The sequence below is a fragment of the Heterocephalus glaber genome, unplaced genomic scaffold (assembly GCF_053883595.1).
Source record: "Heterocephalus glaber isolate CG9 unplaced genomic scaffold, H.glaber_assembly_v1.0 deba00001532, whole genome shotgun sequence".
NCBI lineage: Eukaryota > Metazoa > Chordata > Mammalia > Rodentia > Bathyergidae > Heterocephalus > Heterocephalus glaber.
This window is the reverse complement of record NW_028258330.1, coordinates 29,142,421-29,425,040: the sequence shown is the minus strand read 5'-3', so window position 1 is coordinate 29,425,040 and position 282,620 is coordinate 29,142,421. Positions and strand designations below refer to the sequence as shown.

The following is a 282,620-nucleotide window of genomic DNA, read 5'->3' as shown; positions in this document are numbered from 1 at the left end:
GACAGGAAGCTCAAAGGGGACCCCGGAGGGACTCGGGGGTCTGCAGTTGAGCCTCGCTGGCCTGGATGCTGTCCCATTTACACTGCCACTCATGATGATGGCTATCTGGATTCAAATCCTTTGTTTTCACCTTGGAGCTTGTGATTTGGGTCAAGAATCTGTCATTTAGAGTTAGATCCTTTATGCTACTGTCAGGGCACTTTATGTTATAACATCAGCTCACTCAGCTGGATTCATGCCAAAGCCTCCTGTCTGGGCTCCCTGCTTTTCCCCTCCTGGAGTCCCCACTCTGTGCAGAAGCCAGAGTGATACTAAGGCAGATCCTGTCTTCTCCTCACTCCCTGAGTGGCTGTGCTTTCATTCAGAGCAATGGCCAAAGACCTTCCAGTGGCCCCCAGACCCTGTGGGATGTGCCTGCTCTGCTCTACCTCCCATCTTCTTCCATCACCCACTTTGCTGCTGCTAGTCACTCCACTACTCTCCCACTCCAGGAACTGGTGCTAACAGGCACCCCCACCCCTGCATCCCTCTCCTCCAGCATCCATGAGGTTCACCCCTTCACTTCCTTCAGTCTTTAGTGCCACTCCCTGGCCCTTCTAAAATTGCAATCCACACCCATACTTACCATTTAACTGAGATTTATTTTTCTACATAGTACATATCACTACCTGGTCTAATAATACTGAAATTATTTATCTTTTTCACTATCAGTCTCCCTGCTAGAATGAAGCTTCATGAGGGCAGAAATTTTTGTCTGTTTTGTGCACAGGTATATTAACTCCTAGAACATTGTCTCCTACATGACAGGGAGGGTCTCAACAAGTTTTGTGAATGAATGAATGAATGAATGAGCTGAGTTGTAGGACTGTGCTAGGAGAAGCACAGATCCCTGGAGGCAAAAAGGGGAGACATCTAATACAGCTTCTTGGAGGAGGAGATACCCAAGAGAGTATCTGGAAAATTAAAAAGAGGAGGTGCTACCTCAGCTTACCAACTTGTACACCTGGACAGCATCAAGGTAAGGCTGTGGCTTCATGGATGATGTAGGTGTCCAGGACTTACCTGGGACCTGTAAACAAACCAGTAGAAACAATCCCACCTCTTTCACTTTGGACCCACTGGTGGGAATGGGATTCCCTAGCCCTTCTCATCTGGGTCAGAAATGATCCCTCCATATGAGAAATGAGGCAGACTGTAGCTGCCAGGAGTGGAAAAGCAGTGTATGCACAAGGTGGCTTTGATGGGAAGCAAGACCAGTGAGGAGCATGGTACAGCCATCCAGGTGACAGACAAGGAAGTCAGGTCTAGGGAGGTGGCAAAGGACACAGGAAGGAGGTGTACTTGGTGTTGGGTCTGACAAGGCAGCACTCAAAGGCCTAGTCCCTGGCCTCATGGAGCTTGTGACTTAGTGGGGGATCAGGTATTTGGTCAAATACATATGCTGATAGCCCTGAACCATGGAGCACCCCGAAGGAGGGATTGGAGCTAAAGCAGCCAATGCCAGGGGATGTAACTCAGCACAAGAAGTAGGGGGCATTAAGGTTTATATCTAGCTGTCCTCCCAAAGCCTCATGGACTCATAAGTGGCAGGTTGGGGAGGTGACTGGATCATGGATGTGTGAAACTGATAAACCCACTGATAGATTTACAGCTGGATCTGATTTTGGGAGCTGAAGCCTGTTGAGAAGAGGTGGGTCACTGTGGGCATGGCCTGGAAGGGTGTTATCCCTCTTTCTCCCTTGATCCTTCTCTGCTTTTTGCCATCATTCCATGAACTGTTTCTCCCCTGCAATACCCCTCTGCCATGTCTCCCTGCCTTGGAGCCAGCTGACTATGGACTGAAATCTCTACAAACTGTGAGCCAAATTCCCTCTTTTAAGTTGTGAGTGTTGGATATTGTGTCTCAGCAACAAGGAAAGTAACTATAAGACAGGGTGGGGATAGTCCTCCTGGAAGAAGAGCTGAGATTCTTTTATGGACATCAAGTACAAGAAATAATTCCTGTCTTAAGCCAGCCCCCATTTCTACCTTCAGAAAGCCTTCTCTGGCCTCTTCCTCCACAGGCAAATGGCACCCTCTCCATACTCCCCTGCTTTGTATTATGTAGCACTTCACTGATGTCACACATCTAGGTGTCCACACGTCCCAACAGACTGGGCCTTTCTACTTGCCTATGTCTCCCTTGCTCAACCCCAGTTCCTGGTGCTGCCAAAGAGTTAATTCCACTAAGTGTTGTTACTTCCCATTTCAGACTGCAGGGTGGGCACATTTGCCATCACTCTTGTCTTTGTTGGAGTCCTCCCAAAGTGAGGACTTGGTGCAGGTGGTCTGTTTTTCAGGACATTCCAGGAAGCATGACGAAGGAGTGAGGAAAGGAGAGGGAAGAATGGGGGAAGCTGGGGAAGGGTATATTAATGAGGAGTCACTGCTGTGGGCCACTGTTGGAGACACTCCGAAGAAGTGTCCACCAAGGGCAGGGGCAGCTGGTACACTTAGCCACTGACTCCCATCCTTCATTGGTTGGGGGTGGCTTCCTCCTGGGAGGGTGTTAACTCTCTGGGACTTCTGTGCTGCCCTGTGAATTGATGGCACCAGTTCTCAGGGCACCAGAAAAGCCTCAGAAGAAGAGTGAATTGGGTATCTGGGGTGAGCAGGCCCTGAACTGTCCACTGAAACTTGACATGAGCTTAGAGATGGCTGACGAAATTTGGGACAGGACATCAACAGCCTGCTACCATACCCCACTCAGGCTCTAGGACATCACTGAACCACTCCCCTGTTACCATTCTCCTCTTCAGGAACCATGATATCACCATCATTTCTTCTTAGTCCAGACAGCTTCAGAATCCATCCCACCATGGTGCTCCAGGCAGCTATTTGTTCACCTGGAGGGAGTGCTTTTGAAATGAAATGTATTTGCTGCTCTGTGAGACCTGGAACCTCACTTCACAGTGCTTGGGGCGAAGGCTGGAAGGGTTGTATGTGTACTGAGAAGAGCTGGGCACTTGTCAGAGACTGTCACAGAAATGACCCTAGTCCAAAGCCTGAATTATTTACTCACTGAGGCTGACCTTCAGGCAGCGGTGGTGTCTCTTCAAAGAGGGGTCTTTTCTCATGCAGCACATTCCTGCAGGAAACTGCCAAAGCAGATGGTGGGGCTGCCCGAGGGAGGCAGGCTGGGTTTACCAGAGAATAGAAACATCTGACCAGGCAGACAGGGCTTCCAAATAGTTCAAGCAGAGGAATTCCTCCAGATGGAGCTGGAAGGAGGCCTCCAGAACCTGAGCAGCTGGAATTTGGGGCAGATCTGCCCAATTCTGGTGCTTCCTCCCCAGGCCAGGAGCTAAGAGAGTGATTCTGAAAGGGAAGAACGATTGCTGCCAGGAACAGGACAACAGCCTCTGGCCTCATGAACAATTATTTGGTAACAGAGATGTCTTAGCTTCTTTCTCATTGCTGGAACAAAATACTTGACACCCGCAAGTTATTTTAGCTCACAGTTTGTTGAGGTTTCTAGTCCATACTTGGTTGGCTCCAAGGCAGGGTGACATAGCAGAGAGGCATGGCAGAGGAGAAGCAGTTTATGGCAGGGCAGGCAGGAAGCAGTAACACTGCCTTCTTTTTTCCCTTTTTATTCCGTCCAGGCTACAATCTTATTGATTGGTGCCACCCCCACACAGGATGGGTCTTCCCTCTTCCATTGGTCCATCATCCACACCCAGAGCTATGCTAAGCCAATCAGTTTTCTAATCCAGTATCACACTCATGATCCAGTTGATCCCAAAGCCCTACTTATGAGCACATGAGGCTTTGGGGGGACATCTAGATATAAGCCATCACAGGATTCTTCTTTTTATTTTTTTTTAACAGTAGCAAAGTTTTATTAAAAGTAGGTAAAGAAATCAGCTCTTCAGAGCAAGTTTGGGCCAAGTAAAGGTGGGAAAGGAAGTAGACTCTGCAGTGTGAGGGTGGGCCACCATGGAAGAGCAAACACAATGGCAACAGGAGACTTCTGCGGGCAAAATTAACAGGCATCTCAAGGACCAGAGAGGAAGAAGGTGGGTTGAGAGAACTTTGAGAACTTCCACCGTGTAGTCTTCAAGGAAACACTTGACGAGGGGAGGAGCCAAGCACTCTTCCCACCTGCGCCTTGTTCTCCCTTCAGGCAGCTCTCCCGGCACCCCTGGATTCTTCCAGGTGAGAACCTTGAGGTGTCTTCTCATCTGTCCTAGGTGGGGTCCATGAGAAGTCAACCCTGAGACAATGATGTATGTGCCAATAGGAGGGTAAGCAAGTGAGAGAGGGAAAGGAAAAGAGCCACAAAGCAAATGGGAGAAGTGTTGTTGAACAAGTATTTTCTGTGGGTAGCTGCGACTCCACTGAGGACTTGTGGGAAGCAGTGTAACACATCTCTGAGTTACACTGCCAGAGGAAAGAGGGAGCTGAGATTAGTCTATACTCCTCTCCACTGCTGGCTGAGGGCTGCTCTGAACACTTCTGGCTACCCACAGGCTGAGAGAGTCCTCAGGTGAAGAGCCAGACTGTGAGGCTCATGAGATGTGGATGGGGCACCAAAACCTACATCACCTTTCTACATCTTTTCTCCTTTTTCTCACTTCTTCCCTCTTTTACTCTCTACCTCTTGACCTCTAGGTCCTTATGGGGCTTCATGCTCCAAAAAATCTTTTTCTAGTGGTTTTTGGGATCCTACGTTTCTTAAAGTGCACTTCCCTTGACTACCTAGGATATTTTTTAGAAAGCTAGACACCAGAGGCTGGCCCAGTTTCCACTCAATCATGGCCTTTGGTCACTGGCCTAGGAATCTGCATTAAATAAACAGTCCAAGTGCTTTTGATACACATGGACATTGCTAGCCTAACCCCACTGCATCCTGGTATCAGCAAGGGTTTGCAAGTGGTTCTGGAGTCTCCAGGCCCTGCCCTTGCTTCCACCTGACCACCTGTCTCCCTGGCTTCGTTGCCATTGTAGTCCACCTTATTTTCCTCTGGGGTCCTTCTGTCCTCCAGCTACCAAATTGATAGCTTCTTGGGTATTGCCTCTGCTCTGGATGGAGCCTTTCTAAGGCTTCGGATTGGGACTTCATCCAGCAGTTGAGGAGAAATGGTGCCCTACCAACATCCATGCACACCTGCCACATCTGGCCAGATGCTCTTTAGTGTGGCTCTAGTCTACTGCGAAAAGCAACAGAGATTAAAGTCTTTCAGATGAGCAGTGATAACAAGATAGTCTACTAAAACACACAGTGTTCCCTGACTTCACTGTATGGAACACATTAACCAACTCACAGAGTAACACACAGTCATATTATTGTGCAAATTTAGTGTGTGTGCTCACAAAAACATACACACAGAGAAATATCTCACAGTGAACCACAAAATCACACATAGTACACACATAGCACATCTGACAAGAGTGCACAGGCACACAAATTGCCACAGCATGGAAAGAAGCACTGTCAGAACAATGCATGGTCTTATGATGACAAAGTCACACACCACACAGTACAGATGCACAGCAGGACAGTGTTGTACACATGCATGCCCACGCGCGTGCACACACACACACACACACACGCACACACACAGAATAACCAGCAACTAAGGCCACAACAACATCCATGGACTCTTACTTCAAAAAGAAACCCACACAGATCACAGCACCAAAGTAACACATGATCACGGTATGATGTAACAATACACCCTCTTGAAATAGCACCCAGTCTTAGGGCCTGGGGTACAGTAACACAACCCCAACTCACCGATTCAGCTGTAGTCAGGGCAGGGTAGGCACAGGGGAGAATGATGGAGTCTGATATGAAGGGAAAGGTTGGCTTTATTTGAACAGATGTCTCATAAAGGAGCCAGGGCATTATTTAGCTTTGTTGCTGAGCTAATGGATTCCAGTAGCTCAGGAGCCTGGAGAATTCATTAGTGGCCCCAAGAGCAATTGCTTCTCTTTCACACTCTTCCACCCTCACTGATTTCTCACTTCCTCACAGCAGCAGTCAGCCTCCCTCCCCAAAGTGGGTGCCCTGTTTGAACAAGAAGGGCAGAAGCCGAGCAAATATTTATGTCTTCAGGCCTCACTTGGCACTTACTGGGTTGGGGGTTTCCTGCTGGGATTGAGCACAAGCCCTTGCCAGGCAGATTCTGCTTCATTTGATTTGGATGGGAGGCCACCAGGATTCAGGCTGAAGTCTATCCTGGCCCCTCTTGTCCAGCTGGGATGGCCCTTCTCTGTATTTTCCCTCCTGCACCCACTGCCTCACCTCTGTTCACAGGCAGGCTCTCCCGAGAGTCTTCTACACCTGCTACTGCACCTCCTACCCACTCCCAACCCACAGTGACCTGACTGCCGCACACCTCTCTCCACACTACTTCTTCAGTCAGGACCTCAGTCATCTTCATTCTCTTCAATCACTTTGTAGCCTAGACGGCTTCTGACCAAATTCTCTCCTTTTGCCCCTGACTTGCAGCATACACCAGTTTCCTGCTGCTTTTCCTCTCTCTCAGTTTGCCTCAGTCCATCTTCCCCCACGTTCTTCCTTTTCTGTCACCCTGACACGTCGGTGCTCTGTAGCCTTCAATCACTGACCCTCCGTAAATGCCCCTGTGAGGATGTGGACATTCCCACCTCTCACCCCATCTACTACCCACCTTCTGTTGGTGGTCAAATGTGGTGATTAAGAATACATATTCTTTGGACTGCCTTAGTTCAAACCCTTCCTTTGGCACTTGCTAGCTGGATGGCCTTTGGGAAAATCAGTGTGTTTTGTGTGTCTCTGTTTTCTCATCTGTAAAGTGGGGGCAATGGCAACTTCTATCTTCTAGTGTTTCTTAAATGGTTAAATGAGTTAATAGACAGAGTCTACCAAAAATGTGTACACACTTCAGAAAAAGAAAAATAGTATGAAGTTTTTTCAACAGATGGTGTTACCCTCATATGGAGGATCTTAGAGGATGTTGTATATCACAGAAAACCCACTACATTGCCAGTCCTTAGAGAAGAAATTGAAAATACATGTGCCGCGATATCAGTGTCCAAGGTTACCAAGCAGCAGTTAGCCATACTAATAAATGTCTGGAAGCTAATAATGGCCACCACTTTAAACACCTCTTGTAATTGTAGAGGCCAAAGGTAACTTGTATCAACTTCACTATGTCTCAATAAATTTAGTATTAAAATATTTATACAAGTTTTTCTTTTTCAGAAGTGCATATACATTTTTTTTGGCAGACTATATAAAGTGCTAAGGAGAGTGTCTGGCACATAGTTAATGCTACACACAAGTTGGCTGTCATCATTACCCTCAATTTAGTGACAAATTGTATACCTGAATTTGTGATAAAAAAGAAATGTACTTTACTAGCTAGCCTCATTGAACTGGAATCCAAAGAGGAATGAAAAAATTAAAGAGTAACAGATGTCCCCTAAAGCACAGGCCGACATGACTGAGAAAGTCCCAACTTATGAACAACTTACCCATGAACTGGCATAGTCATTTCATTGGTGGGAACATCTCCCACTGTAGCTGTTATGGTTTAGATCTAGAATGTCCCCCAAAACTCTCATATGCATGGAAGGTGATTAGATCACGGGAATGTTGTCCTCCTCGGTGGATTTATCCATTGGTGAGCTCAGGAAGCTGAATGTGCTGTTTGGAAGTGGAACCTGGTCAGAAGAGGTGGGTCAGCAGGGGGCCTGGCTGGAAAGGCCTAGCTCCCTCCCTGGCTCTGCCCTTCTCTCTGCTTCCTGGCTACCAAGGCATGAGCAGCTGTCCTCCACTGCCCTGCCATTTCTTTCTTAGAGCAAGCCAATCATGTACCAAAAATGTGGGCCAAAAGAAACTTCTCCTCCTTTAAGTTGCAGGTACTAGGTACTGAGCCTCAGCAACAAGGGAAGGGACTGAGACAGTGGTAGTCAGCCTTCATGATGGCCCCCAGTGATCCCTGCCTCCTGGTATCTGACCATGGGCTCCCCTTTCACATTGCACAAGGCTGACCTGCATATCCAATGGGATATTGAGGAAGTGATGACATGTATCTCCCAAGGCTATACCATTTAAAAAATTGCAGTTTTGACCCTGATCTTACTGCCAGTGACCACCTTGTAAGGACACTTGGGCAGCCCTAGGGCAAGGTCAGTGTGGAGAGGGATTGGATCATTTTGCAAACAGCCCGATCAGTGTGCTATCTGCCACCTTGGAAGTGGATTTTCAAACCCAGTCAAGCCTTCAAATGGCATATGGCATCTTGACTACAACCTCATGAGAGGCATAAATCAGAACTACTTAGTCATAGTATGCCCATCCTAAATTCTTAACCTACAGACACTGTCAGAGATAATACATATTTGTTGTTGTTTTAAGTGGCTGTTTTAGAGTAATTTTTTTTGTATTAAATTCTTTTATTGGTACATTGTAGGTATACAACACAATTATATTTCTCATTGGGAATTGTACCTTTACATAATGCATCTTGGTTCTTATTTTTTCCCCATTCCTAGCCCTCCCTTCACGCCCTCCACCCTTCCCTATTTACAAAGACTTTATTTCCATTTTTTCCATTTCTCATCATTTTTCCTTTCCCTTCTTTCCTTTCCCCTGTGCCTCCCACTACCCCTACCCCTTTGGACCTTTTCTTCCTATTTTGCATTATCGATTATTCATTCTAATCATTGGTACATTTTAGGTATACAATATAATGACATTCATCTTTGGAAATTTGCACCTTTACATAGTCTCTCTTGGTTCTTATTTTTCACCCTTGCCCAGCCCTCCCTTCAACCCCTCCAGTCTTCCCTATTTACAAAGATTTTGTTCCTATTTTTCCATTTTCTCATATTAATCCCATTCCCTTCTATCCTTTCCCCTAGCCCTCCCACTTCCTTCCCCTTTACCCCTTTTCTTACTATTTCACATTACCTATTATACATTTTAGTCCTTATTTACACTTTCAGTTTCTTACACCAGAGAAACTATTCTATATTTACACATGTGTGTCCTATTTATTTCACTTAAGAGTATGGCCTCAATGTGCATCCACTTAGCTATAAATGTCTCTAATTTCTCATTTTTTATGGCTGAGTAGTACTCCATTTTATAAAAAAACCTCATTTTCTTTATCCAGTCTCCAGTTGATGGGCATTTGGGCTGTTTCCAAGTTTTAGCTATTACAAACTGCGCTGCTATGAACATGGGTGTGCATATATCACTGTGGTATGATTCTTTTAATTCTTTGGAGAAGATCCCCAGCAGGGGAATAGTGGGGTCAAATGGGACTTCCAGTCCTAGTTCTTTGAGGCTGGCGGGGCTGTGGGGAAAGAGGAACCCTGCTCCACTGTAGGTGGGAGTGTAGACTGGTGCAACCACTGTGGAAATCAGTATGGAGATAGAGTAATTTTTTTAAACCCAGCAATAAATAATACACTCCACTCACATTTTCCAATTCAGCACTCTTGGCAAATGGCTAAGATAAAAAATTATTTTGTTATTGTGCATATTGGAGAGACAATGAACAAGACATGCCCCATCTTCATTCATATCTCTCTTCCTTCAGTGGAGGCCTTGTATTCTACCCCTCAACCTTTGCACTCTGATATAGGACAAAGTTGTCCTGTGAGTTTGTTTGTTTGTTTATTTGGTACCGGGGATTGAACTCGGGACCTTGCACTTTCGAGGCAGGTGGCAGAACCACTGAGCTAAATCCCCGGCCCTGTTGTGTGAGTTGAAGGTAACAGATTAGCAGTTCTGGAGCTGAAGGTGTAGCTCAGTGGGTGGTAGAGCACTGGCCTAGCATGTGTGAGGCCCTGCGTTCAATCCCCAGCACTGAAAAGAAAAGGAGTGAGTGAAGGAAAGAGGGCAGCAGGAGGACAAATGAGCTGTTGGGAGAGAGATACTTGATATGATGAATTAGGGACCTTGACCCGGCATAAAGGGACTTAGCAGAGGGCAGGTATATTGGAAAGATAGGGGACTAGTAAGGGACTGGAGATCTTAGTGATTAAAGAGAAAGCAAAGTGGGCTTAGAGAGCCAAGAACATAGGAGGCTATCAGTACAAAGTTTAGTAATTCAGAGATGGAAGGGTCATGGGTGATGACAAAGTCTACAATGTACTCATGTGTACACACTGAAAAGGTAAGGGAGTGGAGGTCACTGGAACAGAGGTAAAAAAACTGTGACGCTAGGGTGTTAGATGATCATCCATAGTAATATCAAAGTTATCCAAATGGTATCAAAATATGGGCTAAATAAATAATTTTTGCATATTTCCCCACCTGCAACAAATGAGGAGATAGAGTGAAGCTTACAAATGTATATGAAAGGTCAGCAAATGGGCAAAGGTAATTCCTGAGTGACAGGAATACAGCCAATGAAAACAGAAAGGTGTGACATGTGAACCCAGCAACTGAACCAAGAATGAAATCAAAGCCTAAGCTCAGAAGAGGAGGGGAAGAAAGAATATCAAAGGAAAACAGGAGGGTGAAGTTACTAACTGAAAAGTAAGGCAGAGCTGAATCCTGAGCTGAGACCCGATTCTGCCTCATGCTTTCCTCAGTGGGCCTGCGATGTATTTATCTCACTGGAGATTCATGCCACTTGGTACAGCTGATTGTCACACATTAGTAACCCCGCTTTCTGAAGAAACCAGTGCTAGGTGGAAAAGTGACTTGTTGGTGATGCCTAGATCTCTCCTCAAGCTTGGGCCAGGGAAAGCACCCATGCGTCCTGACCCCGCTTTGTAACTGCTGAGACTATAGCAAGGAAGAGCATACAGCAGCGACAGAAGGTAAAACTGAGCCAGAAGCAACAGATCTCATTCCAAAAGTAGGGCTCAAGTATGAAATCAGCAGCTTTGCTCCATGGGGATGGGAGGGGAGGACTCCTCTCTGCCCACCCTCTTGATTTCTTAATGGCCTAGTTCTGGAGTGAGAGTGTTAATACCAAGTCCATGGCCTGGATAAACCATCCAAAGGAGGCTCTGCCCATCCCACAGCACTCCCTCAGCAGCCTCTACATGGCAGGGAGGTGGAAAGGGAACTGCTTGTCTGTTATCATCTATTAACACCTGTGCTCTGGAGATAACATGATTAAGTCCAGAGAACAGAGGTCAGAAGATTGGGTGCATAATGGGAGCTATGCATCCCTGGGTAACAGGAGGGAGCTCTGGGGGTCTTCTGGGAGGAGAGGGTCCTGAAAAGGTGTAAGGAGTCAGAGACAAACTTCAGCTTCTGCTGCTTTGCCTGGGAGGCTCTGTGCAGGGCCTTCCCTAAGCAGAGGGGTTGCTCATTGTTCCCTTATCTCTGAGAGCCAGTGACAGCTGGTCCGCTAAGGCTACTGATCACATGGCACTGTTATCGTCCTGTGCCTGTCATCAGCTAGGGCTGTGGGGCTGTTGATTCCTGATGAACACTACCTGAGCACCAAAGGGAATCTGTTCTTGGCCTTATCTCCAGCCTGTGTATCCTGCTTGAGCTCCATGTCTGTTCCCAGTGGGGCCATCACTGAGCCCATAGCAGCCCCTAGTGGGCCCAGATAAGGCACTAGCTGTGTGTACCCCAGGTCCCTGAAGTCAATGGTTGTGGGGAGGGGCAGCTCTGACCCAGGGCAGCATATGCAGCTCTGGCCAATGCCATGGCACAGAGATTAGTTTGGGGAATGTCCCTAGATTTAACACCCAGCTGCATGGTATTATTCATTTGCATACACAATGGTCTCCTCCCGCTGAACAAGAGATAATTTGGTCAGCACCAAGGACAGTGGCTGGCGAAGCTTTTCAAAGGAGGAGGCGCAGGAAGCAAGGGGAAGGAGAGAGGGAAAACAGGTGGAAAGCTCAGTTACAGTATGGGAAAAGGTTGGAGAATTTTTCTGCAGGTCAAATAATGGTGTATTTCTGAATTGCCCCCTCAACATGCTCAGTGGTTGAAGAAAAGGTATTATTTTTGCTGAGACAGGGTAAGTGACCTTCGATAAAGAAAGACTTGGTGTTCTACAGCAATGGAGCCAAAGTAGGGAATTGAAGAAAGGGACATCAAACAAGCATTTACTATGCCATGCCCCATTAACTTGTTCATAAGCTGCAACTTATTTAACCCCGCACCAACCTTGTGATGCAGGTGCTGCCCTATTCCTCATATTACAGATGAGGAAACAGAGCATGAGGGAGGTTGAATGACTAGCCTGAAGTTATACTTACCTGAGGACAATGGCTATGACCTTGGGAAGAACATCCCTGCTTAGTTTCATCTCTCTGCCACCATTTCTCTGCCCTCTCCATCTACTTTGAGGATATCATATCTTTTTCAAGTTTTAATGTAGAGTTGGTCTCTCCTTAAACTTAAACCAACTCATATGTGCCTGTGTTTGCAAAAGGAGAGTCCTAGCTTCTATCTTTTAGCTCAAAAGCTCTTTTGCATTTCCCTGGGCTGGATTCAGCCAGTACATGGCTTGGTTCCATGAGGCAGAAAAAAGGCTGTTCAGGGACGGCCACAATGTGTGACATGCTGCCACACTGTGGCTGATTCCCAAGAATGGGGCAAGACTCAGATGTGTGTACATAGACCTTTGAAATTTCAGCTATAAAGTTAGCTCAGGAAATCTCCACAAGCATTTTGCCATCCCAAGGTACAGAGAATAAGCCAGAAAGTAGTGTGGTACCCTCAAGGCCAAGCTCCAGCTTCTTGGTCTCAATGACCACTGAGTGCAGTGGTACACACCTATAATCTCAGGTACTTGAGAGTCTGGAGCAGGAGGATTGGACGTTCAAGGCATCCTGGGAAACTTTATAAGATCCTATCTCAAAATAAAAAATAAAAAGGGCTGAGAATATAACTTAGTGGTAGAGCACCCCTGGGTTCACTCCCCAGTACCAAAAAACAAAACAACAACAACAACACACACACACACACAAATTCTCAATTACTCTAGAAAATCCCTCTTCCCTCTAGGCCACAGAATGGAATATCAAAGACCCCATGATATCTCAAACAGGTAGATAATTGGCACATAGAATTGAATATGTGTGAGTTATCTCCTTCTGTTTTTCTTTGGAAGGTCAAGCAAGGCTCACTCCTTTTTACCATGGTCCCCCTGAGTATCTGAGCCTGTGTTCCACATTGAGGGTGATTCTGGAGAAGGAAATGATGACAGAGCATCTTCTACTGTGTAGCCTAACACTAGGCAGGAAGAAGGTAGGTGGACCAAAGATGGAAGGAGTTTTGGGCAGCCTTGATAAATGAGTTGCCACATACTCTAACTCCTTGGGGAAGTTTAGAGATCCTTCCTAATTTCCTCCCCTTCCACATAGGAATCTCAGGGACAGTAATCCCTGAGCCACAGAACAGGGATTGTAACCCTTGATGGAAGGAGATGTTTCTGTGGCTGTCTCTGATGAGACCTCTCTGGAGCTTCCTTCTACTCTATAGACACCTTGGCTTATCATGAGGCTTGTGCTCAAGGCCTCTTTAGCTTGGGGGAGAGGAGTTAGTATGACTTAGTGAGTACACAGTGGCCTGGGGGTGAGGGAGTTCTGGTCAATCTGACTTACAGTATGAGCCAGAGAATGCACAGGGATATTTTGAAGAGAGAATCAATTCTTAGATACTGTGTGCCTAAGATGGCAGGCTTATAGATAAAGAGAGATTTGGTTTCAAATTTAGGGTAAATGACTCCTGAGGTGTTTGACCTTGGGCAAATTGCTTCAGTATCTTTGTATGTTTGGGAGAGCAAGGGCTTTAGCTCCAGATTGACAGGTCAAGTCAGCCATGGCACATACAAGGATAGACCTCAGAAGAGAGGGTGGGGCTGGAAAAATAAACCCAGAAGCCATTGTCTATAGATGTTAGTGTGAGCCATCGGAATGGATGTGTTTCCTGCACAGGAGGAGGGTGGCTGGGAGAGAGGTATATGTTACTTCCGACAAGTTGTTTACCCTGTGCCTCACCCACAAGATAGGGATGATGATATCATCTACCTCATTGTCTGAGGATTGGATTAAGATAAGCTGTGTTTAGATACTTAGGGTATGGAAAATGCTCAACAATGGAGGACAGTACTACTAATTCTCACCTAGTGCTTCAAGGTAAGTGTAGTCATCCCTATTTTAGAGAGGAGACAGAGGCTCAGAGTGTCTAACAGGTCATGTCTGCTTAGGAGTGCATCACTCTCTACAAAGTTCATGTCACACTGCCCCTAGCTTTATGGGACAACACAATACAGACACATTTTGTATGGTACTGGGGATTGGACTCAGTTATATCCCCAGGCCATTACAATTTTTTAAAATTTCAAGACAGGGGCTTGCTACATTACTAAGCTGTGCAGGCTGGGCTTGGACTTGCAATCCTTCTGCCCCAGCCTCCCAGAGTGCTGGGATTACAGGCATGCACCACCACACTTAGCAGCATGTTTTAATGCAGCTGGTGAGCTATATGAATCTGGCTAGGAGGGACAAGGCTGATTCTCCAAATGACAGTGATAGGAAGGAAACTCCAGGCTCAGAAGTCATGGTTGGCTGGAAACTACCATGATCCTTTCAGGCTAAGTTCCTAGCACCAACTCCTAATAATGTTTTTTTTTTGGGTACCGGGGATCAAACTTGGGACCTTTCGCTCACGAGGCAGGCGGTGGAACCAGTGAACTAAATCCCTGGCCCTATACTGTATTTTGAGCAACTCAGTTCCCCATCTCACTCTTTTGAGTGCTTTCTAGATACTTAATATTTTCAGGGACTCCAGCTCCTCCCAGCTCAAAAAGCCAGTGAAGCGAGGTCTGTGCAAGGCATGGCTTAAAGCCAGTGCCATTTGCCTCCTTGGATGAGCTAGTGAGGCAGAAAATGTAGATAATAAAGAGAGTTAATGACAGGCCTCCCCAGCTGCCTGAGCCGGCCCTTGGGGAGAAGGAGTCAATGAGCTCCTGTGCCGGATTCTGATTCTCGATTTCTTCATCTTCTTTCTTCTGCACCACCCCCATCCCTGCCCAGCTTTCTGCCTCTGACATTGATTGTAGGCTGCAGGCCGCTAGAGGAGACCGCACAGACTCCGGGGTGTCTCTGGGCCAGTGGTGTTGGGGGAGACGACAAGGCAACTTGGTTCTCTTGACAAAGACCACACAACTTCACTAGCTTCCCCAGAAAGGCATTTCCTCAGGAGTCCCATGGAGGTGACATACACACAAGGAGGTTCCCAGTTGGAACTCATGAGTAATAACATCACTGATGAGGGCCCGGAATTTAGCTCAGTGGTTCCGGTGCCTGCCTTGCAAGAGTAAGGTCCCAGGTTGGGTCCCCAGTACCAAAGGAGGGGGGCAGGGATTTAGCTCAGTGGTTTCACCGCCTGCTGCGCTAGTGCAAGGACCCGAGTTCAATCCCTGGTACCAAAAAAAAAAGAACATCACTGATGATAACTAAAGCTGAAGGGGGACTACAATGTGTCAAGCACTTCACCAAGTGTATTACATACAGTGCCTTATTTGTCCTTAGAACAGCCTTTCAACGATGGTATTATTAGCATTCTCATGTTAGAGATGAAGAGATTAAACTCACAGAAGTGATTATTTTCCCAAGGCCACACCATATGTATTTGGTAGATTTGGGATTCAGACTTGGGTCAGTATTACTCCAAAGTCTAGGCTGGATTACTTTCCTCCTTGTACTTTGTCATATTAGACACTCAGTAGTTTCATTTGTTTTTGAAAAGCAGCCAGTCTGGGAGGGAACTGGCCACTAAACTAGGTGTCTGTTACATCTTTAGTTGGGAGTGCTATGCCTTTACCAATGAGGCTTCGGGTTGTGCCTTCTCTTGATAGTAGCTGAGTCACATGGGTGACATTTTTGAGTTTGTAGTCAATTAGAACCTTCAAATTTCTTCCATGTAAACTGGGGTCAAAACAGTATTGTGTGATCTAAATTCACACAAAGCACAATGTTCTAAGAGGTTTATTGTCATAGGGACCTGGTATCCTTCCTTTAAGTGGTCCAAAATAGGGATATTGTATTTAAAATGGATTTCATTTCTTTCTACTTTTACTTTTTTATGAGCCCAGGGATTCTTACATTGAGCTATATTCTCAGTCCTTTTATTTTTTTATTTTGAGACAGGTTATGGCTCAGTTGCTAAGTTGCCCCAGGGTGGGCTGGAACTTTTGATCTTCCTGCCTCAACCCCCCAGAGTGTTGAGATTACAGGCCTGTGCCACCACGCTTGGCTCCCTTTTACTTTTTCATCAAGGTATAATTAACACACAGTTGAGTGTATTAATCTTAATTATGTATCCAACTCAATTAATTTTCAACCAGATCAAAATAGGGAACACCTTTTCTATAGGTTCCCAGGCAATCCGTCTAACTCATAAGTTACCATAGGAAGTTACCACTCTGGATTTCACATTTCAATTTTTTGTTTTTTGGTACCGGGGATTGAACTTGGGCCCTTGTACTTGTGCAGCAGGCAGTGAAACCACTGAGCTAAATCCCTGGCCCTCAATTTCAAATATTTACTGTTACAAATTTTCAAATTTTGCAAAATGACATTTAAAAGTATAATAAAATTATTCTATCCTGAAAATTAGGATTGTTCATCTTTCCCTTTTAAAAATTGTTCCTGAGCTTTCAAAATCCTTTTTCCTTAAGAGATTTGGCAACTATCTAGGTTAATATTTTATGCGGTTTTTTTCTTAAGAGACTTGATAACTATCAAGATTTATGTTTTCTGTGTTTAAAGCTATTTTATATATTTAATTTATTTACATATTAGTAATTTATTTGGAATTTTTACATCTGTTCTGATGTGAAAGTCAAAATTTATTTGTTTCTAATGAATTCTCTTTATTCCATTTACTGTTCAATTGTTTCCCACTAAATTGGTCTTCAAAAATTCTTTTTATAAATTGAATTCTTATATGGAACACATTCCCAATTGTAAATTGGGAGGCTAATGATGCTCATCTCACAAAGTTAGAATGGTCACAATTTAAGTTCAAGCACAGAGTGGGTTCTTTGTTTGCTTTTTTTTTGAGACAGGGTCTTGCTTTGTAGTGCAGTCTGGGCTTGAACTTCTGGGGATCCTCTTGCCTCAGCCTCCTGAGTGCTGGGATTACAGGCATATGCCACCATGAACAGCTAAGAGTGGGTTCTCAACAAGTGTTCATTTCATCCCCTTCCCTTTACCCCATAGACACCCTCCCAATCCATATTCAAGGCACTGAAACTTCAGGAAGAACTTCCTAACAAGATTGTAAAACAGGGAGACCCTGGAGGTCAATGTGAAGCCAGAAGCACATTTGTAGACAGATTTTACTTCTTATCTGGGTGCCTGGATCAATGACCCCCAGATGCCAGTTTTGAAATGGATGCCAGTGCATGGCAACTTTTTCTGTGATTCTCTGTGAAATGAGAAAAATAAAGGCAAAGAAGTAAGTTCTTATAGAACAATGTTAAATAACTGTTCATTATTCTGATATTATGGAAGTGTCCTATGTTTCTATTAATAAATGGAAAAAGTAAAAGAAATTTATTACAGTATTATTAAATGTCTTTACTTTGATTGTCCTTGATTAAATTTTCATCAATCACAATCCAGGTTCACAAAATCCTGAAGTATGATAAGATAAATTCTGAGGTTCACTCAAACATCACAAAAGTAAGATCTAGTGATTCTGGGTGGACATTTTGGGGAGGGGTAATTTTTCAAACTACCATGCACCTTGTACCTACTAGAGGATCACTCACTTTTGTGGACTGAATGAATAAAAGATACTGTAGTGGGACTGGCCAGAAATAAACCCATGAAGGAGGCCAAACTTGATTGAACTGAGGACTATGGATCAGGCACATACCTCTGGGGGCTGTGGATACATTCTAATGCTCCTGCCGCCTGCCCAACAGCACCTCGGACAGCTCAACTGCAATTACCAGAGTCACCGAGGGACCCTAACTAAACACAAAGGCATTTTTACATTATCTTTTCTCCACTTCATTATTTAAACAAGCGCCCCCTGTTCCTACACAAGCCTTCCTCTTTGCACTCTTAAATCTCCCTTTCAGATTGTTTGCCTTACACTATGCAATTCCCCAGCAAAATTGCTAGCTACAATCTGAGCTTCAGAAATGCCAATTTTAATTAAAAGTGCAATTTTCAAATCCACCCAAAGCCCAGATAGGATATGGCACACTTGCTGCCCTGTGATCTTTCTGGCTGCTTTGTTGATTAAAATGGGTGCTTTTCTAAGTGCTTTGTCAAATCTCCACAAAAAAAGGAGAGAAATTGACAGTTACACCTTTATACCAGCAAGAAAGTGCTATATTAGGTTCACCCCTATTGCTACAAATCTTGATTGTGGCTTAAGGGAAGCATTAGGCCAAAAGGTCCCTAACAATAGCTCTGTTTCAGTGTTTACAGGGTATTCCTCTGGCTGACAGTGGTGGTTGTGGGAGTCCGTATACTATTTTCCCCATTGACTTTCCCACACTCGTCTTCCCTCTGTACCTATACAAGGGCTTTAAGTTTCTAGGGAAATACTTCTCTAGTTTTAAGAAAAACCTTTTAAAGCTCTCTTCAAATGAAGGTTCTTTGGTTCCAAGGGTTCAATAAATTTGAGATGTGGCCCCAGAATCTGAATTTTAACAATGAACCAAGAAATCTTTAGATTAGGCTCTGAGAGAATTTATAATTTAGTAATTGCCAGAAAACTGGCCAGAAGGATCTGGGCTATGAAGTGGCCAAGATGAATCCTGTGCTGGGTTCTAGAAGCGTCATCCTGTCCAGCTGACACTTGTATTCTGGTATCCTTGGACTACTCATTCCTCTTCTGTGTTATCACTTCTCTATCATTATAAATGAAGGATCATACACTAGATAACAAATAAATGCTTTTAAAATGCTATGATTTTGCCAGACGTGGTGGCACGCACCTGTAATCCCAGCACTCAGGAGCTAAAGCAGGAGGATTACTGTAAGTTTGAGGCCAGCATAGGTTACATAGTTAGTTCAAGACCAGCCTGAACTACATAGTGAGACCCTGTCTCAAAAACAATAACGCAGTGATTTTCAGCAAATCAGTAATAAAAATGAGAAACCACTTGATGCAAAGCCGGATAAGTAACATGAATGAGCACTTCTCAGTGAAGAAAATGCCAACAATGAACAAATGTTTGAGAAGATAATCAACCTTTATAGTGACCAGAGAAGTGCAAATTAAAATAGCAATAAAAGGTGCAGGTTATTTTTGTTTTATTGTTTTTTATTCCTACTTTTTCCTTCTCTGCTCTTTTGCTCATCATCGTGAGGCAAGGGCACCTTGTGAATTGACAACAGCCAGTATTTAAAGAGTGTGGATAAATAAGAGTTCTCTGTATCATCAAGGAAGGTGTGAATGACCACAATGTTTTGAGAGACTTATCTGTCAGATTTATTAAAATAAAAAGTGCATTGTTTCACGCAGCACTTTTTTATTTTAAGTAATTTCCACTTTGCCCCTACAAATAACATTCAATAAATCCCCAATGAACTGCGAAAATTGGAAATTACTTAAAATTCTATGCCAAGGGATTGGTTGAGTAAATTCTGCTACATCCAAACTGAGGAATATTCCAGAGCTATTGAAAAAATCTATTAGATCTTGAAGGGCTGATCTTGAAGGATGTTCATGATATATTAAAATGTGAAAATATCAAATCACAAAGAAATGAGTATAATGTGATTCCATTTTTGAAAAAGAAAAAGAAGAGAGCTCCAGACTGTGAGTATGTGTATGACTTTGTGTGGAAGAAAATATATCAGACTATTAATATTAGTTTCCCTGCAAGAGGAGATAAGGATGATGAGAAATGACACTACTCCCTTTATTCACTTTCACAGTGTATGGCTTACTCCAAAAGAATGCATTACTCTTTTAAGAGAACAATTATAAAGTTAATAGTGAGACCTAATCAAGAGCCAAAATTAGTAGGGGCTGAACTCAAGGGATCATTTAGATCCTTTCCTGCTCCAAACACCTTAGGACACTCATTTCCTTCCCCCACCCTGCATCAAGGTTCACTTAAGCCAAAGATTCAGGATCACCAACAAGGCCAGCACCTTATGGCAATGTCCATTCCAGTGCACTCACTGCAGACTCCATGTTGGAGAGGCCCAGGCCCCTGAAGTTGGATTTTGGGACATTGCACTTCCAGATACTAATCCATCTTGGAAACTTGGAGGTGAATAGACAAGCCAGTGACCTAGTTCTTGCCAGTGTTTCTGTATCATTTGGCTTCTTTTTAATCCTATGAAACTCACACTCAGGCCCACCTGGGATTCTCTGGGGAGTAAGTTATGTTTTATTAGATGGAGATGATTTAAAGGAGTCCAAAAGAATTGAGGTCCCAGGCAGCCACTACCATTGTGAGAGCTGTACCCCTCTCTCTCTCCCTCAGAAAGAAAGAAAGAATAAAAATTTGAAAAATTAAAGGATATCATATGCACAATTCACTTAATAATGCCAAAGGCAACACCTGTGTAATTTCCACTGAAATCAATTAAAAAAATTGCCCAGAATTCCCCAAATGATCTTACCCAAACATGCCCTTCTTCTACGGGAAGAAATCACTATTCTTCCTTCTATGGTCAACTCTTTCCTCACTTTTAATCTTTTTTTTTTTAAGACAACTTCTCACTATGTAGCTCAGGCTGGCTTTGAACTCATGGCAATCCTCCTGCCTCAGCCTCCCAAATGCTAGGATTACAGGCATGTGCCACCATGCCCGGCAAGCTTTAACATCTTTATGTGCATTCCCAAACAGTATTTTAGTTTTGTCTGCCTTGAATTTAATATAAATGGACTTAGTTGTATGTGTTAGTGTCAAGACAAGGAAGATCTATCCATGTTGCTATGTTTAGCCTGATTCACTCATTTTTACTGTTCTCTAGTACTCTATTGTATGATTATGCCACATTGTGTCATTCTACCTTTGATAAGTATTTGGATTGTTTCCAGTTATTGGCTATTACAGACCACACTGTTATGATCATTGTGCATGTTTCCTAAAGTACACCAAACTATCTCTAGAAAAAAATCAAATTGCTCGGTCAAAGAGCTTCCACATTTCCAACTTTACTAGATAATGTCCAACTGCTTTCCAAAGTGGCTATATCAATTTACAGTCTCACCAGCAGTGAATGAGAATTCTTAATATTCCAAAGTTTATCAGAATTTTATGGGTGATTTTTCTTTCTCAGCGTCTTTGAAAATGCGGATCTTTCTTCTAGAACATACCCTTTCCCCTATTTCTTATTTATCTTGCTAGCTCTAGATCATCATTAAGGTTTCTTTCTCCTAGAAAACCTGTGTGAATCTTTTAATCTGGATTATTTGCTGTCCCTTGATTCCTATAGCCCCCTTTACTGTCCCATCCATGGCAAATCTCACACTGTATTTTTACTACCTGTTTGCTTCCATATCTTGCTCCCCCTAGATCGAGGGCTCCCTGAAATCAGGGGGCATGCTTAGTGTAGTGTCTTGCACACAGTAGGTGCTTAATCCAGAGCTATGGAATAAGCAGGTAAAATCCATTTTTCCCTTCAACCCATGGCTCTCCTAAACCATTGGGAGGCCAGGTGAGTATTAAGGGTTTTCAGAGACTTGTTGCCAAAACAACAAATAATAACTCTTGGGAAATTAATTGTCAGATCTCGCTCTTTCATTAGTAGCTCATCAAAGGACTGTGAGCACCAAGGGGGACTCTTAAAAATGAGTAACCGATCAGCATGAAGGAAGGGCATCCTCTTCCTGAGCCCCCGCCAACAACGACAACACACAAACAGACACACCTCCTGTGAAGCACTGGGCCTGGGTATTTAACGCAGTTATTACCAACTCCCACTTAGTGAATTATGGGCAAGAGCCTCCAGAGAGCTTTCAAAGATCTTCAAATGGCTGTTTAAAAGCCTACGATTGCTCAGACAGGCTCAGCTAATGGCATTTATTACTTGGAGAATAGGGTATTTACATAAAGCTAGAGTTTTATTATAATGGTCAGATGGCTCCTGAGAGGGCGGGTGGAAGGAGAAGGAAGGGTGACAGCACAAGCCTTCTTCTATTCACTTTTACTAGATGTTGTTAAACCCTTGATTCTCAGCATAGGGCTGGTTCTCTCCGATGCCAACATATTAGCCAAGCCTAGGGCAGGGGTTAGCATGAACATGGGACAGGAGGATTCAAGTACAGAACAGAAGGTTCAGGACCACGGACAGCTCACTATGCCCACCGTGGCCCTACTGGTTGGCATACTCAGACAATTCTCCTTCCTACCAGGGTCTTTCCATTGCACGTATAGGGGAGTTACAGTCTAGAATCGGGTTAAGGGTATTCACTCTGTTCTGTCCCCTCCAATGCTTTTAGGGGTCTCTGTCCACCTCTGCATAACAAATGGCAAGAAGAAGATGGATTGAAGCCTGGTATTACTTGTATTCTGCTATATAACAAAACTGAAGCATAAGCGCTTAAAACAACAATGGCTTATTATTTCTCATGGTTCTGTAGAAGACTGGATGATTCTTCTGCTCGTCTTGCCTGGATGACTCATGAAACTGCAGTTGGGGCTGGAGAGTCAGGTAGTAAGTATAAAGTGAATACACAGCAGAAATGAAAGGGATGAGTCTGGAAGTTGAATGTGTGTTTTTCAGGTGGGAAGCACTGAAAAGAACATTTTAGGCAGAAGTATCAATGACAGTAAAGATATGAAACAACAAGCCATGAGGGTTGGCAAGTGGATCTGACAACCAGATCAGATCGTGAGAGAGATGAATGGGGAAGGGGGGTGATTTAAGATGACTCTAGGGGAGGTAGGTAAGGCACTTGTTGCCAAGAAGGAGACTTGGCATTCACTTGTAGGTGTTGAAGACCTGGAGTGATAAATGTTTTTAAATGAGTATTTACTACATACCAGGTGCAATGTTGAGTATTGGAAACACAGCATTATCTCATATCATTCTTACTGTTAGCCTCAATTTACATATGAAGAAACTGAGACTTCCAAGGGTCACATGGCTAATAAATGGCAGAAAGATGATTCAGAACCCAGATGGTTCGGCTTCAGAACTACTTTTGTTTGTTTGTTTTTTAGTCTTTTGAGACAGGGTCTCACTAGTAGTTCAGGCTGGCCTTGAACTCACAGTAATCCTCTTGCCTCAGCCTCCTGAGTGCTGGGATTACTGGCATGCGCCACCATGCCTGGCTTCAGAATTAGTTTTTTTGTTTGTTTTTGTTTTTGGTACCGGGGATCAAACTCGGGTCCTTGCGCTTGTGCAGCAGGCGGCGGAACCACTGAGCTAAATCCCCGGCCCCAGAATTAGTTTTAATTACTACATTCCATATTCTTTTGGAGATGGCTGGCACACACATATCTGATAGCACACAGAGAAACAGAGACACACACACATGTACCCAAAGCCTAAACTACATATGAACACACAGCAATATACCCATAATGGGACACACAGATGCATGCACATTCCCTCACACAGAGTGCCCACACGAAGGTAAGGCCCATGTAAGTGGGCTTGGAGACACGTGCATAAACATGACTTGAAGCCATTGCTCACCCTGGGGGAGTCCAAGCTGGAGTCCCTCCCTGGAGGCGGCAGGAAGAGGTACTTGGAGAGCAGATGAGGAAGGGTCCTAGGCACACTGGGCCTGTGGGATCTGGGGACATGCCATCCCTCGACATGGCAGCTCTGCCCCAGGCTGGCTGTGTTAGCAGGTCTCTCCCTTAGCCACAGTTGCTCATTGTACCTTTGGTTGGAAGGTTCCTGCACTCTGACCTCTTGGAGATTCCAGCTCTTATATTAGACAGGTCGACAGGTGCAGGAACATAAAAGAGATTCTCTCAGGACCAGGAAAAAGAAGTTAAATTTACACAATCTATGAGTCAGAATCCTCCCTTATTTCCTTAAATCAAACGTTGTCAGTTTCAAATCCCTACCTAGCTGGAAATTCATCTAGCCATAATGGAGCCTCTTCACATTCAAACCTGTAATAGAAGGGATGTCACAGTCTTTATACTCAGAGACAGTCACACGGGGAGATGCTGAAATGCTCAATGTCCAAACTCACATCATCCTTGAGGACGTGTGCTTCTGAGGCCTGAATGCCACGCGTGAGCAGAGACATTTTCTGGATCTGCCCTTCTCTGCCTTGCCCAGGTATGGAGCTGGTGTTGGTGCCCAGCCCTCCTTACTCTGTCCATTCCTTCATCCACTACATGTTTCTTGAGTACTTCTGATGGGATAGGCACTGGGCACACCATGATTAACAGGACTACTATGAACAAGCTTCTAGGAAAGGCAGATGATGATTACATGGTGGCCCTCAGATTGGCAATATATTTCTCCCCTCTTCTCTCATTACAACCAGTTTTTCTTGACTGTGGCACTCTGTTGCATATGAGCTGATGGCCTTGAGCCTACCCAAGTCTTTCAGAGTCCTTCACATGAGAGTGAATCCTCCACCATTTCAGGATGCCACTCCCAAGAAGTTGAGTAGCCACCACCGAATGGTGATAACAGCAGAGTCCCTTCATCACTTCTCTAAGGGAGGTCCAGACTCTTCCTAGAAACAGGCCTCTATGGGCCAGGGATTTAGCTCAGTGGTTCTGCCGCCTGCCTCACAAGTGCAAGGACCTGAGTTCGATCCCTGCTACCAAAAGAAAAAATTACAAAACAGGCCTCTATGTGGTCTTCCTGGTATCCCCATAGTTCTAGAAGAGAGTGTGAAGATTGTCAGACGTACTGGAAAGAGACTTAAAATAGCATCCTGAAGAACAATCAATTAAAAGGAAGGGACGATCAAAATATGTCTTCTTTTATCAGCCTGATTCTCCAATACAAACAACCAACTCCAATAGGCTTAATTTAAATGAAATGCACGTTCTCTGCACTATAAAAATGACTTTATCACAGTCAAGAAGAGAACGATTAAAAGAAATAAATATGTGGGTGATTGAATACAGGATGCCCACTGATGGGTGGAGGGTGCAGATTGCTATCTCGGGTCAGCCTCGTCTGGGCTGAGGATGCTCACGGGGGCTGCCCCCCTCCCAGGCAGAGGCAGGATAGCCACAGGGTAAACTCTGCTCCAGCCACAGCTGGTAGCCACTATCGGACACACTGGTCAGTCTGCACTGCCCTGGCCACCCAGGCGCCCTGTGGAGGTCAGCACGAAGGACACACTGAAGGTGAGATCTGGAACCAGCCTGCCTGGCTTTGGACACCAGCTATCCATGTAATGGCTGTGCAGCTTCAGGTGAACTGGTTAATCTCACCATGCCTCATCTCCATTTGGAAAATGGGGTTAACAATAACAGTGGGAGCCTCACTGAGCTTGCTGCAAGACTAAATGTGTAACACACGTGCTGCGGCTTTGTAATAGTGTAGTCTTGGAGCCGGCTTCTTGGGCTCAGTTACTGGCCCTTCCACTTAGTAGTTGTGTGAGTTTCAGCACATTATTCTACTGCTCTGGACTTCGGTTTCCTCATCTGTGTAATGGGGCCACTAATAATCCCTTTGTCCTACAGTTGATATGAGATAAGCAATTTGCCACAGGTGGCACAGCCCTGGGGAGAAGGAGGCACTCAACAAAAACTGGCAATTAGACTACCATCCTGATAGTATCTCTTCTCACATTCTGACTCTGGATTTTATATGCTAGATTTTGAAAGAACCATTCATTAATGCACTTAGTGAGTTGAGCCCAGCATGCAATGATAAACTCCAAGGTCTAGACCCTGTACTGCCTCATTCATTCATTCATTCATTCATTCAACAGACACTAGGCAATGTTGCTCCAGGTCTGGGGGATAGTGCAGAGAATAGAACAAAAACTCACAATCTGGCAAGGGAGATGAATAAGAAACCCACAGACAAGGCCAAAAACAGCCTCAGCTGGCTGATCAGTGCTCTGAAGAAAAACTGAGCAGAGTTAAAGGATGGGCAGAGTAAAGGATGGGGATGATGATCTTATAAAAGGTGGTCAGCTAAGGCCTCTCTGAGGAGGGGACGAGACGAAGCCCTGAAGGAAGTGAGGGCTGACCGTGTGGAAAGCCAGCTGAATACGGGAGAAGCTGTCCACAGGAAGCATCTGCCAAACCCAGCAACAACCCAGATTCTGCCTGCTGCTTGGGGGTAGCCACCATCCTCGAGGTCAGGGAAATTATTCTCCTCAACCCGTTTCCCCACCTCTAAACCTAAGCAGCCACCAGTTCTGTAGGTCTTACATGTCTTTCCCCCTAAACATCCCTCCAAGTCTTCTCCTGTCTGATCTGGGTGTCACCGTCCTCTCCCACCTGGACCACAGCAGTGGCCTCTTCCCCAGCTCCCTGGCCTCCAGTCTCACTCTCAACACGCCCTCCCAAAGCCAGAGGGCTCATTCTAAAACCTCCCTTCAACCCCAGGCTCCCTGCTACCCCCACATGTGGCATCAGTTGCTTTGCCTGGAATTCAAAGACTTTAAGGCCTAGCTCTCTCCGTCCTCGGCCTCTGAGAGGCCTTCCTGGGTCCCACAGGCGAGGTTCGGGGTGCCCTGAGGACCATTCCCGGATCTTAAGTGTGTGTCTGCCAGCCTGAAGGAACCGATGGAGCCGGCGAGCCCTGGGCTGGGCACAATTCAATTTAAAACTCTCTTCCCACCCTAGTCAGGAAAGAGGGTTGGGGACGGTGACAAACGACAGCTTGCTCCCCTGGTGGCGCCACTCCGGCAAGCAAGAACAAAAGCGTGGTATTCGGCAGCAGCTGGAGCGCCGCGCCCTCCCCAGGGCTTGGCGCGCACTGCGCCTGCGCAGCTGGCTCAGCTACTGCGTGGCGGGCGCGCGGCGTCGCAGCGCGGGGATGGGGGTCGGGACTGCGGGTCCTGGGCGGGCGTTCGGTGCCGGGTTGGGTGTGTGGGCGGGAGGCTGCGGACGGGCTGAGGGCTCGGTGCCCCGAGATAGCATCTGAAGCCGGCGACTTTCCTCACCAGCTGCACAGCGCTGGCTCCGCTGTCTTCAGGCCAAGGAGGAAAATCCCTGGCGCGGAGCCGAGCAGAAAATTGCAGAGAAGAGCAAAGCCCCGGGTTTAAACAAGGGTGAGACCAGGACGGACGAGGTCGGGCCGTCTACAGCGTCCCCTCCGGGCCCCACTTGGTGGGGTGACAGCAGAGAGAGATGGCCAGAGGACCCGCACCAGAAGCGGGAGCATGGACCCTGGTGGGCGCGGACGCTGTTGCTGGACTCTAAAGCTCTAGGACCCTGCCATACTGGACCCAACTTCGAATATTTCTAAGCATGGGCAGCGTGGAATCCGGGTACTCGATTGGGCAATCCTTTCTTGCTATAGGATGGAAGGAACCCCTGACTTCTCACCACAATTGACGAGGCCCAGGGTGAATCCCAGTCTACTACCCTACCAGCGTGCCTACCATGCTAGCCCTTAATGTGCCCCACACATCCACTGTCCCCCTATTTTTCTCCCCAGGGAGCCACTGGCTTTTCTGGTTCCTTCTGCCTGGTACTGACCTGTTCTTTGGGTGGCTGGCTCCTTCAGGTCTCAGGTACTTCTTCCTCCTGGAAATTCTCCCCACAGGCTCAGACTGGAATTCTCACCCCACAGTATTCTGTCTGATGTCATCCTGTTCATTCTCTTCTCTTTCGAAGATGAGTATCAAATCTTTGGAAGAATGAAGACCTCCCGGTTCCTGTTCACTTTTCTTTTTTAAAAAAATATTTTATTTTATTGGTACATTTTAGGTGTACAATATAATGACATTCATCATTGGAAATTTGCACCTTTACATAGTCTCTCTTGGTTCTTATTTTTTTTCCCCTTCCCCGCCCTCCCTTCAACCCCTCCATCCCTCCCTATTTACAAAGACTTTGTTTCCATTTTCTCATATTAATTCCATTCCCTTCTTTCCTTTCTCCTACTCCTCCCACTTCCCCTTCCCCTTTGCCCTTTCTGTTTACTTCTTTTCCGAGTCTCCAGCTGAAAGCCTGACTAGTCTTAGGTTCCTCTCCCCTTTCCTTTCTTCTCCCTTCTCCTTCCCCTCCAGAGGAAGTACTGTATCTTTCCCAAAGCAGGATTGGCAGATTTGAAATTGTGCAGAGGATTTAAAATCCTTCCCCTGAGATCTGGACGTAGTGGTGCACACCTATAATCCCAGCACAAGGGAGACTGAGACAGGAAGGACTGCTGCAAGTTCAAGGCCAGCGGGAACTACATAGTGAGACCCTGTCAAAAAAAGGAAAGAAAGAAAAAGACAGAAACACCATCCCTAAGCTGCAGTTTTGAAGCCACATGAGTAAACAAAGACTGTTAATAAGTGCAAACCCCTGCCTACTACTTACTATGACTTAGTGCTATTCTAGGTGCTTCCCATGCTATAATTTCACAACAGTCTTAAAGGAAGGGCATTGTTATCCTCATTTTGCAGAGTGGGAAACAGGCACAGACAGATTAAGCCTAAGGTCACACAGGGAGAGGGTGGGGGCTGCATGGCAGAACTGGATTTGAATTTAGGCACTGGGCTTTGTCACCAGTGCCTTGAACACTGCTCTGCTGCACCTCGAATGTTTGTGCTCACATTTGTAGGTCACAAATGACTCTGTAGTTGCAGAAAAGTGGGTAAATCCTCTCTCTTAAGGCCTAGTTATTTTATAGTAAAAATCTGATTATGATGAGAAAGTTGAATGTCTGCTGGGAAGGTCTTGTTTTCTGTCTGCTCGCATGATTACAAATGATCATGCTGTTGCTGGCAGGGAAAGGTGTGGGACTGACAAGCTGGGACCAGAAGAGCCCTGAGCTCAGAGTCAGGAGGACCCAGCCACCAACCCTGCCTGTGCCACTGACTTGCATAGCCTCACCCTCCTGGGCCTCAGGCAGAACCACACTCATTATTGCTTCGTTGCTCAGTGTGCCAGGGATGGTGTGCGGCACTTTACCTGCATCAGAATAAGCCGGTGAACCTTGAATTATCACCTTCATTTGTGTGATGGAGAAACTGAGACTTAGAAATGTGAAGTTGTTGCTGGGAAAGGTGGGCTGAGGTTGGTCCCTGCTCCTGGGGAGGGAGGCCAACTCAGCTTTCTATCTAGATGCGAAGGGGCAGTGTGTTAGCCCGGTCTCTTTCCTGTTATGAATAGTTACAAGGCAATTACCATGCTAATTTGCAGCACTAATGGCTCCTGCAATGGAGTAGGGGGAGCTGAAAAGCACTGCCAGCTAGGGCTCTTCAGGGATGGTCCACTTGATTCCTGGGCCAGGGCTGAGTCACAGCAGAGATACTGGCTCCTTGTGCCCAAAATGAAGGCCACCCCTGCCAGGACCTTTCTCACTGAAAAGGAAGTGTAACCAGGGACAATGAAGGTACTCAGGAAAATTTCTTATTTGTCCACCTCTCCTTGGAACAAGAATAAAAACAACAGTAAGAACAACAAAATGTGCTTTATGTATTGGAGGCAGGCTGCCGGGGGCTCACCAGCCACTTGGCTTTGGGGAGTCCTTCCTGTGCCTCGGTGTCCTCCTCTGTAGAACAGGATGAAAACAACAGTACCCGTGTCATGCAACCCTTATGTTATGGTCAGGACTAAATGACGCCTTGCCAGGAAAGCACTTGGCATGATGATGGGCACGCCTTAAGCGCTCAGTCAGAGCAAGCTGCTACAGTGGTAGTGACAATATCCAGGGACTGGGGCTGTCACACTGAGGTGTGCAAGGTTCCAGAACTAAGCAAATAGAGAGCAGCATGAGCTGCTCTTCCTTGGGGAAGGAGGAGTGGGCTGCGGTGATGGTGACGGGGAGTGGCTGTTTGGGTTCAGGGAAGAAGTGGCAGGTCAGCAAGCCCTGGAGGGATAGGAAGTCCCGGACAAAGGCTGGGGCTGAGGTGAGGGAGGGGTGCTTCCTGGGGATTCGGCTCATAGCTCCCATCCCACAGGCACATCCAGGTACCCTGGGCAGTCAGCTGTGTGTCTCTCAGAAATCAGGGCTGGGGCTGAGCCACAGGAGTCCTGCATCCTTGTGACAGATGCTGTGATCTCTGGCAAAAAGAGTCCTCATGTGTGAGAGAGACAGGACAGACCTTGATATCAGGTGGGCCTGAAAGGGCCCAAAGAAAAGGGCAGCCTTGCTGCCTCCAAGAGCTCCCTTCCTGGAGTCTCCTGGAAGGACAAAGACTTTGGCGGCAACAGGGGGAGCCCTAGGCAGGTCACCTCCTGGAATGCTTCTGTATGGCACATGCAACCCTCCAGGGCTCCCTCCTCCCACTCCCCCAGGTCAGTGGTTCTCCAGCTTGAGTGTGTGTCAAAACTTCCTAAGAAAAAAACAAAACAAGACAAAAGAAAACTTCCTGAAGGATTTGTTAAAATGCAAATTCTGGTCGCACCCCAGAGTCCCCATTCAGAAGATTTGGGATGGGCCTGAGAATTTGCACATCCAAGAAGTTGTCAAGTTGCAGATGCTGCTGGTCTGGCGGCCACACTTCAAGGACCCTGTTCTCCAGCCTCCTCTCCTCCCATTCCCCCACACACCCACTCTGTATTTGTTCATGCTGATCCCTTTACCAACAGTTCCAATCCCCATCCTTACCCCTTCTCTTATCTGCCTGGGAAATTCCTACTCATCCTTGGAAACCCAATTTTGATACCACTCCTTTCAGGAAGCCTTCTCTGGCCCCTCTAAGCAGTTATTTATGTCTATAAATCCAAAAAAGTTGATTTGAAACTCTGCTTATTGGAGCCATGCCTCTCAAACTAGCATGGGCTCATGAAGCAACTTTTTAAAGTGTCAGAGCTGATTGAGTTGGTCTGGGTGAACCCAAAGTTGTTTCCAGCCACCTCTCATGTGATGCCAAGGCTGGGTCATCAGACCACACTTCCAGTGCGGTGATTAGAGCATTTCTAAGCCAGCCTTGTCCCTAGCTGGGGATGTGACTGCCTCGGGTGGTGTGGGGCGCTGGAGCCACCCCTACTGTCTAGAGTCAGTCAATTGTGCCTCTTGTCCCAACTGTGTGTTCAGTGATACCGTGTCCGCGTCTTGAAATTAGCCATGATGAAAGTGTACATATGATTGACAATGCTGACAGAAATCAGCAAATGCTGCAGGTCAGACTTCTTTCCCTTAGAAGACTGAACATCATTTACCAGCACAAGAATCCTTGGTGCTTACCTCTGGCTGGACTTTTTTTGAGGACCAAACGTGCCTTTTCTCCACTGTGCATCTTCAGGCATTGGGCTGCTGATTTCTCACCCCTGCTTGGCTGTTAGAGTCACCTGGGGAGCTATAAACCACTGCTGCCCTAGCTTCCTACTGGATCAATTATATCAGCATCCAAGTGGAGCCCAGACATCAGTATTAAAAAGAGTCAGGTGAGAACCTGACCCTGGGACACAGGAAGACAATGGGCTTCTGAACCAAATTGACTAGAACAAAGTGAAACTGAACTAAAGCACTCAGGCTGTCCTGTTAGTGTTGCCTTAACTCCAAGTCACAAACCAGGAGTACATGCCTGCATCTTCTTTGCCCCAGCCAACCAGGCTGGTGGGGGGCACAGGTCAACAGAGTTGCCTCACTTCCCTGCTCAGGGTTGGCAGACATCTTTCTTCAGTCCACCCCTCTTCACCCGGGAGCCTAGGACCTTCCCCAATGTGGTCCAGGCACCTAGATTCCCATATGGAGAGCTAGGACCTGAATTCAAAACTGCATGGTCAGGAACTGAGATTGCCTTGCCCACTTCCTCTGATCACTGTGTTAATTGCGAATTGCTTGTATTTTATTGTCTGCTCCTGTCTCTGTGCCATCTCCTGATACCCCAGGTCCCCAGCACTTTGGTCTTCAGCTCTCTGGAGTGGCATTTTGTTTGGGTGCCTAGAACATATCAGGTACCTACACTACATTTGCAGTTACCTGAGAATCTGGGAATGGAAATGGAAGCTCTCCTGGTGTTCTGGTCATAGTGCTGCACAGATAACTGCTCTAAAGCTCACAGGCTTAATGAGAGAATAGTTTAGGGCTGAGGATGTGCTCAGTGGTATAGCACCTCCTAACCTGCAAGATGCCCTGTATTCCATTGCCAGCCAGTGCAGCAATACACAAATGGGGAAAGGGGAGAGACAGAAGAGTGGAGAATTTTATTTGCTCAGGATTCTGTGGGTCAAGGATTGGTCAGGTTCAGCAGGATGCTTTGCTCCTCCACATGGCACCAGGTGGGCTTGCTCGGGCGGCTGGCAAAGGGTGCAGAAAGGGATGGGGTGCTCTGTGTGCTGCGTAGCCTCCTCATGGTCATGGCATTTGGGTCCCATGAAGGAACATTTCAAGAGGCAAAGACAGAAGCTCCTGATGTCTTTGGGCCCCATCTCACAGACTGAGTTATGGTGTTATTACTGTCACATTCTACTGACCAAAGAGACCATAGAACCAGCCCCACTATAAGAGGAAGGGAAATAGACTCCTCATCTCCATGGGAGGAATAGCAGAGATTTGCAGCCATCTTTAACCCACCAAATCTGGGTAGTTTAGAGTTATGGCACCCAGTCAGTGTGCAACAATTACTGTATTGCCAGGACTGGCTGAGGCTCCTCCCATTTGTGCCTGGTCACCTTGATATCAGGGCTGTCCAGCATACTCCTTGGCCTAACCCTGCGCCATGCTACTCCTACCCCCAGCCTAGCATGTGGGAAGCAGAAGGAGGGAGCCACACTTGGGGCGCAGGGAGTCTGGGCTGCCCCAGGCCCATTTCCATCTCACTGATGGAGAGCCAGACAAAAATGCCGATTTTTTTCTTTTTAAGCACTGGAGACAGAGAGCAATCTGGGTTGCTATGCAACCAACGCCTGTGCCCAGCTGATAACACCAGAGGAATTAACTGTCCTTGTCCTGCTCAGGCTCTGGAGGAGGGGCTGATGTTGCTCCCCAGGCCTCCACAACAGCCTCCCTGTAGCCCATTGTGGAGGAGGGAGCCACACAGAGCAACTAAAGGGGTCCCCTTGCCTCCTGCATGGGTGGCACCTTGCCAGAAGGTGAAAAGGGGCTACCTGAGGGTCCTCACTTGGGCCCAGGGTGTTTCCATCCTCTTTGATCTGCAAATGAGTTGTGAATTACAAACAGCTTTGGACAGCAGGGTGTCTGTCAGGAAGTCCAGGCCGTGAGGGAACAAGATGGGCAGAATGAGGCCAACCCCTGGGGCAACAGAGAAACACAAGTGCAGCCCTTTCCAGGGCCCAGCCAGCACTGCCGCAGCAGTGAGGCCCAGGGAGAAGCAGACCAGGCAAGGACAGTATGTCCTGGTGGCCAGGGCACATGGGCAGGGCTGGCAGGGCCTAGGCATCCAGGGAAGGCCAAGTGCTGTCAGATCCAGGGCCTAAAAAGCTAAGGACAATCTGTCTGGGGACTTGGGGTGAGTAGGTGAGACCCAGGGAGACATATTTAATGTGTTTATCTGTCCCTCCAGACCCATACTCCTTAAGGGCAGGGAATGTGTAATATATAGGTTTGGGGTTTCAGAGTCAGACCTGGCTTCAAACCCAACCACTTATAGCTGTGTGACCTTGGGCCAGTTACTTCATCTCTCCGAACATCAGTCACAAAATGGTCTGAGAGCCTTAGCTAGGTTGCTCCTTGAGGGGAGGACAGTGCTTGTTTATGACTGTTTGCCTAAGCACAGGGAGGTCTGTGCAGTTGAAACTGTTTTCATTATTCCAAGATGTGTGAGTTCTTGACTCATCCTCCAAAGTGTGCCCAGGATGTATGCTGTGTGATGCCGTTGGCACTGATGTAAATGAATGGTGCTGTATATTCTTGAATTTTCTAAGGTGGCAGGTAGGGGTTTAGAGATGAATATTTGTGTTTTTAGAAAGTGACTCACCTTTTGGATTGCATTTTCTATAATCCAGGCAACCTCAATGTCATGAAGTTTTTAATTTTCAAATTGTGCATTTTTCCTTAGGCCTAAACATAAAATGAGGACATTTTTGTTTTCTTTTACAATAACGTGTTAAATATTTTCCTCAAACTTCAAAATTTTAAAACTATAACTTTAGAATTTAGTAACTTTATTCTCATCACTTCTCGGCCTTTTGCTAAGATCAAGAATAGAATTTGGTAACTTTATTTTAAAATGAATGTAAGAATGGATTCTTGGCTTAAAAGACAAAAGGCTACTTGTTCAAGCCACAGCTTACACTGCCTTTGTTTAAGAATGCCATACAAGAATGACTTGTATGACCAAAGAAACTATAAGAAATGAAAATATGGGAGCTGTGTTTCATTTGCATTTAGAAATAATTTAACTCAGCATGTCTTTTGCAACAGAATAATTTTGAATAGTGTTGATGCCAGGTATGTTCTAGGGTCATTTTGAAACCAATCATTCAGAGTAGTTATGTTTTTTTGAAAGATATTGAATATTTTAAATGCAGATGTGATGCTCCTTAAAGGGAAAAAATTAGAAATTTCAAACTAGAAATAAAAAAAAAATGAAATGGCAAGAGTAAGATCACATCTATTCTAGAGTTGTGGAAGATGAAAGAGATTGTGTATCAGGGTGAACTACAGTGAGTTGCCATTTCTGGGGGTGAAAACTGGCCAAATATTGGTTCTTTCATTTGGTTCAATCTAAATGTCAAGCCCGGTGCACAGTGTCCTGCACATGGACGCACCCAGTAAGCAGAAGCAGCAATGACCAGGGCACATGGCAGTGAATGAGTGAGTGAAAGAAACCAAGGGCAGGGGTGAGCAGGGGCCAAGTTGCAGGTGGCTGCTCCCAGGTTTGGGTTTCAGAGTCAGGAGATGCTGACAGGCGATGGAGGAGTTCTAGGCGCAGAAGAATGGCGCCCACAGCCCCAGAGACCAAGTGCACTGCCCCTGCCTGTTTGCTCTGGGTCACAAGAAGCAGTCCCATCCCCAGGTGCCCTCTGTGTTTATTTCCCTTTCTTGGTCCACTTAGTGAGCAAACGTCTTGTTTTCAGGTTGCCATGGTTACCATTTACTTGTACTCACACTGTGCCGGGCTCCAAGCTATTCACTTTGCAGTCATTAACTCATTTATCCTAGCAACAATCTAACTTGAGCCTTACTTTTTTTTTTTTTTTGGTACCGGGGATCAAACTCAGGACCTTGTGCTTTTGAGGCAGACAGCGGAACCACTGAGCTAAATCCCCGGCCCAAGCCTTATTTTGTAATCCTTTCACATAGAGTTTCCGATTTTTATTTTGTGGAGCTATAATTTACAAATAACAAAATGCACTTATTTTCAGCGTGTAGTTCCATGAGCTTTGACAGATGCATGCATCTGTGTAATCATTGCTCTAATCAATATGCAACATTTTTGTCCCAGGCATCCTCTTCCCCAGTCCCGCAGAAGCACAGGTATTTCTGTCATGTAGGTTCACGCTGACTTTTCGAGCATTTCACACAAATGAGTGGCTCTTTCACTGCTTCTATTGCTCATTATTGGCTTATCCCTTGTCATTACTGGGTAGTTATTATGAACTGAATTGTGTCCCACAAAACTTGTAGGCTGAAGCCCTAATCCCAAGCTGACTGCATTTAGAGATACGGCCTTCAAGGAGATAATTAAAATTAAATTTGCACAAAAGCGGGGTCCTAGTCTATAGAACTGCTGTCTTTATAAGAAGAAATGCCAGGATGCTCAGGCACGGAGAGAAAGCCATGTCCAGAAGTGTACATACATGCCTGGCATGCACAAGGCCCTGGTTCCATCCCTAACAACACTGCAGGAAACACACACACACACACACATACACACACACACACACGCACTGAGAATGGGGTCATCTTCAAGCCAAGCAGAAAGGCCTCAGGAAACAGTAAACCTGCTAGCACCTTGATCTTGGACTTCTAGCCTCCAGAACTGTGAAGAAATACATTTCTTTCCCTCTTCTACTCCTTTTCCTCCCCGACCTTCTTTTTTGAAACAAGGTCTTGCTCTGTCGTCTAGGCTGGCCCATGAACTTGCAGTCCTTCTGCTTCAGCCTCCCTGAGTGCTGGGATTACAGGTAAGCACCGCTGCACCTGGCTAAGAAATAGCTCTCTGTTATTTAAGCCTCCCAGCAGGCAGTGTTCCACTGTGCCAGTCCCAGCAGAAGAATAGTGTGTGAACAGTTTGTGCTTTCATCACAGGTAGCAGTTTTATACGAGACAGCTAAGACTTAGAGATGACTAACAGCTCGTCTAAGGCCCTGTAGATCAGCTAAGAACTAACCTGGGCCTGTGGGCCTGTGCCCCAGTGGAATGTACACAAAGTGAGTGAGCACTTGCTTGCAAGCCAGCGGAGGAGGCTGGAGCCTGGGAGCCCTGCCTGCTAGAAGCAGAGGCTGTTAATCATATTGGTCCTGATGAGCTAGGAAGCTACTTGACCTGGGCCCCAAATCCTGTAACTTTGACCAGAACTTACAGGCCCTGCTAAGTCCCCTTGGAGCTACAGGGAAAGTGATCAAGCTGGGTCAAGGTCAAGTTTTGTTTTGTTTTGTTTTGTTTGGTACCAGGGATTGAACTCGGGTCCTTGCACTTGCAAGGCAAGCGACAGAACCACTGAGCTAAATCCCTGGCCCAAGGTCAAGTTTTATAATTCACAGGGGCTTTGGCTCAATGTCCTCTGCAGAAACCTACGCCAGCCTCCCAATTCTGGTCTAAGTCTACTTCGGCCAAGGGGCTGGTACAGATGGGGAATGGGAGACAGCTCGGGGTCCTGAAAACATCACTCCTCCTGGGGCTGGAGTACAGAGGGACTGGCAGCCTGGACCTCAAGGTTGAAGTGTGATGTCAACTAAATGAACAATGCTGTAAGAACTACTACAGATTATTTCCTTAGGCTAGAAATCCACATCACGTGGCTAGAAGAATCTGAATGAATGTTGCTACTTTTTCTCAAAGGTGGTGAGATTTTAATGGAAATAAAGAGTGATGGAAACTGCCAAAGATATGCCTAAGTAGTGAAGACATTCTTGGCAGAGCAGAGCCTCAGTGTACTGGACTTGCTGGAGTGGCCAACAGATACTGGCATGAGTGAAGTAACCTCCAACACCACAGCACTGAAATTATTCTCAGCAGTGACGAGGGTTCTGCTCGTTCTAGCAAGGTGGGCCTGGTGGCCATGGCAAAGGCTTGGATGCTGGGTGAGTCCCACTCAGAGCTCCAGGAGCCAATGTCCAGCTGGGGTTGGATATGGAAGGCATGGGAGGGGGCAGACGGTCTGGTTTAAGGGGCCACATCTGTGATTTCCCCAGTATCCTCCAGATCTCCTAGCAAGGGTGGGTACACTTCCTTCCCCCAAAATATTATCCACCCAGGGCTCACTGCCTGATGTGCACAGCAGTCAGTACTCCAATACTGGGTCTTGGCAAAAAAAGGCAAAGCTGTAGCTGTGCATGGTGGCACAGGCCTGTAACCCCAGCACTCTGAAGGCTGAGGGGGGAGGCTCTTAAATTCAAGCCCAGCCTGGGCAACTTAGTGATCCTGTCTCAAAATAAAAAGATTAAGAAATAAAGGGGTTGGGGATGTAGCTCAGGATGAATATCCTGGGTTCAATCACCAGTTCCAGAAAGAAAAGAAAAAAAAAAAGGAAGTGCTGTACTACACAGCTGATGGGCGAGGAAGGAGGCAGGAGCTCTGCCTCCACCAGTGAGGTGTTGGGGAGATGCTGCTTGCTGATTGGGTACCCGGCCTCTTCAGAGGTCCCATGTTTCTTTTGGGGGGAATTATGTTCTGTGCTGGGGATTCTGGGCTTGTGGCATAACTGACAGGATAACCTGGCTTCTTGTGCTCATGTCCATCTTGAAAAGTTGGTTCCAAACTTTGAGACTCATTAGTGGGAGGACTGGAGGCTTTTCCCCAAAGGCAATTTAAGAAATTTAGTTTTGGAGGAATTCAGGTCCAGATGGGTCTGGCCTTAGCCAATTTCAGTGTCGCTTTTGGGCCAAGAGGAGTGGGTGAAGGGTACAGGGGAAAACTGGCCTGGTGCGGACATCTAGGCCCAAGGGAAATGCTCAGTGCCCACAACTGTAAGAGCGACCAAGCCTGCTCCCTGGGGCTGCTCAAAGCTTGCAAAGGACCTAGGAGGCACCTGACTCTTTGACTGTTTTACTTTTGAGTTCTCACTGGACATAAAACAAGGCCAAGACAGGTGGCCATAGAGTATGGGGTTCTGTGAGAGGAGAAAAAGCCAGAGTTTTGAGGATTTTTGTTGCTTTGCAGTAAAGAAGCTAAAGCTCACCAAGGGAGGAAAGCAGAGTCTTAGCTAATCATGGTTTCCCTGCCTTTCCTACCCATCCCCACCCATCAAGAGCCTGGTGCACATCAGCTGCCGCCCCCTCCCCCTTCCCCTATACAGTACTTTATCCCCCACCCTGTGACTCACACTCCTCTGATCCATCAGGGCTGATTGTTCTCAGCCTCCTCAGTCCAAAGCTCTTGATGGATTTGGTAATTGGGGTAATTACGGTAATTTTACCTTAAAGACAGGCAGCTGCAGATTCCCTATTGGGGAGCCCCCTACCCCCACCCTGGGCCTCCTACCAGCCAGCGTTCAGGGACAATGGCAAGTGGTTCCTGTTCCCCTCCTCCAGAATGCAAAGTGGCTGCCATGGGGGTGGGAAATGCTCAATAGGAGGCATCCCCGGTTGGGGGCCGGGTCAGCTGGGTAGGTTTGCCAGGAATCATTTTCCTTCCCACCACCCAGCCTTGGTTCCAGGGCTTTGCAACATGCAACAGCAACATTTGCCCCTTCTCCATCCAGGCCTGAAAACCAAGACAGGGGACTCCTACCAACCCGAGCCTGTGGGCGACATCCCTTATGGATCCCCAGAAGCTCCAACTGCATATATTCTCAGCAGGTGTGAGGGGCCGGGAAGAATGACGGAGCCCTGAGAATCACCTGCCCACAGCCTGGCTCCAGGGAGCACCCTCCAGCTGTCACGGGACCAGAACCTGGGCTGTGCTGCCCCCAGCGGCTGCCTGAGGAATCCCACCCTCATCGCAGTGCCCAGGCGCCAGAGCTAGTGCTGGAGGATTGGGGGATGGGGGTCTCGTCTGGCTTTCAGTTCAGGAGGCCGTCAGTTTAGAAGGCTGTCAAAGAGGAGAGCCAGCCAGGGCGACCTTAAAGAATGCCAGAGGCGCACCAGAGTGCCTGAGGCAGTGAGAGCCCCAGGCCAGACTCAAGCCGCCCAGCAAGAACTTCTCCGGTTGTGTTTGGGGGAGCTGAGGGCAAACCTGGGGCAGGCGCAGAATTCCAGGTCTACTCCAGACCTGCTCCCATCCTATGCCCTATGCGCTTGCGGCTCCATATCCTGCTCCTCCATCCTTTCACCACAATTGTAATTACTGTACATGGCAATCTGGCCACTTATTTAACACCTCTCCTCCTCCACTGGACTACAAATTCCAAAAGGGACGTCTGCGTTGAGTTAAAAGTCCCACTGCCTTTGCCATTGCCTGTCCCTCAATAGATGTTTTTGTTGATTGCACGTTGTAAGTCCTGTCACTGAGTGTGACTAGGGAGGGCTCTTTGCTGTCCCCTCCAACACTAGGGAAGAAGGGCAGGAGTGGTGGCAGAATCTGTCAGCCCGCCCAGCTAGCCTCTCCCAATGGGCACCTCCTTCCCACCCCTCCCACCTCCCGCAAGGGGCCAATGAATAGTCCAGGCCTCCTGGGATTGGGCCCCAAAGGTCCCGCCTCCTATCGGGGCCAGCCAATCACTGGCCCTAGTAAAGGTGGGTGCAAAGGGTGGAGTGGGAGGACCTGATGGGACTGCAGAGCTCTCAGAGACCCTGAGCCAGCGCTCAACCCAGGTGGCACAGACAGACCTCTCTGACCTGTGTGATGCACGTAGCAGCTTTGGCTGAGATCCCTTTATCTGCAGAGTTCTTTTTCCAGCTTCCCCATGGCCCTTTCACACCATTTCAGTGTCAGCTCAAATGTCATCTCCTTGGGGAGGTCAGATCTGTCCCACCCACTCCCCCATTGGCACCCACTGCTCCTGTCACGTCAGTGGCTTTCTATGGCCAGCACCTAGGATGCTCTGCTCAAGATCTCCCCTGGCCCAAGAAGGTGTTCAGCCTGACTGCGTGCGGCGAGATTTTAAGTGCCGGGGGTTAGCACCCTGGGGGAGGCCTCGGCCAGCCACAGGTGGGCACTGACGGGTGACTCTCTGACCTCTGCTTCCTTTGCTCCTCAGAGGGCCCAAGTAGGATGCATCTTAAACTCTGTTTCCCAGAACACCCCGCAGCACCGAGCCTCGTGGCCTACAGCTGTAACCCCACTCATTCCCCTTCCTGGACTCCTCTCTCCCCATCTCACTTCCCCACTCCTCACCCGGGGCTCCCTGGAATCGCCTCCTTAACAAACCTGCCCTCTGGTGCCCGGCACAGCCCTGCTTTGGAGGGTGCCAAGACCCTTCCCCATCCTCTCCTTTGCCTTTCATTTTCTCACAGTACGAAGTCTTTTCGAGTCTAGGTTGGTGCATCTCTCAAACTCTAGCCTGTGAGCTACAGGAGGGCTTCCCTGACTTGTCACTCTGCCCCTATCTTGCCTGAGGACTGGGTGCAAAGTGGTCACTTCACATAACTGTTGAGTGACTGTAGATTCCCTCACGTCAACCTCATCTCCTCTTGTGACTTAGAAACAGCAGACTGGATCTCTACGAGCACAGAGAGTTGGGCAAGTTACCTGCAGCCCCACAGAGGTAATGGAGCCCAGGGCTGCAGTCCAGTCTACTGTGGCCCCTGCTAAATGCTTCGTCTGCCCTGGAAGCACATACCTGAACCCCAGGTGAAACACATCCTTTGCTCCAGTGTCATTTTTGCCTTTGTCCAAGAAGATATTTCCATCTGAGGAGATCTTTGCAAATCCCACCCTCTCTCCTCTCAGAAGCTGGAGGCAGCAAGAGGCTTGTGTCATTTGTGACAAACATTTGTGATAAATTTGTGTCCTGTAACAAACAGCACACATTGGGTGCCTCAAATAACAGAAATTTGTTTCTTCACAGTTTGGGAATCTAGAAGTTCAACATCAAGGTGCCAGAAAATCTGGTTTCCGTTGTTTTCTCTTCCTGGCTTGAGATGGCTGCCTCCTGGCTGTGTCCTCATGTGGCCTTTCCTGTGTACTCTGGGTGGGGAAGGAAGAGCCATCGAGTCTCTTCCTGTTCTTAAAAGGACATGAGGCCTATCAAATTGGAGTCCTACCCTTTATGACCTCTTTTAACCCTGATTACCTTGCTACAGGCCCTATGTCCAAATGCAGTCACCTTGGGGGCTTAGGGCTTCAACACAGGAATTGAGGGATGATTCAATTCAGCTCCTCATGGGCTCCTTAAAGCAAGCATATCCCAGCCCAGCCCAAGGCAGACTGCAAAGAGCCTAGAGAAGCTGGGCACCCGCTGTGAGCTGTGCTAGCCCAGCAGTGGGGTGGCTGCAGGATCATCAATCACCATGATCCCATGGGGAGGAGAAAGATGAGTTTCAGATAGCAGCCAAGATGAATGGGGAAACTGACATGTGATTAAACTGATAGCTGGGGCCACTGAGTGTGAAGTTAGCTCAGCTGGGCTTGGGTTCCCAGAACCCTCCAGGGCACCTGCCCTTCCTCCTGCCCAGGTTAAAGGATTTTCCCTCCCACTACACAGCTCCTGTCATCCCTTCCCTGGGAGGGAAGGAGGGAGGGCTGCAATTGGACCAGTGCAGGTGCTAGGAACTGTTGGAGGGAAATATCATTATTCATCGCTCAAGCTGCTTGGCTCTTGTCAATAATTAATAACAATGAGAGCACTATAAGCACTTGCTATAGGTACTTCCGGTGTGTCTTTCCATTTGCATATATCAGGCAGGAGGACAGAGAGGAACAGTTTCTGGAGCAAATAAATAAAAGGACAGAGAAGGAATCATGTTTTCATTCATTCACCCAACCAATCTTTATTGAGCACCTACTAGTACCATCATATCCACAAAAGTGAGAGAAACCTCATGTGGTCTCTGACTTCATGGGGCTACCTCCTAGTCAGGGAAACTTAAATAAGATAATTTCAGAGACTGATAAAAGCTAGGAAGAAAAATAGCTGAAGTGATGCAAGCAGCTTCAGATGGGGTAGTCAGAGAAGGCCTTGCTTGAGAAGGAAGGGACCTCTGAGCTGAGACTCTGAGGTAGAAGCAGCTGGTCGTGGGAGGGGGCCAGTGGGGCTCCAGGCAGAGAAAACTGCAGGTGCAAAACCCCAAAGTAGGGGTGAACATGGGACGGTTGAGGAGCAGAAAGGAGGCTGATGTGGCTGAGCAGAGCAAGGGCAAGCGTGGGGAGGAGGTGTCAGGCACGTGGGGACAACAGACCGGCTGCAAAGGGATACTGTTTAAGGCACGTGAGGTCCATCCAGAAGCTTTGCAGTAGGAGCGTGTGCAGTAGGATTGAATGTGTATTTTAAAAGGCCCCTGATGGGTTCTAAGTGGACAGGAGGCCAAGAAGGGAGAACAGGCAAAGGTATCAGGGTCATGGAGGGTTGGTGCCACCACCATTGTCACCATCATTGTCATCAATAGCCACCACTATCTTCACTGCTAAATGAATTAATTTAGGCCTGTGGAGGCCTTCATCTTGAATCACTGTGTTATAACAGCAACTCCGGCAGGTTTGAGGTGTGGGCAGAGCCGGGAGAGGCCAGCAGGTGTCTCATCGCCCAGCTCCACTCAACTCCGGAAAGACCGAACCCCTGGCAGGTGGCCTGGGTAGAAGGACACTTGGATGAAGTGCAGGGACAATTAGCTAGCTGTGACTTCAGTGTTCAAGCAATTTAAACATCATGTTACACAATGACAAGATGGGGCAGACCAGCATTAAGATGTACATTAAGAGCAGTAGAGGAAAGTTTGTCATCTGTCCAGTTCCCTTGGCTGTTCATGGCCACTGCCCCTGTCCCTGAGGCCCCAGCCCTCATCTTTCAAAGAATCAGAGAGGACAAGGGGTTCGTCCAGGGTCACAGTGCTGATCCCATTAGGCATTGTGGGGCCACCTCCAAAGCAACGGTTCCTGGAAGAAATCTCAACTGCTCTTGATAGAGGTGCTGGTTTATTATTCTCCTTGGGTCTTGAAATTGTGGACAAAACCTCACAGAGATCCAGGGGCCCCAGGTGGTGTTTCCCAGCAGGCTTGGAGGAGCTGACTCTCCAGAGGGCTGGGGAGTGAGCAAGAGCGAGGGCTTCGTGTGTGCGGCTCAAAGGGGAGGCTGGCCCTGAGCCTTTTCCGGGAGCAAGAGGCATTCCACAGAGGCAAGACCCAGCCCTTCCACTCACACAGACAGCTTTGCTTGCGTGCTGGGTTCCAGAGCACGGAGCTGGTAAGAAAGGGGGTGGCATCCAGGGCTGCTCCGTATGGTCTCTATTTAATGGCCCACTTGCCATGGGGCTGGCACAGTAGAGATCTAGGAGGTAGGGTCCAGGTGATGCTCACTTGTGCGAAGAAGGGCCAAGGAGGCTGAGGGGTGGCTGTGGAAGATGCTAATGCCTCATCCAGAGCCACTCACTAGCAGGGCCCCATCCTTCCAGTCATGTGAGCCAGGGCTGCTAGAGTTCCCAGCTACTCTTTTTCTGGAGGAGTGCTCTCCATCCATGAAAGGTGCCAGGGGCTCACACCCTCTTCCTCTCCTCCCAGCAGCCCACTGCACTCACCAGGGCAGAGGTGCCCAAGGCCACGTCCTGTTGGGAGCAATGCTACATAATTCTAGGGATAAATCATTTGGTTAGCCTAGTTCTCTTGCCTACAGCCCAGCCACAGAATAACTCCAGTTTGGCCTCCGGTCACAACTGAGACTTCAGTGATCCAGTAATGCTGTGATTCTCCAGGACAAGAAACATCCTGGGAGAACAAACATCTGCTCAGTTCCTCACTGTTCTTGGACTGATTAACATCTTGTTTGCCGGAGATGTACTGAACTCTCTGCAAGCCTTCCGTTACACCTTGTTTATCCCAATGTGAACTATTGAACTCTCTGCAAGTCATTTGTTATATTTGTTTCTCCCGATGTACTGAATAAAAGGTGTGGTAAGCTGGGGGCTTCTTGTCTTTGCTGCCCAGAGCAGCACTGATCAGACCCAAAGCTCAGCTTCTTCTCGGTCTCATTTTTCTACCTTTCCTGTAATTCGCCGTGTGCTGCCGTGGCTCGCAGGAGACCAGGACTCACTGCAGAGGTTCTGGTAACGTCCCCTTCCCCTGTCCCCTACAACGTCCTTGCCTGAAAATGGAAGAACTCTGATGTAAGCTGCACTCCAGAGCCCTCTGTGGATCAGGCCAAGCTCCAGCATCCTGCCCCTCTCTGTGCATTTTCTTTCCTGTTCTTTTGTGAGGCTTTCCCAAGGAAGAACATTTCCTCCCTGCATGGGAGACTCCTGAGGCTTTGTGTTAGCCTCTGCTCTGGGATAGTGGCTCTCTCAAAGGGCAGTCCCTGGACCACTACTAGCAGCAGCAGCAGCACCACCATCTCTGGGGAACTTGTTAGAAATGCCCGTTCTCAAGGCAGGGCCCTCTGCTCACCATCCTGCAGGTGGTTCTGATGTCCCTCTGAAGTTGGAGGCTCGGAGCTAGATGCTTGTCTGCAGAATTCCTAAAGGAATCCATGGCCCATGGGCCTGGGAGGAGTCCACCTTAGCTAGGGTGGAGGCATCAGTTTCACTGGTGTGGTACTGACACCCTTCACTCTAAAACACAATCTGTCCCCTCTTCAAAACCAAGGCCAGCTTCAGGCAAAACCTCACGCTGAAGGATGGATTCCCAAGGCAGGTACGGCCGTGAACTCTACCAGGTTTCACTGAAGGCACGGGCCCAGGGGAAGGCCCATCCCCAAGTGGATTCTGACCTCCCCAGAAGGACCCAATGAGCCTTCAAGGTCAAAGAACTCCCAGGAACCTTGGCTCTGGACCATTTTCCATAGGGAAACTTACTGGTCTTCCCTCCAACTTCACGGAGGAGGAAGTTGGCTGACTCCATGGCCTTGTTGCTGCAAGTCAGAAAAGACAAAACTGTTGGCTTCTTCTGGAGGCAGCAAGACCAAAAACCGCTCACAGAGGCCAGGCCCCGAAGGGTGGTCTTCACTGATGTGGGGTCCCAGGTGGGAGGAGAGGCCTAAGAACCCGCCTTAGGATGGATGGGGCTGGGGTCATGAGAGGGGTCCGGCACCCAGAGGCAGCAGGGCGGCACGTGGTGAGGGCCAGCGTGGGCACTCCTGGCCACAAGGCCACCTCCTGCTGGGCGCCATAATAGAGGTCTCGAAGATGGTAGAAGAAGTGGTGACAGCTGGGCACAGGAGCCTGCTGTGAGGGGCAGACTGAGTCAAGACAGATTATGGATATTGTACTATTGTGTATGATCATAATGATCACATAATTATCATATGGTAATTACAGGTATCCTGAGTTCAGTTCCAGGATCTGCCCCTAATTTGTTATGTGGGTCTGGATAAGCCCCTCCCCTTCTCAGGGCCTTAGTTTTCTAACTGTAGAAGAAGGAACTAGACTGGCACTTGCTAAGGACTGGCAATCTGAGAGTCTCCATGTCAGGAATGAAGCATCTGAGGGCTCAGGCTGCTTCTTGCATCTGGGAATAATGGCCTAACATCAGCCCCACTGACCTTCTTCAGCTCTTTGGCCAGATTGTGTGTCTCGCAACCTCAGGACCTTTGCACATGCAGTTTTCTGTGCCTGGAAGCCTTATATCATTCTCCAGACTATACCACATACCTTATTGTACATGCCCATTGTTTCCTGTACTTCCTACAAAACCTAATACAGTTTGTAACTTTACGTTTATTTTTGTGGTTATTTGATTTTTGTCTGTCTCTTCCACATGGCTGTAAGCTGGTAAAGCCAGGGCCTGTCTGTTCTTTTCCTCACTGTTCTAGCACTCCATACTGTGCCTTGCCTAGAGTAGCCATTCATTATAAATACCTCTAAAATGAACAAATGAATTAAATGGTGGCCACTATCATTATTATTTGGAGCCACAAAGATTCCTGGAGAGGTTGGCAAACCCATTTCTGACCACCACAGAAAGGGAAAGCTGAGGGGTGGGTCCAGCGCAGGTGTAACCCCAAGGCCTTCAGCTCTGGGTGCTGATCCCTTGCTGCACCGGCCTCTGGGAGGCGGCCTTTCTCTGGGTGGGAGCTGTCGAGGTCTTCACCATTTGAACCCTGGCCAAGGTGCTCTCCATGAGCTGCCTCAGCAGAGGCCACTAGTGCTGGGGGTCAGAGGCACCGGCAGGGAGTCCATCATAGGCCGGGCCACTTGGATCATTGCCATTTTGAGAGTCTGGAGAGACAGAGCCATGCACGCAAGTGCACTCGTGCATGCCCGGGATTCACGCAGGTGTACATAAACACACACACGCGTGCACTGACACCAATATGCCAAAAACTCCACAGAATGTGCATGGCGCCCCCACTATTCATTCATACACAATTCTGGCGTGTGCACACAAACAACACACACACACACGCTCATACAAGCAACGGGATTACGTGTGGTCCACCGACAGACGCACACCGGAGGCTTATATAAAGAGCATCACCTCAAGCACATGCGCAGTGCAGACCCAACCCTGGGCAACTTCTCCGTCCTGCACTGCTCCAAGGAATCGCGTTCAGGACTCCCCCCCGGCACACACCATATTTTTTGAAAGCCCTTCCTTTCTACTACCCTTCTCCCCAGCCACCCCGGACCCCCAAAGAGACCCCCACTTTCCCAACTCTCGCCCAGGCACACAAACGGCTGCCTAAAAATGGGGGCGGGATAGCCGGTTTCAGGGGAGGTCCCCTCACCGCGCCAGCCTGGGCTGCTCAGCCCTGTCTTCCCTCCTTCCAGAGACACCGCCTCCTCGCTCTCTGCAACGGGGACGGGGCGCCCCCTGGTGGTCGCAGAGGGGAATTGAACTCTGGAGGGTTCAGGCAGTTTCTCCATCCGCCCGGGGTGGGAGACACTTAGCGCCTGGGGCCGTTCCCCTCCTAGTCCCTGTCCGCCTGTATCCTCCGCAGCGAAGTCTTGAGCCCCCCATCGCAGAGCTGGGAGCGCCGGGCACTACTGTCATTCAGTTTTCGCACCTGGGCTGCTAAGAAAGAAGCGACCCGGCCAGAAAGATCCACGTCTTAGCTGAAGCGTTGTGGTGCTGGAGGCCCCTCCAAGGCCAGTGCGGCCTCTTCTTGTCGGAGAGTCCTTCCACACGGGGCTTGGAAATATTCGTTGAAATACTTTGGGACTGGATCACCGGTTTGGTGGAGGAGAGGGACCATTTAGCCCCCCGAAGAGGGCTTTGGAGAGGGCAACTCTGAGAATGGAGCCCATCTGAAGCTTCTGGGGGCGCCTGTGTGGGACGGGGCGTCCCCCGGATCACTCCAAGGCAGTGGGCCTCGGGAGCTCCTCGGAGACCCGCAGACAGTCAGATCCCAGGCTCCAGGCCCTGACCACAGCCAGCTGTGCCCCGGGGTCTGAGAGTGCCGCTGGCCACAGCAGAAAAAGATGACAGGTGGAAGGCGCAGACCATGGCGACTCCCGCTTTTTTTCCTTACAGCTGTGCTGTCTGAAACGTTTATTTTAAAAGTATAGCATTTAATGGGTCGTGGTAGGGCACCTATAATCCCAGGACTCAGGGAGGCTGAGGCAGGAGGATCACCAGGAGTCCAAGGACGGCCTAGGTTACATAGGGAGTTCAAGGCCAGTCTGAACTACATAACCCTGTCTCAAAAAAAAAAAAAAAAAGTATAGTATTTAGGAATTTCTTAAAATTCTTAATTTCTTAAAAAGTCACTACAATAAAAAATCATAATATGATGTGTTTCAGTAGCAGCAACACCGCACAGGGCTGGGTGCGGGAAAGTGAGGTTATTGGAGTATGAAGATGTGGGAAGAAGTAAGAGACTTTTGACAGAGGAGCTGATGACTGAACTAGGTCTGGAAGAATGAGCAGAGGACACCACACCCCCAAGGGAAGGGAACTCCAGGAGAGGGAAGGTTGTAAGCAACAACTCAGAGGGAAGAAGCATTTGGAGAAGTGGCTGGCACTTGGTGTGTTTCAAACACAGAAGAGAGCTGGGATGGGTGAGAAGGAACACACTCCTGTGGTGTCTGGAATAAGACATCTAATCTAATGATTATGGACGCAGGGAGGACTAAGAGGAAAGCTGGACAGATGGATGGATAGGTCAGTGGGTGAAGGGTGGGTGGGTTATGGATGAGTGGATGAGTGACAGATGGTTGGATAGGTGGGCAATGGGCAAAGGATGATGGGTGAATGGGGTGTGGGTGGGTGATGGGTGGGTAGAGGTGTGAGTGGGTGAAAGGTGATGAATGGATGGGGTGGTGAGTGGATGGGTGGATGGGTGGATGGGTGGGTGACTGGGTGAGTGGATAGGAGACTCAAAGTGAGGATAAATGGACAGGTGGAAGGAAGAGGATACACATCTCTAAGTGAGGAGGTGGGCGGTGTGTGCAGCCTTGTATGTACGGGAGTTTGAGGGCTGGAGGGTTCTTCTCAGTGCTTCGGACCCATCCCTTGAATTTCAGTATGCTGTTGACACCACAAAGGTGCCTCTCCTTGCTCTTGCCCCTCCCCTTGTTATTCCTTGTCACTTGGGGCCAACGTCACAACAGGGACAGAGGGTAGCTCTGTTGTCCGGCTTTGACTTCTGTCCTAGGCAGAGACTATGTTCCTGAGCCCTCCGCATCCTTACAGCTGTGATGTGAAAGGATCCCTTATGGGAGACTGTGGATACTACATGGCTGTGGGCAGTCTGAGAGGTGTGGCTGTGGAGACAGAAAGTGCAGCCACTTCCTAGACACGAGAGGACGGGAAGGAAGGAAACACTGTCCTATACATGCTTCCCAACAAAGATCTTGGAGAGACAGCTAGGCCTTTGGCAAGAGGGTGGCCCATTCCCTGGATGGCAGTGGCAGGTGCATCTCACCGAGAGGAGGGAGCCTTCAGTGCTCCCTGGACGGACACTGTGACCCTCCCTCTGCTCACTTCAAGCCCGGAAGTGCTCACCTTCCAGAGCAAATCCTAATGGTGCACATCATATACCCCACCTCAGCTGCCCCCTCTGTCAGCTGCTTCTCACTCTTGGGGAACATGGAGGGGGCGGCCTTGATTCAGGAAGGGATTGGGGAATATCAGTGTGGAAATATTCCAGAGTCACCTCCTTGTGCTCTTCTTGAGCCGCCACCTTTCCGAGGAATTCCAGGAGTCCCTAGGGAAGGACACAGAACCCCTCTCAAATCCCAGGACACCTCAACTCTCCCAGAAAATCCTGATACACAATGTGGGTCACTAAGAAGGAGCCAGGAGCTGGGAGGGCAGGAGCAGGGGTCTCTGCTGCAGCTTTGCTACCAGCTCAATCCATGACCTCTCTGTGTCGCTATTCCTTGTTCTGAAAAATGAGACTCAAACTCTTTCCCTTCCCTGGTTTCTGACATTGATGAGACTCTAGGTCAGGCAAGAGGCACAGGTCTAGAAAGATCTTTTCCCCCTGAGCCCCATATGGAGCCACCAACTCCATATGGTGGGTTTTATCATTGTGCCTGTTTCACAGAGAAGGAAAATGGCCTGGAGCATGTGCCAAGGGCCATATAGCTAGTAAGGACCAAAAGAGGAGGGGGGTGGGAGGAAGGAGGAAGATGGATGGATGGATGGAGGAAGGAAGAAAGATCTATAGAACGAAGGATAGATGGGAGGGAGGGAGGAGGGAAGGAAGGTGTATTAGTTAATTTATCCATCACTCAGGGGACAAAACATCTTAAAGCAGGAGAGGCTTATTTTGCTCACATTTTTAGTGGGTTCAGTACATGGTTGGTTGGCTCCAAGGCAGAAACAGCATGTGAAAGGGCATGGCGCAGGAAAGCTGCTCAACCCATGGCAGCCAGGAAGCAGAAAAGGAGGAGGAAGGGACAAAGAGAAAAGGGAACAGAAGGACAGGAAGATGGATGGATGCATGGATGAATGAATGGGAAAGGAAGAAAGATAGAAGGAGAAAATGACAGGTATGGTAGATGGAAGAAAAGAAGGGAGGAAGGAAAGAAGGAAGGAAGGAAGGAAGGAAGGAAGGAAGGAAGGAAGGAAGGGAGAACAAACTCATATATTGAGCACCTGGAAAGAACTACATCTTCTGCTCCATGATTTCTCATGTGCTAGCTCCTGTAATTCCCCAAAACAATCAGACAAGGTGCTTTGTTATCCTGTTACTGAAAAGGAAGGAGAAACTCCAAGAGGAAGTTCAGGCCTCCTCAAAGGCTCACCTGCAGGCACAGTGAGTCTGACGCAAGCACAGCCAGGAGAGCAGGTGTGGAGCTGAGCCCCAGCCCCAAGCATCTGCTTTCACAAGATGCAGAGGGAATCCCAGAGGAAGCGCTTCCCAGCCTGGCTTTCTGGGCACACCAGTGCCATGCAATGCTTCCTACAACAAAGGGGTCCGCGATCAGCTGGGTTTGGAAAGTGCTTCACACTCCAGCCACACGTGGACAGTCCCCAGGTCTCAGCCTGTCGGAGGCTCTGAGACCTTCTCTGGAAAGAATCGGAAACTTCTTCCATCGCTTCTGCATTCAGCCAGCTTACTTGTCCTCAGGGCCCTCTCCTTGGAGTACCTGCCGGCACGTAGTGGCACCTGTGCTCTGCCCTGCCCACTCTGGAGCCGCTGCTTTTGCCAGCTCCTTTGCTTCCTGCAGGAAGTCTCAGGAAAGGCCTGTGCTGGTGGTCACTGGACCCCACAGGTGGCATGGTTGTTGAATGAATGTGTGAGCACTTTCAGGGCCATTGCCATGGTTGTGGGCTGTGGCAGTGGGGGTGACCCTTGCTTTCAAGGTGTTTCAGTTGGGTTCTGGGAGGAGAATGGGCAGGGGAGCACCCGCAGCTGCTGCTTCAGGTCAGGGGTACCTGTGGAAAAGGGAGGGCCTTAGTCTCTAGGAGCTCAGGGATGCTCCCTCCTTGGGCTGGGGAGATTCAGAGTAGGGAAGCCCAGTAACCCTTGTATCTCAAGGCTGGGTGGGCACTGTCCCTGGTTAAAGCTGGCTCAGACAGCCCCGACTGGTACGGGCCTGGCCGAGAGGCTCTCTGTGCTCACTTTGTAAATGAAAAGCAAACACGCACACATGCGCTCACCCCCCGCCCCGCCCCCACAGGATTGCATCAGAGCTGTGGCCCATGGTCAGATGCTGTCAGCCTGCACATCCTCCCACAGGTGAGGGGATAGTAGCTCACATGTTCTGCACAGAAGGTCTAATGGAACCCTCTGTGGTTAAAGGACTGAGAAGGAGAAGCTATTTGGCACCTGGGGTCAAGCTCTCTGGGGGAAGAGGGGTGGTAGTTACAGAATTCAAAGAAAGAGTTCATCAGAGCTGGCTGACATTTGAGTGGCTGGATCGGGGACAAAGAGGCTGAGGGCCAGGGCCTTGTGCTTATGTGTGGCGTTCATTCACTTCTCCATAAATACCTATCAAGTTCCTACCAGGTGCCAACCATACTGCAGCACAGGAATGGGAACTCAGCAGCAAAGGAAGCAAACAAGGTAGACAGACACATGGAGTTTACATTTCAGCGAGGAGACAGCCATAAACAAGCAAAGAAGTAATTCTCTCCAGACAAGGATTTGTACCATTACATGAAGAAACTACAACAATAACCACAGGCCCCATGACATCATTACATATAAGGTGAATATTTAAATTTTAAAAAATTATTGTCTGAAGTTGAGGTGTTGTGGCTGCCTAGATGTCCTGATTGATTCAAAACATTTACCTTTCATGGTCATTTCAACTATGGGGAAGACCCAGAGTCACAAGGTGCTAGAACTGGTGAGTAAGGTGGATGAGGACACACCATACTGTTTTCACTTGACAGAAATTACTGTAAATGTTTTGAATCAATTCAGTGCAAGGAGGCAGGGACAAAAAGACACTCATGAAAGAGAACTTTCAGCACTCAGAAAGTGGCAAGAGCAATGGGATAAGTGTGTTCAGAGAGAGGGGAAGTATTTTGAGGGGGGTCAATGGCAATGTGACCCTGGGGCCCATGCTGTCAATCACCATGCTCCACTGGGCCACCTCCATCCTTTCCAACCCTCCTAGAATCCTACAACCACATGGAGACCAAAATCAAAACACCAAGCCAGGAGCTGGATTCTTTCCCAGCGTAACACACGCGCTGGAGTGCGGGAGATAACACAGCCCCGGGTGATATGGGGGAGGCCAAGCCTTTGACCCTGCCTGGGACCCAGGCATCCTGAGAACATCTTCCACATCCAGCCCTCTCTTTTCCAACAGGACAGCAGCTATCAGACAAAGAAACCCACATTTGAACCAGTGACTGTGAGAAGTGGGATTCAAACTGGTGTGTTTGTCCCCCTTGAAAAGCAGGAAGAGGAAGGCGCTGGAGTGGTTTCTTTCAAAATAATAACAGAGCTTTCGTGACTATTTCTGTGAGTGAGGTAATGTCCCAAGTGCTTCATGTGCATTCTCTCATTTAATCATTAATAACAGAAGGATTTTATTATCATATCTGCACTATACAAATGCTGAAAGAGAGACTCATGGAGGTTCAAACTGCACCCCAAATCTTGGAGCTAGGAGGTTCCAAGGGCAGAATTTGAACCCAGGTCTTTGTAGCTCTAAAGCCCAGGCCCTTAGCCCTGTGCAGGTACCTCCCAGGGACACCCCAACCTAAGTAAGCCTAAGCGGGGAACAACTTACAGCTTGCAGGACCAGCGAGACCTGGATGCTAGGGAGGACTTTGTGGGCAGCTTCTAGCAGGCTGTCAAGGGGCACTCTGAAAAGGGCAGGTGTCTGCAGAAAGTCTAGAGAGCAGAAGGTGCAGCTTTGCCTGCCATGACAGTTGGGCTCCTACCCATAGATCTGCAGGGCGACTAGAATCAAACTCCTCCTGCTTCCCAAGGACTAAGATCTCCAACCTCCGACTTCTCCACGTGGCTCTGGCAGAACATCCGGCCTAAGCCATGATGCACATGTTAGATATGTCACAGGGCAGACCTCTCAGCTGGATAATGAAAGGACAGTGTGCTGCCACCCCAGGGAGCACCGGATACCACAGGTCACGACAGTCCAGGTAGAGCATCTTGCTCCGCACGGAGGGGACAGGTTCCTAAGGAGAGTATTCTCCAGGTCTTCTCAACCCTCCTGGCCTGAGGTCTTCCCTGGCAAACACCTCCTTCCACATGTTCTCTACCACTTCCTGCCTTCTTCCTTCCCTGGGCTGCCCCTTCTCTGCTAGACCCCTCCCCTGCTCTTTCTTATTCACCATTCCCTTGTCTTTAAAGAAACAAACAAAAAGATCACAGTTCACAACACTGATAATGATGCAGTGAAATGGACTTTCACAAATATCGAGGGGCAATCTATATCAAGAGCTTAGTTAATGAGTATATTCTAAACTAATCTAAGATGCAGTCAGAGTCTTAGGGATAGCCAGGGGTGGTAGTCCGCTCAGGGAGACTGAGGCAGTAAGTTCGAGGCCAGCCTGCACTACACAGTGAGACCCTCTCTCAAAAAATGAGGTTTAGGGCCGGGGATTTAGCTCAGTAGTTTTGGCGCCTGCCTCGCAAGCGCAAGGTCCCAAGTTCGATCCCCGGTACCAAAAACAAAACAAAACAAAAAAAACAACGAGGTTTAGGTATGGCAGTGGTGACTGTGTTTTGTAATAGGGAAAAACATGAATTTCTGTATAAATAACTATGAATAGGGAAATTGTTGATTTTATTAGAATATATACCTAAAAAGAAAAATAGTTAAAAACTGTCTTCAGGGCCAGGGACTTAGCTCAGTGGTTCCAGTGCCTGCCTCACAAGCACAAGGTCCCGAGTTCAATCCCTGGTAATAGTTGTAGTAAAAGATACAGTTGCTCCAAATTCTTTACCCTTCCTGAATCCACACTTTTTGCTGCCTCCCCACTGGAGAAGCAGAGTGTACTTCTGACCCTTTGCTCTGGGCGCAGCCATGTGAAGAGTCCCAACCAATGGCACGCTGACCTACACGATGCAGGCAGGGCCTTGAAATGTGTGGGATGGCAGCATTTACCCTCTGTGCTCCGCCATCACCAGGCAAACACGCTCCCAATGGTCCCGCACTGCTGCTGATCCCCCGAGGATGTGACCTGTGACCTGTGAAGCAGATCTAGACTCAGCCAACAGCTTGTAGCGTGGCCCAGCCTAGATCTGCCACACAATCCCAGCTCACCCACAGACAGGAGCGTAGGAGTCAAGAGGGATTAAGTGATAAGTTGGGGGTTGGTAGGTAGCGTTACTGTGGCAATAGCTGAATGGTACAGTAACTGAGGAATGTCTCCAATTCTATACCATCAAGTGGGGGAAAAATATATTCCACACATGCCCATAGGGAAGAGAAGACACTAAAAGGTAATCGTGCCTATATCTGAATTGCATTTTTCATTTTTGTATTTTGCTCTATTTCCCAAATGAGACTAGAGTAGAATAAGCCAGAATTGTTTTCACGGGCAGAAAAAGATGCACAGCCTGCGAAATCTAGAAGTTAAGTGTGTTTTGGTGGCAGAGCGCATGCAGTACCCTTAATGAGGAAGCCAGGACTGTAGGTGGCAGCAGGGTGCCCTTTGCTGGGGCTGCTTCCCCGCTGCTCACGTCCTCACTGGCTCCTCACCTGGCTCCTCTTCCAGTCCATGCCAAGGAGGCCTGGGCAGCTGCGTGAGGGCCGCAGAAGGGAACTTCTTTGCATCTTGTGAAGACAGGCCTCCTGTCCTTGTCACACCAAGTCTACCTTTGGGGATTCTAAGCCTCAGGGAAGAAGTGGAGGAAGTGGTCACCGAGTGTGTGACCTGTGCTGTGCTCCATCCCTGCATGTGTCCAGGCAGGAGGCAGAGCAGTCCCCACCTCCAAGGGGTCTGTGAGTGCAAAATTAGCTTACGAATACAAGCTAAGTAAGCAAGCTCTAGTAAGTGGAAGTTGTTTTTACCACCTGCAATACAAGAGGGCTTGGAGGACAAGGGTCACCCCATGGGCTTCATACCACAGCTCCTCTTCTTGTTCCTCTCCCTCACCCCATCTATCCCCACTCTTGGCCAAGCTACCCATGGCTCCAGCGTACCTCTTTCTTGTTCTGAGTAACAGGGAAAAGTATTTACGGAAAAACAAATGGTCCTCAACTCTGCCACCTAGAGGCCATATTTGGGATCTGCAGGCAGCTCCAGGCCTTCTGCAGCCAAGGTGAAAACAGTAAGCAAGATTTGTTCAGTGTTACCTGGAGGACTTGACCAGATGATCCCCCAGAGCCTTATTTGAGTGCTCAGAGGGAAAGGAAATGGTCTATGGTTGTATTTAATAATCCTATGACTAAAATCTAGCCTAGTGTTTGGTGCATAGAGTCATACTTCCTGGATTCAAATCCTGACTACTTATGAGTTTAGGCAAATGATTCTGCCTGTCTGGGTGCCAATTTTCTCATCTGTAAAATAAGAATAATCTTCCAAATGGGAACTGGAATATTTCTACTGTAGTTTGGGTGTCAAATGTCCCCATAGGGTCCACACGTTAAAGGTTTGGGCCCTAGGGTGGTGCTATTGGGAGTGGTGGGAAGTCCTTAGGCCACTGGGGTGTGCCCTGGAAGGGGACTTGGCACCCCAGCCCCTTCCTGTTTCTCTTTCTTTCTGGCTTATATGCCGAGCAGTTTGCTCTGAAGTGCTAAAGCAATGGGCCTAACAGCACAGACGGCCTCCTGGTGCAGATCCCCTGGTATTCTCTCCCAGATCCTTTGGCCTCCTGATGCAGATTCCTACCAGACATTGCCCTGGCCTTCTGCTGGACCCCTTGGATCTGTAGCACAAGGACAGATCCTCTGCACTCCTCTATATCTGGCTCTGTGGGCAGCCCTTGTAGGCCAATCTTGTAAATTTGTGTCCTGCATTAAATCTGATTCAGAGCATGTGCAGTCTTTTGAGGAGCTTTGCCCCAGCCCTGCAAGCTCTTGTAAGCACCAATTACCTATTCCTACTTTTTGTTTATTCACACAATTACCAACAACATAACTGGATGAAATGAAATTGTTTGTGGAATACTTGTAAAGTACGTGATCTGTGATCCATGGTCAAAGGTTAACACGTGATAACATTAGCACAATTAAGGCCATGATTGGTGTTTAATGGGAGAAAAGGAAGGAAGAAGACCAGGTACTGTTGAGCACTGATTACCTCTGATTTTTAAGGAATAGGGACTCATTATTTATTTATTTTTTTTAAAAATTATTTATTTATTTTGGTACTGGGGATCGAACTTGGGCCCTTGTGCTTGTGCAGCAGGCGGCAAAACCACTGAGCTAAATCCCTGGTCCGGGACTCATTCTTTAAAAACAGCACGATGTACTATGATTACATAAGGATATCGTCACTTGGAGAAACAAAGTGAACACTAACTGACACAGGAACTCCACAGTATTGTTTGTAATTTCTTATGGATCTAAAAATTTCAAACTAAAAAGTTTTAAAGCTAAACTCCATGTGAATGAATTAAAGCGCTCTTGTAAGAGAAGTAATTGTGGGAGTGAGGCAAGTTTCCTGAGCAGTAGCGTGTAGTGATCAGTGGGGAAGACGCTAGGGTCCAGTGGCTGGGGTCCCAGTTCCTGCCTCCGTGTCCAGCAGCTGTCACTTCGCTTTACTTCTCTTCTTTCTATCTTCTAGTGGGGTTGCAATGATAGCACTCATCTCTCAGGGCAAGACCAGGGTACAAGGAGGTGCATGGGGACTCTGGGAGCAATCAATGCCCAGGGCCAGGCAGCCCTCAGTGGAGTGTTACAGGTTTATCCAACCACACCACAAAGTAGTCAGTGGAGAAACTCTTCCCTCAGTAACAGCGAGACCTGTGAAAGGCTGCACCCCAGGAGAGAAGTCAGAATGCCGGTTACCCTGAGCACGGTGGGGTGGGGGGTTCCTGGAAGGGCATGGGAGCTTGATCTGGATGGTAGCTACACAGGTGCCACATCAGGCTGTTCATGGTAAATCTCTAGGGACTTTAATGGATTATACTCCAATCTTAAATACCTAAGTATAAATGATTACATCATAATATGCTGGGATAATTGAACAGTTAGGGGGAGAAACACCGAAAACTAAAGGATTGGGTCTTTCACACATCAGGCACCGAAATTAACTTTATCTTTTTTTTTTTTTTTTTTTTGGTACTGGGGATTGAACGCGGATCCTTGTGGTTGCAAGGCAGGTGGTGGAACCACAGAGCTAAATCCCTGGCTGAAATTGACTTTAAAAATAACTAGGAAAACTATTGGTGGAGAGTTATCAGTTTTCTGGAGGAGAGAAGACTTTTCTAAGGATTAAAGGCAAAGAAGAGCATCAGTGAAAATGCTCACAGTCCCATGAGATGGTAAGCGCCCTGTTCCCCAACCCCTGATGCCCAGCAATCACTCGGTTACTATTTGTGATACCAGTTAAATGAATAGCTCAGCAATTTTCTTTGCTGGATGCTTGGCAGTGTGGAAGGTCTGAGGGAAGGGGATGGGCTATGCTGGCACTTTTTGGCATAGTTCTCACTGGCAGGGGCAGCTTGGGTCTCTGCAGGAGCCCAGCAGCATCTTCTGAGTAGGCAGAGTCCCTGTGGAAAGCCTCTTCCTTCCCAGCCTGCTTCTTCAGCCCCTCTAGCCTCTGCTATTCCTGGGGAATCAAGAGAGAGCACTGACAACAGGAAGCAGGTTTGTTGTCTTTTTTTTTTTTTTTTTTTGAGGAGGGGTGATTCTTTTCTTTTAATATTTATTTTTATCAGTACGTTTGTAGCACATAGTGATTACATTTACGGTGGGTAATTGGTACATGCACGTAACCCATTGTAAATCATTTTATGTCCCCCACTTCCCCCCACCTCCAACTTTTGGGCCCCTTCCCACTTGTAAAAGAGCTGTCTCATTGTTTCCTATTATCTGTCCTTTACTTTGCTTTTTATTTATACTTTGGGTTTGTCATATGAGAGAAACCATGTGATATTTAAGCTTCTGTGTCTGACTTATTTCACCTAGCATTAGACTTAGGACTCAGGCCCACTGTCCCGAAAGTGATTTCCTAGCTGAGGCCCATTGCTCAGGAAGTGGTTTCCCAGCCACAGGAAGTGGTTTCCCAGCTACAGGAAGTAGTTCCCCAGCTACAGGAAGTGGTTCCCCAGCTACAGATTTTTCTGGACTGATTTCCATGGGCTTAATGGTAATAGTTCACATAAGGGCCCAACTAGTCACCTCAGGATTCCTTCCTACTGCCCTCAAGCAGGAAGGGAAGGAACCAGTAGAAAAAGGGAAATGCTCAGAGGTGTGTGAACTTTTTTATTACAGCCTAGAGGATTCCCAGGGACCAGGAGAATAAAAGCCACTTACCTGGAGGAGCCTTAAAAGGTGCAGAACTGAGCTGGATCCATTTCATTCCCGAGTCCCCATTTTCTTTCTTTCTTTCTTTTTGAGTCCCCATTTTCTAAAGGTACTTACTTTCTAAGCGGATTACAGATGATGTCCGATTGGTCCTATGGGAAACAGGTGCTACTCAACCCTGGGAGACAGGAGCCATTCACGACCTCTTCTCCACAGAGGGAGCAACTGAAGCACAGAGAGGCTAAGTTATTACCCAGGATTCCACAGAAGCTAAGCCAGGGGAGCTATAGCATCCTGGGATTTCTGGCTCCAAAGCTTATTGTTTTAATCACTGTGTTATGCCACTTCAAATCTACTCCAAGAAGGAAGATGCCCATACCTATCAGCCTTCCAGTGCCAGCAAGATATACAGGTGGTAATAAAAAGTATGATGATTGTACTTTTTATGATCGTACTAATAGCCATGTAGAGAGAACCTATGCCTTCAGGCCACCTAAGGATACACAGTGGCAAGAGGCTCACACACACCTGCATGCACAGCAGGCAAAAACCTACATGTAACATGGGGACACAGTGACACGCAGGAAGGCACGTGTGTGCAAACACACAGACCTGCAATAGAATCACTCCATCTCTCAGGCTGTGGTGGCATCACAGCAACCTCAGGAGACAGGGCTTGCAGGGACCCTTAGCCACTTACCCTGAACTGAAGGCCTCAAAATGTCCCTGACCATCTCTGATAGGTGATCTGTGTTGCTTTTAGGCTAAGCAGGCACAGATGTCCAGCCTGTGGCATGCAGCAGCCACCTGGGTGTGTGTTGGGTAGATAGGAGCCTCTGGTGATCACCATCCAAGCCCAGCTCACCAAGGAGGCCTGACAGGCTGGATCCTCCAGCCACTAGCATTTGGCTTTCTCTTTTGCCAACAGAAGGCCGGTTAACAATGGCCAAACTCTCCATGGGGAGAAGAGCTAGCGTGGCATCTAGGAATTGGGGGACTGGTGCATTAGCCAGTCTCCCACCCTAAACTTGTCACATCCCCAGCCCTCAGAAACAGAGGCAGCTGAGGAAGAGCCTGGGTGCTCTGATTCTGGAATATAGCAACAAGCTCCCTTCACCTCCAGAATCTAGCAGAGGCCACTACAGAGTCACAGGGGCCCTGCAACACAGCGTGTGAGAAGATTCTTGGTGTTCCATTTAGAGGCCTCCTCTTGCTTAGGTTGGCCCTCAATTTGTGACTCCACCCCTCCTTTTGTAGCTCCATTTCTCACTTTGTGGCTCCATCCCAGCTTAGAGGCTCTGGTTCAGCCACGATGCCAGGATTTACTTTACTTGCATGGGCTCCCTTCCCCAGCCTGTAGTGTGGACTGGTACCTGCTCCTTTATAAGGTTTATCTGGATCCAGTTACCCCTGTACAATCATTTACCAAATATTTACCCCTAATTATGGGCCACTCTTATTACTTAAACCTATTTTAAAAGAAAACAATATCCCTACCATAAATGGAGGACTCAGAGTCACTTGCCATCAGTAGAAGCTAATGAGAAAAATGAATTCTCAGCATCCTTGACTGCCTCTGCCCTGGGAGTTTAAACACGCCCCTGTGATGATTTAGGTGTCCAAGGAGATTTTTCCTGCTCCGCTCTGATCCCAGTCCCTGTCTTTGGTTGGAATTAGATTGCTGCCCAAGTCATGGAACAGACAGGTGGCATCTTCTAAACCACCACCAACCATGCCAGGGATTTGCAAGTCTTGGAGTCACTACCTGAGACCATCAGCCTTCAGGAATCCTGCAAATCTCATGTGACCTGTGCAGCACAGTGCAATTTTCCACATGGATGCCCTATTTATCCCTCGTCTCCCAAACAGGGAAGGAGGGAGCATGGGGATGCACTCAGCTCAGCTCCCAACCTTGAGTACACAGAGGAGAAAAGGGCTGACCAGGACCTGGTATTGTGGGAGGTGCGGTCTGCTAGGGTCACAGACAGTACACAAATGCACACATATGACAATCAGGGCTTGAAAATTGCTCTGTCAGTGAGTCAAATCAAGCAAGGGACTAGAGAGTGAAGGAGACAGTGACGCCATTTTACAGAGGGAGGTGGTGGTGCTCCTCATGACGAGGTGCCAGGAGCACAGTGAGTGGAGAGAGCCGCCATGCAGATGCCTCAGCGCAGAGCCTTCCAGCAGGCGGTAAGGCCTGAGGCAGGAACCTGATTTCACGGTCAAGGAACAGCAAGGTCGTTGAGGGGCAGAAGTGCAATGACAAGCTCAGGTGATGGCCATGTCTACAGACATGAGGGTGAGAAATCCTTTGCGAGGATTCCAACCCAGTCGTCCTGTATTGTCACTGTGGGAGACACTCTGAGCAAGAACTGCCTAGGTGATCCCAGTCAACCCCAGAACTGTGAGACATAATTATAGTATTAACAGTCACTTAGTGTTGCTTTGCGCTAAGTTTAAGGGGGTTGGTTACAGAAACATAAGGCTGTCTGTTTCTTACGCTGAGGGAGATGGGAAGACATCTGAGAGTTTCATGCAGGCATCTTAGAATCCCACTAGGAAGTTAACGTCACGAAGAAGAGACTTGTAGTCCCTGTTGTAGCCCCAGTGTGTAAACAGTGCCTGACAAATAAAAGGTACTCAGTAAACATTTCCTGAATGACTTACTGTCAGGGAGAACATAATCTAATTTACCTTATTAAAGGGTCATTTTGACTGAATTGTTTGCTTCAGATGATACAGAACAGGGTTGAAGCACGGAGACCATAAACAGCATACTGCAAGGGTCTAGGCAAGAGAGGAAACCTTTTCACGTTCCAGCTCATGTCAGAACCCTGTTACATATCTCTTGGTGGCATAAGGCCCTCCCACATGCCCTGCAGGCCCAGCTGGAGCCTCTGACACTCGGACTTCAGTTCCTTCCCCTGTTGGATCCACTCCTCCTGCACCCGTGGACAAGCTCTCCACCCAGGACAGCTGGGCTCAGCTGGAGGGGACCCCTTTGCTGAGGTGGATTCACTGGGCCTGAAGAGGAGCCAGGGCTGTGGCTAGCAGGACAGAGGAGGGAGGTTAGGCCAGGCTGTCCCTGTCCAGAAGCCCTCTGGGGGTTTGGCAGCATGTACCCCCAGCATGTCCCTCAGCAATGACAGATACATAGCTATCTCAGGAAAATGACTGGTGACCCATAGTTCTCTAGAATCCTTGGCAACAAGCGACGCTGCTACGCAAGACAGAGAAAGGGCCGAGCCACTCTGATTCCTTCACCTTCCAAAAGGCCAGCAGCCTCTGACACACTGTGCGGAAGTGAGCACTTCTGAGAGAGCATGGGACACCAGGTAGGTGACAAAGTCCCAGGGCAGTGCTTAACTGGCCATGTTGAATTTATACCCGAAATGCCTGTGTCTCCCTCCACCCCACCTCCTTACTCATGAATCCCACTGCCATGGCCATGGTTTTCCTGTTTGTAACACACGACCCCTCATTCCCTCTCCTCCCTAGCCAGATCTGCCCAGAGCAAAGTAGGAGGCCACTGGGTGCACCCAGCAAATGAGCCAGTCCAGTCTAGAGTGTGAGTGGGTCAGTGTCAGGCACTATGTGGAGAGGTGGGGCTGGAGGGGCCAGTTTTCCTCGGGGAGTGGAGAGAGTCCTTCCCTCTGTAGCTGTGGAGAGAGGAGAACAGAGTAATTCCTGGGTCCTGGCTGCAGTGTCTTATGACTCAGGCTGTGTGGTTTATCCTAAGAGCCCCTAGTTCTGCAGCCTGCCCTTTAATTCCCCTCTTCCTTCTAAGTTGCATTGAATGAATTTCCACTTTGTGCAATCAAATATTTCCAGGATAAGACAGAGCAAGATTCATGGTCCAGATAAATGACAGTCCAGGGCTTCAAATGAGCTTGGGGATTACATCTCTATGCCGCTGAGCAGAATCCTTGAAGAATTTTTTTTGTACTCAGGATCGAACTCAGGACCTTGCGCTTGTGAGGCAGGCATGGTGCCACTGAGCTAAATCCCCAGCCCCCTTGAGGAATGTTTGAGTTGGTAATAATGCCCAAAATACCAGACTGGTATCCACAATGACCTGGACACACATCTGCCATCAGATCATTAGCTGTCCTTGGCAGACAAGAGGGAGGAGGAATATATCCCCAGGTTCCACAAATATGACAAAAGTATATCCTGTAAATTCTATGGATATCTGAGCTCAATATCCATCCCTGGCAAGATTATTGATCTCTCCATTCCATCTGAAAATAGGCCAAAAGAAAAGAAAACAATAAACATAGATGGTTTAAATTTCCCTGTTGGAAAAGAACATTCAATTTGGGCTTTAAAAAACTATCCATATGCTGCTTTAAAAAAGGTCATAATTCAAAATGGCAAAGGTTAAATGTGGAAGGATGATGGGCCGGGTGTAGCTCAGTGCTAGCGTGATTACCTAGCATGTGTGAAGCTCTGGGTTCGCACACTGCAAAAAAGAAAAAAATAGAAGGATGGAAAAATGTTGGGTAAATGCCAGTAAACAGGACAGATAACCAATTAGCCTTTCAGATTAAGATACATTCTTGGGAGATGGGAGGAGCGCACCCACAAGAATCTGTGACAAGGAACTTCCATGCAATAGCATAGCAAACAACATAAATACTGTTAGAAATGTGAAATTGTCAGAAACAGGTAATTTTCCCATAGGACCCTGGCTTTCCAGGTATTGAGTTTGCCAGTTCTCCAAATCTCCCACTCATACCTCCTGTCTTTGTGTAATCCATCCCCTCTACTAGGGACAGGACTCCTCTTCCACAAGTCCTGACCACTGCCTGGGCCGGGCCACAAGTTCTCACTGCACTAGAAACCATCTTAAAATTCCAGCTAAAGGAGGGATCGTCTCCATGTCAGGTGCTCTATGGGAGAGCAGGTGGAGGGACACCAGAGTGGGTGAGCGGCACACCAGGGGCTCCACCTGCCATTGGTCAAGTGGACATTGCAGTTACCTGCTGCACATCCTCACTCCACACCCTCACTCCACCTCCCCATTGTGCAGCAGCTGTGACCTCACCCCCAGCCCAGTCACACCACTATATGAGTGACAGCTAATGGGTATGGTGTCACTTTGGGGGTGATGAAAACTCTGAGATGGTTTGTGGTGATGGTTGCACAAGCCTGTGAGTGTACAACACACTGTTGCCTCGCACAGTTTAAATGGGGTGAGTTGCATTGGGTTACCATGAAGCCCAAACCATTGCCAAGTTCACTTGTGTAGGACCCAGAGCTGGTATTGGTTGCCTCTCTCAAGATCTTTCTGCTTCACCAGTTGAACAGAAAATATTTGGAGATTTTTTTTTACATGTTTTAACTATTTTTCTTATCATAAGTCGATGAAATAGAAGATTAGTAATTCCCCGATGACTACCGCCACGTTATCCATGCTTACATGTTGCCATGCGTGTATCTGGAATTCTCTCCAGGCATGTTCAACCTGGAGCCAGACACTCTCTTCAAACCACCCACGCCCAGTCTCAGCTTTTCCACCAGGCCCATTTGAGTCCCAGGTATGAGAGGCATTTGATACTCTGCTGAGGGTCTGGGCCCTTTCAGTCTTACCTGCATGGTGCTGTTTACTTGACATACTTGTCTGGGAGAAGTTAAACCACCACCACCCTTTTGATATTTTAAAAATGGTTTCATTGTGATGTTTTTCTATATCCCCTGATTTTGGGGTGGTTTGCATTTGTCAGAATCACAAGTCCTTTTGCAACAAGAATTCTAGTGTTAGTTACTATGCACCTTTGTGCAGAGGTAAGGAGAAGAGATTGCTGGAAGCAGACTTACCCAATCAAAGGGTCTGTGAAATTTGGACACTTCTGGTCAAATTGCTCTTGAAAAAGAATTGTTCTGGTGGATTTTATTTGTTTCTTTTGTGTTCACTTTGCTCCTGTGGCCTACCTGCCTCCCTTTTGGGGGATCTTGTGTCCTGGAGTCCTTAAAGCTGGATTTTGCCCTAGATTGAGGCAGCCCCATTGGTGCTGCTACTCACTCTCCCATTTCTGAAGGCATGGTCCAGGACCCAGGGCCAGCTTCTGGGACCTATGGCCCATGCTGGAAACGGTCACACACTTGGTTTTCTGCTCTGCTGTCACCATCATGAATTTCTTAATAATTTTTGAGTAAAGCCAGCTATGCTCTTTTTGCAGATGGCCTGTCTTGTCAGTACCTCACCCACAGCCCTAGCCATGCCTCCCCCAACTGCCCTCCCATGCACTGAGGTCAACTGTGAGCTGCAAACAATTCCATCCAGAAATGTATTCAAATGTGGTAAATCTCCAGTCTGCCAGTGCCTCAAGGAAGAGACAAGTCACACAGCCTCTCTCCTGGCAACAGCTTGGCCATTTTCACAAGCAGAAACTTAACTGGAGACCGATTCCCAGTTAATTATAAAATTGGCTGTTCCGCTCTATTTATGGTTTTTGAGAAAACTGCGAGTCAGTGCCTCCTGTGAATCTGCTGGCACCCCATGCTGGTGCACAGCTCCGTTCCTTTCGCTGCTTTTTGATTTGCTGGGAAATTACCAGCATCTGTGTGTTTTTGTGACAATCTGAAAACTGCGGCAACTAAACCAAAACAGAAGTCATTGACTGTGTCACCATTTGATCACTAAGCAGTGAAGAGGAGCAATCATTTCTTTGGGTGAATTTTCTGGGAAGGCCAGAATGGGCCAGAGGAAAATACAGGGAGATGTAAAACACCTGCAGTTCTACTGGGGTAATTGCAGCACGGCTGCAAGTCCCCCTTGTTTTAGCAAGGGGATGCATACTCAGCACATCCACAATATTTGTTCAGAGTCTTACAAATAGACAATCCTTTGATTTGGTTTGTTTCCAATGTTTTGTTAATATCTGGTATATGCAGAAAAGTGCACAAATCCTACATGCATAGCATGATTGTCTTCAGTTGTGATTTTGACTTCAAACATTTACTGAGCACTTGCTGCATGCCTAGCAGCAGACACACCCAGGTTTCAGTTTACCATTCACATTAACCCCCTGGCAGAGGAGCTACTACAGATGAGGAAACACCCAGGGGGATGAGGAGACCCACCCAGCCTTATTCAGTTAGCAAGAGGTGGAGCCAGGATTCAAACCCTGGATGCTAGCACCAACACCAGTGCTCTTCAAACCTGTGCTGGATGGTCTAAGGCAGGCACCAAGGTGTACGTGTGATCTGAATGCATCGTCTTCTCCTCCACCAATCCTACTCCCTCTCTGAGGTCCGAGTCTTACCAGATGGCACCATCAAGCACTCAGAGAACCACTTCTGATAACCCTCCTTGCAGTGCACCACATCCCAAGGTGCATGAATGAATTTCACCCTTTATATGTCTCTTCTCCTCATTCCCACTGTTCTGCTCCATACCACAATTCCCTCTCCCTGGATCACAACCTCATCACAGTCTTCCTACATATCTTCTAGGTGCCCTTGTCCAAGGACCTCTTCTGGGCTCCCAGAGTTGGCCTCTCAACCAGGAGGCTGGCAGAGTCCACCCAGGGCAGAGTGGTTTAAGGGCCAATTCCCTCATCCAGCAGAGACATACTGTCGCCCGCCATACCAGGCACTACAAAGCCAAACAAGGTGCTTGGAACAGGATGTCTCCATAAATGTTAACTCAGCAAATCTGTGCTGCTTCTAGGCTCCACCCACCTGAGATTCAGACAGGGCCAATGACTTGTCCATGGCTGCCCAGCTGGTGTGCGGCCTCTATCCAGTTCTTATCCTGCAGACAGTAGCCAGAGGCTCACAAGCACAGTGTATGAGGGAAATATGTTCCCCCAGGGACTCAGATGGTGGAACTCTCACAGCTGCGCAGAGTTTCCCCAAACATAAAGCCTTTCTCTGCACATGCATGAGTTCCTTCTCCCTCCAGATGGCCTCCATCCAGGGCTCTGGAAATCCTGGGCTGTGGACCAACCTCCCTTACTCAAGCTCTGTGTGATCGTGGATATGCCACTTTCCCTCTTGGGCCTCAGTTTCCTTAACTATAAAAGGGAAGGCTGGGATAGAGATGGGAACTTTGTAAGCTAATTGTATCAGATGATAGGGGAGCAAAGTTCTCAGGCAAGAGGTGGGGCTGTGGGAACACATGCAAGGCTGGGAGCCCATAGAAGTGAGCGCTCGCTTGGCCAAAACCCAGGGACCAAGAATGAGGCACAGCAGGGTGAGCCAGTGGAGGTGTGGCCAGGCTTCTCTCCAGCAACCACAAAGGTAGCTCATTGGGGACAGCAGAGGGCAGGGCCTTAGCTAGGCTTTAGCATCCTAGTGCAGGACTTCCCCTAAAAGTGACAACAGGGGTGGGCATGGTGGTGCACGCCTGTAATCCCAGCACTCAGAAGGCTAAGGCAGGAAGATCACCTCAAGTTCCTGACCAGCCTGGGTTATATAGTGAGTTCAACACCAGCCTGAATTATAGTGAGACCCTGTCTCAAAGGGGAGGGGGGCAACAGGACTTTTGGGGCTGCTCTCAGTTCCTCTGAGCACCTGCCCTCATCCTCACTGCCCTGACTAATGAGATCCGACAGAAAAGGACAGGAGCCCTGTATGTGGTGGGCTGGAGTTCCTCCATCTGGACTCACTCCCTACTCCTGGCATCTTGGCTGAGGCATTCACCTCTAGAGCCTCAGTTTCCTCTGCAAAGTGGGGTTAATCAGAGCTACTCTCACTGTGGGAATCCTAAGAAATGTGAATCATTTCTGGCTAAGTACCTGGCCTATCCAAGGTGCACACAAAATGGGAACTCTTACCATGAATAAGAATAACAATAATAAATATAGCAGCAACATCACCATTATCCTTATTAATACATGTTAGAGGCTACACTGCATTAAGAAAAGCGTTCTTGTCACAAGCACAGGTCATGTGGCCTTAGTGACAAGTGACCCCAACAGAGGCCCTGGAGTGAGCTGTCATTGAGTACTGTTGAAATACTCAATGTGTACAAGTTAAAGAAGAGGTGTATTTTGGCTCACAGTTCAGTCTGTGGTTGGCTGGCAACAAGGCAGAAACAGGATGGCATCGAAAAAGGTGCTCAGCTGATGGCAGTCAGGAAACAGGAGAGGAGAGGAGAGGAGGGGAGGGGAGGGGAGGGGAGGGGGGAGAGAGAGAGAGAGAAGCCAGGGAGGGAGATGCATCCTTCCAGGTCACGTCCCCAGTTGCTAACAGCACCCTCCATGATCTAATCACCTCCCAAAAGCCCTGCCTCTGAACACATGAGACTTTGGGGGATATTCTAGATCTAAACCATAACGAGGATTCTAACCCATGGAACTAACATTCACCTGTGTGCTCTGAACACCACAGTGAGGTGTGTTCAACCTCAGGACCAGCAGCACACTGGGGGGATCATTTTTTACATTGGGGGGCTGTCCTGTGCATTGTATGGTATTTAGGAGCATCCTTGGCCTCCAGGCACTTGATACCAACAGCTTCCCTCACCGCTGTCACAAGGCGTAAGTCTCCAGACAGTGCCTCCATTTGAAAGCACTGCTTTACAAGGATTAATTTATTTAATCCTCACAGCTGCTTCTGGTTCCTCCTCCTCCTCCTCCTCCTCCTCCTCCTCCTCCTCCTCCTCCTCTTCTTCTTCTTCTTCTTTTTATTATTATTATTATTATTATTATTATTATCATCCCATTTTGCAAATGAGAAAACAGAGGCATAGAAAGCTGAAGTACTTGTCCACAGAGAGTAATGGCAGGCCTGGACTTTGAACCTAGGAAGTCTCACCCTAAAGCCCATTCTTGTCATTTTCCCTATTCCTGGGACTCAAACCTGACACCAATAAACTAAAGCAGCAGAGGTTCATTTTGGCTTACATTTTTTGGAGTTTTCAGTCCATTGTCAGCTGGCTCCAGGGCAGAAGAGGCAATGGGAGAAAAGTGCTCGGGTCATGGCAGCCAGGAAGTGGAGAGAGAAGGGAGAGCCAAGGAGGGAGATACAGGGGCCAGGGATTTTGCTCAGTGGTGCTGCCGCTTGCCTTACAAGGAGGGAGATACATCCTTCCAGGTCACATCCCGAGTGCCCCACCTCTTCTGACCAGACCCGGACTCCTACAGCACCCCATAATCCAATCACCTTCCAGGAGCCCCACTTATGAACACATGAGGCCCTTGGGTGACATCTAGATATAAATCGTCACAATTGGGTTCTCAACCACTATGCAGTAAGTCCCTTGTGCAACCTATTTGCCCCAGTTGTGGCTTTTCTTTCCTTGGCTGGATGAAGCATGTGGCTGGAGAGGCACTGTCACCAGCCTGGACGCGCTCAACTCGGCCCTAGCATCTGGGACCCCTCTCTCCATCACAGTAGTCGCAGGCTGCTTGGGCTGCTAGTTGTTGGGGGTCTCCCTGAGTCTCCTAATGAGTGCTGGGAAACAATCCATTGCATTATGACGCACTGAGACAGGGCATGCTGAGAAACAACAGGCAGCCACACTTTGCCAGGGTTTGGGGAAGGTAAGAAACTGGGGATGCAGAGAAAGGAGACAAAATGTGGTGAGCTGATTGCCAGAGATGGCCACCATGGGGGAATGGCTGGATGTGCCTTTGGCACCTCGGCTAGATGAACTAACCCTCAGTCAACGTTAGACATTTGAACAGGAACAGGCGATTGCTGATTTAACTGCTGAGTTTGGGGGTAGTTAGAGTGCTTATGGCTGACACAGTTAGTATACAGAACTGCTGTGCAACTCAGGCAGGTGCCACAGGGTCAAGGAGCTCACTCTCTCCCCTTCACAAACAGGCCCATGTGCCACTAGCAGTGTGCACACACCACGTCTGCCATCCGCATCTCTAAGACCAGTGAAACGACTCATCACCCTTATGCAGTGCACAAACGAACACAGGTACTCAGCCACACTACCACCCAGGAAGCAATCCCTGTGGGGGCAGATAGGGGGCAGATGGGAATGAGATGTTATAAATGGCAAATCTTGCATTTACATTTTTTAGTATCATCTCAATTGAGCTTCTAAAATCCCCCTAAGTTAATGCTTTTCCTTTTAAGACAAAAAAGATTGGCTCATTCCAGCCTGTGTTGATCGTTTATTGAACTGTCAAGTGGTATGTGATGTTCTTTGCCTCTCTTCTACACAATAACCCTGTTGGCACTGCTCTCTGAGCCATGGAATTTACAGACATGGCTGTTTTGTGTTACAGACAGTAAGTACAAAGACATTTTGAAGTATAATCAAGCTCCCTCAGTCATGTTGGAGGCTGGCTATGGAGGTGGGGAAGGTGCAGCTATGGGTTTCCCTTCAACTGTTCAGGGTAGGCAAGAACCAGGCCCAGGGAGACACAGGCTGGCTTGTAGGGAACCAGGAAAGGGGACATTACTGGAATTCCTGCAGTGAGTCCTAGTCTCCTGTGAGCCATGACAGCACAAGGTGAATTAATTAATATATAGACAGAAATGAGACTTAGAGAAGAAGTTGAACTTTGGGCCTGATCAATGCTGCTCTAGGCAGCAAAGACAAAAGACCCGGAGCTTGCCACACCTTTATTTGTACATTAAGAGTATGAGTCAGGGGGCAGCAGTGATAATCCTAGAACAACGGGGAACTTATGCGATGAAGATCCTAGGTCACAAGGAACTTATGTGGATTTAGGAATTTGTCCCTTCCCAGAATGTCTTCAGCTGATGTAATCCTATCCTGGAGCATCACAGCATCACTGGACCATTGAGGGTTTAGCTGTGACCAGAGGTGAAAATGGAGTTATGTCTTGATATGCCATCGGTGGCTTATAGGCAGGAAAACTAGGTCTAATCATAATTTTAATTGTGAAATGATTTTTCTCCAAAATTATGTAGAATTGCTCCTGACACTGGCTGAGGAGCCATCTCCCAGGGTAGAGGCCAGGCCCAACAGAGTGTGGTACTCAGCCCCTCTTGGGCACTACAATCCCCCAGGCAGCACTGCCAAGTCCCAGTGCCCAGACAATGCCAGGACTGCATTGTTGATTATGCCCAAAACAGGCTGTAAGCAGTGCCGGTTGTAAAGAGTTAACCCCACAATTGGCCTTGTTTTAGTTTTTTTTCTTCAGCCTTGCATTGTACACTGAGCAGGAGACTGGAGCCTACTGCACAGGTTTCCAGTAAGGACTGGTGATATACAGTGTCCAGGAATGACCTGGGCATCAGCCAGAAGCTGCCTGGCCCTGCTAGCAGTGTCACAATGCCACTGGGATAAAGAGAATTGTGCAGAAGTGGGCAGGAACAGATGGGTCACATGGACATCCTCATACAGCACCTCTGGAGGGGGGTATACATGTTGGTGACAGCTGAGGGGATGAAACCACTGCCCTTGACCTCTGAGATGGCAGAAGTCCCCACTGTTCTATCAATCACTCTTTGAAATAGTATGCTGCCCCTGGTGAGTCTGATCATCATTTGAAAATGAGGAGGTTTCACTTTTTAAAACTCTCCATTTCTAATTTCCTTTAAGAAAAATAAGAAGACAGGATAATCCTGTGTCTCTGTCCCTAAGTGGCAGTGAGCTGAAGCTGAGTGATGGCTGCCCTGTTAAACAAGGCACTCAGTCCTGGGGCACTTTCTGGATATATTCTGAAAGTTTCTGGAAGTAGCTTGAGACTTGCCTTGGTCCCTTCTTCCAACAAGTCTTAAGCACTTGCTTGTCCCCTCCTGAGTCACTTGATTGGATTGTTCTCCATGTGCCAGGCAACAGATGACACTTGCTTGCCAATCCAGTAGAGCACTTGACATGTGCTTAGTATGAAAGAACTTCATACCCACTTAAAGAGACTATAAGATGGGCTGGGGATTTAACTCACCAACACAGGACTTGCCTGGCAAGCATGAGGTCCTGAGTTTGATCCCTGGTACCAAACAAATAAGAAAAAGAGACTATAAGAGGGTTCAGCCTTCCTAGAAAATCACCTCTCAGGACAAGTTTCAAAATTGTAAATATCTACATCTTTGGACTCAATGATTCCTATTCTGAGAATTTGTTATGAGGACAAAAGATAGATTTCTATGAACACTGCAGTATACTTAATAATACAACCAAGGTAGGGGTGGGGAGAAACCACCTAAAATTCCATCAATAGGAGAATAGGAGGCTAGTTAACAAAAAGTACCATTCAGTCACAACAGGAAATCGCATGCAGCTTTCAGACAGAATAAATTTAGATCTCTGTGTTTATCTAGAAAAAGATATTGTAAAGTGAGAAAGGTCATTTACAAAATAGTATACATAGTACAAGGCAATTTTGTATGTTAAATACAAATATATACAAGAAGTACAATTATAACATGAATTAGATCATAAATGTTTTATATATACATTGTATTGGTCAGCTTTCTGTCACTGTGACAAAATACCCAAGAAACTTAAAGGAGGAAAAGTTTATTTTGGTTCATGGTTTCAGAGGTTCTGGTCCATGGTCACCTGGCTCCATTACTTTTAGGCTTGTGATGAGGCAGAAATATCATGGCAGAAGGTTGCAGCACAGGAAAGCCCTCATAGCAGGCAAGAACCAGGGGGTGGGGGGAACCAAAGAGAGAAGAAGGGGCTAGGGATAAGATATACCTTTCCAAGGCATGCCCCTCATGACCTAATTCCTCTGAGGAAAGAATGGCCCCACCCCCTAATAAATAGCCCATTCATTGATAAAGTTAACATTTTCATGATCTCGCCTCTCTGAATATTGCTTCACTGGGAATCAAGCCTTCAAGGTAAGTCTTTGGGGAACATTTCATATTTAAATCATAACATATATATGTATAAAAATATTTATGAAGCATAATATTTTATAAGATGTGCACTGAGCTGCTCATAAATGACTGTTTTTGCAGGTTGGAGGTGGGAAGGGCAGGTAAATTTTCCTTGCTGTTTTTGCATCATTTTTTTGGTTTTTGTTTGTTGGTATTGGGGATTAAACTCAGGACCCTGTGCTTGTGAGGCAGGTGGCAGCACCACTGAGCTAAATCCCCAGCCTTAATTTTTTAATAATCATGAGTTGACGGAGCTGGGAGTGGTGGCTGAGTAATCCCAGCACTTGGGAAGCTGAGGCAGGAGGATCACAGCAAGTTCAAGGCCAGCCTGGACTATATCGTGAGTTCAAAGTCAGCCTGGACTTCCATAGCAAGATCCTGCTTCAAAACACCAAAAGGAAAAAAAGTGATAATCATGAATTGACAGAAAATAGATTTCTATTGGGGCATGGGGATAACAGGAATCTGCCAGAGCCATCTTGCTTGGACTGCATCCTTAGGGCTCCTCCCAAGGCCAAGATTGCAAGGCTTTAAGATTTGGCCACTATAGACTGTGAACTCTGTCCTGTTTTCCCAGATGGACACTGATGCTTGTCATCCCTGCTCAGACCTTTCTGATTGGCATTTAGTGCATCTTATCAAAGACAACCAACCAGTCCTGTGTGCTCCTCCCAGACCAGCCTGTAGACATCCCAGGACTGACAGAGCATTACGTCCTCACATGGATACAGTGAGCATTTCAACCACGGGCAAATATTTCGAGCATCTATGAAGAGCCAGCAGGCCTGTGCCCAGCACCCAAGGACTGCAGCTCCACTGGAATTTGTTGAATAAATAAATGACTCATGAGTGAGTGACTGGGAGGTGAACAGACTTAAGGTTGGGAGTCTTGACCCAGTGACTGTGAACTGAAACACAAGCCCTGGACATGGCAGGCACCAACTTTGTCCCAGGGGAGAAGTGTTCACATTTTTGAGTCAGTGACTCTCCTCTCAATAAACAAAAAGGAGAATAATGATATTATGATAAACTCATGAGTTCAATTTAAAGCATTTACTGTCATATAGTCAAAATAATTTTGACGGACAAAACTACTTGAGATACAACACACTTGAGGTACATGGTCTCTTTTTTTATTTTTATTTTTTTGAGACAGGGCCTCACTATGCAGTTCAGGTTGGTCTTGAAGTCACTGTGTAGCCCAAGCTGGCCTCAAATTCATGGTGATTTTCCTGCCTCAACCTCCTAAGTGCTGGGATCACAGGCATGCACCACCACACCCGGCTTAAGGGTATGTTTTAACTAATTTTTAAAATAAATATATGATAAAAATTAAGTTCAAGTAAATGTTTACAGAACCCACGAGTTTGAAAAACCAGTTCTCTAACTGAGCTTGTTGATTTGATTCACTGAAATTTCGGACTCTCTTAAATATCATTCATTTGTTCATTCAACTGGCAATTATTGCACACATTCAGTCAGCAAGGCACTCTTATAGTGAAATCAGTGTTAATAGCCTCAGGGATTACAAGGAAACAAGAGAGTAAGGGAAAGTGGGGAGTGGGGTCAGAGGAATTGATATAATAGGTAGAGGATAAAAAAAGTGATAGAGCACATAATGGCTTCCCAAAGATGTTCATGTCCTAATCTTCAGAATCTGTGAGTAGGCTAGAAGACAGAAGGAACTCTGCAGGTGTGATTGGCTTAAGGATCATGAGATGGAGGCACATCTCACATTACCTAGGTGGGCTCAATGGAATCTTATAAATAAAAGAGGGAGACAGGAGAGTCAGTGCCAGAGAAATGGCCATGGAAACAGAGATGAGAGAGAGAGAGAGAGAGAGAGAGAGAGAGAGAGAGAGAGAGAGAGACAGATATTACAGTCCTGGCTGTGAAGCTAGATGAGGGCCATGAGCCAAGGACCAGTAATAGCCTTCAGCAGCCAGAAAAGGCCAGGAACCAGATTCTCCTTTGGAGCCCCCAGAAGGAACCTGACACCTTGATTTTCCCAACATCCAGAACTATAATAAATCTGTGTTGTTTTAAGCCACTGAACCTGTAGCAGTTTGTTATAGCAGCAGCAGAAACTAATTCAGATTGGACAGATGGATGGATTGATGGACCAATGGACAGACAGATCAACAGGCAGGTAAGTAGATAAACAAGCATGTCTTCAACTTAAAATCACGTCTGAATAAAATTACAGGTCCCAAGTCAATTTTGCCTGGAGTGAGACACAACACTTGCTCCCCACCCCAAAGTCACTCAATGAACACACCTTATCAATGTAAAGTTCTCACTGAGGTTCTCTCATCCCAAGCCTACAAGTTCCTCTGATCTGGGAATTCTGCAGACTCCGTCGTCACAGGGTCAGGAGCCTCCTCTCTGAATCTGCTGTCTGGGTGCTGAACACATCTGATCTTCAGGTCCTTGGTGGCAAATGGGGGCTTGCTTGCCGCAGAGGTATTCTAAGCCAGAGCATTTGGGGGAGGCAGTTGGGCAGGCTCTGTCAAATTTCGATGTTCCATTTACATCCGTAGTTATTTATCTAGGAATGAATTTTTTCCATGTGACTCTCAAACATGTTCATTTGCAGTATTGCTTAGAATTGTTGAAAATTGAGACTGCCTTAAATGTTTGCTAGCCAGAGACTGGTGCAAATTGATCAAAGGACATATATAATGTAGGATCCTGGCAGGCCATTAAACTGAATGAGTTGGAACGTGAGAATGTATCCACGGCATTACTTAAGCAATAGAAGCATATGCACAGCTGGATCATATCTGTATAAAACTGTACAAGCTTAGCTTTAAAGATGTCAAAAAATCTTTCCAAAGCATATGTCAAACTTCAAACAGTAGTAAGTTCTCAGCAGTAGGCATATATTTTTGTGCTGTTTTTGAGTTTCTATAATAACCATATTGTGTTATGTTGTGATCATGGTGGGGAAAATGACTTTAAAAGTTTTGGTCTCAGTGTCAGTGGCATGCATAACAGAAAGGAGGGGTAACCTAGATCCCAGCCAAGGCAACCTCAGCTACATGGACCAACTAAGACTTCTGAATCCTGAACCCCAAATAAGACACCCCAAATACCTAACATTCTTTGCTTCCAGAGGAAAGGGAATAGCAGAGCCTGGGGCTCACTCACATCTCTAGGCATCTAAGAACAGTGGCCTTTGCAGGGGGCCAGAAGGGGGAGCTCATGGCTGTGCTGGGTTTGCAATTCCCTAAGACCATGGTATAAAGTAACCTCCACACCTTGCGAGCCAGAAGTCCTGGAACCAAGGGCTGGACTCAGAGTTACTGGTTCCTCAGCTGCATGGCGGAGCGGGGCGAAGACTAACTGAGATGACTCCTGCCAAACCTCCCTGCCTCCCCACAATGCCCGTACTTGCCTCCCAGGTATGCCCAGTGCTGGGCACAGTGCCATAGTCAGGGTGAGGCCAGAGACACCAGGATCAGCCCTTTCATCCCAGCAGCAAGAAGAATGCCAGGCTTTACCAGGGGCTGGCACCTGAGGCTCCCAAGTGAGCTGCCAGTGCTGCCTCCAGGGATGACTGAATCACAATGTGAGCAGGAGGAAGGGTGTAGGGCCCCCACAAACACCCTGCTCCAGATACCCACATAGTGGCCAACACCCAACCTCCTCTGGGGTGGAGTTGGCTCTGCCATGGCCACCTACAGGCAGGAAGGTGTGTGCATAGGCACAGACAGATACACACACCCGCGCGCGCGTGCGCACACACACACACACACACACACACACACACACCTGAACCTGCCACTCCTGAACTGTGAAGCAGAAATGGTTCCTTTAAAAAAAATTCATAAAATCTTTTTTTTTTTTTTTCAGGACCTTGTGCTTTGAGGCAGGCAGCAGAACCACTGAGCTAAATACCCGGCTCAAAACTCATGAAATCTTATTTGCAATACCCTTATTATTCCCTTCAGACATCCTGATTTTAAAAAACCAACCCAAACGAATAAGGTCCTCTGTGGGGTAGAGATAGTGACAGGAAAGAATCAGGCAGGAAGGTTTCAGGGATGCGCAAAGGGCAAGCCTTGGGGGCAGCTGGTGGAGGTCAAGAGAGCTGCTCCTCAGAGTAGCGGGTGTGGAGGTGCAGGAAGGCTTCCTGGGGCTCAGCATTTGGGCTGGAATGGGAAGGAGTCTGAGCAGGCTGAGGGAGGTTGGCGAGGGGGAGCTGGGAACCCTAACTCTGTAAAAGGGGGACTCAGCCATCAGTCAGCAGGAATTTATGGAGACCTACTTTGAAGAGCTACAGGACAGCTTCTTGGTGCAGGTGGCTTCTCAGCCAAGACAAGAATGGAAAGCTGAAAATCCAGTAGGACAGGAGTAGGAAGCAGGTTCCATAGTCAGAGGGTCCTGGGGATGTGTGGGAAACATTCTTCTTGGCAACCGGGCATGCATCCTACCCCGGATCTGCTACAGACCTTGAGTCCCTCCTCCCAGAACAGGACAGAGTATCACAGTCCTCTCCAGATTGTCCTGGCCCACCTGCCTGCCTCAGGGGCACCAGTGACTTCTTTGGCAGCATATTTGACTTTGAGAGGCCCCAAGTATTCTCAGGTCCATGGAGAGGCAAGATATGGTGCCTGAGGGGTTCTCACACACCTGCCTCCATGCACAGGGAGGGGTTCTCACACACCTGCCTCCATGCACAGGGAGGGGTTCTCACACACCTGCCTCCACACACAAGGGGTTCTTACACACCTGCTTTCATGCACACAGGGCTTGACACTCCCATGCTGGAGTGCACAGGAGAGGGAAGAGCCCCGCCAGAGCTAGGACAATGTGAGCAGGAAAACGGGCCATACAGGGTGATAATCCAGTGTTTAGCACCACAAGTCCATACTGATACAAACGAATGGACGAATGAATGAGTGAATAAACAGAGGGAACTTTTTGCAGAAGATTCCAACAACCGCTGCTGATGCTCTGCCCTTGCGGAGATGAAGCCTCACGCCCACCCTGCAACCAGGGCTTGTGCCCAGTGACTCTGCCCGGCAGAATGGCAGGGAGACAGCTGCCTCTTAGGTGACCCAGTTCAGGAACCCTGGAGCCCGAGCCTTGGAGAGGAAGTGGGAACAATCACTTCCCTTCCGTGGACCTCCCAAGACTCAACCTGTCAGGTCACGAGAAAACGTCAGACAAGTCCCAAGGGAGGGACAGAAAAGATAGCGGCCAGTACTCAGAGCCCTCAGGGTTATCAGAGACAAGGGAAGGAGCGTGCACCTGGGCAACGCACGCTTGGGGTTACAGCCCAACAGGACTTCATCCTGCTGCTGAAGCTGTTGGGGCTGGGAGAAGCCTGGGAAGCACAGGATCTGGGAACAGAGAAAAGGCTTTGGGAAAACAGGAAATCTGAACACAGTGTGCACTGCAATGACACATCAGTATTGGTTGGTTACTTGTGACAAACGTTAAGACAGCAGCAGGGAAATTGGGTATGGAGCCCTGAACTGGGTCCAGGAACAAAAAATGGCATTGTGAAAAAATGGGTGAAACCTAAATAAAGCCCAGAGTTTGGCGAACAGCAATGTCCTGATGCTAATCTCTTAGTTGTGACAAATGTGCCATGTGAAGTAAGATGTCAGCCATGGGGAAAGCGGCGAGAGGGACAGAGGAATTCCTGGACTAACCTCTTCTTCTCCCAGAAGAAAAGTTTTTTGAAGAAAAAATAAGCCTGGCATGGTGGCACACGCCTGTAAATCCCAGCACCAGGAGGGTGAGACAGGAGGATTACTGTGAGTTCAAGGCCACCCTGGGCTACACAGTGAGACTTTCTAAATAAATAAATAAAAATGAATAAATAAAATTAACTAAGTAAATGGAGAAAGAAAGAAAAAAATAAAAATACCTTCACAGATGGAACCATGGCATATACCAGGCAGCAAATCTTGGGCTAGCTTCTACATCTTTTCACTAAAGAAAAAGTTTATTAAAGAAAAAATATATATGTAATTTCAGAACTCTGGAAGGCTGAGGCAGGAGGATCATAAGTTCTAGCCCAGCCTGGGCAACTTAGCAAATTAGTGAGACCCTATCTCAAACAAAAAACAAAGGCCCTGGGTTCAATTCCCAGTAACACACACGTATAAAAGGAACACATTAGGAACTGTAATGGGTATTCTTTTTTTTTTTGATACTGGGGATCGAACTCAGGACCTTGTGCTTTCGAGGGAGGAGGCAGAACCACTGAGCTAAATCCCCGCCTCATGTAATGGGTATTCTTATTTTCCACTCAACACTCAGCTCTGTGTTGGCTCTTACTCAGTGGAAATTTTCCGGTAATACAGAGATGAAGTAGAAACTGAGGCCTTGCCCATTGTTCAGACAATGTATTACATTCTAGACTTACCCCACACGTGTGACATTTCTAAGTTTCTGACAAACATGGAGAATACCCTACACAGCGGCGACTCTCAGTACCGGCACAGTGGGGCTTTTCCCCAGTCCCTGTCACCCTGCAGGTCCCCTGAAGACCGCACATTGACCAGACATGGCTGGAACAATCACCTGCCACTTCCCCCAGGGAAGGCCCAAATTATTTCCAGTTTTCCCACACAAACACTGTGCTGGTCACTCCTACATGAGTGTGCAGGAGTGACTGGGGACAAATGGGGCTGTGAGGAGTGCCGGGGAAAATTAAAACATTGCCACCTTACCGGAAAATGTCCTCCTGTCATCTGAGCGCTAACTGGTGCCCACACTTTTCCTGAAGGCCCAGGGAACACACATCCCGACCCCTGGCTTCGCCTGTCTGATGATGTCACCCCTGGACCAAGGTGGTCGGGGGTGACATCACAGGGCAGGCCTTGGGGGACAGTCTGGACTCCTCATGGGTTTCGGCCTGTGGGAGAGGGCGGCACAGTGTTTCTCAGCTGGGGCAGCCATGGGGAGAGGTTAGGGGTCATTTTCAAAATGAGAACATGACCCCAGGGTTTTAGACTGGGGAAATGACAGTAAGAGCACTAGGTCACACGAAGCGTCCCTCTGCCATGTACTCATTCGTGCAGCAGACACTTGGGCTCCTTTACATACTGCTCGTTGTTCCTAGCACAGAACACGCAGGGAGTGACACACGGTCCCGATCTTTGGGACTTCCCATGGCAGGGGAGGGAGGGGGTGGTAAATAAAATACCGGTTGGGGGCCAGAGCGTGTTAATCAGGGCAAGCACCCCGACATGCACTGCAGAGACTACCAAGCCGCAGAGCAGCCTTGGGCCCCGAGTGGCCTGAGGGCAACGCCTGTATCCTCTGCTGAGACTCAGTCCTCCTCTGCAGCCACACCTCCCTTCTCTCCGTCCCAAGATTCTCCTGCACCTGCTGTCCCCTAAGTCTCCCAACAAGAGGTCGCTTCATCAGTGGCAGCTCGCATGTCCTCAGAGTGGCCTCCCTGGCCCTGGAGTTACCAGGCCCCGCTGGCCCTTCTGTCCCCCTCCTGGAGTAGCAGTCACACACGCCAGAGTCAGACACCACGGTCACATTGCCAGTGATGTGGGAATGGAAGTAGAGTGTGTACTTGAGGGTCAAGGTGGCCTAATAGGGGCCTCTACCCCTGTGCCTCTGGTGGGATGGGGCTGTTCAGGGCACCCTGGAAACCATGGTCCCCACATAGCAACATGGGGCAGGGCCAGTGGCTCCCTCCCCATCAGGGACACATGCATAGACAGAGGTGAGGCTGGCACCCATGGCTCACCCCCACCCAGCTCTCATCTCAAAAGTCACCCCAAAGCAGTCATTCTTTGTCACATCAACCACTTTTTTGTGTGACAGTGTGTCGTGTGGGGGGGTACTAGGGAGTGAACCCAGAGCTTTGCACTGAGCTACATCCCTGGCCCTTTTTATTTTTTCAGATAAGGTCTCCCTAAGTCCCCAGGCTGCCCTCAAAAGTGTTCTCCTCCTCCCTCAGCCTCCTGAGTAGCTGAAATTACAGGCACACCCCATCGTGCCTAGCACAGGACTCAGTTCTATGCATATTTTAAAAAATCTTGTGCACATTTCTAAATATCATTTGAGTTTCTTGCCCAATGAGAACATGAACTCTTGGTGGGCAGGAATGGCGCCTGGCATCAGCAGAAAGAGTAAACCCAGCCCACACGCCTCAAAGTCCTTCTCCCCAAGCAGGGTGGAAGTCCATCTCCATGGTCTGTGGCTTCTCCGAGGCCTCGTGCGGTAGGGGTAGGGATAATTCTAGGTTGATCTAGACATGAGCCAAGGAAGGAACACTGACTGCAGCCTGCCATGTGCTGGTGTGGCCCTCAGCCCCTGCTGGGCTCCAGCTTCAAGTGTGGGTCCCACGCTGAAGGCCAAAGGCCGGCCTGCTGCCTCTCCAGGGAGTTTGGCCAGGGACCCACCCTCCTCCTTCCTCAGAACCCTGCTCTACCCTAGGGCCAGTGAGCTCTGGCGGGAGGCAAATGGTCCTCAAGGAAGTTGCAGAGAAACACTGAAGGCAGTGCCCCTTCACCCCACTCTTCCCCTGCCTCCTGCTGTGTGGAGGAAGGAAAATGTGAAACTGCTCTTCACATTATTTATTTTGCTGTTCTGTTCTAAGTTGCAAAATTAAAATTTTTTTTGGAGACAGGGTCTCACTATGTAGCTCAGGCTGGCCTCGAACTTGAAGCACTCCTTCTGCCTCAGCCTCCCGAGTGCTGGGATTACAGACATGTGTCACCACACGCAGCTCTTTTGAGATTTTAACTGCCACCCTCCAAAATGCTCTGCCTGGTGACATTCAGACCACCACGTGAGCCCGGTAGGAAACCCAGCACTGCAACCAGGCCTGCCTCACGCATACTTCACATACAGAGTCACACTGGCTATGACACGGAGGCCCCCATGTGCCAAGGCTGCACCACCCCTCGAGTGCCCATACATGGACAGGAAGCACGGCCCTGGCCATGCTCTGTGAGGTCCTGGCCACTTCGACCTCACAATGTCCTGCATCTATAAGAGGCCCAGGGCTCGGCCCTGCCTCACAGCCCACGAAGTTCCACCTCCTCACAGGTAGGCTGGTTCAGCTGAGGTGGTGCCCCTGCTCTGAGCCAATTCCAGGCCAAGTTCTCCTCGAACCACGGCCAGATACAGATGCTGCTGCAGCCCAAGCTGGAGCAGATGCCACTGTAGACGCAGCGGTAGACGCAGCCATAGACGAAGGTGGAGATGCCATCACAGTTGGAGACAAAGTAAGAGAGGGTCCAGCCTGGGCTGGGGCTAGGCTCCGTGGGGCCACGACGCCCTCTCAAAATCTTTTGTGCTCTTAGGGTGCTGCCGCCGCAGGTACACCCGGAGGTGCAGAAGACGCTAACTGCAGAAGAGCAAGTCCACCGTACTCCTGGTGAAGACTTTGCCAGACCTCAAGATCGTCTTGCCACCTCTCACACTGCCACCTTGCACTGAAACAGGAGCCTGTTAAGGAACAATGCCGCTTGTTGATAAATGTTAAACTCATCCCACTCATGCCTTTGTCCTTGATGGCTCGGGGAGAGGGCTGGCCTGGAGGCAGAAGGGCTTGGGGATGTGGCACAGAAAGGATGCTGGGAAGGGGGCCATGAGAGTGACAATTGTCATAAGGGATCCTGTCCAAAACTCAGTGACACGACATGAGGAACACTTGCTCCCAAACTACCTACCTCTCCGACCCCTAGAGCTGGGTCATCACATTTGAGGGCCACTGTCCTTCCACCCTGTTCTGAGGTTGGCAGCTGGCAATGAGCCACACAGGAAGATGCTGTAAGGATCAGAGGGCCATCAGGGCTTCCTTACCCCAAGGGTATCTGGGGGTCCCCAGAGCCAGTTAAACATCTGCCAGTCCCCAAAGTGTCACACAAGTTTAATTCGAAGCTGAAATCTCGACAGTTCCTTTGGTTATACAGGGAACAAGACAGTCACCATTAGAATTATGAATTCAAGGTTTTCCTTCATTCAGCAGCCCTCATTTGTGTCCCCATTGGAGAGCAGTGGTAACTTGGCCAGGCAGCAGGGGAGCTGCCCTGCCCGCTCAGTCCTCAAGTGGCTGCAGGAGGTTAAGCGCTGTCCCCAAGACATGAACTCACCTATCAGAGCTGCCCGAACCAACACCCTTCCCGCAGGATGCTGCACACGATGGAAGCAGATGCAAGAAATCCTACTAGGACTCTGGGCTAACGGGCCCAGTCATGGCCTACGAAGCTCAGGCTTGACACAGACCCTGTGTCACGGTCACGTCCCAGCACTGGAGCAAGCCACGGGTTTTATCAGTGATCCACCAGAGCCACAGGACCAGTTCCTAAAAGGGATCAGGCCCAGCAACACCTGGGAACTCTGACTTCTGCTCATGGGGCCCCACTGAGCACCAGGCCTTCGGTCCTCAGCAGCCCCTAGAGGCAGGTGTCAGCAGGCCGTGTCCCCAAGGTGAGCGCTGGCCCCCGCGGAGGCTTGAGCTAAACCTGGCTTCGCCTGGACTCTTGGGACCTCACACACTCCAGCAAGGCAAGGAGGAGCAAGACAGCAGGTGGCAGGGGGGCAGGCAGACCCCCCAGGTGGACTTTTTGGGGATTTGCTTTTCTTGTATTTTGACCATATCTCTAGACACGGAGATGTGAACCTAGCTGGGCATTCGTATTTTTACCAATTGCCTGAGGGGAGACTGAGCCCCTTATAAAGTTTCTTTGTCCTGGAAGGCAGCAGCATTTAAATTCAGGAAAGGCAGTGTCACCCTTCACTCCTGCGAGGCCCCAGGACTAAGCCTCCTTCCTCTCCTATGACCACTTTGACAAATCATCACACACTCCGAAGTTTACACCAACACGAGTTTATGACACAGTTCTGCAGGTCAGAAGTCCAAACAGGTCTAATGGGGCTACAAATCAAGGTGTCTCAGGGCTCTGGGGCAGAACCTGTTTTTTGGCCTCTCCAGCATCTAGAGCGCAGTCGACCATGACACAACACCAAGGAAGTGAGGAAGCTTCTAGAATGACCTATAATTTCCCACCACTCAGTAGGATGAGGATTGGGTGTAGGTAAAAAGCAGCTTCTTCCTCATGACTGGGGATGCATTTCACAGGCAGGGCCAGGGCCTCTGTGCCAGGACTGCTGCCCCTGGCCTGTGCTGCCCTCACAAGAGGGTACTGGGCAGAGTGGGGATAATCGTGGAATGGGCTGCCAGGTCAAAGAGGGGCGGGGCCCCTTTATATATGAGCTCTGAGTGCCCCACCAACCAGACCAATCAACAGCAAGAGCAGGTGGGCAAGCTGCAGCCCTTCTTCCCAGGTCACCTGCAGCCTCAGCCCGGAGCTGCCCCTCTCCACAGCTCCTGGCACAATGGTCCGCTGCTGCATGAGGAGCCCCAGGGAGTGCCCGCTCCAGGCGCACAGCCCGGAGTCTGGTAAGGGCCAGGAGCAGGAGTGGGGGCTGAGCCCAGAGCACGCGGAGGCCTATGGGAGGACATACAGAGGCTGCCACTGCAGGCTTAGGTGCTGTTCTCAAAAGAGGCTATACCAGGTCCACAGACGGCGGCACCCATCTTGCCAAAGGTGCAGGAGACACACCTGTAGGAGGTGACATCACCAAGGTCTGCCCCAACCCTGCCCCACCAGCCCCAGGCCCTTTGCACCTGTGCTGAATGAAACACAGCAGGGCACAGAGGGCTGGCCTGGAGGTGGAAGGGCTCAGGGACCAGGTAGGCAGTGGGATTGGAGGGGACGCTGGGGTTGGACAAGGCTAAACTCCACCCTGCAGCCCAAGCAGAATCCTGGGGTCCCTTGGCCCATGAACGTTCCTGGGGCCAGTCCGCCTGCACCAGGTACCCATGCGCACCCTGCCACCCAGTCTCAGATGGCTGCTCTCTCCCCTCCACCTTGGTGTAGAGGCGGCGGGCTGGGCCGACTGGGAGCAGACCCTGGCTCAGCTGTGCCCTCCCAAGGTGGCGATCTCCTCCTCTCTGCAGCTGAGGAAGGGTGAGCTGGCTGCCCACCTGGCCCTGCCCTCCCCTTCACCCTGCTCTGGTGGCACGCTGAGGCCAGGGTCCTCGCCAGGAGCAGGGACAGCAGGCAGAGCCAGCAGGTGAGTGGAGCTTTGCCATGGCTGGGAGGAAGGGTGACCGATTCCTCAGTGACAGCGACTCCAGAATCAGGGGTGTCCAAGGCTGGGCACCTCAAGGGTCCCGCCCTTGCCCGTTCCTTCAGCAGTGCTCCATCAAGCACCTGCAGCTTGGTCTCGTTTGACGCTGGATCTCCAAGCGTCCTTTGCACAGCCCCCTGCTGCATGGGCACCTCGGGGTGGGCAGGGGGAGCAGGGCACTGGCCCCCCACCTGGCAGGTGGCCTCGGCAGCACCCGGAGCCTCTCTGAGCCAGTTTCTCATCTGTGAGGTGCATGACAGCAGGTCAGGGAGAACAGGCAGAACCCAAGCAAATGAGAAAACGAACTGCTCAGAAGTTGCCATAAACACCACAAAGCAAGCTGAGGACACTGAGGCTTTGATGGGCTGGGCCAGCGGTCAGTGAGGGTCCCTGGGGAGGTGGCTCATCAGTGGAGGACCACTGGGGGGGACAGCTATGTGGAGCTGGAGGACGGCAAGTGCCAAGGTCCTTCGGGTGGAAAGCCAGGCACAGCAGCCGAGCCAGAGATAAGGAAGGGGCAGTGATGGGAGATGAGGTCAGGTGATGGGCGGGACAAGGGACTGCACAGGGCCCTGAGGCACCTGCAGGGCCTTGCCTGGCTCTGTCTCTGGCAATGCTGAGTGTGGTGCTGAAGCTCGGCGTTTTTCTCCAAATGCACCTGCTCTCCCATCTGGGGGGCCCGGGCTCTTGCAGAGAGCAGCAGTGCAGGTTCCCCACCCCAGGTCCTCCAGGGATGGGGTGAGCTTCTCCTCCCCCATGCAGGTGCAGCTGGCCTGGGACGGAGCACAGCCCCTGACCCTGCAGCTCACCTAGGCCCACAGGTGCTCGGCGCACAGCTGGGCCTGACGGCTGCCTGGCCGCCTCTCTGGGGTAGGTACGCACCTGCTGATGCCTGGCCACACCCGGGCTGCCCAGCTCCCGGCCTCTGCGAGGGTCCCACTCACACCCCATCTTCTCCCTGCCAGCTCCGAGGACCCTGGGGCCTGGGCCCCCTCCGGGCCTGCGGGACCTTCACACACTGTGTTCAGCAAGCAGCTGGATCTGAGCTGGGGCCGACTCTGGGTGCAGCAGAACACGACATCCAAGGTGAGCCAAGACGCCGGGCTGGCAGTGACCACAGGCGCCACTGCTGCCCACAGCGCCGGCTCAGGGGCCCCAGGGCTTACTGCTAGCTGCACTGCGGGACCCCGGCCCTCGTTTCTGTGCTGAGCCTGTTTTCTTATCTATGAAGCGAGTACAGCCCTTTCCGAGTGGACTGTAGTGAGGACTCTGGGGGATAAGGCAGGTGCACAGCACACCAGAGCCCCTCAGACTAGCACCGGGAGTGGAGAACAAGGACTTGGAGGTGGGGCGTGGGAGCTCAGGCACTGGGACATGGGGTCACCCATCTGGGGGCTCTTGCTTGCAGCGAGGCGTGTTCTGCAGAGCCAGGCAGGAACCGGCCCTGTGGAAATGAGGTCGGCTGCCCTGCAGGCCCTCCCTCCTGCACCACCTCCTGCTCTGAGACACTGGGCCCTGCCCCTCGGTGTCCACAGTGCCATCCTGCCCCAGAGCCCTGGCAGCCGCTGTGACAAGGGCTCCATGCTGGGGTCCTGACTCTGCCTGCGGAGGTCCCCCAGGGCTGGCATGGACACCCCCTCACAGCCCTGCCCCGTGTGTCCCCTCATTCCAGAGATGCCGGCCACACCAACCAGACAGAGTCCGAGTGGAGGCCACGCTCGAGCACTTCCTCCCGCTTTCCTGTGGCCCACGGAGCCTCGGGGAGAGGTGGAGACGGACACGGACTACACGCACTGGTTGCGCCACTCCCTCCACCTGGGGCTGTGTGAGCTGCCCAGGGTGAGTGCCTTGGGGAAGGGGCCGCCAGAGGGACGGGGACCTGGGTGGGGGGCAGCTCACGCAGGGCGCAGGGCCTGAGGGGGCGGTCAGATGCCAGCATGGTGGCTCTGTCATCTGGCATCTGGGTGACTGGGCAGGGCACGTCTCTCGGGAGCTTCCGGTGTTTGTGTGGGGGGCGGAAGAGGCTCTCGGTTCCAGCACATAGGGTGCCTGAGGTACAGGAGTGCAAGGAGGAGAGCCCTGGCGCCATTGTGGGTGGGGAGCTGCCGGGGGCTCTTCCTGGCTGTGTCAGCTGGCTCTTCTGTCCGTCCATCCTCCCACGGCGTTCCTATCCTCCTATTTCTCTGTCCTCCTCTTTTCCTCCCGCCCCTCTGCCCCACCCCTTCTCCTAAGGCTTTATGCGCCCCGCAGTCTCTGCCCTTATACCATGCGAGAACCCTAGGCCACGAGTTTGAAACTTTTTTTTTTCCTGGTACCGGGATCAAACTTAGGACCTTGTGCTTGTCAGGCAGACGTGGTGCCACTGAGCTACATCCCCAGCCTCTAGGCCACGAGTAATGAGTAGGTCCTTGTGAGTGGGGGACAGCAGGTGGCTGTCCTCCTGGGCACAGTCAGGGGTGGAGGACACAGAACAGCAAGAGCTGTGTGGCCTGGGTCAGAGCCTGGGATGGACACAGGAAGGACAGGTGGGGGAGCTGGGCCCTGGGCAGCAGCGGGGTTGAGGTATGTGAAGAACACGGTGGGGCCAACTGGACAAGGAGGTGCAGTTAGAAGACACTGCAGCCCACTGGCCAGGCAGTGGGCCTGGCTTCTCGTCTAAGCAGGGAAAATGAGGCACTGAGTGTGGGGAAATGTTGGATTTGCATTTCTTAGAGGCCTGTCTTGCTGCCAGGCAAGGAAGGGCTGTGGTGGGGCAGAAGTGGAGGCTGGGAGACCCCCCAGGCTGCTGCCCTAGTTCTCGAGCATGGTCCCAGTGGGGAGAGGAAGCTGCCGTCCCTGCAGCTCCATGACTCCCAGCTTGGGGTTGCCCCCCAGGCCCTCTCTTTCTCCGGGGAGCACAGCCTGGGCCCCGGGTAGCTCCTGCTGCGTTCCTACTGCCATCTGGGCCTCGCTCTGGACCTGGACCATGGCCTGAATCACAGCCTGACCCTCTACAACCACAGCAGGCCCCATGCATCCGACTTCTCTGGATGAGAGAAACACTGAAACAGCTCTGGCTGTTTCAGCAGCTTTTCAATGGAGGCCCTCGTTCTGTGGGGCTGACAGTCCCCTCTACTCAGCAGGGTAGCCTGGGAGTGACAGCCCTGTGGGCTGGCACATGCTGGGCACTTGGTGAGAGCCACTTTTCTGCCTTCTCCATCCTGAGCAGCTCTTGGTGGTTCCTGCCTGTGTCACCTGCTCTGCTCTGGGGCCCTCCTCCTCAGAGAGGATAGAAGTCTCTCTCTGTCTTGTTTGGTTCTCATAGCAATATGGTAGCCCCTGGGCAGTGAGGGACAGGTTCAGGGAGGTCAGGCTTCACCCAGCCACATAGCAGGCGGTGGGGTCCTTACCCAGCAATACCGAGGGGTGAGCTGCGGGTAGGCAGCCACCAGGGCAGACGCCCTCCACACCCCAATCAGGCTGCCCCATTAGGTTTCATGAAGATCCCTGGGCTGCAGCCCTGCCCAGCACCCGGAGGCCTCTGGGGAAGGAGCCTGTGTCTACTAAGCTGCATTAGAGTCCTGGGGCCGCTGTGACAGATTACCACCAACCTAGGGGCTTAAGACAACAAACTCTGTCACAGTTCTGGATGCCCTGGGCCCCAAATCATCAGCAAGGCAGTGGCCCTCAGGGAGAGTGCTTCCCTGCTGCCTCCAGCTTCTGTTGCTGCTGGCAGTGTTGGCTTGGGCAGTCATTCCAGTCTGCCTTGGCTGTCACATAGCCTTCTTATAAGGACTGCAGCCATCGGATCCATGGCCCACTTCAGTCCAGTATGACCTCGTCTTTCCTCAGTTATGTCTCAAAGAGCTTATCTCCAAAGAGGGTCAGTGCCTCCCACTCCATGTGATATAGTGCAGCCTTGTCAACCTGGGGTTTTTTTATTCCGGTACCTGGGATCGAACTCAGGACCTTGCGCTTGCATGGCAGGCGCCGGAACCACTGAACTAAATCCCTGGCCCCACAGCCTGGGTTGATCTTCAGTTTTGCCACTTAAACTATGTGACTTCTGGCAAATGTCTTAACCTCAACAAGACACACCTTCCTCATCATTGTGAAAATCTTACATGTCTTAAGACATGTTTGTAAGGCTTCAGTCGGACAGTGCATGTCAAGCACTTAAATTATACTTGGTACCCAATGTACACAGAGCACCTCACTTCCCAGTGCTCTTTTTCTTTTGATAGCAATTGATGGAGAACTCACTAAGTGCTGAGCACTGTGCTGAGTTCTACATGTGTTGAACTGTCTCTCCTATTACCAGTCAGTGGAAGGGTTCTTTCGCTCAACTGAGACAGAAATCACACTTTGGCAAAGTGTAGTAACAGTTCCAGGCTTTGAGCACCAATGGCCGTTAGTCCTTAGTGATTCAGCTCTGGGCTCTGATGCTGCTGGTCAACACCAGTTAATGCCAGACACCACTGGTCAGCACTGCCCAGTGCTGGTCTCTGCTGCTGCTGGCTGCTGCCAGTCAATGCTGGTTGCATCACAGGCTTCTGGTCTCTGTTGTTGACCTTCACTGGCTCCTTATCTCTAGAGCACTTCAGGGAGAAGAGCTTTTGGTGTTTACAACTCTATCCACACTACTCAAGAGTAGATTTTTAGGACCTTCTGAGCCCACATTACCTAAGAAATGAATTACATTATGAGATTTGCAGGATCACTGGAGTGAGGCTTTATTTGAACAGGGACTGTGCTGCAGCACAAGGGGATCAGTACACCAGAGGGAGCAGTTCTAGACCAAGTGTGTGAGAGTAGTGCTGCTTATATAGCAGCATCAGGCCTGAGACTGGTCCAAACTTGGACTTGCTGATTGGCTCAAGGGTCAAGGTTGGAGCTGAAACGAGTTGGAAGAGTCAAGGACAGATTTCAGAGGGAGCACAGCCCTGCAGGCGCCTTGACACAGACTCCTGGGTTCCATCATTCTGAGACAGTGTTTCTCTCATTCTCAACCACTCAGCTCATAAACTTTGTTATGGCAGCTTCAGGAGATGAACAAGACGGATTGGCCCCATTTTCCACATGATGCCAATCAAGCTCAAAGGGGTGGGCAGCTAATGGATGTGCATGTGGGATTCCAGGCCTGTGGTCTCAGGGTGCAGGATAGAAGATAAGGGTACGCCTGGGAGATGTGAGGTGACAGCAGGTGTGGAGGTGGATGACAAATCCAAAGACCATCAGATATCTCCTCTCTGCATTCCTCAGGCCTTGCTCTGAGTTTATACCTGTCTCCTGCAGACATCAGTGCCACAATCTGAAGCTGCATCATCTGAATCTAGGAGGAGCAAGTGGTATTACTGTTCATTTGAGAAAAGCATTTCACTAAGACTCAGAAAATGAACCATTTTCTGGCTGTGTGACCTTGAGCAAATTACTTAACCTCTCTGAACTTGTTTCCCATCCAACGGAACCATGTTCCAACTGACAGGGTTGTTATGAGGATTTAACACGAATTTAATTCTTAGCCTTTGTAAGGAAGCTCCTTATGGCAGAGGTGGCTGGTCTTCCAGCATAGTTGATACCAAACTCTCTACCCTGGTGAGAACAAGCAAGAGCCTAATCCAACACAGCAGTGGCCCAGGGCTTTAGGCATCACTACCCTCTAGAACAGCCTTACCTGGCACAACAGGTCACCAGGACAGCCTTTCTTCCTCTTGCCCATGAAGTGTCCCCTCCCAGCAAAGGTCGGCTGAGCCTTTGCTCCAGGGATCCCAGTTGAAGCACAAATCTGGAGCACTTTCCTCTGAATCTGTGAAGGTCCAAGACAAGGCCTCTAGTTACATCCTGTCTCCCACCCACTGCCCAAAAGGTTTCCCCTTCCAGACCTAGGATCCCTGCACCCTTGTTGGAGGACAGGAGGCCAAGGCAGAACTGTGACACAGGGGCCACCCCTGGGACCTTATGTAGACTCCATGGCCTTGAATGGTGACCAGAAACTTAGAAAGAAGGTTGTCCCAAGACTCAGAGAGAGGCCGTATCTATCTACTGGAAAGGGAAGGACCCAGAGATGTGCAACTGATCTACTGTATTGGGCACTGTACAGGAGGAGGTGCTGAAGAACACACCCAATCATTGACCCATCTGTCCTCTCATTCACTCATTAACAAATATCTATGTACACATTTACAATGATTCTCAGGGCAGCACAGTCCTGTGGTGAAACACATACCAAAAATAGAATTCTTGAAACTGTGTGCATGTATATCATGAGGGGGCTGGGTGACTAGAGACTTGGTCCATTAACCCAATGAAAGCTGTTAAAATGATTGCATTATAGCTGAATCTTTGGACTTGCAGGCTGTCCATGGCGTGTTATAAGAAAGTCGCAGAGAAATGTATATGGCAGGATCACTCTAAAAAATTCCGCTCTCCTTCCCGTTGTTTTTGAACACCAGCATGTTATTGAGTGCATGAATTTGCTGACCTGGCTTATCTTGAGAAGGCCTGATGAAGAGGAGATGGGATGGGAAGACTCCTTTTATTATAGTTTTACGTTGTGTCACTAGTTGCCTTTTCCTAATCCTCTCACTAATTTCTAGAAAGTAATTATTACTACAGGTTAAGTAGTCCTTATTCGAAATGCTTGAGACCTGAAATGTTTTAGGTTTGGGATTTTCTTCAGATTTTGGAATTATGCATCGATTTTACTGGCTGAGCATCCCTAATCCAAAAACCCCAAATCAGAAATGCTCCAAAATGCAAAACTTGTTTTAAGTGTCACTTTTTTTGCATTAAGGATGCTCAATCTATAGTATTTTTCATATCTTAAGATAAAGAAGGCTCAGAGAGGTGAAATGACTTGTCCAGGCTCACAGCCAGGAGGTGTAGTACAAATTCAGCTTCCTGGCGCCTTAGTCCTGTGGAGTTCCATTGGGTGCATTCGTTTTAAAGCTGGGGGATTCAGAGGCAGCTCTGACATTGTGCTCCAAGCACACAATGCAAGTGGAAGGACTGTCCAGGGCACAGCCCTTCATACCGCTCCTGTCTCAGCCCAAATCCACCTCTGGATGTTTCCCTTCTTCCTTCCATAAATTCCTTTCAAACTGCAAAGGGGGAAAATCCACAGCAGAGCATTTTCCCCATATGGGCCACATGGCTCCCTCTGCTCTCCCACGTCATGGCAGAGGCAGCCAGTGTCCCCTCTAGCAGCTTCCCCAGGAGCTGAGCTGCCCCACTTCATTTTTCATTTACTTTTTATTGCTACTGTGCTGGTCTCACTACAAAGCTCCCTTCTCCTCCCCAGCTATACCTCCCTCAACCTGGGAAGGTGTATCCTCTCAGTCCCACGGGCATTTGCTGTCACCCCTGGTCCTGCCACAGTCCTGCTGAGCCAGGAATGGGGGTGTGGGTGGGGAGGAAGAGTCAGAGGAGCTCTTGTCTGCTTTTCATATGAGATTCCAGCCATACTGATTCCAATAAAGGGACACACAGCAGAATAGAAAACCACGGGCCTGGATGTCCCGGGTTTACAGCCCCCAAACCCCGGCGGGCCCAGATTCTGTGTTGGGGCAGTCCCTGTCACAAGGGTGAAGCATACACAGTGACACTGAGAGTTCCAAGAAGATGAGGACCTTGAGAGAGGACCACTTATCTCACTTTAGGAGATTCTCTCTTCATTGCAAAATTTGCAAAGGACTTATTTCAAAATGCTCTGTGTAGTAGGGAAGGTGTCCCCTCTGATAAAGGCATTCAAAGCCGCCCTAAACTGCTTCCCACTGTGACAAAACGAGCATTGAATGAATTATTCCCTCAGGCTATAAACACCTGTGTGCCCTATGCATATATGTGCTGATGACAGGCACCCACCACCATGGAGCCTTTCCACAGCCCCAAAGGGCAGGCACCATATTATTCCATTCTGCAGAGGAGAAAGCTGGGGCTCACATAGGACTGGTCCAAGTCACATAGCTGGCAGGTGGCTGAGACAGGATTTGAAGTCTGCACTCTAAGTACTTCAGAGGTGCATGACTTTGGGAAGGTCTTCTCTCCAAGTCTCAGTTTCCTCAACTGTAAAATAAGGGTTGCTTCACAACAGTTATTGTGAGGATTAAATGACATAATACATGTTGTATATTTAGCCCAAGACTTACACAGTCAGTGTCCAAAAAAGGTTAGCTATCATTATGAACTATTAGGGGGAGTGACTGAAATGAGAACTTACATCTTCTAGACCAAAGAGAGACAGCACACAAACAAGCCTCGGACTCCCAGCAGCCATGAGGCCCAATGGCCAAGCTGTGCCCCCAAGCAGGGGACTATAGTTCACTTTGGGAATATGAGGTCATGCTTTAAACAAACATTTTCTGGAAGCAAAAGGATTTCCTAGGCTCCTCCTGGGAACGTTGAATAATTACCAGCTCCCACACTGCCATCACGGGGCAAGGGTGGGGTGAACCTACGACCAGAGCTGGCAGCAGGCCTGGCAGCCTCTGTGCCTGGCTGGTGAAAGGCCATGGAGCTGAGAAGCAGGAGGTGGAAGGTCAGGCAGTCCCTTGGCAGAGGGAAGGGAGGATGCTCAGCTACAGGGTGTTGAGGTACAGAATTACAATACCTGCCATGTGGTAAGGCCACATCCTAGCCCACCTGCCCCAGCTTTCCTCAGTCACCTTTATTCTGCCTCTTGCTCCTCTTGGTGGCATGCTGAGGTCAAGGTGAATGTCAGTCTGTTTCTGATACATGCATTCCAGAGAGACCCAGGTCTTCTCTGAGGTATGATCTGTGGGCATCCAAAAAGCCTCAAAGGTGGAACTATCCTGTTGTACAAGTTGCTTACTGCACAAAAGCACCTAGGTGAGGGAGTTAGTGGGGCTGGAATCCAGCCCATCCTCTGCTCACAGCTTTTTGCACAGGAAAGGGCACTTACTTTTCTTTTTCTAATTCATTGTCCCAGAGGGGCCACCTCTGTCTAACAAGAGCCCAGGCATAGTGGTCCCTGGTGGACAGACATGGACACAAACATACTGCTTCACAGTCAAACTCAGGGATTCACTCTTGAACTCTAGGTGAAGAAACCCTAAATTAGCTGGGCATGGAGGTGCATGCCTGTACTATAGGAAACTGAGGCAGGAAGGATCACAAGTTTGAGTCTAGCCTGGGCAATTTAGTGATTTAGCAAGACCCTGTCTCAAAAATAAAAAAAAATAGGGGCGGGGATTTAGCTCAGTGGTTTCGCTGCCTGCTGCACAAGCGCAAGGACTGGAGTTTGATCCCTGGTACCAAATAAATAAATAAATTAATTAATTAATTAAAATAAAATAAAAAATAATAAAAGGGCTGGGAATGTAGCTCAGTGCAAAGGCCCTGGGTTTGATCCCCCAGCACTGGAAAAAAAAAAAAAAAAAGGAAAAAAAGAAAAAGAAAGCTAGAAACCCTAAGCTGTCAAATCAGAGCTTTTCCCTTACAGTTGAGTGTATCTAAACCACACTAAACTGGCTGAGCAAAACTGCTGCAGTGTTTCAGGACACTTCATCCTGCTCCAGCCTCACACCCAGTTCCAAGATTAGGGCCCAGTCAGGGCCTCATCTTGGCTAAGCAGAACCAGGTGATCAACAAGAACAACAGCAAGCCCACAGATAGGCACAGACAGAAAATCAGGACAGGATATGTATGTGAGGTCATTCAGCAGAGGCACAAGTGGATACCTCATGGTGCATGTGTGGCTGCATGGGGCCACTCTGGGCTAAGCTGGCAGAGCTGCACCAGGGAACTGGCAGGCTGGGCTGTGCTCCGCTCTCAGCCCAACTGTGACCAAGTGGTGACATAACAAGAATGTCAGTGTCCTGCAGGTAGAGCCTGAAGGGCAAGAACCAGGATGCCCATGGGAGCTAGGACAGAGATATGTGGCTGGGAATAAAGGCCCAGGCCTCCATGCACGCAGGATGAGTTTAATCCCAGATCAGCAGTCACTGGGTTCATGTGAAGCCTCTCTGATCCTCTTTGTTATAAGACTTCAGTGAATAATTATAAAAGTTAGAAAAATAGATGACAGTATAAAACTTACTCCTGGGTGGGAGTTCACATTGGGTTACCGATGTTGCCAAGTGCCAGTAGCGTCCCCAGATCCTGTCTTCCAGCGAGTATGTCCAGCCACACCTGCGGGGGTAGTGGTGACGGCAGCAAACTGAGAGAGCTTTGTGGCTGTGAGGAAAGCAGCTGTCAGAGCTCCAGCCAATAAAAGCTACAAGGGTCCAGCATTGCCAGACCTTGCAACTCTTCCAGGAGAACCAAAAAGTCTGGGTTTTATGTGAAATCTCCATTTAAAATCTCAGCTCAAACTGTGCTAACTAAAATCTATCTGCTGTGCTGGATTAGGTCACTGGACTGCCATTTTTAAATGGTCTAATCTAGCCAGGCATAGTGACACACGCCTGTAATCTTAGCACTTAGTAGTTTGAGGCAGGAGGGTCACTGTGAGTTTGAGGCCAACCTGGGTTACATAGTGAGTTCAAGGCCAGCCTGAACTACATAGCAAGGCCCTATCTCAAAAACAAAAACAAACAAAAAACTGTCTAACACATACAGTAGTAGGCTCCGAATAAATTATTAATCTGGAGGCTTCTGTATTTGTCCTTTTTAGGGTTTTCAGTGAAGGACTTCTAAAGGCTTTTCCTCATCTCCTAAGTGGGTAGGATATCCCAAATGCCATTCTTATCTTCTCACATCACATCACATTCATCCACTGGTGAAGTAGCTAGCAAACCTCCAGCCTGTGGTAGGAAGGTGGATATGGGCCTCCCAGGGTCCAGCAGCCCCTAAACTGTAGGGAGACTCTGTAGCCAGGTTGAGAGCCTGCTGGGCCTGGGGAAACCCACTCAGGAGTGGCAACTGCATGGGCTTGAGTCCTTGCTCCACCTGCCTGTCACTGACAGCAGGTGGGTAGGATTGGAAGGTAGCTATTAAACATGCAAATTCCTAGGCTTGCCCTCAGCCACTGAGTCTGAACCTCTAGAGGGTAAGGCTTGGACTAATATCCCATCTACAGTGATTCTGATCCAGACTTGATTTTGAGATCATTGCATTTTGTGGTTAATGTTAGGCAGTCATTCCAGGCCAGGGGAGCTGCTGAAGGAAATGGGTGACAAACCCAGGGTGACGTGGAGTAGACATGGGGAACTGTGCAGGGAGAAGGGCACACAGCCAGCCATAGGAAAAAAAAAAAAAGCAGGGGAAGGGCTAGCTGGTGCCTGGAAAACCAGTGGTTTAGAGGGAGTTCAAGCCCTGCTGTGGGACACCGAGTTCCCAGAGAAGGAGATCTGGGCAAACAGTATTCAAATGTCCATCCAAGAGCAAAGCTCAGGCAGGCTGTGCCAGACACAGGGCCCAGAAGCCAAGGCCAGAAGTAGGGTGGCCAGGGCTGGGGTGACGTCTAGGCACTAGGTCCTGAAGGGGTTAGGTCAGAATGGAGCAGGAGACATGGCAAGACTCACACACACATTTTCAGGCTAAGAGACCTTCCCAGACACCAAAACAGGACCAGTGTACAATCAACTTTCCTGGCTATCAGATCCAGCTGAAGGCTCCGTGGTGGGCTGGCAGAGCAGGAGTAGGTCACCCACTGCAGGGCCAGCTCCAGGCACAAGATTTTAGGGTCAATATATTTACAGAAGGTGGAGTCTGTGCTGGGTTGGAGGGATGACTCTCGGGAGGGGCATACACAGCCCACCACCTGTCATCTGGTCCCAAGGAATCTTCTGCAGACAACCGCACACAGAAGCAGTGGGGTTGGGGGAGTGTTCTCTTCTGCATCTCCCTGCTTTCTGGACTGCTCAGTCAGAAAATTCCGGGGGTCAGAGTCATCTTCCCCTCAATAATCCCCAGCCGCAAGGTAAAAATTCACAGATCTTAAATTATGAAGGACAGGCAAAGCTGAGCCCATGCCCCCTGGAAAAAGGGAATTAAGAGCACCCATGCAGAAGTCAGACCGCCAGCCAGCCTGTAACCAAAATCACACACAGAATTATTAGATAAGAATCTCCTTAAAATTTAATTGACTAAATGTATTACATTCAATATTCCATGGGTTTCTTCTGGACAAAAGATTGGCATAAATACAAACAGACCTCTAGACCTTCTTCCCTAGCTGATGAAGATCAAACACAGGAGGCAAGGGGACACAAGTACACCTTCATATTTACATCTCGCCTTTACAGTTCAGTGCCAGAAATATTTACAGAAAATACAATAAGAAAAAGATCATGTCTTGGCAACATACCGAAATTCATACAAATCGTATATATGGTTTCAAGCAAATAATGATACTGCTTAGTTTTTAGCCACAACTGCCAAGCCCTTCAGAGGAGAAAGATGTCTTGGTCACTGCAGGAGATGAGGAGTTGGGAAACTTGGTTTGCTTCAGCAAATATTTACTGGGCGCCTACTATATGCAAGGCACTGTGGAATCCCAAATTATACCTTTTCCCTCACCATTAAAAAACAAAGTGTCTAAAGAATAAGGGTTGATATTCTGAGAAAAACACTACACAGTGCATGGCTTTGCTAGCTACTGAGACCACAGTCTGACTCCACACTGTCTGGAGGGACACCAGGAAAACAGGCTGGCAGGGAGCCCCCAAAACAGATTAGATGACTCCAAAGATTGCTTTATGTAAGTGCAACGATCATTTCAGGATGACACAACCTGAATAGGCCACAGATGCTGAATGCAGAACCACTGGCAGCAGGTATGTCAAGTGGCCCCTAACATGCTTCACCATCTTCCACAGCTCCTGTCTTTGTGCAGGGCTCTCACCCTGGGTGAAGCTCCACTGTGCCTCTCCAGAAACTGGTCTCCAGAGCCTGACAAATGCTTCCTCACTGCTCACAGGAACTGTTCACAAACACTTCAAAGCACAATCTGTGGCCAACTGACATTACAGGCCAAAGGTATAGGCATTCTGTATTTACACCCAAGTCCCAAGAAGAATGGGCTACAATGAAACAGACAACCTGGAAGTGGAGGAAAATGTGTAGGAGTGTGAGAGAGTGTGTGTGTGTGTGTGTGTGTGTGTGTGCATGTGTGTGTGAGCACATGTGTCTACATATGGCTGGGAAGTGGAAGGTCCTACCATGCACTTATTCCTCTCAAAAGGCCAAAGGACTGGGGATGGTCTTAGGAGGAAGTGCTGGACAAAATGGCAGAGCTGGCTGAAAATGGAAAGGGTTAAGGTCAAAGGCCTCCTTTCTGTCCTCAGTTCTCCTAACCAGAGAAGAGGAAAGAACTCCCTCCCTGAAATTTCAGAAGGGAATAGGAGGGGTGACTTGCCTGTCTCTTGGATTTTGCTTACCTCTTCCCATCGACCCCTGGCAGACCCAGCACACAAGCAACTGAACTGCTTAAGTCACAGACCAGAGTGGTCCTAGCTGTCACCCAAAGGTTCTGAACACGTGCTGGCAAACTTATCAAGTGCACTACTAAAGACTATTAGGTACTAAGTATGTTCCTCTGGCATTATTCTACTCAAAGTATTTTTTAACACAGGTTGTTGGGTGAATGTAGTAAGCATGAACTTTAACCTACACTAGTGTAGGTCCAAGGGTTCTTACCACACTTCCTTTTTGGGTAGATGCAACTTAAGCAGAAGGAACTAGCACCTGACAAGGTGTGCAAATCCATGTTCTGTTGGCCCTGTACTCACTAGGGATTTCATGTCTTTGGGGACTGCACACCCCTCCTTTCCTGAGGGACCACCAAGTCTCACAGATCTCAAACCACATTCAACATAGTTGTTCACTTACCATTAGAATTACAAAGACTTGACAGAAATTACGGCTAACTGAAGAATCAGCAAGCCCACTCCCCACATCCCCCCCCACACTTTTCTGATATTCAAACTATTCAGTATTCAAGAATAAAAGATTTATTTGAGGAAGTACATTGACATCAGCTATTTTTAACCTCTGTAATATTGTGAATGACCTTCTTTCTTTACTCCCAACTAGAACAAGGGGCCCCTGCAATGTCAATCTGGAATTTCCTTGGAAGGTGTTAAACTTCATCTTATTCTTGCTCAGCTACTAAAACATTTTTAGGGTAGAATTCACCAATCTTTACAATACACCCCCACCTCCCATGCTATCATCTGGAAATACGAATTTATTATCTAGCTCAAAAAGAAAATGATTGAACAATATTATGCCCTGTGACTGGAGTCACAGGAAGAAGAGGAAGAAAAGGAAGAGGAGGTTATCTTTACCTGAGCTTAAAACAAACATGAAGAAAGGGTGTGGCCAACTCAAGACCAAGAGCTGCTATGCCCACGTTTCTTGCTCAGAGATGGCACAATGCATCCTTCTGGAATAGTTATCTGCACAGGGAATTAGGTCCTACACTATACCTGACCCTCTAGGAAAACTACCAAAACATCAAATCAAACAGACCAATGTAGCCCTGACTACAGAACCTACTGACATCACAGTACAATAGGAAACAACCCTTGTACAATTCCGATCACTTCTCTTTGGACTTCAAATATTACTTATTTTCTTAATACAAAATAATCTTACTAAAGAAGAAAACACACAAAAATAGGAGAAATGAGCGGTATATGCAGTAGCACTGTAACAGGAATCCTTGTAAGGACAGTCTGGGTCTGTCCACCTCAAGTGTTTTATCTCTGGCAGAAAAGTAGCAGCGAGGTAACAGAAATATTTCCAAAATCCTGGCAGGGATTTGTTGTGCCTTCAACTAGCAAAGTCCAGAAAATATGACAACAGCCATTTTTAACAGCAGCCACCCAAGAAGGTGGTCACTAATGTCTGTCAATTATGATGTAATCCGAGAGCTCTCTGGGAGAGATCTGCATCAGTAGCATTGAGAGGCTACTTCCTGAACCCCAAATAGAATCCTTCATCAACTACTGCAGTTTGCTGCTTGGTCCTGAAATAAGAGATAATGGATGAAACCAAATCATTTTCAACCCCTGCTGTGAATTTACATTAGAATGAAGGCATCACTGCTGTCTTACAGCTTTTAACCCCACAAACTTCATTAGTAACCCCATTACAGGATAAGACTGCCTCTGCTTTAGATCTATTTGTTCAAAAACTGAGGCCTTCAGACAGATCTATACAGTGATAAGAAGGACAACTTTTTAAATATGGAAAGAAAATATGAAATATTTTAATGTCAGACTTCATAGCTGAGCAAATAAAAATTTGTTTCTTTTTCTCAGTTTAACAGTTGGAGACAAATGGACCTACAAATAAGCAGAAGGCTGGGACTTCTTTCCCTCTCTTCCACGCTATCAACATGAGCCTTCAAGATGTCCTGGAAGATTCTGAGACAGATTTTAATTTTGAATACAACTTCCTAAAAAGTGAGATATAAAACTATCTTCAACTTCTAATTTGCAAATTTGTTGATACTACCAATGCATGTGTTTAACTAAGATGCATAAAAGCCTTTCTCCTCGAAAGGCTTATATTTAACTAAAATTGTCACATTTAAAAGAAAGTTTATGACTAAAATTTTTATCGTCATTACCAGCAGGAGTATGACTGCGTCCGGGAGCCCATCTGACTAACTAGAAAGCTGAGTCTTCTTTCTATCCAGTGGGTTTACAATGTGTTTTTTCTATTCTGGTGATTAAACAGTAAGCTCTCAGGGAGTGATTTGTTTTTATTTTTACAGTGATCACCTGTCAAACTGTCTTGGCTTGATATTACAGTCCATACAATGGAGTTCAAGACAGACAGTGGTCTAAGAACTGCAGCTCTCGAGTCCAACCTCCTGGAAAAGCGAAGTATAAAACTCTGGCTCCAACTGCTTGTTCCGGTACTTGTTGACAATGTCAGTGATTTTCTGTTTCCGGCGGACATGTGGTGGACTATAGGAGTCGCTCTCCAGTCTCTTTCTTCTACAAATGTTTATTACAGTCTGCCTCACCAGAAAGCCTTGAAAACAAAAAGGGTTAACATAACTGTCAATGATCACTCAATTAATGAACTCTCAGTGTTCAGATGAACTGTTCTTCATACTCAAAGTACTGCATTTATTTGCTTAACTTTCCCTCCCCAGAGAGACAAGACACAGCACTAAGAAAACATTGTCAGAAGAAAAACCCCATGACAAGGAAAAACAGACCAAAATCTGGCCTGACAATCCATTTCCTGCCTGTATTACAACCAGTTATCTTCCTAGTAGCTTGTGAAGTCTTAACTGTACAATACTTAAAGACAGTTCAAATCTGGAAAATGTGCTCCCCTTTTAACAAAGGCCATAGCATTTTCTCCATGTGGAACTACTAAGTAATAGCACCATCCCTTGATTTTTCATCTTCTTGGTTTATAAACATATTAAGAGAAGGAAAGAAACCTTAGCTCTTGCACACATGAAGAACTTACCAAGTGCTCGCCGGCTGACTATCATCCCATCCACAAGAGGGATGACCATGTTAAATTTTCCAGTGGCTCCTTGAATTTTTATCCGGAATAATCCAGTGTTTAAAGGGTGGATGAAGATGACTGGAACTTCTTTTTCAAGTGTTGTCGATCTTAACAAAAGAAAAGTCTTTTTAGCTCAGGTACACAAGAGTTTAAGTCCCCCATATGCAGCATAAAAGAATGCCAATGGGACCTGCTGCCAACAGTGGTTTAAGAAGAGCCAATGAGTCCAGTCTGTTCAGGGTCCTCTTTCTGGAAGTGCGTGTTACTGCACTCTGCAAAACTAAATGCTCATTATTAGAGTCAGGCTTTTTAAGTTAACAAAAAGAGGCTTAAAAAAGATGCTTGGAAAACTAGTGAGGAGGTAGGATAGAAAGTATAGACAAATCTATTGTGAGAGCTGAGAATCCAGCAGCCAACTGTGGGACTTGCACTTAGTCCCCTTTCTGCAGCGAACAGAAGTGTGGCTGCCAGACCACAGGGGGTTCTAGCACAGGTGAGTTTGCACCTGCATCAGAGCAGAAGACAGTGAAGTCCAGCCTGGGAACCCTGGACATAATTTTTTTCAGAAGTCAGGAGAGGTGGTTGGGAGGCCTTTCGTCTAGACTGGCTGTAAGTGTCCTCCTTAGCTGGGGTGATAAATGACCACCCTGACCAAACAGCGGGGGCTAAGGTCAGTAGATACATCTCTGGAAGAGTGAGTTACACATCCACCTCAGAGATGGTCAACCTATCAAGATTTATTCCTGTTACTCTGTGCTATGGACAGCTGGGGGCTTTTGGGGGGGGGGCATGAGTTCTCTTTCCCTACACGTAAAGTGATTTTTAGCAAAAGCACACTGAGTGAATCTTTCAAGACATTAAAAAATTCTTTTTTCCCCCTCTGCTGGAGACTGAACTCAAGAGTATTTGCTATGAAGAACTGTTTCTTACTAAAGAACCAATTATTAATATTAAGAGTATTTCAACAGTGTGACTAATGTTTAAAATTATTTTTTGCATAACGTTCCAAAAGTAATGGCATTTGTAGTTATTAAAAATCAAACTTTGGAAGTCCAACAAATAAATGGATAAAATAAAAGACTGACTTCCTTTTATGGGGGGCAACTTTCTGGTCACAAGGGTACAGTGCAGTTTACTAAGTGCTGCTGTAGCTTAGTTCCTTTTTCTCTTCTGCAAAAGGCAGAGTTAAGTAAACCAGGTTTTCTACAGTCATTCTTAAATTCCAGACTTATAAAATTAGTAGTAGAATTTTATTTAAAGGGCCTAGGCATTGTTTTTTTTAAATAATGCTTTAACTTAAAACTGTATTTGGAATAGCTGATGCAATTACAATACTAAGTGTGATTTTTAAAAAGCTGACATGCTAAACATAGTTTCATTAAGGTTGGATCGGTTCCTATGCCCATGAGTTTGTGAACCATGAAGACAATGAGACTAGAAGATGCTCAAACAAGTCAGATAATAGTAACTACAGTGGTTGGTGCTGAGATTATTGCTAAACAATAATGGCAGTATTTATTTTGTAAACTCTCACAGCTGAATTTCACAATTTTTAGAATTTCAGTGCATTTATTTAATTATATTGGTTTTTTGAGATAGGGTTTCATTTTGTAGTTCAGACTGGCCTTGAACTGATGCCTATGGTGGCCTCAAAGTCATGGTGATCCTCCTGCCTCAGCTCAAGTGTAACCATACGTGACTCAGTATAGTTCATTCTTAAAGAAAAAACTTGAAACCAGGCCAGGGATTTAGCTCAGGGGTTCTGCCGCCTGCCTTGCAAGCGCAAGGACCGGAGTTCAATCCCCAGTACCAAAAAAACCCACAAAACTTGAAACCTAAACTGCAGATGTAGGTATCGTCCAACGTTTGTATCTGTAAATGTGATACATGTGATACAACTTGAGTGAGTTGTATGTGATACAACTTGAGTGCTTTGAGAAGTATCAGCAACTTCTAGTGTTTGCTTAGTATTGAACTGAATTTCTAGTTCTTAGACATTTTACACTATAGGAACCAAATCCATTCTTGTTTTCTTTTGCTAATATGCTCTGTACCATTGGTGAGTGCTCCTTAGTTTCCTTACCAGCTGCTACAGAAGGTCATTTTAAATCCCTATGGCTATTGTCAAGTCTACAAAAAAGAAAAGCAATGGTTTCATACAACACTAACCCTCTGAATGCTAATGTATGTTTCTGTTTGCTGTGCCTCATTTTGGCTGCTTTATTGTGCTAATAAGTATGTTTAGTATTCTCCTGGTTAATTAAAAAATCCTACAGTAATTCTATTCATAAGACAAATTCTAAAATTTGCTAGTCTACCAATAAAACAAATTTACGGCCAGACTGTATTAAGTTCTCTTCCAAACAAGCTCCAGAAAAGTCTAGCTCATGACAGCTTTTCCACAGTTTCTTCAGCAAGCCAATGCCATTAAGAAAAGAAAAGAAAAAGTACTGTTCCAGATTAAAGAGACCAAAGGACTTATATGATGCATGGTCCTAGAATGAATTCTGATCTGAACAAATCAATTATAAAAGAATTTTAAGGAATATGGAAAAATGTGAATATAAAGGCTACTATATGATATTAATAGATTATTACTAACTTTATTATTGTTATGTTTGCTTTAGCTATCTAAAGTGTTCTTGTTTTCCAGAAAGCATACTCATGTATTTAGATTGTTATGGTACTTGTAATTTGTTTTAAAATACTTCAGCATAAAAAATATGAACATTTTAAGGATGACTTGCCTTCTTCTGGAAATTTAAAAAAAAATTAATAATGTTACAATAAGCCATCTCTATTGTCTTTGTTAAAATAATAAAAATCTAACAATGTTAGAATAAATTAATCTTACATGCAATTAGAATAAAATTGTGTAAAGAGAAGGAACTGAAAGTGAAAACATCAAGTTCAAGGGCAACTCTGTAATGAGAGAAGTGAGGTTAGTATTTGAGGGCAAACACTGGGTTCAGATTGTTTTCTCTTGCTTTACTGATATACTGGATGTATTAGCCTGAGAAATAAATTTTATGAGCCTGTCTTAGCCCATTAGTAAAACAAGGACGATAACTGTAACATCTGGAGTTATAAACCGAAAACCAACAAGCAAAAAGCCCTGGAAACTATAAAGCCTAACCAAATATACTGTTAATATTCTCAGAATCAGATTATTCTCTTTTGTTGTTTTGCTTGTTTTTTTTTTTGGTACCGGGGATCGAACTCGGGTCCTTGCGCTTGCATAGCAGGTGGTGAAACCTTTGAGCTAAATCCCTGGCCCCAGATTATTCTCTTTTTATCCTTTCTGTGTATGGGTAGGTAAAGTAGAAATTTCAACATAGTAACAATATTAATTTTAGTCAGAAATATTTTCCCATTAAGCAGGGTGAGGCTATAATCCCAGTACTTGGGAGGCTGAGACAGGAGGATTAGTGAGGTCAAAGCCAGCCTGGGCTACACAGTGTGTTAGAGGTCAGCCTGAACTACATAGTGAGACCTTGTCTCAAAAATTAAAAAAAAAAAGGAAAAAAAAAGGAAAGGAAAGAAAGAAATATTTCCCTATTAAATAGATTGTTAGGGCTGGGGATTTAGCTCAGTGGTTCTGGTGCCTGCCTCACAAGCACAAGATCCCGAGTTTGATCCCCGGTACCAAAAAAAAAAAAAAAAGATAGTTAGATTAGGATACTCAAACTGCCATTTGTCCAGAATTTTTTCCCAATTTAATTCCATCATTTCTATTTAATATTGTTGTAACAGCCTTCATTACCTGCCACAACTTCTCTATTTTTTTTTCTATTTTTCTTTTTGCTATAGATAAATGTAAAATTTAATGATACCATTTAAAAATCCTTGCTAAAGTGCTCAATATCACTAATGAAATGAAATGAAAATCAAAACCACAATAAGATATCACTTCATACCTATTAGGATGATCATTTTTAAAAAAACCAAAGGTAAGTTATAATGAGAATAAATTAAAAATACAACTACCATATAATCTAGCAATCCAACTTCTAGATATATATTCAAAGGAATTGAAATCAGGATCTCAAAGAGGTCCAGTGCTATCCTAAAACATGTAATCCTAAGATGTATCTCTGCTCCCACGTTCAATGCAGCACTAGTCACAACAGCCAAGACATGGGAGCAACTTGCAAGTCCATCAACAGATGAACGGATAAAGAAAATAGAATATAGGGCAGGGGATTTAGCTCAGTGGTTCCTCCACCTTCCTCAAAAGCACAAAGTCCCGAGTTCGATCCTCGATACCAAAGAAAAGGTGTACTAAAGAAAATAGGATATATACATGCAATGGAATACTATTCAGCCTTAAAATATTGTCCTGTCAATTACAGTAACATGGATCTATAGATATTATGCTAAGTGAAATAAGCTAGACACAAGGCCAAATCCTACATAATACCACTGATATGAATATAAAATAATTAAATTCTTTGAAGTGGAGAGTAGAATGAAACTGGAGAGAGAGGAGAATGGGAGGGTATTAATGAAAGGGTACAAAATTTCATTTATGCAGGATGAACAAGTCTTAAAGATCAATTGTACAGCACGGTTGCTAACATTAATAATACTGTACTTATAATTTGCTAAGAGGGTAGATTTTATGTTAAGTGTTATCATAAGATAATAAGGTGAGTGGGAGGAATCTTTTGGGGGTGATAGGTATATTTACAGTACAGGTGGTGAGAGTTTCATGTATACTTATTTTCAATGTCAACAAGTTAAATACGTTAAATATGTACAACATTTTGTCAATCATACATACCTCAATAAAGTGGTTTTAAAATTTTTTCACTAATTTGAGAACTTTGTGCATTTATGTACAAACTTCTCTGATTATTTTTGCCTTCAACCTTATCGATACATTGTAATTCTACTTTATTAAGCTGCAATCAACATACAAAAACACACACAGGGGCCGGGGATTTAGCTCAGTGGTGCCTCCGCCTGCCTCGCAAGCGCAAGGTCCCGAGTTCGATCCCCGGTACCACCAAAAAAACCCCCCAAAAAACCCACAACAACACACACTGATAAACTTCAAGCAAATAAAAAGCACATACCTCAGAGAAGTGCTACTATTTGCAGTCGTTTCCACACCAGTACTGATCTCTGTCATTAGATCTGAAAGGGGAAAGTTTTCTGGAAGAAAATAATACCATTACAATTAATATTTCCCTTATTTTCCCCAAGCAAATAACAGAAAATTGAAGTTCTAATCTCTTTACACTGGTAGGGGTCAAATATTTAGATTTTGCTATCCTATAATACGTAATCCTAATGAGTCTCCAAAAATTAAAAAAAGAAAAATCTCCCTCAAGACATCTTAGCTAAGTTCACCTAAAGCAGAACATTTTAGGGAACATGATCTGATCAACTATCACACTTTCCTACTTACTCTGAGCAGAATGGGATCCTAGGTTAAGTATGCATTTCTACTGCTTTCCTGTTGCTTACAGGAAAATCATAAGAAATTTATCCATAGAACTCATAAGGGACAAAGTAACTTTTACATTAAAACTAGAGGGGGCATAAGGAGAAGTGTTTTCCGTGTGTGTGTGTGTGTGTGTGTGTGTGTGTGTGTGTGTGTGTGTGTGTGTCAAGTGTTTTCCTTTACCCTATCTAGAGGTCTAGGATGATTGGGACAATAACTGTGTTGCCAATAACAATAGCTAAAAGCTTTGTATCTACTAGTCTCATTAAATCTTTACAATTATGAAATAAGTGCCATAATTATCTCCATTTAACAGATAAGCAATCTGAGGCTTAGTACACCTGAGTGGTAGAGCTGCGATGCATGCCCTCATTCCTTCCAGACATTTGGTAAGTCACTGTCATCCTATTATGGATGGACAAAGTCCTTACACAGTACCTATATCATCATAGCGTTCCACCCAGACTACAGACACTCTTGTCTCAGGTCCAAGGGGAGGCACAAGGCGACCCTGAGGCAGCTTCTTCATTCTGGAACTCGGACTGAGCTATATGCAGAAGAGAGAAAAAAGAAGAAGTAGCTTGATAAAACTACCCAGTCATGTATTTATCAAAATGTCCAGTGATGTGAGTATCAGGTCATGGAAACCAGGAAAAAAGTGTGAAATACATTTGCCAAAGAGCTCTTCTTCAGCTTCTCTGTTTAGGAGTCTTGACCTAGAAAAAGGAAATGAAAGCTTCAAACTGTCAAAGGAAAAGAAGGTAAGGAACATGGAATAATTATCATTTGCATTAATAGCAATAAGATTTGTATGCAACATTTTTTTTTTGGTGCATTCATGATTTTAATAAAGAAAAATAGGCTTTTGAGCTATACTAAGCTCACTGGTCTGTAGTCCTTCTCCAAGGCCAGGTGACGCCTAGCAGAGGCCGAGTAATGCAACTGTGGAAAGCACCCATCTTCCTCGCAGCTCTCCAACACCCCATCTGTAGGCAAAGTTGAGTCCTGCTCTTGTTTCTTTTGGGGAGGGATATATCCACTGAGGCGAGAGGCCAAACTCCGTTTTCCACAGGATGGTTTTACTTTGAGCTTTATTTTCTTCTTGTCAGGATCGTGCACAATGGCATGCCTAGTGAGACTTTGTTTCATGGCAAACATTTTGCCACAGCCAGCATGTTCATATACAAATGGGCACTGTTCCTCATGGAAAGAGAGAATATGGCTCTGGAGATTGAACACAGTTGTGTAGGTTTGACCACAGCCTTCTCTTGGACATCGACACACAGCCCTTTCTGAAGCGTGAGTTTTCATGTGCTGCTTAAGGTAATCTTTGCGTTTAAATGTTTTCTGGCATACTTCACACATTATTTCCTCTTTATGGGTTTCTCTCATGTGTTTCAGAAGTTCTGTCCATGTTTTGGCCACAAAAGAACATCCCTTTTGACATATATAACCCTTGTGGACCTTCCCATGTCACTTCAGGCTGCTGGGTGAGGCAAAGTGCTTCCCACATCCTTCCTCGCTACACCTGAACGGTGGGTGGCTCCCTGGTATGCTGGCACTGGTGGATTTTCAGCTGCTGGTGTTTCTTAAGGGCTTTCTTGCAACCTTCACAACTGCATACATATTGTTTTTGCTGATTTTCATGTTTGCATTCAAAATGTTTCTTCAGGTTTGATTTGGTATTGAATTTTTGATCACAGCCATTAGCTGTACAAACAAATGGCTTTTCTCCAGTATGAATCAGGATGTGGCGACTCAGATGGTAGTCTCTGACAAAGGCCTTGCCACAGCCTTCATAGTCACAAGCAAATGGCCTCTCCCCTGTGTGCTTGCACAGGTGCACGTCGAGCTTCCAGGCCCTGCTGTAATTGGCGCCGCAGTCGGGGAAGGAGCAGATCTGTATGTAATGTTTTAATGAAGATGTAAAGGGATCTGAGATTGTCTCTATTATGTCTGGAAAGCAGTATGCTTTCCCCATCAATGCAACATCACCAGCTTGCCTAGAGATCCTAATCTCTTAAATGCTCTATGAACAAATTATTCCTAGTTCCCAGATCAAATGTTTCCTATTGCAATCTGTGCCTAATTCCGTTTTCTAGTTAACAGAAAGAAAAGAGTTCTTGGGCTTTGCTATCAAGCACAGTGTGCTTCAGGCTTCCCTGCCACCCAACTGGCTTAAAGTTTCTTTGCAAGGCTAACAAGACTACATGGCTCCCCTTCAGCAAACTGGCACTCTGAGCTACACCACTTTTAGGGCATGCAGCAGAGCTAAGTTTATGCTGTTGTCCTAAACAAAACTCAAGTGCATAGAAGGGAGAATCCCATACTTAAGCTGAGTATTAAAATTAAAACTGCTTTATTAGCACAGAAATACTATGTCTTTGCCAAATGACTATAGTCCATGGCAACCTAGCCCTATCCCATATTTTTTCTACTTTGGCATTCACAGAAAATGACTGTGGCCAAGAGATTTCTTCTAAACAAACCATGTTATTGTACTACCTGTAACTCTCCAAACATTCTGTGAAACCTTCTAAGACTTCTGATTTTCAAAATCAGTCTACTTCAGTCTTCCACAATTTGATGGGGTTTTTTTTCCTCTAAATCAGTTGTAAAGGTAGAAACCTCTCCCATATTCTCTCTTTTTTGCAGTTGAGACAGGGTGTCACTATTAGTTCGGGCTAACCTTGAACTCACGACAATCCTCCTGCCTCAGCCTCCCAAGTGCTGGAATTACAGGTGTGGACCACCACATCCAGCTCCCATATTCTCTTTAAAGCATGTACCTGTGTCAAAAATAATTTTCACTGTGGAAGGAGCCAAACAACTGAGGAATGACTTCAGTCAACTTTACACTTCTTTTTCTTTTGTTTTATTTTAAATCAATATTCTTATACTTATGATTTGATTCTGTACTCTTGTTACACTTACTTGGTCACTTTTCAGTAAAGATTAAGAGATGACATGAAGTGAAAACACTGACAAGGAAATAACATCTGCTGATAGGCAAGAAAAGGCATAAAAGCAAAAAAGCTCTCTTCTTGTAGCAGGGTCTATGTGGCACAGTCAATATATTTATTCATATGTAGTAGTGCCCCTCTTAAATGTTCAAAGACCTACTCCCCAACCTCATCCCAGTGCTTGCCTGAAACCATAGTTTCCAAATTCTGTATGTCATGTTTTTTTTCTATACATATCTATGATAAAGTTTTATTTCTAAATTAGGACAGTAAGACATTAATAATAGTAACTAATAATAGAAGAATGAGAACAATATACTGTATTATAATAAAAGCTATGTGGTCTGTCTCTCAGTATCTTATTATACTATACCATCCTTCTTCCTGTGATGATCTGACATGAGATGAAGTGAAACATGATGTAGCATTAGGCTAATTCGTAAGAGTTACCTGAACAGAAGCATTGTGATACCAGAATATCGTGGCACTACAACAAGACTACTAAATGAGTAATAGGTGGGTAGCATATACAGTGTAGAAATCCTTGGCAAAAGGATGATTCACATCCTAGGCAGGATGAAGCAGAGTGGCATGAGATTTCACCACTTTATACAGGATGGAATGTGCTTTAAAGCTTAAGAATTATTTACTTTTGAAATTCTTCATTTAATGTTTTTGGACCATGGTTGAACATGGGTAATGAAATGGCAGAAAATGAAATAGCATATAAGGAGGGACTTCTGTAATGGTCTATTCTCCAAAACACTGCCATTTTTATAAGGTCATACTTAATTTAAATTGAATACTCCATGATTAAAGATATGGAATGTATAGCTAACGCTGTACCTTTAGTGGATGTTACAGGAACTAAAACATTTAAATAGTAATTGGTAAGAGATCAAGGACAGTACCAAAATGGCAAACAAAGGAACATAAAGTCTTAGAATGAACTATTTGCTGCTGGCTGGAAAAAAGGAAATTGAGAGAATTTGATTTCGAAGATTTAAATTATCAATAAATCAGTATTGTTATAATTATTCTCTGAATTAAAGTTAACTTTCCAGACATAATTCTATAATTATCCCATTTCACTACAAATTTTTAGAGATCAGCCACAAAATAACTTACCCTCTGTGAAGAATTAAGATTGTCTGTGTGATTGGGGAAAAGCTCAAGTGTCAGGGATGGCTGTTTCAGAATTCCTGGCATAAGATCCATGTTTGAGTCACTATCCTGGTCTGAAATGTTACTTTCCAATGAATCAGCTATAAGGCAAAGAAAAAAACTCAACTATAGTAACTGCTACTTCTTTGGATAAAAAATTTAATTATGGTAATCTAAGGCACTTACAACACTGCTTCTAGAAACTTTCTGTAAAGAATCAGGTAATAATATTTTAGGTTTTGTTGGTCATATAGGTCTCTGTTGCATGTTCATCTTTGCATTTTATTTATGACCCTTTAATCATGCAGAAGTCATTCTTGGATGAATTTGTCAGGTGTGCTATATAGTTCACTGGCTCCTGATCCAGAGGAAAACTGACATAAAACTAGAAAACACCTGATTTACCATATAAAGAATGTAATAAAAGCTATCTGTTATTGTCTGAGTTATCTTTTATTATATATTCAATCATGGAACACTATGTAAAGTAGATACTAGGACACCCAAAAGCTATGAACAACCTAGTTTTTGAGATTAAGGGACAATCTGGTTGGAGACAAGCACACAGAATTAAAAACAAGACAGAACCTCAGGGGAACACAAATACTGTATCAAGAAACAGGAGAAGATGAGTTGCAGTGGGGCACAGCTGGCATAATGGATGGTTCATAACAGGAGGAAAAGAACCAACTGCAGAAACTGTGGTGCAAGGATAAGGCTCTAGCTCTGGAAGGACTTGCTGGTCAGGTGGGCTGCTGGAATTAGAGTGGCAGACCACAGCACTGTCAGGAAGGCAAACAGCTGCTGCAATACTGACCTAGACCACGGAGGGGCAAAGAATGGGAAGTCGAGGGTCCAAGCACAAAGGTTACGAAGCTGTCGACCTAGGATTGTTAGCCTATGGGTGAGACTGTAAAAGTGTGATAAATAGTATCCCATCCTACAATGGTGTTAAAAAAAGAAGGTGCCATTTTTGATCTATTGCCTGGTAGGCATGAAGAAATGGGCTTAATGTGCAAAAAGGAAGGTCCTAGGTAAAATAAAGACTGAGTTCAGGCTAAGAAGTCTGACTCACTCCTGAGCCGTAGTCCTGGACTACCATCTTTTCTAGGCTGCTGAAGTTTCCTCTGCTCAGGGTCAGAACATCAGGCTGATATCATCATGAGATCCTTCTAGTTGTAGGCTTCTGTAAAGTTCCTCATAAAGGTTCTCATGTGGGAATAGTGAGGTAGGTGGGGGATCACTCATAGTTTGTGAAAGAAATGAACAAACTGTAAACCAAGGTATCTGCACACTGATTAAATAAGATGAAAGAAAGACAAAAATTGGGTTGAAATGGGACTCTACTATTTAGATTACTGAGGATCAGTCTGTAACTACTTTCCATCAGAAAGTTATGAGAAGACAGTATCTTCTACCTTTGTATAATCTAATAATTTTAATGCCTTAGAAGCTGGAAAATGCCTTAGATGACTTCAAGATCTCTTTCAATGCAACAATACCGCACCATCCTATGAATATAAAAACAGGTCCTAAACAGCACCACGCCAAAACAAAAAACAAAAAACTCTTACTTAAGGACTCCACAGGAGAAGGAACCACAAAGGCTATTTCTGTCAGGGCATCAGCATAATACAGCACCTTCTTCTGTCCATTGAAAATGCTAGCCCCAACATCTTCAGAGGATATTACCTCATCTGAAAACAAGAAACACTGCATCATGCTTCCAAAAGTGGGGAAAATGGATGTTTCTGCTTCATGAAATGTTAACTGGTTAATAAAGTGATAATAAATAGTAGAAGATATGTTTCCAACAAGAGCCAATTCATGTGAAATAATTAAATGTTTATTAAATGTCTTTACACCAACTTTAATTCATAAAATCTTAATTTCATAGTTTCTGAAACTAACAAACCACTTCTGCTTAGCAGAACTATAAACTTATCAGTATGAGGCAGAGTGAGGGAGCAGTCCTTTGGCAGCTGGTAAATAACCAAAAGGAAGACCACCACAGTCCCTCTGAAAAAGCTGGGCAGGGTGTGTGTGTGGGGGGGGGCTGGGGTTGGGGGTACTTCAAGATATTTCTGTCCCTGGTGTCTCTTTGCTATTACTCAACTCTGCTTCTGCTCCACCTTCCCCAATGGGCAATGATATAATATGAAAACAGACAGGTAGGTTGAATGTCTGCTTTAAGCTAGCAAGACTGAATTAAAAAAAAAAATCCTGAGAGCCAGTATAGTTCTCAACTGAAATGAAGACAATGACCTAACAATAATACGTAAAAAGCCAATAACTTGACAAAAGGCAGAGCAGAAGAAATGAACAAGCAGTTCTCAGGAAAGAAATAAAAACAGGAAAAGACCTCTGCTCTTAATGATAATTAAAAACAAATTTCTCACCCAACATATTAGAAGATTCTTAATGCTAGTGAACATGTGGCAAACAAATTAAGACCAAAGGTTAGCAAACTTTTTCTGTGAAAGGCCAGATTGTAAACACTTTATGCTTTGTAGGCCATGTAATCTCTGCCACAAGTACTTAATTCTGCCACTGCAGGATGAAAACAGCCATAGTACATAAATGAGAGTGTGGCTGAGTACTAATAACATTTTTCTTAAAATAAACAGGTATGAGCTACAGTTTAGACTCTGGGCAAGTACCCTGTATCTTTGCAGTGAACGCTATGGTTCCTGCCCTGATGCCCACTCCACCTGCCTCTACACTGTATTAGGACTCAAGTGTGGGTGGAACTGACCCTAAATAACAGCTCTTTCTTGTCATTATCTACCAGGGTCTTTCCATCTCTCTTGCCACTGGGACAGTTTTGGGGTATTCTAATTACCGTGCCACTGAGGAATTGGGGACCACCAGAATTCTGAAACTCAGTTAATCTCTAGTCTTCAGGCTAGTGTGGCATATACATCTAAAGCCTGGAATTGTCTTTCTGTTCTATGAAAGTAGCCAGGCTGGGACAAAGCTAAGATTTGGAGAACTGAGCTAAAGGAAAATTACAAAGAAATACATGAGTGCTCATCACATGATACTGAAAACCAATCTGTGAAATTTTCAGTTACATGAGGCAATAAAATGTCCTTCAAATCTAAGCCAATTTAGATCAGGTTTTCTGTTATTTGCAACCATAAACACTAAAGTGACATATTTATAAAATGAAAATTGTGTATTATCTTTTATCAATTCCACTTTAGGGAATTTAGTATATAGATACATTCAACCATATATTCAGGGTATATAGAAATTAAAATTATAGTATATCTCCAAACACTTTCCTTCAATTTTAGTCAAAATTAGAAGAAACTAGAGATCAAGTTGCAATGGTATTTAAAGAAAACTTTGAGGGTGTAATCTTGTTGACATGAAAACTCTGAAAATTCAAAGCAATGGACACAGACATTACTAACTTCAGAGAGATAACTTTCCAGCAACTACAGGAATCCAGGAACAAAATGCATTAGCCAGGTGGGACAAAGGTCTGAAGTTTAAATTTATACTGCTCTAATCTTTTTTATCCTGATTGAAGTTCCTTGGGAGGATTTGTAGAGATGGGAAAGAATCTCTGAAATAGGCAGCTCTTCACTGCAAAGTTTTTGATATAATGTCCCAAGAATGTTACCTTTAACTGACTTTTTGATAGCCACAAAGTCTATAAAATATACTTGTTAATGGGGCCGGGGATTTAGCTCAGTGGTTCTGCTGCCTGCTGTGCAAGCACAAGGACCTGAGTTCAATCTCTGGTACAAAAAAAAAAAAAAAAAAAAAAAAAAAAAAAAAAAAATATATATATATATATATATACACACACACACACACACTTGTTAATAGAATACATATTTATTAGACAAAACTCACTTGTTAGGAAACTGTAATGCTTGCTATAGATAATCTAGACTTATTACAGTATTTTTATAGAAAACAATCTGTTTAGTCACATTATAAAAAGGGATTTATCAGCATTGTATAATCATTAATTATATATTAATTTACCTTAGTCTACAATTTTATATATATCATATAGAGAGATAAAGGGGAGGATGTTTAGAAGAATACACAAACTATTAAGTGGACCCACCCCTGTGAGGACTAGGAATGAGAAGTTTTTTCTTTATAATATCTTTGTTTGCTTTTTAAAATAAGAATATAAATTCATAGTAACGGGAGAAAAATCAAGTGCAACAAAAAACAAACAGTCATTATGAATTTTACCTTGTTCAGACCCTTCCCCATCATTGCAACTATTAATTGACCAACTGGTAGAAACATGGCCAGTCCAACCAGGGTGTCTGCCCACATCCACTGACCAGCCGAGGGAGAGCAAAAATTCTACAAAATGTGGCTGAACACTTCTGGAAGACTCCACATTCTTCAAAATCTGGAATACATACCAAGCATCAGCTATCATGAAAGAAACACAAGAACATATGCAAATAAATCTTCTTAAAACTCAGCTTACAAATCAAGTCACAGGTTCAGAATAAATTTGAAAATTTATTACTGTAGTAAAAAATGCATGCTCTGGAATTAGACTTGGACTGGCACGGCCTTGGGAATGTTTCTTAACCTGTCTCAGTTTCTTCATTGGTATGGTAGGGTTAATGATGGTTGTGAAGATTAAATGCGATAATGTAAGTAAAGCCCTGAACTTCCTTCCTGTTAAAAAAAAATTACTGAGCTAGACACATTTACAAAAAATTTTAAAAAGACACAATGTCCATGCCTTCAAAGAGTTAAAAGCCTGGCTAATGAGAAATATTACCCAGGTGTGTGATTATTTAATTACAAGTCTTGGCAAATGCTATAAAAGTACAAACTTACTAGAAATATAAAGAGTCCACAGGAATGTACCACTCCAGGAAAAGTAAAATGATTAGAAGGTTCTCTCCTCTTCACTAAGTTACCAAGCATAATGCCTGGGCTTTCTTCTGGCTTTAGAAAGGAGAGTTTCTCATTCTGATACAGTGGCTCTCATCTGGGCATGATTTTGCCCTCGAAGGGATCTTTTGGCAATGTATGGAGACATTTTTGGTTATCACAACTGGTGGGACAATGCTGGTATCTAATAGTAGAGGCCAAAGATGCTGGTAAATGTTCTAAATTTCCCAAGACAGCACCCACAACAAAGAATCATCTGGCCCAAGATGGCAAGACTGCTGCCATCTTATTAAAGGAAAATAAAAAATTCCTCTCTTAAAAAATGAAGAGGGAGGTAGGGATCAGAGAGTATCAAAATCATCTGGGGAATTTTCTAAAGATAAGATTCCTTTGGGTTCTCCCAAATCTACATCAAAATCAGCAAAAACCAAGACCCTGGAATTATTTTTACGCCTTCCCCCCTTGACAGACTGTGATGTATCCAGTCCACAGGACATCTGTATAATACTAATCTATGTCCAAGACCACACGGAGGCCTGTGAAAGTAAAAATATGAGAAGTTACACAGATTACTTCTCCATTTACTGGGCATCACTGCTGAGTTTATCTCTTTAACACAGAACTAGTCTCCTTAGAAGCATACTTGTTTGGTTCATCTATATACTATCACATGAGACTACAAAGTGTCAAGAAACTGATTTGACAGCCAGTTCCAGGTTTGCAATCAATTTTTTAATTTAGAAGATAAACTCTTAAATAGTTTCTGAAAATTTAGTCAAAAAGCAATAAATGAGTTAAATCCAACTTGCAGGGCACTTGCTGGCTGCTAGAAATTAATCCCCTGTGGCTAGGGAGGCAAAGTCTCAGCCGTTCCCAAGGAAGCCTCCAGGAATCTCCATAGTTTCCTTATCAACTTCAGTCCCTAGAAACCTAAGGAAATGGAACTGACTTAGGAGTTTCCCCAAGAGTTTGTACCTTCTAGAGGTAGGAGAAAAATGGCCCCATTATTTTCATGTGAACAATGCATTAGATTTCTTTCAAAACAGATCCCAACCCCTGTAATTACACCAGTTTTACTGAGGTTCGTCTAAAAAGCTAGAGACCCTGAAGCTTCTGTGTTTTAGTTTTATTTGCCACCAGCCTACCTTCTCTAAGCTCCCATGCAATACTCTTATCTAAGCTCCCATGCAATATTCTTACCTTTGGGGAATTTACACATTATTACTTTGTCAAAAACAATCTGATTCTGCCTTTTTCCTTATGGTCAATGCATACCTCAAATACTGCTTAAATGTTTTTTCTTCCAGAAAACCTTAAAGTCAGGTCAGGTTTTCCTGTTATGGCTCTGATGATATGCTTTAATGCCCCTATTAGCACAATTAGTACCATGAGTGCTCATTTAATGGTCTATTTTCCCCTCTTGACAGTAGTCTTACAAAGCTCAAAGTTTTGTATATCTTGTTTGTCATTGTAACTCTGGAACCTAATAGGTAGCAGACACTTACTGAACCAGTATCATGAAATGAGAAAGTTTTCTCATAAACTTTTTTCACCAATACATAATCTGAAACAGTACTTCTCATGAAAACATTTTGTGCCAGTGAATTTCTAAAGGTGTGCTAATTTGATTAGTGAATGGTGTTAGGTTATTCCTAGTTAGTCATAGTGCCCTAACATAGTCATAGTGCCCTAAGCTAACACATCTGAATACTGTATTTTACAAACCTTTCTTTGGCCCTTTCCTAATCACAGCTGGTAACTGTCCATTCCACGTTTCAATTATTAATTTCCAACAGAAACTTCAAAATCATCTCCTTTAATTTTCTATCCTCTCTATTTTTCTTTATCCTTCCAGTTTCTTCTGTTACACATATCCAATTGTGTTACATACTGTCATCTGTTTTTATCTTTTAGTCAGGTGTTTTTTTCCCACTGTACAGTATGCATGCCTCACTTGAAACAATTTGCTTGTGAGATTAGTACTTGCAAAGGGGAAGCCCGTTGCTCCCTTCTATACTATGCCAGGCCATAGCACAGGAAAGATGTTTAGTAAATGTTCACAATTGTTCTATTCTTCTTGAGAAATCAGGCCTAGCTTTAGCTTTTTGTGGTGAAGCTTCTGTATTTTACTTTCATTTGTCTTTATGAATATGAATTTCTTAAGGGAAATAAAGACATACGACATATCTACGCTAAACCACACTCCTTAAGAGTCAAGACTCAGGACACTAAGCATCATAATTTTAATTCATTCAGTTTCTGAACTGGTTCATAAGAACTTAAGGATCAAGTTTTTTTTTTTTTTTTTTTTTGGGTACCGGAGATCGAACTCAGGACCTCGCACTTGCAAGGCAGGTGTGGTGCCACTGAGCTAAATCCCCAGCCCAGGATCAAGTATTTCTTATGAAGGACAACTAAAATCCTTTTATGTAAAATCTTATATAGCATTGTACAAAAGTCATCCCCCCAAAAATCTGAGAATTCTTACCTCTTGGTTTGTTTTCTGACCTGGTTTCATATAGAAAATAAAAACTGTGTCAAAAGGACGACAGGGCAAGAGATCCAGATATCCAATGTCGTCAAAAAACCCAGGTATCGTGGAATCAAGTGCAATAAGGTGAGGAGGTAGACGACTATTTGCAGGTTCCTATCACCAAAAGAAGAAAGAAGCAATTGTTATGTCTTTCATTATTTATAAAGCAATACTTGCTCACAATAAAAATTAAATCTAAAAATTAAAATGGATATAGTTCTAAACTTGAGAAACGGCATGTTTACCTTATAAGCTGGCTTATTTTGTGTTAAATATTACTAGAAGACTCTTATATCCGTTAACTCAATGTTCACATGACCAAAGAAAGAGATATTTTTATCATCCCCACCATACAGGTAAGGAAAAGCCAGGTAACGACCCCAAGACCACACAGCTGGCAAGCCATGATGGATGCCAGGACACAGACCTAGATAGTCATCTGATCTTTCTGTACAACATAAAAAGGGCCTGGCTTGCAAATACTACAAAATTACTTCATGTCTTTTTAAAGTAGCATGAGAGAGCTCAGTCAACTGAAGCCCATACTTTCAGTAATAGTTTATTAAGGGAAGACTTCAATATTCCTTTTATAATTATCTGTAGATTTCATTTATATGTATAATATGGTTCTGTATTACCCAAGAAAATTTAGGGCTGCATGTATTATCAAAAACAGTCCCCTCAGACAGAACATTGAATGAATTTATAGGGTAAACTGTCCTGCCACTCATATTATAACATACAGTAACTCAAAATTTCATTTACTTACATGCAGGGCAAGCCTATAATCAGGTTTTTTATTTACTTTTTCCTCATAAAAATATTATAACTACATTAGCTGCATGTTTATAAATATATTTATGAATATATTTGCTCATAAAAGTTCAAGAAAATTACCTTCAACGCCTCTAAGGACAAAAATCCGAAGTGTGAGAGAAAGAGGCGGGCTGTCTGGAATTCCTGGGCAGGGGGCGGGGGCTTGCAGTCTGTAATGGGGTCAGGAAAGCTTCTCTTCTGCAATTCACCTTCACTCTGCTGCTCAAGGTGTATTTCATAAGCAATCTGCTGGGCCATGCCGCTCCTTAATTTCTCATGTCTCTCTTCTAACTGAAATGAACCAAACACCTCATTTTTGTGAACTTGCTTCCATATCCTCAATACTTGCTTCTTCATCTCCTGGCTGTAAATGATACCACTCTGTCTTTGCTCCCCTTCAAATAAGCAAGAAAAGGGGAAGAGGTGTTGCTCCTTCCCCTACTTCCAGATCCCTGTCCACTTTCACCCCGGAGCATCTCTTCATGGTGCAAAGTTCTATCTTGGATTCCCCAACTGTATTCTTGGAGACTCTCCAAGATCCTTTCCTTCCATTCTGATCAAACTTACTTTGAAATTCCATTCTCTGGTGAACGATGAGCCTTCTAACAACTTGGCTCAATTCTACAACCTCAACCTTCACAACTCTGACCACTCTGAGCACTTTTTTTTTGGTGTGTGTGGGGGGGTATTACTGAGGATTGAACCCAGGCCTTCACAAACATCCCCATCCCTTTATTTTTATTTTAACTTGTGATCCCCTGCTTTCCCTCCCAGATTATAAACTTACAGGACCACAACTAGCCCTGAGAACATCTTAAATTTCATCTGCAACCTACTTTCAAGAGCTATAATTCTGAAATTCCTCTCCAATCCTAAATCCCCTTCCAGCACTCCCTGAGCCTGTGCTTTATTGTTACTGAAAGGCATTCAACCCTGCCTCCTATTTTTCCATGCCACTAGCATCCTTCTGCTTCCCAACTAAACTTAACCCAGCCAAATCTAACATTTTAATGCCTTCTCCTTATGCATAAAGAAAGGCTGTGTTGAACTTTACCCTCCCAAATTCCTAACCTTCTCAAACTCTACACTGCTCTAATTCTTTACTTATGCTCTCAGATCCCAAGGACTTGAAGTGAGCAGAGTACGTTAAATAACTTTACCACACATGATGCTACTTAACCTTGTCTGGATTGCCTGGCAATTTAAAGAACTATCATCAATCCCCTTGTACACTGTATGAACCGAGGCTGAAATATTTACATAAGGTTTCTCAATTTTCTTTCTTTCCACTTTAAATATCTCTGAACTTTTACCTACTCTCTCATCCTCTCCTGTCTTATCAGAAATACCCCCTTTCTAGATAAAATCACCTAGACTCTTGACTCTGCTGCTTTTATTACTTATAATTCCCTTAGTATTAGCAGACCTCTCTCCATTAGATCCTTCCATTCAACCTATAAGCATTTAATATTTCTTCCATCCTTGAATGTAAAAAAAGAAAAGAAAAAAACTAACCTTGCCTTTCCTCAGCTAGGCTACTTCCTAATACTATTCTCCATTCTAAATCTTCCTCATTAGTACTAGTAGGGTACTTCATACTCACATATCTCTCTCTCTCACATAAATCATTCCTCAACCATTTATTGTCAGTCTCTCACTTTACACTCCTTTGAACCTGCTCTCAAAGGTCAGGTACAATTCAACTCCAAATTCAGGCCCTCTTCTTATGCCTCCTTCTCCCAGATCTCTCCAGCATACGAGAGTGTTGTCCTCCATTCCTTCCCTATTCTCTTATTATCTGACATACCTTGGTCTGGCACTTCTTAAAGTTCTTCTCCCTTGACATAAGAGATCAGTTATTTCATCTAAATATCTAAATTAATCTAAAACCAAATAAACTTTTCCCATCTTCCCAAACCTGTCTCCTTCCTAATATCCATACTTTTGTAAATGGCCACAACATCTCTTTGTAATTCAAGATCAAAATCTAAAATTCCTTGGCTCTTTTCCTTCCCTTATCAACCTAAGACTATCTGGATCTACCTCTACGATACACTATATATATTAAACTTCATTTTTGGTGATGTAATTTTCCTTTCTCCCACTTGGATTATCAGATATTCTCTAAATTTGTTTCCCTTCTAAATATCCTTCACTACCAGAGTCTGATTATGTCACTACACTACTGAAATCTACCGTGGAATGACCCAGGCAGCCAGTGGCCTTGTCTCTCAGAGATGTCCAGTTTCTATCAGTCAATCCCAGTCTACACTCAATTTGCTGCAAGTTACCTTCCATACATTTAAGGCAATGCCTTGACCACAGACATCATTTAAGAATGTTTGTATTCATCTTCCTTAACAACAGCTAAAAACAATTTATCTTACTTCTTCAGTGACAATTTCGTGCAAATCTGGAATGCTCAGATCTGCTTTTACAAAAGGAATCTTGTCCACTTCTTCAGGAAATGGTCGATGTTTCACAGTATATTTAAATCCCACATCATTTTTAGGAACTGGACGAGGTTCAGGCACAAAAAGCTGTTAAAATAATACAAATAACATTGTATTTATTACATAAGGTTCAATACCCATGTGTAATGATATGTATTTCTCTAGTCTGCTTTCATTCCTGTGTTTCCCTAAGATTATATGACATAAAAACTCAGTAAGAATCTACAAATGCTACAGCTCATGGTAAAGGCAGGAAGTCTATATACTTGTATGCTCAATTTTATTTTCTTAAAAATATCCATCAACTTATTATAGATTTCATGACTGATGAATGAGTTGAGGACTGCTACTGTTCCTGGTCTGAATTTCCCACATTCAGTGCTAAGCTAATGGATGAGGCACTTAAGGACTTTAAGACGCTAACTTCCATTTCTCTAACAACTCTCAAATCATTCCATATGTTATAGCACAAGTTCAGGTTCCCTGGTTAGTCCTAGAAAGTGAATTCAATTTTGGAACCTTAGGTGGCTTAACTAAGAGTATGGACACCAAAACTAGATCCTCATGTCTCCAAAACCCTGCTTTAATATGTATATAGTACCTACATCAAGTAAGTTTCAGTTCTTTTCCTTTCCCTTTGAGTAGTCAACACTAACTTAGAAACTTACAGAGCTGTTAATAAAATGTGATATGTATCGTGCCATCAGAAGAAAATCAGGGTGTACTCCTCAAGGGGTAAAAGGCACAGCTCATATGACAGAGATATTATGTATGATACTAAAAGACTTCTGAGCCAGGTATGGTAGTATATGCCTGTGTGAAACAGGAAGATAACAAGTTTGAGTCTAGCTAGCCTGGACAAATTAATAACTTAATGAGATCCTGACTCAAAAAGTAACAAGGCAGGAGGACAGCATTAAGTTTGAGGCCAGCCTGGGCTACACAGTGAGTTCAAGACCATCCTGAACTATATAGCGAGATCCTGACTCAAACAATAAACAAACAAAGATTAGTGTCAGGGATTTAGCTCAGTGGTTTCGCCACCTGGCCTGATGCGCAGGCTCAAGGACCCGAGTTCGATAGTTCGATGTACCAAAATAAAAAAAGATTACCGATGTAGCTCAGAGCAAAGACCCTGGGTTCAATCTCCAGTACCACACACACACAAAAAGGCTCATATTCCACTTTTGTAGCTGTCTCTTAAATGCTACTGAAATTTTATGAAGTCATATTTTAAAATAATTTTAGTAACAAATAACAAGCTTACAATGTAATAACTGAAAAAAAGCAGTATGGCAAATGACTCAAATCCTATTTAAATGTTATTATGCATAAAAAGAAAAAATATTGGAAAGAAACCCACTAAAATATTAACTGTGGCTATCTCCCTCTGGAGAGTAGAGGCGATTTAAAATTTCTCTATTGTCTGAATTTTCTAACTTTCTCACACAAGCAAATAATATCATATAATTACAAATGTAACATAAAAAATTTAACACACTATATTAAAAAGTATACAGTATACTGACAATTACAGAGGAATAAATGATATAAAACAATCTGAAACTAAGACCTATTGCTAAAAACATCAAAAAGCCTGGGCAAAATTTTTCCACATATGGTATGTATGTGACTTTTATTACACTTAAAATTACACTGAAAACCCTGGGCCACTGTTCAGAATAATAGTCCTTATTCCTAAGTGAATGTCAGAATCACCTGGAAAACTTCTGGAAAACTCACCTGTCTATAAGACGCCTCGAGGGCCAGGGATTTAGCTCAGTGGTTCTGGCGCCTGCCTTGCAAGTGCAAGGTCCCAAGTTTGATCCCCAGTACCAAAAAAAAAAACATAGTATACAAGATGCCTTTAAACAGTAATTCAGTAGACATAGAATTTTAGGTTCCAAAATTGATTCTGATGTGATTGAGGAGGACCTGGCCAGGTCTGTGGTTTTTTATTGGAATGTTATGTAACCTTTTTTTTTCTTTTGGGTTTTTTTGAGACAGGGTCTTGCTATGTATATAGTTCATACTGCCCTTAAACTCATGGTGATCCTACCTCAGCTTCCTGAGTGCTGGGACTGCAGGCTTGTGCCACCACTTTGAACGTTATACAACCTTTAATTCACCCAGCTACACAAACACACATGCACACACTCATCACTTCCCTGTAACTTCTGATGGATACCTTCTGATTTGCTTTTGCTCCCCTGGGTAAAAGGCAAAGTTGTTGTGCCCAAGCAAGTCTTCCAGACATTCCCCGGACGAGCACAGTGACAGAGGGGAAGAAATCATCTAGAATAAAATGTGTAAAAGTTTTTATTTCAGACAATCACCATTTATAATACACCTGTTATCAATAGCAGAGCTTCATATAATCAAAGCCCTAAGCCCAGTGTTTCCTATACTTCAAGCCTTTATGTACCACTTTGTGGTTTCTGTCATATCCAAGTATAGTACTGTGAGTGTTACTGTCTTAGTTCATGTCAACCACTCATTATTATTAACTTAAATTTATTTAAAAATTAAATAATGAACCTCTACATGGGAAACCAGTAATTTTCATCTGTTAATTATGCATTTTTAGAGTAGGTGTTTAAAAAGTCATAAAATAACATTCACCAATATTTCAGCTAACATCATCTCACATAACTCCAGTAGGTCACATCCATTTTTGGGAAATGCTGTCCTATCAAACACTTCTAACATCTCAAAGTTGGGAACAATCTAAATGCAGTGTGATGTTACAATTGGCCAACAGCTTTGTGTGACACTAACCCCCTAGCCAGGCCCTGTTTCCTCCTAGCAGAAGTCCAGCACGAAGGGATGTAGAAGGGCTCAAGATGGACTTAAGGAACCAGGTCCTTTTTATTCGCCTTTTATCTCAGGTGTGGGAGTCAACCTTGTTCAAATTTCTCTCTCAGTTCTTCCTTTATTAACCATTACAATAAATTATTAAAGTGTCGTTAGAAATGTACAAATTTCAATTATTTATATTATTGGTAGACTTTCTATGCAATGAAATTACTTGGAATGAGAGCAGGAGAGTCCTAAAAAACTGGAAAAAGCCCAGGAAGCCTGAAGGGGACACTAAGATTTTACAGATTCCTCAGAAGATGGAATCACAAACAGTAAGCACAGGCCAGAGAAGGTCAAGTGAGTCCTAGGTCTGGAGTACAAAAGAAAGAGATGCCTACAGAAAAGACTAGGGACCAGCACTTCTGAGATTAACAGTAAAATGGCCCCATTCTATTTCATTCTAAAGTCACTAAATCTCACCACAATATGATGGAAATATGGGATTGTATTCTTTTATCCCAAACTATGACACAATATCTCACTTTCATTTGATGGATTTCTGAGATCCTACTCACACTCAACAACATTTGCATGAGACTCTAAGACCCTGTTCACCTTTGCAAAGGCAAGGGTCTTTAATCACTGAGCAAATCCTATCACTGTGTGACAACAAAACCAGAAAGGGAGAGTTTTTATTTAGAAAATCTAGGTTCAAGTCCTAGCCATATCATGTACTTTTCAAGTTATCCTGGACAAGTCAGAGCTTCTCTGAGTTTCTTCACTTATAAATGAGGAAACTGCACAGAAGGTGATTCTCTGAGTCCTTTTAGGGCCACAGATTCTGTAGCCTTCATGTTCCTTCACCTTCCCAGTAATAAGCTCTCTCTTTACAAACTGGCAGACGCCAATATCATCAGGAAAAACTTGCAATAGTTTGGGTTGCAGTAGTAATCACATACCTTGAACTGGTTTGTAAACCAGGGTAGGGAAAGGAGGAAAACAGTACTTGTTGTGTCAGTGGAAAAATCAGTGAAGAGTTTTCAGTGGGTCAATTTGTATTTGAGGATGAGTACTATGGTGGCAGCAAGCAGGGCAGAAGTAAGGGCAAACAAATTTTGAAGCGGCAAGGGCAGAATCAGACCAGGTAGGAAGGAACTGCAATAATCTAGGTAAGAAATAATACGTTCCTGCATTTGGATGTTCTGGGAAGAATACAGAAAGTGTCAAGAGTCTCTGTGGAGGTAGAAACTTGGAAACTAATTACATATGGAAGTAACAGGAGAAGTAAGCAAAGATGACTTCTCAGACTTCTAGTCTGTGGGTGGCAATAACTGAAACAGAACAATGAGGGGTGATGGGCAAGGGAGTAGAGGGACAGGATCCAAAGTTCACAAGGGAAGAAAGAGTGACAAAAATTTTTATACACAGTCAACATAAAATATCCCACTTAGACTTTTTATAAAACTATAGAGCCATAGTGTAATATTTTAGATACTTACAGAGTCTTCAAACAATTCTATTTACTATATATTTCCTATTTATTGACCTTCTATTTCTTAAGTGTTATTGCTCCACAACTCTAAATCCTTCAAGATAAATACATAACTTAGAATTTAGTCTGTCCTTCTCTGACAGTATTGATGAATGCACTAATTTAAACTCAGAGAAGACTTGAAGAGTTATAACTTACTCTGTTCATTTCCAAGGGGTTGCTCCAGCATGGCCAGGATGACACTGTTGTCCAAGACAAAGTATCGAAAACTATGCTTGTTTATGGTTGGCAGCCTGGAGTATTTGATAAGAGTGGTCTCATTCACCAGACTACAAGGAGAGGCAGGACCACTGGGTGAAGGAAATGCACCAAGCAACTGCATAATACTATGGAGAATGGAATGGAGAACAGTTAATTCCCAAAGCAAAATCTTACATTTACCTTCCACTCTCTGAATTTAATTGGCCACAGCCACACTTCTTCATGAGTGAGGTATACCCCTCATAATGAATACCTATGACACATCCTGACTGTCCTCCAACACTGAAGGCACATTCCCCCAGATGTAGGGAGATGGTGGTCACCGCTTTCAGCTGAGTCTCTTTCCAAGACTGTCCTCAGCCAATGAGAAATACTCACTGAGGAACACCAGCTTCTTTCTGGCATAGGCCACATCCAAAGAATGAGAGATATGAGGTTATAGTCTCAGCACCTCACCTCGGCATGAGAAAATGCTGAAGGGTCAAGCGAGCCCCAGAGCACTTTGTTGCAAATGTATCACAGTTAGGACCTCCCTTTGCCCACTCCTGCTTTCTTCATCCCCTCCATAGAGACTGATAACTTCCTGTAAGCAAATTTCTCTTAATTTGCTACACAGGGAATATAACCGCACTTCCAAATGATGAAGCTCCGAAAGATATATTTAAAAATCTGTTTGTGTGGCACACACCTGTAATCCCAGCACTTGGGAGGCTGAGGCAGGGGAATCATCGCAAGTTCAAGGCCAGCATGGGTTACACAGTGAGTTCAAGGCCAGCCTGAACTGGGTAGTGAGACCCTGTCTTAAAAAACAACAATAACAAATCTGCTTGTGTGCTCCATCCAGGTATTAGGATTCTACTTGCTAAAGCATTCTAGATATTTAAAAAAATAAAAGGCTTAAAGGTAAGCCAAACATCCTCACTTTTCAGATGAAAAAACTCAGGCTAGGTAAAAAATTCAGAAGAGCTAGGTAGTTGTTAAGAGGCCAGAAACTAGGACCTGTTGCTTTCTTACTGTGTGGTCACGAGGAAACATCTTCATTTTATAAAGAACTTGAGGCACTAATAGTTACATCTCTTAGAACTGTTGTAATTAAGTGAAAATCTATATGAAAAAATGTTTCATAAACTGGAATTCAATTCATCACACCTTATCAGAAATGTTTATGATTTCTACATACTTTCAATGAACAACTTACACAGTTTATACTTGCACCAGGTACTGTTTTAGATACTTTATACACATTATTTTGTGTAGTTTCATAACAACTCCATGAGATAGGTCACAGTATTATTCTCATTTATAATAAGGAACTAAAGCTCAGCGAGAAAGCATCTTGTAATTAAAATATAAGGATTTTCCCTTGTGATTCTAATATCCCCTGGCCTTTCATAGGCATGCCACTTGGAAAACGAAATCTCCATAACACGACTTTTCTCTCAATCCTAAACCTGTGTAGTGTCTCTTCGTCTCTCTCATTCTAAGGTTTGAATCAAAGACCCCTAATAATGGAAGGCAACACTGTTCAACAGATGTTTTTCTCCTCCTAGGACTGCCTAAGAACTACCAGGACCAAGAGAACTTATGATGGGTTCAAGTCTCTAAATGATTTGTGGAAAACAGAAGAAATAGCAGATCAATAATGAGAAAACATGGCTTGGTTTTCTAAAATAGAACAGAGACAGATATCACAAAGCACACAGGCCAAGAGAACTTGACGTATTCCAGGTAAGATTCTAAGATACAGTGGTATTTCGATTCATGAACTTAATTTGTTCTACAATTTTGGAAAAGATAGCCACATTTGTGTTTGTGTGGGAAAGATGGTCCCAGTTGTTTGTCACCCCATGCAGAGTCTGCAAACAAAAACAAAATCTTGCCAAATGGTTCTGTTTGTGAACCAAATTGTTTGCAAACAAAAGCATTGGTACCACTGTATTATCAAATAAACTACTAGAAAAGAAGTCAGTACGGTGAAATCATTCCAAGCTAACCACATTTTTCCTTCTGGCCAGTGACTAGACTAGAAAAACTGGTAACTAAAATCGACAAGTATTTGACAGTATGTCATGATAAACGTGTAGGTAAGATTTTAAAATCCTTGTGAATGTGAAGGAAATTCTCTGCTGCTATGCTCTGTGAATTTATCTATGTTCCGCATTTTTTATCAGTGTCTTTGATTAGAACACATAGAACAGGCTCATGAAATCTGCAGCTGCCCAAAGATTGAGCTGCAGAGATAATGTATCAGAAGAGCTAGGATTTAAAAGACTGAAAGCACCAGTGTGGGAATGGTGGTACATGCCTGTAATTCCAGCACGTGGAAGGCTGAGGCAGGAGGATCACTGAGAGTCTGAGGCCAGCCTGGGGTACACTGTGAGACGCTGCCTCAAGCATTCAAGTACAGACACACACACACACACACACACACACACACACACACACACACACCCCTAAAATAAAAGACTGAAAGTGATGAGTTAAGTCTTACATTAAGAAAAATCAGATTTAAATGTAAAGTTCTATGCATTATACTCAAATATCCACAGACAAACAAGGACAGGATATGAATGACAGGTAACCACACAAAAAAAGACTCAAAAAATTTAGGTGACTTAATGCAAATAACTAGGATCTCAAAAAACCAATGTAGGGCCAGGGATTTAGCTCAGTGGTTCCGCCACCTGCCTCGCAAGCGCAAGGTCCCAAGTTTGATCCCCGGTACCAAAAAAAAAAATCCAATGTAGTCTCTAAATACATTTTATTGAAAATGTAGTATTCTATAGATCTTAAATGTCATCAGATCATGTACTCAATAATCTACCTGTGAAACCTACCTCAATTTGTGGGAGTGGGGTATACACTAGAGTGGTAGAGCACTTGCCTACTATACACAAAGTCCTGGGTTTGATCCTTAGCATGGGGGTTGGGGTGGTGTGCCTTACACCAGATGAGAATGACCAGGATAAAGGTAGTACAGAGAGAATATTGGGGGCAGAGGAATTCACTCTCCTCCACTCACTTGAGCTTGGGTGCCACCCTAGGACCATTCTATATAACCCCAGACCAAAGCACATGTGGTCCTTTTTCTTCTCTCTTGCTCTCGATCCTGAAAGCCTTGGAATCTATCTGTGGGATCCACCACATGGTTATAAAAGTACTTGAATCCTTGTAATGTAAAAAATAACAGAAGGTACTGGAAGAAAGTAATCAAAAAGAACATAAGCGCTGTCTTCAGACAATGCTACTTTATGGAAATAAGATTCCACCATCAAATCTGAATTAGAACCAGAGGGTAGCCAGGTATGGAGGCGCACACTTATAACCCCAGAACTCAGAGGAGTATTGCCGCAAGTTCCAGGGCAGCATGGGCTACATAAGGAGTTCAAGGCAAGCCTGAACTGCACAGCGAAACCCTGTCTCAAAACAAAAACCCTAGTGGGTAGAAGTTAAAGTAGGAGAGATTTTTAGCTCAATGTAAAACATTAAGTTTTTTAGTAAGTGAAATGGGCAATCTCTTGAGTGAGGGATAGAATACAGCCAACATTAGAAGCTAAATGACTTGGCAAATTTGTCTTAAAAGAGACTTAAGCAGAAGGACCACTGAATAGACTTCCAAGAGTCCTAATTCTGTATTTGTCTTACTATACTACCAAGGGAAAAAAAAACTAACCAGCTAATCTATTTCACAGCTGTCTCTATGCAGGCAGCATTTTGACGGTTACTGTAGTCAGAAAAGAGGCTTCTACCTAGACTGGGGAGACAACATTTGCATGTATCAAATACAGTATAAGTATGATCAAAAAGAGTATAATCATGAAAGTACAGAATTCCATGCTGTGTAGTAGAATCGGATAGAATGAGCACAGAAGTTTGGGAAAGAATTATGCTTCAGAAGTAGAATAACCAAGCCGGGGATTTAGCTCAGTGGTTCCGCCGCCTGCCTCACAAGCGCAAGGTCCCAAGTTTGATCCCCAGTACGGAAAAAAAAAAAGAAGTAGAATAAGCAACAGGGTCCATGAAGGTAGCTAGATCTGATGTAAGCACTGAACAGTGGAGGATGTGACCAAGGGAACAAGAGAAGTCTTGGAATGCAAAAGGGGGGCATGAGCAGGTATAAGCATGCCCAGTTCACAGCCACAAATGGTGCAACTATGGCAGTGGTGTGTGGGGAGCAGTGGTGGGAAAGATCCAATTGTCTCACTGAAATTCAGACCATGGAATTCAGGCAACAAGGGAGGAAACAGTTCTACTCAAAGGTTTCAATCACTTAAGCAACAAGATAAAAATTCTGCCTAAGGATGCTGAGTGTAGCAACCAAATGGAAGATGACCGAGAATGATTAAGAGACTGAAAACAAGGAAATCAGACAAGAAACAGGGAGAAACTCAACTAGATGCTATCTGAGATTATAGGGATGGGAGGAATACTTTACAAAAGTAAGGTCTCCTGGACTCAGCTGGTAGCCTCATATGGGAAATGACAAATATTATTCAGAGAAAAAGCCAAGTTCTGTTTGCATAACTGGAAAACAATGGTGAGACTGACATAAGACAGCAACTGAGAGAACAGAGAAGTTTGTTCCACAGTGACAGAAGTCTTCAAAGCCAGAAACTGGTGATACCATTTACACAGGTGCCAGCAGAGACAAGGAGCAGAAAAGAAATAGAGAAGCCCTCTAGATAACTGCTATCTAGGTTGGGGAGAAGGACCCTAGAGCTCTCTACTCACCCAGAACATATCTCCAATTCTCACTGTCAACCATACTCTCATAGGAACAACCCATCCAGGATAGGATGGAGCACACATTTTTGTATCATTAATGTCTTTCCCATTTCTCTCCATATCCTTCTTCCTCTTCACGGCACACATTGAGTCCTACTTCTTTTTTATTTTTTTCTCTATTAAATTCTTTTATTGGTACACTGTAGGTATACAACACAATTACATTTCTCATTGGGAGTTGTACCTTTACATAATGCATCTTGGTTCTTATTTTTTCCCCATTCCTAGCCCTCCCTTCACCCCCTCCACCCTTCCCTATTTACAAAGACTTTATTTCCATTTTTTTCATTTCTCATCATTTTTCCTTTCCCTTCTTTCCTTTCCCCTGCCCCTCCCACTACCCCTACTCCTTTGGACCTTTTCTTCCTATTTTGCATTATCGATTATTCATTCTAATCATTGGTACATTTTAGGTATACAATATAATGACATTCATCATTGGAAATTTGCACCTTTACATAGTCTCCCTTGGTTCTTATTTTTCACCCTTGCCCAGCCCTCCCTTCAACCCCTCCCTTCAACCCCTCTATTCCTCCCTATTTACAAAGATTTTGTTCCTATTTTTCCATTTTCTCATATTAATCCCATTCCCTTCTGTACTTTTCCCTAGCCCTCCCACTTCCTTCCCCTTTGCCCCTTTTCTTCCTATTTCACATTACCTAGTATACATTTTAGACTTTATTTACGCTTTCAGTTTCTCACACCAGAGAAACTATTCAGTATTTATACATATGTGTCCTATTTATTTCACTTAAGAGTGTCACCTCAATGTGCATCCACTTAGCTATAAATGTCTCTAATTTCTCATTTTTTATGGCTGAGTAGTACTCCATTTTATTTTTAAAAACCCACATTTTCTTTATCCAGTCTCCAGTTGATGGGGATTTGGGCTGTTTCCAAGTTTTAGCTATCACAAACTGTGCTGCTATGAACATGGGTGCACATATATCACTGTGGTAGGATTCCTTTAATTCTTTTTTTTTGGTACTAGGGATCAAACTCAGGTCCTTCCCCTTATGATTCCTTTAATTCTTTGAGGAAGATCCCCAGCAGGGGAATAGCGGGGTAAAATGGGACTTCCAGTCCTAGTTCTTTGAGGTATCTCCATACTGATTTCCACAGTGCTTGCACCAGTCTACACTCCCACCAGCAGTGGAGCAGGGTTCTTCTTTCCCCACAGCCCCAACAGCATTTGTTATTGGTTCATTTCATGATAGCAGCCATTCTTTCTGGAGTAAAGTGGAATCTCAGCATTGTGTTCATTTGCATCTCTCGAATGACCAGTGATGTTGAACATTTTTTCATGTATTTATTTGCTATTTCTACTTCTTTCTCTGAGAAATGTCTGTTCATTTCAGATGCCCATTTTCGCACTGGGTCTTTAAATTTGGGAGGTCTGATCTTTTTAAGTTCTTCATAGATTCGAGATAGTAGACCTTTGTCTGAGGAAAAGCAGGTGAAGATTTTTTCCCACATTGTGGGTTGTCTCTTCACACTGCTGGTGGTTTCTCTTGCTGTGCAGAAGATTTTTAATAAGAAGAGATTCCACCTGTTGATTGTTTGTGCTAGTTCTTGGGCAACTGAGGTTTTGTTCATAACATCTTTTCCTACAATGATGTCTTCAAGGGTTCTACCTAATCCCTGTTCCAGCCAGTTTAGTGTTTCTATTTTAATATTTAGATCTTTAATCCATTTTGATTTTAGTTTAGTGCATGGTGAGAGATATAGGTCTAGTTTTAATCTTTGCCAAGTTGAAGCCCAATTTTTCCAGCACCATTTATTAAAGAGGTTACCTTTCCTCCAGTGAGGGTGTTTGGCTCCTTTATCGAAGATGAGATGGCTGAGTATGTCTGGGGTTGCTTCTGCATCTTCTAATCTGTTCCACTGGTCCTCAGGTCTGTTTCTTTCCCAGTACCATGCTGTTTTTATCACAGTAGATTTATAGTAGAGTTGCAGGTTGGGGATTGTGATACCCCCCTGCCATGTCTCTGTTACCTAGAATTGCTTTTGCTATTCTGGGTCTCTTCTGGTTCCAAATAAATTCTTGGATTGTTTTCTCAAGGTCCATGAAGTATGCTGCTGGGATCTCAATTGGAATTGCAATGAATCTATATAGCAGTTTTGGAAGTATGGCCATTTTCACTATATTGATCCTTCCTACCCAGGAGCAGGGGATGTCTGTTCATTTTCTGATATTATCTTCAATCTCTCTTTTCAGAGTGCCATAGTTTTCAGAGAAGAGGTCTTTGATTTCTTTTGTTAGGTTGATTCCTAGGTATTTCAGTTTTTTGGATGCTATTGTGAAAGGAATTATTTGCCCTATTTCTCTCTCAGTGAGTCTGTCATTGGTGTAGAGGAAAGCTATTGATTTTTGTATGTTGACCGGCTACTTGACTGAATTTGGTTATTAAGTCTAGAAGACTTTTGGTGGAGTTCTTGGGGTCTTCTATATACAGTATCATGTCATCTGCAAATAATGACAATTTGACTTCTTCATTTCCTATCTTTATTCCTTTTATTTCTTTCTCTTGTCTAATTGCCATGGCTAATGTTTCCAGAACTATATTGAACAAGAGTGGTGATAGTGGACATCCTTGTCTTGTTCCTGATTTGAGTGTGAAGGATTTCAGTTTTTGACCACCTTTAGTATGATATTGGCTGTAGGTTTTTCACAGATGGCTTCTATCAGTTTGAGGTAGAGACCATCTATTCCAATTTTTTGTAGGGTTTTTATCATAAATGCATGTTGGATTTTGTCAAATGCTTTTTCTGCATCTATGGAGATAATCATATGGTTTTTGTCCTTGGCTCTATTGATATAGTGTATTACATTGATTGATTTGCTTATATTGAACCATCCCTGCATCCCTGGGATGAATCCCACTTGATGAGGGTGTATGATCTTCTTGATGATCTTCTGCATTCTGTTTGCCATTACCTTATTAAGGATTTTTGCATCTACGTTCATTAGTGACATTGGCCTACAGTTCTCCTTTTCGGTTGGGTCTTTCTCTGCTTTGGTGATCAAGGTGATGCTTGCTTCCAGGAACGAATTTGGGAGTAGTGCTTCCCTTTCAATTTCATTGAAGAGTTTAAACAGTAGTGGCAGCAGTTCCTCTCTAAATGTCTTGTAGAATTCAGCAGTGAAGCCATCAGGGCCCGGACTTTTCTTAGGTGATATTTTTAATTACATTTTCAATTTCGTTGGTTGATATTGGGTTGTTCAGAATTTTTAGGTCTTCTTCATTCAACTTCAGTAATTCATATGTATCTAGGAATCTGTCCATTTCTTCTGTGTTGTCCATCTTATTGGCATATAGGTTCTCGAAGTAGGTATTGATGATCCTCTGGATTTCTGCTGGGTCTGTGGTCATTTCACCCTTTTCATTCCTAATTGCATGGATTTGGGCCTTTTCCTTCCTTTTTCTGATAAGGTTCACTAAGGGTTTGTCAATTTTGTTGATTGTGTAGAAGAACAAACTCTTGGCTTCATTGATTTTTTTGTATCGTTCTCTTAGACTCCATTGCATTGATTTCTCCTCTGATCTTTATAATTTCTTCCCTTGTATGAGCTCTGGGGTTGTCCTGCTCTTCTTTTTCTAGAAGCTTGAGGTTCAGCATCAGGTTGTTTAATTGGGCTTGTTCTGTTTTCCTAATATGTGTATTCACTGCTATGAATTTCCCTCGTAAGACTGCTTTCATTGTGTCCCATACATTCTGATATGTTGTACTGTCATTGTCATTTAATTGAAGGAACTGTCTGATTTCTTCTTTAATTTCCTCTATGACCCATTGGTTATTCAGAAGTGTGTTGTTCAATTTCCACATGTTTATGAAGTTTTTCGAGTTTCTTTTGCTATGGATCTCCAATTTCATCGCACTATGGTCTGATACTATACAGGGGATAACTTCAATTCCTTTGCACTTACTTAAACATGTTCTAAGTGTGAGTATGTGGTCCATTTTGGAGAATGACCCATGTGCAGCTGAGAAGAATGTGTATTCTGATTTTGTGGGGTGGAAGACTCTGTAAACATCTGTTAAGTTCATTTCTTCAAGAGTTCGATTGAGTTCTAGTACTTCATTACTTAGTTTTTGTCTAGTTGATCTATCTATTTGTGACAGTGGGGTGTTGAGGTCCCCCACTACAATTGTATTAGTGCATATATGACTTTTCATGTCCATTAGTATTTGTTTTATATAGTTGGGTGCACTAATGTTTGGTGCATAGATATTTATGATTGTCACCTCTTCCTCTTGGATTCTTCCCTTTACAAGGATGTAGTGTCCTTCTTTGTCTTTCTTAATCAATGTTGGTTTGAAATCTACTTGATCTGCAAAGAGCATAGCTACTCCTGCTTTTTTTCGAGTTCCCGTTGCATGGAGTATTGTTTTCCACCCTTTAACTTTCAGTCTATGAGTTTCATTTTGAATTAATTGTGTTTCTTGTATGCAGCATATTGTTGGATTTTGCTTCTTGACCCATTCTGGCAGTCTATTTCTTTTGATTGGTGAATTGAGACCATTAACATTGATGGTTATAACTGAAACATATTGACTTGTCATTGCCATGAGTTTTTCTTTTTGTTGGGTTCTCCCCCTTTACATTTAATTTCTTGTCATGCCAGATGGGTTCATTCTGCTTTGCTTCCTGGGGTTGTGATCCTCAATGTCTGTTCCTAGGATATTGTCTAAAATTCTCTGGAGTGCTGGTTTGGTATTCATGAAGTTCCTAAGGTGCTCTTTGTCATGAAAGTATCTTATTTCTCCATCAATTCTGAAAGATAGTTTCGCAGGGTATATCAATCTGGGTTGGAGGCTGTTTTCTTTTAGGGCTTGGAATATGTCACTCCAAGCTCCTCTTGCCTTGATGGTTTGTGTTGAGAAGTCTGCTGTGATTCTGATGGGCTTTCCTTTGTATGTGATTTGTTTCTTTTCTCTAAGTGCTTGTAGAACTTTGTTCTTCTGTTGAGTTTCTGGAATCTTAACAATTATATGCCTATGTGTAGATTTTTTTGATCAAGGCTATTTGGAGTCCTATATGCATCACTTATCTGTATGTCAAGTTCTTTTACTCTGCTTGGGAAGTTTTCTGCCATCACTTCTGTGAACAGATTTTTTATGTCATCTGCACTCTCTCCTGTTTGTTCATTGACTCTGATGAATCTTATGTTATTCTTCTTTGTATCATCTAGCAGCTGCTGGATTGATTTCTCATGTTCCCTTATAACTTTGAAGCAATTTTTCGTTTCCTGGTCACTAATTGCAATCTTATCTTCTATATCTGAAATTCTGTCCTCACATTGACTCATTCTGCTGTGTACACTTTCAATGAAGTTTTTCATCTCCTGGAAATCTATTTGCATGTGTTTTATGGATTCCATTTGTTTCCTATGTTGGGATTCCATCATGTTCCTCAGCTCCTCTCTAGATTTATTAATCATGTCTTGCACTAGGAGCACAATTTCTCCTGTTATCTGAGAAATTATTTCTGATTTCATTTTTTCCAGATCCCCTTTTGTTGCCAGTTTAGTGGGCCCAGGTGGTTGAGTATCAGAGTGTTCCATCTCATTTCCCTTTGGGGTTGCTGTAGGTGATCTGGAAGTCTCGTTTTGAGACTTATTTATGTGTTTTCTCATTTCGACTGGGGGGGGGGGCTGTTGGCGCCTGCATGGATTACCTCCTCTGAGCTGGGAGAGGTGGGACAGGGGCCAGGAGCAGCAGTAGGGATGGTGGCCCAAAAGTCCTTTCCTGTGGGCTGGGAGTAGCAGGAGGCATGGTGGTTGGGAAGCCTCTTCCTCTGGACCAGGAGCAGTGGGACGGTGGCCAGAAGCCCTATCTCTGGGCCAGGAGCAGCGGGACTCAGTACTGTGGTCTGGTGGTCTGGTGTCCTCTGAGTCTTTGTAGTGTGGAACCAGGTGGCTGTACAGAGGAGCCGGGGGGGTGGGGGTTGAGTCCTACTTCTAATGACACTTCAAGGCTCTCCCAAACTATATCTGGTCTTCTCTCTGAACTTCTAGTACTCACCATCTGCATAAGCCCATAATTCAGGAGATCTATTCTTTTCTTTTGTTGTTTGGTACCGGGGATTGAACTCGGGAACTTGCGCTTGCGAGGCAGATGCCAGAACCACTGAGCTAAATCCCCAGCTCAGATCTATTCATATTTTTCAGATTTTCTAGCTATTGGCCAAACCTCCACAAAGTCACTGAAAGTCCAGCATTAAACAGGGAAACTAAAGCAAAAAAAAAAACGCAAGCATCTTTCTAAGAATTTACTGAATGACCTAAGCACACATAGAACAGAAAGAAATCCAATTTCTGTGTACACCTCAACTAAGCCATAGGCCACTGAACCTGCAAAGACACTGGGATCTCGGAAAGGGCTAATTTATATATATATCTTCAAGGAGTCTTGCCCACTACTTTACCAAGACCAAAACGAGCCAACACAGACTCACCTGACATTCCTCCTTCCTGCTGTTGTATTTTTTCTGGGTCTTCATTCATGCTTATGGTCTCATAAACACCATCTTTTATCATTCCCATTATTACATGTAATTTTCTCCACTTAATTGTTCCCTTCACTCCATAAGTATGCCTAAACTGCCTTCCTGTCCTTTTCCAGGCTCCTTACCTATTTGCCAAATACAAAATTCTCTCAACTTTATCACTTTTTCAAGGAACCAGCCTCTCTCTCTGCTTCCATTTCTGTACTACCAAAATGCCTGACACAGTCTTGGTGGCTTCTTAACTGCTCTATAATCTGGCTTACAGCTCAGATCAAATTCTACCCAGCTTCTTGTTCAGGTCTAATATCATTTTTCCTAGGGATGTTACTTTAATTTCCCCTTATCTGGAAATACTCAATTCCTCCTTTCAACTCCCCAGCACTTTATGTGTACCTCTTTTCCTGGAACTTTTATTAGTCACCTAATACTATAGCAGTTTATGTTCATACCTTCCCTAGTGGACTAGATGGTGATGATGGTAGTGACGGAATATGATTTATCTCTATGGTTCCATCACCAGTTTCATAACAGCAAGTTCATAAACATTGGCTGAAGGACTCTCTAATATGTAATATAAATTGTGAAGTAGAGACCACAGCCACCAAGCTCAGAAGCAGGATATCTGATGACGTAGTCACAGATTGACATATTTTTTTATCTTTGGACTCAGCCATGAAAGTGAAGGACTATAGTAAGTTTCTTCAAGCTCTTTTCCAGCTGTAATATGATCTTCCTTGAATTAATATCAATCAGTAAAGGAAATCAAGGACCAAGCTCAGCCCCAAGTTCCTCTTGGTCTAAAAAACAAGTACAAAAGAATATTTCCTTTCCATTTTCTTTCTATAGACAAAATATCCTAGAAGCAGAGTCACTTAACACTGAACAATCAGGGAGGAAACAAAATAGCATGGATCACTGCTAACCCCATCTAACTCATAGGTGCAGTTCTTGGTAGCCCCTTTCGTACCATGTTAAAGTGGCTTCGGCAGCATCCTTTACCCTCATAGATGCAGGGTTTGGCTCCTTATCTCCTTTGTATTTGACTTCTTGATCACTGTTCTTGGACTTACTTCCTGAGATACCCAGTTCTACAATCTCCAGTACTTCTTTAAGGCAGTCCTTGAAGCAGAAAGGGAGACAAATTTTTTAAATACATATTATAAAAGATAAGGAATCCATCAAAATGCTAACAGTGGTGATGTTTTAACAGTGGTAGTAGGCTCCAGTTTCTAATTTTAATAGGTAAATATTGATAAAGTAGTAATATAATAAATTTTCTACTCCCTCTCCAAATTTCTTAGAAGAACTAAATCTGAATGATCAGAGAGCAGATAAGAAAACTAGGGCTGGGGATTTAGCTCAGTGGTTCCACCACCTGCCTCACAAGCACAAGGACTTGAGTTCAATCCCCGGTACCAAAAAAAAAAAAAGAAAACTAGATTCAATTTTATTAGTCACAGAAATTCCTATACAATTACCATGGACCACAAATCATAAAAGGCCAAATGAAAGAGATAAAACAGTAATTCAGCTAAACCTGGGATGGTTTAAGACAAATGATTTAATATAGTTAAGGAAAGCTCATCAGTGATTGACATTTTTAAACAATTTCTGGTAGTGTAACTTTAAAACCCATAATAAAAATGACTAAAATTTTATCAACAATATTGTTTTTTAAAAATTACATAAAAATGTCTATAAAGTCAATTATCTTGATATCTTTCTTTTACTTTCACTGTGAATTCTTTATTAATACCTGCTTCCCCACAAGGAATAGTGGCAGGAAAAGCATACTACATATTTAAGTTCACTTGAAAGGACCAGGTGGATTTAGCTCAGCGGTTCCAGCGCCTGCCTCCCAAGCGCAAGGTCCCAAGTTAGATTGCCGGTACCAAAAAAACAAAACAAAACAAAACATTCTCACACTTGAAAATGGAAAAATAAGAGGACTGGGACTATAGCTCAGTGGTAAAGCACTCGACTAGAAAATGGAGAAATATGTGTGAAATTACAGATAGAAGCAACTTCTATAGACAAGCTGTGCTCTAGCTTTGCAGGTTAGCAATCACTGCCCTTATTGCTTTGATACTATATGACCAAAGTATATAGCTATCTATATACTATAGCTTACTAGCTATCTCCAGGCTACCAACCTTTCAATAATAATTTCAACAGTTCAATAAACTAGGCAAGGCCCCCTCTTTCTAAAGAACTTCCTCTATTCCTTAATTTGCAACCAAATATACACATGATACAGTTTGTAAGTAGTGCTCAAAAGAGTAAGTGTTCTACTGAAATCTAACAAATAAATTCAAAGTGTGTAATAGTGTATTTACACTGAGATATTCTCTTTTAAAGGTATTTTCCCAACATACATTTTTGTTTCTATTTAAAGTTTTAACACTGAATGAACCCACCTTTTCATCAAGCATATCAGGGTGCTCTGTCAGCCAGACACAGAGACACTGAAAAGCTGCCACTATCATGGAGTGCAGATCCCGGGAGTGAAGAGGAGCTGGCCTACTGCACTGGTACACAATGTAGCTGCACACGGAACTAATGGCTCGCTTCCGGTCTCCTAAGTCAACCATCACCTTCACCTAAGCATGTTCATTTGGGTAATAGAAACAATTAGTCAGGAATCACTGTACCAATTTCAAAGCATGTGCACTGAGGTTACACCACAAAAGGCTTTGCTTTTTAATATTTATATATAGGAACACAATACTTAAGATGTACTATTATACTCTACAAAAATAAAAAGTGCCAATTTTCAAATCTTAAAACAGTATTTCATTTTAGCATGGTTTTTCCTTTTTTTTTTTTTTTTTGGTACCGGGGATCGAACTTGGGTCCTTGTGCTTGCGCAGCAGGTGGCGAAACCAATGAGCCAAATCCCCGGCCCTATTAGCATGGTTTTTCATGCCCTAAAATCCAGGACTTGTAGGGTGGGGATTTAGCTCAGTGTTTCCACTGCCTGACTCACAAGCGCAAGGTCCCGAGTTCGATCCCCGGTACCAAAAAATAAAATAAAATAAAATCCAGGACATGAAAATAGGTGTTGGGTGCATCTATTCATCTTTACCAAAGACTGAAAGACTTATTGGCAAGGGAAGATGTGCACATTTTTAAGCCTCCTTAACCCAACCTCACCATGATGGTCTGTGCTCTGCACAAAGCACTGTGTAGCTGCTCAGAGGCATACTACAATAAACTGCACATATGAAGATAATGAACATATATACATCACCTCAGAAATCTCTTCATGTACCTTTGTAATATTCCTCCTATTCCTCTTTGCCCCCTCTAAGCAACTACTGATCTGCTACCACTATAGACTAGTTTGCATTTTCTAAAGTTTATATAAATAAAATCATACAGTATGGACTGTGCAGGGGGGCTCTGGCTCCTTTTTCTACTTGACATATTATTTTCATAGTTGTCTACATGGTGGTGGGGGGGTTGCTGGGGATTGAACTTGGGACCTTGCACTTGCGAGGCAGGCAGCAGAACCACTGAGCTAAATCCCCAGCCCAGTTATCTACATTTTTGTGTATTGCTTATGTGTTCCTTTTTATGGGTTGAGCAATATTCTATTGCATGGAAAAACCATGATTTGTTTATCCAGAACCTGTTAATGGATATTTTATATTTTATACTATTTTATATATTAGTCTCATATGATCCTTACAACAAGATTATCTTGTTTCATGCAAGATAATTTTGCCCATTTTATTAATTAAAAACCAGATACTAGTGAGGATTTGGGGATTGGAACCATAGTACAGTACATTTCTGGTGGGAATGTAAAGTGATTCGGCAGTTCCTCAAAAAGTTAAAAATAGGGCCAGGGATTTAGCTCAGTGGTTCTGCTGCCTGCCTCACAAGCACAAGGTCCCGAGTTAGATCCCTGGGACAAAAAAAAAAAAAAAAAAAGTTAAAAATACATATATACTACAATTTCACTACTCAATATATACCTCAAAGAATCCAAAACTGGTATTGAAATAAATACATGTACATACACGTTCACAGCAACACTTACTAACAGAAGTCTAAAGATGGAAATAGCTCAACTGTGCACCAACTGATGAATGGACAAAGTGTGGAATATATTTTCAACATATATTATTCAACCATAAAAGGTAATGAAACACTGACAAATTCTACAAAAGGAATAAAATTCAAAATATAAATTACATTAAATGGAAAAAGTCAGGTACAAAGGGTCATATATTGACCTATTTATGTAAAATGTCCAGAGTGGGTAGACAGATGTATATAAAATGCAGGCTGTCTGGAACTGAGGTGGGAAGGAGTGCGTGAAGAAGCACTGCTTAATGGGTACAGAGTTTTCTTTTTCAGGTGCTGAAAATGTTTTGGAACAAGAGGTGGTGGTTGTACAACGTGAATCTACTAACTGCTACTAAATTTTCCATTTTCAAATGATTAATTTTGAGCCAGGTATGGTAGTGCACACCTGTGATCCTAGTACTCACAAGGCTGAGGCAGGAGGACTGCAGTTCTGAGGCCAGTCTGGGTAACTTAGCAAGTTCAAGGCCACCCTGGACAACATGGTGAAACCCTGACTCAAAAAAAAACTAACTACATAAATAATAAAAATAAAATAAAATGGTTAATTTTACATTATATGAGTTTCACCTTGAAGGGAGGGAGAGAAGGAAGAAATTCAAGAGAAGTGTGAATGGTACCCAGTTCTAAGGTTCCACAAAAATGAAACAGTAACTGTGAAAGAAATTTGAAAAGTCAATTTGCACTTACCTCTCTCTGATAATGGAAGGCAGTAGTCACATGTAATTCCAACTAGAATACTTGAGAATAATCATTCTATATAAAACCAAAATGTATCCTATTATATGCAAATAAATAGCAAATTTTGTTCCTTGTAATTTTACAGAAAAAAATTCACACTCTTTGAACCTACTATTATTTACTTTTTTTAATTTTTAAAACTTTTTGGGTTTTTTGAGACAGTCTCATATGTAGCCCAGCCTGGCCTTGAACTCACAACATACTCTACAGGCTGGCCTCAAATTCATCCTCCTGCCTCAGCCTCCCAATTGCTGAGATTACAGGAGTAGGCCACACTCAGCCAAGTCAATTTTTTTTTTCTGAATCTATTTTTTAAAAGTATAATTCATTTGATAAAATTTCACTTGGAGACTCAATTTTATAGTCTGATAAAAACTGAGTATGGTCAACACTGTAATTCTTACACCAAGGGATCAAGAGATACAGAACAAAGAGCCATGGTGCACAGCTGTTGGGTTAAAATAAAGGACTGCTCTCCTCACCTTTGCCAGGCCAGAGAGAAGCTCTAGAGCTGCCAGTGATATGCTCATGTCTTGCCGCCACTGGGAGTTGAGTCTTTGGGTGACGAGATGAATACTGCGAATCAGGAGCCCAGCAGCTGAATCTGTATTAAGAGCTAGGATATAACCCCAATGCCACATCCCACAGGGAGGGAAAACAACTAAGCATTAGTAACGAGAAGCACAGCATTCCACCAGGCACAGACCAAAGCAGCCACAGTGAATACGATGGGCACCCACACAGTGCTATGCTCCCCACCCACTGGCCTGAGCCCAAGCCAGGCCTGACTGACAGAGCACAAGGCACCCACAAAGGGCCAGGGCTGCTTCTAGCTCCAGCCCACATATTTTCACACAGACAATCACAGGACTTGGCAGTTTCAGTATCATTCTTGTAATGTTGTACCTCTTACAATTTCTAAATTAACAACTCACAGAGAGTTACATTTTCAAAAAGCACAATGAAAAAAAAGCTATCAAGTGTTTCCACAGAATTTTATAAACCAAAAAAACCCAACTTTTACAGCCTCCTCAGATGCTGGGAATTACCCTATAGCACCTGTTGAAATTACTTGTAGAGTTTAAACCATCAAAAATCACATGCAATGCCTTTTCAAACCCCGTTTTAACATGTAACTCTCCAAAACTACTTCAATACTTCTAAAAACATTAAATAACCAGGCCAGTTTTTATTTGGCCTCCAACTTTATTTGAGTCATTATTACTTAGCTAATAGTACATTAGAAGCGATTAGGACAAATTAAATCAAATTTATAAAGGAAGCTTTAGGGACATTATACCTGTCGATCCTATCAGAAAGAGGGCAGTGACAACAGAAAAAGGAATGATCATTAAAGAGAGACATTCATGCGACACTAACACAAATCTGGATTTCTTAGTAAAAATATTTTACGACATTACAAGCAGAGCTCACTAACACCAGTTCAAAATGCTGAAACAAACAATAATCACTTCAAACATTTATTAGAACACATGCATAATGCAAACATCTTTAGTTTAAAAGTGTAGAAAAAATGAAAAATTTTCTACCTACAGTATACCTAAATCTACATACACAATGAATAAGGCAACAATTTAAGTAACCACTGTATATAGTATTTGTATATATTAAATATCCACATAATTACTTTTTCTAGCTGACATGCTCAACATACTTACTGCAAATGTAAACCATAAAAATATGCCTCATGAACACATGAACATGGCTCATGAAGTCTCCAGATGACTAAAAACCTCACATCTAAGGAACTATACATCATTGTAATCTAGTACGATAAATGCTCACAGATTCAATACATTGTTAGCATTTGTGCATAAAAACACAAAGGTACCCATAATTGACTGCATCCATAAAATAGTTGCCCAAGGTAAAGGATATTACTGAATAGAATGCTTTGCTGACAAATATTTTATTTGGCAACACAGAAAATAAAAATTTTTCCTCACTCTTGCTTAAAATTTGTGACTTAAGGATCTAATGAAACATAGCAGGGTAGGTACATAAATTTTAACATGGAGACAGATGTTCCTCTCAGCTCTGGTCTACTGTGTACTCCATCACTCCCTTTTCCTGCACTGTAATCACTGACTCATGGGACACCGCTCCCATTAGACTGTGCGCTTGCTCTGAGCATGGCCCACATCTTATCTGATCCATATCACCAGCACCTGGTAAAGAATCCAGAAATTTCTCCTGACCACTCATTACAATCATCTATAAAATCTAATAAACTACCCAAAATATAACTACTAAAAACTATATAGATAAAACTTGAGTTATTTGGGGTTTTTTTTGTTTTTCAGACTGTCTCTATTATACTAAAGTACATAAAATTTGGGGTTTTAGTTTTGTTTTAAATTTTTTTTTTTTTTTTTTTTTGGTACTGGGGATCGAACTCTGATCCCTCCACTTGCAAGGCAGGCGGCAGAACCACTGAGCCAAATCCCCAGCCCCTGTTTTAAATTTTTGAACATTAAAATTCTATTTTTTAGATTTGTTTTTGTAAAACTAATAATAAAAGTAATTCTGTAAAACTTTGATTTTTTTTTTTTAACATAACTTACCATAATCCCTTAGGAGAGCTTGAGCAGGTCTCTCACTATCAGGAGTTGTGGGCTCTGTACTTCCACCACTTGCTGAACTAATACCACTATTAGTGCGACTATGACTCTTCAGGTTATTTTCTCCACCACCCTAGTCAAATGAAAATGAATCAAGTATTTGGGGGCTATGTCATAGTTTACAAATATAAAGACAGACTAAACATTAAAAACTTTATTGATAAAATGGAATGGCCTAACTAAATGGCATATAAAGATACACAGATAACAACAACAAAAAAACTAAAATAAAAAAAAGGGCTGGGGATTTAGCTCAGTGGCACCACATCTACCTTACAAGTGCAAGGTCCTGAGTACGATCCCTGGTACCGCAAAAAAAAAAAAAGAAAGAAAAAGAAAAACTACAAAGATACACAGATAATAAACTCACAATGGATTAAAATTGCTGTGGCAGTTCGATCCCCAGTACCAAAAAAAAAAAAATTGCTGTGGTATTTCCACACCAACGTGATCTGCTGGAGGGTATGAGGGGTTTGACAACTATAGGTGTCCACACTAGGGTCTTCTTTGCCAGTGTTACAAAGGCCCAGCGCAGGACCTTTTTACATTTTTTACTAGACTTCACTAATATGACTCTGGGTCCTTAAAGAAAACACCCTAGGTGCCTCCCAAGCAAAACCCTAGAAAAGGAATACAATCTTCAAACATTCCAGCAACTTTCAAATGTTGTTATATCATAAAACACAACAAAATACTATGGTTAGTATAAATTCCTATATGAATGGAACTAATAAATTATTAATGATTTCCCTCACTTCTGCCATATAAATATAATTCATTATATCTACATCAGTAAATTATTGTTAGCTGTCTACTAGACATGAATGTAATTTCCTCAGCAATAATTTGATTACCCATTCTATATCCACTCAACATGCTTTATTAATTAATTCCACCACTCTCCAGCCTCTACTCTATGTATAAACTCACATTTCTTTTTTTTTGGTACCGGGGATCGAACTCTCGGGACCTTGAGCTGGTGAGGCAGGCGCCAGAACCATTGAGCTAAATCCCCTGGCCCTAAACTCACATATCTTAAAGACAGAAGCAAAGGGCACTGGATGTCTCTGGGAAGCTTTTTCGATTAAGAAGCATTAGTGTTTTGGGGGACCTGCAAACTTCAGTCTAAGGGGCTAGAAAGAGACCATTGATTTTGAGTCATCCCTAGGTCTTCTAGAGATGGCAGGAATTATGGAATAAAAGGTTTTTCTAGATTATTCAAGCCAGTTCACCAGCACAGCAAGAGATGGAGACACTGTCCAGAAATAAAGACTGGCCTTAGCCAGAGTTTCTGTCATGCAGAACCTCTCAGGGACTTGATGTATAGATGATAAGGCACTGATAGGTTAAAAAAAAAATCTCAGAATATGTATTTTTAAATAGAGTCCTTGTGAATCAATGAGCTGGATTTAAAACAATATGTCTTTAAAAATCACAAGGATAGACAGGAAGGTAACTTAGATAAATCATAAAATGATATTCTCTGACAGATTACGTGTCATAAACTTCTTACCATCTCCATTTGGCAACCAATGGCTTCTAAAAGTGCAGAATCTTGAACAATATTTAACATTGCCCCTACAACAGCAAAAAGGAAAAAAAAATCCATATAAAACATGTAAGAACACTAAAATGGCTCATATGATTAAGAATAGAAGTAAGAATATGATTTGGGCTGAGTATTTCTGAAATTCCCCCAAATTACTAATAAATCAACTGACTGGTCAGAACAGATACTCTAGAATTCCTCCAATTCTGATCTATCTCTCAAAGTTTTAAAGTCGTATGTTTCTAAAATAAATTTGAAAGCAAACTGTACTTTTATAAAATATACTCATTGTCTGATATATTTTCATTGGTGTGAAGGACCAGATGCAAGCATCTCAATTTCAAGGATAATTCAGCAAGGTTCTAATCTTTTAGAAATAAAACAAAGTAAGAAAATAAAAACCACATCTGTACGTTTCCTACCATATAGGGACGAGACAATGTTTGTAGGGTCTCTGTAGATCAGGGTAATGGATGTGGATTTTATTATATATGTAATGAGCAATCAATGGCATTACTGAGCTTATTCTTTAAATACTGATTCTGGGGGCCAGAGATTTAGCTCAGTGGTTCCACCACCTGCCTCGCAAGTGCAAGGACCAAAGTTCGATCCCCGGAACCAAAAAAAAACCAAAATAAATACTGATTCTGGCTTAAGTGGGGAGGATAAAAGCTAAAGGAGCAAGAAAGGAAGCAGAGAGACCAAGAAGGAGGCTGTGATAGCACTGTAATTAAAAGATGAGCAGCTTAGAAGGTTCTAGGAGAGAGATGGTAAGGTTAATCCAGATTTATTTTGGAAGTAGTGTCAACAGAACTTAGAGGTAGACTTAAATGTGGGGTATTAAAAAAGAGAAGAATTAGATAGATGAGTTGTAGGTTCTTGTTTGAACAATTTGGTATGTATGAGGAAGCCATTTACCAAGATGAGGAACTAGACTGTTGGGCAACTGATTTAGGACAAAGTCATGGGAGATAGGCAAGAGAGGTTGGAGTTGCCCTTTAGACATACTGTGCAAGTAGAGAAATCAAGCAGGCAGTTAGCTAGTAACAAATGCTGAATTGAGAGGATTTATCTAGGCTGAAGAATACAGATATCTATCATATTTAAAGCCATGAGACTGACGAGACTACCTAGGATAAGAGGGCCAAGAACAGAGCTTGAAAGTTTCTAACACATAGCTACTTGGCAGGACAAAAGGAAGGAGCAAAGGAGACAGAGGAATAACCAGGGAGATAAAATTAAAATCAGGTTAGTATGGCATGATAGAGGCCTCAAGAAAAATGCTATACGGAGATGGGGTCAATCAAGCCAAGTGCTGTGAGGCCAGGTGAGATGATGACAGCAACTTCATCAGTTCTGGCAAGAGGAAGATCACTGGAAACTTTGATGTGAGTTCACTCAGAAGAATGGTAGGGACAAAAATGGTACCCTGAAAAAGAGAATGAGAAACAAGGAAAGTGAGTAGAAAATTCAAAGGGTTCTGAGTTTTAGGATAGCAGAGAATGGGGACAACAGTGAGAGAAGGTAAGGCATCCAGAAAAATATATTTTAAAAGGTAATAACAGGATATATTTTGACGCCAGTATGAATAATCTAGTAAAGGGGGAGAAACTGATCAGATAGGAAAGCTGAGTAGGAACCTTGAGAAGGCAATGAGAATAGGCCAAGTGGAGCCTATTACAAGTGGAGCCTCTAACAAGCTGGATTACCTGTCTGCATCTTCTACTGTCTGTGCCTCTGAGCTCTTCATTCGGCCTACACTGGCATCCTCAGTATCCTCCAACACACACCTGCTTCAGGTACTTTGCCCCTGCTTTTCCCTCTGTCTGGTACACATCTTCATTGCTCCCTCCCTTACTTTCTCAGTGTGATCTGCCATGACACTCTATTTAAAATTGAACAGCCCCTACCCTTTGCCCCACAACACACCCATCCACCCCCATCTCCTTTCCTTGTTTCATTTTCTCCCCCACAGAATACACTCTTAAGTACTCTTTTTCCTTTGACGTCACCGGAATGATTTTTGTCTGTTTTGTTCCTTTCTGTACCTCAGAGTCATGGGTGGTACCTTGCACATGACATAACACAATTCAAACTCCTGCTGAATAGAAGGAGGAACTCCCAGGTTGGGGAGGGGGATGTGCAGTTACTTGCTGCACTTTTTTCTATGAACTATGTAGCAAGAGTATCAACTAAGCAGAAGATAGATATAGGCTGGAGATATAAAGTGTGAGAAATAGAAAAGTAATTCCCTGAGGATGTTTAGTGAAACTACCAGTCAGAGCTAAGTGTGACCTGAGCTCTACAGTCACAAATCTGAAAGAGTAGACAGCCCTGCTGTATGATTGTTTTCCTCTAGTACTGCTCACTCAGGTGTGAATGTGGAATAAACGGGCAGATGAAATAAGCAGATTTGCAGTTTAAAAGTGTTAAGGAACATGGAATCTAAGGTAGGTAGGGATGAAAGAGAAGTGAGAGACATTGAAATGAGAAATGGTTAGTGGACTAGAGTTACAGCAGGAGTTGGTACACCTTTTCTATAAAAGGCCAGAAAGTACTTTAGACTTTGTATCATCTGATCTCCATCCCAACTAGTCAACACTCCTGTTGGGACACAAAAGCAACCACAGATAATAGACCAACCAGCATGAATGTGTTCCAATAAAACTACTACAAAAATAGCAGATTAGATTTGGCCATGAGCTATAGTTTGCTCATACATGGGTTAAAACATTGGTGAAGTAAGAGTAAAGTTAATGAAATGAAAGGATAGATGTAAAAAGAAAGGGAATACTTCAAGTCAAGATAATAGAGATTTCAGTTTTTTGGGACATAAAATCTAGAACAGGATCAAGTGAAGGTCATAGTAGGAGTGGGGAATGAGGGAAGATCAAGGGCCCATTGTACTATGTATTTAGCCAGAGAGGGTTGTAGTATTAGATTGGTCTAGGATGACACTAAGTACTACACAGCCCACTCAGAGTGTTCCTGAGAGCCCCAACATACTGTGGGCTTCTACAACCCTGTCACAGCTCCATGAGCCACAATAGCCATTACTATACTGAACTAAACATTTTACACATTTATTTTTGGTACCGGGGATTGAACTCAGGACCTTGTGCTTGAGAGGGAGGTGCAGCGCCACTGAGCTTAATCCCCGGCCCTACACATTTTTTTTTTTTGGTACCGGAGATCGAACTCGGGTCCTTGCCCTTGCACAGCAGGTGGCAAAACCACTGAGCTAAATCCCAGGCCCTCTACACATTTCTTTATTACTGACAACTGCCTATATGATAATCACAGTATTTCTACTCACTGACTTATTTTTCTTGTATCAGGTAAAATTTATGGGCAATTACAAAACACATAATTGACTGAATTCTCTTACTTCCAATACTTGTTTCATTTTTTTCTTTGTTTTGTTTTGTTTCTTGAGATAGGGTCTCGCTATGCAGTTTTGGTTGGTCTCCAACTCACTATGTAGCCCAGGCTGGCCTCCAACTCATGGTAATCCTCCTGCCTCAGCCTCCAGAGTGCTGGGATTACAGGTGTGCACCATCACATCTCATCATTTTTTTCCTTTTATAAGATTCTAAAACCTTGCCCCCAAAATAACATAAAAAGGGTATGTTATAATCTCTGTCCCAGAAACTCCTTTCCAAAATGAAAGGACTTACTTTTCCCATTTTCTCCACTTTCTCACTGTCTAACATACCTGACTTATGAGCACTCACTCCAAATGCTACTGCCATTATCAATGCTTTGGCCACATTATTTCTCCCCTGAAAACCCCATTTCTGCCTATGTAAGTCCTGGCCTTCAAGATCCAATTTAGCCTCTTCTTCCCTCTACAAAGTTTTCCCTACCCTTTTGGTTTCTTCTCACTCAATCCTGAAGACAATTAACATGGCATGCAATCAGCACCACCTTCCGCTGTTATGGGCAGAAGTCTCTCTGCAATGAAACCTGCTTATGGTAAGAATCATGCCACTCATGTCTCTAGTGTATCCTAAGTACCCTGCATCTAGAATCATATCTTTGGCTTTGAAAAGTCAAAGGTACAATAAAGGATGGGTACAGCAATCAAATGGTAAAGTGATGAAGAACTGAAATCTGAAAGGGGCCATACTGATATAAATACATTTAAAATAGAGAATCAGTATGATGAGGAGACAAGATGAAATAATAAAAAGAGAACCACAAAAAGTTACTCCACAATTTCTTCCTGGCAGGGTGCTGACCTGGGTTCCAGAATTACACCCCACCCCAAATTTTTTCACATGTAAAATTAAAGGGTAGGAGGAAGAGAAAGAGAAGAAAAGACAGAAGAGTGAGTAGCCAGGCACAGTGAGCATGCCTATAATCCCAGCACTCAGGAGGCTGAGGCAGGAGGATTGCAGTGAGTTCGAGGCCAGTCTAGGCTACAAAGTGAGTTCAAGGTCCTACCTGGACTATATAAGACCCTATCTCAAAAAAAAAAAAAAAAGAAAAAGAAAAAAAGAAGTAACAAGTGAGTGAAGTAAAAAAAAAAAAAGAGAGAGTAAGTGAAGTAAGGAGAAAAGGAGGAAGAGAAGAACAGGAGGAAGAAAAAGGAGAAGAGAAAGGAAGAGAGACATAGGGAAAAAGAAAAACATAAGCACAAATAGTGACCAAGAATATGGAAATGCTTTCCTTCCCTCATCTCAGCCCTTTACATTTTTTTAACATTAAAAAGCAAATAAATGCTGCCTCTGCTCCTGAATAAGTAGAGCTGTGTTAGATTCCTGTTGCTGACCTCTGCCTCCTCAGCATGCCAAGGGCCAATAGTATCTGAGTTTTCATTTACAAAAGACTGTGACCACAAACCTAATATCATTTGGGTGTTGTTGGGGTCCGTTTCCGTTTGCAAGGCACCTATTAGTATATTCACAAGTCTCAACTTCAGGGATAGAAAAGTTATTGGTTTATCATAAGAAGAGCTGTCATCATTACTAAACTTTCCTTCCAGGACCACCTAAGGAAAAAAACACATACTTCACATCAGCTGTTGTGATGCACAATGCCCATAGGGAAACAGTGGACAAAGAGCAGATCAATCTAATAAGCAAGGCTTTCAGTCTAATAATACCCACTGATGAGACTGTCACTAGTTCACTCAACATGTTTTCAGATGTCACTATCCTACAATCATTTGAAATGGCAGGCCAAGGCATGCTGGTAGTATATCAGAAGAAATACTTTATCAGAGCAACTTCATTAATTCACCTGAAATGAGGGTTTTTTAAATTAAAAATCTACTGTTTGACTTAAATTAGCACACAAGAACAGAATATAAAATATAAAAACACTTTAATAAAATATTACCTCAGATTTGACTGTGCCAAAATGATGAGGGAGGGGCAACAAAGAAAGTAGGATATTAATGGAGGATCTTCTTAATTCTGTTGGATTTACATAGCTTTTGAATTTTGAGAGTTCTCTGCCAAAAAATAAAAAGCTATTAGTATTCTTGGACTAAAGTACATTTTTAACTACTGCTAAATATATGTCAATTTTTCACAATCCAAGCATTGTGCATGTATGTGTTTGTGTATGTCAACATCTGTATTAAACTGTTACTGAACTATATCAAAATTTGGTGGATTTGTGTCACGATTTAAAAATCCCAGGCCTAACCCAGGTGTGGTGGTGCATGCCTGTAATCCTAACGCTTGGGCAGCTGAGGCAGGAGGATCCCGAGTTTGAGGCCAGCCTGGGGTACATAATGATTTCAAAGGCCAGCCTTGACTATATAGTGAGACCCTGTCAAAAAACAAAAGCAAGGCCTGGACTGGGAATGTAGCTCAGTGGTAAAACACTTGCCTAGCATGTGTAAAGCTCTTGCTTCAATCTCCAGCACCACAGGAAAAAAAAAAGGTAAGGCCTACTTTCCAAAGGTAGGACTTCACAGCTGGGTTTGTTCTGACCTCTCTAGACAAAGCTAGAAAAGCCCATGCACACATCAGTACTGAAGACATCCAGGGTTACAGTGGTTTTGGATATTCTATATACTCAATTAAATATGGTCTAAGTCCTGCTGGGCCATGAAGACAACTGGAGAAAATACAATTATTAGGAAACAGGAAGAAGCACCAAAATAGACCAGGCCAAGCTACACAATTGATACAATAGTAGAGAATGACAGCTTACCTGTCAGGCAAAATGGTTTCAAGAGCTGAAATAAAGTAAGGAACCACAACATCAATCCCTTTCAAGTCACAGCAGAACAAAGGAGGGGAGTTTAGAATAACGCTGGCCAAGACAGGATGGCACACATAATCATTTATCTGCAAACCTTGAATTAAAAGCATGTAAAATCTAGGAAAGCAAAAAAAAAAATTTAAATAAACTGCTAATCGAAAATTTTCATAATTATTAATATTTTCTACATAGTCATCTGAAAGTCTTTTTCCCCTCTTCACCACCCTTATCCTTTAAAAGATATTACTGGAATTCAAGTAATTCAGAATCATAAACAGTAAGGACTTAATCATTTTTCCTAATTAAGAAAAAGAAAAGATTCATGTCTATTACACTTTCTTAAAATTCACACCTTGTAATTCAAAGTTATAGGTGCCTGCACATGAGGCAACAACAACAAAATAAAACAAATGACTGAAGTACTTATCAGTAAACTGGTACAATTTCTGAAACAAATTCCATGGCAGTAAAATTTTGTAGTACTTTGTATTCAATAGGATCAAAACCAAATCCATCATTTGCCCTCTCACAAATCCGTTCTTTTAGTTTGTCATATTACCACGCATCTAGTATTATGGGCCAAACAGACAGCTCATGGCCATAGCCTTCTCTCTTATTGCTGCTGGTATCACTTGGGATATTTCTACAAGCCACGGTCTCCTCCTGAGAAATGGGTCCCCACCATAAGGGTGAGCTCTGGCACTTTTATATGAGTCATGCTCACAGTGATAGCTGACTAGACCAGAGATAGACACCTAATTCATCAGATACTCTTCCCCAAGAATCTGAAATGAGGATGCAGAGACGCTAACTGACCACCATGGCTACCTAGACCAAAGTTATAGAAACTGGGAACTTAGAAGCACACTATAATAAGAAAATAATCTGCAGAGAGGAGAATGAAGCAGTTGCAGAAGACCACGAAAATACAGAAACAGAAAGGAGGAAAAGTTGTTTGGTTGTTGAACACTTTCCAATCCTTAGATCCTATTCTTTGTATGGCCTTGCTACACTTCCTGATCTTAGACTTTGTTAAATATCACTAGCTTCTCATAATTTGCTCCCTTTTCCATTAATGTGATTGTGAGGGTTTCTGTTACTTAAAGCAAAGAGCACATGGTTAAGATATCATTAAGTAGTTTCCTGAATATGATTTTTCATGCCCATATACTTCTAGCAGCTTTTTTTTTTTTTTTTGGTACTGGGGATCAAACTTGGGACCTTGCACTTGCGAGGCAGGCGCTGGAACCACTGAGCTAAATCCCCGGCTAATGACCATATACTTCTGCATTTCTTTCCCTGAGTCAATTTAATCTTCTTTTCTGAGAACCCAGCAGGTACAGTGGTATCTATATGATGCTGATATTAACCTCACTTCAGTAGCTTTGTGAATGATCAGCTGAGAAGAGCAAGGCAGAATTAAAAAGAAAAATAGGAAGCCAATATAAGTTTGTTTAGGAGAAAAGTGACAAAGTCTGAAGTCTAATTCTGTCCTACTAGGGACAGACTGAAGAGAAATCAGGAAGAGGGTTAAGTAGCAGAAAGGCAGGAATTGGTTGAACAACTGAATATACAGGAGAAAAGTCTAAAATGACTCCTAGTTTCTGGCTGAGCAGCTGAATAGATGGCAGAGCCATTTACAAAGATGCTTCATCCAGAGATCTGGATTAAATGATCCTACCCAACTTTCTAACACAATCTAAATACTACCCATTCTTTATAAACTCAACACAATCATCTAATCTACCATAACTCTTTTCCAAACACTCTAGAGTAAGTGTGTACTGCTTTTTCCTCTGAATGCCCAGAGACCTTTACCTGTGCCTCTCTTGTCAATTTTTGATTCTTACTGTTACTTCTTTACGTGGGTTTGGTCATTTTAGAAAATAAACTCCTTGGGGGAGGGATTTAGAATTGTCCATAGTACCTAACATTATGCTAAAAATGTATTACCAATGACTACGATTCTTCTAAATCTCTCCATAATTAGTAAAATTCAAATAAAATAGAATAAATAAAACTTCTTAGGTAAAAAGAGACTTAAAGGTCTTTACCAAACTTGATGAGCCAAATAAAACAGAAGTCAAACAAATTTTAAGCATCTACAGACATTTGTAGGTATCTCAGCCCAGCATTTACTTATCAATTCAGCCTACCAAACCACACTACAATAGTGTTTCACTATGAAGACTACATAAATGGAAAATAAACAAACAAAAAATTCTAAGACCTGGATAAATAAGCTGGCAGTATCTCTTCTCCAGTCTTCTTGCTACAAAAAATCCTACACAGTGTCCCACAAGCCTCAGCTCTTCCTGCTTCATAGTTATCAGGAAATTCACTTGCATCAAACATAGGGTTGGAAACCATGGTGTCTGTGGACATTTGTGACCCTTTCCGTCGAAACTCCATGCTAGCTTGTGTCGTAATGGCTGGGGAGAAAAAAGGAGGGTTTTATTATATTTATCAATATGCCACATAGGCTCATGGGACCCTGGACACAAAGATCAAATATTGGTATCATTAAATAGCTACTTGAATAGAATCCAATAGTGCTTTTCTTTAGCAACTATGTCTTAATTTTTTTTTTAAAAAAAGGGCTCTCTGAAATCTTCTTTGAAAATGGGTAACAATTAATTTACAGTGGAATTATCAGTTTCACAGGTTCTACAAAAAGTATTTTCAACTGAATTTTTGATCAGATGAGTACATCTGTATATATCTGTATATGTTGATACATCTGTATATGTACATACAGATATATAATGCAGAATCTGGCTTTTTATTATTTTTGTTTTTTTCCTCACCCTACAGAATGATGCTTAAATATTAAGAAAAAATAGCTGCTAGAATTTATACATTAACCCAGATGGACATAGTAATTAATGGGCAACCCCATGCCAGTTTGTATACGTTAGGGAGAGGACAGAGTAAGGATGAGAAATGGGTAGGGAGGAAGAGAGAACATTCCCAGCACCCACCCAACTCCAAAACACACATCAAAGAATCGCCCAACCAAGCAAATGAGAATGAATTTTAACAACCACAGACAGCAGCTAACTTGAGGTTGGTAAATCAGAAAATTAGGTTGGTAAGAAAGATTATCATGGTCATCCATTGTCACTGAAACAGAAGCCCTTTGAAAGTTGCTTTATTTTTAACAAAAGATTTCATAGTGTATTGAAAATCATTCTGAAATCTTTTATTACTCTACATAAAATAATTACATTGTTTTGTAATAAAGGTTTAATAGAATACAGGGTCAAGCATAAATCTTTATGCAACTTCCCATGAGCCATTTTTAGTCCTGAATAAGCTATCCAGCAATAATACATTTGAAAAACACTACATGCAGAATGCATACAAATCAAACACTAAATCTGTATAAAATTAAGCTTAAAGCTTTTAAAAAAAAAAAAAAAAGCCAAAACACAGTTAGTGCAAAGTCCTGGAATTCATGACATGACCAGACTAGTATACAAGAAGTAATGGGACTGATTCAGGCAGATTAATTTGCTTTTGCCAACAATCTTCCCCATTCAAAACACAGAAAAGTATTTTTCTTCCCAGTGCAAAAACTACAAGAGACAATGACAATCAAAATTTTTAATGGAATTATGAAAAAAATAAAAACATGACTGCAATTAAGGAGAAGCTTCTGGTTCCTACTTACAAGATTTATAAGAAAGAAGAATTTGGATAAAAGATGCTGCAAGATAATAGAAATAAATGGAAACAAATCAAAGGACAGCAGTAATTATAAAATACTTTAAAGATGGTGAAATTTTACAACAAATTAAGAAGCTTTTTAGCTTTTTAAAGGTTAAATTTAAAGCTTTACGATACCACAAGCTAGTTCAAAAACATAGGAAATTGTGCATTCAGGTCCGAAATTATGATTTTGTATCATGCAAAACAATGAACAAAGAAAATTACACAACTACAGGAATTGAGGTTTTGAACTCCCTACAACGTGCATTAAAAATTTTAGTTCATTAACCCTTCCCAGCTCAATGTTATTTTCACAAAGCCCAGTATACTGTCACACAAATCGAAAGCGAACCAGTTCAAGGGAGCAAACTTAAGTTAAAGGTGAACTGCACAGCAGAATTCCTTGATGACAGCCAGTACTAAGAAAACAGTATTAAACAACCCCCCCCCCATTCCAACCCCAAGACTGGGACGTAGCAGCCCTCCATAACCCCTTCCACCATGTAGACACTTCTTATCTGCTGGATAATGTAACAGCCTTCATCATCTCCAAAAACAGTGAGAAAGAGAAGTGCTTCTATCCTTTCCCCATCAGGGAAAATGATGAGTTAAAAGATGTTGCTCACATATGATTTGAACTTTGGTTTCTATCTTCTGATGTAAGAGGGTGAGAAAAGCTGTTACAAACTCCCCAGAGATAGAAAGCTCTTTAAGTTCCCTTTAAGCAAGCCCACCATCAAAGCAGCAGACGAGCCATGCTAGATGCAGGGATTTCAGGGTCAACTGCTCTGTAGCCCAAAGCTACATTGTAAGAATTATACCTTTAAAAATATAAAAATGACTACTAACTCACTTTAGAAAATTAATAAACATGATTCAGAAAACTCAAAATATAAAGTACATGAACATAAAGAAAATAACTCAAAAGTGGTTTTAAAATGTTTTTTTCACTTAGACATTGTAAGCACATTAATTTAACCACTAGTAAGCACTACTTTCAATCTTATAAATAAAATTATAACACGGAAATGGTAGAAAATAAAGTATCTAAATTTGAATAAAATAAAGTAAGCAAAGGAATCCTTAAACTCACACAATCTCAAATTATATTCCTGAAAATCTTTGTATCTGTAACTTTTCTAAATTATTTAGAGTCATAAGAACATCCAAAATAATTATATGTATATAATAATCACAGACATAGACTTTCATCTTGACATTATACATAACAGCTATGAAGGCATTTCTGAGAGAATGGATATCCTATGGCCATTATATTAGTTTATCCCTGGAACTAATATTATCCCTAGAGATGCAAAAAACTAATGTAATTGGACTTTTTTTTGGTACCGGGGATTGAACTCAGGACCTTGTGGTTTTGAGGCAGGCGTCGGCACCACTGAGCTAAATCCCCAGCCCCAGACTTTTAAAACAAATCTTAATCTACTTCCAACTCCAGTGGAAAAATGCTTTCTTACCAAACAACCAATACATTCATGAATGCACAATCATTAGTGCCTGGCACATAATAATAGCAACTCAAAAAATGCCAGTCATTATTATTATTATTCAACTATACAAAACATACCATAAATATTCAAAACATTCTGTACTGCCCATCCTTCCATTCTGTATCTTATGTCACTATCTCCAAGTATAATGGTCAGATGAAGAAATATATCAGATCTTATGTAAACAGTTTCATTTCTATAATAAAATCTAAATGAGGGCCGGGGATTTAGCCCAGTGGTTCCGTCGCCTGCCTTGCAAGCGCAAGGACCCAAGTTCGATTCCCGGTACCAAAAAAAAAAATCTAAATGAAGGGTTATTAATTCTCTACCAATCTTATTAAGTTACAAAGCAAATGATAATTTGAAAGTGTTTCCCTAAAATAAAGTTTTCTAGACTAAAACCTAAGAGGTTAGAGTTTTTTAGGAAGCAGACAACTATTCATATATACATGTACCAATGATTGAATAGCTGTCAAAAATCTAAGAAAACACCTCTGTGGATATATTTCCAGTCAAAATCTTTAATTCTTCATGTAAGTATTATTACCCTGGCTGACATGAAGGGAACTTCCAGATCACCTACTGAAAGGAATTTGATTTAACAAAAAGTGGCTAACCTGAAGTATGTTTAATAAAATCAGACAAAGGGCCAAACCTCATAGAATACACATTAAAAGAATAGGCAGGAAAACTTCCAATGTTTCTTTTACTTCAGCTGGAAGGGGTTAAGCATGAGACACTGCTTGGTCAGAAACAGAGCTTTTTAAGATACATATTAATCTTGCAGGTAGGAAAGATTAAAAAGGGGAAAAAAAAGAAAAAGAAAAAAATGATAGCATATTTCTTGAGCAATATTTACCAGTCATGCTGCTGTCTCGGTTTATCCCATTATGAAGTTTACAGTGAACAAATGCTGCATCAAATAACCATGATCCAAAGAGATTCAAGATGCTGTTAACCTTTGGTCTCCGAGGGGCAGGCAGTGGCCGAGGTTCTGAACTTGCCTGATTTGGACTTGACAGAGGAGAGGTTGAGGAGCTCTGGTGCTGGACTTTCGAGGCATGAGCAGTACTAACCTATTAGAATAGCACAATGGTACAACCATACCCATGAAAGGTCTGAGAAAACAGAAGGACCTTTTTTTCTAAATAGGATAGCAAATTAAAAAAACAACTTTACACAGTCTAACTATGGTAATGAAAGTTCTTACTGTGCTTGTCTTCATGGTGGCCTTATTCACAGTAACAGCCCGGTGCCTTCGGTTATGTGGTGGGGTAGTATTGACCGCAGTGCTTTGAGACATACTTAATCTATTTACGGGTGTCGGAGGAGCACTGTCTGACCGGGGTCTAGAAATGCCTTAAGAAAAAAAGAAAGATGAAGTTATTCTTCATAGTTCAAATATCTGATTAGGGCTAGGGTTGGAGCTCAGCGGTACAGCACTTGTGTAGACTGTGCAACGACCTGGGTTTAATTCCCAGCACAGCCAAAACAAACAAACAAACAAACAAACAAAAAACCCTATTTGACCAGAAAATCTTCCACATGCAATACTTTCAAAGGACTGGGACATACTATAGCAGACCATTAGTCTCCTCCCAATATCCATATACCATTTTTATCTATGTAATGCAACACAAATTTTAGCTGGACACAGCTACCCACAATAAATAACTACATTTTCATGCTTCTCTTGCAACTAGATGTAGCCATTTGCTAACCAAAGAAATGTAGGTGATTGCTGGGGAGGTCATCTAAGAAAATGTCCTTAAAAGGACAATCAGGTATAGACTCTCCTTCCTTTCTAACTCCTGGACACGGAGAACTCACTCAACCATCACAGCCCAGCAGGCAGTGCACAAAGGATGTAGAACCACCAGACGGAAGAGCTTTTTATCCCTCATGGGGACAGAACTACTACAGCAGCTCTGTACTGCCTAGCCCTGATTTCATATTGGGATTTTTGGTTGTTATATGACAATCAGACTTAGTATATTTGTTACATAATACATAAACAACTACAAATGTTTCAGAAAACAACAGCCATTGCAAGGCATAGTGGCACACACCTGTAATCCCATTTACTCAGGACAGTGAGGCAGGAAGATTATAAATTTAAAGCCAGCAATTTAGAGACCTTATCTCAAAATAAATTTGTAAAGGGTTGGGAATGCAGCTCCTGATTCCCTGGGTTCCTTCCTCAGTATGACTGACTGACCAACTGATCAACAGACAAGACAGACAGACAGAGACAAATAGATATTAAATAGCACCGCTTTTTAACAGGTCAAAAAAATTCTGACCTCTCATATGTCTAAAGTGTGAAAAAATCTTTTGAAACAGTGGATTACAAAAGGTATGATATACTTTCCAATGATATAAATGAGAATAGTCTCTAGTGCATTACAAGCTGTATTTTCTTGGATAACTAATAAGAATGAGCACTTTTTTGCAAATTATTTATTTGTATCCTTTGTCCTTTTATCTAATAAATATTCTTTTTCTTAGCATATTGATCTATTTATATGAAGACATAATAATCTTCCATTATATTTGTTACAAATAATCTTTCCTAGTTTGTTACCTGTCATTAAATCTATTTCTCTTTTCCTTTGGGCTTTCATAATTTCTTCTAGAATTACACTCAAAGGTTATCTAAATGCAGGCTCTTCAGACGTCTAGCAACATACACAAAATTCACCTAAGAATGCATCCACCAGACAGCTGATTCCACGCATGGCACGAAAAAATATTTGAGGCAGATGTTTAAGGCAGGGATATTGATTCAATTCTTGCGGCATCCCGCTCACATTTAAGAACTGTTCCTGAAATTTGGGAGTAGAGCTTATAATGGCTGGATTACTCAAATCCACGGGATGACTATTAGGAAAGAGAAAAAAATTACACAATTAGAAATTTCTATAGCAAAAAAATGCATGCAAACCAATTTAAGAACAAGGCTAAATGCACTTATTTCTTTAATTCAGAGAGCCAACTGATCTATATTTCATTAGGGCTCAGACATGAACACTACTCTATAGAAGAGGTGTAGCTTTTCTACATGAACTTATTTTACCCACAGAATGAGAGTGAAAGTAAAACTAGAAGGTTTTAGCTTTTTTAGAGTACATATAGATATTTTAAACATGTTTGGACTTAAGCAATGGAATGGAAAAGTTTCAAAAAGAGCCTCAAGGAAAAGATTTTACGTTAACATTTCCAATTTTAAAAAATATGAACTATGTAGTACATATATGTACTACAGTATACATTTCAAAACAATACAATGGGGTTTGATTTATATTTTAGGTTCAACCATTTGCATTAAAAAGCTTTCCATTTGAAATGGTCTGCTTAGCTACTGATTAAATAGGCTCTCCAACTCAAAGTACAATTGATAACTTATAACTGGTAGAAAGAATTTCCACTAGCTACAAGGCAAAAGAACTAGGCTGAGAAGTAGAAATCAGTAGTTTACACATTCTCTGGCCTTTGAAAACTCTTTTTCCACCCACCAGAAGATTCTTAATTTGAAGTAACTATAGTGGGAAAAGGTAATGTGTGCTTGTACAGAAAATGGGCTGCTAGAGGTAGCATACCATATCACACAGAAGTATAGCCCATCATGGAAGGTACAGGAGGTAAAAAGTCTCTAGCAGCACTGCCTGCTGGGAGTTGTAGTTCATTTGTTTAGAAATTATAAAAACAGGTTGTAAGGTTGGAATGGACTATATCTCAGTCCAACAGAGCTCTGTTAAATTTGTATCTTTCAGTCACTGAAAACTAAGAAGAGAAAGATGTATACAGCTCTTCCAGATATAAACCATAAATTATTTCATAGGCATCCAAATACTCAGAGAAAAGATTTAAAAAAATAAAACTCTGAAATGAGAATGGATAACAAAGGATACAGATAACAGAAACTCCATTTCTGTAGTTCCTGATCTCCTGTGTGCCTGACTCATTTAGGAACCTTTTATTTTGTTTGTTTTGTTCTTTAAAACAGGGTTTTGGTATGTAATTCAGGCTGGCCTTGAACTCACTATGGAGCCCAGGCTGGCCTCAAACTTGAGGTGATCTTCCTGCCTCAGCCTTCTGAGTGCTGGGATTACAGGCATGTGCCACCACACTCAGTACATGTAAGGGCCTTTTACAAGTCCAGATTCCACCTACATTTACTGAAATAGAATCTCAGGTTGGGGTCTAACAGACAGGGGGTCATACACAAGTCCAAGAGTTCTAGTGAAATCAATGAGGAGCCAGCATCGTGGCACATGCCTGTAATCCCAGCACTCAGGAGGCTGAGGCAGGAGGATCACCTTGAGTTTTAGGCCAGCCTGGGCTACACAGCAAGTTCAAGGCCAGCCTGAACTACATACCAAAACCCTGTGTCAAAAAACAAAAAGAAAAAAAAAATCAATGGGAAACACATTTTTGTTTTGTTTTTCCTGGAAAAAGATAAAGCATTACCATACTAGACAAAATTCTGATGCCTATCTCACCATCATATTCAGCCCTCTTACCAGGAAATCTGTCAATGATCAAAGTTCCCCCTTCTTAATAATCCTCATAGACCTGCTTTCCACCCACTCACAGCTCATTTAAGCAAGGAGGTAAAAACCTGCCCAAAAGGAGTCTATCAAGATGTCTGAGAGAGACCTACAAACAGTGTAGCCTAATTAACAAAAATAATTTGATCCAATTTAATTCTTCTGAGATCTGAACAAAGAGAAAGAATTAGTGAACTTAAAGGGCCATAGTTGAGGTCACAGTAGCATAGCTGTTTAAACCACTGGGCAGTTACCATGGAGTTGCAGGGGCCCTTCAAAAACTGAAAAACAGGGAAGCCCAACAAAGGAAAAGAATAGTACATAATGCACAAGAGAAGCAAACAATTTGAGAGAAATGACAGAATGGCTGGTCCCGAGGCTGGCTTGATCCTTCCCCAAGAAGAGGACTGGTTGCTCACTGCTTCTTAGATCCCACACACTAACTTTTCCTATTTACCAGCATTTGCTTAAGTTGGTTTCTAATCCCTACAACCAAAAGCATCCTGACTAAAAGACGAAAGTTAGACCAAGAAGAAACACAAAGCCTGAGAGATCAACTAAAAGTGAAGCAGTGAGAAAAGATTATCCAAGAACCAACTCAAAAGATTCCAGCACTAGAGTTTTACTGGTCATTTATTTCAAATGCTTAAGGAACATATAGCTTTCACACAAGAGAACATGAAAGAGAATAGGAAGTTTTGCTATTCTTTTAATGCTACCAAAATGTAGATTTAAAATACCATTTTAATTCAACAGTGTTCTAGAAGGTCTGACAAGTGCAGGAAAATATAAAGAAATAATTATAACAGTAATAGTAATTTTTAAGCTACTGTGTACAAGGCATTGTACTATTTTACATGACTTTTTCTTCTGCAATTCTTTTTTTTTTTTTTTTTTTGGTACTGGAGATTGAACTCTGGTCCTTGCGCTTGCACAACAGGCGGCGAAACCACTGAGCTAAATCCCCAGCCCTCTTCTTCAATTCTTACAAGATAGATACAACATTATTCCCATTTTGTAAATTAGAAAGGCACAGAAAGACTAAATTATTCAATCAAGTTCACAAAAAAGAAAAAAGACAGTACAACTTGAACTCACATCTAGGTCCTACTGTATCCAAAACATTTTGGTTTAAATACTACATGCTCTAGTATGAACTGTTAGAAAAGAAATATAGTACTTATTTGAAGACATGTTCATTACATCTAGAAATCTCAGAAGAATTTGTGAAATCTCAGAGCCCACATATGATATACAAAAGTAAAAATATTCTTTATAGCAGCAATAGCCAGTTAAAAGATAAACACTCTACTCTTTTAAAAGCTCACATGATATACAAAAGTAAAAATGTTCTTTACAGCAGCAGTAGCCATCTAGAAAATATAACAGTGTAAAAAAAGCTTTTCACAAAATCAGTAATAAAGGAAATATGCAAATCTGTAAAGAAAACTACCATACACCTCTATAAATACATAAGATTCTAAGCTGGACACAGTGGCACAATCCTGGAATCTAGCTCTCAGGAGGCTGAGTCAGGAGGACTGTCAACTTGGACTACATAGTAAGTCCAAGGTTAGCATGAACTACATAGTGAGACCCTGTCTCAAAAAACAAGACAAAGAAAAGATAGTGCCAGGGATTTAGCTCAGTGGTTTTGCTGCCTGCTGCACAAGCACAAGGAACCGAGTTCGATCCCCGGTACCAAAAAAAAAAAAAAAAAAAAGAAAAGATATATAAGATTCTAAAAAGGGGGTGGAGAGCATAACTCAGTGGTAAAGCTCATGGACAACACCCCCGAGTTCAATCCCCAGTGTTATGCTTTGCATCTAGATGTCTTCCCCAAGTCTCATGCAGTCAGAGGTAGGGCTTTTCGGAGGTGGCTGGATCTAGGGTGTGTGATGCTGGAATTAAGGATGTGATGCTGGGATTAAGTGTACAATGCTGGGATAAGGCTGCCCCACCTTGGGTGTGAGTGCTACCCACCCCAAGGGCGGGTATCCTGGATGGAATATAAGTGACAGAAAGAGGGCTGCTGCTGCTTCTGTTTCTCTTGCTGGTCTTCTGCTTCCTCCCGCTCACTCTGCTGTGCCACCCTGCCTTGAAGCCAACTGATTATGGACTGAGTCCTCTACAAATTGAGAGCCAAAATAAACTTTTCCTCCTTTACTTCAGGTGTTGGGTATTTTGTCTCACCAATGAGAAAAGTAACTAAGACATCCAGTAATAAAAAAAAGAAAAGTTTTTAATTAACAGATTCTGAAAAAAGAAAAATACATGCTTTAGGAAAGCAGACTAAATGTAACACAGTATCAGGTTTCCTTAAATATAAAGGCTTAATATAATTCTCATCTTTAGCAGAGTAGAACTAGTTGTTCACTTTTTCTTTTCCTCTATATTCTCTTCCAATTAAGTGTGGCATGTGTTCTGGCCAATGGAATGTAAGTAGCACTAATTTACATCACTTTGTGGCCTGGTCCATAAAATCTTACTACACAATTATCCCATTTACTAACAAGATCCAGAGGCTCCTGCTTATAATGTTGAAGCACTGGGCCAGGGATTTAGCTCAGTGGTTCCACCGCCTGCCTCGCAAGCGCAAGGTCCCGAGTTCAATCACCGGTACCAAAAAAATTAATAATAATAATAATAATAATAATAATAATAATGTTGAGGCACTAATGAAGTCATGTGTTAAAGAAAGCAGAGCCTCCATCAGCCCAGGTTCCACCCCCCACCCCAACTTCATCAATTTTGGGTTCATTTGCTGAAGGAGGACATTTTCTTTACCCTTATTAATACACAATCCAAACCCCAAAAGGCTTTATAAGGGTTTTCTATTCGCTTCTACAGTCGTGCCTTGGTTTCCATGGGGAACTGGTTCCAGGATTCCCCTTCCCCACAGATACCAACATCTGTGGATGCTCAATCTCCTATGTTAAATGACATAGTATTTACATATAACCTGTGAACATCCTCTTGTATAGTTTAAATCACCTTTTTTTTTTGTTCTTTAAATCATTTCTGGATTCTCTGTAATACCTAGCACAATGTGAATGCTAGGTAAATAGTTGTTATACTGGGTTTTTTTCTTTCTTTTCTTTTTTTTTTTTTGTGAGACAGCTTGTCTCACTATACAGTTCAGGGTGCCCTTGAACTCACTATGTAGCCCAGGTTGGCTTCCAACTCATAGCAATCCTCTTGTTTCAGCCTCCTGAGTGTTGAGAGTACACCACCATGCCTATCTGGGTATACTATATTGTTAAGAGACTAATAACAAGGAAAAAAGACTGCATAAGTTCAGTACAGATGTAACTTTTTTCAAATTACTTTTAATTCCTGGTTAGTTGAATCTATAGATATGAGATCCACAGGTTCAGAGGGCCAATGGTATTTTTTAACTTGACAAATTGATTCATCTGAAATGTAAATCAGGCAAGAAGAGAGAAATATTCTAAGAAAAGGAAAAAGAAAAAGATACTAGGTCTACTAAATATCAATAAATGTTGGCCAGGCATGGTGGCACATTACTGTAAATCTCAGCACTTGAAAGACTGAGGCAGGAGGATCTCCACAAGTATGAGGCCAGCCTGGGCTCTATGACTACAAGACCAGTCTGAAGTACATAGTGAGACTCTGTCTCAAAAAAAAAAAAAGGAAATAAATAGCAGTAAATATTAAAAAGTTAATTAAAACTGTGAATCTGATATACGAATAAATTAAGAGATTAATGGAGTAATATGTGACCTAAAACCAGATACTAGTATATATAAAGGAATTTAATATCTCAAAGGAAACAACACTAGGAAAAAAAATCATAGCTCTCTGATCAAAGAACATAGAAAGACTTTCTAATTTTAAAAGAGAAATAATCAAAGAAAAGACATTCAAAATTAAAAATCACTGAAAGCTGAAAAATATAACTATGAAGTAAAAAAAGAAATAACAGAAAATGATTCACATTCCTAATTTATAAAAGGGTCATGCATAGTAATTTAAAATCACTAACACACACACAAAAAATGAAGATAGTACAGCCAGGAAGAGAAGATAAAAGAGGAAAAAGTTTATTGGATGCTTTACAATAGAATAAATGTTCCATGGAAGACATGGGTAAGAGTGGAAGAAGGACAGGTAGGAAGTGATGTAACTAAATGGAAGAACTTCCATTAACGCATAGCAGGAAGGTAGGCATTTAGCCCTCTGTGAAATATTAAAGTGTACTTCTCAGTGAAATTTTAAACAACAGGGCTACTAGAGGAAGACCCTGGGAGCCAAAATGACTACTGCCAAATACAGGGAGGAACAAGGCGGTCTCCAGTCCCCACAGAACGTGACAAAGTCTAGGAAGAGATGTCATCCAAGCTCAGCAACAGCAACAAGAACAAATGCTGTATCTACTACAGAGAGTAAGTTCCTAGAAAGCGTAAATCAAGGGCAGCTAAGGAAAGCCTAAGCCTGCTGGGATGGGGACAGCAGGAGGCACACAATGTAGATGTGCCTATTGTCCAGTATGGCTCTATTGATGGATTGTGCTTAGCATTCACACTCTGATAACAAGAGAGTTCTTGCTCTAAGAAGTTTACTAGGTCAAAAACTCATGAAATAAAACAACAATACCTTAACATATGTAAAAATCGAAACCACGTCTGTGCAACACACTCATTATCCATTTCTGGAGGGATCAAACTGGCATCCTCATCAGGAACTTTAAATGGAGGAAATGAAGGACCATATGTAAAGCGTAACAATCTAGAAAGTAAAAAATGCATAGCATTAAGTCTATTTCTTAACAGAATGAAAAATACATTCAAACATGAAAACATAGGAGGAAATACATGAAACATATATACCTTACTTAAATTAACAAAGTATATGAAAACTGTCATTTATAAAACAGACAAACTGAAAGGGATTTCCTGTTTTTCCAAAGATTTTTATTTGTTTGTTTATTTTTTTGAGACAGGGTATCGCTATATAGTTCAGTCTTGAACTCAGTACGTAGCCCAGGCTGGTCTCATGGCTATCCTCCTGCCTCAGCCTCCTCAGTGCTAGGATTACAGGCATGCACCAACACGCTTGGCAATTCAAAATACTTTTTTTCAAAGATTATTTGAAAAACTAAAAGTGAAGAGTGAGAGAGAAACTGGTTCTGTAGAGTGAGCTTGAGCTGAGTAAAAGGCAAAAAAGTGAGATAAAAGAACACCCTAGAGAAAGCAGGACACGCTATCTTGAGGAAAGCCATGATAGCTCAAAAGATTTTTGAAACATATTTAAAATATTTACTACTTATATTGTGTATAACTTACAAGTAATTTTTAAAAGACTCCACGGCAAATCTATCAATACATCTAAACTATATTTTACTCATAAGAATAACTTAACTCTACATGAAATTTAGAATGTAGTATTAAGAAATTTAGAATACGGTACACTTTTATACTGTACCATAAAAGTAACTCAACAACTTAGCTGTAATATTCTAAATACACTGCCCAAGCATGGTGGTGCACCCTGTAATCCCAGCTCACAGGAGGCTGTGGCAGGAGGATCACTGCAAGTTCAAGGCCAGCCTAAACTACACAGCAAGATCCTGTCTCAAAAAAAAAGTATTAAAACTCTTAAAAGCCCTTTGACCCAAAGATTTTATATCTAGGTATTATAACTTAATAATCATAATACATACAAAACCTATATGAAGTATTCATATCATAGTATTTCTAAAGTAAAACACTGGGAACAACATAATTATCAAAACCTCAGAGAAATTATTATAACTTCAATTATATAATGGAAAACTACAGTCATTAAAAATGGGATCTCAAGCTGGGCTGGTCCCAGCACCCAGAAGGAAGCTCCCCTGCCACCATCCCAGGCTCCTAGGGCAGAGAAGGTGAGCCGGTCCCAGAACCTGGAAGAAAGTTCCCCCACCGCCATCCCACGCTCCTAGGGCAGAGAAGCTGAGCTGGTCCCAGCACCTGCAAGGAGGCTCCCCCACTGCCATCCCAGGCTCCTAGGGCAGAGAAGCTGAGCTGGTCCCAGCACCTGCAAGGAGGCTCCCCCACTGCCATCCCAGGCTCCTAGGGCAGAGAAGCTGAGCCGGTCCCAGCACCTGGAAGGAGGCTCCCCCACCGCCATCCCAAGCTCCTAGGGCACAGAAACTGAGCCAGTCCCAGCACCTGGAGGGAGGCTCCCCCGCCACCATCCCAATCTCCTAGGGCAGAGAAGCTGAGCTGGTCCCAGCACCTGGAAGGAGGCTCCCCTGCTGCCATCCCAAGCTCCTAGGGCAGAGAAGCTGAGCCTCGTGGGTGCCAGAAGCAACCCACCCCCCCCACCGTGGAAATGAGGAGACATGTAAACAAGCCTCAAAAACAGACTTCTGGATCACCTACAGCAACCCCAAAGGGATATGAGATGGAACAATCTGATACTCAACCACCTGGACTCTCTGAACTGGCAACAAAAATGTAACCTCAAAAATTATTTGAGAATAAAGTGACAAGAACAGATATCAGATGAAAAAAGGAAATAGTAGTATATAGAATAATCTCAAATTGGTTTAAGAAAGGGAACTACATGAAAAATACATTAAAATGTTAATACTGATTACCTTTAAAGATACCTATTTTCCCCTACATCTTCTAAATTTTCTATTCTAAGTATGCACTGCTTTTATAATCAAAACAATAGTATCACTTAAAAGTAGTTTAAGAACACTGATATTCCCCATGACATAGCAGAGTCAAAAAAAATTCCAAAACTTCATCTTTTAAATGATGATAAAGATCTAACATTTTATTTTATTTTTTATTAGTATTTGTTCGCAACACATATTCAATACATGTATCATGGAGAACTGGTGCATACACATATCCCATCTTGAAGATCTAACACTTACTAGCTCAGACAAATCTATCCTCTGATACAAAACACTATCTAAAAAGTACCTAGGCCTGGGGATTTAGCTCAGTGATTACACTGCCTGCCCTGCAGGCACAAGGACCTGAGTTTGATCCCCGGTACCAAAAATAAATAAGTAAGTAAGTAAGTATCTGTTCCCACCATCTATTCCCACTGTCCCTAATCATACCTAAGTCAGATCAAGTCTCTAGCTCTACCAGTTAACAAGAGAAACAAAGGATGGGCAACATGTTAATGTGGTGAAAACATAACTGAAAAAAATTCAGAACCATGGGCCGGGGATTTAGCTCAGTGGTTCTGCTGCCTGCCTCGCAAGCGCAAGGACCCGAGTTCGATCCCTGGTACCAAAAAAAAAAAATTCAGAACCTGAAACAGCACAATACAAGCCAGATGTGGTAAAGCACACCCTATAAGCACAACTACTTGCTCTGTAATCCCTGCTACTCAGTAGGTTGAGGGAAGAGGATCACAAGTTTGAGGCCAGCTTGGGCACTGTAGCAAGATCCTCTCTCAAAATAAAATAAAAACGACTGAGGATGCAGCTCAGTGGTAGAATGCTTGCCTAACACACATGGGGCCCTGGGTCAAATATCTAGTACTAGGAGTAAAAAAAAAAGACAACCTCATGTCTTCACAAAAAATTCTAAAGAAATCAAAAATAAGAATAAGAACTTATAGTTTAAAACAGACTTTAAAAACACATCAAGTAGCCAGGCATGGTGGAGCATGCCTGTAATCCCAGCACTTTGGGAGGCTGAGGCAGGAGGATAGCAAGTTAAACCCAGCCTAGGCCAGGGATTTAGCTCAGTGGTTCTGCTGCCTGCCTTGCAACCACAAGGTCCTGAGTTCAATCCCTGGTACAAAAACAAACAAACAAACAAACAAAAAACCCAGTCTGAGCAACTTAGCAAGACCAAGTCAAAATAAAAAATAAAAAAATAGTTAAGGGCTGAGGATTGTAGCTCAGTACAAAGGTTATGGTTCAATCCCCACCACCACAAAAGTCTACTAATGCAATTTCTGAACATTGTTTTCTTATTCAATGGAATCAACTATAAAAAGAAAAAGTACAGGGAAATTTGAACACTGGCTATCTGGTATTAAAGAACTGTCAAAAAAAAAAAAAAAGAAAAAAATTTAAAAAAAAAAGAACTGTTAGTTTTTTAAGGCATGATAGCGGTATTATAATTATGTTTTTAAAGGAATCCTTATCTTTTCAAATTATAAATTAAAAGATGTACAGTTAAAATGAAAAAATAAAGACTGAAAAAATGAAACCTGAGTTTACTCACAGAATGGTTTTATATATATAAATGTTTAAAAGGCAAATTATTAAAAATTGCCTAGTATACTCATTTCTGCAGCATGTGTACTAAAATTGGAGTACAGAGATTAGCATGGTTCCCATGCAAGGATGACTCACAAATTCATGAAGTGTTCCATATTTTTTCTTAAAAAAAAAAATAAACTGTCTACTTTAGTTATAAAGTATACTCTAGTCCTACTTCTGTAAAATTATATGTAAATATATATGAACAAAATATCTGGTTAAAAAAAACAACTGTTATATCTTTCTATGGTTTTTCCTTCAAAATAATAATCAGACATATTTTTATAATTAAAATTAAGAGTGAGATTTGGGGAGAAGATATCTACTTCGCAAAAATATTTGATTATTCTGAAAGGTTTTAGATTAGACAGGCATTAGCCAAACTGCTGCATCTATTTTGTTAAAGTAGTTCAATTTTGTGTCTAAAGTACTGTAATGACAGACCCAGGCTTTTCACAATGCACCCTGTGAATCCCAGGAGTCACAGCATAAGCTGCCTAAGGTCAGATGATGAAGGAAGACAATCACCTACCTGGAAGTGAGCGCACAGATAACTTTGCTCCACTGTTCCACCACTGCCGGGTGGTGCCTCCAGTTAGCCACCATCTCCTTGGCTGTCTTCCAATAAGGAGGTGTTGGGAAGCACCGAGTACAAGCTAGTAACCAAACCTCAAAGAGAACACCAATCAATTTCTCTGCTAGATTCTCAGCAATTCCACCTGACAAATGAAAGAAAAAAAATCTTTAATTCACTAGTTTGGAAAAACTGGTCAAAAATTAAAATACTTGCAATATTAAATATTGACTTGCAAATAAATATTCAATAGTAAAAATGAAAATTAATCATTAAGTGTGCCTATACAGGAAATCAGAGACAACATGAACAGATTAGAGTGTTAAAGTTGCCTTGCCGGTTCTTACTAAAGATCTAACCTTCTAGCAAGGGACACCCAAGTACAAAAGGGAGAAAGGAAAGGATGAGTGACTACAAGTTAGTTTCTATGTAAGAGTTGGTACACATGACCTCACATAATCCTCACATTATTTTTGCAGAATAGGCACTTCTAACATGTATTATCAATTATTAATTATACCACTTTGAAAACAAGTAAACTTAGGTTCAGGAAGATTAAGTAACTCATCCAAGTTCATGGAGCCAACAGGGAAAGAAATCAGAACAAATACCCAGGTCTTCCTAGCTCCAAAGTTTGCCATAAAATGCTTCACGTGTTTGAAAGATACCCTTCAAAAGAGAACATACAGAAGCAAAAGGGCTGGTGCTGTGTAGGAAAGAGCCTTAACAGAACTGTTCCTCTGTTCTGAGCATCAGAACCAGAAAGACTAATAGCAGTGGACTTTATTCTGCAGTGCTCCCAAAGGCAATGTTAGGACTAGTAGGAAGAGTAATAAGGATGCATATTTCAAATGAACAAAACCAAAGGTCCAACAACAAAGAGCCCAAGAAGGGGATGAACTGCCTGCCTTGAGCTGCTGAGATCACTGGCATGGGAAGCGAGTGGCAGAGAGCTGTTGACACAATGACTGCCCAACTACTGTCAATACTAGACAGGGTATTCTTATGCTGGGGTCCCTTTCTACACTATAATTTTCTCTTAGTTACATTTTCTTGTTGCTGAGACAAAATACCTGACACCCAAAGTTAAAGGAGGAAAGGTTTATTTAGCTCACAGTTTGTAGAGGTTTCAATTCTTAGATGGCTGGCTCCAAAGCAGGGTGACATGGCAGAGGGGTATCACAAAGAAACAGTTCATGGCAGGCAGAAAGCAGCAAGGCAGCAAGCAGCAAAGCAGCAAGGAAAGTAGCAAGCAAGTGACAGCAGCCCTCTTTCTGTCCCTTATATTCTATCCAAGCTACATGCCTTTAGGGCCCATAGCACTCACACCCAGGGTGAGCCTACTCATTATCCACACCCAGAACTATACCAAACCAATCAGTGGACTAATTTAGGAATCAAACACCCTGGATCCCAGCTTTACACACTTAATCCCAGCATCACACACTCTAGATCCAGCCACCTCTGAAAGGCCCCACCTATGACCACATGAGACTTTGGGCAGACATCTAGACACAACCCATAACAAATTCCATGATTCCTTTTAGATATTTTCCTTAGACACTGCAACTGTGTGACAACATTAGCACATCTGCATGTGTCAGTAAAGAGAGTATACAGATGAATAAGCAACAACTAGAACACCTGGAACTAGAACATCAATTTACAGTTTATGTACACTGTGCTTTAACATACAAAGCAGGGCTTCTGAAAAACACTCTGAAATTTTATAAAACTGTAGGCTTTGGCGGGAGTGGGTAACAGAGATCGAACTCAGGACCTTGTGGTTACAAGGCAGGCACGGTGCTGCTGAGCTACATCCTCAGCCCAAAACTGTAGGTAAAATGGCTAATGAATAGCATACTGTTGTATTTCCAAAAAGAACACTTTAAAACAGGTTTCATTTGCTAACAAAGTATCTTCTGTCATTGCCAAGTCTGCATACTCTATACTTTGGTAACCACTTTGCCAATACATACATTATCTATAGGATCTAATTTACAAATTTCTTTTTTTGGTACCAGGGATCGAACTCAGGACCTTGCACTTGCCAGGCAGGCACTAGTGTTCTAATGCTTATCAAATATGTATAACTCATTGTGTCCCTCCCTACATTAGCAAAATTACCACTGAAGGTAAATAATTTTCTTAGCCACACTGCGCCTTTGAAATTCCCATTCTAAGAACTGTTAACCTTAGTGGGTCAACTGTCATACCAAAATTTAAATCCCCAACAAGTCTATTGCTCACTGAGTTTAAATGTGAACTGTATATGGAGCTAGGAAATAAATAAGAAAAAAAAATAAACAAACCTTGAACAGTTGGCGGGGCCAGAAGTATATCATTAATCTGCAGAAGAAACAACAGTAAAACTTCCCAGGTTTCTCGGGCCATGACGGATGACTCACGGGCCAGTTTTTGAATGGCTCTCAGGACCTGTAAGCATAGTCGGATCTGGCTGGAGCCCTGTTCCTGTCTGAAGAAGACAGACAGATATCACTGACAAGTGTGAAAGAGAGCAATAGCCAAAGAACAGGAAACTTACAGATGTAACAAGCAGTGGTTCAATGAAGCTCCCTAGGAGGATCAGTTCACAGACTGAGCACATGCTCCTCAGTTTAGAGCCACTTGTTCCCTTATATACTCTGGGATCTCAACCTACAACTCCTACAGAACTTAAGACAGCTTCTGGCAGGAAAGGGAACACTAGAACACAAACTTCACTTTTGGATTTTCTATGCCTAAAACTTGCCTGGCACATAATAGCAGACTCTCAATAGGTTTCTGCTAAATAAATGAGTACCCCAAATCATTCCTGCTGCTCACACTGAAGCAGAAAGAACTTTGTATCTTAATTTTTTAAAGCACACACTCACAAGAATTCTGCATGTGATTTCACAGTGCTCAGAGTCCCGTCAAAGCTAATGTCTGTTTGGGAAGAATCTGAGGAGGCTGATGAAATGTCCAAGATTGATGAGAAGTTAGAGAAATACTGCTTCACAGATGAGCACTTGCTATTGTTGCTCTAATTAAAAAAAAAAATTGGGGCACCAGAGATTCCCAAGATACACTAGAGCTATAATTTAAAAATTCACTTTATCATCTGCAAGACTGTTCCAATGGAAGGCCAATCTATAAAATAGATCAAAGTATCATGTCTAGAGTGAAAAGGAAGATCTAAGCCCCAGCCCTCACTCTATTTCCCCAAGGTGGACCACTTGACAATGCCAAGAATAGGAAAGAACCCACTACACATTAGCAGTAAATGCTGCTGCCCTCCAGACTGCTCACGTGAAACCCAAGATAGCATCCATATTAGTAAAATAAACCTTGAGATTGAGTGTCTATGTATTGTGACTTGCTACAAAGAACTGGTAGAAATATGTCTGCATCAGAATAGGAATTTCAGACCCTCCTCAACAAATTCTGAAAAATAAAGGAAGTGACTCTGGAATTCTCACCTCAACTTTATAATACAGATTCCCAGTTTCTGGGCCATGATCCAGGAAAGTGCACACTTATTCTGGATTTGAAATCAAAACCACTAAACTTTACCTAAAAAAGTCAGACCTAACGCAAAATGATGAGACAATCACCCCAGAAAAATTATGTAACAGCCCCAAACCTTATCTAGCTACAGAAGAGGAAGTCTAGAATAAGAAATAAAAATACCACTAGTGGTCCTGGGGCTGACACTCTTCCAAGCAGCAGTAATACTGCATGCTTCCAATGGTCACTGAGGTTTATCCAGTATTTCCAGGTACCTGTGTAATAGCAGGAAACAAATGCTCCTCTAGTACTTTAGCCTCACTCAAAAGGACTAAATTCAGAATCAGGATCCACGTTTCTAAAGCTAGGAGAAACAAGGTAGTCTTTACATAAAGATGAACAAAAAAGCTGAGCACAGTGGCGTACATCTGTAATCCAGGCACTCAGGAGGCTGAGGCAGGAGGATCAATGAGAGTTTAAGGCCAGCCTGGGATATATAGTGAGACTCTCAAAAACAAAACAAAACCAGAAAATCTAAACACCAGGGATTTTCCTTTCTTTCCAATAGTCTCAAAAGTAACTGTGGTCTTTAGAAAAACCACTTTGGGGCAAGGGCCAGAAAATTATAGCCATTAGGTCAAAACTAAACTACCACCTGCTTTTGTAAGTAAAATTCTATTGGAACACACCCATGCTCCTTCATTTATGTAGTCCATGGCTGCTTTCCTGCTACACCAGCAAAATTGAGTACTTATAATACCATATGGCCTAGAAAATTGAAAATATTTACTATCTAGCTCTTTAGAAAAAATTTGCTGACCATTGCTTTAGAACATTGTTTCTTAAAGTACATATACACATTATATTTGGGCAATTAAAAATGAATTTTAGAAGATGGTTCACTTCACTTAATTAGGAAAAAAAATTAAAATGATGGACAAAAGAGAAAATTACACTTATTCTGATTTAACTTCTAGCAAACTGGAAAAGGCAGTTTCCTCTGAGTCAGTTTATTTAAAAGCAACTAGTTAAGTAAATTTAGATGACAATTTCACAAATCTAAATAAAAAACTGAAAGGTCTAATAGTAGATCATAACTCCTAATATTTACCACTGAAAATATTCAGTTTGCCAGGCATGGTGGTGCATGCTTGTAATCCCAGCACTCTGGGAACCTGAGGCAGGATGATCGCAAATTTGAACCCAGGCTCGATGTCTTAATGAAACTCTGTCTCAAAAAAAAGTTTTTTAAAAGGGGTAGAAGGGGCTGGGGATTTAGCTCAGTGGTGCCACCGCCTGCCTTACAAGTGCAAAGTCCTGAGTTCGATACCAAATAAATAAATGAATGAATGAATGAATGGAGTAGAAGGCTGGGGATGTAGTTCAGTGTGAAGGTGCTGGGTTTAACCTCTAGCACCACCAAAAAAAAAAAAAAATCAGCTAATCTCTACATACCATCACTGGCCAGGAAAACTCTAATATCAATTCAGTACCCTTTCAAAATTTACTGACTTTTATGCATACCCACTTGTGAAAAGAACAAGCTAATTATCAAATAGCAAAACAATTTATAAAGTAGTTATGTTTCTTAAAAGAAAAAAAGAGTAAAGCTGGGCATGAGACTGAGGCAGGAGGACAGTTCAAGCCCAGTCTGGGCAATTTAGTGACTGTCTCTAAAGGAAAAGATTAGTGGTTGGGGATGTAGCTTAGAGATTCCTGGGTTTGATCCCCAGTACTGCAAACAGTGATACAGGCTCAGAGAAGGTGTGGTCACTATGGACCTAGGTGGTCAGGTAAGACTCCTTACAAGGCAGAATTTGAGATGAACCAATAAGAGCGAGATGTAAACAACCAGACAATGGAGAGGAGAAAGAAGAAAACAAAAGGGTAGATGATGATGGGAAAGATCTCTAATAAGTTTCGCAGAATGTTTAATTTGAGTCTGACTAAAGAGCAAGGCTCACACAGAATTAGCAGCAGTAAATCTGGTTAGAGGCCAGCTTAAAATTGGCATTTTGAGTAAGAAAAGGAGTTTACCAAAATTCTTTTTTTTTTCCCCCCAGCAGCGGGAATCAAACTCAAGACCTTGCAGTTGCCAGACAGATGCAGTGCACTGAGCTACATCCCCCGCCCTGAGACCAGAATTCTTTTTTTTTTTTGGTACCAGGTACCAGGGATCGAACTCGGGTCCTTGCACTTGCGCAGCAGGTGACAAAACCACTGAGCTAAATCCTCGGCCCAAGACCAGAATTCTTAATGGAGACTTTGCTTTTCTAACTTGGGTTTCCCAAAACATACTTCCTTCTAAATTTAGAAAGTTACAATCTAAAAGAGCTGGTTTTTGAGTGATTCAAAGCCCTTAACCATCTGAAAGACCAAAAGCTCTAACCAGAACTTTCCAAAAGAAGGAAATGGTCATCAACTCTTTCCCAGCCATAACACATACCTAAAAAACAGATCTTCATGAATAGGCAGGAAATTAATGCTTTCTTCTCCACTTTCTATATTTCTCAAAATTTATTTGTTTTTGTTTTTGACACAGGGTAGTACTTCAGGTTATGCCGTTCAGGCTGGCCTTGAACTCACTATGTACCCCAGACTGGCCTCAAATTCACAGCAATCCTCCTGCCTCAGCTTCCCAAGTGCTCAGATTATAGGTCTGTACCATGCCTGGCTCCAAAATTTATTATAAGGATATATTATTCTTTGGTGGGGTGGTAATGGAGTGATATTCACAGCCTTGTGCACACTAGGTAAACATTCTACCATTGAGCTACATCCCCAGCCCAGAATATTCTTTCAGAATCAGAAAAAATATTTGGTACAAGTAAGGCAGATATTGCACATTATAATACTTAAGACTTTTACCTCAGAAGATGGGGAAAAAATTAGTAACAAACTTTCAAGAGTAATACTTTGGTCTACCATACATTTGCTCATAATAAATTCAAGTTTGCTTTTTTTTTTCCTTCTGTGTGTGTATGTGTGTGTGAGTGCCTGTACATGTGGTACTGGGGATTGAACCCATGGCCTTTGCATTGGGCTACATCTCCAGCCCTTTTATATTTTTTATTTTGAGATATGATCATGTTATGTTGCTAGGTTGGGCTCAAACTTGTGATCCTCCTACCTCAGCCTCCAGGGTGCTAGGATTAAAAGCATGTACCACCATGCCTGGTTTAAATTTTCTTATTTCTATGTTATCATTCACTCATAGGAAAGATTCATCTTGAAGTAAAAGGCTTAGCTGCCTTTACCTTAAGTAGAGACAAGAGTTATAATGGGCAAAAGTGTGTTTTTTTAAGCAGAAGAGAAAGATATCATCATATTTTAATATCTAACAGCTATCAGATCTTAGAAGTAAAGCCAAAAGCCTACAAAATGAACATACAGGCTGGGGATTTAGCTCAGTGGTTCCACCGCCTGCCTCGCAAGCAGAAGGACCTGAGTTTGATCCCTGGTACCAAAATGAACATACATTTATTAAAAACTCCTGGAAAACAGTATACAAGCCCATCTCCCTTATTCATATTACTATATTCTTTTAACTGAATAATGACACTATTCACAGGACTGGCAATGAAATCAGCTCCTATATATAATAAAGTAACATGTATAAAAATTTTATTATGATCCTAGAAACAGGCTAGACAGACAGGTGTAATTTACCTTGGTACAAAAAGATTTTGCAAATGTTTTAGTATACTTTGAACATAAAGATTAGGTTCTTTAATAACTGGCAATGGGATAGAATCTTTCGGCAATACTAAAGCCATAATCCAGTCTGTATATACATCAACACAATATTTTACAGTCTCTCCATCCAATGGAAGGGTCAGTCCATAGCAAATTACTTCCATTGTCCATTTTACCTAAACAAACAAAAAAATCCATATGAAATTATTATATATCCCCATATAAATCTCAGTAGACTAATTTAAAATGTTAACATCTTTTATTGCCAAAACCTCTAAACTGAAAGACAGTATATTCACCTCGAAATATATATCAGGTTTATTCTAAAGAACACACTTTTCATATATCAGATATGTGAAACATTTCCCAACCAAAAGATTGCAGAAGAAAATAAATTACTTATTTTTACATATTAAGATTGCATTTATTTTTATCCTTTAGACATTATTACCCCTCATCCTGAAATAAAAGGTCATTTCAATTTTTCATAGGTATTAGAGATGCAAAAATAGAAAACTGCAGATTTTTCTCCACCCAATTTGCATACCAGAACGTATATCACTTAATAAATCAGAAAAAAAAAAAGAAATCAGATACATAAATTCAATTACATTCCATACTCTCTGGTACCCTTAAACCTGTAAGCCATGCAAGGGTAGTCAGGGATGGAAATATGGGAAAGGTCAAACTCAGCACACATGTAGCCTTAAAACTTGACATAAGATGTGCTTCCGGTCAGAGATATTTAGGAGCAGGAATGAGGGCTTCCAAACATACCCCTACATGGACTCAGAAGAGAACCTACAGCTCAGGAGAAAGGGTCTGACACAAGTCTCTGTTTAGGGCACTTAGCTCAAATGGAGAATTATGCATGGCTAATAAGAAGTCCCAGCAGCAAAAAAGTAAGACCCATTCCTAATAACCCCCACAAACTCCAAGCCCCAGCTCTCAACCCAATGAGATAAAACCTGCCAAGTCACACTACAATAGGTGCAAATCAATTAAAAAGGCAACATTAAATACTTCTTCAATAACAAATTTATATTTTTACATAATAGAGTAAATTAAAGAACACTTACTTCTTTGTCAGTTTTTAACAAACTCTCATTACCAGCCACTGAAGAGGTACCTAAGGCCTGCCCAAGAGGGCGGACCACTGCATTTGCTACCTCTCGCCCAACGCTCTCTGGATAGCTATGCAGCACACTGGTATGACCCTGATCATTCTGAATCACCAAATGCAGTGATCTCCACTCCGAGTACATTGTGCCACTAAAGTACTATCCAAACGGCACCTGCAAAAAAACCAAAAAACAGATACAAGTTAAATTAATGAAAATACAGATTTACCCTAGGTGGCAATATAAAAAAGACTGCAAACCTACAGCCTCTAGAAAATAGAAAGAAAAAAAAAAATCAAATGTTTTAGGAATGCCCCCAAATGGCTTCATGGTGAGATTGGGTAAGAGAAGCAGCTGTCTGAGGACCTACCCAAAGAACCTTCAGAGGTCCTGGAGCAAAGCTGAGGAGGATACCCACTGTGCAGGGGATTAAAATCATCAGATATGGAACCCTCATAGAATGAGGAACCTTGCCCCATTCAATGGTTCCAGAAGAGGAAAAATTTAAAAATGACAGAATGGAGTGCCCTAAGGAGGAAAGGGAAACAAAACATTTATACTAAGACCTATATTTTTCAATCAACATTTTCTGAGTACTGTCATTCCCTTTTATCCAAGGTTTTGCTTTTCAGTTGGTTACCTGTAGTCAACTGAAGTCCAACATGTTAAATGGAAAATTCCAGAAATGAACAATTTATAAATATTAAATTATGTCATCTGTGAGTAGCACAATCCCATCCCAGCCCATCCACTTGGGCCATGAATCATCCCTTTGTTTGGTGTACCCATATTTTATACACTACCCATCTGTTGGCCACTCAGAAGCCATCTTGGTTGTCGGATCAACTGGAATGGTATCAAAGTGCATATGTTCAAATAACCCTTACTTTACTCAATAATGGCCCCAAAGTCTAAGAGTAGTGATGTTGGAAATTAGGCTTTGTCAAAAAGAAGTCATAAAATGCTTCCTCTGAGTAAAAAGATTAAATGTCTCCACATGATAAGAAAATAAAGAAAAAATCATAGGCTGAGGTTTCTAAGCTCTACTGTAAGAACTTATATTCCTCAAGCTCTTCAAAGAAATTGAAAGGGATGGAGTGTCTCCAAATTCATTTATGGAAACCAGCATCACTCTGATTCCAAAATGAATAAAGACCCAACTGAAAAAGAAAACTATAGGACTATCACCTTAAGAGCACAGATGCAAAAATGCTCAAAAAGATATTAGCGAATAGAATACAGCTCATCATTAAAAAAGATCATACATCATGACCAAACTAAGTAGGTTTCATCCCAGAGATGCAAGGATAGTTCAACATACACAAATCAATAAATTTAATACATCACATAAACAGAAGCAAGGTCACATATCATATAAAAGATGCAGAAAAAGCTTTCCCTAAAATCCAATACCCCTTCATGATAAGAACTCTGAAAAGGGCTGGAGATTTAGCTCAGTGGCACCACACCTGCCTTGCAAGCACAAGGTCCTGAGTTCGATCTCCAGCCCCCCCCCAAAAAAAAAAACCTCTGAAAAAAATAGGTATAGAAGGACCATACCTGAATTTAATAAAAGCTATTTATGACAAGTCAATAGCCAACTTTATATTAAATGGGGTAAAACTAAAAGCATTCCCTCTAAAATCAGGAACAAGAAAAGGATGTCCACTAGCACTACTTCTATCCAACATAGTACTCAAAACATTAGCCAGAGCAATTAGGCAAGAGAAAGAAATAAAAAGGGATACATTTAGCAAAGGAAGAACTCAAATTATCATTATTTTCAGATGACATGGTATTTTATATTTTACATAGAGGACTCAAAGAATTCCACCAAAAAACTCTTAGAATAACCAACTCCAGAGGGGAATGGTGGTGCATGCCTGTAATCGCAGCACTTGGGAGGCTGAGGCAGAAGGATCACTGTAAGTTCAAAACCAGCCAGGGCTATATAGTAAGTTCAAGGCCAGCCTAAACTACATAGTGAGTAAAAACAAACAAACAGAAAACCCCACAACTTTAGGAATGTAGCAGGATACAAAATCAACACACAAAAATCAATAGCATTTGTGTACACCAATAATGAGCTCAATGAGAAGGAAATTATGAAGACAGTATCATGTCAAGAAAAATGAAATACCTAGGTATTAACCAAACAAACAGAATGAGAGACCTCTACAAAGAAAACCATAGTACTCTGAAAAAGGAAACTGAAGAGGATATCAGAAAATGGAAAGAGGGCCAGGGATTTAGCTCAGTGGTTCCACTGCCTGCCTAGCAAGCACATGGTCTCGAGTTCGATCTCCGGTACCAAAAAAAAAAAAAAAAAGAAAATGGAAAGATATCCCTTGCGCCTGGATAGGCAGAATTAATATTGTCAAAATGGCCATACTCCCAAAAGTGCTACACAGATTCAATCAAAATACCAATAGCACATTTCACAGACCTAGAAAAAACAATCCTAAATTTCATATGGAACCAGAAGAGATCCAGAATAGCAAAAGCAATCTTGGGCAACAAGAGCAAAGCAAGAGGCATCACATTATCTGACCTCCAGCTATACTACAAAGCAACAGTGATAAAAACAGCATGGTATTGGAACAAAACCAAACATGTGGATCAATGGAACAGAACAGAAGACACAGAAATATCCATAGCACATTCAGCTATTTGATCTTTGACAAATGGGCCAAAAGCATATATTGAAGGAAAGATAGCCTATTCAACAAATAGTGCTGGGAAAGTTGGGTATCTGTTAAAGATTGAAACTAGACCCGTGTCTCTTACCATACGCCAAACTAAAACCAAAATGATTCAAAGATCTAAACATTAAAACACAAACATTATGGACTATGTTAGGTAATACTACCATATCAATGTTAAATTTCCTGCTTTTAATACTATGGATTTTTAAGAGAATGTCCTTATTTGTACAAATAAACCCTGTGATATATGGTAGTAAAGAAGAAAAAAAAAGAGGCACTGAATCAACTGGAAAATAAAATAAGTAACAACATTTGAAGTCACAGATGTACGAAAACATTTCCTAACAGAATGGCAATTGCACAAAAAATAACAGCAAGAATCAACTAATGGGACTGTATAAAATTAAAAGGCTTCTGTACAGCAAAGGAATCAATTAGTAGAGTGAAAAGACAACCTACAGAATGGAAAAAAATTTTTGTCAGCTAATCCTTTGACAGAGGACAAATATCTAGAATATATAAAGAGCTCAAAAAATTAGATCATCTAAAACAAAAGACTCAACCAAGAAATGGGCAAGTAAAATGAACAGACACTTCTCGAAGGAAGAAATGCAAAGGCAAACAAACACATGAAAAAATATTCAACATCCCTGGCCATTAGAGAAATAGAAATTAAAACAACACTAATATTCTACCTTAAGCCAGAAAGAAATCAAGAAATCAAAAAATAAATGCTGGTGTAGCTTCAGGGAAAAAGGAATGTTGGTGGGAATATAAACTAGTACAACCATTATGGAAATCAGCATGGAGATTCCTCAAACTAAAAACAGAAATTCCGTATGACCCAGCTATCCCCTTCTAAGTATCTTCCCCAAAGAGCTGAAGACCTCATACTATAGGAATGCATACACACCAATGTTTACAGCAGCTCAATTCATAATAGCTAAATCTTGGAAGGAGCCTATATAACCCATCAGCAGATGATTAAAGAAAATGTGGTATTGCTGCGCATGGTGGCACACACCTATAATCCAGGAAGCTGAACTGGGAGGACTGCCATGAGTTCAAGGTCAGCATGGGTTACATGAGTTCAAAGACAGCCTGAACTACACAACAAGACCCTGTCTCAAAAAATAAAAATAAAATAAAATTTGAAAATAAAAGAAAATGTGATATCTATACATAATGGAATAATGGAATACTACCCAGCTAAAAGGACAGATTTGAGACATTTGTAGGAAAATGGATGCACCAGAAAAATCTTGAGTGAAATAAATCAGATACACAAGCTTAAATACCATTTTAGTATCTTTCGTTTGAGTAAAACAAAGTACAAAGAGCACAATTAAGGATGGATAGAAGACAAGAGGATAGATCTCTTACAAATGGGGAGGGGTCCAAGAGAACATAGGTAAGAGGAGAGGGGAGGGGAAAAGGAAAGGAAAAAAGTAGAATAAAGTCATGCCATATAGAGAAACCTAATAACTTCAACGAATATAAACATCATATGTCATAAACATGAGATAAGATTAATAATATCAACAACAATGAAAATGGGGGAAGGGGATTTAGAAAACAAGGGAGGGAGGCCAGAGAGAAGGCAATTTCAAAAAAAGAACCAAGCTGTACTAATGTACATGTACGACTCTTGAAGATGATTGTAAACTGCATTATTGCAAATATGTACTAATAAAACAAACAAAAATAAATAAATGTATGTATGTGATGGGTCATACTTCTGTTTTTAATGGAATAAGGCCATCCTGTATAGTAAAGGTAAGCAATGTTCTGTAAAACTTGTTTTATTTTTTATATATGCATATGTTATGGGTTAAAATGTACATTTCTAATTACGGGTCTTGGTCTAAAAGTTAGAAAACATAACTGTGATGGCTAATTCTGATTATCAACTTCACTGAATTAAATGCCTGAGGTAGCTGGATTATGAGGGCATTAATCTCATTAACAGCTTAACATGTGGAGGAGTTAATTGGTGAACAGGCTATAAGGAGATGGGGCTTGGTTAGAGGCATTAGGTCACTGGGGTTAGGCCTCTGAAGGGTATCTCTTTCTCTGGCTCTTTCCATCTCTGTTTCCCAAATGCCTTGAAGACAGCAGCTTTCCTCATGACATCCTTCCACCATATTGCCTCTGCCTTGGAGCCAGTTGCCCATAGACCAAAACCTCTGAAACTGTGAGCCACAATAAATCTTTCCTCCTTTCAGTTGTGTAAGTCAGTCCAACCAATGGAAAGCTAATACAATAATCCTAATGAGTATAAAGAGTCTCCTAAATTTTCCTGTAAGATAAAAAGTATTTAATTTCTCACACTTAAACTTTGTTTTTTTTTTTTTTTTGGTATCGGGGATCGAACTTGGGACCTTGTGCTTGTGAGGCAGTCGCCGGAACCAATGACCTAAATCCCTGGCACCCTCACACTTAAACTTTGTATTTACCTGGAATTTAACTTCTGTAAATGGCATAGGAAAGGTCCCATTTTATTTTCTTCTAGATACACGGTTATGCAATCATCTATTAAATATATATCCCTTCCCAGCACTCGGGAGGCTGAGGCTGGAGGATCTCTGCAGGTTTGAGGCCAGCCTGAGTGACGTATTGAGTTCAATCCCAGCCTAAACTACACAGTGAGACCTTGTCTCAAAAAAAATGAATTCTTATCCCACTAAACTATCAATTTTGTACTACATTAAATTCTCAATTATATTGGACTCTATGAATCTATTCTGTTCAACTATGCCAATGATACAATTATTTGATTTCAGAGGCTTATTGAATTTTTTAATATCTGGAAAGGAAGTCCCATCTAACCTCACTGTTCTTTTTCAAAACTTAACTGGCTATGCCTCACATTTATTTTTCTATATAAAATGTAAGATTTTATCTAACTCAAAACACTTAACAGTAAATAAAACCTTGCTAGGATTTTAACTGAAATTCTAATATACTACCTTCTCAGCCTAATCTTTTATTGCTACCTTCCCACAAACACCCCAAGCTCTGACCACGAAAGACTACTGATGATTGCTCAAAGTCAACAAATTCTTTACACCCTAAGTAACTGCTCATGCTACTACCACTGACCCAAAAGCCATGATCCACCTTATGAAGTATTCATCTTTTAAGGCCCAGCTCAAATAATGTCCCTTTGCTAAAACTGTTCTTCACTCCTCAAACAAGTTCCTCCCAGCTCTGAGTGTCTATTACACACTATTCAGGTAAAGTTTCATATTAGATAGTTCGTTAGCCACGTACAGAAACCTTCACCACAAGAATATCAGCTTTTCTGACTGGAAACCTCACTTCTTGAATCTTGGAATAGTCCCCGACATAAACTGGATGGATACTAAATAAATGTTTGAGAATGTTAAGGTTTACCAATGAGAAAAGAAAGACATCAGCAGGTGTTCTCTTTATTCTACTGAAGTATGTCCACAATTTTAGGCCATATACAAATAAAAACTGAAAGGGCCAGGGATTTAGCTCAGTGATTCTGGCGCCTGCCTTGCAAGTCCCAAGTTCGATCCCTGGTACCAAAAACAAACAAACAAACAAATAAAAACTTAAAAATGTCAACTTCCATTAAGTTAATTAGTATTAGTAAAAACAAAAGATTATTTCCAAATATTAAAAGACTGTTTCATATTTAATGTCTGTTCCAAACATATTGGAGGAAAAAAAATTTTTTTGTTTTTGTTTGTTTTCTACAGTATTGGGCACTAAACCCAGGCCCCTCTACCAGTAAGCAACATTTTTAACCCTTTTTAAAATTTTTCATCTGAGGCAGGGTCTCAATAAATTGCCCAGGCTCAACTCAAACTTATGATTGTCTGACTTCGTTCTACTGAGTAGTTGAGATAACAGGCATGCACCACCATGACCAGCCAAAAAAAAAAGCTTTAAAAAGGCAAAAAACAAAAAATAAATTACAAAACAAACCAGCTCTCAAACTCTCTCATACATATAAGAAGTATCTAGGGGACCGTAATTGAAAAGCAGATTCCAGGCCCTATCTCTGAAAATCTTGGTTCTACAGGATAGAGCTGGAGCCTGGGAATATGCATTTCTAAGAAACAGCTGCCATCATTCCCAATTCTGAAGGAGTATCACTCTTCCAAAAACAATATGAAAGACCAATCAAAATAGGTGTAATAGCTCCTAAATCCTTTCTTTAAACTTTTTAAAGTTGTTAAGTCCAAGAAATTTTCATTGTCTAAATGTAAAATGAAATAAATGTTTTTAAGAAATATGTAAAGTAGGATGGGGATGTAGCTCACAGGAACAGTGCCTGCCTGGCAAACATGAGGTCCTGAGTTTGATTCCTGTCAGAAAAAAAAACAACTATGTAAAGTAGAAAGGATACAAAAGCTGAACTAAAGCTGGGCATGATAGCGCACACCTGTGATCCCAGCACTTGAGTGGTTGTGGTAGGAGGATCACTACTAGTCCGAGGCCAGCCTAGACTACATAGTGAGACCCTGTCACCAAAAAAAAAAAAAAAGCAGCTGAACTAAAATATAATGTGTATAGTAACAGAAAAAAGATGCTAAATTTTAAAAAAATAAAAACAGACAAAAAACATCAAGACAAAGACTACATTATAATCACTGGCATATTAAGAAAACAATGAAGGCCAGGGATTTAGCTCAGTGGTTTCACCGCCTGCTGCACAAGCCCAAGGACCGGAGTTCAATCCCCAGCATCAAAAAAAAAGAAACAGAAAAGAAAACAATGAAGGGAAAATAAACATTGGAGGGCCAGGGATTTGGCTCAGGGGTTTCACCGCCTGCTGCGCAAGCGCAAGGACCCAAGTTCGATCCTGTACCAAAAAAATAAAAAAATAAAATAAACATTGGAAACAAACATGCAGAAATTAAAGAAACAAAGTAAAGCAATAATTAGGTAGTATTTGTACCTAAAGTGATAGAACTCAACTCTGTTTAGGAAATAATAATGAACTCAAAAGTTTAGGGTCATAATTTTCTACATAAAAACTGTCCTCCAAGGGGCACTGTAGAAATATTAAGTGTGCTTTGATTAACGCAATGATTGGGGTGGACTGCTGGTATTTATGGGCAGAGTCAGGAATCTAGACATCTTGCAATGTATGATACAGTCCTGCACAATGGACAATTATGCTACACCTCACATGGACATCTGCCAGAAGTTTATTGTGTTCTGAAGTGTCTAAGCCTAAAAATTCAACTCCATTTTCCATATAAATACAAAATATGCCTTGTTTTTTAATATATTACATTTTCTGGTAATACAATTCTGTTAATCAAGTAAATAAACACTGTACTTTCTTGTTTAGAATCTTACCATTCCAAGATTGCTCACCACTCTAGAAAAATCACATCACCATGGTCATGCAACTCATGGTATGAGTCACTAATACCAAACTGTTGTCAGGAACACAATCAGAGGAGCTACATGTATACTTATTTGGCCCTTACTTCAACATGTCAAATATAAGAAAAACATGTCATAATATTGTCTTACTTCTCATTTATACATAGAAGCTCCTATTTCATTGTGCCCTGTTGCCTAGTGGTTCCTAAGTAATTTTTTGAAATACCAATCTTACTGGAAAGGCAGTAATTTATGTTTTTCATCCGTTAAAGAATTTCCCTGACTTAAAATTCTGTGTTGATAAGTTATACACTGTCCACTAATTTCAGGATTAAAAACCAGACAAGACTGAAAACTACCATTGTAAGAACCAAATGTAATAAGTACTGCAGTGGGTAGGGTGGGCATTATGACTAACTAGGGTATACAGGCTCTGTTTAAAGACCACAGCTACTACTCGGCTCTGACTGGCTAGCACCTTCAAGGAATATAGCCCCAACATTGACAGATAACCCATTTTTCAAGATACACAAGAAAATTTGTACATTTCTGTGACGTCTACTACTCTTTAAATATTGGCAACTAAATTCAGGTTTAAAAAAATGTGCGGACTTAAAGGGAACTCATCTATGGTTAAGCCTCTGACCAGAGATAAAAGTATACACTAGTTTTGGTAACGGAATCCACATGATCCTTGCAGAGGGAGAAGAGGCTTACATGGATACATGAGCTATCACTGGCCTGAAAATAAAATCAGTATTTCAGTAAAAAACACTTAGATACAACTATACTGGAAGGTATAACGAAGGCCTTGAAAGTCACCCTCATCCACTTTGATGCAGTATCTGAGTTCAAAACCCAACTATGGAGGTTCAGTAACTTTCATTTTGCTTCACTTTTATTGCTATGAAGAAAAAAAGGATGAAGGCAGAGTGTAGTGTAATAAGATTTAGTAGGGTAGGGCTAGGGATTTAGCTCAGTGGTGCCACACCTGCCTCACAAGTGCAAGGTCCTGAGTTCGATCCCTGGTACCAAGAAAAAAAAAGTTAATAATTCAGCCAAACTGTCATCATGTTTTGCTAACTAACCTGAGACAAACCTCTGTGCTCAGCAGGACACACTGCCTTTGTTCTTCCTCAGTAAATGTGGGAGTTTGAGTCTATCGGGATGATATGCCATTTCTTTAACTCTTCAATCAAGGATAGCATCGATGTTCTGCCAATACACTGCAGGACAGTAATACCAGGTGACTTGACCCAGTAAGATCAGTTACATTTATCCTATAAAACAACTTAAAATAAAATATGCACAGATGTTCACTGTCGTATTATATATAGCATGGGGAAGTGAGTATAATTTAACTATCTGCTAATAGTGGGATAACTTCATAATTAGGACACAGTAAAACCATATACTATTATGTAGCCATTAAACATTGAGATTACATAGAAGGATGAAAATATATGTGAGCAGTTAAAGAGGACTCTGGAACTAATCTTCTTAGATTCAAATCCCAACTCCACTATCTACAATCTGGATATAAAAATATATTACTCCACCTCTTTGTCTCATCTTCATCTATAAAAAGAGCTAACTGTAGCCTATTTCAGTGTTATGGTGATGATTACACAATCACAAATGTAGGAAATCTGAAACATCCTCTAGACCATAGTAAGCAATCAGTAAATGATAGCCATTAAAATGAAGGAGAAAACATAATATATCATGATTACAACTAGATAAACACAGTTCAGATTAGAAGGATCACAGAGAAATGAGTCATTTTAACTGAGTGGTGGAACTGTTGGTACAATATGATGTAATAGGTTTGTATTAATAAGTCTCCATGTCATAGAATTGGTAAGTATATGTCACCATCCTGATTATACATGTGAACATTCAGACACTGACAGAAACCCACCAAGCTGACTTATTCAATAGTTATTAACCATCTGCCATGCACAATACACATTGTTAAGACCATGAAGGAGATGACTAAAAGACTTGGTTCCTCATTTCAGTGAGTCTGTAGTTTAACTGAGAAGATTAATATTTACAAAAAAACCTACAACATGAGTAAGAACATTAAAGTGTTATTAAAGGTGACTTTTTAAAAAACTGTGAGCAATCATAGAAGCCCAGAAGAAAAAGAATATTTTTGATTGAATGACCTTTTGATTCAAAGAATGACCTTGAAAGGGGAGGGGAAGATGAAAAAAGAATTAAGATGTGTTATGGTACCTATACCAACTTACCATGACAAATGAAACTATTATGTACTACAAACATGCACTAATTTTAAAAAAGAAGAAGAGGAGCCGGGGATTTAGCTCAGTGGTTCCACTGCCTGCCTCGCAAGCACAAGTGCAATCGCAAGGACCAGAGTTTGATCCCGGGTACCAAAAAAAAAAGAATGAGCTTGAAAACAATAAGGTAAGATCAGGGAAGACTAAAGATACAAGGCATATAAACTAGACACCATTTACAACTGTGATGGATGTAAGAAAATCGAGTGGAAAAGAGAGTAAGAAGGGGAAAGGTAGAAGAAAAAAAAGAAATATGTAAGAGGAAGGACATTTGCTTAAGTAGAAAAAAAAGCACCAGAGGGCTGGGGATTTAGGCAGCACCTGCCTCATAAGCGAAGGTCCTGAGTTCAATCTCCAGTACCAAAAAAAAAAGCACCAGAAACTAGACACAAAGAATGGCAGGGAGAGAAAGCTATATGTAGAAGGTGGTAAGATTTTAAAGGTAAACACTGATCAATTTTGAAGGACTTCAAGTGCCAGGACTGTACATTTGAAAATAATTAAGTAAAAACTGTAGGCAGGCTATGTCACATGTGAACAGGGACTTTGCAACGAAGGAAGGTGAGTGCAAATTTGCCCACCTGCAGACACGGGATGCAGATCAAAACAGACACGAACACCCAAGAAGATAGACACCTGGGGACTCAGTTCACCTGTTTTCTTCTGCAACAAGAAGGCTTATGATGTTAAAATGGACCATGCCTACAACATTGAAGTCACTTCTTATACCCTGTGCCTAAAAGAATTCCAGATACCCATGACAAATCTGTCAAAAAAAAGCACATAGTTTTCTATGAGGTGACTAATCAGCACAAGTGCAGAGGACTCGCCCCCTTGATAATCCCATCTGCCATGAACCATCTGCTGGGTACCAAACCAGAAACATTCCAGGATTCTAGGTGTGGTTTCAGGGCTACTGTAGCCCCCTCTGTGTATAGAGTGGGTGTAAGTGTGTATGGCTGCAAGCATGGCTATGGTGGAGTGCCAATAGCGATGAGATTCTACAGGGTTGCTGGGCCTGAGATGGCCTTGTGTGATCCATATCTTTGTTGTTGTTGTTGTTGTTGTTTTATTTGGATAGGGGTGGTTGTTGTTAGGGGAGGGTACTAGGGATTGAACCTAGGATCTTGAGCATGCCAGACAAGTGTCATACCACAAGGCTACATCCCTAGTCATCCACAAGTCTTTGACTTGCTCCCTTATCTAGCTCTCCCATGCCTACCTCTAGCTTTGGGGACATGGTTGGGGCGGGGGGCGGGGGGGTCCTGACAACCTAGGCAAGGAAACCCAACAGAAACTGGAGTGGGGACCTCTCCAACCTCCTCACCCACTTTACCAGCACCTTGCCCATTTTAACTGGATTTCCTGCCCTCTTTCTCCCCTCCCTCCCAGTGCCCATGGTTTGGGATCCAAAGCTACTGTTCTATAGGACCCTTGAAGTCAGCTGTCAGTCACAACCCCTTAAATAAAACACCAGAAAAGAAAAAGCAAGAGACAAAGAATGAAAGCTTAACTTTATCATAAGAGTAACACAACAGTAACTGAATTTTGATTAAAGTAATTTGACAAAAGTATTCAAGACAGGCTAAAGGGACAGCGGAACAGCAAACTCCAATGTGGCTAATATACTGGGAGAAAGGAGAATTGCTCACTGTCCTAAGATATAATTGAAATCATGATAAATCTCCTCCCTTTGGCTATCTGCTATCAACTTGAGCTGCTAACAGAGGTGTTTCAACCTTTACTGCTCCAGAAGTAAATACGATGGAAAGAGAAGATAACAGTGCTCCTCTGCAGAACACATAATTTCCTTCCCACTCCAACATGTACCCATTTTCTAGGTATTCTCTCTACAGGTTTCTATGATAGGTGTCTGTGCTAGATAACAGACAACAGCTTGTGGCTTATAAGCACCACTGCAGAGTAACATACAAGTTTCGTCTAAATGACAAATTACCAAAATAATCAATACACTGGTAGACATACTAAGACCACAGCCTGACATTAATTACATCAACTGATTCAACCAATATTTATTGCATGCCTTCTATGCAACAAGCACAGAGAATATAATACTAAACATCCCGATTTCCAAAGAGCTTCAAATCTAATTACAGAAAATAATAAGTAAATCCAAACATCAATTATTTCTCAAAAAACCCCCAAACTTATTAAACACATCTATCTATATGTCAGGATTTCTCCTAGGATTTAGTTATGTAGATATAAATAGGCCATAGTGGCTGCCCATGAGAGGGTTTCGTAGTGAGGAAGACACAGAAATCAATGACACACCACGGTACAGCAGTATTTAATATGATAACCGATGTGGTATTATAAAAGTAGCACAGTACAACAGAAAAACTACTAGAGATTTTGACTTGATGATAATATGCCTTTATATAATTGATCATTTTCAAAGAATTTTTACATGTTAGTTCACTTTACTGCAATAATAGCCTAGCTGATTAAATGAAATAGACATCACTAGCCACTAGGTAAAGAAACAAAGTAAGACTATAAATTTCTCAGAGTTACATCGAGTAACAGTAGAGCTGGGACAAGAAACTCCTCCATTTGCCCCAAAGTCCAACGCTTCTTCCTTTTGTCTGACTGCATATCTTACCATATGACCTTGGACAAGTCACTTTGGCATCAGTTTCCTCAAACAGGGAGAACACCTGCAGTGCTATCCAAAGTGACTTGGGAGAAGGATTAAGTAAAGCAACCTATGTCAACATACTTTGGAATAAACAATTGGAAGATACACATTATAAGGCTGCTTAGTTTTCTTGGGAAAAACAAGGTGCAGGGTGCCAAAATGCTGAACAAATAAACAAACTGTACTGGATTTTAAGGCACAGAGGTATACTTAAGGTCATCTATATTTATGACTAATAAAGGCAAAAGGATCACTTCATAATTCTGTTGTAGTCCTACTGACCCCACAAGGCAAACACCAATCAAGCTGGCAAAAAATGGAATGTATTTACCTATGCACCAAATTCTAACAGTTAAGGATCCTATCAACACTTGAATTACAGAAAAGAAAGACAGGTTCTGCCTACATTTCTCCCTAATGGTAAAAAGAACAGTTTTTGATAGTCTACCCCTCAAAATTTTAATATCCTGCCTAAACCCCACAGAGTTTCATCTTTTATCCCTCAAACCTGCTCTGTCCACTACAGTATTTATAGGCACAGATAATTATTTAAATTTAATTAAAACTTCAGTTCCTTAGTTACAATGGAACATTTACAATGTTCAATAGTATAGTTAGTCATTACCATACTGGACAAACCAGATATAAGTATGCTTTCATAATTACAGAAAATTCTATTTCACAGACTTACTCTAGATACTATACCTTTATTTTTAATTACAACTCTGACCAGCCACCACAGACTTCTTAATTTTTTGTGGTCCTTCTAATTGAACCCAGAGCCTTCAGACTGAGTTACATCCCCAGCTCTTTTTCTTTCCCTTTTTATTTTTGTTACTTTATTTTAGAGACAGGGTCTCACTAAGCTGCCCAGGTTGGACTTGAACTTGTGATCTTCTAACTTCAGCCTCCTAGAATGCTGATTCTAAGTGCACACTACCACACGTGGTTAAGCCCACAGACTTCTTCAGGATAGGAGCTATGTCTTACTTATCTTTGCATTCTTAATGCATATAGCAAAGTTCAGGTCAGACACCAGACACTCGCTATATATCTAAGTGGAAATCTCAAATATAGCAGACAACCTTGTCTAGTTTCCCTTCCCCTATGCAAACTGCACACCCATCCACCCACCCACACCCTAACAACAAACAAGACATCTTCTCACATGGTAGGAAGGCGAAATAGTATGGAAGAGAACTTGTTTTCTCGTCCTGGAAGCTAACCGTATAGTCTTCAGCAATGCATTTAATGTCTTCGTCTGTAAACAGTTAGAATTAAACTCCAAAGACCGTAATCATCTTGTACCAAACAAAATACATATTCTGTCCAAATGGCCTTTGTTCATGTCAGGGAACACACTTGCCAACCATGATGGCACTTCAAATTAAATGGAATCTACTCCTAGGACCAAGCTATGGTGATCAGAGTCACTTTCAGACTTGAAATAAACGTGGAATTTTTCACCCTTATTTTAGGGTCGAATAGAGACTTAAACCTCAGGCTTAAAGATTTAGTTTCTTCCATGTGCTGAAGCCAGAACCTGATACTCTGTTCTTATCTGATCAGAAAAATAAGGCCAAGTTTTTTGAGTATATGAATTTAATGTGAATTGTCCCATCAATTTCTGCACTAGCCTTGGCCTAAAACCTGAGAAAACAGTACATAACTGAAACAAGAAAATCATCCCATAACAATATTTATGATGAAGAATATTATATGAAATGTATGTTTTTATTCAATCCACAGACTTCACCATATTTAACTAAAAGTCTTTACTGTCCAAAAACCTCCTCATAATGATCTTCACAAACAAACTTACCCACTTAATTTTAGAAATCTTACATGGGTCCAGGGATTTAGCTCAGTGGTTCTGGCACCTGCCTTGCAAGAGCAAGGTCCTGTGTCTGATCCTTGGTACCAAAAAAAAAAAAAAAAAATCTTACATGGTTTTAAGGTCAGCCAAGAACAAATACAACCTGAGTTACTGGCCTGTCCTTAACAAGTTGTAAATATGGCCAAGGGCATACACCTGCAATCCCCATGCTCAGAAGTGTGAGGCAGAAGGACTGCCAAGTTTGAGGCCAGCCTGGCCACTTAGTGAGACTCAATTTCAAAATAAAATTAAAAGGGCTGGGGATGCATCTTAGCACTTCCTGGGTTCAATCCGAGGTACCAGGAGGAAGAAACCTTGTAATACGTGAGGCGACGGTGGTTCAGAAATTCTGCAATAAATTTATATGGGGTTTGTCAATTCCTCTGATATCAAAGTTGTACTCCTCAACAAGTACTTCTTATGACATCTCTCTTAGCAAATAGGATTAACTATAACCAACAGCAGTTCTATACATTTGCACCAATAACAATAAGGCAGTAGCATTTAGTGGGCAACACTTTTTTTGGGGGGGGGACATAAAAGTCTATTGGCAGTAGAAAGACTTTCAGTATAAAACTGATTGAAGGGCTGGGGATTTAGTTCAGTGGTGCCCGCATCTGCTTCACAAGCACAAGGTCCTGAGTTCAATCCCCAGTACAAAAAAAAAAAGCAAAACTGATTGTATCTGATTATGATGAGATCAGACATTAAAAAATCATAATGTTGACTGTGCATGGTTAGTCCTGCACAGCACCTTGCCACTGGTTGTCTTTGATCAAGTGCAAAATAAATTAAAAAGCCTAATTAGAACGTTACCAAGAAAAAAGAACAAAACTCCATACACTAAGAGCTACTAAACATCTTTCACAAAAATGGGAACAGACAAATCTGTTTGTAGTATGAAGTCTACCTATGACTCAAAAACTCAAACATTGCTTCAGTAAGGAGCTTTGTGAATCTCTATGCCAAAGAACTGGGAGGAACAGAGACAGAGAAAACATGGCCCCTGCCCTCTAGTTGATCCTAATCTAATAGAAAGCCCAGAAGTACACCATAGAAAAATGACTAGTTCCATTATGAAGGTGCTAAAGAGCAGCTAGGACAAAAACAAAGGTGAGTGGGTGTCAGAGACAGAGTCATCTCAAAGGGAATGTTGGAAGTTACACGGCCAAAGACAAGAAGAAATGGGTATTTGTATATGTGCAAGAGAGAGCAAAAGAGTGTGTGGGGGGGTAGAGCGGTGAGAAAGCCTGGAGCACTATCTAGGAAGAGGAACAGCACATGTAAAGAAAACCCAAAGGTTAGACTCCATACCAATGATCACTGCATACTTAGGAAAATTGCAAACCAGCAGTTTTGCATAAGATGCATACATTTTAGTGTTAGGCCTGGTGGTGCATGCCTGTAATCCCAGCACTCGGGAGGCTGAAGCAGGAGGAGTGCCACAAGTTCCAAGGCCAGCATGAACTGCAGCCTGTCTCAAAACAACAACAACAACAACAAACTATACATTTTAAATGGACTTAGAATTTCTGCAAAGAAAATTACTTCACATCCCCACAGCCTATCACAAGGTATAGTAGTAATCAATGAGCTTAATGAAAAGATCTCTAGGATTGGAACTTACAGTTTTAACAAGGGCCCATTTCTCCGGCACAGTTAAGCTAAAGAAACACTCATATTTCTTTTGAGGTGCAGAATTACCTACTATCACCATTTCCAAACTTTGCTGCATACCAGTATCATTAGGCAACCGTCAAAAAATACTGATATCTGGCTTCCAAACCCTAGACATTCTGATTTAATTGGTCTGGTTACTATATTGGCATCAGGAATCTTTAGAGGCTTCTCAGATTTTGTCCTGCCGCGGAGTTGGTGAGCCAATGACCTAACTGCTAAGAACTTGGTCCCTGGAGTTAGACTGCAGAATACTTGGGTTCAAATTACTAGCTATATGACCTTGGGCACTTGTCACTTTACCGCTCTGGACCTCAGGTGCTTTGTCAGTAAAATGGGGATAACAAAACAACCTCAAAGGGCTACTGTGAAGTTAGACGTACATAACGTATTATCTGGCGCAAGGCCTGGCAGACAGCAAACGCTTAAACCAGGTTCGCTGTTCACTCTCATCACTAATTCGTTCTCATCTGAGCGTCACTGTGCAATGGGCAGCATCCTCCCCACTGGGCGGCAGCAACTCTACCAACCTTTCATCTGGACCAAATTCTTCCCAGAGTTGTCTCCACCACCCCAGACCCGCCCCCTCCCCCAGGCAGGCAGGAGAGCACTGCGCCGGGCCTGGGCAACTCTCAGGGCTAGGCTGGGTTTGCACAGACCCGACAGAAGTCCCTCGTCACCCTGAATCCCCTCGAAATTCAGGGATGTGCTTCCGAAGGCCGGGCTCTTGGAGCACCCACCCACAGCTGAGAAACAAGCCTCCGCCGACCGGCCACCGCCGGAGGGAAGGAAAGTAGTGAGCGGGTAAGGGTCCGGCGGGGGCCGACCGCCCAGTTACCTGAGGCGACGGGCGGGGCACGCATCGCTGGGGCGGGCGCTGCCGCCGCCGGCCGCACTCGGCCTTCTGCCTCACGCGACCCGTGCCATAGGGCCTGCGCTTTCACTGCCCCGGCCGGCCGGCCGTCAGTCCTCCGGCGGTCAGTCCCTCTACCCGTCAGTGTTTCTCCCAGTACGCCCGCGGAAGACGAAGGCCGGTCGGGCTGGCCGGCTAGGCTCTGCTCAAGCAACTTCCGACTGCCAGGGGCGGTGTCGTCAAATAACTCCCCAGCTGAATGGGTCACTGCGCGTGCGCGACGCGCGGGATCAGAGACTCGAACTGGCAGCGTCAAATAATTCCCGAGACATGGAGCCGGAAGCTGCGCGTGCGCAGCTATCCCAGAAGGCCGAGCGAAGCACATTCCTTCTTTTCCGGCTAGCGGAGGGAGAGGGAGGATTGAAATGACGGATGCTTCTGCTTCATCAAGGCGCAGAAAGGGAGGCTTTCCACCTATGTCCCTGTGACTCTTACGGTGGTCTAGATTCTGCCTGTCATCGGTGCAGAGTGAGGAGCTTCTCTGCAGATTCCACCTGTCACGCAAGTTCTAGGAATTTCGCGCATCCCACCAAGCTCTCTTCCTTTGAAATGATGCCCTACCCCGGCTCCTTATTAAATGGGCACAGCATTAATTATGAACAATGCCCTAGCCAAACCAGGTATGGATTAAAAAGATGACTCAGACCTCAGATTCCGACCCCCTCATTAAAGAGCTGAGTTTGATACAAGAGCTAAGACATTAATAGTAAGAGATACTAGTTTAGCACCTGCAATGCACCAGACACTTTGCAAACAGTACTACTTTCAGTATTTTGGGTTCAACAAAGAGAACAATACTATTAGAGAAGTACAGCTCAAGTACCTTCAGAGTATAAAGGAGAAAACTTGGACTGAGAGAACAGAGGAGGGAGGAATGGTGGAATTCTTCCTGGAAGCCCTGGCCTTGAGATTGACCTTGTATAATAGGAGGGGGAGGGATCAGGATGTTGAGTTGTGCCAGAGGCACAGTTGTCTGAAAAGAGCACAAGGGAGCAAAGAAAATGGGACTTCTCTCAAAAGGAAGAGTGGAGGAAATAATGACAAAGGAACTGGTATCCTCAGAGAAAGGATAAAACATAATTGTGTCTCAGGATCACCCTCACCCTCCAGGAAAGTAATTATAGAAAGGAAGAGAAAAAAGGATTTAAAGTGTGCTAGGATTCTTTGTGGATCAAACAGTAAAGTTAAACACACTGACAAATATCTTGGGAAGCTCACTCAGTATCCCAACCACCTCTCCCCTTTCTACACAGAGGTTAAATTTAAAGCAAATTACACAGTACCCCAGCTCCCTAACAAGGGTGACAGGGAGACAAAGTCCTGACCTGTGAGCTATAGAACAAAGCACCAAGGGACACCAAGAAAGGAAGTTTTTGGAAAAGTATATGTCCTTTACCTTTCCTCTACTTAATGATTGGAATGGAAATTTGATACCTGGGAGATACAGCAGCTATCTTGAGACCTTAAGAACTGCTCCAAGAAAGATACAGCAGAAAAACAAAAGGAGTCTGCTTCTTTAGGATGCACTCAAGCATTGCACAAACCCTAAACTACCTTTTTGTTTTATGGGCTGGAGTCTTATACCACAGTGTTGTGTTTTCTGTTACTTGCAACCAGTCACGTTTCTAACACAGATTATTGAAGACCTGTAAGATATCAAATAGATAAGGGTGACAAATTAGAAGAGCAACAGGTGATGGGAATTGGAAAATTAAAGGCACTGAAGACTGGGAAGCTGTTTAAAAGCCCTTAAGATTATGAAATACCTCTACCCCGTAACTGTGGCCTTAATGCATTCCTAAAATTGTGCCTAGGGAAGTTATTAAATGAAAAATGTGCATTTCCATTAATTTAAATGGGAAAAGTGTTCAATTCCAATCTGAGGCACTCATGTTTTAATCATTTTTATTTCACAAAAATAGTGTTAAAAAAAAGCAATAAAAACTCCCACATTATTACCCTGCTTGCAGATCACTTGCCATGATCATTTGCTTTCATAACTATGATTGTCATACTAGATAAGTTTTCAATTGGGTTTTTTCCATTTAAAACACAGTAAGTCCCTGACTCATAAACATTTGAGTTGCGAACTTTCAGATATGAACAGACCGAATTATGAGAATTCATAGATGCAAACAAATAACAGAAGTACCTCACCCTAAACCTGTACCATCATTTTAAGGTAACTGTAAAAGTAAAAACAGTTTAACCACAGTATTTTTGTATATATAGTTTTTTATGCTTTACATTGTATATTTGTATCAAAAGTGTATAAGATGGGCCGGGGATTTAGCTCAGTGGTTCTGCCATCTGCCTTGCAAGCGGAAGGTCCCAAGTTCGACCCCTGGTACAAAAAAAAAAAAAAAAGTATAAGACTCACTTGTCAGAATTAGAAACAAGTCCAACTTATGAACGTTCTCCTGGAACGGAACTGTTTTTGTAAGTCAAGGACTTACTATACTAGCATTTAATTTCATCATCTAGTTTTCAATTTTTCTTTTAATTGTCACATAGGAATTGTATGGAATTTCATACTTATGGACTACAGGGTGACATTTCAATACATGTCTAAAATGTATAATGATCAGATCAAGGTAAGAACATATCTATCACCTCAGACAAATGTCATTTCTTTGTATTCTAAATATTCAAAGTCCTCTCTGCTGAATATTTTGAGATAATTCTTATCAACCATAGTTATCCCACTGTGCTGTAAAATATCAGAAGTTATTCTTCTATATAATCGCATCCCTGATTCATTAGCCACTCTCTCCATTCCTCCCTCTGCCACACTTTTCTCTACTTCTTTGATACCAATATTTTAGCTTCCACACATATGGGAGAACATGTGCTGTCTTTCTACACCTGGCTATTTCGTTTAACATAATGACCTCCAGCTCCATCCACATTGCTGTAAATGATAGAATTTCATTCCTTTTTGGCTGAATAATACTTGGATAAATATAATACATTTTCTACGTTCATCAGTGGACATGTAGGTTAATTCCATATGTTAGCCAATGAATAATGCTGCAATAAACATGCAAGTGCAGATGTCTCTTTGACATGCTGATTTCAATTCCTTTCATTACATACTCAGGAGTAGGATTGCTGGATCATATGGTAGTTCTATTTCTAGTTTTTTGAGGAGCTGCAATACTGTTTTCCATGATGTCTATGTCAATTTACATTCCCACCAACAGAGAATGAGAGTTCCACTTTCTCCACATCTCACCAATACTTGTTATCTTTAGTCTTTTTGATAATAGCCATTCTAATTGGGGTGAGATGATATCTCATTATAGTTTCAATTTGCATTTCCCTGATAACTAGTGCTGCTGAGCATTTGTCGGTTTTTTGAGATACAGTCTCACTATGTAGTTCAGGCTAGGCTTGGACTCACTGTGTGGACTCACTGTCCTCAAACTCATGATGATCCTCCTGCCTCAGCCCTCTGAGTACTGGGATTATAGGCATGCATCACTATACCTGGCTGTTGAGCATATTTTCATATATATGTTGGCCATGCGTATAACCTCTACATCTATTTAGAGCCAAAGATGATGGCACACACCTGTAATCCCAGCTCTCAGGGAGGCTGAGGCAGGAGGATTGAAGGTTCAAGTCCAGCCTGGGCAATTTAGCAACTTAGCAAAACCTTGTATTGCTGGGAATGTAGCTCAGTATGAAAGCCCTAGGCTCAATCCTCAGTACTAGAAAAAAAAGAAAATAATAATATGTAGAAAGGAAGGAAGGAAAAGAGGAAGGGAAGAGAAAAAAATATTTGCTGTTTTACTGTTGAGTTCCTTACATATTCTGGAAATTAATTCCTTGGATGAACAGTTTGCATATATTTCCTCCTGATTTGCAGGTAGTTTCTTCACTCTGTTGTTTCCTTTTCTATACAGAAGCTTTTAAGTTTGATGAAATCCCACTTATTAATTTTTGCTTTTGTTGCCTGTGCTTTTTGTTTTGTTTTTTGAGACAGGGTCTTGTTTCGTAGTTCAGGCTGGCCTTGAACTCACTATGTAGTCCAAACTGGCCTCAAACTCACAGCAATCCTCTTGCCTCAGCCTCCCAAGGGCTGAGATTAGAGGTTTGCACCACAATGCCTCGCTTAGTTGCCTGTGCTTTTCAGGTCCTATCCAAACAACTTTTGTCCAGCTCAATGTTCTGAAGCATTTTCCCTGTATTTTCTTCTAGTAGTTTCATAATTTTGGGTCTTACTTTTAATTTTTGATCCATTTTGAGTCAATATTTGAATGTGGTAAGTGATGGCAGGGTAATTTCTTCTACATATATAGATACCTAGTTTTTCACATCAGCTACTCAAGAGATTTTATTGAATGTATGTTCTTGATGCCTTTGTTGAAATTCAGTTGGCTTTATATATGTGAATTTATTTATGGGCTCTCTATTTCATATGTATCTGTGTGTATGCCAGTATCATTCTGTTTTGGTTACTGTTGCTTTGTAGTATGTTTTAAGCCAGGTATTTTAATGCCTTCAGTTGTAACCTTCTTTGCTCAGAGCACCTAAATATTTTAACTTTTTCTTGTTTTACAATTTTGTTTTTGATACCAGGGATCGAACTTGGGACCCTTTTGCATTTGTGAGGCAGGTGGTGAAACCACTGAGCTAAATCCCCAGCCCTCCTAAATATTTTAACTGAAAAATAATGCAACAATGCAAAGAAAACTTATGTAAGCAATTAATAATTTTGTGTCAAATATGACTTTTACATAAAATAGAAGGTATAAAGATTCATTGCATTGGCTGGGCAGATGAGATTTAATATTAGGTGAGGGTTCATGGAAGAGAGATGCAAGTGAATCGTTTGTTAAAAGGTCAATTTTTCTGCACTCTTTACTTTTTTTTTTTTTTGGTATCAGGGATCGAACTCAGGTCCTTGCGCTTGCACAGCAGGCGGCTAAACCACTGAGCTAAATCTCCAGCCCTACTAATTTTTTTAAATGCCTGAGAGCTTCCATTAAACCAGCAAAAAATAAAATACATATTTATACACACCTTGAGGGAAAATTAAAGACTAAACATCCAAACACTTTGAAAAAGCATTCAGGTATAATAAACTAAGAGACATATGAGACTCTGTACAGAGTAAAACCTTTTAGCAGGCATGGTAGTACACATCTGTAATCCCAGCAATTTAAGAGGTTGAAACTGGAGAATTACAAGTTCGAGGCCAGCCTGGGCAATTCAGCAAGACCCTGTCTTAAAAAGGATAGGGATGTAGCCCAGTGGTAGATTGCTCTGGGCTTGAGCCCTCATACCACAAGAAATGAAAATTGTATTCTTCAAACAAAGCACACAATTCAAACTTGTTCCCCAGCAGGGATGCTGACAAAAAGGTAGAATAAATTGAGGAGTGTCTTTTTCTGAAACTGTAATGTCAGAATGACACTTTATAGTATATCTGAAAGGCTTTGCACTAAATAAAGGAAAAGGAGCTGTGGTACAAGCTTTTGTGACAGATGTTTTCCAAAAATCATCCCATGGCTTTGTGTTTTTGTTGTTGTTGTTGTTTGTTTTGTTGTTTTGAGACAGGGTCTCACTCTGCAATTCAGGCTGGCCTTGAACTCACTATATAGCCCAGGCTGGCCCTGAATTCACAGCAATCCTCCTGCTTTAGCCTTCCGAATTCTGGGATTACAGGTGTGTGCCACCACATGCCCCGGTATCCTGCAGTTCTTATTACACCACAATTGGCGTTCCTCCCACTGTGAGGTAGAACCAATGTTTTTCCCCTTGAGTTTGATTGAATCTGTGACCATTTTAACCAATGGGTCAGAAGTAATGCTATGTGACTTGTGGGGCTGGGTCATAAAGAGGACATAGCTTCCACCAGGCTCCCTTTCATAGTGCTCATCCTAGGAACCAGACCACCATATTGGGAGGAAGCCCAGGCCGAGTAAAGAGCCCACATAAAAAAAAAAAAAAAAAAAAAAAAGACCCCACATAGAAGTGTTTCAGCTGACAGCTGCCAGCCAAGTCTCAGTTGACAACATCCATGGCCAGCCATGTGCACAAGGGACGCTTCAAAGGGTCCTAGGTCCAGCTATCAAGACCTTGCCCCCACCCAACCCCAAGAGGAGCAGAAATAATCTGGCCCTGTTCCCCCAGTCCAGATTCATGAGTAAAATAAGCTTTTTTGAGGCAGGCTCTCACTATGCAGTCCAGGCCAGCCTTGAACTCGCCATGTAGCCCAGTCTGGCCTCAAATTTGCAATCCTCCTGCTTCAGCCTCTTGACTGCTGGTCTTACAGGCATATATCACATTGCCTGGCTCAGGTTGTCATTGTTTTAACAACTAAGTTTTGAGGTAACTTGTTCAGTCATGGTAAAACTTGTCATGACCCATAATTGAGAAAAGTTAACTAAACAGCTATATGTGAGGTACATCTGTAACCAATTTCTTTTTTTTGTTTCCTTTGTTTTTCCTTCTTTCATAACTGGGCAGAACTAGCCTGGGAAAATGCTATGGTTTGGTGTGGTTTAGTGTGCCTTCCCCAAGATTCATGTGTTGGAGGCTGGGTCCAGAGAAGATTTGGACCTCAAAGAAGCAAGGCCTTGGGTCAGTTGGGAAGTGTAACCCTGGGAGGAATAGAGATATTTCTCAAGGGACCCTGGTTATAAAGACCTGGGTCTGGCCCTGCCCAGCCCGTCTGGCTTCCTGTTTGGTGATGTGACTTCTCCCTCCCACACACACTCCCCCCATTGCCATCTACCTTTAGCTAGTACAGCCCAGGGGCAGCGGGCCTACCAGAGTTTCTACCTTGTTGTTTAAACTTTCAACCCCTAAAACAGTGAAATACATAATCTTTTTGCCCAACATGGTGGCTCATACCTGTAATAGCACCACTTGGGGGGCTGAGGCTGGAGGATCTTGAGTTCGAGATCAGTCTGGGCTACATAGTGAATTCAAGGCCAACCTGGGCTACATAGCAAGACCTTATCCAAAAAAACCAAAATAACAATAATATAACCTCTTTTCTTTATAAAGTTAGCATGCCTCCAGTATTTTATTATAGTAATGAAAAGTGAAGTGATCTATGTAGAAACTGTTGAGCAGATAGACTGCTGCTTCTCCTAAGCCTAATACAATACTGGCAGGGTGTAGGTGCTGAGTCAACATCTGTCAAGTGGACACATAAATAGATGGGCGGATGGATGGAAGCTTCACTGGCTGCCACTGTTAAGTTTTAGTGGATAATATCTAGTGGCTAGTGGCAGTGATACTGTGAGACCCCGGCAAATGGAGTCCTTTCCCCAGACTCTGTGCCTTAGAGCTTTCTACACTTTGGACTGTGGTCCTCAAAAAAATTTTAGCCAGGGCCAGGGATGTAACTCAGTGGTGCTGCATCTGCCTCACATGCGCAAAGCCCTGAGTTTGATTCCTGGTACCAGAAGGAAAAAAAAATGTTTTTATCCAGGTATGGTGGCACATACCTATAATCCCTGCACTCTTGGAGGCTGAAGCAGAGGATTGCAAGTTTGAGCCCAGCCTGGGCAACTTAGTGACTTAGCAAGACCTTGTCTCAAAAAAAATTTTTTTAAAGAGTATTGGGCATGTTGTTCATTGTGAAGACTCCAAGTTCAATTCCCAGGGCTGGAAGAAAAATTAAGTGCCTTTCTAGGGCCAGCAAAGCCGTCTAGGAAGAGTGCCCTAAGTCTAGACCTGATCCTATGTGAGTCTTATTGGCCAGAATCTTGTACCTTGAAATTTTCTAAGTCTCACTGCAGTGGATGGGACCACCCAGGGTCAGCAGTTACACCCAGGTAGGCAATCCAGGCCCAGAACAACTCTGTCTCCTGTGGGCCCCATTGGCCATTTCTCCTCCTCACAGTACTCTTAACCATCTCCCTCTCCCCTACACATCTCTCTCATGTATGTGGCTGGACCAGATGCCCCAGGGAGCACCAGGACTTGTGTCTATGTCATCATCATGGCAGCTGATAGCCTGGCAAGCAGCTCACTCTTACTGGCTGGGGCGGTATTTCTTTCACCGGGTTAGGAGAGATTAGGTTGTTAAAAATGGTGTTACACCGGGCCTGGGATTTAGCTCAGTGGCATTGCACCTGCCTTGCAAGCCCAAGGTCCTGAGTTTGATCCCCAGTATCAAGAGAAAAAAAAAGCATTAAAAATGGTGTTACACCAGGCATGATGGTGCATGCCTATGATTCCAACAATCTGGAAGGCTGAAGCAGGAGGTTGCAAGTTCGGTCCCAGCCTGAGCAATTTAGCAAGACTTTGTCTCAAAAATAAAATAAAACAGAGCTAGAGATATAGCTTTGTGTGGAGGTCCTAGGGCTCTAGCTAACAAATGGTCCACTGCAAATGTCTGGGCTTAAGCTATGTATGTGGGTCCCTCAGCTTGGCTTTTACCTCTGTGCTCAGACAGCATTGTTACATCTGGCCTGTAGCCAGGGAGAAGATATGTGGCAGGCATCTTTAACCTGTGAACCCCACCTGACTCCAGATCGGTCACCTCACTCCCTTCAGCAGAGCCCATGCCACGTGTCAACCTGTCTTCCAGGAGCAGCGATGGCACCTCCTCTGTCTTAGTCTGCCCGGGCGTCTATGATGAAATACTGCAGACTGGCCAGTTTAAACAATAAACATTTGTTTCTCTCAGCTGTGGAGGCTGGAAGTCCAAGTTCAAGGTGCCAGGTGCCCGCCAATTTGGCTCCTGGTGAGGGCCCTCTTCCCAGCATGCCTTCTCACTGTGTTTTCACATGGTGGCCAGCAGAAGTTCTGGTGTTTCTTTCTCCTTATGAGGACACTAAATCCATCATCCCAACTCCACCTTCATGACTTCCTCTGAACCTGACTAACTCCCAAAGCTGCACTCCTAATACCATCATGTTAGAGGACACCATGAATTTGGGGCAAACACATTCAGTCCATGATATCCTGGGAGGCTTCTGGAAATGTCACTCAACAATACCAACACGCACTTCTCAGGGGTGTACTGTCACGCTTCCAGTGGATGGCATATGGTTCTCTCTCCTTTGCCTTCGGCATAGAGAACAAGAGGCAGATGTGTCTTGCATGAAGGAGACTGCTCTTCTCACCCTGCTCACATGCCCCTTGCTGTGTTCCCTGCTGCTGGTGGTGAATGGAAAGTGGAGGCAAAGCGGTTGTGGTTGGAAAATGGGTTGCTCTCTATTCACAAAACAAAATTCCACATGGTAAATTTGACATGATTAAAAAATAAAGATGGGCATGGTGGCACATGCCTGTGGTCCCAGCACTCAGGAGGCTGAAGCAGGAGGATTGCCATGAGTTCAAGGCCAGCCTAGGCTACAAAGTGAGTTCAGGAACACCCTGAACTACAAAGTGAGACTCTGTCTCAAAAAACCAAAAAAGAAAAGAAATTATTCGCATTTTTTTGCATACTGTGGGTAAGACTTGTACTTCTAGTTGTCATCAGTGAAGCACAGCAAAAATCTGAGGATGAGTTATGACCAGAAATGATGAAGCACCATGAGTAATGATGGTCCAGCATTAAATAAATGTTAGAGGACTACAATAGCAAGAATATTTCTCATGTTTCAGTAGTGACTTCCAAACAATATACCTTTTGGTGTGGTGACAAGTATGAAATGGAGCAGGAATGGGACATTTTACAATAGAAAATGTGAAGGGATCAGATCGGGACCATATCTGGATCGAACAAGAAGAAACAGGAGCCATACAGAAAATATCTGCCCCAGGTCTTGAGCATCCTAGGACTACTTTGGCTGGCATTCTCCCTCTACCTACAGCCTCCTCAAACTCTCTGAGCTCATGTCTTCCACATTAAGGGCACTGTTTCCAACCTGGGCACTCACTCATGCCCCAGAACTCCCAGAATGTCCCCTTCTGAGTGGAGGTTCAGTTCCCACACACCTTCTGCTTGGGGGGGAGTATGCCTGAGGTTTTATTTTTATCTATTTTTATTTATTTTTTTGTATTGGGGATCGAACTGAGGACCTCAAGCTTGTCAGACAGGTGCTATGCTGGTGAGTTACATCCCTGGCCTGAGGTTTTATTTTTAATATCAATGGATCCACTTGGTGACCGGTGAATACAGCAAGCCAGAGAAGGGACTGTGTGGCCTGAGTGCTGTGGACAAGGGCTAGCAGAACAGATTGAGCTGGAGAGCTCAGCATGCTGCTCTGCTGCTGGAATCTCTAGTTAAGCAGAAAGGCCAGTGTCACAGATGGGAACGACCTGGAGAGGCAAAATGCCCACGGTGCCACATGCAACAGCCAGACCTGCAGTGGAATTCCTTAATGACTGGTCTTTTGAGACAAATGAAGGAAAAGACTCAGGCCTTTAGCCAGGGCTCATTGGTGATAGAAACCTAACTTATGCTGGAAAGAAGGAAACAAGGGAGGGAGAGAGGGAGGGAGGGCAGGAGAATTATTTATTGGGAAGCACAAGTTATCAAATGAGGGGAAAGGCAAAGGTTGAGCTAGACCTGCAAGTCAACACCAGGGACAAGAATTCCATGGGCACTCCCTGTCCAGTGTCTCTGGCTTTCTGTATGGGAAGACTTCTGGTTTCATTCTCATTCTTGTTTCTTGTACAGGTGAGACATGTGTACTGAGTTTACCCCTGTATACATCTCCATTGTCTTGCACTGAGGATAGGAAAGACTGCCATATATGATTGTGTAGGTTGTATACTGCACAATTCATGCAACTACCAGTCACATCATAATGGCTGAGAGGAAGGAATGCTGGGGATGCTCGGCTGAGCCAATGCCACAATGTTTGGCTTAACAGAAAGAAAAGGGTAGGTTTTGCCTCATACTTCTCTGATAGAGAATGGTGGCCTTTGGTGAACCAAAGGAATCTCACCCTAATCTTTTGTGACTGGCTTCCCTAATAAAGCTTTTAGGGAACAGCTCAAAGGGGCCTTTAATTCCCAAGTTTAATTCACATTAAGTAGAAAACAATTAAACCTGAGACAGCAGAACAGAGAGAGGTTCACATGGAGTGTGGGGACTTCTGGAAAGTCTCGCTAACACAGACAAAATTTACAGTTACTTAGATATCTGGGGGAAAGGAGGCCAAAATTATATTCTGATGTGACTCAGTGTAGAAGAGCTTTCTGTTTCAGATTTGGGAAGAATGGCATTTTAATTTATTATTATTGGATTTTTTTAAATTTAGGGTTTTGTTTTTTTCTTTTTTTGAGACAGGATCTTGCTCTGTAGTCCAGGCTGGTCTTGAACTCATGGTGATCCTCCTGCCTCAGCCTCCCAAGTGCTGGGATTACAGGCATGGACCACAATGCCTAGCTGCCATTATTATCATCGTTAATATTACTACTACTACTACTACTACTACTACTACAACTACTCCTATTACTACAGTGGTGTGGATCAAACCCAGGGCCTGATGCATGCTAGGCAAACACTCTACCATCAAGCTACATCCCCAGCCCCTAGCATATTTTTATTATTTCAAATTGTCTTGCCCCAAATAAGACAGTGCCTCTAGCAGATCTAAATCAAATAGAATGAGAAGCCCGGGGGCTTTCAGCTCCTCTAATGGAAATGCAATTTGTTACACAAAGCTAGAGTAGGGAAAAGATCTTCTTCTTTATAGAATCAAATATAATGTTGTGGGCCCCATTTTGCTGAACTGGTAGGTCATTTGGTATCAGTGGTTCCCTGAGGGTGCTGCAAAAGTACTGGACAGGTGCCAAAGCCCAGAGCCCTGGGGAGTAGCCCTTGAGCTCCCATCCATCCATACAGTAGGATAAGCCCCATGCTCTGTGCAGTGGGGGAGTCCTTCCTGAAGACAAGCATTCAAAGCTATGCATTTTTCCTGTGTACTGGGTTAGCTATGGCCTACAAGTTTTGCTCTGTGGTGTCTTCATTATCATGCAGGTCTTTTTCTTTTGTTCTTATTTGAACCTTACATTGTTCTCATATATTGTAGTCTGTATAGTTCTTATGAGTTCATACTGGAGACTTTGTAAATATTTTAAATATGCAAGCAATATTACGAAGTACTCCAAATGTGCTTGAGAAAAATTTATTTTGCTTCACTGTTGAATATTTATATTTGTTTGTTTGTTTGGTTTGGTTTGGTTTGGTTTTTCTTGAGACAGGGTCTCACGATGTAGTTCAGGGTGGCCTTGAACTCACTATGTAGCCTAGGCTGGCCTGGGACTTGCACCAATCCTCCTGCCTCAATCTAATGAGTCCTGGGATTACCAGTATGTGGCATGGTGCCCAGTTATTTATTTATTTATTTATTAAGACAGAGTCTTGCTATCTAGTTTAGGCTGGCCTTGAACTTGTGGTGATTCTCCTGCCTTAGCCTCTCCTGAATGCTGGGATTACTCCTGACATGATTTCTAAATATTTTTAAATATATACCAAAATCCAGTGATCAAGTTTAACGTCACTGGTGATGAGTCAGTCAAGTGCTATCATGTAGCCGCTGATATGCTGTGGAGAGGTGCTTCGCCTCTGGGAATTCTTCTCCTAAACCCATACTTTTCAGTATAATCATGAGAAAACATCAGAAAAACCAAAACTGAGAGATATCGAAAAAATATCTTACCAATGTTCTTTAAAACTATCAAAGTTGCTGGTTATGGTGGCACATATATTTAATCCCAGAACTAGGAAGGCTGAGGTGGGAAGATCACTGTGAGTGTGAGGCCAGCCTGGGGTACATAGTGAGTTCAAGGCCACCCTGAACTATAAGAAGACCAAAAATCCAGAACCAAAACATACTGAGGATTGAACCCAGGGCCTCACACATGCCAAGCATGTCTTCTACCCTTGAGCTACCCAGTTCTCCAGCTCATGTCTCTGCTTTTCAAGAAACTTTTACTTTGAGGCCTTTAACTCCTCAGTTATCAAGAAACAGAAACACACACAAAACTTGGCCATGTTCTTGGTAAGGAGAAGAAACTTCAATAAATAATCACACAGGTCAATAATTGAACAATGGATCAGCCCATCTGCTAGCCCAAGAGTTTCTGCAGGTGTTTAAACTTTACCACACCCCTCTACAGGAGATAACTGATATGTAGGCATTAAAACTTGCCATCCAGATCATCTTACAGGGTGGGGCCAGAACTGTGTGACTCTGAAACCAGTATTCTTACACCTACTGTAGGATGTGTGCCATATGTACAGCCGTCTTTGAGAGTCACCCTGGATCCTCAGTGCTGCTTGTAGTTTGGGACCTAAAGGCTCACAGGCTCAGAAATGGGTGCTTTCAAAAGCTGATTGAGTTGTGAGGGCTCTAACTTCACCAGTAGATTAACACATTGATGGGCTCATAATTTGATGGCATTATTGACAGGTGATGGAAACTTAGAAACTGGCATCTAATTGAAGGGAGTGGTTCATGCTGATGTGACTGCTGTCACCTTCTCTATTTTCCAGACCCTCAGCCTCTCTCCAGGACTCATTTGAGCACTGTTTATCTAGATTCTCATTCATGTGCTATGTAGTTAGGTCTAGAGTGGTTGCATATGTACTGAACACAGAATTTTCCTTGCTATTATTTCCTAAACAATACAGTATGACAATGTTTTACATACCATTAAGTATTATAAGCAGTGGAAAGATGGAAAGATGATTTAAAGCATATGGGACGATATCCATGGATTATATTAAATACTGCAGCATTTCATATAAAGGACTTGAGCATCACCCATTTTGGTATCCTCAAAGGGTTCTGGAACTGATCCCCCTTGAATATTTTTGTTTTTTTTTTTTTTGAGACAAGGTCTTGCTATGTAGTTCAGGTTGGCCTTGAACTCACTATGTAGCCTAAGCTGGCCTCGAACTTTGGGCAATCCTCCTGTTCAACCCCCTTGAACATTGTGGGGTGACTGGATAAGCTCACAGCTGTTCCCAGGGGTATGCTCCCAGTGCTTAGCACACAAGCTAGGACTGAGTGGGGGCTGTGTAAGGAAGCAGTGATGGACTGAAGAAACAAACTCTGGACACACCAGGGTTAATTATGGTAGGCAGGGCTTGTGCTGGATAAGCATACCCAGGTCTTGGTGTCCTGCCTCTGAAAGCTCTGGAACATGTCGCACGATTCCATCAGATACACTTGATACATACCTGGTCCTTCTCTGGAAAGACAGGAGAGACTGGATGGCAGGGAATGAGGACCCCTGGCTGAAGCAGCTTTTTAAACCCCTACAAGATGCAGCAGTCCTCCTGTAAAGGGGGTGTGCTTGAAATATTCTTCCTTCAATTGCCCTTGAACTCCTTATTGTCCAAATCTATGCAGTTTGATGAGATAGCACTTAGTCACATGTAGCCATTGAGCATTCTAAATGTGGTCTAAGTTGAGATGTGCTGTAAGTAAAATACATACTGTACCAGATTTTAAGGACTTATTTTTTGGGGAAAATCTTATTAATAATTAATATTGATTACATGTTTAAATGACAAAAGTTTTTCCTATTGTCTTTTGCTAACTAAAATTTATTACTAAAATGTATTTTCCCCGCTTCTTTTCATTCTTTATCTGAAATTATATATGTTGGCAGGCATGGTGGCTCATGCCTGTTATCCCAGCACTTGGGAGGCTGAGGGAGGAGGATCACTATGAGTTCAAGGCCAGCCTGGGCTGCAAAGTGAGTTCAAAGCCAGCCTGAACCAAATAGGAAAACGCTGTCTCAAAAAACCAAAAAAAAAAAAAAAAAAAAAAGGAAGAATGAAATTACTGCACATACGTGGCTCTCATTGTTTTATCAGACAGCACAGTTCTAGACTACAGAACTCTGTAAGAACTCTTTTTCTCATTTGCTTTGTTTGGAGGTGTATACTCAGCTTGGAGTGAAGCCCAGCACAGAGAGACTGTGCCATCAATATCTGATGTGCGAATCAATAGAACTTATTATCTATATATGCGTATATGATCCTTTGAAGGCAGAAACTTTCCTATTCATCCACATAGCTCTAATCTCAGCACAGTGCCTGATCCCTCCTTTTATTTTTTTGATGAACAAATATACTTTTGTTCTACCCGGCTCTCCATTCTCCTGGGTTGATTCTGCCACATAATCTCCCACCAGCTGCTTCACAAGAGGTCTGATATCAGGCAATGGTTTCCTGGAAAGATTGTGGCTCTTCTTGACACTAATCCTGGTTCTTGGCCACCTTGGTAATACCCTTCTCCAATTTCCTCAAGTTCTGGAGACCCGGGATGATTCCTGCTTCAGACAATAGAGTGAGAAGGATACTTAATATGTGGGTGTTGGCTGAAACATGGCTAGTGTTCCTGTACATGTCAGGTTCACAAGTTCAAGCTGCTGATTTGTATGGGAAGTATTTTAGAAAGACTGGATAATAGACAATAATTTGAAGCAGATGGAAGGACTAGTAAAATATCCTAATTTCCAGTTTCCAAATACAAACAATCATCTGACAGCCAAGTATGCTCATACTTTTTATGAAATCAGCCTGCAACATGGTTCATTAGCTCATATGCCAGGAAATGGAACACAGGCTGTGCCATTCATTAGTTGTCAGACAGGTCCCTTCATTTCTCAAAGCCTTGGCTTCCTTATTTGTAAAACAAGGGATAATTAAATCTACCCACTGGATTGTTGTGAAGATTAAATGAGGTAATTATATATAATATGCATTTAATATCAAGCATGGTATTTAATAAAGTTCAATTTATATTAATGACTAACACCAACTCCACAGGGATGTCTGCAAATTAACAAGAAAGTATGTGGTGTCACCTTAATAGATGAGTCTGTCATAATGACATTTGTGTTCTTCATTATAATTGTCAACAATCTATGCTCCTCAGATAAAAATAGCTGACGTTTATTGCGCACTCAGTATGAGGCAGGTACTGTGTGATGCATTTAACATGCATCATCTTATTTAATCATTGCTATTTGGGTAAGTGCTACTCTGTGGTCAAAATACAAAGCCAGAAACTAAGATTCTAAGAGGCAAAAGAATGTGCTTCAGGCACCATAGCAAGTCAGTGACTCTTTTTATTTCACTAGGTGGCTTCCTAATGCAGGCTGAGTTTGGCACCCTGGTGACATGGCAGATGTGGCCATAGCGGCAGAGGGACCTGCATGAGCTATTCCTGTGCATGTCCAGGTGTTAGGTACTATGCTGTATGTCTTTGGGCTATGATGAGCAGGCTCACTGCTCACTTTAGTAATGGGCACAGTGGTGGTAAACATAAGGTCTCTCATTAAGACAGACAAAACCTAGAATTTTAGTCATGTGCCCATACCTTATAAAAATTCAGAGAAGACTGAACCCCTAAGCTTTGTGGCGAGCCTGAAAGCTGCCCACAGCCAGACCTTGTGGAGCACAAATATGATCTGGAAATTACAGCATCTTTCCCCACCTGTAAGACTTTTATAAAGTTCTCTCACCTCTGACAGGAGCTCCACACTCTACACCCCTGGGTACAGCTGCTAAAACTTAGTAGGTCTCTTCCTATTTCTGTTCCTGTAGCCAGCTATCAGGCTTTTGACACATACAGAGCTCCCCAAGGATTTGCTTATCACTGCTCTTAGTCCTGAACCAAGGTTACAGATTAGGCCTATCAATAGGTACCCTTGGGTGACTGTGTTTTCCTAGTCCACTGAGTAATGGTGGGGACCAAGTGAGAGCCAGAGCTGACAGATGTGGAGCCTGGCCTCACAATACACACTTAGCCTGGTGCTGACTCGATGTCCAGAAAGAGCTTACTATCCTGCCTGGTCCACACTGCAATGGCAGCTTGCACACGGTGTGGTGAACACCCAGAGGTGAGAACCCCTCACTCAGCACACACCTTCCAGGTACGCCTTCCTCTCTTCTCAGTGAAAAATGCCACTTTCCTCTTGCTATCTTTTGCTTGCTTATCTTGGTGACATCCTATCTTTTTTCCCTACTTTATGGTTTGTCATTCCTTGATATCTCTCTAGCACACTACAGATTTTTGTATTTTATTTTGCTTATGGTATATCCCTGTTCTCTAAAATGAGACTACTGTGAAAGCAGGCATTTTCTCTTTTGCCTGTTTTGGCTACCAGTTCCCATAAGTGTACCCAGAGGTAACTGACACTTGATGTGAATGAGAAGAGGGGCGGAGAGTGCAGGCTGGGTGGAGGTGTGGCCAAAGAAGCTTCCTGAAGGAAGTAGCGAAGCTGAGCTAGTTGTTTGAAATGAAGTCCACCTTCTGGCACACAGCAGGGAAAGGAGAACACTTTTAGGGTCCATAAGTAGTAGAGTGCTGTGGCCTGGGGGGGTTGTGAGGAGGGCTGTATGAGGGGAGGATACAGGGGAAGGCCACAGGCAGTGACCAGGACCTGGCCCATGGCCCCTGGAGGCTGAGGATCAGGTGGGCAAGAGTGGCTGTGGGTGGAAAAAAGACCGAGGAGGCTGGGCCAACAATGAGGATCACTTAGTCTGAAAGCAAACAAGTTAATGAGGGAAAAGAGCTGTACTTCACTGAGTGCCTCCTATCTGAGCCAAGTGCTCCTACATGTTCCTTCACTGACCTTCACATCCAGCCACTCCACCAGGATCCATGGAAACAGGGCCGGAAATGTGTCAATCTTCTACAAACTAGCCAGTCTGGCTTATTAGAAAAGAAATTTTGTTCTTTTTTGTGGGCTGGGCCACAGCACCTAAGTGATCATGGCTTGAAAACTAAGGCTCCCCTGCCCCACTCCTCTCCACCAGCCACAGCAATCTCATCTCTTCTCTTCATGCCCAGTGCTCCGTCCTGGTCCTCTCCTGCAGAGCACAGGTTAACAAGGCATGAGAAACCCCGGGGCATAGGACTGGGATAGTGGGACAAGAAAACTATGAGAGAGAGAAAAACAGAGACTAAAGGAGAGGGAGGTAGACATTGCTCTCAATTGCTGATAAGAAGCATAGGTTAATAGGCCATGAAGGACCCCAGGGTATAGGACTGAGATAGTGGATCAAGAAACAAGAAAATTATGGGGATGGGGGGGAAGGAAGCAGCCACTGCTCTCAGAAGCTTAACAGCTGATGTCCCAAGAAAGGGGACAGTCAGCCCATTATGGAAAGAGATGGCCACCAATGTCAAAGCACCAAGCAACCAAAATAGGGTGAAGTGGGCCACACTGGGGAAAATGTGTTCATTTCTCACCAAAGGACAAGGTCCATAGTTATTTGAAACTGGCCAGAGAAGGCTTGGGGTAAGGTGGGGGAGGTGTTCCAGAAAGCAAATGGGAGATGTTAAATGGTGCTTGGGTAGGAATTAAGGTGGGAAGCAATGCAGAAATGAGGACCTCTGCCAGAAATGTCTCGCAGAATGGACTCTTCAGCCCCTGAAAATACTTCCTTCTCACTTTCTGGGGCCTCACATCCTGGTTTCCACCTCCACCTCAGTTACAATGAGTTCATTTTTGTTTTGTTTTTTTTTTGGTACTGGGGATTGAACTCAGGACCTTGTGCTTTCGAGGCAGGTGTGGTGCCACTGAGCTAAATTCCCAGCCTACAATGAGTTCAATTTTAATTGAAAGAATGGACCAACAAACTCACCTCTTCCTGTCACGGCCTTGAGGAGAGTTCCTCTGTATGGACTGTACTTGACCAATGGGGATAGAGTAGGTACACATGCCCACAGGTAGAAATATACATGCATGGGCCAGGGATTCAGCTCAGTGGTTCTGTTGCCTGCCTCGGAAGCTCAAGGACCTGAGTTTGATCCCCGGTACCAAAAAAAAAAAAAAAAAGAAATACACAGGCATGCTGGGCACATCCTTGCCATCATTGCTAATGAACATACCAGCCAAAGAACAAATACACCTGGGGTAACAGAAACCCCAGGCCCTGGCACCGTCTACTAGACCCTCAGAGTTCTCCAAGGGCAGCTGATCCTCATACACCCCACTCCTACCTTTGCTCAAAACCGTTTTCCTAAATTCACTCCAGAGCATGGTATACTTTTGCCATCAAGCTCAGAACACTCCTGTCTTTCTTGAGGACTTCAGACCATCTCCATCTCTTCATCCACCCATTATCATCTTCTCTTCCAAATCCCTGGCCCAAATGTTGCTCAGGCAACTTAGTTTTAACAGTTCTCTTCTCTCCTAAGCCTGAGCCCCCAGATGCATGTGGCATTGTTCAACCTCTAGTCCAAATCCTACCTCCTACCTCAAATTCCCTAGGTCACATCCCACTTAGGAGCATGCTAAGTGGGAATTCTCAGTAAGTGAAAACTGGAAGATTCACCCTGTGACTACCTTCTCTATACCCAGCCTAGCTGGTACACATGGGTATTTTGGTAAACAAACAAAACCCAAAAAATACACAGCACAGCATGTTTCAAAATTTATTGAGGTGGACAATTTATTGAGGTTGTGCAGGGTATAGAAAACTTCACCAGGATCTCTTGGGTCTACAAGTTACACCAGGAGTAGGCAAGACTGGAGGTGGCCAGTTGAAGGAAGACTGGTCTTCCCGTCTATGATGCTCTGTGGCTCTGCTGGGATGGGGTAGAACCAGCTGGAAGGTCTCCACCTCTGGACCCCAAGTCCTCAGAGTCCAGGCCTTCCCCTCCGCTTGCTCATGCAGAGTAAAAAGGTGCTCTGTGTTGTGCTGAGGCCACTGCACTAAGGTCTGGAATGCGTCGTGTGACAATGACATTCTTCACTCTGCTATGCCAGTGTCCACAATCAACACCACAACCAACTAAGGGAGAAAGTCAGATGAAGCCTGCAGCCTGGCTGGGGATTTCTACCTCAGAAACAGAGGCTGATTTATTCTCTTGGCAGTAACTCACCATGAGGAGATCCCTTCAGAGCAGGAACCCCATTCATCATCCTGACAGGGTCAGTGCCTCTATTCCAGGGCCTTCCTTCAGCAATCTCCAGTTCCAGCGCAGCATCCCTAGAGTGATGAGGAGGTCACAGAGTGAAGGTTACTACAAGTACTCGATCTGCAATGTTCCCTCACCTTTCTTTGAGCCTCCACCAATGAGAATGCCCCCAAGAAATCATGTCTGAGTTGCCAGGTGTTCTTCACACTAAATCTGTCTTAAAAAGGAATCTCAATGCACAGAGAAAACAGTTAAAATGGCAACAGTCTTAAACTGGTTACAACAGGCCATAATTTGTATGTCTCACTGCTTTTGCAGGCTCTGAACCACCAGTGGTACAAGCCAGTGGGAACCTATTAAACAGCCAGGTGCACAGCACTTAATAGTCCCAGCACTGGAAAGGCTGAGGTGGGACAACTGCTGAAGTCTAGTTTGAGACCAGCCTGGGAAATGCAGCATTTTGAGACTCCATCTCAAAAAATAAATACAGAAATGAATAAAAACTCTAAAACAGCTCCTTGCAGGACAACTGAGCAGATCTGTAACTGGCAGAGAGACACCTCAAGAGCTCACCTTTAGAGCTCCTTCCACCGAGGTCCCAAAGGACCATCCCAGCTGCCATCCTTCCAGGCTGTCATTACTGGCCCACCCATCTGTCCACCCGGAGCTCTTCCTCACCTCAACCTCAAAGTCCTCCACATGATTCCCGCCCCTCAGAATATCTCTCATATCACACCCCTTCCAAGGCCTGCCCAGACCCACCACTTCCAAAAGGCCACTTCTCTTTGAAAATCCTGTGGTAATGACTGTGTATCACCCAACATCTCACTTATTCACTAGATAGAGAGGCCAAGCAAGACAAAATGTCTCCCATCACTGACCCTTACACAGCAGCCCTTAAGGCTCTTGAAACTGGAATGTGTTGGCAGGAAAGAAGTGTGCGAAAGCGCCAGCATTTGCAAGGGACAGGCTGGACCCTGCAAACACGGGAAACGGCTTTCAGCGGTTCCTCTCCCTGCTTTGTTGATGACCAGGGCACAGGCAGCCCATGATCACTTTCGAATGCAGGTGCACACACCAGAGAGTGGCCGGCCCTGGAAGAGACGGGGGTGCCAGTGGCCTGTGGAATGGGTCGAGTACAGGAAAACAGCCCAGTGAAGCACAGGACTCTGATAGTGGCAAAATCCCCAAAGAACCTCTCTGCCACAGGGAATCAAAAAAAAGTCAACTTGGGTAGAAATCCTGGAAAAATATTTATCACTTTATTTTTCAAATCAAGAAAATTGGGTTGAGCTGATCTTTGATTGAGATACTGGCAGAAGGAGATTCTCATGCCCAGATCCACCCATTCTGCATTACAGCATGCTGCTGCAGACAGCCAGGCAGGGAGGGCAGACAACTGGGAGACTCTTATTGCCCAAGTGATACTCTGGAGGTTTTACTTTTACAGGAGCCACTAAAGGCTAATGTGATGGTTCACTGTGTTGAAGCCTTGGCTGCCAGCTGATGGGCTTTTAAAAGGGTCTGGATCATCATCAAGTGGATCAATCCACTAATGAATTAATGAGTTGAATGGGTTTGTTAGGAGGTGGGGCCTAACTGGATGAAACAGGTCACTGTGGGTGTGGCTCGGAGGGGTATACTTTGTGCCCTACTCCTTCCTCCCATAAGAGCTCACCCTTAGAGCTCCTCCCATCGAGGTCCCAAAGGACCACCCTAGCTGCCATCCTTCTTGCTGTCATTACTGGCCTGCCCATCAGTCTACCCAGCAGGACTTGGGAGCTCTTGCTCACCTCAACCTCAAAGTCCTCCCCATGGCTTTTTCTTTCTTTCTCTGCTTCTTGGCTGTGATGAAGTAAGCAGCTTTCCTCCACCAGGCCTTCTGCCAATGACATTTCTGCCTCGCCATAGGCCCTAAAGCAATGGAACCAGCAGACCATGGATTGAAAACTCTGAAACCCCCAGCCAAAAAACAAAGAAACAAAAACTCATTTAAGTAGTTTTCTCAGGTATTTTGACACAAAAACAAAAAGCTGACTAACACAATATGTGAAGGGTCAGATGTGATCTAGGCTGGCTGGGTAGGCAGCAGATCTGCCACCCTCATCTCGCCTCTCAGCTTCCCTACTTTACCACTTAAAGCCCCTGGCAACATGCACAGGGCTATATGCAACAGACCAATGGTCCAGAGATCTTACCTCAATGACACTGGGGTCTAAGGTGTTCCTGACAGGACAACTCCCGGGACACCTGCAAGAGACAGGAATAATTGGTGAGCATCCAGCAGCATGGACATGAAAGCCACCAGGAAAAGAATTAACATAGTAGTTACCAGACAGTAGGCATTCCAAACGCAGTGACTATTACTTCCTAAGCAAACACAATATTTCTTTATGAAAATAAGAGTTAACTAAAGAGAGAGAGATGGCCTATGGCAGGGTAGCTAATACTGATTAATACATAACCACAGATTGGCTGAGTGGTAGTGACTCTGCTGGCTGTCAAGGGGAACTTAAGCAACACACATGGCCTAGTTCCCAAAAGCAGGGGGCAGGAAGTGAAAGTTCCAACAATGACAGTAATGCTCACATAGCAGCTCCAAAGCCCAAGCTGTATGATGAGAAGCAAGAGTGTGGGAAAGCTCCTAGCACTGGAAGGCAAGCACGCAGACCCTCCAAACACAGGACAATTCTTTCCGTATTTCCTCTGCCTGCAATACCAATGACCAGGGAATGGGCACCCCCTGATCACTTACGAATGCAGGGGCAGAAAAGGTCAGAGGGCTTGCTGTTTTTTAAAAGAAGACCAGTGGCAGAAGCTTTGAGCAGCCAGCCCAACTAAACACAAGGACACAACAATTGTTTCTAACTCTACAAAAGTTCCTTCAACGTGGCCCTACAGGGGAGGCAAAAGAAAGACACCTCTAAAGAAAACTGTTGGAGAGCTAGGCATGTTCATGCTTGTAATCCCAGCACTTGGGAGCCTGAGGCAGGAGTATTGCCATGGGTTGGAGGCCAGCCTGGCTACAAAGTGAGTTCAAGGCCAGCCTGAACTACATAAGAGAGACCGTGTCTCAAATAAACTACAAAAAGAAAGAAAGAAAGAAAAGAAAGAAAAGAAAGAAAGAAAGAAAGAAAGCAAGCAAGCTAGCTAGCTGATAGAAGTTCTTACATTGAGGAAAACAGGGAGTTGTGACCCCAAAAAACCCTGTCTCATCATATCCCTGCTTTCTAGTGGATGAAAATGAGGATGAGAAAAGGTCCCAAAGCTAGGAAGCAAAAACAAAGTAGCTAAGACCTGAGTATAGGTGAGAAATCCTTTCTGCTTTTGACTCAGACATTCTGTTGCCAACACACCCAAGGAAGGAAGGGATCCCTATTGATTCCAGACCCAAACCCGCACACCAAAGGGAATCACATGCATCTCAAAGCCCCCAGGGAGGGTAAACCAGGGGCCAGGATGATGGTGCCTTCATCTCACGTCCATCTGCTTTCTGGACCACATCACAGTTACGAAATCTCCAGAAGTCTCCAACCTCCAGGGAACACACCTCACTCGGGAGCACCATGGTCCAGCTGCTTCCTGGCAAGATGGACACCTCTCATGACCCATTTACACCAAGTTGTCACCTCTGTAATAAACAAGAAGTCCAGGATAAGCCACCAAAATGTCACCTGGCCAAACCCAGTCTGGTATTACATGGAGTTTGCTTCACAAATTTGAGCTGCTGTTACTAGTCCTTTCTCACACAGGAAAGAAGCTAACAAGGCTACAGGGGACAACAAAGTAGAGAGGACTTTTCAGATCATCTTTTGTGAAAACTCTTTATGAAATTGTAGAGGTTCCCACTCAGACCCATACCCTGCCAAAGAACCTCAAATAGATAAATACTTATTGACTGTCTAAGCAAAAAGCTCAAAGAACCTTGGGTGCTATAGCGTAATCATCACTTCAGATAAAGACTTCAGCCCCCTCCAACATAGGCCACAGGAAGAACGACTTCTCGTAAATAAGCACAAATTTCATTCATCCCATAAATACTGATTGTCTACGTGCAACCAGGCACCACGGCTGAAAACAATAAAAGCAGTCAGCTCTCTGATCTCAAGAGCTTTGTAGCTTCCCCACTTAACAGGAAATACATCTCAGGAGCATGAGGGGACGCAGCTAGGATCTGACCTCCGCTCTTTCTGGCCCCCAAACCCAGACCCCCATGTGCTACACCAAGCTTCAGGCTGCACAGGAACTTTGCCACACAGATCTCAGAACCGATCTGTGCTCATCTACCATCTCCTGTGTGGGTGCCCACTGAATCAGGATCCAGAAGGCCCCAGTGCTCAAGGTGCTCAGCATAGCAGCACTTACCGGGACATCCGGTCCGTGGGGCGGGGAGAGCGGGGGCGCTGGCTGTTGCAGAACCGGCAGCGCCGACCACAGGGTAGTTTCCATTGGGCTCAACAGCAAGGTCTAAGCAGGGGAAAGAAGAGGAAGGGGCTTCAGTGCAAGAGAGGGCAGTTTGGACGCTGTACCCTACGGCCTTGGGAGAGTCTTCAACCGAAACCTCGGCCAGATTGTGCAAAAAGGAAGTTTTAGACCTGGCTTTGGAAGGCTTTTGGTGAAAATCAGTCAACTGATCTAGGACACAACACAACACAGACCCCGTGTCGACAAGCGACAAGTAAATTCCGGGCTTAGAATGCCACAGCTCCGAGGCCGGGAAGCGGGCGTGAGAGACCACGGGGCGTGTGGTCTCCGACCAGACAGGGTGACCTCGGGAGGCAAAGGCGCCTCTGACACCGCTCAGGGACGGTCAGCCCGGAGCGACCAAGGCCTGGAACACGCGAGCCGCGGGAGGCTGAGGCCCCGGCGAGTAGATGCTTCAGTTTCCCTGCGCCGTACTTGGGAGCCTTGCGCAGAGCACGCCCTGAGTGACTTAGCCGGATGCCGGGACGGAAGGCAGCAGGGTACACAGAGCACAGCATGAGTACAGGCTGTAGACCGGGACGGAGCAGGAGGACTGAGTTCTCGCTCCGCAGTCTCTGCGGAACTGCGGCCTCGCGTCGGCTACAGCCTAGAGCGGCGCCTCTCTGCCAGGCCAGGCCCGTGCGAGTGGCCCCGCAGCGCCCCCTGGGGAAGAGGAGCTGAAATTCTAACCCTCCACTTGAGGCTCTTCATCCAGGCTTACCTCCAATCAAGTATTCTTTTTTGGCCAACATTGCACCCAGCCACCAACGTATCCGTGCATCCAATTATCCAGAAAATATTTATGGAGCACAACTTTCTCATTCCTGCAGTTATTCTTACTTCCTACTGGATCATCTGTTCTTCCATCATCCAAACATCCACCCACCAACCCATCCCTTCTTTTCATCAATCTATTCATCTAGATTTCCATCCATCCAGAAAATCTACCGAGCAACTACTTCATATTAAGGACTGAATTAAATATTGGAAATATAGTGAAGACAGACATGATTTCTGATTTTATGTTGGTTATATTTTAATAGAATAAGATGCAATAATTAAAAATCAGAGTTGAGCATGGAGGTACACACTTTTAATCTCAGCACTGTGGGAGACTGAGGCAAAAAGAAGGACTACAGCAAGTACAGATGGCAGGAACTCCAAGCCAGCAGCAGCCAGTGCTCAGTAGGGTGCAGATGGTTCAAGCAGGTCAACCAGGCAAAATACCAAGTGGAATAAAAACCAACATAAGTCCGCTTCAATGCATCCATATCAGTGGTGAGTGTCGATGGCAGCCTCCTAGGTGACTTGATAGAGTTGGGCAATGAAATTATCTTTTGCTCAAGGCTCACCTACTGGGTACAATAAAAAAGAATGTGGCTTTCAGCAACAGACAAATCCCAGATCCACCAGTGACTAGCTTTGTGACCTTGGGCAAGAGACCTATTTTTTCTGCGTTTTGTGAGCCTGTTTTCTCATTTGTAAATGGTGTTAATACCTTCCTCATAGGGTTGTTGTGAGGATTGAAATGAGGAAATGAATGTAAAACACTTAGCACAGCATATGAAGTAAAACTATTCAATAAAAGAAAGTTTGTGTAAAAAGATTACAAGTTTGAGCCCAGTGTGGGCAACTTAGTGAGATCCTGTCTCAGAACTAAAAACTTTAAGAAGGGCTGGGAATGTAACTTAGTGCAAAGAACCTAGGTTCAATCCCCAGTATTGCCAAAAAACAAAACAAAACAAAACACCATAAATGTTACAAAGAAATGGGCAATGGTGACCTATTTAGCCAGAGTGGAATCAGGGGCTTTTCTGACGAAAAGACATTTCATCTAAAGCTTGGTGGAAAAGAAGAAAGTAATCATAAAATAATGATTACATTCAAGAGTATATAGGGCTGGGGATTTAACTCAGTGGTTCTGCTGCCTGCCTCGAAAGTGCAAGATCCTGATTTTGATCCCCAGTACAGAGAGAGAGAGAGAGAGAGAGAGAGAGAGAGAGAGAGAGAGAGAGAGAGAGAGAGTATATGTAAAGACTAAAAAATGTGAAGATGTAAACTTAATGAAAGTAGGTCAAGATTGTTTTTCTGCTGGGTGCCTTGGGACATGCATGTAATCCCAGCCACTTGGGAGACTGAGGCAGGAGGATCACATGTTTGAGACCAGCCTGGGCAATTTAGTAAGACCTGTCTCAACATAAAAATGAAAAGCTGAGGATATAGCTCAGTGGTGGAGTGCGTCTGGGTTTGATCCCCATTATCACAAAAAGAAAAATGTTTTTCATAGTATATCTGTTGCTCCAATGACTTCTATCAATGATACAAAAGAATACAACTACATCAATTAATAAGTAATAGTTTTTGAGAACACACAGCATTTTAGGCATTTTGGTCCATTTAATCACCATATCAATTGTTATGGACTGAATTTTATATTGGCCCCAAATTCATATGCTGACCCCTTATCCCTGAATGTAGTGTTATTAGGTATGGGGTCTTTGGGAGCTGGTTAGGGTTAGATCAGGTCACAAGGCTGGAGCCCTCATGAATGTGCTTAGTGTCCTACAAGAGGCCCTGGGGAGTTTGCTTCCCTTTGCCATTTTGCATGAGAAGAAAACCATCAGGTCTGTAAACCAGGAAGTTGAGCCTCACCTGGCAACAAATCTACTGGTTCCTTGATCTCAGACTCCTAGCTTCCATAACTGTGAGAAACAGTTTTCTATTGTTTATAAGTCATCAAGTTTATGGTGGTTTGTTATAGCATCTCAAATGGAGCAAAACACTCATCCTATAAGTTAAACATTTATAATCATCTCATTTGTTAATGAGGAAATAAGTACTCAGAAAGTTTAATTTATCCAAGGTCATGCAGTTAATGTGTCAAAAACTGTATGGTGACAGGTATGGTGGTAGGTGGCTATAATCCCAGTTCAAGGCCAGCCTATGCTACAAAGTGAGACCCTGTCTCTACAACCCCCCTCAAAAGAACTGCACAGTCTGAGAGTTAATCTTACTTGGAAGCTGACAAGTTAGGCTGTAACTGTTTTATAAATACTTAACAGACGATGGGAAATTCCCAAGTCAGGGGACTTCATTACTTATAGTAAGAGCTTCATGCCCACCTTGGTTCCTCATGCCTCTCTAGTCCAATGGGGGCAGTAGTGCCCATGATGCATTTGTGTCCACACAGTGTGTGGCAGAGTTACAGGAGATGAACACTATGCATGGGGGATTCATTCTGCTCTTGGGAAACAGAAGTAAACCTGGGAAGTTTTAGTCTAGGAGGAGCATTTACCTTATCCCACAAGGTTGTACACTGCAAAACATAACCCTAGCGAATTGCCGACCCAGATGACTAGCAGTCAGGGCCTTGCATTTGCAACATGCCCTGCAAAAGTAGGTTGTCAGAGTCAAAATTCAAGGTCAGAAAGCAATCTAGGAGCCATTAATAGATGCTTTGAAGTGCATTTGATAATAATATTTAATTTCTATTACTGATCAGAAAAGTGTATTTTAGAATATATAGGCTAAAAGGATATTTTCATTGTGTAATAGAGATCATCACCAACCAACATTATATTCCAAGGTGAAAGTTTGAGACAACAGACTGTCCAATATCACATAAATCTGAATAGTCAATGGCAAGGACATCTGACCTTTCCACTCTTCTGCCATTATCAGAAAAGGAGCTTGCTACAGACTAAGTGCTTGTGACCCTCCCAAAATTCCCTGGCTGGAATTTAATCCCTAATATGAATGTATTCGGAAGTGGCCCTGTGGGAGATGATTGGGTCACAAGGATGGAGCCCCTACTAATGGGATTAGTGCCTGTATAATAGAGGACCCCAGAGAGCTCCTTCAACCCTTTTGCTGCTCAAGGCACATGACTTTGACAGTGACCACGACAGTGACCACCAGCTGGTGCAGGTGGAGAACTACAGAAAGTGTTCTTTGGAGACTTCTGGGAAGATGGTGGAGTGGTGAGCAGCAAAGAATAAAATCTTTCCAGGATTTGGTGTCCAGACATTGGAATATAGTGACATGAGGAGGAGAAGGAAGGAAGTGGTTTCCTGGGACCCAGGAAGGATCTGAGGTGAGAATTGAAGTCCACAGGGAGACCCAGGAGAGAGACTTCAACAAAAAAGGGAGGTGGCAGGCAGCACTTTGTCCCAGAGTCTGGACTCATGGCATGGAAAAAGCAGGTTGAACCTGCAGATGCACAGTGACTACTGGCGACCCCAGAGGCCCCCCTGCCCCCAGAGAAAGACATCAGTGGAACAGAGCAGTGGATGAAGTGGACTACAGTGGCTGGTGAGTTATTTGGGTTCAGACACCACCCAAGAAAGGATGATTGGCTGGTAGCTGTCTTGGAGAGGGGCCAACTGAGCTTGGAATCCAGAACAGCTATGGGCCAATTCCATCAAGCGGCTCCCAGAGTCCCAGTGAGGGTGCGAGTTCAAGTAGGCAGGAGGGAACAGCAGGGCAAAACTGCAGACAGATAGTGACTACTGACAACCCCAGAGGCCTCCACAGAGAAACGCACCAGTGAAATGGAGCAGTGGACAAATCAGACTGCAGCGGCTGGTGAGTAAGCCAGATTCAAACCTCACTCAGGAGAGGGTGATTGGCTGGTAGCCATCTAGGAAGGGGCCAGCTGAGCTTGGAACTCAGAACAGAACAGCTGCGGGCAGACTCCATCTAGTGGCTGCCGGTGCCTCAGTGGGGGTGCTGAGTTCAAGTCAGCAAGAGGTCAGGGAGCGGAGTTCAAGCCAGCAGGAGACACATAGACTGAAAGAATCTGGCTCCAGCCTCATAGCCAGAAAGGGCCTGAACTTCAGAGGAACTAAAAGGGCAGGCTGGCTGGGATTATCCACTACCCCACTGTGAAGCTGCAGCTAGCTTGCTGGGATTAATCAGTTTGGCTCTGAACTCTGTTTGCCCACATTGCCTAACAGTGACAGTAGAGATGCACCTTGAATTGGAAGTTTTGGGGTTTTAAAATCTTTTTTCTCATTTTTTTCTTTTTTCTTTCTGTTTTTTTTTCCTTTCTAGTTCTTGTTTTGTTTTGTTTAGTTTTTTCTTGATTGAACAATTTCTAGTTTTTTGTTGGTGGTGGTCTGTTCTGTTCTTGTTTTTATTTTTTCCTTTTCTTTTCCACCCATCTGCTTCACCAGTTTCTTAAAGTTTGTCCTCCAGCCTTGCTTCTGACCTCTTCCCCTTCTTCTATTTCTGTTTTTTTTTTTTGTACCAGGGATTGAACTCAGGTCCTTCCACTTTCGAGGCAGGGGGCAGAAACACTGAGCTAAATCCCCCCTTCTATTTCTGTTTTATACCTGCTAATCCCTTTTAAATCTTCTCCCCTAAGGGTAAAAAAGCCATATTAAGGGCCACAACTTGTCATGTTCTAGGCTGTACTGATGCTATTGTTATTATTGATTGTACTATGTTAGGCAAGGTGACATAATTGTGCTAAATAGTTGTTCCCCCTGGGTATACCAAGACTGAGATTGCCTAAGGGTCTGAAAAAAATCCCTACAGGCCAGTGCCAAAGAACTGACAGCTGGGCTAAGTAGGCAGAACCTTTTCATCCTCAATAAATTGAAAAGGTAGGATCCTGCAACAGACTCAAAACCCAAAAGCCTGCTACACCTGGAAGACATTTCTGAGAAGCAGTCATTCCCTCAGTGTTCTGGATACTGCCAATAAAGCTACATGCCATAAGCAATTTACAATGATCAACTCAGGAATCAAATTAAAAAGAAAAAAAAGAAAATGAGAAGACACTTGAACAAGATGCAATATCCACAGACTTTCAGCTCACCAAAGGCAAACCCTGGGGGCAATGAAATGGAACAATCTGAAAGCCAGCCACCTGGACTCTCTGAAGTGATAACAGCAGACGTAACAAAGCTGATGAATAAGGCTCTAGAAAAAATCAAAGCAGAAATAATTTCCCAGATAATTACAGAGATGGTGACCAGAATGAAAGATACAGATAAAAAAATAGAGGCACACAGGAACATGATGGAAGCCATGAACGCCCAGCATAGGAAAGAAATGGAATCCATAAAACAGATTCAAACAGATATCCAGAAAATTAAAAACTCCATATAAAGTATACACAGCAGAATGAGCCAGTGCAAGAACAGAATATAAGATATAGAAGACAGAATTGTGGTTAGCAATCAGAAAAAGAGAGATTTCTTAAAAATAGCAAGGGACCATGAGAAAGCAATCCAGCAGCAACTCTCAAGTCCAGGAGAGCCTGGAGTGAAGTATTTCAAGCTCTAAAGGAAAACAACCTCCAACCCAAATTGATGTACCCTGCAAAACTATCCTTCAAAATTGATGGAGAAATGAGATACTTCCATGACAAAGAACACCTGAAGAAAGTCATGACCACCAAACCAGGACTCCATAGTGCTCTGAAGGATATTCTAGAAAGAGCCAATAAGGATTACAACTCCATGAACCCCAACAGAATGAATTTACCAGGCAAGGAAAGAAATTAAGCAGAAAAGGAAAGAAGGTAGCCAACAACAGGAAAATAACAGAGATAAGACAATACATATGACTTATAACCATCAGTGTTACTCACCTCAATTCACCAATCAAAAGAAACAGACTGGCACAATGCATTAAGAAGCAAGATCCAACAATATGCTGCATACAAGAAACACATTTAATTAAAAAACAAATTCCAGAATGAGAATGAAGGGATGGAAAACAATAGTCCATGTGACAGGAAACCAGAAAAAAAGCAGGGGTAGCTATTCTATTTGGAGACAAAGTGGATTTCAAACCAAAATCTGAAACACTTCTTGTCCGAAGAATTTCAGATAAGGGACAGTCAACCTGTGTGTACAAATCTATTGTGAACATGTGTTTTCATTTCTCTTAAGTAAAAACTTAACAGAACTGTTGGTTCTTAACAGTAATACAAGAAATTTCTATATTGTTTTCCAAAATGCTTTTATCATTTTACATTCATGTTAGCAGTATTAGAAAGTTCTAACTGGTTCGCACCTAAGCTGACATTTGTTCTTTTAAAACCTTTAACTTCATCTCCCTAATGAGTATATAACTCAATCTTGTTATTGTACTGATTAGTATTTTTCTGATTCTAGTGTTGCACACCTTTCCTTGTGCTGTACTGGCTGTTTGTCATCTTCTTGTGTTTACTTTTTAATTGGGTTTTCTATTAATGAGCTGTAAGAGTTCTTTATATATTCTGGTCATAGGTTATATGTACTATAAATATGTTCTGGCTAAGGACTACTTTTCATTTTCTTAACGATGCCTTTTAAAGTTCTAAATTTTGATGGAATCTCATTTATCAATTTTTTTCTTTTATACATCACGTTTTTTATATCCTAGGAAATTCTTGCCTACCCTAAATTCATGAACATTTTCCCTTATAATTTCTTCTTAAAGTTTTATAGTTTTAGTCTTTTGTATTTAGGTTCATAGAGCCTTTCAAGTTATTTTTATGTATGGAAATAATGGGTTGAGGTTAATTTTTTACATACGGATACCAGGTGTTCTAGCGCCATTTGACGAAAACACTATCTTTTCCTAGCTCTTGAGTTGAGTTTATGTTCTATAAAATGTTAATGTTAAATAATCTTTCAAAACTCAGGAGACTAGGGCCAGGGATTTAGCTCAGTGGTTCTGCTGCCTGCCTCGCAAGTGCAAGGTCCCGAGTTTGATCCCCAGTACCAAAAAAACAAAACAAAACTCAGTGGACCATACATGTGTGGTTCTATTTCTAGATTCTCTGTTTTATTCCATTGATCTATATGTCTTTCCTTACACCAACATTGCCTTGATTATTGTAGCTTTAGAAGAAATCTTAAAATTAGGTAATAAATGTCTTCTGATACAGTTATTTTTTTCTTTTTATGGGATGCAATGAAAGTTGTCCTACGAGGGAAATTTACAGTAGTGAATTCCCATATCAGGAAAACAGAGCAGGCTCAAATAAACAACCTAATGTTGAACCTCAAGCTTCTAGAAAAAGAAGGGCAAGTCAATCCCAAATTTCATATGAGGGAGGAAATTATATAAATCAGAGCAAAAATTAATACTGGAGACTAAGAAAACAATACAAAGAATCAATGAATAAAAGAGTTGATTCTTTGAAAGATTAAATAAAATTGACAAAACCTTAGCCAACCTTATCAAAAAATGGAAAGAAGGGCCAGGGATTTAGCTCAGTGGTTTTGCCACCTGCTGCGCAAGCGCAAGGACCCAAGTTCGATCTCCGGTACCAAAAAAAAAAAAAAAAAAAAGGAAAGAAAAGACTCAAATCCATGCAATTAGGAATGAAAAGGGTGAAATCAAAACAGATCCTGCAGAGATCCAGAAGATCATCAATACCTACTTCAAGAACCTGTATTCTAATAAGATGAAAAATGCAGAAGAAATGGGCAGATTCCTAGATACATATTAATTGCCAAAACTGAATCAAGAAGATATAAAAATTCTAAATAAACCAATATCAGCCATTGAAACTGAATATGTAATTTTAAAAATACCAACAAAGAAAAGCCCTGGCCCTGATGGAATCACTGCTGAATTCTAAAGGAATTTAGAGAAGACCTAATCTCACTACTCCTCGAACTCTTTAATGAAATTGAAAGAGAAGCAATACTCCCAAACTCATTCCTGGAAGCAAGCATTACCCTGATTCCAAAGCCAGAGAAGGATCCAGCCCAAAAAGTGAATTACAGGTCAATCTCCCTAATGAACATAGATGCAAAAATCCTCAATAAGATACTGGCAAACAGAATGCAGCAAATTATTAAGAAGGTTATACACCATGACCAAGTTGGATTGATCCCAAGGATGCAGGTATGGTTCGACACATGCAAATCAATAAATGTAATACATTATATTAACAGAGCCAGGGACAAAAACTACATGATCTTCTCAATAGATGCAGAAAAGGCATTTGACAAGGTCCAACACCCATTCATGAAAAAAACCCTACAGAAAATTGGTATAGATGGTCTTTATGTCAATCTGATAAAAGATATCTGTAACAAACCAACAGCCAACATCATATTAAATGGACAAAAACTGAAAGCTTTCACTCTAAAATCAGGAACAAGACAAGGATGTTCACTGTCACCACTCTTCTTCAATATAGTTCTGGAAACATTAGCCACAGCAATTAGACAAGAAAAAAATAAAAGTAAGGATAGGAAAGGAAGAAGTTAAATTATCATTATTTGTGGATGACATGACATGATACTCTACATAGAACACCCCAAAAACTCCTCCAAAAGACTTTTAGATTTGATAACCAAATTCAGTGGCATAGCTGGATACAAAGTCAACACTCAAAAGTCAATAGCCTTCCTATACACAAATACCAGACTGATGGAGAAAGAAATTAAAGAAACAATCCCTTTCACAATAACATCCAAAAAATGAAATACCTAGGAATCAATCTAAGGAAGGAAGCAAAAGACCTCTACACAGAAGACTGCAGCACTCTGAAAGAGGAGATAGAAGAGGATGTAAGAAAATGGAAAGACATCCCTTGTTCCTGGGTAGGAGGAACCAATATAGTGAATATGGCTTCCAAAATTGCTATACAGATTCAATGCAATCCCAATCAAAATCCTAGCAAAATATCTCACAGAATTGGAAAAAACAATCTTAAAATTAATTTGGAACCAGAAGAGACCTAGAATTGCAAAGGCAATTCTGGGCAACAAAGGCAAAGCAGGGCATATCACAATCCCTGACTTTAAATTATACTACAAAGCCATAGTGATTAAAAAAAACAGACAGGAAGATACTGGCAAAAGAACAGAGCTGAGGATCAATGGAACAGACTAGAGAATGCACAAAAAACTCCAGATATACTCAACCACCTTATCTTTGACAGGGGGGCCAAACACCTTCACTAGAAGAAAGATAGCCTGTTTAATAAATCGTGCTGGAAAAACTGGCTTTCCACATGCCAAAGATTGAAACTAGACCCATATCTTTCACCATCCACTAATCTAAAATCAAATTGGATCAAAGATCTAAATATTAAAACAGAAACACTGAATCTGCAGGAAGAGAGGATAGGTAGAATGCTTGAGGACATAGGAGTAGGCAAAGACTTCATGAATGAAACCCAGACTGCACGGGAAATACTACAAAAAATCAACAACTTGGATCTCATCCTATTAAAAAGCTTTTGCACCACAAGAGAAACCACCAACAGAGTGAAGAGACAACCCACAGAGTGGGAAAATTTTTCTATCCAATAAAGGACTATTATGTAGAATATATAAATAACTCAAAAGAAATCAGAGCCCCCCCAAATTTAAAGACCCAATGCAAAAATGGGCATCTGAAATGAAAAGACACTTCTCAGATGAAGAATTAGAGATGGTAAATAAATATATGAAAAAATATTCAACATCACTGGCCATTCAAGAGATGCAAATTAAAACAACGCTGAGATTCTATCTCACTCCAGAAAGAATGGCTGCTATCAGGAAATCAACCAATAACAAATGCTGGAGGTGTTGTGAGGAAAAAGGAATCCTTTCCCACTGATGGTGGGAGTGTAGACTGGTGCAACCACTGTGGAAATAAGTGTGGAGATTTCTCAAAAAACTAAAATGGGAGGTTCCATTTGACCCAACTATACCTCTTCTTGGTATCTTCTCGAAAGAATTAAAAGCATCCTACCACAGCAATATATGCACATCCATGTTTATAGCAGCACAGTTTGTAATAGCTAAGTCTTGGAAACAACTCAAATGCCCATCAACGGACGAGTGGATAGAGAAGGTGTGGGTTTTTTTTTAATATAATGGAGTATAACTCTGGCATAAAGAAGGAGGGCCGGGGATTTAGCTCAGTGGTTCCGGTGCCTGCCTTGCAAGCACAAGGTCCCGAGTTCAATCTCTGGTACCAAAAAAAAAAAAAAAAAAAAAAAGAAGGATGAGCTTCTGACGTTTATAGCTAAATGGATGGACTTTCAGACCATACTTCTAATGAAATAAATCGGACACATGTTTCAATACCACATTGTTTCTCTGGTGTGAGAAACTGAATGTGGAAATAAGGACTGAAATGTATAATGGATGTTGGGAAATGGGAAGATAGTGTTTAAATGGGAAGGGGAACAAGGGAGAAGGGTGGGAAAAAGGAAGGAAGGGACCAGAAAAAAGTGAAATTACAAGGAAAAAAGAAACAAAGCTTTTGTACATAGCGAGGGGAGGGAGCTTGAGGGAATGGGATAAAACAAAATAAAATTTATTAATAAAAAAGAAAAACATTTATTGGTACATTCTAGACATATGTAATGATAACATTCATCATAGAGAATTTGTACCAATACATGATATATCTTGCTTCTTCTTTTCTTTTCCCATTCCCCTCTCCTCCCTCATATACAAAAGCTTTGTTTCTATTTTTTCCTTCAATTTTCTCTTTTTTTCTTGTCCCTTTGCTGGGAGTGCAGCGCTGTAAATCACTATGGCCAGGCCTAACTCACCTCCTCCCATGGATGAGGCAGGGCCCCACAGGAGGAGAACAAGCAACAAGGAGCAAGGCTTGACGGAGAAGAGGATGTATCTTACTCCCCACCCATTTTCCAGACCTGTAGTTCTCTTTTTTTGTTAGATCCTTCTCTGGCTTTGGTAGCAAGGTAATGGTTGCTTCCAGGAATAAATCTAAGAGCATTGCTTCCCTTTCAATTTCATTAAAGAGTTTGAGAAATAGTGGCATTAGGTCTATTCTTTTAGAATTCAGCAGTGAATCCATTGGTAGGTTTTTGATGTTTTTTTTTTTTTTTTTGGTACCAGGGATCAAACTCGGGTCCTTGCACTTGCAAGGCAGGCGACGGAACCACTGGGCTAAATCCCCGGTAGGTTTTTAATTACATCTTCAATTTCATTGACTGATATTGGTTTATGTAGGATTTTAAATCTTCTTGATTTAGTTTTGGTAATTCATACGTACCTAGGAATCTGTCCATTTCTTCTGCATTTTTCATCTTGTTAGAATACAGATTCTTGAAGTAGGTATTGATGAAATTCTGTATTTCTGCTAGACCTGTTATGATTTCATCCTTTTCATTCCTAATTGCATGAATTTGAGTCTTTTCTTTCTGGTTTTTGATAAGGTTGGCTAAGGGTTTGTCAATTTTATTTAATCTTTCAAAGAATCAACTCTTTTATTCATTGATTCTTTGTATTGTTTTCTTAGTCTCCATTGCATTAATTTTTTATTTAATCATTATAATTTCCTCCCTCCCTCATATGAGCTTTGAGCTTGACTTGCTTTTCTTTTTCTAGAAGCTTGAGGTTCAACATTAGGTTGTTTTTTGAACTTGCTCTGTTTTTCTGGTATGGGAATTCACTGCTGTAAATTTTCTTTGCAGGAGTGCTTTCATTGCATCCCATAAGTTCTAGTATGTTGTATTGGCATTATTGTTTAATTGTAGAAGCTGTCTAATTTCTTCTTTAATTTCATCTGTGATTCATTGGTTGTTCAGGAGGGTGTTACTTAATTTCCATTTGTTTATGACATTCTTGTGGTTTCTTTTGCCATGGATTTCCAATTTCATTGCACTGTGGTCTGATAATATGCATGGGATAATTTCAATGCTTTGCATTTATTTAAGCATGTTCTACTTAAGCATGTGGTCTATTTTGGAGAATGTCCCATACGCAGCTGAAAAGAATGTGTATTCTGGGGTGGAACACTCTGTAAATAAACATCTACTAAATCCATTTGTTCAAAAGTTTGGTTCAGTTCTGATATTTCTTTGTTCATTTTTTTGTCAATTGATCTGTCTAATTGTGACAGTGGGGTATTCAGGTCCCACATTACAATTGTATTAGAGCTTATTTGCTTTTCTTGCCTGTTAATGTTTGTTTTATAGAGTTGAGGGTGCTGTTATTTGGTGCATATATATTTATGATTGTTATCTCTTCTTCTTTGAATGTTCCCTTTTACAAGGATGTAGTGACCTTTTTTTTTCCTCTCTTACTTAATCAGTCTTAGCTTGAAGTCTACTTTTTCTGCAAATCAAATAGCTACCTCTGCTTTTTTCTGGGTTCTTTTCACACAGAATGTTGTTTTCCATTTTTTTTTTTTTTTTGGTACCAGGGATTGAACTCGGGTCCTTGCACTTGCGCAGCAGGCGATGAAACCACTAAGCTAAATCCCCGGCCCTGTTTTCCATCTTTTGACTTTCAGTTTATGAATTTGTTTTGGATTAAATGTGTTTCTCTTATGCAGCATATTGTTGGATCTTGCTTCTTGATCCATTCTTCCAGTTTGTTTCTTTTGATTGGTGAATTGAAACCATTAACATTGATAGTTATAACTGATAGATATTGACTTATCCCTGTTATGTTATTTTCCTTTTGTTGACGCCCTTCTTTCCGCCCTGTTTTATTTCTTGCCTATCCTGGTGGCTTCATTCTGTTGGGGTTCATAGAGTTGTAATCTTTGTTACCTCTTTCTAGAATATCCTTTAGAGCACTTTGGTAGACACGACTTTCCTCAGGTGTTCTTTGTCATGGAACTATCTTATTTCTCCATCAGTTTGAAAGATAGTTTTGTGGGGTACATCAATCTGGATTGGAGAATGTTTTCTTTTAGGGCTTGAAATACTTCACTCCAACCTTTCTTGACTTGAGAGTTTGTGTTGAGAAGTCCACTGTGATTCTGATGGGCTTTCCTTTATAGGTGATTTGTTTCTTTTCTCTAATAGCTTTTAATATTCTGTTCTGGTGTTGAATTTCTGTAATCTTGACTATTATATGCCTTGGGGAAGATTTTTTTGGTCATGGCTAATTGGAGTCTTATATCCCTCATTTATCTATATGTCGAATTCTTTCTCCCTAATTGGGAAGTTTTCTGCCATTTCTTCTGTGAACAGGTTTTTGGTTTTTTTTTTGTCATTAGTGCTACCTCCTACTTTTTCATTGACTCCAATCAGTCTTATGTTATTCTTCTTTGCATCATCTAGCATCTGTTGGATTGATTTCTCATGGTCCCTTGCTATTTTTAAGATACTTTTCTTTTCATGATTGTTAACCACAATCCTATCTTCTACATCTGATATTCTGTGCTCACATTGGCTCATTCTGCTGCTTATACTTTCAGTGGAATTTTTAAATCTCCTGAATATCTGTTTCAATCTGTTTTATGGATTCCATTTCCTTCCTGTGCTGGACATTCATGGTTTCCATCATTTTCCTGAGTTCCTCTATTTTTATTTTTATTTTATTTATTTATTTAACTTTAAACTCTTGAAACATTTAATTCTTCAGCATTAATACACACGAATACTATTATGGGGATGGGGGGGCAGGCTACATCTTCCTTGGGGATCAGATTTTCAACAGTGTTACTTATAAATTATATTACATCGATTTTATTTACTGATCTAGGCAGCCAGAGGAGGGAAGGATATACAATGTAGAGTAAATACATTCATACCGAAGTGAGGAATGCTGGCAGGAGACACAGCTTTGTAACATTAAAAATGTATAAAGTATTTAGCAAAAGTTACAGAAAACAGACCAAACAAGCAAGTTTATTTTGTTAGAAAATTCTGTTTTCATAGGGCTTGCTGATGTGCTCATGTCCATGAAGGGAATGCCTCTGGTCATCTCCTTCTTTTTTTTTTTTTTTTGGTACTGGAGATTGAACTCGGGACCTTGCGCTTGTGAGGCAGGCAACTAAATCCCCGGCCCTAGGTCATCTCCTTCTTAAGGGAAGGGGAGAGATGCAAATTTGGGGCCCTTGTCATACAGGATGGCTGGTGTCCCTTGGAATGTCTGTCTTTGGGTCTTCCACACTGCTGCCTGAAAGCCACAATGCTGGAGAGACTGTCTGCCAAGAAAGGTGCACGGAGGGAAGCACCCCACTTAAAAGAGGAGCACACAAAGGTCCAGGCACAGGTCTGGTTTTAGGATACAGGACACATGAGGCAGTAGGGTGGGACCAGCCTGGCTCTTCCTTTAGTACCACAGGCTTTTCTTCTCCATCTCCATGTCATACTGTTAATGTGAGGATACCGGGAGTCCTTGGCCTTCACATTCTTCCATTGTAGTTCAATTATAAATTCTCCCCCAAGTTCCTCTATTTTTAAAAAATATGTATCTGCTTTAGATTTTCTAGGAGAAGCTTGATGTGGATGGTTTTCCTGATGTGAACTAAGCTGTACTCTTTGGAGGAGGAGCTCAGGGCCTCACTGTCACTGGGAATGGCTGCTGTTTCCATCAGGGGAACTCTGATCTTCACCATGAGCATCCCTTCCTGGCTCCAGTATGGATCCCTCAGCTTGGTGGCACAAATCCTTCATCTCACCGGCATAGGTTTTCTGTCTTCCACCACTGGCTTTTGGCCCTTCCAGGTGCAGATCCTCAATAGGGACAAGCACGAGACATTGCCATGTGCTCTAGGCTACTGGCTGGACTTGTGGAGGAAATTGCCTTGGACTCTAAGCCTTTAGCTGGACTTGTGTGGGACATTACTGGGATCCAGGCCCTCAGCTGGATTCCTTGGGCCCCTAGTGTGCGGTTGATCTCTTGCACTCCTTTGCATTTGACTTTTTTGTGTAATTATCATAAAATAATCCAATAAACTATGTGTCCTGTATTTAATGTATTCCCTTGCCTAATTCTGCTGACTGCAACACTAAGAATGCCTTCCTTCCTTCAGTCAAGTGATTTCTGTGACATCACGCTCCCCCAGCATCTCTGCTTCTCAGCCACAGATTATGATGTGAGTAGTGTTCCCAGGAATTGTGCAGTGTATGCTCATATGTGACAGTCCACCAGGCAGCTCAGGAACAGTTGAATGACACAGGGGGACTGGGCTGGCTAAGAATTCCATCAAGCTTCAGCCCCAGACCTCAGGAGCCTGAGGCTATTGCTGCCAAAAGATGTAGTAACAGGGCCGGGGATTTAGCTCAGTGGTTTCACCACCTGCTGTGCAAGCACAAGAACCAGAGTTCGACCCACAGATTCTACAACTGCTGAAAGAGACTGTAAACATTTGACTCAGGAGTGGTGGGGCCCCAGACACCTGTGATCCTCAGACCTAAGTGACAATGATCAAATGATTCACTGAAGCTTCTCTTTCTTAGTTCAAGTGAGACACGGAGGCTCCCACCCATCTCATCCTCTTGGGGACAGAGGGTGAGACAGCCCTGTTCTGCCCTAAGACATGCAATTCATAATTCCACCTCCCTTTAATTTCTAATTCTGTACTGTTAATACCCTGCAGTTGGAAGACAAGATTCACAAAAGTCACAGTAACATGCTTTAGTCACTTCTTTAATTGTGCATCTAGTAGGACACCTTCTAAGTCAGCTGCCATTCTGTCAGATGCAACCATCGGACACTGCCATAGCCAATCATTTTTAATTTACCAAAGAGCAATTTTACACAGTTTCTTAGCTGAAACATCCATTTTAGCATCCTGTTAGACCGATGATTAACAAGCACTGACCACCCTTTTTAGATGCCAGACCCCTGTAGGCACCAAAGATGGAGAAATGAACCAGCCAAGATGACTTCCCTGGTGTAATGGGCACAAGAAATGCAAAAGAAAATGTTGGTTTGAGTCGTGGTTCTTTCTCCTTCCAGACTTCTGAAAGCACCTGCACCTTTATCTGCTAAAGGCTGGGGGATCCAGAAGGCAACACCCCTCCAAAGGGGTTCCTGGAGTATGAGTGAGAGCTGCTGGATCTCAGCCCCTTGCTGCTGCTTCTCTTTCAGCCCTGAAGGGCAATTAAAGCCAGATTGCCTCAGACCTGAACTGATGATCACAGCCATCACCAGCCACGACTGGCTGCTCAACCCTGGAAATGTAGCTAGCCTGAATTATAACATGCTGTAAATGGAAAGCACATACCAGATTCAAAGACTTTGTGTGAGAAAAAGAATAGTAAATAACTCATTAATAATTTTAAAAATATTGATTACATACTGCCATATTATTTTGGCTGTAGTACTGGATTAAATAAAATATATTATTAAAATTGTTGGCCAGATTGGTGGTGCATGCCTGTAATCCCAGCACTCAGGAGGCTGAGGCAGGAGGATTGCCATGAGTTTGAGGCCAGCCTGGGCTATGTAGTGAGTTTAAGGCTAGCCTGAACTACATAGCAAGACTCTGTCTCAAAAAACAAAAAAAATTGTTTTTTAAATAATAATAATAATAATAATATTTTGAGGTGCTGGGGACCCAGGGCCTCCTACGTGATAAGGAGGCACTCTGCCACCGAGCTACATACCCACCACGTTTTTTGTTTTAGTTTTTTTTGGTACCAGGGATTGAACTCGGGACCTTGTGCTTGCAAGGCAGGCACTGGTACCACTGAGCTAAATCCCCGGCCCTCCACTTTTCTTTTTTATTTTGAGACAATATCACTAAGTTGCATAAGATGGTGACAAACTTGTGATTCTCTTGCCTCAACCTCCCCAGTGGCTGGCATTACAGGTTCGCGCCACATTTGGCCAATCCCACATATTTCTAGTTTATTTGAAGCTTTGTTTTTATTTTGTTTTGGGTTTTTTGTTCGTTTGTTTTTGGTACCTTTGAGCTTGCAAGGCAGGCGCAGCACCACTGAGCTAAATTCCCAGTCCACTGAAGTTTTGCAAAGCATTCATTCCCTGCTTGCCAATCTGGGCTCATTTTCTCACTCTCATGTTCCAGTCTTTGGCCAAGACTCTTACATGGGGGTCTGATGTGTGGCCAACACTGCACCGGTATTGCGACACTGTACTGAATCAGACAGATGTCCACTGGACACTTGCAGAAAGAAGGGCAAGCTAAACACATTCCATGAGCTGATCCTAGCACCACCTCTTACTGTGGAAAACCAATCATTCCTACATATTAACCACAAATCAGTGACCAAGAAATATCTTCAGGACAAATGTAAAGCCAAGCAAATGAATTATGATTTTTTCCAAAATTCCAGACGGCTTTTGAAAATTATCCCAAACCCTTCAGGCCGACGTTGGCCTCCTCTCCACCAGAGGGAGATGCAGGGAAGACGCGCATTTCGCTAGGCGGTGGTACTGATCTAGGCCGCAACCTGTCCATTCAGGTGCACTTCCGCCGGCGCCGACCACGTGGAGGCGATTTCCTGTCTCGTGGCAGCATTTCCTCACTGTCAGGCGCAGCTTCCCAAGATCAATCGTCTCGCGTCGTCCGCTGCTGCCTGTTTTGTCTCGTCCGCCGCCCAGCGCTACGGCTCCAAGGTGAGTCCACTGCAGGGCACTGGCCCATTAGGAAGAACCGAGGCCCGTTTCAGGAGCCACCTGTTCCCCAAGGACCTAGGTCTCCGGAGACTCGTATGTTCTTGGAAGAGGCAGCCGGTGGGCAGCTGCCAGGGCCGCCCCGGGAAGGACGCCCCTTGCGGTCGGCGACCCAGGGGGCGCCCACCGCCGTGGTCTTTTATACCCGTGTTTCGGCCTCCTACTCCTGGCATTCGAAGCCCGGAATACCTTGTGGTTCGTTTACACGGGGTCAGTGTTGTGCCACGTCCTAGAACCAGCCGACTCATTTCTCTCCACGATCTTTCAAGGCCAGGCCTGAAAACCTCCCTTTTGCATGCGGTTTGGCCGAATTTTCGGTTGAGGACGCTTCCAGGGGCCTAGGGGACAGCATCGGGACTACCGTCCCCTTGTTGCACTGAAGCTCTTTCCTGTCTCCTGCTTAGGCCTTGCTGCTGCGCGGCCACATGGAAATGGATGGAAATTCCCCCGTGGTCGGCGTCGCTGGTTCTGCAATAGTTAGCGCTCCCTCCCTCCGCGCTGCCAGTCCGGAGACCAGATGTCCCGGTAAGTGCTGCTTCGCTGAGCACCTGGAAGTATGGGGCCTTCTGAATCGACTTTCAGCCTACACCCACAGAGCCATGGTGGTGGAACACAAATAGGTTCTGAGATCTGTGTGGCAAAGCCCCTGTGCAGACTGAAGCCTGGTGGAGCACATGGGGGTCTGGGTTGGGAAACCATTGAAACCCGAGGTCAAATCCTAGTTGAGTTCCCTCATGTTCCTGAGCTTTACTTTCTGTGAAGTAGGGAAGCTGCAAAGATCTGTGAGAGTAGTGAGCTTGGCTGCTTTCCTTTTGAATCCTGGTGTCTGGCTACATGTAGATAGTGTCTGTCTCCGTCTCTGTCTCTGTTTCAGTCTCTCTCTGGTTTTGTTAAAGACAAGGTCTCACTATGTAGCTCAGGCTGGCCTTGAACTCTTGGTAGTCCTCTTGTCTCAGCCTCCTGAGTGCTGGGATTACAGGTGTGCACCACCATGCCTGGCAGACATTCAGTATTTGTGGGGTGTACACCTTAAGCATTTTGACCAGAAATTTATGTTCTGATGGGCTTTTTATGGTAGATGGGATATTTTTGTTTTGATTTGTGGAATTGGGCATTGGATATTGGGGCCTTTGCATTGAGCTACATCCCCAGCTTTTTTTGTTTGTTTATTGTGTTTTATTTTGAGACAGGATCTTGCTAAGTGCTTAAATTGCCCAGACTATGTTCAAACTTTCAATTTTTCTGTCTTAGTCTCCCAAAGTACTGGGGTTACAGGCGTGTGCTGCCATACCCAGCTGGCATGGAATCTTAAATGTGATGATGGCTCTCAGGGTCTTGGGCTTGGTGGGGCAGCTTCCTCTCTCTGGACTGTTGGTGAGAGTTACCATGCTTACAAATGAGCTTCCTGGTTCACCCGGCCTTTTTTGCCCCTGTATTCGAAAGTGATCTTGGGCTGCCTGTGCCCTGGTCATTGAGTGCAGGGAAAGGAACTGCTGAAAGCCTTTCCCCGTGTTTGGAGGGCTCACTCCTGTCCCCTCCAAACTCTGGAGCTTTCTTACACCTTGACACCTTTTAGATGCCCTTGGCACCTGATGTCTGGCGTACCATATGCTCTGTGCAGCTCAGTGCTGTTGTCTAAAACTTTAGCAGAGGAAAATGGTAGGTGGGCAGCAAAGCCACAGCAGGAGTCACCTTTTTATTTTTTTATTTCTGGTTTTGTTTTGTTTTGTGGCGAGACAGACAGCAGAACCACTGAGCTAATCCTCGGCCTAAGGAGTCACCTTTTCAGCCTCACCTGTACTGTGATCTTTTTTCTTTTTGGTACCAGGAATCAAATTCAGGACCTTGGCGCTTGCCAGACAGGTGCAGTGCCACTGAACTACATCCCTCGCCCTCTCTACTGTGATCTGGAGGGGAGTGTCTGAGTCCTAACTTTTGATTTACCTCATCCTTTGCAGATTCTCAATGTTTGACACTTATGGAACAAATGAAAAACGAGATGGAAAGAAGAGAAGCCCACTGCTGTAAGGTAATAGGCCTCAGATGTTTTGGCACATCAGGGACATACTTTTTTTTCTTTTTTTTGTTTCAAGGGACATACTTTTGAGCAAGGCAGGTCCCCTGGCCCACCAGGGTAGATGTCCTCATAGACTGTCATTTTAGTGCCAGGAACAAAACAAGTAGAGCTGGGCATGGGTGACATAGTCAAGTGAGCCATGTAATCCACCCTGGTCCCTAGATGACAAAAGTGGGCCAGTTTCGCAGTGCTTCATGTCAGACTACCATGTGTTGTGTCACACACTCAAGCCGTCCCAAGTTCATTCAGTGTACAGATTCAGGGCCACTACAGACTAATCCACCTGTATATAAGATGAAACTGAAGATGTCCCTGCATAGCCTTCTCTTTAGATAAGCTCTTTTCATATAACTGAGACAGTAGACCAGTGTTTATGTAATAATGCTAATTTCTGTGAAGCATTTACCACCTGCCAGCTTCTCCATGTACTGCTGTCCAGGACAGGTTTGACCAGTGACTTGTGGGGTGGCTCACCCGGCCTTGTTTATAGCAGAGGTGACAGCTCAGTGCAGAGAGGGCAAGGAGGTGTCTCCATCCTGCCAGAAAGCAGCTGGACCATGTTAATCCAAAGAGAAGTATGTCCTCTGGAGATCTTCCACATCTGGGAAGCAGATGGAGATGACATGAAGCCAGCTTCATCTGGTTCTTAGTTTGAGATGCATCTGGCTCTTGCTGTGCCCATTTGGGTTCCAGGGGTTTACAGGGCTCTGTCCTTTCCTTTGGTATAAGGGTGGCAGAATGTCTGAATGAAATGCAGGAAGGGTTTTGGCAATGTACTCACCCATGCCCGTGCCTAAGTACCTGAGGACCTACCCACATCCTTGGTTTTCTCATCAGGAAAGCAGGAGTGAAGAGGTGATTTTTCTTAGAATTATGTTGTTCCTGCCACCTTTCTTACTTGAAGGATCTTCCCTTTTCCTCTTGGCTGGGGCAGATTAAATTTACCCACGACAAAATGGCAGCTTCTAGGTCTTGTGCTCTGTCCTGCTGCTGTCCCGGCTCAGGCCATTTTCCAGGTGTCTAACTGGCCAAGCCTAGTGTCCATTTCTACCCCTTGTTCAGAGTAATTGTAGGTTGCCTGTATACTGGTCTTTGGTAATACAGGAAAAGCCATGAAGTTTCCCCAAGTGTGGAGCACGCATTGTTGTCTCTTTCAGAGGGATTGGCAGTGACCCCAGCCTGTGCAAGGCAAGCTGTCAGTGCATTCTCCGTCCACAACTGATGAATGTCATGGTTTCCTGGACATGCTATAAACAGTGCCACATGCGCTGATCCCATGCTGGCTTCTTATCCCCTGTAGGAGTGTCACATGTCTGCTGATGAGTGTATGAGAGGTGTCCTCAGGGAGAACACGGATGGTGATGTCTCAGGTAAGTGGTGGTGTGCTTTGTTCTCTAGAACTCAGGTTTATTGGGGGGGGGGGGTCAGTGGAGTTTAGGTGCTACGGTGTGGGGAGTGAGAGCTTAGATGAGGACTGCTTCCATTTGCTCCTAGTTGTCCCCTTGGCCAAAGGACAGTTGGGCCCTCTTTGTTCGTGGGACTGCTACAGAGAAGGTGCTTCCAGAGCCAGGTTTGGGCTCCGAGCATCCCTGATGAAGGCCCTGTGTTAAGAGGAAAACAGTGTATTGGAATGGACAGAGGGATAGCTAGAGACTTAACTCTAGGTTCTTACCCAGCGAGCACCCTGCTGGTCTTCTGTGAGCCTCAGTGGATGATATTCAATACTCAAACCCAGTCTCTTAGAGCTCAAGGATGCTGAGTAGTTCTGCCAGTGTTTGCCCTCCTTTCAGTTCTTGGCAGGCAATGAACGCTAACTGATCTCTGAGTCACGAAGCAGCTGCTATTCTCTCTACTGTGAATCTAGTCATTGCCCTGTGTGCTGGTCTTCCCGTTTCAGCCATTTCCTGGGATGCTGGGCCATGGCCTCTCTGTTCAGCTAACCCTCTTTCCTTTTCTACCCTGTATTCGAAAGTGATCATGGGCTGACTGTGCCCTGGTCATTGATAGTGCAGGAAGAGGAACTGCTGAAAGCCTTTCCCCGTGTTTGGAAGGTCTACGCCTGTCCTTGCCAGACCCTGGAGCTTTCCCACACCTCCTTCCTACCTTTTAGATGCCTCCTGGCTCCTAACATCCTCTAGTTTAGTAAATTGCTCTTTTCTCTGGCCTGGGGCAGGTTTCTGTGACATCTTGAGAGAAGGGTGTGGAAGCCTGGACCTAAACAAGGTAGTTGGGCTGGGCTGGTGTGGAACCTGGACAGCAGCCTCCTCCTTCCTCCAGGGAGCTTTCTCCATCTCCATCCACCTCCCACCTTGGCACTAATCAGACTGCATGGAAATTATTGCTTTGCTTGTCTCCTAGCTTGGTCTCTGATGATCATGAGGACAGCATGTTCCTTCTGTGTCTTCATTTGCTTTGTTGGTCACAAGATCAGGGCTCTATCAGGATAGGACAAAGAAAAAATAAAGGAGATTCCCTTTGCTGTAGGGAGCTGGGGTTCATTGCCTTCTGGAGTGTTGGGTTGGGGGGTGCTGAGTAAGCAGTCCGTGAAGAGAGGTTCAGGGCAGAAGCACATTGGTACTTTCTCTCCTTGAAGAATTCTTCAGCAAGTCGCTTTTCCTTGCTGAAGGCTAGGGAAGGCTTTTCCAACTCCAACCTGTGAGTATTGTGGCAAGGACCAGGGATGGAACAGGATATAATTGAGGGGTTTATGGGAGGGGTTTATGGCCGTAGTTCTTACACAGCCCTCCTGCTGCTCTGTGACCTTCTGCAGGTCTGTGCTGGATGCTGCCAGAGAAGTAGCACATTCAAGAATGTCATGGCCCCAACATTCCTTTGATTGTAACATTTAGTAACAGTTGGCACAACAGATAAAACAGACATGTCCCACCTGTCTTAGGAGATCTCCAGTCCTTTCCTAGAGGTAAGCTGCTTTTCTCATTCCTAAAAAAATACAACTTTAGGTGATGGTAATACAGTTAAGTCAATGCTTGTGCACCACTGTGTACGGAGGCTTGGTGATAAAGTGTCTCACAAGAGAATCAGACTGGGCTCTGAGGCCAGATCTCTGGTCCATTCTGTAGAGTTACGGCTTTTTGTACCCTGTAATGTCAGGTTCTTTTTCCCTGGTGTGTTGCGTAGTGATGAAGGGAGGTTATGAGGATGAGAAGAAGGGGGATGCATGGATCCCCAGATCCAGATTTCCCTTTCCTGGGACACCTACTTCACATCTGGCGCCGGGTTCAGGCCAGCAAACGCTGATAGTGAGATGAATGAAGATGGGAGAGACTTATCTTTGAAGAGGGTCGGGGAACCTCACCAAAATGAAGCCCCGATTGACTCAAACTCTCACATTTACTGAGGAAGAACAAAGGCAATGTGTCCTGCTGAGCACAGAGGTTTGTCTCAGGTTAGCAAGGCATGATGACAGTTTGGCTGAATTATTAACTTTTCTGTTTTTGGTACTGGGGATCGAACTTGGGACCTTGTGCTTTTGAGGCAGGTGGTGGAACCACTGAGCTGAATCCCCGGCCCTGAATGATAAACTTTTATCTGATTATCCCCTAAGGAGCTTCCTTGTTTTCCCTATAAAGCACATTTCTGCTCAGGGTGGCAAAACATCCCATCCTCAGGATGTTCCAGCTTCTCAGAGTAAGCAGACTTTCCCTCCCCTGAGGAGACATTGTCCTGTTGGGTATCACAAAAACTCTACATCTGGGGCTGGGGATTTAGCTCAGTAGTGCTGTTGCCTGCCTTGCAAGTGAAAGGTCCTGAGTTTGATCCCCAGTACAGGAAGAAAAAAAAAAAACTCTACAGGCTGGCCCTCACTCTTTTTTTTCTTTGAGACATGGTCTCACTGTGTAGTTTAAGCTGGCCTTGAGCTTACTGTGTAGCCCAGGCTGGCCTCGAACTTGCAGTGATCCTCCTGCCTCAGCCTCCTGGGTGCCAGCACAACTGGCACCACATGCCTTTTGGGGCTATGAAGGACATGACATCTCCAGAGACCTGCTGGTAGAGAATTTTGGGCTTTTTTCTGTGTTGCAGGCAGCAGCAAGCTGTAACAGGAAGTGGGTGGATTTAGGCTTCAGAGACATCCATACTGTAGAGAACAGGGAAAAGGAACGTTACTAGAACCTCTGCAGTAAGTCCTAGTCTCCTGCGAGCCACGGCAGGACAAGGTGAATTAACTTTATACAGGAAAGGTAGAAAAAGTGAGACTTGCAGAAGCTGAGCTTCGGGCCTGATCAGTGCTGCTCTGGGCAGCAAAGACAAAAGACCCCAAGCATGCAGCACCTTTTATTCAGTACCAGGAGAAACAAATATAACAAATGACTTGCAGAGAGTTCAGTACCTCACATTGGGATAAACAAGGTATAACAAAAGACGGGGTTGGAAATCCAAGAACAATGAGGAACTGAGTAGATGAAGATTTTGTTCCTCCCAGGATGTCTTCAGCTGGTATAATCTTGTCCTGGAGAATCACAGCATCACTGGATCAATGAGGTCTCAGTTGTGACCAGAGGCCAAAATGGAATTATGTCTCAATGCTATAGCTGGGCTGTAGGCAGGAGAACTAGGCTAACCAAATGATTTTTCCCTAAAATTATGTAGCATTGCTCCCAACACCATACCTGCCTCTTAATCCTTCCTCGGCCACTATCTGGCTCTGTGATCATCATTGTTCTAGTTGTACCCAGTCGTCAGGACAGACAGCCCCATAAGGGAAAAAAGAGTGAAGGTCCAGCCTGGAGAAGAGAGTGTGCAGACTTCCTGAGGCTCTCCCTCCCTCACAGTTACATGGAACCCATCTTTCCCTTAACAGTGAATAGAAACACGTCCACAAGGTGTGCCAGGGGAGCCCATTGGAGACTTAGTACCCAAGGCTTTTATTGAGGGCTGGTCATGCAGACTCCTTTTGCCTTGGAGGTAATACAAGTCCAGACTCAGGAGGAAGCCAGGAATTCAGCCCAAAGCACATTGTTTGCACAGAGTCTGCGCCCAGGGACCTGCTGTGACCAGTTAGCTGCTGACTAAGAATGTGCTGAGAGCCAGGTTTCAGACCCCAGTCAAGGGCCAGTTTCCTGATGGAGAAAACAAAAAAGATGATTTTTATAGATGTGACCGTGTGATCCTGATCTCTAGCCCCCAAATTTTTCTCATTTTTGTCAGAAGTGTCTTCTTTGATTGCCACATGGCAGTTGCAATGTGCTCTTCCCTTTGGACCAGGCATCTGGCACCAGGCTCCCATCCATCTTGGCTCTCTTCCCTCTGCCCTGCATTCGAAAGTGATTGTGGACTGGCTATGCCCTGGTCATTGATAGTGCAAGGAGAGAAACGTTGAAAGATGTTTTCCCTGAGTTTAGAGGGTTCACCTGTCCCTTCTGAACCCTGGAGCTTTCCCACACTCCTTCTGCCATCTTTGTAGGAAGACAGTGCTTCTTGGGCTGCCACAGGAGTCAGCAGCAGGGCAGCATTGTGCCAGGGTCTTAGCTTGTCTTGTTTCCAGAAAGCTGGGTGTCTATATATTGAGATGTTGCCCACCGGAGTTTAATACTGTGAGGGACGGGTCAAGATTACAGAGCCTCAGTCCTGCTCATGGAAAGACTGTGTTTCAGGAATCATAGTGAATGCATGTTACAGCACAGTTAGGAGTAAAGTGCAACATTGGTATACACAGTGATTTCCAACGTCTTTCCAAAGAGCAGCTTCCTGAAGATGGTGTTTTGGGGCACGTTTCTAAAGCACTCCAGTAGGAAGGTACATTAGAGCTCAAGACTTATTTATCCTACATGTCTGCTATATTGTATCCTTACATACATCTCCCCCTTTTTTCAGTCTGTTCCACTTATAAGGGACAGCATGCAGTAGTATTTCATTATCTTATTTCACTTAGCATGATGTCCTCTAGGTCCATCCGTATGGTAAATGGCAGGATCTCCTTTTTCAAGGCTGAACAATTTGTGTGTGTATGTGTGTCATTTAGATATAAGTTACAGAGAACATTTTTTCTGTTCATCTGTCGATGGTCCTTGGAGTGGGATATGACAACTAATGCTGCAGTGAATGTGCGAGTGCCTGTGTCTTTGAAGCAGTGGTGCACTCCTTTGGGTATATACCAAGAGGAATTTCTGGGTTCCAGCATCATACACTGATGAGCAACAGCTGGGTCACAGTTGGTACACGATAATGTGGATATCATTCCCATCACAGAATGTGTGTTGACCCTTCCTCAGTTAGGTTTCCTAGTTCTCGGGGTAGCAGTGTGGCTGTAGAGTACACTTGGTACAGCCAGCACTTGTGGGATGCTTGTGATGTGCCAGCCACCACGCCAGATGCTCTGTTTCTGTTGAAGGTGGCTGGGCTGTGTGCTGAGACTATGCGGATGTGGTGTCTATAAAGGCTACAGGTAAGATTTTTGGACTATTTTGGAATATTGTTTTGCTTTACGTTCTGTAATGCCGTGTCCATGTGCCCTGGGGCTTGGATGGTGGCATATGAGGAAGTGGGGTGAGAGTGGCATCCTGTGAGTTCCACTTGTATTGGCAGTGGGCCGGGTAGCCTCTCATCTCTCCAGCATCTCTGCCAGGGAGGGCCATCCAGAAACCTGCTCTCCTCTGCCTCTGGGGCTCTGATGTGTCAGTAATGTGCTGTGATGAGAAGCGTGTAGATTCAGGCACCAGTGACTCTGATTCCCTGTGTGAACCCACCTAGCTGTGTGACCTGCTCTCAGCCTCTGCTTTGTCTGACAGGCTAAGCTGGGATAACAGTGCTTTGATTTGTTTTTTTTTCTGTGTTATGACCACATGCTCTTGACCTTTTCCAACTAAAAAACATACCCAGTATTTTTATGCTGGAAGTGTCTTTTGACTCCCTGTGGTCTGCATGACACAGTGGCAGGAACTTGGATGCTGGGCTCAGCTAAGCTGTTGTCCCCGACTCAGGCCATTCTCCAGCCCCCTGGCACAGCCTCCCTTTCTTCCTGGCTTTTCTGCCCTTTTCAGCTCCTGTATCCAAAAGTGATCTTGGGCTGCCTGTGCCTCGATCATTGGTAGTTCAGGGAGAGGAACATTGAAAGACATTTCCCTCGTGTTCGGAGGGGCCACCTCATCACTTCTGAACCCTGGAGCTTTCCTACACTCTAGTCTTCCTTCTACCATCCCTTCAGACCTTGGGCCTTCACTGTCTGCGACTGGACCAGCTTCCTGACTTGATGCTTACTTTGTCTTTTCAAATGAAGAATCTTTTTGCCAGATACCAATCTATGCATTTCCATTTGGACTCCATACTACAATAAATTCTGGCAGTGCTGTAGGACACACATGAGAGTTGTAAATTGTAGGTTCTGGCTCATTTCTTTGCTCCTTTATTGTGTCGTCCTCTCCCCCCAATCTGGGGATTGAACCCAGGACCTTGTTATACACACTGGCCAACTGCTCTACCACTGAGAAACACCCTTAGTCCTCTTTCTTTAGTTGTGTTTTTTTTTTGGTACGGGGGATCGAACTCGGGTCCTTGTGCTTGTGCAGCAGGCGGCGAAACCACTGAGCTAAATCCCCGGCCCTCTTCCCTTTATTTTTTTGAGACAGATTTACTTTCTGGTTCAGACTGGTCTTAAATTCAAGGCAATCCTCCTACCTCACCCTCCCCAGTGTTGGAATTATAGGTGTGCGTCACCATACTCTGGCTTGCCAGCCTCCCCCCTTAATTTTGAGAGAAAGTCTTGCTAATTTGAGAAGGCTGGCCTTGAGCTGTGATTACAGGCAGTCCTTTACCCTTTCTTGGAAAAAAAAAAGTACACTGCTTCTCCAGGTGGCACCAGAAGTGTCAGACAAAGAGTAGCAAAGACAGGCTGATGTCAGAGCAAAGAGGAGGGTTCTCTCGATTCAGAGTCATGTTAAAGTGCTCATTTGTTTTTTTTCTTTTTTTCTTTTTTCCCCAGTACCAGGGATCAAACTTGGGTCCTCATGCTTTCTAGGCAGGCGCCGGAGCCACTGAGCTAAATCCCCTGCCCAAAGTGTTCATTTCTTATAATCCATTGGAAGTTTGAGGACTTGTTAGTCATTGGATGTAGGACGAGAACATCGACTGATTAACTCTTTTTTTAAATTAATTTTATTGGTACATTTTAGGTATACAATATAATGACATTCATCATTGGAAATTTGCACCTTTACGTAATCTCTCTTGGTTCTTATTTTTTCCCCATTCCCCTGCCATCCCTTCAACCCCTCCACACTCGCTATTTACAGAGACTTTATTTCCATTTTTTTTCATTTTCTCATATTAATTCCATTCCCTTTCCTTTTCTGTACTCTTCCCACTTCCTCTTCCCCTTTCCCCTTTTCCTATTTCACATCTGATTAACTCTTTGTAGCCCTCTTTCCTGGATTTTTATCTGCTTTTGTGAGTTGTCTTTTGAAACAAGTGACCTCAGAGAAGAAATTCTCAGGGCTTCAAATCTTTGAAATCTATATTTGTAGACTCGACTTCCTGTGCTGGTCTAGGTTGCTTTTGGGCCTAAGGAGCAATCTGTTACTCAGTGGTCACTTAGATGCGAAGTTTGCCCTTGGCTCATATGCTGCCTGCCTTAGTCTGTGCTCCATGTGGGTCTTGCAAGGCGGAGACCCTGTGTCTTCACTTTGTGAGTGCAAAGCTGTAACCTGGTGTCCCCGGTAACGGGTAGGGTGAGGTTGGAGACGAGGTCAGGGTATCCAATCCCTCTGGTGCTCACCATTGGTTTAAGGGTGCCTCTGCAATTTTCAAATACTTTTCTATATTCAGGTCTTACATTTGAGGTTAGGATCCCGTTTCACCTTGTTTTTATTCCCATGGCATAATGATGTGGAGATAGTAATTCCTGGTACTTGGTAGCCATCTAGTGAACTTTTTCCTGGCCTTCAAGCCTGCCTTCCTGCCCCTTTTGTGCTCTTGGTCCTGGGGCTTTGAAGTTCAGCCAGGTATGAGGAGTTAGTGGACAGCATTGACTGTTTTAGAAAGATGGCTTCTAAGCCAGGCATGATGGTGCACACCTGCAGTCCCAGCATTTTGGAGGCTGAGGCAGGAGGATTGCTGCAAATTCAAGGCCTGCCTGGGGTACATAGTGGGTTCATGGCCAGCCTGAACTACAGAGAGAACTTGCTTCAAAATAGATAGGTAGGTAGACAGACAGCTAGCTTCTTTTCTCTCCACAGTGACCTGGAGATTGAAAACTCTAAGTGTAGAGTCCTGTGGGTTGAATGGGGTTCACTTGCTGTATGATGACCTCAAGCATTGATAACTTGTGTATTTATCTTTCAAGTGGAATTTGTGATCACTGGCATTTGTGATCTTCAAAGAGCTGGCTACCTAACAGGTCCCCCTGGAAGTTTGGCTTCCACTTGCCTTTCTGGGTTGGGTCAAATTGAATGTGTCCTTGTGAAATAGGAGACAGCTGTGAGGGCCTTGCAGTAGGCTGGGCAGGCAAGTAATGACTGTGTGGTGGAAGAGCTAGGAATGGTGGTCTGTTTGTTCCTTTTATCAAGATGCTGTGGCTTCTGTGATCCCAGCTCCTTGGGAGGCTAAATGGGAGGATCCCAAGTTTGAGGTCAGCATGGGCAGCTTAGCAAGATCCTGTTTGAAAATAAAAGGGCTTAGGACAAAGCTCGGTGATAGAACCCTTGCATGAGGCCTTGGATTCAACCCCTACTACTGCAGAAACCAAAATAAAGTTGCCATGGAACTCAGTATTACAGCCCGATGGTGAGCTCTTGCTCTTATTGTGAACACCTTGAAAGAAAACCATTTATTATAAAAAAAACTTTTATTTTTCTATTCTTAGGATTTCTAACGTGGTGTGCATAAACTAGGAGCCGTCTATTAGCAACTTCTGTGTGATGTTGGCTTGGGCAGAAGGTGGTGCTGGAGCCTCAGTACTTGTGTGCTTCCTCACCCTCCTAGGTCTCATCCTTCGATCCAGAGACTGTCAAGCAAGTCCCAGGCCTCGGGGTCAATGCCCTGGGGATAGCTTGGGATCTGGGTGTGCTGGTATTTTTCTCAATGATGATAAGTTAGTGCCAAGGACCTGGAACCTACAGCGAGGGGCTAAGTCATTTTGTGTTTATGCAGATGGAGCTCTAAACCATTGTCCTCACCTTCCTTTCTCTTGGTGTTGTTCAGGGACTCTGGGGCAGAGAATGGAGAGCGAGGTCACCACCTGAAGTGTAACTGGAGTCGCGGCTGTCCCTGCAGCCTGCTCAGAGCATCGGGGAACAGCTCTTCACTCTGCGCAAGAATTGGGATCCAGACATGGGGACTCCAACCTGTTCTTCCAACCGGGCCCCTCCTAACAGCACATTGAGCTGTAGGACTCATCAGTGGGTGAATCCACAGAGGAGTACAGTGCCCCATGACACAGTTGCCTTCTAGATGCATGAGAATTCTGGGGGGCATTTTAGGTCTAAACCATAACAGAGTATATTCTTTTCTCAAGCATATAAAAAGCATTTAGAAATACAGTGTTTTTTATATTCCAAATTATTAAAAAACAAAGTCTCACATACCAAAGAATTAGATTTACAGACTTTAATTGGTACTATAATATAATTAAGGATAAGTTTAAAAGTTATATTTGGATAATTTTAAGCATATTAAAATAACTTCAAAGTAGAATCCATTAAGGGAATTAGAAACTATTTATAGCTGAGTATGTATCAAAATTGTGCAATGTAGCTGAAGTAATTTTTAGAGATTTATTATTTACATGTTATATAAAAATATTTAAATGTAATAAGTAATAAATGAGAAAAAAATTGCTTCAAGAAAATGGAAATAATGGAAAGGCCTTTGATAAAGTGGAGAAGCCTCTGATAAGACTGATAAATAACAATTTTAGGAGTGAAGGAGAATAGGATGGATAAGGCTGGAATTAAAAATGAATAATGTGGCTTACTTGGTGCCTTTAAAACTTTGAACTTTTATAGAGCAAACATTTTTTAGGAAAAATTAAAATTGCCCCAAAGAGAATGAAAAAAATCTAATAAAACTCCAAGTAAAGACCCTAGAGATTGCATGCCTATAGTCCTAGCACTCTGGAGGCTGAGGCAGGAGGATCACCAGCCTGAACTACATAGTAAAACCCTGTCTCAAAAAACAAAAAAGACTGGGCCAAGTTCAACAGCCAGATTTATTTACTTACTATAACAAAACTTTCATCATTAAAGCTGTGACTGATAAGAGAAATCTTTGATTCATCCTGGAATAGACATAATGACCAAAATATTTACTTCGCATTGTTGGGGGATGGTTGCTTAGTCCATTAGCAAGAATATGAAAAGCGCTTGGCCTTGGCATCAGACTCTGCCATCTCCCCGCCCCCAGTACTAGGGATCAAACTCAGGACCTTGTGTTTGTGAGGCAGGCGCGGTGCCACTGAGCTAAATCACCCATCCCAGACTCTGCCATCTTTATAGTTTCGTCACAGTCTGGTTGTGTTCAGATGCGATGTGTAGGAGTCAGACTTTTGGTCAGACCTTTCTCATTTTGCCACCCTGTTGGTTTCAGATTGCAGGTATTTTAGCTATTAAGGCTGTAAGGTGGTAGTGCACTGGTAGGCTGTGTTAATCTGTGTTAATGTTGATTGGGTGGAAGAGGAGTAAGAATTACTATAAGGATGTGGTTAGTCACCATGGAGGAAGAAAAGTGAACAGAAGACCCGGGCCAGCTCATACCCTGGATTTGCGCTAAGAGTGCTGAGGTTGCCACTGGCAGGTAAGGGCTTGAGACCTAGCAAAAGGATCACGTACAGTTGGGCTGTCCTCACTTTTTGCTGAGACATTTATAAAGTGCAAAAATACTAAATTTTTCATATTAGTATAGTTTTCCCATAATTGATTCAGGAATATGGAACTTAATGTCAGTTTTGTGGGGTTTTTTAAATCCTAAATTTGATGAATAGTTTTGAGGCCAAAGCAAGACAATCAGCTGAAATCAAAGTTTGTTGAACATGTGCACCCCATCCTGAGCCTGGCTGCTCCAGTGTGCTACACACTCAGGAGGTGGAAGAAGGAGGCTTTGAGCCTGTGTCTGTCTTGACTGACATTGAGTGACCTGTACAGGTAAATTCTTTAGGTGTCATGTTGAGCAGGAGCTTTGCCTGGCCAATGTTCATGATTTTATCCTTCATTGAAGTTTAGTGTAGATTAGTGCAGAGTCAGGTGAGCTCCCTAGTTTAGACTGAGGACAACTATAAAGAAGAAGGACGAAGTTTGGTAAAGTGCTGTGGCCAGGTGTCCAGATGTCACAGGTTCCTTGGTGACTAATGTCCATGGGGCAGAGAGCTTATGGGAGAAGAGGCTGCAGCCTTGGTTCTCCACAAGGTCTTGCTCCATCCTCAGCCTAATTGATATTGGCTCCTAAGAGCAAGAAGTTCTAGAGAGAAGGCAAAAAGGATAATCAAGGAAAGAAAAGTAATTTGCTGAGCCATACAGGTGCTACAGCTTCCCACATGAATCAAAAGCCAGGTCAGTGTAGGCTCCAAGCTTTAGGCCCCAGAGGCCTTTACATATAGTGTCCCTCTCAGCTTCCTGTCCCCAGGAATTTATGCTTCCCAAGCCACTGATTTCTGGAAGACATCCATAAATGTTAGTTTCCTCCAAAAATTTGTTCCCTCAGGAGAGAAAGGCAAAGCTGAGTGCTGCCTGAGCTGCTTAGTCCTAGAATGCAGTCCAGGGTTTCGTTGCAGTGGGAACATCCTGTGAAGTGAAGACACTGGCAATGAGCACTGGTGGATTTACATCTCCTGGCAGAAGGAACACCAGGAGCAAAGATTATGTGGCAGGGTGGAGCATGGAGTATTAGAAGAACTGATGGGGCCCAGAGTGGCTGAGTTTGAGCATCTCTTGTTTCATTAAAGCAGATGGAACATAGGAAGCATCTGCTTCTCCCACCTCTTCCCACCTTGTGCTGCTACCAGATTCCCCCCCCCCCGATCCTCCATTGCCAGAGAACAGACCCCCCCCACCTCAAAAGGTGCCCTGTAACTGTAGGATGGAGTTGCTAGATGGGAAGAATTCCCCCAGGGTTGCCCAGGAGGGATGCTCCGGGGTAAACTAGTGTCATGGTGTCTGAGGGCACCCAGGGAAGTTGAGGGGGCACTCCAAACCTGGCAGAGTCCTGAGATAGGGCTCCAGGTAGGAAGTGGTGGACTTCCTGACCATTTCGCAGATCTGCCAGAGGGGAAGAGAAAGCTGGTAAGTCCTCCCTCCACTGCCCTCCTCAGCAATGCTCCAGCTCCCCCAGCTCCACCTCCAGGAATCATGGGCTGCAATCCAGCCCTGGAAGTACCTCTGAGTGTGTGCTGGGAAGGGTCAGGAAACAGGTTGAAAAGGAAGAAGAGGCCACTCCCCATCAATACGTAGCACAGTAGGGCCCAGATTAAATCCTACCACTCATTCCCTGACCCTTTTGGCTCCTCTTGCTCAGATCCTGAAATCTCTCCAGGACCTGGCACTGGGAATAAGGGATCCATCATGGAGCATGGCATCTGATCTGCAGGCAGTGCTGACCAGGTCATTAGAGGGCCCATAACAAAGCTAGAAGAGGGCCCAGCCTCAGAATCCCAGTCCTCCTTGGCTACTCACTTGTTTCTGGGGAATTCTAGCTGGGGATATCAGAAGTCCCTAGCCTGGCAACTTCCCGTATTTAGCAATTCCTACACCCCTCCCCATCATTTTGCCTTTCCCAATATTATCATTTATTTAATATTTTCTTTATACAAACTGGCCTTTTCAAACGGACATACATTTAATAAAAAATACAGAAACTTCATACTGCTCTTTTTAGTGGAAACTGGTAGTCCCTGACATAAATAGGATATAACTGGGAAAATGAATATTGTACAAGGAATTGGAAAAAAAGTGTTCTGGAAGACTGGCTAGATGGTGCTACAGTTAGTTAATCCCCTCTTTGTCAGAAAAAAAAGGATGCATTGGTCTCATACTGAGACTTCTTGTCTTTGGTGTGAGAAAAGAAAGAAGACTGCAGAGAGAATTGCTCCTTCATTGTCATTCTGCATAATTTAATACCAAGGCTTCCTGTCACTTAAAATCAACTCTCTGGGAAGCATCTTCATTTTGAAAGCATTGTTCTCATGTAAACCCAAAGGCTGTCTGGTGGACCTAGGTTGGCCTCCCTGGAGCACCAAGCCAGGACAACACTGCCCAGGGAGCCAGCCCTCCCAGGACATGATCTTACCTATCTTTCCCCAAAACTCCTGGCTAGAGATTCTCTTCATTCAGAGCCAGCTAGAACTCTGCACTCACGACACTGTGGGAACTAAAGTCAATGACCACATCTGAAACAGTACATACCTCTCTGTTTTTTTTTTTTTTTTCTCCATACCAGGGATCAAACTGGGGTCCTTGTGCTTGTGCAGCAGGCAGCGAAACCACTGAGCTAAATCCCTAGCAAGTCCATCCCTCTCTGACACTTGCCTCATTCCCCAGATTTTTCTGGCCTATGTTTCCTATGTTTGAAGGGCAAAGACCACAATCCACGTGCGACTAGTGGAGAGCTTAGCTGGGTATGAAAATAACCTCACCCATTTATCTAGCTCTTAGTCCTAGGCACTTATATCACATCTCTTGGTCCTCACAGCAAGGTAGATGTTATGATTATTCCTATTTATAGATAGGAATCCTAAAGCTCAGGGAGGTTCAGTTAGTTATCTAAGACTTAACAGCTATGAAAGTCTAGGATTTAAACCCAGAGCATCTAACTGCTGGACTGTGGCTCAACATTGAAGAGTAAAGAGGGTGAGGTAGTTCTGAGATGGTAACAATGCTGTTACTCCAAACACAACTTGAGTCCCAGGAACTCAGTGGTAGGGGTCATTGTCCCCCTTTGACAAATGTGGAGACTGAGGCTCCTGTGAATTCATTGAGTTGCCCAAGATACATAGAGCATAAATTGAAGAGGCACCTGCCCACCTCCACAAACCAAGTGCTTTCCAGGGGTGAGTGATCCCAAAGGCCATTGCCACTGCCATTCTCAATATGGTGTGTGTGTGTGGGGGGGAATCATGTTCCTAGGGTGAGAAAGATATACTAGGTTTCCTCCTAAAACGTTTTAAGATTAATTTTGGCATTGAAATCCTTGGACCACCTACAGTTGATTTTTTTGTATGGTGTGAGGGAGGGATCCAAGATCATTTCTCACCAATATTTCTCTAATACTAATACTACCTGCAATTAGATAATGAAAAAAAACTTTGTCAGTTCCATTGAGCACAGAGTTGGGAACTCACATGCCTTTGCATCATGCAAAAAGATTTTACTAAGCAAATTCAAATGGCGACATACTTAAGAGAGAAGACTTTTTCCAAACATCCAATATGTAAATACCAATGATTCATATGTTAACTACCAATCTGCTTATCCTTTTGTTTACCTTTTGTTCCAAGACCATTTTGATATTGTTTTCGATTATTTCATGGAAGAGGTTTAGGATCCAGCTAGAGAAAAGAGGAGAGAGGGTCAGGATGCATTTTATTACTAATCAAAGGCTGCCCACAGAGTTGAACTTTCCCACAGCCTGGCTGGACCTTGGTCCTTGGATGGCATGAGCTCTGAGGCTGCTGCCACAGAGACCCTGGCTGGGCTCCCTACTAGCCATGATTGGAGTGTTGTTTCCAGAAAAACCTGCCCCTTTTGCATCACGAGTACCCCTTAAGACAAAGTTCAAACACTGAAGCAGTCTGAGATTTTCCATGGACCACAGATGACATAGAGTCGTCCTGGACTCCTTGCCCTTCTTGTTCCCTGAATTCAATCCAATCTCCTCCCTCACCTCTACTGCCATGCCCTGCCATCATCTATCACCTGCACAACTGCCCGTGCCTGCTCTCTGATCTCCCCACCCCATCCACTCTGCCCTGCTCTAATTGCTTCTAAAGATTCAATCTTTAAAAACACAAATCTGGTTATATCGCTCCCCTTCTTAAAAATCCACTGTGTGTGTGTGTGTGTGTGTGTGTGTGTTTGTGTGGTGTAAACTATAGAATTTCATGGCACATGTCCACCTAATTAAAACAACACAGTGTTTTGAGGTCTACAGGCTCAGCTAAAGTTCTCTTTTTCCCATAAATAGCCTCAAGTTCAGGGCCCCTAGAGTGTGTGCAGAAAACTTATGTCAGTTAAATAAATGAACAACTGACAGCCCTGGACTCCCCCAGTACAAATTCACCTGCGACAGCAGCATTAAAGATCTCCGCATCTCTGTGTACTGTTAGTTCTCTCACCATGATGGATGGCATTGGTCATCCAATACTTCAATTTTAGGCAAAGAGGCACTTTGATGTTTATTCTGTGTCCTCTTGTTCCTGCCAGTTCCACTCTACCTATCTCACAACTACAGATTCCCTTCCCAAGCTCTTGTGCTCTCTGGTTGCAGGTTGTTTTGGCTAATGGGAGACAGAGGCAGGGAGGAAGGAAATGGGTTGGGGTACATACATTCAAGTTCCTCCTCCTACATCGTTGTGGTGACAATGCCTGGCTCTGTCTCATTTCCTTTTCCAAAGTTCCAGCTCTTTCTAGGCTCTGGTACAACCTTCAGATGCTTCCTACCTTCAGCTCCAGGAGTGGCAATGGCTCCCTGCTGTCCCTGGCCTCTGGATGCACCACTCTGCTGGTTTCCTTATTCCTGTCCACACTTGGGTTAACAGTCCTCTCATTAGATTTTTGTTGATTAAATCTGTTGAATTGCCCTCCATTTCCTACCAGGACCCAGGAGATGCAGTGACAATAAAAACAGTGTAAAAGCAGTCACTTTGAAGAAGTGCCATCATGCATTCAGTGCATCCCCCACAAGCAGGCCACTCTCTTTTCGGGGCTGCCACTAAACACATTTGCCTGGGAATCTATGTGCTTTTTCTTAAAGGGCCAGATAATAAACATTGTGGGCACTGTATGCTATCTGGGCTCTATCGCAACTACTGTACTCAGCTCTGCCACTGTAGTGCTAAAGCAGCCATAGACAAAAATGTAAGCCAATGAGCGTGGCTATGTTTCAATAAAACTTAATTTATAAAACAGGTGGCAGGTGAGAAATGGCTCAAAGGGCATAGTTTGCTGAGCCTTGATCTTGATGAGTGTTAAAATTCTGTTCTTTTGCTCCGTTAGATGAGCAGGACTTGGGGGAGCTGGATGCTGAGGCAGAGCTGATTATCTCCAGTGAATATACATGGGTCACCTACCTTAAGCTTCCAGAAATGTCAATGCTGACGTGGCCAATGGAGTTGCTGCACTGGGTCACCAAGGAAGTGGGGTGTCCAGACTGATCCTTGCCCAAGTTCAGAGAAACTGAGATAGAAATGCCATATACCTTCATATCAAAGGTGCCCTGTAGGGTGCTGTTAGAAGAAAGGCAAAGCAAACTCCTGTATAAGGAGGTTTGTTTTCAAGAAGAGCAGTCAGAAGAACACAGACCTGGGTTCCTACTAACTAACTGTGTCCCTTGTCTGGACCTCTATTTACCGTGAATGAAAACAGCCAGTGTTTGTTGGGTATACTATGTTCCAGGCACAGTGCTAAGTGCCTTATCTTTGTTGCATCTAGAAGTAGGTTATTGTTAACCCCATTTCACATATGATGAGACTAAAGCTTAAGCACAGTTGGATCTGGGTCCATTATATGCTAGACATTTGAGATTCCTGAAATGGGATCCAGGGAGGGAGGGTGTGCCCTGCCCAAAGACCAAGGCTGAGTAACATCTTAACCAAATACTACTCACATGAATGCCTTGTTCACCTTCCAATTCCCACCTATAGACATGTAGTTACTGGACAAAGAAACTCTTATGCCCAGCTCTGGAAGTAGACTCAGATCCCAGTTCTGGAGATTAAAGTGATAGATCTTCAGGCTAGGGAAGGAAGGCAGATTATCAAACCAGAAAAGCCATGTGTGACCCTAAATGGGTCCCAAGAGCCCCCTCTAGCCTCTTACAGTCTCTTTCAATTCTATGGACCTAAACCACAAAGACCATCTGGTCATCTCCTGTGCATCTTTCCAGGTCTGCCCAGGTCCTCCCTCCTCCAGGGAGCTCTTCTAACCCTCTGAGACTAAAGACTTCTCTTCTTTGACACCACTCCCACAGCTAGCTGCTCCTGTCCCTAATGATCTGACCCTCAGTGCTGCAAGGACCCTGTGAGCTGGCTTTGTATGTGTTCTGTCTTCACAGCTGGGGTCTCCAGGGAACAGCTAGCCCTTCACATACTCTCCCTCATTGCTTCAAATAGGAAACAAAGGCTTGGGGATGCGGATGCAGCTCAGTGGCAGAGCATGTGCATAGAATGGGTGAGGCCCTGGATTCTATCCCCAGAACCACTAAAACAAACAAACAACCACAGGGACTCACAATTTAGAGATCACTCACTAGTAATCTGTGGGCTATATGGGGCCTACAGATCTATCTTTCTTTTCTTTTTTTGTGTGTGACAGGGTCTCATTTCAACTCACTATGTAGCCCAGGCTGGCCTTGAACTCACGACAATCCTCCCAAGAGTTGGGATTATAGGCATGTGCCACTATACCTACCCGGGTTTACCTTTCTTTTCCTATGCTGTATTTAAAAAATTTTTAATCTAAACTGAAAGTATTAATGAGGACCAAAATGTATGATATATATTGTGAAATAGGAAGAAAAAGTTCAAAGAGAAAGGGGACCTGGGGGAAGGTGGGAGAAGGGAACGAAAAAAATAAGAAAAGAAGGAAAAAATGGAAACAAAGCTTTTGTGAATAGGGAGGGATGGAGGGATAGAAGGGAGGGAAGGGGAATGGGGAAAAAAACAAGAATCAAGATATATCATGTACAGGTACAAATTCCCAATGATGAGTGTGATCATAATGTATACCTAAAATTTACCAATAAACTTAATGAAAAAAAATAAAATTGGGAAAATTTTACACTAAAAACATGAAAAAATAAACAACTGGATTTTTGGTTTCTCTTAAAAAAATCAAAAGGGAATGCTACTGTCTACTTTCAGCATCAAACAATTGCAGGTAAGTAGCAGATGCCCCTCTTTGGGGCAAGTGCTCCCCAGGTAGGTGCTGCAAATATTCATTTGCTTATTTGTTCTCAGATCTATCCCCTGGTCTTCCCTTGCTTTGAGCCATATTGAGTAGGACTAACCTGTGCAAACTGCATTTCCCAGATCTTTTTGCAACAGGCTTCTGGTGAAGATTGGCCAATGGAAAGCAGTCAAGAGGAGAGTCTTGGATGAGAAGAGAGAGAAACTAGGATATTTCTTTTCCTCTCTCTGCCATCTTTAGCAATGCTTACACATCCACAGTGAGCCAGTTATTGTCTGGAAACCTCTCCAGGGCTCGAGTCTCCCTAACCAACTGATCTAGGGTTGAGGTATGGTTTACCTTTTCATCCTGATAATGCAGGAAACATGCAGCTCCTTTGAGCAATCCCACAAGAGCTAGCTGTAACCCTCTATCTTTAGTCCACTGCCAACTCCATGTTGATCCCTTCCCCCATGAATTTAGGTTCCCATCCTTCCTCGTTGGCTGTCCCTGGAGAAAGGAGACCTTACCTGTAAAAATCATAGCTCACCCATCCAACCCAACTGATCTCAGAACTTCCTGATATATCAGGCAACCTGATGGTGGACAGCTCCTTCTTCAGGGTGGTGACTGCATATTGTATGGCTGGGAGGAGGGAAATAGAAGGTTGTTTGACTTAGTTATTTGGTGGGAGGCAACCGAGGTGGCTATGCTTTGCAATCACATGCACTAGGATAGAAAACAAGATTTGCTACTTGCTGTTAATGCAATTCCTGGCAAGTCTCTTAAATTCCCTGAGCCTCAGCTTCCTCACTAGCAAAATGGTAACAATAATTCTGACCTGAGCCTGAGAAATAAATCAGGACTCAAAAATGTCAGGTAAATGGCAATCTTTGTTTTTATTCATTCAAAAAGATTTGGAGCAAAGGTGGGATACAAGGGACTCTTGGGGAATAACTCACTGCAGTTTGATCAGACTTTTTTCAGCTTTATTACTATTGCCAGGGGTGAAATGTCAGCCTTGCAGATTCCCAGGCCCAGCCTTAGCCAATCTTGGGATCTGTATTTTAACATACATATATCCTAGGAATTTTTATTTGTTTTGAGACAGGGTCTTGCTATATGGTGTGTGGTTCAGACTGGCCTTGAATTCGCTATGTAGCCTAGGCTGGTCTCGAATTTGCAATGATCCTCCTGCCTCAGCCTCCCAAGTGCTGGAATCAGGGCTGGGAATTTAGCTCAGTGGCACCGTGCCTGACTTGCAAGCAAAAGGTCCTGAGTTCGATCCCCGGTTCCAGAATTAAAAAAAAGTCAAGTGCTGGGATCACAGGCATGTGCCACCACATGCACCATCAATTTTAATGAAGGAGAAAGGCTGATCTAGTTCCATCCTTATCCTCCCAAATTCAAAATGGGAAAATTGAAGCCCAGAGGGTGACATCCAAAGTGCCTAAGTCAGGCAGTGGCCTTACCCTAGCCCATCACTCATTGTCTTTGTGACTTCAGAACTCTGGTGGGTAGAAAAGGGCATCAGAAGACACAAACCCATCTCCTTACCATATTTCAGGCTTTTCTTGGTGATTCTAGTCGTGAGCCCAGGATTAGAAGTCCCTTCTCCAAACTCGGAAAGCCCTGTCAGCAGCAGTAGGACCACTACCACACAGTATGGTCTGGCCTTCATTGTTGTCCTCGGCTCTTTCCTAGGCAGAGGTCCGTCAGAGTCTCTTTGTAGGATCCTCAGGTGCCTGTAAAGCCAGGGGACAGATGAGGAACTGAGCCTAGGGGAAGTGGGGTAGGGAAAGTTTGGGACTCTGAGGCAGCCCAGTTGCCTGCAATGTGAGATATGGAGAAGTTTTGCTTGTGAAATCGTTTCAGGTTTATTTTTGGCTTGAGAGCAGCAGAAGCGGTGTCACAACTCCAAATTCTTCCTCTTCCAAGCTTTCCTGCTCAATGCTGCCACAGGAGCCTCCCCACAGTCCCTCTCTCCAGCTGAACGCCACCCATTCATTCTGTGTTATCTACTTACGGAAGTCTAAACACCCAGCCCAGCAAAGAAGGCCACCACGGCCTGGCTGTGTGCCACAAACCTCTCCAACTGGATCTTCCAGTGCTCCTAATCCTGCCTGAGCCCTGCACTCTGGCTCTGCTGGAATCTGCTGGTATCCTCTGTTCTCTACTTAGGCCACTCAGGACACCTCAGGTCAGGTCACAAATACAACAGAGACATTCCATACCTCTCGGCTTTCAAGAACTTTACAATCTCTTGCCTATGTTTTATTTTTTTCAGTCAGTGTTCTTGAGGTATAATTTATATGCAATACAGTACACACATTTTAAGTGTACAGAACCATGAGTCTTGATACATGCATGCACCTGTGTGATCACACTATAGTGGAGGAACAGAACATGTCACCACCCCAAGAAATTCTGTGCTTCTTTCCAGTCACCTCCCTCCTCATGTCTACCCTAGAAACCACTGCTCTGCTTTCTGTTACCATAGATTAATTTTGCCTGTTCTAGAACTTCACATACATGGAATTATGCAATATATGTTCTTTTCTGACTGGCTTCTTTCATGCAGCTTTACATTTTTAAGATTAATCCATGCTGTTTTGTGTATCTATAGTTCTTTTTTAAGGGGGTGGTTTTGTTTGTTTTTGTTTTTTTTTAAAGAGAAATTGCTTATTTTATTTATTTATTTTTTGGTACCAGGGATTGAACTTGGGTCCTTGCGCCTGCAAGGCAGGCAGCGGAACCACTGAGCTAAATCCCTGGCCCCGGGGTGTTGTTTTTTGAGACAGGGTCTCACTATGCAGTTCAGACTGGCCTTGAACTCCCTCTGTAGTCTAGGCTGGCCTTTAACTCACAGTGATCCTCCTGCCTCAGTCTCCTGAGTGCTAGGATTACAGGTATGTGCCACCACACCCTACCCTCTGTAGTTCCTGTTTATAGCTGAATAGAAGTCTATATTGCCATGGCCTGCATGGCTGAAGGGTCCACAGAGAGAATGGCCGGTGATGAAGAAAAAGAAAGACAAAAAGATACAAAAGAACACAGAGATACAAAGCTGGGGCCAGGCGGAGCCTTCTTCCTGATGGGAGAAGAGGTCTGGCTGGCAACTGTAGTGCATTTATTTATAGTATAGAGATAAGTACAGGGGGAGGTAGAAGGGGGTGCCCATAACTGGAACAGGGAGAGTAGCTACAGTCTGCAGAACATCATGCTTGATGGTTTTATGGCAAATGGATGAGGAGGAAGACACGTCCTCTTCTTGGCCAGGCTTTGCTCCGCCACGCCATCTTGTCACCTGTTCTTCTTCCACGGGGCCCTTCCTCATCTTCGGGAGGAGGTGAGTTAGGCCATAGTGATCCATAGCACAGGGCTCCCAGCATCTCCCCCTCTTCTGTTTTGTAGCTGTAGCTTGTGATGATGTCTCAAGACAAGCTCAGTGAGTTGTCCTAGGAAGACTGCAGAGGACTAGTAAACAAATCATCAGCAGCAACAGGAAAATCAGAATTCCCAAGATCACAGCAATGCTATATTTGGCCAGATTGAAAGGACTGAATCCATTCAACGAATCAAGAACCAATTTTGCCATGTCCTCAGGGGTGAGGAAACTAATGTGAGCATGTTGAATGGACAAGATCTATTGATGAAACTTTTGGAAATCTAGGCTGAGATTGGTATGATGAAAGATACCCATTAAATGTGCAGCAACCTTCTTCTAGTCCCATAGTGACTCATTGTATGGAAGAGCCGTGATGCAAATGTGTGGGTATTTAGCATGACAGTGCTAAATGCTAAATCCTTGATGATATTGTAGGGCTTTAACTTGATTACCAACTTAACATCAATATCTTCCTGGGTCTAAAGGGCATAAGAGGTATTTTTTGCTAAACGATTGACAAACTGCATTCTCCACATTTTTGCTAAGGCCACAAATACAACCACAGTGGTGGCAAGCAGAGTAACTAGAGAGATAATTTATAGGATAATAAGTCCTACCATCTGATGGGGGGGTGAATGAGCTGTCTGTGTATTTCTTCCAGTACTTACAGTCCATGGTCATGATACCAAGGGCCAGAAATATTAGTGGGTATCATGACAAAGGATAGCCTATATAATATTAGCACATCTTTATCCTTATTAATGTTAGTAAGGCAGGCAGTAAGATTACAATTTTTGCAACTGAATTAAAAGAGTCTCCTTCTGGAGTAATGTTGACCTGCCCAACTAGGAGCACATAAGGGTTTTGTACTCAAGCACATGCCCAGATCTTATTGGCCCCTGTGTAGCTCCTGTCCTTTAAGCTACGACTAGAGAGAGTGATCACTTGTAAACAGGCAGCCAATTGCCAAAAATCTCTTTGGAAGTATTTTGATGATATATGTAGTACTGATGCCAGAAGGTGGCCGGTAACATTGTACTTTGTATGAGACCAATCCTGGAAAGCTATATTTTGTATGACCATTTCATTTAGTTCATGAATGCAATAGTCTTCCCAAGAAGCATACTTTGAGAGAGGAACATAATGAGTGACATTAGGGCAAGAGGAGAGGGGAGATGAAAGGTTATGAGGATTATCTGTTGAGGTAAGGTTGAAATTATTAATTAGCACCAGCTCATCTGATCCTTGCCTGATGCATTATGGACAATGACTGTCTTTTCAGTTACCCAAAGTGAAAGATAGAGGGAAGATGGGCCAAGACAGAGGGAGGCCCACTGCTTTCCCACTGTAATTATACGTGGTAGATATAGGAGAGATATGAACATCAGAATGGCCCCCCAAGACATCAGACTGATTGGTAAAAATAGGTACCAAAGCAAGAGTTTCCCAAGGAAAGGGATGAGCCAAAGGCAGGTTTGAGTTTGTCCTCTGTAGGAACACAAGCATACTCTGGCCCCTATGTTATTAATTGCATTGAGCCATATTACCTTTTAATTAGGACATCCTTTGACAACATTTGTGTCTAGGACATGTCTGTAGATTTATCTTAGTATCAATGGAGTTTTGATGGAAGATATTTATTTTCCATGAATGGATTTTAAAAATTTTTAAATAAAGGCAACTAGAGAAGGTGACAAAATCTAATTGAGCTTGTAGAGGTTTCTTGTTTATGTGTTTTTAAGGAAAAGTGAGTACACCCAACAGTGGCTTATCTCTATGGGTTATAAGGACCTATATTGTGTTTAACTGGCTTAGTTGTCTATAATAAGCTCTTTTTGAAAGGGCTATCCCAACTGTGGTTAGGGGAGAAGGGGCGCAAGTTTCATCTAACTGCTTTGAGCTGAGAAGGGTCGATGTAAGGAAGACTGCAGTTGGGAACCCTTTTAGCGAGTTAATTTTACAGGCTTTAAATAAAAATCATGTGGTAATTTAGTAACTATAAACCCTATAAGATCAATCTAGTGGATTTTGGTAAAAAAAAAAAGTCTAGCACATTTGTTGTTGATGTTATCTGTATGATCACCTAGAATTTGGCAGCCTACAAGCAAGAATAAACAAAACTTTAAAAGAAATTAGAGCATGTATAGTCAAGGTATAAGCACTAAAATTAAAAGGGTGGTTTTGGGAAAGAGCCATGTTTAGAAACTATTTTTAGGGGACTAAAACAGTGAGTTTAACTTGTTGACCTGTAGATCTTCTGCTAATGGAGATTATCTATAAATCTGATATTTTGTCATAATTTTAATTGTAGCTGTAAAAGGACTAAAGTTAATAATTTCAAAAACAATTTGAGCCAAAATATTTTTAAAACTGTCATTGAGTTTGTATAAATTTTACCTTGGTTCTATCCAATGACCCATAATAGTGGTTAGCTACCAGTATATTTGGAAACTGTCAGAAGGGGTTAGCAATTGGAGCCTCTTTTTAAGTCTACTTGTATTATTATGGTCTTAAGTTTACATATCTTTAGTTATACTTTTATACTGGGTGTTTAAGACCAAGTTTCAGTGAGACCTATATAAATAAAATCAACCTCTTGTTATCTATCAAGGTCAATTAGGTCTCCTCAGACAATATCTTAGAACCATGTATAGAGCCTCTCAACTCCCATCAGTGTCAGCCATCAGGATGGGTCACAGCCTTGCTTGACCATGTTGCCTTCTGTGAAAGCATGGGAGATTTTTCCCTCCAGATGACATTCCTGTGGCAAACTGCAATTATTGCTTTGGTATCCAACAATCTCCTTGCTCAGGAGGTTGAGTGACTTACCAAAAAATATAGAAAAGATTCCTTCATGTCCTGGGTCTTTGTTGACCTTGGAGGGCCAGGGCCAAAATATTGGTTGTCTTCTTAGCCCAGTTACCTTTCTAGAGCTGGTCTCTGAACTTTGGTGGTGTTCTTGAACATCCAGAAGAGAAGATCAATAACATTAGCATTACAATAGGAGTAATGAATTTAACTGTTGTAATTTTACCTGGAGAGCAATTATTTTGGAATCTAAAGTATAGTTAGGGTGTTGTGGCAGAGCAGAGCAGATAGGTGCTATAGCCAAGTGTCACAGCTCAGTGTCACAGCTAAGTGCCACAGCTTAGAGGCATGGCTGAGTGTTACAACTCAGTGTTACAGTCAAATGCCACAGCTTTGAGATGCAGCTGAGCTTTACAGTTCAGTGTGGTGGCTCTGGAACACAGCTCTCATAATTTGAGGACTCGAGAATCTGATGGTCAGTTGAAGAGGTGGAAAAAAACCTTTATTACACCAGTGAGCCCCAGCGGGCTCAGAGGAGTCTGAGCACTACCAGAAATGAGAGCCTCCTTATATAGGGATCTACAGGGTAGGCAAGCATGCTCAATGAAGCGGGGGTGGGGGGCTGGGGGGTGGAGTTACAGAACATTCCTGAAGCAGAGGGGCAGAGTTCAGAACATTCCTGAAACACATGCCTCATGAGCATGCTCACTGAAGCAGGGGGTGGAGTTCAGAACATTCCTGAGGGGGGGCAGAGCTTAACAACCTTCTTGTGAGGGGGCAGAACTTAACAGAACATTCCTGAAAGATCACACAGTTCAAACAGTCACAAACCATTTTGATACATTGGGCAGAAGCCCAGTAGCATAAACTTACATTTCCAAAACAAAATGTTCTGTGGGAAAAAAAATGGAAGCAAGGCAAGGGCCTGTCTTATTGTATAACATTTCTCTATCATTTCCCTGCTTTGATTCCTCTATTTAGGTGTTGCCTCAAAGGGCATCACTAGTAGCTAAAAGGTTATAGTTTAGGTGAGCTCTCACCAGTAATTGTTGTACTGACTGTCTTGTGAAAGCCTGAACTCGATCTTGTAGAAATTGTGAGGCACCTGAACAGACAAAGACCAATCATTAGCAACAGGAAGATGGGGACCAGGGTTCCAAGTAGAGGGTCAAGCCATGTTGTTCAGTTATCTCAGGAGAAACTCCAAAACCCATTAACACCCACAGAAAAAAAGGGGGGTGGATGATAGAGAAGTGCTATACAATAAGATAGGCCATTGCCTTGGCTCCATTTCTTTTCCACAGAACGTTTTGTTTTGGAAATGTAGGTTTGTGCTGCTGGGCTCCTGCCCAATGTATCAAAATGGTTTGTAACTGTTTAAACTGTGTGACCTCTCAGGAATGTTCTGTTAAGCTCTGCCCCCTCACAAGAGGGCTCTGTTAAGCTCTGCTCCCTCTTGAGAATGTTCTGTAACTCTGCCCTTTTCCTCAGGAATGTCCTGTAACTCTGACCCCTGCTTCAGTGAGCATGCTTACAAGGGATGTATTTCAGGAATGTTCTGTAACTCCGCCCCTGTGCTTCAGGAATGTTCTGTAACTCTGCCCCCTGCTTCAGTGAGCATGCTCACCTACCCTGTAGATCCCTATATAAGGAGGCTCTCATTTCTGGTAGTGCTCAGACTCCTCTGAGCCAACTGGGTCTTGCCGGTGTAATAAAGATTTTTTTCCACCTTTTCAACTGACCATCAGATTCTCTAGTCCTCAAATTATGAGAGCTGTGTTCCAGAGCCACCACACTGAGCTGTAAAGCTCTGAACTGTGGCACTTAGCTGTGACACTGAGCTGTAACACTTGGCTATAGCACTAGCTGCTTTGCGGCAACATTAGGACTGTTATTTTTATCAATCATGGTTGTTCTAGTAGTTGAATTCCTGTAGAATATTAACAGAAAAAAACTTTAAATCAAGAGCCACACATAATACTTTAACATAACAATGATGATGATATTATCTTTATAACACACTTAAATATGTATCTTAGTATAAAATAGCCCTTGTTAAATGCAGTCACTCCCTTCCAAAAGCACATAAAAAACAGGAAACTCTTAGGTTATTACCTTTTGATAGGATGCCAACTAAGGAAAATGTATGGGCCTATAAATGTACCTGCTATTATGAGTAGCTGGAGCATAAGAGAAAGGCAAATGCCTGGATCAAAAGGAGGTTGTTACTATAAACAATATGTTGGAAGACCTGTACAGTCAGAAGATGTGAATACATTTTGTACACCAGAAAAGTAGCAATAATAATTATAACAATTATATGAAACCTTATGTCTTATAACATAGCTTGGTACCATAAGCATCTTTTTAATAACACCTTATTTTTCCCACTGAAATTTTTGTTTTGAAGATGACCAATAAAAACATATTACAATAATATATTTAAAACTTAACCCTTTGACAATAACCAATGCAATTTTATAATAACATATTTAAGCAATGTTTGTTGGGGTTGTGTCTTTCCATAAGGCTGTGAAAATTACTGAGGCTCCCATTAATGAATAAATACCAGAATAACTGTTTTCTGGGCAGCTGCTTCTTCATTCATCAAGGGGAGTTCCATTTAGCCATCACCCCAAACCTATCTCCATTTAATTACCTTGACTTTTAAAATTTAACCTGTAAAAACCAGATTGTAACAATTAACACATTATTTGTAACCAATAAAATTCTTTTTTGAGTTATTGAATGTAGACAGCAATATGCATTACAATCAAAATTAATCTTTGATGTCATTTTGATCAGCTAGCAACCTGGGGGAAAAATAAGACATGCATTTAACTTTAATAACATTTATCTATAAGCCAATTTAAATTATAGGTAAATATTTTTTAAGAAAAATATTTAAGGCAAAAAAGGAAAAAATATTGTTGCACTCAAACAATTGGACAAACAAACATATAAGACAATTTATGAAATTAGAGTGCACTCAAATATATTTGCCCTATTTGAATTATAACATCTCTTTTATAATTTTTTGGTTATATTTGTAATTAAGACTACTCAATATTTTTGTAGGTCAATCAATAGAGATCTCTTGTAATTAGAATCAGAAGGAATAAAAGCACTTTATACCTATAAGTGTAATCTTGTATAACAAGCTAGTAATAGAACAGTAGCATAATATTGTGCTACAGTTATTGTCAGAAGTCTGTAAGCAGAAAGTAGAGAGAAGAGCAAGTTAATCCTATAATTACAATTCAAGAATTTGCAATGTAGAAGAAATGCTTTAAATACACCAATTAAACATCTGCAAACACCAATTAAACATTACTTTAAGTTAGAGATGCAAGGTACATTTGTCAATTTGCCAGAATATATAATTTGATTTTTTTAAAAGTTTCCCCTTTCTGTCAGGACATTGCAGCTGATTTTAATATGGACCAAGCGGACTGTAGCAGGCACTGGGCAGCTCCAATCTTTTTTTTTCGGTACCGGGGATCAAACTCGGGTTCTTCTTGAGCTTGCACAGCAGGCAGCGAAACCACTGAGCTAAATCCCCAGCCCAAGGCAGCTCCAATCGTAACCATTACATTTTGTTGTAAATGTTTTAAACCTTATATTTTGTTTTCTAATATTTGTGTAGAAAACAGTAGGGCCCGATGGAATTTCTTGTCAGTGTAGCCTGCCAAACAAGTTGTTAATATGTAAATAGGCAGAGCCAGGGGAGAATTATGCATTCCTTTGTTTTGCAAAGTCTCACTGGGGGCGGGGGGCGGTGAGGGACTGAAAGCAGGCAGAGCAGTGCTTGTAGACATTTTAAAAGTCTCCTTTGCCTGTCTGCAAGGAATGAGGAAGCCATGCCATGTGGCGCATTGGAATTTCTTTGTTCTTGAAAAGTGGAAGTTGGAGCCTGCGGCACAGAAAAAGTTGTGGATTTAACTTTCTGCCCTGCTGACAATGAAGGGACTGTAATACTTTCCTCAAGAGTTCTGCCACCACCACCACCACTGAGCACTTCCCCACCAGAGCCACCACAGCAAGAGGCACCAAGCTCCCCAGGTGGAGCAGGAAGTTCAGTAGGAGCCAGTGGCTCCAGACAGGGTGAGGACCTCCCCACAGCCCCACATTATTGGGTGGTCTCTTGCAATCTAAGAACACTATTTTTTTGCCAGATCTTTAGGGGTGGAATCCACGGAGGCTTGATTGTCAAAGCACTCACGGATTAGAGTTCAAAGGAAAGGGATTTTTTTCCTGTCCCTCAGTTTTGGGATCTGGAAACCAAAGACACGCCCCCCCAACCTGGGATAGAGCCCAGGATCCCGCGCCTACCAGGCAGGTGCAGAGCCACTGAGCTACATCCCCAGCCCCAAGCATACATTTGTTGAAAGAAATTTTAAAACTTTGCTAATTGGGACTTCTTAACTAGAGCTTGGAAATGGTTTCGTATCAATACATGCAGATCTGGTTCAGCTATTGTAACCACTGCAGACTATTTCATTATATGGATGTTCACAACTTATTTAACCAGATTCTTTTAAATGAAGATTTGAATTAGTTCCATTCTTGCTGTGACACTCTCATACAAATAATAGCATTTTACAATTGTATTTAGTGCATGTGTGAATATATCTGTGGGAGTTTCTGAGAAGCAAGTATCTCTGTGACAGCATATTTGCATTTACAAGCTTTGTTAGATTTTTGCTAGATTACTTGCAAACAAGTTGAACTCATTTACATTTATCTATTTCATTTTGGAAAGGCCTGAGGACTTTGTTTCTGAAATTGGCCAGGAGCTGAAACATACTTCTTATCTATAGCCCTGCACTTGTCCACTTCACACCTCGTGGACCACTTTCTCGTAACTCTTCTCTCCTCTAAAAAATTTAGTGCTTTTTAATTTTCAAAAATAAAAAATGTTTGAAAATAAATTTATTTTAAAAAAATACATCTAAAGTATATTTACTGAATAGAGCTTCTTCTCTATCTTACAACTGTATACTTCCCTTCCAACACACTGTCACACAAAAGGCATTCAAGAAGTATCTGAATGAGCAAGTGAAGTGAGTTAGATAAATTTAAGATCTGGACTTTTCTTCTTAGTTTTTTATTGAGCCATAATATCTGTACATTTTTATAGGGGTACATTATGGAAACTTAGTACATGTATACAATGTGTAATAATAAAATCAGAGTAACAAGCATCTGTCTCTTCAAATGTTGATCATTTTTTATGTGTTGGTGATAGGGAAAAGTTTTAGATAACTTAGTAGATTGAATATTAAGGTAGTTGTAGAAGCAAAATAAGTAATGTATTCCTTTAAGATTTGCTTTTCCTGTAACTCTTGTAACTCTCCTCGTTTAAGGTGATGGTAATCTGACTCTTTAATAAGTAACCTCATTAACCTAACAAAGTTGCAATGCCTGGGTGAATTTACAATGTATATGTGCCTATCTTGTGTCTGTGACTTGTAAATAGGAACTGGAATTGTATTTACACATCAAAGACCACTAGGGATGAGTTAATGGCTAAAAAGGATATAAAAAGGGAAACACTGAACAAAGGGGCCCAGATACTAACCAGACTGGTTTCTGGTGGTCCCACCCACTTGCAAGTAGAACTTTTATTATTTTACCCGAATTCTGTGTCTCCGTGTATTTCTTTCCGAGATTTCCAGAACATTGGGAATGTTGTACTATTTTAGTCATTTTGACATAGAGCATAGATTATTTTAAACAGCAGGTACCCTATAATTCTAGAGAAGAACCAGAAATGATTCCCTTACTCTAACTCTGTTTTGGTGCTTCTTATTGAAATTCTTTTCTACCCCTCTTCCCTGTTCTTTTCAGTCCCAGTAACCATTATTCCATTCTGTTCTTCTAGGAAATCAACTTATTAGTTTCCACTTATGAGGGAGACCATGTAGCATTTGTCTTTCTCTATCTGGCTTATTTTGCTTAACAAAACGACTTCCAGTTCCATTTGTGTTGCTGCAAATGACAGAACTTCATCTTTTTATGGCGGGATAACATTCCACTCTTCATAAACATGTTGCATTTTCTTTATCCATTCATCCACTGAAAGGCATCTGAGTTGATTCCATATGCTGGAAATTGTAGTATTGGTGTAATGTCTTATTTTTCATCTCTAATTTGACTTATTTGGGCATTCTCTCTTTTTTTTCTTGGTTAGCCTAGCTAAAGGTTTGTCAACTGTTTATTCTTCCAAAAACCCAACTGTTTGCTTTTGAGACAGGGTCTCACTTTGTAGTTCAGGCTGGTGAACTCACTATGTAGCCCAAGCTGGCCTCAGATTTGTGGCAATCCTCCTGTCTCAGTCTTTCTAGTGCTAGGATTATAGGTATGTGCCACCACACCAGGCCCTGTTGCATATTTTTTTCAGTTGTGATTTCAATCATTTCTGATCTTTATTATTTGTTTCCTTCTAATTTGGAATTTGGTTTGTTCTTGCCTTTCTAAGAACTTGAAGTGGAGTGTTAGGTTGTTTATTTGAGATCTTTCTATTTTTGTGGTGTATACATTTATTGCTATAAAATTTCCTCATAGCACTGCTTCTGTTGTATCTGATAGATTTTGTTAGGTTGTGTTGTGACCTTCATTTGTTTCCAGAAATTTTTTACTTCCCTTTTAGTTTCTTCAGTTACCCTTTGAAGACCTTGTTTTTAAAATTTTTTACCCTCAAGTAGGACAGAGGAAGAAACCTTGTGTGGTAGAGTCAATTGGCTGTCTGGCCCTGAGCCATTTCCTCTCCTCTGCAAGCAAAGCCTGGACCGTGTTCCAATGTCCACTTCTCCCCCATATAATTGTAGTACATTCTGCTGTAAGCCAAGCATGGTAATACCAAGCCCTTCTCCATGACGATAGAAGAGGCATCTGATACAGCTCTGTCTACTGATCCTTAAGTCCCATGGGATAGTTTCCTAAGTGACAGTAAAAAGCTGCATACACTTCTGCTGGTATTTTTTTTTTTTGGCCTAGTTCACAGGAAAACAAAACTGAAAACTACATATTCGTCTATTTCCTCATTGTCAGGTAGGCACTTCTATTATTCATAATACATCCTTCTGGTATTCTTTCCCTTGATCTGTCTCATATGTGAAATGTATACAGTAATAAAATAGAGCAATTAGCTAGTTTCCCCCCTTTTTTCTCGCTTCCATTAGCTATTTACAGGGTGATTTGAGTGGTCACCAGGCTTTTGGAGAGTTGCCTGTGGGTTTAGCAATATGCTGCCCTCCTATTGGAGTGTCTGGTGCTTTACCTGTCTTGTCTCTGGTTGCCAGTAATCTCAGTGGTGGGGCCTGATGCATATTGTGCTCATTGAAGTAGGGTCCTCTAGTCATCTGGAGAAGAATCACTGGGAGAGTATCTTAAATGCAGATTCCAGGGCCCATCACAGCCATTCTAAAGTAGATCCTACAGGTGAGGCTCAGAGCTATGCAACTCTAAGCAGCTGATGCACTCTGCAATTTGAGGCCCAGTGGTCTATCTCCTACCACTTTCTGCACAAAACCTTCCCACTCAAAGCTGGAGTGGGACCTCCTCTTTCCTGTCCATCTTGGCTGGGTTATGGTTTATGTCATTACCCCACCCCCACCCCCAGCTTGTGTTATTCTTGTCAACTTCTATCAGCTATGGCTCTACACCTCTGGGAAGCTTGAGCTGAGACACCATTCTATGAGCAGAATTCTAATTAATTTTTTTAAGGTTTTTAAAACAGGGTCTGGCTATGTAGTCCAGGTTGGCCTCAAACTCACTATGTAGCCCAGGCCTTGAACTTGGGGCAATCCTTGTGCTTCAGCCTCCCTGGGATTATAGGTGTGTGCCACCATGCCTGGCTGGATAATTCTTTCCTGCTCCCTCAGCAACCTCTTTATTACCTTGTTTCACTTTCCTTCTTCCTCTTGTTCTTCTTCTTCCTCTTCCTCTTCTTTCTCCTTCTTCTTCTTTTTTTTTTTTTTTTAGTACATGTTTGCAATTCATGCAGTTTACAATCATCATCTTGGGGAGTGGTTACATGTACATATACATATTACGACTTTTTAAAAAATCCCCTTCCCCTTCCCTCTCCTTCTCCCCCCACCCAGCCTTGGGTTCCCTTATCCCCTTTGGGGTACTTCCTGATATTATTTATCTTAACCCATGTTATGGCATATAGTGTTTACAGTAATTGGGATTATTAGGTTCCTGTACATGGCACATCTTTATAACTCTCAGTTCCACTTCCCCTCCTCCTCACCCCTCACCTTTGTTCCCTTGGGCTATTTCCCTTTTCCAAAAGATTGGTCCCTTTGTCCCTTTCTATGCATCCTTTATCATTTTCTTAGTTTGGACTTTTCAGCTTCATTTTGAAGGATATGTTTGCTTGATATAGAAACCAATTTTTCCTTTTAACACTTTAAAAATGTTGTTACATTATTTTCTGGCCTCTGTTCTTTCTGACAAGTCACTGATCATCTGAATCACCGTTTTCAATATCTTGTGACATTTTGTATAACAACTGGGGAATCTAGGTGAAAAGTATATATAAACTATATATAGGGTACACATGAGGTGCATATGTGTATGGTGGTTGCACCAGTCTACACTCTCACCAACAGTGGAGAAGGATTCCTTTTTCCCTACAGCCCTGCCAGCATTTGTTATTGATTGATTTCTTGATAATAACATTCTTTCTGGAGTAAGATGGAATCTTAGTGTTTTAATTTGCGTCTCTCAAATGATCAGTGATGTTGAACATTTTTTGATATATTTATTTGCCATTTCTACTTCTTTATCTGAGAAGTGTCTGTTCATTTCAGATGCCCATTTTGGGATTGGGTCTTTAAATTTGGGGGTCTCATTTTTTTAATTCTTTATATATTCTAGATATTAGTCCTTTGTCTGAGGAACAGCTGGAAAAATTTTTTCCCACACTGTGGGTTTTCTCTGCACTCTGTTGGAAGTTTCTTTTGCTGTGCAAAAGCTTTTTAAGAAGATGAGACCCCAGTTGTTGATTCTTTGTGGTATTTCCTCTGTGATCGGAGGTTGTGTTCATAAAGTCATCACCTACACAAATATATTTAAGAGTTCTACCTATTTTATCTTCTGGCAAATTTCGTGTTTCTGTTCAAATATTTAGATCTTTGATCCATTTTGATTTGAGTTTAGTGAATGGTGAAAGGTAGGGGTCTAGTTTTAATCTTCAACATGTGGAAAGCCAGTTTTTACAGATTTAGCTCTTACAAGATCATCAGTGAGGGCAGGATTGGAGTTAAAGACACACAGGGAATCACAAAGTCCTTCGCAGTAATCCCTCTCCAAGGGCCTCACATCTCAGAGTCTCCAGCAGCTCCTTCTCCTGTTTCCATCTGGATTTCAGCCCTTTCTTCCTGGCCACTCAGCCTCTCTGCCTCACTGGCCAGGCTGTCTGCACTCAAAGCTTTGGCCAATCTCTCCCTGTCTCTCTTCACTTTCTGAGCCTGTCTCTGGATGTTTGCAGAAATGACCTGCTGTCTGGAAGAGGGAGGAACAAGATGAAAAGCTTCTGGGATCAACTCTTTCCAGAACGGAGACAGGCCAGAGCTGGGCTGTGAGTTCTCAGCAGCAACCTGGTCCCGAGATCCACCTTGGCTTTCTTTTTTTTGTTGTTGTTGCTTAAATTCTTTTATCGGTACATTTTAGGTATACAATATGTTTACATTTATCATTGGGTGCTTGTACCTGTACATGATGTATCTTGGTTCTTATTTTTTCCCCATTATCTGTGCGCCCTTCACCTCTTCCACCCTTCCCTATTTACATAGACTTTGTTTCCATTTTTTTATTTTCTCATAATTTTTCCTTTCCCTTCTTTCCTTTCCCCTTCCCCTCCCACTTCCCCTACCCCTTTGGACCTTTTCTTCCTATTTCAAATTATCAGTTATTCATTTTAATCATTTTAATTCTTATTTACACTTTCAGTTTCTCACACTAGAGAAATATTTGGTATTTACACATGTGTGTCCTATTTATTTCACTTATGAGTATGGCCTCAATGTGCATCCATTTAGCTATGAATGTCTCCAGTTTCTTGTTCTTCATGGCCGAGTAGTACTCCATTTTATAAAAAAACCACATTTTCTTTATCTGGTTTCTAGCTTGCCTTGGCTTTCTGAAGTCATGATTTGAAAGTCGTGTGTGAAATCCAGTCGGCTTAAATGCTCTTCTTCGGTGCCTTGTTGCTTGACTTCTGGCAGCCTCCAGCTTGCACACAGCTGCTGGGGCTCCTCTAGCTTCTCCTCATGGGGCCCATACCTGACCTCATTGCCAGGGTGGGTGGTGATGAGTGTCACTGGCCTGAGGAAGACGCAGCTGGTCAGTCCCACGTGGAGGGCACAGCCCCCAGCAGCTCTGCGCTTGGCTTTGAGAACCTACATGTGTGGTTTCCTCCATAAATGTGGGGGTATTGTGCTTCTTTTGAGTTTCCCCACAGAAGGGTGGCTTGGAGCTGGGTTTATTTCTGGCTCCCCATGGTCACTGCTGCTGTCTTGCTTGCTCTGCCTCCAAGATGCAGACTGGCTGAGGCTTGTTCTAAAATGCCAGCTTCTGATTCTTTGGCATTGGTCTATAGTATTTTTTATGACCCTTAGGCAATCTCAGTCTTGATGTACCAGGAAGAACAAGCAATTAGAACAACTATGTCACCTTGGTTAAGTAGTACAATCAGCAACAACAATAGCATCAAATATAGTTTAGATAATGTCAGTGTAACAACTATTGATTTACCACCTTTAATTGTATGAACTAGATTTGTGGTTTTATCACAACTAAAACAAAACAGAAAATTGTGTACAGTAAATATGCCCTCAGTATGGTAATTTTACCCTCAAAGGAGAAAATTTAAAGGGGGTTATGGGAAAAAATAGAGAAATAGAAGAAGAGGAAGAGATTAGAAGCAAGATGAGAGAACAAAGGAAGATTATACTCAAACAACAGCATGTGAATTTAGGCCACCATTTCTAACTCTACTGCCATCCACACTGTTCAAATTTTTAGAATTTTTATTGTCGCAAGCCAGTCCCAACCCCACTGAAATATTTGTTCTATTATGGGACCCAGGGACTTTCCTAAGTTCTTTGGGAAAGCAGGTGCGCAACCACAGCTGAGAATTTGTGTTCCAGTTTCCTCTTGCTCTACAGCTGCCTACTTGCACAGTAATGTGTACATCCTCTCTGGTTGGCTTCTAACACTGTGGAGAGAAGAGAAATTGGTCCAGAGGATACTGCTCTGGTGTCCAGGGAAGTGAGAGGTCAAAGCCTCTCCCTCCATCTCACTGAACCACAAGACATCGTGCAGATATGCACATCTAAGAATCCTGCCAATCATTATGGTTTGCAAGGAAAGCCATCAAAGCTGCCCCTTTGGATCCCAGGGATAAGGAGATGGATTCAGGACTAGCTGAACACACTCATTTTAAAGGCTACCAGATGGCCCTGGCCCACTCCCTATCTCAGATGCCCCCCCCCCCCCATGCTATTCTGTCCCTCTGGAACCTTCCTCTCCATACCACCCTGTCTTAGTAACTTCCCTCCTCACTGGGACAAAATACTAACACCTGCCACTTAAAGGAGGAGAGGTTTATTTGGGCTTACATTTTAGAAATTTCAGTCCATGTTTGGCAGGGTTAAATACAGAAACAGCATGGTGAAAAGTCCTGGAAAGCTGCTCATGTCATGGTGACCAGGAAACAGAATGAAAAGAGAAACTGGGGAAGGAGATATGTTCTTCTAGATTACACTCCCAGTGACCTGGCTCTTCTGACCTAGCCCTGCCTCCAAACACAACATTAACTATAAAGACCCCATGATTCAATCATCTTCCAAAAGCCTTATCTATGAGCACATGAGGCTTTGGGGGCCATCCAAATATAAACCATAACATCCCAACTTCTGCCAGTGATTCCCCCAAGATCTTCACTCATGAAAGTCCTCCTTAATGCTCACATCTCCCCCAGGGTTGCCCTTTTATATGCTCTCATATCCTTTACTTCAGTCACAATTGTACAGGTCTCCCTTCCCCCCAATAATTCTTTCCCATCCCATGATTGGTCTTGAACCTTGAAAGATTTGGAAATGCTGGCTGGAGAAGCAGATGTAGAATGTTGTGAGTGAACTTGATGGGAGATTCTGGCATAGCTCAGAAGACCAGAATATTGACTGCCTTGCAGCTGGAAAAGACCAGGCTCAAGGTTTCATTTGGGAAGAAGAGTGCTCCATTGACAGTTGGACTCCAGATTATATGTTTTATCCTCTCGCTGAAAATTTGTCTGCATTTTGCTCTTGTCTGGAGATTATGCCTGAGATTTAGATTAAGGGAAGTGGACTGATTAATCTGGTGAAAAAATTTCAAGACAATATAATGTTGAGACCATAGCATGGCTACTGTTGAGGGCTTTTAGCCCTTTATCTTGTGCCATTGTATGTTAAACATGCTTAACTTTCTTTTCATTTGTACAGGGTCTTGCAACTAAGAGTTTGCCTTAAATGTCAGAGAAGACTTTGGACTTAGACTTTTCAGCAATGCTTAAACTGTTAGGACTTTAGCAACTTGTAGAGATGGATTAAATGCTTTTTGCATAAAAGGATGTGCACGAGTCTTTGAGGGGCCAGGGGTGGAATGTTATGGCTTATATCTAGATGTTTCCCCACAGCCTCATACATTCATAGATGGGGCTTTTCAGGGCTGGCTGGATCTAGGGCATGTGATACTGGAATTAATGTGTGGTACTAAATTAGTTCACTGATTGGAGCTAGCATAGTTCTGGATGACGCTACCCAAAAAGCTGGTAGCCTGGGAGGGATAAAAGGAAAGGCAGACTGGATGCTGCTGCTTGCTGCCTCCTGTCTGTGCTGCCATGGACTGTTTCTCCTTTGTGATGCCTCTCTACCTTGGAGCCAGCTGACTATGGACTGAAACCTCTACAAGCTGTGAGCTGAAATAAACCTTTCCTCCTTTAATTTGTGGGTGTCAGGTATTTTGTCTGAGCAATGAGAAAAGTAACTAAGACAAAGAGGCAGAATATTTTAGGCAGCAGTAACAGAAAATCCTATATGACATTCATTAAACAACGAAGGGTTTATTGTCCAAGATAACACGTGGAAAAAGAGTTTTTAAGGGTGGTTAATAAGGGCTGGAATGACATCAGCATATATCTACTCTCATAACATTCATCAGAATGTTAGTTTTTATCTTTGGGATTGGCTAGACAAGATGACAGGTGACCTAGCTTCATTCTAGAAATTCCCTTCTCCTCCAACCTTGTTCAAAGACAGGAAGAAGTTCTCTTCTCAAAAGGAACTCACCTTGCTGACATCTTGATTTAAGACTTCCAGCCTCCAAAACTCTGAGACAATATACTTCTGTTGTTGATGCCATCTAATTTGTGGCACTTTGTTATGGGAGCACCAGGAAACACATCAGTTTCTGATTATTGTTATCATTAATGGAAGTACCACAACTGGCTTAGCTAAATTAACATTCATGCTTAGGATGATCAGAGGCTGGGAGTGAACTGGCTCCCTATCTGTAAGGAGACATGAACAACTGGACAATATGGGGTACTTCAGTGAGATAAGAGGGCAATAGGTGGTAGTTGTGGAAAATGTCAATTAGCATTTTGTGCCACCGTCTTCCTCCAGCTGCAGCTCCCATGGCTGTATTTTCCCCCACAGTGCTTTGCTGCTTCATTCCTTACTGACCAAGTTAGCACCTTTGGAGAAATCTTTCTTGTTTTCCTTCCCTGCCAGAAGTCCTACTTTTCTCATTCCCTCTACTCTGTCATCCACATGTCCAGGAAAGAATCTGGCAGAGATAGGACTCTTCTTGGCAGAGAGAAGGGGGAAAGGCTGAGAACAAAGGCAGCATTCTGTCTGGTGGATGATGGGACATGAGTAGAAACCTGTGTGCACTCATACCTGGCTAAATTTTGCCCGAGTCACAAAACTATTCCCATCAATTGCAACAATGGGCTGAATTTAATTAGCTGAAACAGAGTCAGGGTATCTGTATGGTATCTGCATGGTTCCACATAGAAGCTGGGACAGTTTGCTTCACATGCTCAAGGCTGGAAGGTGTTATGGTTTAGGTCTAAAATGTCCCCCAAAGCCTCAAGCATGTGGAAGGTGATTGGATCATGGGGGTGCTATACTCATGGGTGGATTCATCCATTGATGAGTTCAGTAGCTAAATGTATTATTAGGAGGTTGAGTCCAGTCAGAAGAGGTGGGTCACTGGGGCTGTGATCTATAAGGATGTATTCTTGTCCTTGGCTCCTATCTCTCTCTGTTTCCTGGCTGCCATGGGTTGAACACCTTTTTCTCTTCCATGCTTCTCTGCCCTGCCATTTGTGCCTTGGAGCCAGCTGACCATAGACTGAAACAGTGACCCAAAATAAACCTCTTCTCCTTTAAGTTTCAGGTGTCCAGTATTGTGTCTCATTGGTGGGAAATTTACTAAGACTGGGGGAGCTCAACAGGAAGCAGTTTATATGCAAAGGACCAAGGAGGAGAGGCAGAGCCAAAAGCAGGGAGGCAGCACATGGCAGGAGCAGGATCAGGGTTCATTCCTGAAGTGTAGTGTCCAGGTTCAGCAGGATCACTTTCTCCCATCCCAGCACCGTTCAGCCCTCCTCTGGAGGAACGTGGGTGGCCCTGGGCAGTCATGGTGGAGTGTGGTACTAACTGGGTTTGTCCAGCAGTTAACAGCCAACCTTGGTGAGAGAGCTAGAGGAAAAGCTCATGACACCTGTGCCTATCTGCGAGTGAGCCCAGGGGTCATGGAGTCCACTCACAGCTGATTTAAATAAGCCAAGTAAGGTCCACATGGTGGCTATAGACATATACTTCTCAGCTGTCCTACCAGGGGAGAACCTAGCTAAGAGCAAAGTAAACTGAGAACCTTCAACTTTTCAAATTTTTGCCTTTTTGGCCATCTGCTCTATGGAACTTCAGAATCAGCAGATGTCTCTAGAGGGGAATCAGCATATGTTTGAAGCCCCTCAAGCCTAATTTTCTCACTCCAGACCCGTGTGACTGCTCATCTCTGCTGGCATCTTTATCCCCTGCCAGTGACCTTGTGCCAGGAGCCAAGCTCAGGTTCACAGCCTCTGGCCCACACTTGGAATTGGCAGTGGTTTCCAGGGAAGGGTGGGTTAAAGGTTGCAGGTGCTCAGCCTACCTCTTGAGAATGAGCTGAAGTTCTCCCCTCTCCAGAACTGTCATCCTTCTAGTGTTCTTTGCCTCCAGAGCTTTCTGATGCCTTTCAACATGTATTATATTTTACCTTCCCTTTCTAGTTGTTCTTCTTTTATTTTTATTTTTTTCTTAAATTCTTTTATTGGCACATTTTAGGTATACAATACATTTACATTTATGATGGGGTGCTTGTACCTGTACATGATGTATCTTGGTTCTTATTTTTTCCCCATTCCCTGCCCTACCTTCACCCCTTCTACCCCTCCCTATTTACAAAGACTGTTTCCATTTTTTCCTTTTCTCATAATTTTTCCTTTCCCCTACACCTCCCACTTCCCCTACCCCTTTGGACCTTTTCTTCCTATTTCATATTATCAATTATTCATTTTAATCATTTTAATCCTTATTTACACTTTCAGTTTCTCACACCAGAGAAACTATTCGGTATTTACACGTTTGTCCTATTAATTTCATTTAAGAGTATAGCCTCAATGTGCATCCATTTAGCTATAAATGTCTCCAGTTGTTGTTCTTTATGATTGAGTAGTACCATATTTTATATAAAAAAAACACATCTTCTTTATCCAGTTTCCAGTTGATGGGTTCTTGGGCTGCTTCCAACCTTCAGCTATTACAAACTGTTGCTATAAACATGGGTGCAGATATATTGCTGCGGTATGATTCTTTTAATTCTTTTGGGAAGATACCCAGCAGAGGAGTAGCTGGGTCAAATGGGACCTCTAATCCTAGTTCTTTGAGGTATCTCCATACTGATTTCCACAGTGGTTGCACCAGTCTGCACTCCCACCAGCAATGAAGAAGGGTTCCTTTCTCCCCGCAACCCTGCCAACATTTCTTATTGGTTGATTTCTTGATAGCAGCCACTCTTTCTGGGGTGACGTGGAATCTCAGTGTTGTTTTCATCTGCATCTCTTGAATGACCAGTGATGTTGAACATTTTTTCATGTTTATTTGCTGCTTTTACTTCTTTGTCTGAGAAATGTCTGTTCATTTCAGATGCCCATTTTTGGA

At 43.3% G+C, this 282,620-nt stretch overlaps 7 protein-coding genes, 4 long non-coding RNA genes, 6 other non-coding genes and 2 pseudogenes across 36 annotated transcripts; 10 read left to right on the top strand and 9 right to left on the bottom strand.

The window, feature by feature from the left end:
• Positions 1-51,347: 51,347 nt before the first annotated feature.
• On the top strand, positions 51,348-64,015 carry LOC147824735 (uncharacterized). The gene is made up of 3 exons (XR_015442035.1): positions 51,348-51,692; positions 52,302-52,465; positions 57,229-64,015. It is a non-coding gene; the product is annotated as an uncharacterized LOC147824735 (long non-coding RNA).
• A 3,977-nt stretch (positions 64,016-67,992) lies between these two features.
• On the top strand, positions 67,993-77,707 carry LOC147824734 (uncharacterized). Its single transcript, XR_015442034.1, has 2 exons — positions 67,993-74,615; positions 76,008-77,707. It is a non-coding gene; the product is annotated as an uncharacterized LOC147824734 (long non-coding RNA).
• Positions 77,708-78,311: 604 nt separating this feature from the next.
• Prm2 (protamine 2) lies at positions 78,312-83,974 on the top strand. Its single transcript, XM_087188985.1, has 2 exons — positions 78,312-81,361; positions 81,440-83,974. Exon 2 carries the CDS (start codon positions 83,478-83,480, stop codon positions 83,715-83,717), a length of 240 nt encoding a protein of 79 aa, XP_087045111.1. The 5' UTR covers positions 78,312-81,361; positions 81,440-83,477; the 3' UTR covers positions 83,718-83,974.
• A 1,276-nt stretch (positions 83,975-85,250) lies between these two features.
• On the top strand, positions 85,251-99,625 carry LOC110346301 (uncharacterized). The gene is made up of 3 exons (XR_002390239.1): positions 85,251-85,361; positions 85,948-86,114; positions 99,482-99,625. It is a non-coding gene; the product is annotated as an uncharacterized LOC110346301 (long non-coding RNA).
• On the bottom strand, positions 88,959-98,671 carry Adig (adipogenin). Its single transcript, XM_021246775.2, is given in 6 exon segments — positions 88,959-89,586; positions 89,929-90,060; positions 90,805-90,827; positions 93,850-93,920; positions 93,922-94,448; positions 98,504-98,671. Coding segments are annotated over 4 exon segments (249 nt in total). The 5' UTR covers positions 93,958-94,448; positions 98,504-98,671; the 3' UTR covers positions 88,959-89,586; positions 89,929-89,941.
• Ralgapb (Ral GTPase activating protein non-catalytic subunit beta) lies at positions 96,267-196,635 on the bottom strand. Of its 7 annotated transcripts, none has more exons than XR_015442033.1 (32): positions 196,385-196,635; positions 178,909-179,124; positions 177,803-178,005; positions 172,957-173,120; positions 170,603-170,789; positions 166,440-166,571; positions 159,974-160,152; positions 158,483-158,631; positions 158,132-158,348; positions 155,724-155,759; positions 154,281-154,482; positions 152,000-152,167; positions 151,175-151,289; positions 150,677-150,824; positions 145,796-145,860; positions 144,226-144,355; positions 142,123-142,256; positions 139,225-139,407; positions 137,775-137,926; positions 125,449-125,636; positions 123,148-123,254; positions 120,894-121,046; positions 118,588-118,797; positions 117,646-117,804; positions 114,492-114,657; positions 111,845-111,967; positions 110,235-110,371; positions 106,582-106,690; positions 105,773-105,851; positions 100,653-100,801; positions 99,947-100,202; positions 96,267-99,186 (listed from the first exon to the last, which is right to left on the bottom strand). XR_015442033.1 is itself a non-coding variant. In XM_087188982.1 (32 exons), exons 3-32 carry the CDS (start codon positions 179,092-179,094, stop codon positions 100,009-100,011), a joined length of 4,524 nt encoding a protein of 1,507 aa, XP_087045108.1. In that variant the 5' UTR covers positions 179,095-179,124; positions 195,243-195,343; positions 196,385-196,614; the 3' UTR covers positions 96,267-100,008. The 7 variants fall into 7 exon arrangements, 6 of the variants coding, with proteins under 6 accessions (XP_087045108.1, XP_004867834.1, XP_004867836.1 ...); XM_087188982.1 differs by adding an exon at positions 195,243-195,343 and having other exon boundaries at positions 96,267-100,202; positions 196,385-196,614; XM_004867777.4 differs by having other exon boundaries at positions 96,267-100,202.
• LOC106007977 (transcription factor IIIA pseudogene) lies at positions 106,699-110,224 on the bottom strand (annotated as a pseudogene).
• On the top strand, positions 170,089-170,189 carry LOC147824733 (U6 spliceosomal RNA; annotated as a pseudogene).
• Positions 196,636-215,773: 19,138 nt separating the features above from the next.
• LOC147824730 (uncharacterized) lies at positions 215,774-221,357 on the bottom strand. 8 transcript variants are annotated; one of them, XR_015442029.1, is made up of 7 exons: positions 221,173-221,357; positions 220,639-220,740; positions 219,824-219,904; positions 218,472-218,523; positions 218,067-218,187; positions 216,238-216,344; positions 215,774-216,146 (listed from the first exon to the last, which is right to left on the bottom strand). XR_015442029.1 is itself a non-coding variant. In XM_087188978.1 (7 exons), the coding sequence occupies exons 3-6, from the start codon at positions 219,883-219,885 to the stop codon at positions 216,315-216,317; spliced, it is 303 nt and encodes a 100-aa protein (XP_087045104.1). In that variant the 5' UTR covers positions 219,886-219,904; positions 220,639-220,740; positions 221,173-221,357; the 3' UTR covers positions 215,774-216,146; positions 216,238-216,314. The 8 variants fall into 8 exon arrangements, 4 of the variants coding, with proteins under 4 accessions (XP_087045104.1, XP_087045107.1, XP_087045105.1 ...); XM_087188978.1 differs by having other exon boundaries at positions 218,067-218,225; XR_015442031.1 differs by lacking the exon at positions 218,067-218,187.
• Positions 217,211-217,343, bottom strand: LOC147824732 (small nucleolar RNA SNORA71). Its single transcript, XR_015442111.1, has one exon. It is a non-coding gene; the product is annotated as a small nucleolar RNA SNORA71 (small nucleolar RNA).
• LOC147824731 (small nucleolar RNA SNORA71) lies at positions 218,905-219,038 on the bottom strand. The gene has a single exon (XR_015442114.1). It is a non-coding gene; the product is annotated as a small nucleolar RNA SNORA71 (small nucleolar RNA).
• A 16,087-nt stretch (positions 221,358-237,444) lies between the features above and the next one.
• On the top strand, positions 237,445-252,042 carry LOC101697842 (uncharacterized). Its single transcript, XM_021246862.2, has 8 exons — positions 237,445-237,611; positions 238,832-238,985; positions 239,447-239,567; positions 241,001-241,071; positions 242,420-242,489; positions 243,293-243,342; positions 243,890-244,039; positions 251,272-252,042. The coding sequence occupies exons 1-7, from the start codon at positions 237,445-237,447 to the stop codon at positions 243,953-243,955; spliced, it is 699 nt and encodes a 232-aa protein (XP_021102521.2). The 3' UTR covers positions 243,956-244,039; positions 251,272-252,042.
• LOC147824729 (small nucleolar RNA SNORA71) lies at positions 240,471-240,602 on the top strand. The gene has a single exon (XR_015442110.1). It is a non-coding gene; the product is annotated as a small nucleolar RNA SNORA71 (small nucleolar RNA).
• On the top strand, positions 243,077-243,210 carry LOC147824728 (small nucleolar RNA SNORA71). The gene has a single exon (XR_015442109.1). It is a non-coding gene; the product is annotated as a small nucleolar RNA SNORA71 (small nucleolar RNA).
• Positions 246,388-246,520, top strand: LOC147824727 (small nucleolar RNA SNORA71). The gene has a single exon (XR_015442112.1). It is a non-coding gene; the product is annotated as a small nucleolar RNA SNORA71 (small nucleolar RNA).
• LOC147824726 (small nucleolar RNA SNORA71) lies at positions 248,119-248,252 on the top strand. Its single transcript, XR_015442113.1, has one exon. It is a non-coding gene; the product is annotated as a small nucleolar RNA SNORA71 (small nucleolar RNA).
• Positions 249,098-262,134, bottom strand: LOC110346306 (lipopolysaccharide-binding protein-like). Of its 7 annotated transcripts, XM_021246857.2 has the most exons (8): positions 261,717-262,134; positions 260,690-260,804; positions 260,281-260,362; positions 258,880-259,008; positions 258,344-258,499; positions 256,540-256,603; positions 254,255-254,318; positions 252,260-253,844 (listed from the first exon to the last, which is right to left on the bottom strand). In XM_021246857.2, exons 2-8 carry the CDS (start codon positions 260,700-260,702, stop codon positions 253,735-253,737), a joined length of 618 nt encoding a protein of 205 aa, XP_021102516.1. In that variant the 5' UTR covers positions 260,703-260,804; positions 261,717-262,134; the 3' UTR covers positions 252,260-253,734. The 7 variants fall into 7 exon arrangements, 6 of the variants coding, with proteins under 6 accessions (XP_021102513.1, XP_021102514.1, XP_021102515.1 ...); XR_002390249.2 differs by lacking the exons at positions 252,260-253,844; positions 254,255-254,318; positions 260,281-260,362 and adding exons at positions 250,669-250,725; positions 251,247-251,376; XM_021246856.2 differs by lacking the exons at positions 252,260-253,844; positions 260,281-260,362 and adding an exon at positions 251,250-251,376.
• A 1,085-nt stretch (positions 262,135-263,219) lies between these two features.
• On the bottom strand, positions 263,220-267,057 carry LOC147824725 (uncharacterized). The gene is made up of 2 exons (XR_015442028.1): positions 266,377-267,057; positions 263,220-263,626 (listed from the first exon to the last, which is right to left on the bottom strand). It is a non-coding gene; the product is annotated as an uncharacterized LOC147824725 (long non-coding RNA).
• Positions 267,058-275,684: 8,627 nt separating this feature from the next.
• On the bottom strand, positions 275,685-277,685 carry LOC110346310 (methyl-CpG-binding domain protein 3-like 2B). The gene is made up of 3 exons (XM_087188575.1): positions 277,671-277,685; positions 276,500-276,767; positions 275,685-275,914 (listed from the first exon to the last, which is right to left on the bottom strand). The coding sequence occupies exons 1-3, from the start codon at positions 277,683-277,685 to the stop codon at positions 275,685-275,687; spliced, it is 513 nt and encodes a 170-aa protein (XP_087044701.1).
• Positions 277,686-282,620: the final 4,935 nt, after the last annotated feature.

Excerpts from the sequence above, each read along its gene's own strand:
- Prm2 (XM_087188985.1), top strand. The coding sequence starts at position 83,478 with ATGGTCCGCTGCTGCATGAGGAGCCCCAGGGAGTGCCCGCTCCAGGCG.
- Ralgapb (XM_004867777.4), bottom strand. The coding sequence starts at position 179,094 with ATGTACTCGGAGTGGAGATCACTGCATTTGGTGATTCAGAATGATCAG. Across the intron at positions 139,408-142,122 it reads TTCTCTCTGGCCTGGCAAAG|GTGAAGGTGATGGTTGACTT; the intron begins GTGAGGAGAGCA and ends GAACATGCTTAG. Across the intron at positions 100,802-105,772 it reads AATAGTAGCACTTCTCTGAG|ATCGACAACACTTGAAAAAG; the intron begins GTATGTGCTTTT and ends TCTTTTGTTAAG.
- LOC147824730 (XM_087188978.1), bottom strand. The coding sequence starts at position 219,885 with ATGGGTCATGAGAGGTGTCCATCTTGCCAGGAAGCAGCTGGACCATGG. Across the intron at positions 218,524-219,823 it reads CCATGGTGCTCCCGAGTGAG|GTGTCCCGGGAGTTGTCCTG; the intron begins GTGTGTTCCCTG and ends TGTCTCTTGCAG. Across the intron at positions 216,345-218,066 it reads GGGAGGACTTTGAGGTTGAG|GGATGCTGCGCTGGAACTGG; the intron begins GTGAGCAAGAGC and ends TCATCACTCTAG.
- LOC101697842 (XM_021246862.2), top strand. The coding sequence starts at position 237,445 with ATGAGTGAGAGCTGCTGGATCTCAGCCCCTTGCTGCTGCTTCTCTTTC. Across the intron at positions 241,072-242,419 it reads GAGAAGCCCACTGCTGTAAG|GAGTGTCACATGTCTGCTGA; the intron begins GTAATAGGCCTC and ends TATCCCCTGTAG. Across the intron at positions 243,343-243,889 it reads GAAGCCTGGACCTAAACAAG|GTCTGTGCTGGATGCTGCCA; the intron begins GTAGTTGGGCTG and ends GACCTTCTGCAG.
- LOC110346306 (XM_021246852.2), bottom strand. The coding sequence starts at position 261,840 with ATGAAGGCCAGACCATACTGTGTGGTAGTGGTCCTACTGCTGCTGACA. Across the intron at positions 258,500-258,879 it reads AAGGTGAACAAGGCATTCAT|CACCCTACAGGGCACCTTTG; the intron begins GTGAGTAGTATT and ends TTCTTCTAACAG. Across the intron at positions 254,319-256,539 it reads AAATGGTCTTGGAACAAAAG|ATCTGCGAAATGGTCAGGAA; the intron begins GTAAACAAAAGG and ends CCCCTCTGGCAG.
- LOC110346310 (XM_087188575.1), bottom strand. Across the intron at positions 275,915-276,499 it reads CATGACTTCAGAAAGCCAAG|AGTTGATCCCAGAAGCTTTT; the intron begins GCAAGCTAGAAA and ends CGTTCTGGAAAG.